The 205141-nt window shown below is 35.2% G+C and overlaps 8 protein-coding genes and 1 long non-coding RNA gene across 15 annotated transcripts; all 9 read left to right on the top strand.

Annotated features, from left to right (window-relative positions):
* The first annotated feature begins 7855 nt into the window (after positions 1 to 7855).
* On the top strand, positions 7856 to 28026 carry LOC126817287 (excitatory amino acid transporter 1). Of its 2 annotated transcripts, XM_050544133.1 has the most exons (10): positions 7856 to 8004; positions 11458 to 11586; positions 13480 to 14232; positions 22827 to 22869; positions 23006 to 23126; positions 23816 to 23999; positions 24602 to 24835; positions 26488 to 26682; positions 26978 to 27112; positions 27695 to 28026. In XM_050544133.1, exons 3-10 carry the CDS (start codon positions 13769 to 13771, stop codon positions 27888 to 27890), a joined length of 1572 nt encoding a protein of 523 aa, XP_050400090.1. In that variant the 5' UTR covers positions 7856 to 8004; positions 11458 to 11586; positions 13480 to 13768; the 3' UTR covers positions 27891 to 28026. The 2 variants fall into 2 exon arrangements, with proteins under 2 accessions (XP_050400090.1, XP_050400091.1); XM_050544134.1 differs by lacking the exons at positions 24602 to 24835; positions 26488 to 26682; positions 26978 to 27112; positions 27695 to 28026 and having other exon boundaries at positions 23816 to 24003.
* Positions 28027 to 35391: 7365 nt separating this feature from the next.
* Positions 35392 to 50063, top strand: LOC126817288 (excitatory amino acid transporter 1). Its single transcript, XM_050544135.2, has 9 exons — positions 35392 to 35541; positions 36769 to 37238; positions 42602 to 42644; positions 45498 to 45573; positions 46404 to 46581; positions 47182 to 47415; positions 47738 to 47932; positions 48356 to 48490; positions 48727 to 50063. The coding sequence occupies exons 2-9, from the start codon at positions 36793 to 36795 to the stop codon at positions 48950 to 48952; spliced, it is 1533 nt and encodes a 510-aa protein (XP_050400092.1). The 5' UTR covers positions 35392 to 35541; positions 36769 to 36792; the 3' UTR covers positions 48953 to 50063.
* Positions 50064 to 69540: 19477 nt separating this feature from the next.
* LOC126818010 (galactocerebrosidase) lies at positions 69541 to 74691 on the top strand. Its single transcript, XM_056100270.1, has 9 exons — positions 69541 to 69684; positions 69888 to 69956; positions 70087 to 70150; positions 70578 to 70666; positions 70776 to 70940; positions 71296 to 71334; positions 72139 to 72269; positions 72567 to 72666; positions 74674 to 74691. Exons 1-9 carry the CDS (start codon positions 69541 to 69543, stop codon positions 74689 to 74691), a joined length of 819 nt encoding a protein of 272 aa, XP_055956245.1.
* Positions 74692 to 81298: 6607 nt separating this feature from the next.
* Positions 81299 to 84296, top strand: LOC126818011 (galactocerebrosidase-like). Its single transcript, XM_050545184.1, has 7 exons — positions 81299 to 81439; positions 81635 to 81703; positions 82055 to 82118; positions 82446 to 82534; positions 82642 to 82806; positions 83749 to 83787; positions 84162 to 84296. The coding sequence occupies exons 1-7, from the start codon at positions 81299 to 81301 to the stop codon at positions 84294 to 84296; spliced, it is 702 nt and encodes a 233-aa protein (XP_050401141.1).
* Positions 84297 to 84553: 257 nt separating this feature from the next.
* On the top strand, positions 84554 to 85392 carry LOC126817291 (uncharacterized). Its single transcript, XR_007678962.2, has 3 exons — positions 84554 to 84645; positions 84775 to 84812; positions 85309 to 85392. It is a non-coding gene; the product is annotated as an uncharacterized LOC126817291 (long non-coding RNA).
* Positions 85393 to 96261: 10869 nt separating this feature from the next.
* Positions 96262 to 109873, top strand: LOC126817284 (galactocerebrosidase). Its single transcript, XM_050544131.1, has 18 exons — positions 96262 to 96434; positions 96604 to 96672; positions 96782 to 96845; positions 98236 to 98324; positions 98566 to 98730; positions 99663 to 99701; positions 101202 to 101332; positions 101625 to 101724; positions 102028 to 102065; positions 104271 to 104395; positions 104919 to 105058; positions 105363 to 105428; positions 105584 to 105667; positions 105801 to 105942; positions 106865 to 107042; positions 107463 to 107635; positions 108128 to 108204; positions 109684 to 109873. The coding sequence occupies exons 1-18, from the start codon at positions 96291 to 96293 to the stop codon at positions 109846 to 109848; spliced, it is 1989 nt and encodes a 662-aa protein (XP_050400088.1). The 5' UTR covers positions 96262 to 96290; the 3' UTR covers positions 109849 to 109873.
* A 1724-nt stretch (positions 109874 to 111597) lies between these two features.
* Positions 111598 to 123870, top strand: LOC126817286 (galactocerebrosidase). Of its 2 annotated transcripts, XM_050544132.2 has the most exons (17): positions 111598 to 112071; positions 112710 to 112773; positions 113961 to 114049; positions 114162 to 114326; positions 114553 to 114591; positions 115123 to 115253; positions 115998 to 116115; positions 116286 to 116323; positions 117104 to 117228; positions 118181 to 118320; positions 119290 to 119385; positions 120065 to 120157; positions 120266 to 120407; positions 120786 to 120963; positions 121635 to 121804; positions 122595 to 122671; positions 123709 to 123870. In XM_050544132.2, the coding sequence occupies exons 1-17, from the start codon at positions 111955 to 111957 to the stop codon at positions 123850 to 123852; spliced, it is 1926 nt and encodes a 641-aa protein (XP_050400089.1). In that variant the 5' UTR covers positions 111598 to 111954; the 3' UTR covers positions 123853 to 123870. The 2 variants fall into 2 exon arrangements, with proteins under 2 accessions (XP_050400089.1, XP_055956397.1); XM_056100422.1 differs by lacking the exons at positions 111598 to 112071; positions 112710 to 112773; positions 113961 to 114049; ... (4 more) ...; positions 116286 to 116323; positions 117104 to 117228 and adding an exon at positions 116940 to 117058.
* Positions 123871 to 133781: 9911 nt separating this feature from the next.
* Positions 133782 to 173322, top strand: LOC126818162 (GTP-binding protein Di-Ras2). Of its 5 annotated transcripts, none has more exons than XM_050545388.2 (2): positions 133782 to 134118; positions 169054 to 173322. In XM_050545388.2, the coding sequence occupies exons 1-2, from the start codon at positions 133978 to 133980 to the stop codon at positions 169681 to 169683; spliced, it is 771 nt and encodes a 256-aa protein (XP_050401345.1). In that variant the 5' UTR covers positions 133782 to 133977; the 3' UTR covers positions 169684 to 173322. The 5 variants fall into 5 exon arrangements, with proteins under 5 accessions (XP_050401345.1, XP_050401351.1, XP_050401350.1 ...); XM_050545394.1 differs by lacking the exon at positions 133782 to 134118 and adding an exon at positions 146990 to 147103; XM_050545393.1 differs by lacking the exon at positions 133782 to 134118 and adding an exon at positions 147850 to 148099.
* A 16514-nt stretch (positions 173323 to 189836) lies between these two features.
* LOC126817483 (elongation of very long chain fatty acids protein 7) lies at positions 189837 to 202694 on the top strand. The gene is made up of 8 exons (XM_050544493.2): positions 189837 to 189997; positions 194447 to 194545; positions 195421 to 195608; positions 196650 to 196730; positions 197101 to 197157; positions 198414 to 198519; positions 199107 to 199243; positions 199816 to 202694. The coding sequence occupies exons 2-8, from the start codon at positions 194488 to 194490 to the stop codon at positions 200029 to 200031; spliced, it is 843 nt and encodes a 280-aa protein (XP_050400450.1). The 5' UTR covers positions 189837 to 189997; positions 194447 to 194487; the 3' UTR covers positions 200032 to 202694.
* The last annotated feature ends 2447 nt before the right edge of the window (positions 202695 to 205141 follow it).

Genomic DNA, 205141 nt, shown 5'->3' on the forward strand with positions numbered 1-205141 from the left:
ACTATATAATGTAAAGGGAATTTGCTGATTTTCTCTTATTTCTCTGTATTTTTCTATGTTTGGATGGACTCTGGTAATGTAAATATTGCATCGATTTGTCACAACAGTTTTGGAAAGGGTGGGGCGGGGAGTAAAGTTTATTTATCTGGAATCTAAATATATGTTTCTCAAATTTGTTAGTTTGTTAATTTCTTAAAATAAATAGACTATTTACCTTGAACGCAGACACAGGTTAATGTCAACAGAATCACAGAACACCTCATAGTGCAGATGTAAAAAAAAAATATAAATGACCACGTCCACTGAAGTACAATTTCATCTAAAGGGCTTTAACTATGATATTTGACTTTTATATTATAGATAAATCAATTCCACGGTAAATATATCAAAAGCTTCTTAAATTGATTTGGAGTTTTCAACTTCCACGAATTAATTAAAATCATCTTTGCCAAATATTGATATCGGGAAAAGACTTAAGAACGTGTATTTATTTATTTGTTTGGGTTTATTAGTATGTACGATTTTATGAAGTCTGAAGTATCTACCATTTACCACTTTCGCTGACAATTTTTTCGGCCATCGAAGAGTCTGCAAGATAAAGTCCGATTTCTATCATATATTTTGATAATGTTCACATCGAAAGCTGAATTACTTAGGCCACAGTTCTAAAAATGTACCCCCGAGGTATCTATATAATTTGTATATCCACATGTTGTACGCAAAAGAGATACATATCACGCACTGACATTTCTAACGATAGCATACAAGTTAGGAAACAATCTGGAATACTGAGTTTAAAAAAACTCCAATCAATTAAATATGCATTATGGGAGATTAGATAAAAAGTTGGTAGTTTTCACTATAATAGTTATAAACTAGATAATGTAAAGGGAATTTGCTGAAAAATTCAGTCAAATTGATCCATCCTGAACCGAGTATTTAGCGATTGAATTTTGAGCCTGGCCTCGATCATCATTACTAAAGTCGATACGATAAAAACATAGTCTCGACTATCCATTTTTTGATTTAATCAGAAGCAGCAGACCGGGTTCTAATCCAGTAAATACCACAGGCTAGCGATGCCATCGAGAATTGGTCATGGTCTGAAAAAGTTAATTAATGTCTAATTAATAATTTAGATAACATTTCAGGTCTAAAGAAAGACATGCAGTTGGCAGATTTAGCTCTTGCATAATTTATGTTTAAGCTTTCCATCAAGGAATAATATAAAGTGTTTCGGGAAAAGAATATCAACAATGGTTCAGAAAACTGATATAAACGTACAGTTTAAATATGCATTATGAAAGAGCTCAATCTGCCTAATGCAGTTCTTTCTAAATATTACATAATGCATTTTTAACAAACACTCAACCCAAACTAGAGAGATATGAGACCATATTAAAAGATGTTGATGAGAGTATGGCAGATAGGTCAATTTACTGATGCTGAAGTTTGTGCTTATAGGTTGAATATCATTGTATGAAATCATTGAAAATGCTTAAGGGTGACTGCATTTGGGTACATTATGTAACAATACCTGGGATTGAAGTGCTGGACCTGAGTTTATGGACAGCACGGGTGTCTTAACCCATGGGGGCCCCACGCTAGTCTTTGTATGTTGTAACTTGATGTCAATAAATAAATACTATACTATGCTAAACTATAAATATTTTGTTTTATTTTATGATCAGTAGTGGAATACCGCGTTTTATCAGTGAAATAAAAGTGTTATTTCACTGGCTAGTTGTTTTTACCTAAAATGACTGTAAAATCATAAAATAAATAGAACATTTGTCGTTTTGTCGTGAATAACATATTTCATTTCATCTCTTAGCAAGAAAACGTTTATATTTTCACTCATGCTTCTCGATAAAATAAAATATGTTATTCACTCTGAAACGACAAATATCCTCTATATATATGTAGACACTGACATTCGAATCTACATTTAGTATCACGGTCACCTCTGCAATTTGTGTTTTTAAAAGGTCGTGTATATTGTTCAAATGATTGTGTTGATTAATCTTTGTTGTACAGCATGTTTTTAATGTTTAAATACTTTCCGCCAATAAAAATGCCGTGACGTAATTTTGGTCATTCTGGTCATATGCTAGTCTATATTTGTATGAGAAGAAGGACTAAAATTACGTCACGACTTGTTTATTGGCGGAAAGTTACGACTACTCACGGAGAACGACGGAAATCTACCTGTTGAAATTTACCTGTGGCAGGTAACATTAACATCCGGGATCGTGTTATACTTATGGAAAGGATATGTTGACATAATTACTTGCATTATTTTTAAAAAAAATTATGAAGCTTTTCCGGTGATCTCTAAAGATGCATTATATAAGCTTTAGATTATGAGTTGGCAGTTTTCGCTAATAGTTAAAAAAAATAATTAAAGGATAATGAAATGAGAATATGTTGAAACTTTTAGTCAAATTACTTGATTCTGAGCGGAGTTATCATCGATTACAGAACAGTGAAGTCACGATTGTCATTGCTAACGCTATTACGATAATCAACAAAATCTCGATTATTCATTTTTAAATTAAATCATTAGCTACCAATGGCATTTAAATCTGTTGAAAATTTAGAGCATTCTGTGACATCGAGAGATGATTATGATCTTGGGAAGTTAATAAATGTCTAACTTATATAATTTATAGAAGATTTAACGCCTAAATATAGACATGCAATAGGCTGATTTAGCTCTTGAATAATGCATCATTAAATGTAGTACTATGATCTTTGCGACCATATTGTATGTTTAATTATTTGATTCACACATTGTAAAGAAGTCATATCTTACCTACTCAAATGAATGAGTGAGTTGTTGACACATAAAAAGATTTATAAAACCGAAACATAATTGGGAAAATAACTGATGTAAAGTTAATAGAGTCAAGGATAATTTATTGTGTAAAATACACGTGATTGGAAATTTACTAATTGCATCATGCACCGTAACCATCCAATCATATCAGTAATTGCACAGATCCAGGGTTTTAAATAGCCTAATCTGAGCATGATAGACTTCAATATGGGTTCTATAAAAGAGACCGCCGAGGTTAAAGAGACACCAGCTAGGACTAGTAGACCCCATTGATTTGTAGGAGAGCCATATGATGTAGCCGCCAGTGAACTCATTTGCGAGTTAGGGTAGGCGATAAAGAGATGTTAAGTATTGTATTGTAAATTATGCATTGTAACCATGTATCCAGCTTGAAAAAAAAGTAGAAGCGAACTAATGCATTGTTATTCCTGGTAAGACAAACGCCCGTCATAACTGCTGAGATAGTAAGAAGAAAATACACAACGTGAGTCATAGCCAAAAGAAGAGAATTACAAATATTACCCAAGACAATAATAGACCATGACAAGGCTATTAAAATATGAATGCGTCACACGTTGGATGTGGGGTGTTTGGCTTATGGGCTTTCCACATCTATAGCCAGCGACCCAAGGCACACATAGTGCTATATAAGTGCTAATCTGACAATCATTTATTTTCTATATTTCCCGCTTGAATAAGTTACAATTGTCATTACAACAAAACAACACATGCCAAATATATAAACACGTACAGAATGAGGTTGAAAAAATACTCTGACGTAAGTTGTCTCCAAAATAATCGATTTATTGACGTATTGATTTTTCACATCTTTCAAAATATACCTTGATGAACTTACCAAGGTTAAAGAAAACAATTTGGGTCGTTATCTGTCAAAAGTGTATATGTACGTGGCTTCAATTCATTATATAGATCGGTGTCAACTGTAAAATATTCTCCATAACCGTAACAGTTATAAGACAGGATGCTCATGGTCGCATACACAACTTCTACTTTATTTAAAGGGCGTATAGCTCTATTCTTCAGAATGTTAAGATAAGGCGAAAATGGGTCTAAAACCTCACAGCAATGTAGTATGGGTTTATATAAAGCGATTTAAATACAATTTTTAATGTTTTGGTTGTAATTTCTAATCAATTATGTTCGGTAAAATACTTGAACATTTCAATTTGAACGGCAGTCGTTTATGTCTCCTTAGTCCATTTTACACGTGTGTTTTTTTTTAGATTAATTTGTACTTTAAGAACCAGCCATGTATAATTACATTGGCATTGTCTTATGGGGTATATATTTCTGTGTTCATTGCAAAAAGGTACTTTAAGAACCAGCCATGTATTGGCATTGTCTTATGGGGTATATATTTCTTTGTTCATTGCAAAAAGGTACACGACTCGTGCACCACTGATTATAGAGTGTTCACTGTGACTTAAATATTTGATATTAGGATCCCAGTCTGATAACAATATCAATAATGATTAAAATGGGCCAAATATGAAAGGTCTGATCTCTTTAAAGTCAACCTTATTGAAATTTTGTATCAATATATCTACTGAAGAAAACGCTTAAAGTATGTTACTAAGAGTTTGATAGTTGATATCGGTCTATAGAAAATATAATTTCGACTTTCAGTTATGAAGAGACCACCAATATTTTTTACAAAAATTTTCACCCAAATCAATTTTAATATTCACCCAAGTCAATTTTAATATAATTTGTTTTTTTGTAATTTTCACCCAAGTCAATTTTAATATAATTTGTTTTTTTATAATTTTCACCCAAGTCAATTTTAATATAATCTGTTTTTTATAATTTTCACCCAAGTCAATTTTAATTTCCACCCAAGTAAATTTTAATATAATTTGTTTTTTATAATTTTCACCCAAGTCAATTTTAATATAATTTGATTTTTATAATTTTCACCCAAGAATTTCCACCCAGCGCGTGACGTCATCTCAATTAGCCTCGTTTCCAAAACACTAATGACCTAGTTTGTGTCGAATGGACGTTAAACTCTCTCTCTCTCTCTCTCTCTCTCTCTAGAGGGACCACGAGAATTTTCATACAATCAAGGGTCGTAATTCAAAAATTTTGGATCCGATAAGCGCGAATATCGAAAGAAACCAATGATAATTGTGACCTCTAGAGTGTCCACACGCTAAAAAAAGTGATTATTCGTACAACCAGGGGCCATAATTCATGAAGTTTCAATCCGATACATGCCAATATCGAAAGGAACCTAGATATTTTGGAAATAAACCTATATTTCAAGTCTCGTCAAAATCGGATAAGAATTGTGACCTGTATAGTGTCCACAAACAAATTATGGATGGACGTCCGGACGGACAGGGGTGACGACAATATACGTCCATATGAAAATGTGGGCGTATAAAAATATCTTTTTGATATAAGGTAAAACATAATACATTGCAATCTGCTAATTACAGTATGAGAACCATATAAGATAAAACATAATACATTACAATGGAAACGAGGCTAATTGAGATGACGTCACGGGCTGGGTGGAAATTCTTGGGTGAAAATTATAAAAATCAAATTATATTAAAATTGACGTGGGTGAAAATTATAAAAAACAATTTATATTAAAATTGACTTGGGTGAAAATTATAAAAAAAATTATATTAAAATTGACTTGGGTGGAAATTAAAATTGACTTGGGTGAAAATTATAAAAACAAATTATATTAAAATTGACTTGGGTGAAAATTAAAATTGACTTGGGTGAAAATTATAAAAAAAACAAATTATATTATTTTTCATATATTATATTATTATGTCCCTTATCAGCCACCGTATAAATGGGATATAGACGTGACCCTTTTAAGTATGTTGAAATCGCTTTAGCAAATTCACCTAAAATAGCAATGTGATACATATCCGGCTTTGGATAGAAAAAATCAATAGAAAAGCTCTTAGTTACAATGAAAATCTTGAACAAAAGACAAGGATTCACCCCAAAAATGAACACAATGTATTGCGCAAGGCAATTTAGTAATCCGTATTGAAATATTCCGATGATATATTTTGGAGTTATCCCCCGTTTACTTTCAAATGAAGGTCACACGCCGTCTGCTTAATCTGTGGATGAAAATTAATGAGGCTGAAAACGCATCTAATATGGACAAAAGAATATCAAAAGTTGTGTGCGGTTCATGTGTAATAAATATATTTAAGCCACTGGACATTAATATATTGTTATAGAGAAATAGAAGGTACCCGTGTACAGTAATTATTGGCGATAGTTATTTGCTATCGTCCCCATGAATACAGGCCGTTTGTTGCTTCATAATTTCAAACTATAATAGTTTAAAAAATAGACAATGTGAAATGAATATATTGAAAATTTCATTAAAATTACTGATCGATTGTCAACTACCATTGCTCAATTTATTGTTAAATTATTAAATGACGGAGGTGTTTTAATCCATTCAGTATCTAAGCTACCCGATGACCTAGAGAGTTGATTATGGGCTTGTCGTGGGAATATATGTGTTAATAATAATTTATATAAGGTTTGAAGCCAGCAAACTGACACGCAATAGGCAAATTCAGCCCTTACATGATTATCTTATTGCGGAATAAACTATAATTATGACTTAAAGATGGGTTCCCAGAAAAGTATTTATCGGGTGGTTATTTCCAATAAAAGTATGGCAATTTTGGTATATATGGAAAGTAGAGATATCCAATCTTACTAGAAAAATACTGGATTCCCCGAAAAACACTCATGGAGCGTATACAGGACAAAAATGTAAGGGTTCCCCTAATCAACAACCCGACGATTAAGAATTTCTGCACGCGTGATGTCAAAGGTCACACGCGAACATTGAGCGCTTGATGTACAAGTTGATAAACTTTATGAAGAGTTAGACGTACAACATAAAAATGACGGAAAAAGACGCGGGTAGTGGATAATCCGAGAATTTAATTAGGATTCGATATAGTAAGCGATTAAAGACAACATCGTCTTACGTATACAATGAATTCTCCTCTGATTTCCAAGACGTGACGTAACCATGACCTGGTTTGATCGAATTTTAATAGCAGGGCATTCCTTCCCAATTACAATGTTTGAGAAGAATTTGAAGTATAATTATGACAAATTTAGTCCATATAAACCATATATGTTTTTAGTCCATATATACCATTAAATCACCCAATTTGTACGCGGGAACCCATCTTTAATATTTATAAGTAGAGAATTAATAAAAAAAAAAAGGTAACCCATGGACTATTTCTATCACCCCACAAAGACCCCTACACGCAAGCGAATTTTGGAAATAAAGTTGAATCATATGTTAGTCCCGAAATAACCTAGTGCGTCGAGTGGATGTTACCCTCTCCCTCTCTCTCTCTCTCTCTCTCTCTCTGGGTCGGGAATCTTGTTAGTGGTGGCGGGCGGAAGGCCTTCCGGGAACAGTGTCTAGTCGTTCGGATGAGACGATAACAGTAACCGAGAAATCTTGGCAGATTAGGTGGAAACATCGCTGTCGGGCCATATGCCTCCAATAGCATACTGCATAGCGTTAAGCCCATTTCATTTCATTTTATCGCCATCGACTAAACTTTGTATAATATTCATTATCCTCCACGTTAAGGTAATAAGAACAAACTGAGTTATTCGTCAAATGCGAGACAAATTTATTGCCAATTACTTTTAACATGACGCAGTTTTAACTATTTTTTTAAGATGAACGCTTTCCTTTATAAAATACTTAGAGGTGTGTCTTAAATTTGATCACCTGTCATGATAAGCGTATTAATACAGGTTAATGTAATTTATAATAATATAACTATAAAAACGTTAGCTAACTGAAATAAAAATAGTATTACTCTCAACTGTTTATTTTTTATTATAAAAACGTAACAAACAGTGCAATCTCTTATTTTCTCAATTGTAATTCGCCAAGTTCAAGGCTTGTAGCTATTTTTGTTTATTACAATTACGTTTATAATACACCTTTCCTTTGTTGACGGATGAATGTGCCCGCCTTATAAACATTTTCTCCGAAAGATATTTAGTCATCGATTCGACGTATTATTAATCATTAGTACTAATATAAGGACCACATTTAAATGCATCTTCTGTCGATCATAAGGACGACGGCAATACACGTGGACACGTTAAAGGTAGGATCATGTCACATACACTTGTTTAGATTTTGTTCATTTTCGTGCTTTTTGTTTGGGTTTTTGGGGTTTTTTTTCTTGGGGCGTTTCGTTTTCATTTGTTTTGGTGGGGTTTTTTTGTTTGTTTTTTTTTTTTTTGGGGGGGGGGGGTGTCTTTGTTTGTTTTTTATTATTGTTCTGTTTTTCTCACCCGACAGATTTTAAATCCAATTCTCTGTGTGCTGCACAATATAAGCAACCATAAACCCCAAGATAAAATTACCAATACTCTTAATATATAGAGGAGTATTCGTAAACCATCTATCACCATAAAACGAACCCTTTTCTTGTATAAATTAATATATTTTGCAAGTTGCTCCTGGTTTGTCTGTGTCATGCCTAGTAAAATGTCTAAGATATAAAATAACTAGAACACACTGTTCATACCACCATTTAAATAATTTCGAATAGATGATTAGTTCATTACAATAATCTGTTGGGCTGTTCTCTAATATACAGCTTCGTTGTGAAACAAGCACCAACAATATTTGAATAAAACGTGATAAGAATTTGTTTTGTGTTTACGAAGTTATAAGAGCCACTGGATATATCAGTTACCGTATTATATCTGCTCAAGTACAAAGATAATAAACTTTAAGTGATATATGAAGACTAAAGATTCGTTAAAGATGCTTTTCTTGTATTGATTGGAGAGCCACTGATAGAAACGTTTGCTCGCTAACTTAGAAGTCGTGTGTTCCATTGGCTGAGAAAGTATATCGGGATTTTCTGGCGTGGTTCCCCCTGGTCAGTTGTGAAGGACAGGGGGTCTGACAAGGGTCAAAATATAGTCGTTTAGATGGGACGAAAAACAACCGAAGTCCCGTGTACACATTGGTGTGCACGTATAAGATTCCTTGGCAGTTGTAATTCCATTAATTCGTAGTGTACCGCTGTCCGGGAAAAATATCCCACATAGCACATTGTATGGCGTATGTCCGTCTTCATTAGCACAGTCGGCGCAGAACAGTGGGACGTTAAACCCCATTTCATTTCATTTATATTGATAGGAATTATGTGTTAAGAAGTGACCATATCGATCAAAAAATCGATATATACTATTCAAAAAAAGTAGGGGATATTTGATTTTGGGGGCATAATACTAAAATATGCAAATGACTATAGAACCTAACAGAAGAAACATTTCCAGTTACATGTGACGCCCAAACGCACCAATAGCTACCGCATGGAATGCAGGTGATGCTTGGGATCATCATGGGGGTCCAACCCAAGATTTGCACGACTCTGACTTTGAATGTTACAGTCATTGTGGCATTGAATTCCAGGGTGGAAACATCAGTTTAATTGTTTTAGTGACCAGAAAACAAATTTTGATATGCGTCGGCTTACCCAAAATGAAAGGTTACGTGCCCTTGGCATGCTACAGATCGGCACAACACAGGCGGTTGTGGCGCGGACGATGAATGTTTCTCAGTCTGTCATAATCAGGCTATGGTCCAGATACCGTGATACACAATCTGTACAGGACAGACCACGCTCAGGTCGACCAAGGGCGACAACTCAAGCCCAGGATCGATTTATCCGTACCTTGGCCTTGAGAAATCGTGTCATCACAGCAAATCAGATCAGCGCTCGTCTTCAAACAGACACTGGTGTGAGAGTGAGTGGCCAGACGATTCGGAATCGACTGCATAGGATTCACCTTCGCGCCCGACGTCCTCGCGTGATCCCTTGTTTGAGAGATCATCACATTCAGGCAAGACGTCGTTGGTGTAGGGATCGTCAACACTGGGATAATCGACGCTGGAGCAATGTGATGTTTTCAGATGAGTCAAGGTTCACTGTTGATTTTTTGGACAGACGTAGGAGGGTGTGGCGTCGTCGAAACGAGCGCTTCCAAGACGTTAACGTCATCAGACATGATCGATTTGGGGGTGGTTCTGTTATGGTGTGGGGAGGCATCACTGTTGCTGGAAGAACGGCTTTACATGTTGTTGCAGGGCGTGTTACAGGCCAGTACTACCGGGACAACATCTTGGCAGTCCATGTTGTGCCGTTCGCACGACGTCATGGCCGCCGTTTCATCTTCCAGGATGACAACGCAAGATGTCACAGGGCCAGGATCGTTACAGGTTACCTCCAACAACAGAACATCACCACATTACCTTGGCCAGCACTGAGTCCCGACCTCTCCCCCATCGAGCATGTCTGGGACATGCTTGGACAGAGGTTACGTCAACGTCAACAACGTCCTGCCAATGTCCAAGAACTTGCTGCTGCGTTGCAACAGGAATGGGACAATCTGGACCAAAATGACCTTAGACGTCTCATTAGGAGTATGCCACGTCGGATCAATGCTTGTTTGGCAAACAGAGGAGGATTTACCCGTTACTGACTTGGTTGTGATGCTGTGGTAACTTTGCTGTTTGACCCCGGGTATCATTTTACCCTTATAATGGTCAGTCTGTGACTTACTTAGTATAACGATCATTTGGAATAAATCGATGAATGTGAACTTCATTTCATTTTGTCATTTGTTTCTTCGTCAGTTTCATTAGGTGACTTTAATAACACTTAAAAATCAAATATCCCCTACTTTTTTTGAATAGTATATATACTAATCTGTATATATACACTGTATGGCGTATGCCCGTCTTCATTAGCCCAGGTTAGGAGCAGAACAGTAGGACGTTAAACCCCATTTCATTTCATTTCATTTCATTTGTCTTAAACTTTGATCTGTGGATATGTTAAAAAAAATTTGCAACGCTAAGAATTACTAATTGTAAACGTATTCGAAATACTTGGTAAACGTATTCGAACTACTTGGTTATTAATAATTACCGATTAAGAGTAAGTAAAAGACATTGGATACTTCTAGTAAGTAAATCCTAAATACCAAATGTTGAACCCGACAATTAAAAATATCCTTATGCTAGAGACAGTATTGTGAAATTTTAGTAAATAAACCTTTAAAGGGCATGATCCGGTATTTTGTTCACTTGGTTAAAACGCAATTCTGGAGAGACCGAGATCACACCAAGCTGGTTTATGACCCGGAGTATCAAAAATACCTTAAAGTATTACTCATTGGTCAATGACCCATTTATCTCCATAAATTACTTTAAGAACCCCTCTAACACTCCTATTATACATGCGTACATATACATCCGTTATTGCGTGAATGTGTGTGTATATATGGCCTATGTTATGTATATATGTATCCTGTAACATTAGAGGGACATACACCTAAAAGACTATAAACTCTAGTTTTGTTTAATGAAGCATTTTATATGAAAATTGTCAATCAAAATGTGAATAATTTATACAGAAAACAAAAACAAGCACAGTATGCCACGTACTTGCTAAAAAAAGAGAATAATAACCGTGAAAAAAAAACCCGTTAGTTTTTACTTAGCTACATGGCTTTATAATTATATGGTGGTTTTTCAGATCTGTTGAACGATAAAAGGAATTAGTGCAGTACATATAGTTGACCTTTGGTACGGACCGAGAATTTAGATAGACCTAATTACTAACTTTGTTTATGGTCTAGAATACGTTCATTCATACATTGTGTAGGTAAGTAACTTTGTATATTTAATGTTACCTTGGTAAGTTTAAATATCTCAGGTATGACAGTTTGGATCTACCTTACATGGATCAAACCCCCTAAGAATACAGGTGAATATCCATGGTGCTGTACATAAGTCGTCGGTGCGACCCCTTAATTAAATCCTTTTCTTATTCTTAATATTTCCGGATACAACACCATAAACTACCCAGGGGCCTATTCCAGGGTGGTTTTATTTTAAATGTGATTTTATAAGTATTTCCTTTATGACATCGAACATATTTATTTATAAGAAAGTGCAATTCCAAATGTATAGAAATGCGAATGACATTGCTACTAACGCACAATCATGTTCCTGTTTTCTATATACCACCCCATACGATATGTCAACACTAGAGACATGACCATTGTTCATAATGAACAATCAAAATAAACATCCAAGGTCCAACATATCGGAGCTTGAACTAGTATATCCGTCATACACCTGTATAAAACTATTTCACATAGTAAATTACGACATGGACTTAAACATACTTAATAATGTCTCAAGGTAGAATTAGAAATATACACGTATTGTTTGTTACAAATCATTCAGACGCCAAGTAAAATTACCATGAGGATGATGTAATAATGTTGAAAGCAGTTATTAACGACATATTCGCGGAATAATAATTTGGAGGAGGAATAGTTTCCACAAGTCATCCGTATTACTATGGAAATCCATTGCGCTCCTTTACTTGCTGATTTTTTCTGTATTTTGTATTCTTTATCCAAATATTAATACATATCTTAAATATTAACCGTTATTTCACTCTAAGGTAAACTGATAGTGATAAGTTTTTCCACTAAATAATTCCCAATTTGGTGAGTATTTGAATGTCACTGGTATAGCCATTGCAGACCCTGTTTGTATTTGCGTCTCAAATTTGATGTAAAGCGAAAACGTATATTATTATAAGACAAACGTGATGACTTCCAGTAGTTAATTTTCTATTTATATGGAGCGACATACCACAATCCTTAACTCATGAAGTGTATGTTTTCAGGTTAATCGGTTTGTCAGGGCATGTTCGTTTCAGGATACAATTCTGACCCGTTGAGAACTAGTAACATATAGACATTGTTGAATCAGTGTTGTTTACCCACAATACCTAATTGAACCTATTAAAAGTGTTGTGGTCGTCCTGACAATATTATAAAGCATGTCTGTGTTTGCTATCGTTACACGGTTATATGATGTTACCTAATGGCTCAGTCCATCATACTCGACTTTCATTAAACACGACTTCAGTGACAAGTGTCGAGCCCTAGACAATATTTGCAATCATACTTTGCGATTTATTTCACGTGGCCACTCCATTTGCTTCGATACCCGAATTAATGTCTTGGTTTATTTTTTATTCACTAAATGCTAGTTGTTGACATTATTAAATCCAGTAGTCGATATGGCCCATAAGGACAACTTGCTCAATGTTTTTATTTCAATGTTATGAAACTATGTTTATATTCTATCTTGTCAGTTAATGAATATATTTATTTATTAAGCTCTATAAAGGTGAAAATATTTCTAAACCAATCGTGTTTTAAAGTACACGTATACTAAACTAGTGCCAAAAGCAATATTTTGTAAATAAGATGTTTAACTATAGATTGAAGTGCGTGTTCGATTCCACAAAACTGTTTAATAATGACAATTGTATTTTCTAATTGAAGGGATAAAGAAATACAACATATTAATATTAGCTTAATAACGTTGAGAGAATACTCTTGGAAACGTCACCCAAATAAATTAGTTTTTCCATAGCTGTTTTCCATAAATATTGTTATATTGTATTGCTCTGTTGCTAAATGCCGCTAAAAGATTAATATTAATATCAGTTTGTATGTCTTGTCTTTTAAAGGTCTGAGAGGAAAACAGTTCTCGTGAACGCACGAAACATGTACTTGATTCAACGTATCGCCATTGGTTAACAATTTGATTTATTACGACTCGTATACCTCGACGGCGTTTATTGACATTTTGGTATTGAATGTTACTGTATGGTGTTGAACAAGGTGGTGTGTTTTGTGCCTTGTTCTTTATGTAGTTCGTCAATGACATAGACGCTTCCAGCTGAGGAAGAAGCAACTTGTGTAATTGCAAATATTTTTATACTTTGATATATTGCATCGTATCTGAGACATTCAAAAATGGAAGCCGGAGAATTAGAGGAAAAGCCAGAGTACCTTACCAAAGGCGAGAAAGTGAAGAGATTTTTCAAAAAGAATTTATTGTTGGTGTTCTTAATATGTGCCTTGATATGTGGCATAGCTCTTGGAGCTGGGTTGAGATTTGTAGAACCCAAATTTACCGCTCGCCAGGTTCTTTATTTGGGCTATCCTGGAGAACTTTTGATGAACATGCTAAAGATGCTGATATTACCGCTTGTAGTGTCAAGTTTGGTGTCTGGTATGGCGTCCCTGGACGCAAGAGCATCGGGTGTAATGGGGTTACGAGCTGTTATTTACTACATGACTACAACTCTTTTAGCTGTCATTTTGGGAATAATTCTTGTAGTTGTGATAGAACCTGGTAAAAAAGGAGGAGCGCCAGACAACACCGGATCTCCTAAAGGAAAGATCGACCCTGTTGATACATTTTTGGATTTATTAAGGTTAGTCCAGTTTTCTATGACCATAAATAATAACCTCAGATAAAACAACCTAAAACGAGCTGGCAGCAGCTTGAAACCAAACATGACCTTGAAAAACTACGCCTACTTCCATCTAAGGGGATATCGTAGGCAAGTTCGTAGTGAATAATGTATTCATTTTATATCTTTCCTAGCAATTCTGATTCCATACATTTTGCGTACAGACTAGTAAGCAATAACATTTAGAAGAATTTTTAGTCGTTAAATGGCTTAATACACTTTACATTTATTCAACACAATAACGTATTCAGCAGATTGACGGTCGAATGATCTAATGGATGAGCTTGAGATCATGTCTGTCATTGATGCAAGTGTCGTTGTTTCGGCCACATCCATGTACACCACAAGGCGTAGGGTCGGCTGCCTAACAACTCTCACCTCCACCCCCTCCATCCACTCTTTGTTAGTTTCGAAATAACCTACATGTAGATTGACGGTCGAATGATCTAATGGATGCGCTTTAGATCATGTCTGTCATCGATGAAAGTGTCGTTGTTTCGATCACATACATGTACGTCACAAGGCGTAGGGTCGGCTCCCTAACAACTCTCACCTCCACCCCCTCTTTGTTCATCTCGAAATAACCTACATTTAGATTGCGTGTATTCGGAATAATTCCACATTTGCCTCTCGTTGTACGGCCTTCATTCGGATGTACCAGGAATGTTTAAGAGAATTAAGTCAAAGAGGAACACTCGCATTTTAATTAAAAAAGTAAAGAACTACAGTGTATTATATACGTTTTTAAGCATTTCCCCATCATCTTATTAAGTAAATATTTGAGACTTTACTTTCAACCTCAGATAAGTACAATGTAAAGAGGTTGGTAGTCTCGTGTAAATAAAAGTTTCGTTACATTAGTGAATTGCTATTTTTTTCAAAAAGAAAGTCAACAAAACGTGATAAAGCTCTAATATGACCATTAAAGATGAACAGCTTGATATATATTTTTATATATATATTGTTTATTTGTGTATATATTTATTTTTTAAACAACCTCATTTATACGGATAATTAATGGCCTATTAGTCGATTTATCTTTCTTGTGATTGACACAAATCAGCAATCGCTCAGCATTGTTAAAGCGCACAAACCTGTACACATAGAAATGGGTGGTGCTTATAAAAGTAACCTTTTTTATATCCTTCACACAATCGCCAAACGTTGTAAAAGGCACTTTGACAATTGTTATTCGGACAACATTTTTTCAGGACATTTTTAAGAATATCACAATCCACGTAACAGAAGAATTGTATACAGAAAAAGTAACGCCACTTTGAAACGTTAACCATTATGCAGAACTATGAACATTGAAATGGAAGGTACATTATGTAATATTTAGATAAAGAGATGTCCTTTCTTGCTATAATAGTTTAAAAATAAATAATGAAAAATGAACATATTGACGATGTGAGTCATATTACTTTACTTTCATCGTTTGTTTGCAGTTTTGACAAAAAATCATATATAGTCTCGATTGTCGAAGAACCGTTGCCACAATAATAAACGAAATCTCGATATTCAGTTTTTAATCGGCCGTTTCCTTGTGTGACGTTCATATTAACCTTTAGCAATGATGTGGCAAACATTGTCTAATTCACTCAATATCGCAGTCTCTGATGACCTAGAGAATTGGTTATGGGGTTGTAGTTTGAACAAATGTCTCAATGATAATTCATATAACATTTGAAGCCAGAACAAATACATGTAATAGACAGATTTAGATGTTGCATAATGTATCCCGAATATGGCGGTGGCCATTGTTGTGTTGTTGTATTTGTCATAAATTATTCAAAAAAAGTAGGGGATATTTGATTTTTAAGTGTTATTAAAATCACCTAATGAAACTGACGAAGAAACAAATGACAAAATGAAATGAAGTTCACATTCATCGATTTATTCCAAATGATCGTTAGACTAAGTAAGGCACAGACTGACCATTATAAGGGTAAAATGATACCCGGGGTCAAACAGCAAAGTTACCACAGCATCACAACCATGTCAGTAACGGGTAAATCCTCCTCTGTTTGCCAAACAAGCATTGATCCGACGTGACATACTCCTAATGAGACGTCTAAGGTCATTTTGGTCCAGATTGTCCCATTCCTGTTGCAACGCAGCAGCAAGTTCTTGGACATTGGCAGGACGTTGTTGACGGTGACGTAACCTCTGTCCAATCATGTCCCAGACATGCTCGATGGGGGAGAGGTCGGTACTCAGTGCTGGCCAAGGTAATGTGGTGATGTTCTGTTGTTGGAGGTAACCTGTAACGATCCTGGCCCTGTGACATCTTGCGTTGTCATCCTGGAAGATGAAACGGCGGCCATGACGTCGTGCGAACGACACAACATGGACTGCCAAGATGTTGTCCCGGTAGTACTGGCCTGCAACACGCCCTGCAACAACATGTAAAGCCGTTCTTCCAGCAACAGTGATGCCTCCCCACACCATAAGAGAACCACCCCCTAATCGATCATGTCTGATGACGTTAACGTCTTGGAAGCGTTCGTTTCGACGACGCCACACCCTCCTACGTCTGTCCAAAAAATCAACAGTGAACCTTGACTCATCTGAAAACATCACATTGCTCCAGTGTCGATTATCCTAGTGTTGACGATCCCTACACCAACGACGTCTTGCCTGAATGTGATGATCTCTCAAACAAGGGATCACGCGAGGACGTCGGGCGCGAAGGTGACCCCTATGCAGTCGATTCCGAATCGTCTGGCCACTCACTCTCACACCAGTGTCTGTTTGAAGACGAGCGCTGATCTGATTTGCTGTGATGACACGATTTCTCAAGGCCAAGGTACGGATAAATCGATCCTGGGCTTGAGTTGTCGCCCTTGGTCGACCTGAGCGTGGTCTGTCCTGTACAGATTGTGTATCACGGTATCTGGACCATAGCCTGCTTATGACAGACTGAGAAACATTCATCGTCCGCGCCACAACCGCCTGTGTTGTGCCGATCTGTAGCATGCCAAGGGCACGTAACCTTTCATTTTGGGTAAGCCGACGCATATCAAAATTTGTTTTCTGGTCACTAAAACAATTAAACTGATGTTTCCACCCTGGAATTCAATGCCACAATGACTGTAACATTCAAAGTCAGAGTCGTGCAAATCTTGGGTTGGACCCCCATGATGATCCCAAGCATCACCTGCATTCCATGCGGTAGCTATTGGTGCGTTTGGGCGTCAAATGTAACTGGAAATGTTTCTTCTGTTAGGTTCTATAGTGACTTTTTTCGTAGTCATTTGCATATTTTAGTATTATGCCCCTAAAATCAAATATCCCCTACTTTTTTTAAATAGTATATAATACACAGAAATAACGTTGTTAGAACTTTATAACAAGTTAACAATGCTTTATTATCTCTTGCTTGTGCAAGTGAAATTCAATAGCAATTGAAAAATTATGTAAATAGATGATGTCTCCATTCTTAAGAGGGATGGTTATATTATATGGTAACTAAACAAATATAGCCCGGATACATTAGACTTTTCATAATTTTAGGTTTTCGTGGGAATAAACTCAATATCCATATGTCTATGTACATTGCACTTATAAATACTTATCATCCGAGTATTGCTTTCTGATATACTCACGTCTTTCATTAAAAGATTCGGCACCGAAAATATTTGCTTAGTAGATATATTTGAATAAATGAATTTACCCTACATTTAGTGAACTGAATACTATTATAATGAATTATATAGGTAAATGTATTACATATTTTTTCAAATACTACATAATGCCATAGTGTATAAAAAAAACAAGGTGGCTTGAATTCAAAACTACCCATTCTATTATGAGTGAGAAGGAATCAGTCAATATTGATCAAGTTTCGAATATATTCAAGTACGAACAGATTATAATAAGACGGCTCTAGTGCAAAATTCAAGTAGATGGGCTATAAGTCTTCATTGAAAAGACTACGGTAATGTTTACCTTGTCAGACATTTCAAGCTTTTAATTTATAATACTGAACAGCCGAAGGATAAGGGATTTATTTTTAGCCGAGAGAGCGGCTATTATATTAGGTAATACTATTGTGTGTCGTTTTTGAATTGGGTCCTTCATATAGCCCTAACTTTGGAAACATTTCGCGTATTTTTATTAAATACATACACGTCTTACCAAAAACAAAATTACAATAACGGGTTATATTGGCTTATCAAATAAGAAATGATATCAATCGTTATAGCTTAATCATTATTTGCTTTTATTGCAATAAACCTATATGATTTGGTTAAATACAACATTGTTGAGTTCAGTAGCTTTTATATGTTGATTTGTTTTGTGCAATGACAACATTACTTCTACAGGTTTCCGGCGTGGCTTCCCCTAGTCGTTCGGATGGGACGAAAAACCGAGGTCCCGTGTACACATTGGCGTACACGTAAAAGATCCCTTGGCAGTTGGAATTCGATATAAGAGTAGGCCGTAGCGCCGCTGCCCGGGCAAAATTTCCCTTATAACACACTGTATGGCATATGCCCGTCTTCAATTAGCCCAGGTTAGGTGCAGAACAGTAGGACGTTAAACCCCATTTCATTTCATTTCATTTACTTCTACAGGTAAAGTCAGTGATGATTTATGACCAGTTTTGTGTTCCACTGTTGATACAGCAAACTAAAAAAATTAAACTAGAATTAGTAAGCACATCGATCGACTACCGCTTCATCTGTCCATACAAATAAAATTTGATCATATCTAGCTCGATTGTTAATGGAAATAGGATCAAATCAACTCAATTTTATACACTATGTCTACCTAAATCAAGGCTGTTTAGATTCCCCACCCCAGCCCAAGTGGAAATTAAACGCCATGCATGGACATATTGACGGAAACTTAAGCTAAAGTATTTTAAGCATACTACTTTTTCTATGACCGAGAACTAACATCAAAGTAGAGATTTTAACTCTAGGTCAATGACAAGCCTGTGCCCTTAAAGGATTTTAAAGTGTGAATAAGGTCTCCTCCGGTGTCGTGCCCTAGGTTTGCAATATTTAGCCCTTCTAGACTACGTGATACCATGAGAGAATTTTACAGTTTGATCACCATTAGATCACTCGCTCTAATACTTTCCGACTTCTTAAATACAAGTTCAAAATATAACTTCATTTAGCAATACATATTACTATCTGAATAAACTATCCCCTAGGGCACAACCAAGTTGCCCTATAGCTGCAGAGCCCGTTTAAAAAAAAAAAAAAATGAACTGTGTCTCAAGCTTTTAAAGTAAAAATGTGAATGGACAGACAACTCCGCGAAGCACGTTCGATATTGCAAGATGTGCTAAAATTTCACAAAGTTCAAAATGTTGTGCGAAAATTTTATTTAGCATCGCTTTCACAAGATTATATCAATTTGAATATAAACCGGGGAATAATTCAGCGATTTTCGTTCAAAAATGTATGAATGCCTTACGAACAAAAAGAGTCCTCCCTGCAAATCGACAAGAACTCTGACTTGTACAGTTTACTATGAATTTGTGGATTACAGGCCGATGGCCAACCGATCGACGGACGAATGTTACAATATACGGCAACAAAAGTTTAAAAAATGCGGATAATTGTAAAAATAAAAGACGAGAGATGAAATATTCCAGTCAAGTAGAGATTATAGTGTCAACAAACTTTCTGTTTTCTTATGGCGATACTAACCCTTTATATCAACATATTATATTCATACATCTGAATAAACTATAGAAAACAAATAGGATATTGCTTTAACAAAGTTTATGTCAATAGGTGTTCTATCATTGACACATATAACACAAGGGCTTTAACCTCTTAGGGTACTGTTTCATAGCCTCTCTAGATAGCATCATTAAATTAGTATTCAACTATATATTTACATTTTGACCCTTGTCTATCTCTACAAGCCCCTTATAAACGAATTTTAAATAACACCCATGTTGATATTTATTGCCAAGATTCAATTCGAACGATCAATTTTTTGCACTGAACTATCTCTAATAATTCAGTTTCGTCCATCCGACACAAACTAGGTCATTTCGGGACTAAGATATATGGTCCAATTTTATTTCAATAATTCGCTTGCGCATAGGGGTCTTTAAAAGTGGGAGGAAACCCACAAAGTTGGACAGGCGACCCTACTCCTTACCACGTAAAAGCGGAAAATCTAAACCACGTCACTTGACTCATTGACAGACCTTATGATCCAATGCGCACCCGTTAACCATTCGCCCCCCCCCCCCCCTGACGATAGAAAGAAGCCATCAACGCTATTTATAAGTGGAAGCGCTCCTTAAATAAAACTATTTCACACACATCTATCGGAAAACATCTTTTGGTGATCCTTTTTTTTAATCCGATGCAAATATGTTAAAAATAGTAAATAATAAAATAGCATTCAAAATTACGACCAGCGGCATTACGCCTAAAAGGAAATCTGGTATACTTGAAGGAGGGGGGGGGGGGGAATCTTGAAGCCGTCTGTTTTATAAGTACGTCGGGTAAGGTATGATAGGTAAATTGTACCATTTAATTTGCTAACTATTGAGTGACAGGATTCACTGGAGACATGCTGGTCGTCCATAAAATTTACGAGAAAGTGTGTTAATTACTGGAATTTTGACTCCTTTGATCAGAAAACAATTTGGATTTCCAATGTCGTTCAAGGAATCCTCGGGAATAATTTTACAGCAATTTGAAAACACATCACAAACACATTATTACATGCGAAAAACGTGAACACACACTGACGCAACGTGTTTGTCATATTTGGTTTTAGGAACAGGAAATAGTTATGTTAATCGAGTTGACTGAATCATTAGTACCGGATACTGGAGTTGTTCCAAGTGGATCCTTTGTGAATTTGTGAAACATCATTAAATCATCCATCGCATATTTGCATAAGCCCCATTCTGGCCAATTGTTTTAGGTTTGCCGGGTCAAAACATTGGGATAATTTCTACTGAACGATGACCTGAGAAACATAAGACTTCAATGTCAATCATAATGATACATGTTACATTAAAGTACAAAATATCGGTCATGTCGGCGTAAAATATGTCTCAAATATGAAACCACACAAACTAAACGTTGAATCAGTCTAGAGTTTAACTGCAGTGACATACATAACCACATTTCTTCTAAACGCTAGTGTTTAACTGTAGTGACATACAGAACACACGAGGAGTAGCCACTTTGTATGACAGTATGTGTGCCATTTACATGACATTCCAATTGTCGTTACTTATCAACCTTCACAATCCCTCACAAACATTAAGTACACAAATAAGTCAAAATGTCATAGTTATACCATGCAACGCCAATGGCTGAGACAGTAGTTTTTGTCATGTTCCGGTTGTGAGACGATTAATGTAGCTATCTTACAAGTAGACGTAGCTCTGATAAATTTTTACGTATATTCTTAAAAGACAGTGTACCTTTAAGGTTGCATAAACATGTCCGCGGTTTCAGACAATTGTTTATTTGTTATTGAATAAATGACTAAAACTATAAAATAAATAAATGTTCAAAATGAGAATAATAACACATATATCAGATTTTCAATACTAATTAAAACAACCATTATTTTAAAAATAAATGAAAGGAAATGGAGGAAATGGGGTTTAACGTCCTATTCCTCACCAACCGGAATAATGAGGACGGGCATACGAACTAAGGCCCGTCAAGGGTTCTTTTAATTGAACTGTTGTAACTTGAGGCGTCCACACACACACACACACACTGTTCCTTGTCAGACCCTTTTTCTTGCACCGCTGAAAAAGGGTACCCACACAAGCTACATTTTCGACAACCACCAGAACTGAACTTAGGGCCTTCAAGTTAGTAATGTAATGCCCTACACACTGAACCACCGTGGTTATCTTTTATTATCCACGATGTGATGTGAAGCATGTGATATTTTTAAAGTCACTCTTGTAGATTGATTATCAAAACATGTAGAACTGGAATATAACGGGGTTTAACGTCCAGACCATACAATAATTCGGTCATTTTGAGACTAACGTTATATATCAATAGTTACATGTGCGGTGTGAGGGGAGGACAATTTTTCCTGGAGGGCATGATTATTGTCTATTCTTCATCAATTTCCAACTGCCAAGGGTTCTCTGTCCTTGTCTGAACGACGAAGTAAACATTTCTTGTCAGCTCCGCCGGTGCAACCTCTCTGTCAAGGGAGAACCGGTGGGACCCAAACACAGGAAAGTCATTTTCGGCTAACGCCCGGACCCAAACCTAGGAAATTCCTAACACTTGACCTGATCATTTCGGTAATAAGTTTTAATGCGATTAACACTAAATGATCTTTTATTTATGCAACCATCATTAAAACTGCTTTGTATCTATTATTGTCGCCAGCGTAATTCGTCTTTTTAATACAAAATGAATTTAGATCGGGAGTAATGTATGTACATAGACAACAGATCAGATGAATGAATGCCATGTCTCCACAAAACCATCTGAAAGAATTTAATTATTCTAATGTTTATTTTACTCCACCCAGCCCATTGTTTCTATTCAAAGGTTTACTAATTTGTCTATTTTCTTTTGCAGACAAGCTTTCCCTTCTAATCTAATTGAAGCATGTTTCAGAAAAGTGAGTACAGATATTATTTTAACATATTACAGTGTACTTGTAATCTATACAAATATAATTGAATTTATCTTCAACCAGGAGTTAAGTTGATATCTGACGGTGTTTATTCTCAAATTTAAAATATTGATGTTTTCAGCCTCTAACAGAACAAGTTTTAGACGAAGATGCCATGAAAGAGAGAGATGAAATGATGAACACCACCATGACCACTACCTTATCTACTATAGCAGCTAATCTCAGTAATATTACACAACCAGGTAAACCTCTTTCAACATATCTAAGTTCTCTCGAGTTTAAGTCCATCCCCTCGGTATACTGCTTGACGGAAATTAATGGCAGTGGGGTTTAACGTCCTTCTGTTCTGCACAGACTGGGTTCATGAAAACGGGCCTACTTGGTGGAGGTCCTGGTTATACCCCCCGCCCCACCCCACCCCACCCCCACAAGGCAACACCCCCCCCCACACACACACACACACATACATCGGCACATTGTATACCATATGCATGTCTTCGTTGCCTGATTAATGCAGAAAAGTCGGATGTTTAATCCCATATTTCATTTCATTGTAACGACATGTGGGAATTATTACGTCCGTAATTAAATACGTGTATATATGTATACTGGACGTGTATATATGTAGTGGACAGTATATCTTATATCGTAGATTAATAACGTACAAGTTTCAAATTGGTTCTATGCATTTAAATAAATATTTTACATGTATACAATATAATCTTAATATGATACAAGTTATGGAGCACTTTGTCACAGTACATCTACCAATAGTATGCACCGTTAAGCTTCAATTTATTTAACATATCGCACAGAAGAATTTTCTGAGCTCCCCCAGAACTCTGCGATGTTTACTAGTACATAGTTTAAATTATTGATATAAATGTATATGGAATTTGAACACTAACTTGTGTACTAAACTATTATTCAGAATTAGAAAAGATATATAAACCAGTGGTAACAAATGTAGATGGCATGAATGTTCTGGGTTTAGTCGTCTTCTCTATAGCACTGGGAATCACCATAATCAAACTAGGCGAAAAGGGAAAACCCCTTAAAGACCTATTTGATTCACTGAACGAAGCTACCATGAAACTCATCTATGTTGTTATATGGTAAGTTTCGACATCATTCTCCTAATTATAACGTAAAAATGAGGGTGGGTGTTGGGGTGGTACATAATTGAGGGAGGGGTTCTGTGTAAAGCCAAGGAAATGGGCGGTCCTTTAAAAGCACAAAGCCGGCGATCGCCATTTGTAAAGTACAATGTTGAATCTCGAAAAGAAATACCAGTCCAAAAATTGGTCAGTATAATTCCGTTCAGTATTTGCAAATTTATTATGATTCGAAAATTTCACAATATTCGGCCAAGTCAGGGCCACTTATAAACGTTGAATTTCATATTTTGATCGGCCTTTTTTTAAAAATCCAATGGAATCCAAGTCGTTTGTTTCTTAATTAAATGCTCAATGTCCATGTTGCGTTGATTTAATGTTAGCAAGGATTAAGCAATGAACAATTAAATATTGTCCGAAAAATGAACGATCGGAATCGGCGACTTTAAATCGAATCCATGTGGATTCATATCATTAAGCATTTGTTTAAGGCAATGTAAGCCCCAAAGAACAATGCTTTTTCAATTATTGATCATAATTCATAATCTACTGACATGACACTCTACACTTTTTCATTTTTTAAAATTTATCCACTCTTTCAGGTATTCTCCTATTGGTGTAATGTTTTTAGTAGCTGCTAAAGTTGTAGAAATGGATGATCCCGAGAAAACCTTTCAACAATTAGCCTATTATTTCCTTACTGTCATGGCTGGTTTAACTATTCATGGCTTTGTATCCCTACCTCTTGTTTATTTTCTGTTTGTGAGGAAAAATCCATTTAAATTTATTTATGGTGTTCTACAAGCTATTGTTACAGCTATAGGTACTTCATCCAGGTAAATATGAACCCATGTATTAGTCTACGTGACACCGGTCATACGAAGGGTAAAGTAGAGATAAATACTCCAAACTCCTATTGAACTTCTGGAAAAACGAATAGATAGATCCTTAGTAATAATTATATGGATTATTTATATCCATACTTATAGCAATATAATTCAATACTCTTGATTTCCTGTCATATATAAAGTCCATATGTATATTGACCCGGCCGAGTCACACGAGAATAGAAACACCTCTTCGCTGTGTTAAAGCTACAAAGCTACTTAATCAATCACCTGGTCGCATTTATCTTTTTATTTGTTACAATAGACACTGTTATAAAGCATGTGCATGTCGAACGTCGTTAATAATGAGGGAAAAGTAAATAAAGACATGCAAACGATTCAGCTTTTATAGGCAACCATATTGAATACACATGTTGACTGATGTGTTATGGCCTTTAGTGAAATGAACTGGTATTTAACGTCTTACTTTTCTGGACCAACCGGGATAATAAAGACAGACATACGCCATGCAGTGTGCTATACGAGAAATGTCTCCTGGCAGGGGCCTACTCTTGTATCGACTTCCAGCATTCAGGGGATCTTTAACGTACAGGCAACGGTATAAACGTGAACCCGGTTTTTCGTATCACCCAAACGACCGGGCCTTCCGCACTGTCCCACTGACAAGGGGAACTGTCTCGAACAACACTTGGATCGAATCGGGGAGGGTGGGGGGGGTGGATGGTTGAATGGTTAGCGTGCGCGCTGTATCATAAAGTCTGTCATTGAGTCGATTGGCGTGGTTTCGAATCACCGGTTGTACGTGGCAAGGAGTAGGGTCGTCTGTCCAACCTCGTGGGCTTTCTCCGGGTCCTCCGGTTTCCTCCCACTGCCATAGACCTCTATGCGCAAGCGAATTATTGAAATAAAATTAAAACCATATGTTAGTCCCGAAATGACCTAGTTTTTGTCGAGTGGACGTTAAACCCCATCTCTCTCTCTCTCTCTCTCTCTCTCTCTCTCTCTCTCTCTCTTGGATCGAACCGGATATCTCCTGGTTAATCAGTCAGGGCCAGTGGGCTTTAATATCAACATCCAAGGTGTCACTCTATTTATTATCGTTATGATTGATACACGTATATATATATATATATATATATATATATATATATATGTTATAAATAACGACAATCGCAAATGTGTTCTTTTCGAATAGAAATGAAATGAAATGGAGTTTAACGTCCTACTGTTCTGCTCCTAACCTGGGCTAATGAAGACGGACATACGCCATACAGTGTGCTATGGGGAAATTTTGCCCGGACAGCGGCACTACGGTCTACTCTTATATCGAATTCCAACTGCCAAGGGATCTTTTACGTGCACGCCAATGTGTACACGAGACCTCGGTTTTTCGTCCCATCCGAACGACTAGATAGTTTTCCTTGTCAGCCCCTCCGTCCTGCATCACTGACAAGGGAGAACCACGCCGGCAAATCTGGATGAACTTTCTCGGCCAATGCAGGGATCGAACACCCGACCTCCAGGCTAGCGAGCTAGCGTCTTACCCACTTAGCCACGTGATCCCCATTTTCGAATAGACGCATTTTGTATATCCAATTTCTTTCAAACAGTTCTTAATGAAATATAAATATCCATTTCAGTTCAGCAACTTTACCTGTAACACTGAAGTGTCTAGAAGAAAATAATGGTGTTGATCCCCGTGTATGTAAATTTGTAGCTCCGGTTGGTGCCACAATTAATATGGACGGAACAGCGTTATACGAAGCTGTGGCTGTGATATTTATTGGTCAGGTCAGAAATTTGGACTTGGGTATTGGAAATGTAATAACAGTTAGGTGAGATATTACATAGTTTAAAATTCTCTAACCAATTTCAGATGATGATTATGACGAAGACGATTTGATCATGAATTGTTCACTGGGTATTTCCATTCCAATGACTAAATTGCCACTGGAACAAAATTACCTTATTAAAGCAGTTCTTATTCTCGAGGTTTGCTCATGATGCCCTAAAACAACATTTTGTTTATCGAATATATGTTTTGTTAGCTATCAACACCGTAACGGTAATGATATATCTAATATCATTTCACAGCACTTGTTGTTCATTTTGTTGGTTTAATATTTTCAGCATAACTGCTACTGCTGCGGCTATAGGAGCTGCTGGTGTACCACAAGCGGGTCTCGTTACTATGGTTATTGTACTCACAGCCGTTGGTTTTCCTACTGAAGATATCACACTCATCCTCGCCATTGATTGGTTACTGTAAGTACGGCACTCGTTTAAATTTGATAACATTTTTGGGACCCGAAACGTAGACCCCGAGCGCTACTTATCTTGTTCTCTTAGAGGTGATGCTCTTCGAAAAACAGAGGCTAAACCTCTGTGAATTCATGTACGATATTAAACTCGGCATGCTTGGTCCTAGAACAATATTGCGCATCGATTGAAAGAATTCAATATTTTGATATTACGTCATAATTCATTCCAAGATGGCATCGATGACGTCGTGTCCGGTCCATATAGTCTCTGGTTCATTTGTATAAGCCCACATTTGATGTAGATTGTATTCTACTGTTCTTGCGAAGAGTCCAGGCAGGTTATTTTCAAATTTGCAACTACCCGGACAGAATTCTTCTCCATCGCATAGATCTAGATATAAATAGATATAACAGTTATTGCAGCTTAGTCTGAAAATGACCTTAATATTGGCGAGATATTAGACCCCATTACACTCCAGTATCATATGCATGTCACTTCCGGCAGTTATCATTCATTCATACAATCACAGATTGTGATGGACTCGAGTGACCTTTTATTGAAATATGATATAACTTTCTTTTACAGTGATCGGTTCAGAACAGCCATCAATGTTTTGGGGGATGCGTTTGGTGCTGGAATAGTAGCTCATCTCTCGAAAAAAGATCTGGAAAAAATGGACGCTTCAGATGAGAGTCTGAGGAAAGAAAATGGAGAAACCAATGGCGTTATTACGCACGCACATGAGAATGGCTCTTTTGGTCTGGATGATACGAAGATGTAAATCTGGATTAATATTGATTTAAAACTGCGGGTATGGGATCACGTTTCACAATTTGAGTTTGTACATTCAGATTAATTCTCTCTTATTATTAAGATAGTCATACCTGTTCATTTAATTAATACACATAGAATTCCAATGCTGTGTTCACCTTCACGGAAAAAAAGTAAAGGGAGGACACTCTAGATAAGCGCCCACCTTGGATTATTTGGAGAGAACGCACCACTCTACATAGTTTATCTGTGATATCACATAGTAATAAATGTCCATTTCTATATCGCCAAAAATCCACAAAAATTGTGCTCGTAGCGCTTAATGTGCCTTGTACATAACACAAAACTAGTAACGGAATTTAAGCAAAGTTTTGGAAATTGTATTCAAGTAAAGAAGACAAAGCAATGCCGAACGCAATGAATAGCGTATGTATCTTGAATCATTAAACAAATAACCACGGTTTGGCGGCGTTTTACACCTATCAAGTACCCCTTCCGAAACTGGCCCCCAATAAAAATAATTGGCCAGGAATAATAATTTCGCAAATAATAATCTAAATCTGTAAATATGAAATAGGGCTTTAGATTGAACGTTTGGAAATTAAATTTATTTTGTAGGAAGTTGGTCCTTTTTAAAAAAATTAAATTAATGTTATGTTCCGTTTATTCGGCTGTGCACGTCTACGGAGACGTCTAAAAAACTGTATTCATGTGATATAATAGTTCACTGGACCTTCAATAGGCAGTCACAAACAATGTCTCAAATAGATTTACCGTCTCAGTGATCCAACAACACACAAACGATTTATCGGTATTTTCTGTATCGAAGCTTTTGATTGTTAGGCTGATCCGAACTCTACCAATCATATTTCTTCTCACAGGATTGATCAGGTCGGATAAAGAACAGACCCCCCCCCCCCCCCACCCAGCTAATTCTTTGTGTGATTGTAAGTGGGATGGATTTAAAATGTCAAAATCAATGCGTTTTGAAATTATAAACCGCTTATCATCCCAAGGAAGAATTCCAACTGGCTTAGACAGCAGGTCTTTTTAAAATGGATCTACACAAAAAGCATCCCATGAAAGAATGAGATATAAATTATTAAAAAGAAATATGGGAGCATAGTCAATATAAATTTTTAAAATATTAAAAAGCAAGAGTTACCTCCCGCCTATCATAATAAAATGGTAAATGAAAAGAAATGAAATGGGGTTTATGTGGGGTGGATATGTTTAGCTAATGGTATTATGCAGATGTGTAATAATAATATGCGATACATAAACTGCATATACCTACTTGAGTGAAGTCTGTAACATTACAGGCCCGGAACTGTACAGCGCTGTGGATGCTTAGGGCTTGATTTGATAATTATTTCTTGCAATGTCTATGTAGTTTGTCGTGTCCGTAGCTTTATCTTGTGTACAGTGCAGTTCTCCTGTACACCAGCTTTTTGACTAGATGAAGAGGGTGCCACGGTGGCTAAGTGAGTAAGACGCTGACTCGCTAGACTGAAGGTCAGGGTTCGGTCGAGATGGATTGTCCGGTGTGGTTTCCTCTAGTCAGTGGTGCAGGACGGAGTGCCCAACAAGCACAGTTTTCTAGTCGTACACATTGATGTGCACGTAAAAGACCCCCTGGCAGTTGGAATTCGATATAAGAGTAGACCGGAACAGAACAGTAGGACGTTAAACCGCATTTCATTTCATTTCATTGACTACATACAGAGCTAAAAAAAAATCTAACTATCATTATATTGTCTAGACCAGACGTCTCGCCACAACGAATTTAGTACATGCATATTTTAGTCTGACCTTATTTACAATCAAAGTATTTCGAATCACAATAGTGTTATGCGTATGTATGTATACCTGCCCTGTCGCGTCTGTTGACACTCTCGACTGTCATAATATTGCAATTCTTTTGACAGGTAACGCGCCATTATTTTATTTTTTAAAAATTCAGATCTAATATAAACATATAACGAATTCCGTAATAATTATGAAACTAACAATTTTTGTAAATATATCATGTTTTTTTTGTTTTTCCCCTTTTTAATGATGGTTTTATATTTCATTGTTCACTAGTAGAGCAAATAATTATTATATATAGGCATTACATATGATCCAATATTGAATGTATAATTGTATAGTTTTATTTTTATATATTTTTTTCTAATATCAATCACGAAATTATATTTTTAATTTTATCCTGTAGAAATAAACATTTGTACACTGTTACTGCAGTTTTATACTAACTCTTACACTAACAAACTTCGATCTACTTAAACCTTGTTCAGTATCTTAGAACTTCGTAGGGTCAAGGGTGGATGGGCAAATGGTTAGCACGTGCGAGCTGTATCATAAGGTCTGTCATTGAGTGAACTGGTGTGGTTTCGATTCCCCGGTTGTACGTGACAAGGAGTAAGATCGCCTGTCCAACCTCGTGGGTTTTTTCCGGGTCCTCCGGTCCACTCCCACTACTACGCACAAGCGGAGTATTGAAATAAAATTGAACCATGTGTTAGTCCCGAAATGACCTAGTTTGTGTCGAGTGGACGTTAAACCCCATTTATTTCGCTCTAGCGTAGGTCCAAGCTAAGAATAAATTGGAGAAAAGGACTTCAGTCCTACCGCTGTATAATCTGCATAATCTACATGCAAATTATAAACGATCCAACCATGTTCTTAACCTCGTTTGCACTGCACCCGATGTTAAAGTTTGGACCTCAGAGGTATGACTGCCATTATTAATCGTATTCACACAGATCCGAGCCAACTCGGATACCATGCCAACTCGTGACAACGGTTTAAACAATATCAATTAATGGAAAATGTTTGTTGTTGATGGCAAAATATTACAATTGTACTCGGTAAAACACAAGACGTCGTAATTGATCAGTTATATAACTCGACATAATCCTCTCCAAAGAAAACAAGAATTCACACAATAGAACCTACAGTAGGCCTATGAAGTAACATTGTGTGACCTACAAAGTTAACAATATATCGGGTAGCCAAGAAAAAACGAGTACACTATTTAAAGTGCAATAATTCAAAACGTATTGTACCCATATCATTAGAGATTTTTGGCAAGCGGAATTTTTCCAATCCGTATCACGTATCCGTATTGTGTACGTGATACGTTGCGTCAGTGTAGTTTTAGAGTCTTGGTAGATTTTCGCGTTGCGTACGTATGCGTCGCTGAGTTCTATTGCAGCATGACAGCAAATATTGACCATGAAATGAAATGGTCTTTAACGTCCTACTGTTCTGCTCCTAAACTGGGCTAATGAAGACGGGCATACGCCATACAGTGTGCTATGAGGGAAATTTTGCCCGGGCAGCGGCACTACGGCCTACTCTTATATCGAACTCAAACTGCCAACTGGGATCTTTTACGTGCACGCCAATGTGTACACGGACGGGACCTAGGTTTTTCGTCCAATCCGAACGATAGACACTTGTCCTTGTTTATACCCCTTTACCATAGAACAATATCAATTAGAGATTTCCAAGGTCCCACCTCCCTAAATTTAGCACGCAGACAAACAGACATAAAAAGTATGAACATTCCGAGAAAAACTCATCAAAAATAACGATTAAATTAAAGTCTTTATCATGGTTAAAATCACATCAAATATACACCTTCGTGTTCTAGGATACACATAGATCCATAAAAACACCATTTCAGCGCCTAAACGTAGCAAAAAAGACGGTAAAATGACGACAATGTTATACGGACCTTTTCCATATGGAAGCTGTTCGACACGTGTATGTCTCAGCCACCCAGAACTTCAGCTCTAGTCTTCATCGTACGGAGGGTCTGGGACCGTTATCATAATTTGACGAAAAGTCCATTGCCCATGCGTAACCGGGAGTTTGGTTTTTAATGTGGTTGGTTGTCCGGTATTTTCTGACCAGATCAAGTAGGAGTAGAGTCCCTTCCCGCAATAAACCCCATAATTCTTGCATTAATATAAACAAACATGAATCGTGACGACGAATTAGTATTAATTTTAAAAACATAGATATGGCCCAAGAAGAGAGAAATTTTACAATATAAAAAAGAGTGTTTGACATTGAACTGGCATGCAGTCAAATGGATTTTTTGAAATGGCATTCTTGAATTAATTTTATGGGCGTCAACCACAGGTACATGAGGACAGGAGAGCCTTTCTTATGCCTATGGTGCACCTATGTAACATGTGATTTTTTCAAAGATTTTGACATCGTTTTTTTTCTTCATATTTTTAATTTTTTTTTAATCTTCTTTACTTTTCTTCCTATTTGTTGCTAAATCATATAATATTTATATGAATTGTAAAAATCTCGAGTGATTTATGGCAAATAAATTGACTTAGCATTTTTTTCAAAAATTTGAAATATGTGTTTTTATCGAATGGAATATATATCGAAAGGATCCGAGTGGCTGAATTGTAAGGCAAGGCAATTTTATTCATGATTTTAAATTAAATAGTGACAGGAGTACCTCACAGAGAAAAAAATGTCAACCGAAAAAGTATCTTACCTTTCTCTTTTATTATATAGGCCTACATCAGAAGGTATTTTTTTTTTAATACGATCATGTTTGATAGTAAATATTATATGATTTAGCAACACATTGGAAGAAAAGTAAAGAAGATTAAAAAAAATTAAAAAATATGAAGATAAAAAACGATGTAAAAATCTTTGGAAAAATCACATGTGACATAGGTGCGCCATAGGAATAAGAAAGGCGCTCCTGTCCTCATGTACCTGTGGCGTCAACATCTTGTTTTAGGACTAGTTACGTCCCTTAGACTTTGTTTATGATGATGTAAAAGACCGCATAATCAAACCAATGACCTATTTTGACAATGCATCCAGCCTAATATTCGTAGAATAGTTTTCTGGATGATAGAGACTACGATACGTGCTTAGACTTTGTTTATGGTGATGTAAAAGACCGCATAATCTAGCGAATGACCTATTTTTCTCAAATGTTGACAACGCATCCAAGCTAATATTCTTGAAATACTTTTCTGGATGATAGAGACTACGATACGTGCTGCCGTATTCGTGTGCCGTAACACGCATGAGAAATACACACACATTGATGATGTCACACGCAAAATCCATACGGATACCACCAATACGGACCAGGAATTTACGCTTGCCAAAAAGTCTCTGTTATCAGTTCACAAGTCGAACAGCAATACAGTGTGTGTTTTAAGAAAGTACGTCAAATCATGTTTTTTCCGGGCAGAATCCATCGGATTCAGGTTCTGGGACTACGATGGCCACTGATTCTTTTTAGAAAGTCTGTTCTAGATTGTTCTATATGGAGATTAAATTCACGTACCACATGTTTAAGTAATTATTTCATAATTCATAATTTCATAAAGTTAGGGGTAGCTGTCTCAAGATATCTGAGTCAGTCTGCTTGTGTCTTGCAGCCCCAACTTGCTGGAACACATTATAGTAGTTGTTGGGATAGGGTCAGCGGCAATCAGGTATTAATCCATCGAGCAGATCATCCCAGATTTTATAATAAAAAAAGATCATTGACTGCCCCAGTCCTCAGACCGGAATCTGATTGATTACGCTATCTGGAAAAGTCTCTTGGTAAAGTTTTGTGAAGAATGAACTGAAAGATACAATTCGGGCAATCACTTGCTTTCAAGGACGCAGGACATATTGACCATTTGAAGATTCCAGGGGAAATACTGGCGATGTCACGTTTTCTGACTTTTGAGTAAATGGAAATTTCCAGTTTAAACACTCATTTCTTCAGATCGGAAGAGTTTTTTTTTAAATATTGCAAGTTTCTATGAAGAATCGTGCATTTAGTGAGAACATTAATTAAGCTGGTGCACACTCCCATAGCATTCCTATGGTGTATTTTGGGCATTTGACTTGGACATCACCAGTTTTTCCCTTTTAAGCCTTTCAAAAAACCCTCTGTAGAGAGTGGCATGTCCAGTAGTCTCATACAATATTTATAGAGAAGAAAGAAGGGACCAAGGGGTAAAAGCAGGGGAAGTAATCGAACAAAAGCATAAATGTGGACATCGCCAGTTTTTCCCCTGTGATCTACATTTGTTTATGTAAACTGGAGTGAGTGGGACGCGACTTCTTTGTCCGACAAAAATTGATTTGACATTCTTTTTTAAAATTCGCACTTTATTCAGAATTTGATTAATATAGGTAGCCTACAATACTTATAGTGTACTCAGGACTTATTAATATGGTTATTTTTTTTTCAATAAACCGATTGCGCGTGAGGGTCTTTAACAGTGGGATGAAACTGGAGGACCGCGAGAAAACTCACGAGTTTGGAGAGGCAACCCAACTCCTTGACACGTACAATCTTGGTATCGAAACCACGAAGCTTGACTCAATGACAGACCTTATGATCTAAAGCACACACGACTCTAGTCTCCCCCACCCCCATAACACCACAGTCTGGAATGTACAAATTTTGTAGAAAATATTTTAGAGAAGTGTCCGCTTTAGGTGGTATACTGCCAATAGTGGTAGTCGACATGAACTGTATTATGATATGCTCGGAATTTACTTTAGTTGATCTAATCCTCGACCAGAATGGTATGTTATCGTTTCATAAGTACCCAGAATAAGGAATTACTGATCTGTTATTTCTAGCATCACCAGAATAGTCATATGTACCATATTTTAAAAGACATAACGTCCAGACGTCATAGAAAGACAATTTTTAACGTTGCACTGAGTAGGCTGTGACCGAAAGGCAAATCTTATTATATTTTTAATACATAAATGGGGCGGAATTACAATTCCATTTATATTAAAGTTACAATTTCATATTTTCTAAGAAAGTCAAAACATAATTATTTCTATGTCTTTTGCTCAATAGGTTGTCAACTCACTATTATACGATCATAGTTGTCATTCTCACACTTAAAACTCATTTACACCGGAAATATTAACATAGTTACCTCCCAATTACCTCCCTTGTTTTCAATTCTCTACCATTGAGTAGTTATCTTCAAATGTTTGAATTTGAAGATGAAAATGATATTTTTGCCAATTTCTCAACTGGCAATAGTGAATTATAGGACTAATAGAATTATTCTTTAACAAGGTAGGACTGTTTATAGATACCATCTTTTTTAAGGCTTTATTTTAATAAATTTTAAAAATATAACTTAAAAATATGAAATTGCAACTTTAAAGCATATTAAACAATAGTGGCCCTAAGACGATACCCTGTGGTACACCGAATTGAAGAGAAGCGGATACTGATTTGTGGCCATTTACTACAAGACTGAGTTCTATCATGCCAGTAAGATTCAATCCACTGTAGCATTTGAATGAGCTAAATTCTGGTGTAAGAGATGGATTTTCTCTTGAAATGAAAAGAAATAAAATATAGAATATATGCTGCCCATTTGTATTTTATTCCAAAGTTTGGTTTATTTTCATTACTAATATATGTTGGATAGCAACGTTGTTAATAAATTTAGAATCTGTTAATATTAGCCCTATTGAAATATGAAAGAAATTTTGATAATGACAGATCACCATTGATAATGATGGAAAAAATTTGTTTACGCCGACATGCTATGTCACATGCTCTCTTCTTCATCGACCCGTAAACAAGGTAAAGAAAGCTGGTAGAATAAGTCTTCACGGCCACCTAACAGGTAGGGATTTTTACAATGATTTCACTTTGTTATTTCACTCATTATTAACACGTATCATTAATTTTTATCAATTATTTATAATTAGGTTTACAATAGACATACAAACTGTTATAAAATATGCGCGTTTAGTCCAAATAATTATTTTATTTCTCGAGATATGTACGATGCGTGTAATGAAACTCCCTGTCAACTATAGATGTATGTTGCACACTTGATTGTGACACTTGAAGCGCAGTAACAGTCATATGATGACAGATATTTTATACTTGTTATTTATCGTCATACGATGCGCCTATTTCATTATTCTGAATATATGGTGTAGTAATAACATTATAGTGGTCTATTTGGGTTTATGATCAGCTTATCCCCGTATGCAATGTGCTCAATATGATATATTAATTAAATAATGTCAATACCTGATATCGACAAAGACTTTTCGATGTTGCGTTTTGTCAAATGACGTGATTACAAAATTGCGACAAAAAGCGATAGAGGAAAGTTTACAGTTTTTCCCAGAATCCACTAATCCTTGTTACACTAGCTAACCCATCAATATACCCAGAAAAGAGGGGCGTTATAAAGCCCCTAGGCCGATAATCAAAATACGATATACTAATTAAATTCTACATTCTATACAACTTTATGCTTTGGCCTACATGTTGTTGTTCCTTGTGCACAGGATCTTCTTTAAAGTGAGTAGCCAACATTCTGTTTTCGTTCTCACTTGGCCTTATGTATAACCTTCTTTTGAGTGAGGTTCGTCTGCGTCTGTTAATAAATTAGGCTTGTATTACCAGTAGAAAAAGTACCCCTGCATTTCAGCACATCTAAAACAAAATCAACAATTCCTAAGTACATCCGAGCGAATTAGCTAATGTCGTTGTTCCGAAGTTGATTTTGGGATCTAACATTGTAGACGTGTATTTGATATCTGTCTACAACGTTTAAATTTTCTGAAAGCCTGCTGGCGTTTTTCTGAGTCACGACCTTTGAACTGATTCTGTTGCAAAAGCATTATTTAAGATGTAAAAGACTGCTTATGTCGAAAAAGTCCACTTTATTTTTGTCATATATTGTTACGGATCTGTCTGAATATTTTACTTTCAGAAATGTACGTGAGTAAATATCACAAATAGAAAACCCATCCTCGAAATGGTTGAAGAATCCTTTTTGTTGTCTTTTTAGAGAGTAAATTAATGATATCGTTTTTTTGTTTTCTTTTCAAAGATATTATTTGAGACAGATACCACCATGGCGTCTAATAAAGTGTCACGAAGCAAGAATGAAAGGTTTCGAGAAATCCTTATTGACAATCTGCTGATTGTTTTTATGATAATAGCTGTAATAGTTGGTATTGGTATGGGTTTCGGGTTAAGGAACCATTGGTCTCCTGACGATAAAGTTAAGATTTTCTACTTAAATTTCCCAGGAGATCTTTTGCTCAATATGCTTAAGCTGCTCATTCTACCTCTAGTAGTATCCAGCATCATCACTGCATTAGCTTCTCTGGATAAACGAGCATCTGGTAAACTTGGATTAGCAGCGGTGTTGTATTATATGACCACAACATTGATAGCTGTTATTTTGGGTATTATCCTAGTGGTATCCATACAGCCTGGTTTCAGAGACAGTGATATTGAACCAACCGGAAGCGCAAAGAGAAGCAACCCATTGGCATCACTGTTGGATTTGATCAGGTATGCTTAATATTTTATTCTTTCACAATGTTGATGACTCATTGAATATCTTTTATGTATGTTTATAAGCCGTCTTTATATGGGCGTAGATTGTAATCACCCTTTCCGTCCGTCGCTTACTCCAAATCTTTATGGCTTTTTAGATGTTTATTGTCTGTGTCAATATCATTATGAAGACGATCGCTACTGAATGGGGTGGAGATCAGATAATATTTCTCCGAAATGTGGACTTGGACTTTCATTCCCATAGCAACATGAACCTACCCGAGCTAACGCTACAGACTACGTATGAATTCTTTTGATTTTTTAAATTGGACCAAATTTAGTGTGAAGCACTGTGTTCATGGCGGGATGAAACCTGACAATGTTCATACCTCTCTGTGCTCCGTCTACCAGGCAGCCTGTGCGTAAACAATTATTGTTCACGTGACTAGAGCTGAACCCTTATCGATTTTGAGCGTTCCCAAGTTCTTGTCACCGCTGGATACGATTGTTGATAAACATGCAGTACCGTACGTACCCTTTGTTTACACTTCCGTGATTTTCATCAGATTTTCGGGATTCGTGGTTTGGGTGGTCACTATTGTTTTTTTTTAGGCAAATCGGGTTTTAGAGGTATGACCACTAGCCTATACGGTGTTCGTAAAGGTATAGTTAGTATTTGGAAGCGATGGCCAACTAAAAAGGAGGTCACCATTCCGTGTTAGTCGAGAAAGTTCCCTGAAATTTTCCAGCTTGACGTCTAGTCGTTCGGAGAATAATCAACAGTTGGAATTCAGTTGCTGTATCGATACAATTTCGAGCATAACACACTGCATGGCGTATTCCCTTTTCATTATCCCTGTATGGTTACCAACACCACCCACCCCCGCCACATTCATTCACCTGTTTGAGTGCAGACGGTCGCTATCAATCGTGGCACCTGACGTACCCACTCGTACCTGTCTCGTTATATCAAAATAGGTGGCTGCCTTTTTAAAACATATATCAATGTAATCATGACATTGTTAGATCCATTCAAATATTCTCAATACTGTTCTACATATAGCCAAGGCATACGATTTTTGATTGTTGTTTTATATTTGTTGAGAGTAGGCAAATGGAATGAAATAGGATTTAACGAAACCCATAATAATATTTTATTCAGCTAAAAGCACTGTGTATTATTAATGATAGCCCAAACATCGTGATTTGGCCTGTTGGTTGTGGACAAAAGCAATCATAGTTTGACCTTGCCAGGCTTAATTGCTCGAGATTTTAACATTCTGAACGGGATCATTAAAGTCTTATATACGGCGAGCTTTTGTAAACAGATATACGGTAAAGAGAATCATTAACCATAACAGGTCATCATTTCATACATCACTTAAGAACACAGGGACCATGAATGGGTTACTAGTTTTCTAGAAGGTACAATAAGTAGTACGTGTATACAAAATGGTCATCTTTGACAAATATTAATTTGTTCATATCTAGGATAATTGCGATTATTTGTCAATACAATGTTGTCTTTTAATCAATCGCCCGCCTTTCTGTTGAACTTTTCAAAAACTATTAGTTAATATTATAGTACGTCTTCAAAGAAATGGTTTTAATAAAACGAAAAGCATAATCACAATACGAATAAAGGAACCATGGTACATATATGGGTTTGGAATGGGTTAATAGTTTTCTTAAAAGTGCTTGGATACAAAATTGTCATCTTTCAAAAATATTAATTCATTTATATCTAGGATAATTGTTGTCTATTATTCCATCGCCCGCCTTTCTATTTAAACTTTTTTATGACTTCATATATTATTTCTTCAAAGAAACGTTTACAATAAAATGAAATCATAAATGAAGACGAAAGCTACACCTTATTCATGTGGTTTTATCACAAGGAGAATCATTGTTTTTGTACTGCTGTGTTTGAAAGTCAAACCCCGGCTTAACAGCTCCTTGACTTTGAATACCTGCACCTCTGAAAGTTACAAAGGGTACTAAACGCTCTTAATCCCTCCCCTTTTCTAAACTTTATCTTTCATAATTTGCAGTTTTACTCATACATAAATTGACATACTTTGACTAAAGATAAACTAAAGAAAAACATCTCTGAACTAACAACACACCCTAGCTACTGTAGGCATTTTTAAATAATAATAATATTAATATTAACGGTACATTATGTAAGAGCTCAATCTGCCTATTTCCGGTTATTTTTCTGGCTTCAAAAGTTATATTAATTATTATTTTGAAACTTATCCAAACGACAAGCCCATTATCAACTCTCTAGATCATCGAGTGGCTCAGATTTTGAGTGGATTAGACAATTCTCGCTATATCTTCCTTAAATGATAATATGAATAGAGACTTGGCGACAGTTTAGGCTATACCTTGTCAAACACAATCATAACTTCGCCCAGGATAAAGTAGTTTGACTGAAATTATTAAGATATGTATTTTTTTTATATTATCTATTTTTAAACTATTATGGCAAGAATCCTTACCCTATTTTAACCCCCGCGAAGTTGACTAAAGCAAATATAATGATTTTGTAGTCATGTAAAATTAGAATTTCAAAAGTTTGAATTAGTCTTCACAAATAGTGAATAAAAGTTTTAAAAACTCATTGGCACTTAAATATATTTGTGCGGGTAGTGTAAACATGAAATTAAATTGTATTATCCGCGTTTTATTGTCCAGTACATTGTCACATGAAATTTATGCTGTCTACACTTAGTTCTGCTTGAGAGCAGGCACAGAAGGTGCGTTCACACTGGGGTTAGTGCTAAATGATAAGCCCAGCTCAGTTTTTCGTCATAGGTCACAGATGTGAAAAAGGCTAGCGCTAATCCAAATTCTAACCCTAACCCTGAACCTAGTCCCAATGCTTACCCTAACCCTAACCTACAACCTCGCCAACACTCGCGTGCCCTAACCTTATTTACATCTCAGCGACCTTGACAAAAATTGACCTGACCTTAACAAATAGATTTAGCCTTCACACTCTAGGGTTTTAATCTAAAAACCGAACTAAATCTGAAATAGCGAGTCCCGTTATTTTTCCGACTTCAATCTGGAACAACTATTCCGAATCGGGTTATTCGCAGTCGAGATGTGAGTGTGGCGCGTTTGATTCAGATCAACGGGCGTACCGGAACCGGATAACTTTGCGCGCAAGTTCACTTCTAAGTCCGTTTTATCGCTTGGAGGGAACCGATGTATTTTTGCCTGGTGTTTTCTGTTGTCACTGTCAGTGCTGATTTTAATTCGATTCATTTTCTGTTAATATGGCAGACAATTGAAGTACTGTTTGGGGTAAGGCGGGGAGGCTTCCTCTTCTCCAACTTTGGTGAGACGAAGATGCAGTCTAGCTCCAGACGTCTTGAGTGTAGTATGTATTGTATATAGCAGGATGAAAATGACAATAACATTTATTACGTTGCATTATGCATGTTAAGTGCTGGATGGATTTTAATTATGAAATGTATGTTCGTTAGTACGACAGAGTCGAGAGCAAAATACAGGTACATACATGTACTTGTTGATACATAGCAAACGCGACCAGAAGAGTAATCATCCTAATGAGCCTTTGATTCTGGTGCCGAGGAAATTGTGCCAGACGGTCAATGGCAAAAAGCCGAAGAAGCAATCCCGGCGTCGCTGATTTAGCCTTTCTCGTCTCTGGAAATTAAACATTAGCAACAGATATAATGGTAAATAAGCAGCATGATCACCATGATCACCAATATGAATGACGGGCGCATCCATCTTGGATATGAATGACCTTCACCTCTGCAAGTAGGCTACCGGTAGTTAATCATGCGGATTCAGTGTGGCCCAGTTCAATTTGAATTCAAACCGAATAAGCTGTAATGTGAACGCACCGCTTTTGATCCGAGACAAAACAACCCGAATTGAATTCGGATACAGTGTGAACGGACCTTAAGTATACTTCAAGAAATTTGAGAAACATTTATTCTGTTGCGATTTAATCAGATTGAACATACATGTGTATTTCGTCTTTTGAGCGTATGAATTAACACAGATTAGAACCGTATAGACTGATTTTTAAACATTCAGAATGCAGAATATTGTGTTGCAGAGATATGATATTTTAAAGGCTCAATACCACTCTTGTTGTAACTGAATAATATGTCCCAATCTTTATTCTCGTCAACAAATTGTACTATTTTACAATATTCCAATTAATTGATGATACAAATTTCATCTTAACACACCTAATTTAAAAAATTGGAAAAATTCAACCAAATGATTTGAAAAGCCTAACGTAAACCTTTTCAAATGTGACTTGGATTTAAAAATATTTTCGAACCCTCTGGACAAGTAAAATAGGATTTAATAGATAATTTACACAACAGGTAGGACACAAACATCTAGTACTTAGAATAAGGCTATTATTTTCTGGAGCTGTCAAGCCAGCAAGAGTGTTATTGTCCCTTTAAATAACTGTAGTTAAGCGCAAATAACGTGTTATTTATTTAATGTATGTCACTTTATTGTACAAAGATATGAAACTATAAACGTTTTTTTTGTAAAATTTCCCCTGATGTTTTATACTGTGGTTATTTACTTCCTTTATTTCACACGACGTCTGCGGTAGGGTTACGTGATTTGTATTTTTCTTCCTGCTTACTGAAACTAATACTTTTAAATTTATTATTTTATGACGTATTGACCTAGAATTACACTATCTTGTATTCTATATATTAACTTATTTCTTAATTTGATCAGATTAGATACGATAAACTGAAAAAAAAATATATAGTCCATTTCAACGTGATGGTGGGTGGCTGAATGGTCTAATGCTTGAGCCTTAGATCATACGGGATTGCCTGTCAAACTCCGTGGGTATTCTCCGGTTTCCTCCCACTGACCCGTACGAAATAAAATTGAACTATATGTTCCGAGAAACGTTCACGGTCCACACGAGGATCGAAGCTTGGATTTCCTGGTTAATGAGCCTGCACTAAAGAGTGTGGTGCAGTCAGGTCAGACGTAGGGCGTTAGAGAAACAATGTCTAGTCGATCGGATGGGGTGATAACTATGGTCTCAACACGTTAACGGGCACGTCAAACAACCATTTGCAAGGAATAGGCCGTAGCGTTGCTGTCAGAACAAAATGTCTCGCATAGTTTACGGCATTGTGTATCCCCGTCTGCATTAGCCCTGCTGGTGTAAAACAACAGGACGTTAAACCCTATTTTATTTCCTTATAGTCAGTTATGTTTTGCACCAAACACGGCTAATCAAAACGGAGAAACGCCATGCAATGTGCCACGTGAAAAAAAATGAACAAGTCGGAGTAAAAGTCAAACATGAAAAAGAATTACCATACTTTTTCTGCTTAATTTTTCAGAAACTGTTTTCCACCAAATATTATCGAAGCATGTTTTGCAAAGGTAGGTTTTATAAATTTCAGCAAAAATAACTTAAAGAGGGACAATGTGAATGAACATACCATCAGATATAAGCAGTATAGCACATGCTGTTTATGTGTTTAAAAAATACGATTTTTATCTTTTATTGTAACAGTATTAGCATAATACAGCCTAGCGTAATAAATAATAACTTTATTTACATCAGGGAAGTTACAATATTGAAACACAGCATGTGTCAAATAACACAATGGGCACAATAGTCCTTGTGATTACAACGACGCTTGAGGAGTGAATTCAGAATCTCAACTTATATGCATTGCGGTTATTATAAACGTATAGAATTGAAATTACGTTCAAATAACAAGGGATTAGATATCATTTTTATCAGATGTCAGAAATGAAATTGTCTACACTTACGGAGAGTTTATGATATCCAACAAGCTACATCATATTTTGACACACGTCTGTTCAGACAAGAATAAGTACATCAAAGGGTAGAATAATTTTATGTATACACCCCCCACGCACACCCCGTACCCCACAAAGTGAAACCCTCATACATCTTCCATCTAACCCATAGAATGTATAAATTTAAATTTTGATTCTAAGCTATAAATTGTTATCGTTTATAATAGATGGCCCGATACTGTATGAATGGTTTTGTGGTGTAGATCTTACATAATATTTTACCGATGAATAGACTGCATGTTCATATATATATAATAACGTGGTTTTTTAAACCGTAATGTACAAGGATGTTCTTTTAAAGATACATTAACACGACAGTATTTATCAGGTAGTTATTTCCAATAAAAGTATGGCATATTTGGTAACAGAAGAAACACACACAATTATTAGAAAATACTGGATTCCCTGAAAAACATCCATGGGGAACCCACAGGACAAACATGAGTGTCACTTACTGCCAACCTGTCCACTTGTTGTCTACGTGGGTGACCGAAGGACCGCTTTTTATGTGTCGATCAAATGGCTAGCGGTTGTGAGAACATTGAGAGATTTAAACGTCCAGTTCACTCTGTGACAAAGGATAATCCAAGAATTATCTTAAGCTTCGATACTTATAGCAAATGGACAGCGAGTAACGCCAAATACAAGATGTATAGAGATTCTCCTTCACAAGGCTGATTAAAATATACTTTTACGGGTTGGGGTAGTTCTCTTTAGATTAAAATGTTCTGAGGGAGATTTGATAGATAAATTGATTTAAATATGTTTTTAGTCCTTCAGTTAAACCCCATTTCATTTCTGTTTTTAGTTGATATAAATCATCAACTCACACAGTTGATACGCGGTGAAGCATCTTTAACTTCTGTGGTCATATATCATAGATAATATCTATGAATTCCCTCTGAATAATGTGAGAATGTAACCGAAACGTATTGACGTTAATTAAACCATTTCAAATCATGCTTAATATTATAGATCTTTACACCATTTAAATATGGTTTTATTAAATTTACCTATTGGTCTTTCATTTTTATCTAAATGTCACTTGACAATATAGGACTAGAACTTAATTGTTAGCAAAGTTAAATACATTCTCCCACGTTTGGCACATGCTATTATATTGCTTTATTTAGGAGATAAACACTTCCTGTTTTGCATTTAGAGGGGTGTTATTGTCCAATAGAGATGTCCTGAGATCATTAGGACGCGTTAGCGTCGCGGGTTCTAATGTAAAATCTCAGGACATGTCTATTGGACAATAACACCCCTCTAAATGCAAAACAGGAAGTGTGTAACAAGCCATTTTAGCATTTTAAAAGAAATTACTAAAACAGAGGGGTGTTATTGTCCAATCGACAGTGTCTAATTCACCAATCAAAATGCAAGATTCACCCTTAATCATGTTGCAATTATCTATAAATATAGATTATTATCAACGACTGTAAAGAAAGTTTTATGTGAAGAATTATTATGTACAGTGTTGCCCTTTTCTTTTTTCTGAAACAGTTTTCATTTTGATATTAAAGAAGTATTGAAACGTAAACAAATTAAATATCTAAACAAACAATCTATAGCACATTTACTTAAATCTTGTCAATCACCCTTTGCTATTCAATCTTATATCACATCGCCTTCTAGTTTGAACTAATTATATGTATACGTTCTTTTGTTTGTATATTTGTATAATATACTGCATTAATGCAATTTATGTAATCGTCTGCTGCTCCCCGTGGGCGCTTTTATGCAAAAATAGTTTAAGCGTATCTTTTATAGTGATAATGCTAGGTTCTCACTCTCGTGCGATACGTTACGATAGGATTGTTCATATTGAGTCTATGACCTGGTACCTCCAGATATGTTCGGATACGTTTTGATACGATCGACACGGTTGCTACAAATGACCTCAATATATGATAATCACCACGATTACCCCACGATTTGAATCCACGCACGAATCGTAATAGATAGAACTTAGCATTAATGCTAGCTTCCCAGCGTCGTGTGAAGCGTTACGCTAGGATTGTCCCTATTGGGTCCACGATCTGGTACGTGCAGATATGTTTGAATACGTTTTGATACGATCAACACGATTGCTATGACTGCCTTTAATATACGATAGGATCACCACGATTTCAATCGTATCGCGAATCGTGATAGCATTACGAACATTATACTCCTACAATGTATTTGGCAGTATACTGTCGACACTCTGTCTGTCATAAATATATGTGTATATAATATAAAAGAAAAAGTTTGTTTTATTTATTTATAACTCTGTAGGTGCTAGTTATGTATTAGCTGTTATTATGTGATGTAGTTTCTTTTACGTCTTTTTCTCTGTAAGGTCTGCAATCCTTCAATATTTCAATATTTATGGGATTTTTTTTTTTTTTTTGGTTTCTTTAGAAAGAGACAGAAATTACCTATAAAACGATAAACATGGTAAAATTTAATGGTACACACAATCTAACTGAATCCTATGGTAAGTTGATAGCACACAATATGTACTCAAATAACCTGTTACCCCTGATGTTTTGAATTAAAATAAAATGATATGGTTGTTGTTCCTTTCGCCAAAACACCAAAGGGTTAAGGCGAAGACATTTAGGGAAAAGAAAACAATTAACGAGTGATTGGTACGGAAAGGGTACATAGCATTGAACATACATGCAACCATCCTTTTTGTTTAGGCTGCTTCTGGCATCCAGGCCCAAACCATAGCTTATTATATTAAGATATAAGTAAAATTGTCAGAGAAAAAGATGAAACGAAATTATTATTACAGTTTTTAATATATTGCTGTTTTAAAGGAGCTAAATCGCTAATATTTGGGACCTAGAAATGGACCTAAATGGGTCGCAACGCATATAATAATGTAATCTGATTGTATATAAACTGATGTACATTCAATTGTTTCCGTTTTGACTCTAATTTCAAATCAGTTATGTCCAGCGAAATACGGCATGAGTCTCAACCGAAAGACAATTTCTAGGGTCTGGTTATTCCAGTCTATTGCGCATGCTCTCCAGGCGTCACCGTTTGACATGAGGTGTGGAATATGTCTAGCCGTGTTCTTTCTGGTCACTTGTTACAAAAGACGCTGAAACGCACTAATCGTGTACCAATGGTAAAATGTTTATTTTGTCTTAAATATTGGATATCAGAAGCCTACCTTTTCCCGGTAAAAATCACAACATCAATGTTGATTTGAATTGACAAATAATTCGTGTTTTCAACGTGTAAGACTTTGGGTGATACTGAGTTAGAGACTTAGCTGCTTTAATATATGATAATATATAAATCATTTTTCAGAAAAGGAGATCAGTGCAAAAATACAAACCGAACCTGGAATGAATGTGCTTGGTTTAGTCGTGTTTTCTATCTTCTTTGGTTGTACGATCAACCATCTCGGAGAAAGGGCAAAAATCTTACTACAGATGTTTGAAGCCTTGAATGACGTGGTTATGGTTTTGGTTCGTCTTGTTATATGGTAATTAATTTAGAATAGACGTGAATTTATCTAAAAAGATATATCCTCTTAAATTTAGATGAAAACTGAAAAGGCTGATCTGTTTTGCAAAATGGATATTTTTTTAAATTGTATCGGATTTTACGTCATTCAATATTCATCAGATTAAGAAAAAAACGAAGGAAGATTTCCAACAATAAAATAGGTAGAGTTGAACCTCTTTAATACTGATGTTTGTCTTGTCTAACGAAATTTCGGAATGCTTGATCACATCCATATTTAAACCAGGAACTGGTTCCATACGGTAATCTTTTGGGTCTTCTTCCTTTTCTTCTTGGAACGACGTTCTTCAAAAAGGACCGAAGGCTCCTCCAATACGGATACGAACGACTTGAAACTTGGCATACTTGTTCATTGGAGATTTTTTTTTATTTTTGATGCATCTTCACAATTCCAAGACGGCGACTAAGACGTCACAGACAGATCCTGGCTCGTATAATACCCCAAGACCTTATTTTAATTATAAATATCTGATCTCACAAGACATAATACCGGGGTTTCGCACACCTATATCCGAACCAATTGTTAATATTGATAAAACCCCTATTTGATCTTTTACAGGTACTCACCTATTGGTATAATGTTCCTTATTGCTGCTAAATTCGTTGGAATGAGTGATCCAGTGAAAATATTTACACAACTTGGTTTGTATTTTGCTACAGTAATAACTGGACTAGTTATACATGGTGCCATTATTCTTCCCTTGATTTACTTCGCTGCCACCAGAAAAAATCCATTTATTTTCATGTACAATATGTTGAAAGCCATTATTACAGCATGGGGTACTGCATCAAGGTAAGTTAAACATTTTATATTATTTTATATTACGAACTGCTAACCATAAAAATACCATATGCCCGTCGTATTGTTTTGACACGAAGAATAACATATTAATTCCATTCCATTCCAGGGAGGGATTCACGACATGCGACTGTTTCCAACTAGTTGCCGATCTTCAATTTGTCGAACACTATCAAACTGTGCACAGTTTCCTCCACGCTACACTTCACAGAGATTAAATTATTCAATAAATTTCTCGTAATATTCCAGAATTAATAGATTTTATGTATTTTATGTAACTATATAAATTGTTTTCCATGTAATTTTCCTATAACAGTTCCGCCACATTACCTATAACTATGGATTGTTTGATTGATAATAATGGAGTTAGTCCCGTGGTTGCTAAATTTGTGGCACCAGTTGGTGCTACCATCAATATGGATGGAACAGCTCTATATGAAGCAGTGGCGGCTATTTTTATAGCACAAGTTAATGGTATAACACTGGATATATCTGAAATAATAATAGTTAGGTAAGTAAACTATATATAAGTTTAAATCACCTCGTGTCGGATTTTTTACAACAAAACCTATCCGTGATATACCTTTAGAAATATCCCTTTTAATTGTCTGGTGTAGTAAAGATATTGTTGGGTGGTCTCGCTTCTCCACCTTTTAAGGTCATCGATGCTCATTCTTAGACAACCCATTTTAAAACAGTCGTGAACTTTTGTTTATATTAAACTACACTTTTACAACAACAACAAAAAATACCAATGAAGAATTTTTATTTTTATGTTTTAAGAATGAGGTATGATTAGTCTCACTCATACACATACACATACATATACAGGCATACACATACATATACAGACATACACATACAGACATACACATACATATACAGACATACACATACAGGGTCGTCAACAGTAAATATTTTAAATATATTACAGTTTGACAGCAACAGCTGCAGCTATTGGCGCTGCTGGTGTACCACAGGCTGGCTTAGTGACCATGTTGATTGTTTTAACTGCTGTCGGATTACCAACAGAAGACGTCACACTTATTCTGGCTATTGATTGGTTATTGTAAGTATATCAATGTCAGCTGTCATACAGTTTACTCCAGTCTGGTTCCAGTGTTTGGATAAAAGTATCTTCATTATTAGTGGAAACGTTTAACCCACAATTTTTGTCATCGTAAATACAAATAAATAAAACAATATGTTGGTAATTAAACATTATATCTTATTCAATAGTACGCCATACTATTTCTAGAATTGTTTTATGATCTTCACCATATGGTGTGCTTTTTTTATTTGTAGGGATCGTTTCCGAACAGCTATAAATGTAGTTGGAGATTCTATTGGTGCTGGAATATTAAACCACATCTTCAGGAATACCCTAAGTAGCCTAAGTGAAGGTCAGATAGATGACGCTATAGCATTAGAGGGAGATTTTGATATTAAGACAGAAAACCGCAATGGTTTAAAGGAAGTCGACAATATGGCTTATACACATACAAACGATCGCGCAATCACTAAACTGTAAATGTTATGCTTGAAAGGTTCTTTATTGTCGTAGTAAAATATAATTGATTCAGTTTTTGACTGTTTCCAGAGGTCTTTTCAAATATCGATATAAATTTAACGGGCTTATTTTGAACGATTGTTAGAACGTTCATCGGTCATTTAAGATTACAGGTCGCCAGTCATTCCCGACATCCCCATCATCGCAATTGTTGTTTTTCATGGTTCAATATGTCATTCGGACTAATCTCATATTTGGTTAGATATTGGTATTTGTTGGAAATGTCTTGTTTTATGACGTAAAGTAGTTAGCGCATGATTTCTCTGTCTTGAATTCAAAGCCTCAGTTATTTCCCTGTATGTAAATAGATCTATAAAGTAATATCATTATATATTTTTATGTAATATTTTACCCTGTATATGTACTCTGTTATTTTACTGTGTATTGCGTAGATAACATAATGTAGCTATTCTAATTTCCTCCTGCGCTATCTGCGAACTTCCATTACATAGTTTATATTATCTATTCATCACGGGTCGCTGTCCAGCCTCGTGGGTTTTCTCATGGTCCTCCGGTTTCCTCCCACTGCTAAAGATCCCTACGCGCAAGCGAATTATTGAAATAAAATTAAACCGTGTGTTGGTCCCGAAATGACCTAGTTTGTGTCGAGTGGACGGGTCTAAACTCTCTCTCTCTCTCTCTCTCTCTCTCTCTCTCTCTCTCTCTCTTCATCAAGTAATTCTTGTACGTTAGAAGATTGGAAAATTATTTTTATAGTTTTATATTATTTTTCTACGGAAGAGCATTTTAACATTAGTTTTATAGCTTTATTTTACTCTTTAGGGCAGAGCATTGTAACATTGTTTTTATATTATTTTCCTACGAAGAATATTTACATTGTCTTTATAATATTTTTTTTTAATTTTAAAAGTAGATTGTTAAATATAAATAGATAAAATAAATATTTTCAACACGTTGAATATGGAAGAATATTACCTGTATATTATATTTTTTACGGAAGAATATTGTTTTTATATTAATTTTGTTACAGCATAATATTGTGTTTATATTATTTTTTTAAATTCTAAACAAAAATATTATAAATAAACAAATAACATTTTGAAACACGTTTTATCGGTGTTTGTTGAATAAGGCACAGATCTAGCAGTGACCAGAATGACCCAATTTCTATTCTCGTCACTTGTGAGTTTTAGTCCTCCAGAAAGCGCACACATTTTCAGTCTTTTATGGGATCTCAATGTGACTCAATGAGTCTCATTAACCAGTAATTCGAGGGTTCGATTCTAGTGGTGGCTGGGAAAGTTCCTCGGAATATTCCAGTCTGATGCAGGATGGCGTGTCTGGGAGGGAAAAAACGCCGAATCGATCACTTGGAACGAAAAAAACCAAGATCCTACCATGGACTCGTTGGCTTTACGTAAAAGATCCCAAGTCAGCTTGTGAAATCAGTGGGGGCTTTATTAAACCTCGATTACGTATAAGAGTTGCCATGTACTAAGCATCTTTGTTTCAGTTCCATAGGTTACTTCAACTTCTACACTTTTACAGTTGGATTCAATCCGTACTTGTCATCTATATAATAGGTGAATCCATCCAAGGTTTATAAATCTTGATAAAGGTCAACACGATATCCTGTGAAGACACTAATTTAAGCATCTAGTTACTTTAGTAATGTAGAACACAGAACAGGACTATATCTAATATATTACATTAAACTATGAGGCCAGTGGTCAGTCGTCATAAAACATCAACATCCTCTTTCATCAATATGTCTATCATATAATATATCAAAGATCATTAACATCGTTAATTATGTTATATTTATGTACATTTATATAGCAATCATACTTCTAAGGATAACATATATTCACAAGTTTTAAATGGAACATGCTAGGCGACGTTTTTTGCATTATGTCATGCCCAATTATCTTTATTCGCTTTCCTTCGATTTTCAATACAAATTTCAGTTTCCTCAGATGTCGACTATGCCGAATTCTTCCATTATATTTGGTCTGTGTTTTTTGGGGTCAACATTTCGCTATCATAAGCGAAATAAACCAGTATTGTGGCTGTTATCATGATGGACGGGTTATTTAATATCAATTTTATAGGTTTTAAGTCTAACTTGATACTGATAACGTCTACAATGTCTCTACATGTAATTTAAAATACCATACAACATGGAGAGGTCACTTATAGACTCTTTAATCTTAACCCTTTTACTTTACCAAACACACAGAATTAGAGGATCTACCTACGTCATCGATGATTCTGTGGGCTATGGTAGAACATTTCTTGGTGTTGGAGCACTCAGTGCAGGGGTAAGGTTTCGGAAGAACCCAGGTTAACATGAATTCATAACACCTTGTTTTTGTAAATCATTTATGTGCAACCCAGTTATAATACATATGGGTAACCCGTTTCTGAGAATGGCGGACTAATTCGATCAATCATTTTCATCTGTGAGAAGGGTGGATCAACCTTAAGGTTTTAGTGATAATTTTGGTATTGTTATTCTCCAGAAAAACTTTGATACTTTTCAGGCATCATCAAAATTACTTGTGAATTATCCCGAGAAGCAAAGATCTGAAATATTAGATTTTTTATTTAAGGTATGTCTATATGTTTTGTTTGGATTTTTTTTGTCATAAAAAAACATGAAAATAATATATTGACGAAATGTGAAAATAATATCTTGTCGAAACGTAACATTTAATTATCGACGTATCTTTTTTAACCGTGGTTTCGAATCCCCGGTTGTACGTGACAAGGAGTAGGGTCGCCTGTCCAACCTCGTGGGTTTTCTCCGGGTCCTTCGGTTTCCTCCCACTGCTAAAGACCCCTACGCGCAAACGAATTATTGAAATAAAATTGAACCATATGTTAGTTCCGAAATGACCTAGTTTGTGTCGAGTGGACGTTAAACCCCATCCCTCCCTCCCTCCCTCTCTCTCTCTCTCTCTCTCTCCCTCTCTCTCTATCTTTTTTAACTTTAAATGCACGAAAACAAATTAAATGGATTGATTTAAGTATATTGTTATTATGAGGAGGGTAGTGGATGTGGTGGGGCTGGGTACAACTGGGCTTCCAAAAGGTTTTAGTTATAAGTATTCATACCTCGTTTTAAAGTACACCATAACAATGTATATTTTTGCAGCCTAATTTTGGAGCTTCACTCGACATTTTCAAAGTAGAAATAGGTGGCGATGTTCAAAGTACAGGTAAACTCCCATTTAATACTTATTCAAATTCCGATATAAACCGGAGTACTCCCGACCTTAACTCTGGACCTAGCCGTAACGTTTACCATAACCTACAATCTCGCAAACAATCACGTGCCCTAACCTTATTTACATCTCAGAGACCTTGACGAAAATTGAGTTGGCCTCAACAAATAGATCTAGACCTATATTTGAGCATGAACCATGCTTGCACTTGGTTTCCCACAATAGAACCGGTTATATGTCACAAAATATAGAGCGGTGACCTTATTTCGTACTCAACGATCCTGATAGATTGGGCGGTTCGGAGAATTGTGTTGTTATTTAATTAAAAGTTATGCTCTTGGGATTTTTTTACCAATTATATACTGGAGTAATAATCTGCTGTAAAGAAAACTTGTTAAACATTTATATAATTTACCCTGGGGAATACAATTCTGTCCTCAATATCCAATTTCGTTATGGTTTATGAACGTATACAGTATGTTTTTATGTTAATATATCCATGCGAAACCAAAATATCTTTAGGAACAAAAAACAAGATTTTACTCAAAAGATATTACTAAGAGTACAAAAAGTTAAATTTCTTCAGTAATCTGCTATGAATCGTTTAACTAACACACATAATTCCCAAAATAATAATCTTTCTTAAAGGGCCAATCCCGGTAATATTTTGGAAAATAAAACTGCTTAATTTTGTGTTAAAATCCCTTAAAATCCTCTACCTTAGAGCCGAGCAACTAAGTCAATATATGTGATATATTTTCATACAACTTAAACCTGCCAGTCTTCATCTGGAAATGGAGACTGGTGTCCCAAACTGTATTATACGATGTATGGATAAAACCAGACTTTAATTTTATAAAAATAATGTGTAGGTGAAATTTACCTTTCGTTATCATGTATAGCACATGGGTCATTCATTGTATAGACTTCTAAAGGAACGGGAATCGTTTATCAGTTCACCCCAAAAAAAAATTGACCCGAAATCTTAAAAGGGTTACGGATTAGCAGTTTTGACGTTCACGCCCAAACGACTTAATATTTTGAGCTGAAACTTTGAGATAAGGTAAATACACCATTCCTCTATATTTTGGTGCATAAATATTATAAGTACTCAGACTTTTATTTTTGAGACTCTGTTCAAATCGGGATAGTCCCTTTAAAAGTAAACACTTGAATGGTTGAACTGTTTGAATAGTCTTGAATTTTAATCAAAACATAAAATATGTTACAGTTTGTAAATGTCTATTTTAAAGCCCCGTTCACAGGTTCTAAGTTTGCAAGTTTGTATTTGCAAATCCGTGCATATTTGCAAATCCGTGGACATATTTGCAAATCCGTGCACATATTTGCAAATTCGTGAATATTTACACCTTGTGTGTTAAACAATCGCATGTTTTAGTAGGAAATGCATTCAACAGTAGAATTTTAATCAAAATGGGTTTAAAATGGGGATATTTCTATATTGTGTAGTGGAATGAAAAAATTCGAACCAGACCTTGGACATGTGTGTGTGTGAGTTAATTGTATTTTACGTCCGCGCTTCCACCGAGGTGATATCGCAGACTTGGACATGTGAAGCCTTATACCGTTTTCTAAGTGTCACGAAACAATATATTAAATTCTCATCTGGTGATGAACTGAAAACTTTTTCTGAAGCTGTGGAAGAGTCATAGGCGGAATAAATGTGCTATAGTTATTTATCGCAACGGGTTACATCAGATCATAAATCCATCTTTTCTCCATTTCTGCAGTTTTTTCATTTATTCGCCCATTTTCTAAAAACAGACATGGTGCAATGTTCAGGAGTAGAAGCCTTACTTAAATTTTACCTGTATTTTTATCTAGCCGGTCTCAAACCATAAACTTTATAAATATGCACATGAATTTGACTTGATGTGTAAATGTACTTTTGTTTATGTGCAAATGCATTCGCATAGCCAAGATATACCGGAATGCTTCTAGTACATCCCATGTGATCATGTGAACGGGGCTTATGAAAATATATAAAAGTACAATAATTTCTGAGTATATGTATATGTGTACATTTAGACCGAAATTTCTGTATCCATTTGGCAGGTCGATTGTTATAATGAATACATTTTGAATTCCAACAGCTTATCTGACAGCGATGTTTATAATGCATTACTCTATTCATTGCACGCACTAAAAATATAATGGATCAAATTAAAGAATCTGAAAGATCGAACCTCTCTCTCTCTCTCTCTCTCTCTCTCTCTCTCTCTCATAGCGTTAAAGGGGAAGACCAACGATTTTCAACATTACTATTTAAATGAGAAGTAGTGTTGTGTGTTTTAAAAAGAGTAAGCATGCCCTCCTTATGTTCCACTTTCATTTGATTAGGATTCAGAAGCCTATATAAACAGAACATTGTCGACGTCTATTCTTTGTTGTGCAAACGGAATAGAAGCTTCACATATGGATTAGTATACATCATCTAAACCGGCACTGCAAGTTTGTAACATTTAAACCAGCGTACTGATTTCTTGATTATAATAAATAGACTCTTATTTTTTTTATTGTAGATGGAACAGAAGCTTCACACATGCATTACAGTTGGGATGAAGATTATACACGAGGTTATGAATGGTGGATGTTACAAGAAGCTAAAAAGGTATTGTTAATGTCTTGTTTTCGTTCAAGTTGAACTAATAAGTGTTGATAATATGCAACATCTAACGCTGACATAGTAATTTGTGCTTTATATTTTGTTTCATATAGCGAAACCCCGATATAAAGCTCTATGCGTTACCATGGGGATTCCCCGGATGGTTGAGAGATGACAATGACCTTCCCTGGAAGAACATCCCAACAACAGCTGATTATATAGTCAAGTGGATTAATGGTGCTAAAGTTCATTATAATCTAACTATAGATTATATTGGCGTAAGTTTATTATAATCCTACTATATCCCAGAACTTCGCCTACTAAGCGAATCCCATTCACCAATGGGAACTCGTTATTCGGGTGAAACCCCATTTAATTTTATTTATTTATTTATTTATTTATTTATCAGTGCAGAACGGTAGGACTTTAAACCCAATTTTATTTTTATAATTTCCATTTATGTATTTCTTTATATAAGTATTACCCCGGTGACATTATTGCGCCTTGTTCTAGCAAAACTGGATATAGATCTCATGATCATGGACTATATACCTCGGCGTAAGTTCATTATAACGTTAAAATGATTTATTCGGTTTATAGATTAAATTGATGCAAGTTCGTGTTAATCTCACAAAATCTATGCCGGTATTACACCGAAACTTTAATATCTTTTACGTGATTTTTTCAGGTTTGGAACGAGAGTCCGTATAACATAACTTATATTAAGGTAGTATGTTTTTATTATATGAAATAATATATTTGTAAGTGCATATAATATCTGTCGTTGTCATCTCCGATGCCAAGTCTGATTGGCGACTTATTCCGTCATTTTTCTGTCCGTCTACATATTATATCTTGTAAACGCGCTACCTGTCAGAGGTTTAACTATTTTGTTATGAAACTTGACTGATTTTTCTGTTATAACACGGCTTTCTTTCAATCGGCGACTTCTTGAGAGATGTTATTTTCATATTTTTAGACATTACGCAAGGCATTGGATATAGCTGGTCTTAGTGAAACTTTAATAATTGGTGGTGATGAATTTGGCTGGGTAATTGCCGATCAAATAGCCAAGGATACAGAATTGTCAGATGCTATTTATGCTATCGGGTAAGTCCGCGTTAGGTGGGTATAATGCCACCAATGCTTTTACAGTACAGCATGTCTAAGACGCAAATAATATTTGCATACGTGTATATATCGTTGTACATTTCATAATATATTTACCAAAGTTAAAGAAACCGCATCTCTTGATTTAGATAAGAAAAATTGAATAGATTGGGGGAGGTGTTCGATTAGTGACGGGAACTTCTTCTAAGGGTTATAGTCATTGGAAGCTATGCAATTATTTTTATTCAGAGCACACTATCCAGAAATGAATAGCACATCTTCAGCTAGAAATTGTGGAAAGCCAATCTGGGCATCCGAGGAAACGGTTTGGGGAAGAAATCTTGCAGAGGTAATGTCTAAGATACATGCTATTTTTTCTCACCAAGAAAATAAATGCAAATGGTTTTGAAAAATATATTCATAAACCTTTAAAATATCGAAGTACTGGCCTATTTAATTAAAGGAAAATATTTTTGTGCTAGCTTTTGTTTAAAATAGACCACCACTCAAAGGGCATATAATACTTTTTCTAAATTTTCAGACAATAAACCAAAATTATGTTTCCGGATTGATGACGTCGTAAGTAGAACTTATCATAATATCACACACTTTTTAAGCCTGTCTAATTTACTTAGAATTTATAGTTGTCCGTTAATATTTTTGATTGGTTATTGTCTAATATGTTGTAGTACTTTTTTATTTAAATTTTTACAGAACAATTGTATGGAGTACAATTACAAGTTATTATTATGGACTAGAAGATTATGGCTCTGGTTTAATGAAAGCCGTGGAGCCGTGGTCTGGAAATTACTTAGTGGAACTTTCTATATGGCTTACTGGTATGGTCGCATATTTATCATCATAATAATGTAGTTTGCTACGTGAATCTCCCAAAATAAATAAATCATATTTTATCTAGAAAGAATAAGTAGAACATATAGACAAATTAGTTTGAACGATTTCAGAAGCATTACGCGGAAGTCAGAACAAAAAACGCATTGTGTTTTACGCTATCATTGATTTGTCTCTTTTTTCAAGCTCACACGACTCAGTTCACTGAAATAGGTTGGAAATATTTTAAACATGGATATGGTGTAGGTAATTTTACTAATGGTGGAAGCTATGTTGTTTTAACAAGTCCAGATGAACAACAACTGACAATTGTTATAGAAACATTGGTAAAGAAATTATTATACAAACTTTAGTCTATGAATTATTAAAGATACATTATGGGAGATTATGGTAGTTCTCACTATAATAGTTAAAAACTGGATAATGTAAAGGGTACTTGATAAAAATTTCAGTCAAATTGATCCACTTTGAACCGACAATTTAGCGATTGAATTTTCGGCTTAGCCTCGATCATCATTACTAAAGTCGGTACGATAAAAACATAGTCTCGATTATCCATTTCATTATTTAATCATGACTGAAAATTGAGCAGCAAATCGGATCCTAATCCAGTAAATATCGCAGGCTAGCGATGACATCATTAATAATTAATAATTTAGATAACATTGCAGGCCTAAAGAAAGACCTGCAATAGGCAGATTTAGCTCTTGCATAATGTATGTTTAAAGAAACTTTAGTAAATAAATTATTTTCATGGATGATGTTAAAAAAATTGCTTTGTATTATATTTTATCATTTATAAACTCATTTATCATTTTCAAGAGTCAGAGAAGTTCTAGGTGTAAACACCAAAGTCATGGGTGTTCATCTATATCTAAAGAAGATCAAATGATCAATTTCCAAATAAAAGGCAGATTTGTGAGTAATGTCCTTCTTTCTTGTCAACGCTTGATAATTGTTCATAAAATGAAAGAAATTCAAAAGGTTTCAAAAGAGAAACTTATTCAATTTCTTAGACTACGTCATATTTATCTTTCGTTTCGATTCTTTTAGTTATACTGTACTGTAGTGAAAAAGAAACCGTATATCGTCCAAAATTACTTATATTCAATGACATTCTAGTTCAGATAAATGTTTATTGTTTTAATTTGTCAGTGAAACTTAAATATATACTTTAAGGGTGAGAGAATAGAATCATTAAATGTATGGTACAGTCAGACAGCGCACCCTAAAGATCCAGAAACAGCCTTTCAACAGATGGGATCAATGAAGGTCAGATTTGGTTACATGTAATTCTAATGATTGCAGCACGTATTGTATATTTTAAAACACAAATATTACAAAGGTATTTAAATTACGTTCTCCCCTGTTACGATGCAAGAAGGTTGTGATAATACCGAAAGATGTTTTGTGGTATTTGCTGTATCTATTGCCGGCGTTGAAAGCCAAGATTTAAATGGAAACCATAAAGAACATCATTACATTGGGATGAATTGGGATTATCAAGGGAAATGAAATGAAATGGGGTTTAACATCACAATGTTCTGATCCAAACTGGGCTATTAAAGACGGGCATACGCCATACCATGTGCCATGAGGGAAATTTTGCCCGGACAGCGGCACTACGGCCTACTTTTATATCGAATTCCAACAGCCAAGGAATCTTTTACGTGCACGCCAATGTGTACACGGGACCTCTGTCCTTTTCGGCGCTTATCAAGGGTGGTAGAATAGTTATTTATTTATTTCAAAATAATTGTTTTCAATTTAACACGTTCTGACAATTCTCTGTCATGGTTCATCTTTATCTTACGTACCTGTCCATAGTTAGTATTTCACACGATATTACATAATATATTATAATACGTTTATCACTTGTTGTACAAAACTTATTAAATAATACCCACTACATGTTAGCTTAACCTCTTAAGTTGTTTAAATGGTCTTCGGTTATATTTTATTCAAAGGGTTATTAGTATAAGTTTATCTCTAATCCCCTTTAATTCCAAGTTGACATTTGAACTGATGATAAGGTTTGGTTTATATACCAGAAGAAATTTGACCAGTATTACTTACTCTGTCAGTGTTGTATAAACGCACTAACCTTCGACGGTCTATATATTTTGTTTGGAACTCGAATATCTTATTTCTAGGTGAGTTAAAGTTTGGTACTGATAATAATTTGCTTGCATCATTCTTTTGTTATTGGACTTGTTATTTTTACAAAATGCATAGTATGTGAAATGGTATATTGAGACTTAACAGTTACGATTTTATTGTCTAAAGAGCTAAGAGTGTGCACTTTTTATGATGGCGTGAGTAGCTCTAAAACGTCGAAGCACAGCGTTTTCAAAAAAATTATTATTCAAGGAGCTTTAATCTATAAGAAACATAAGTAATAATTATTTAACTTCTTATGATGGGGTGCATACCTCTTAAACGTCGAAGCACAACGTTCTCAAAAAAAAAATATTATCCAAGGAGCTTTAATCTAAATGAAACCTAAGTAATAATTATTTAACGTCGAACTGGGTTTATTAACGAATGAACATCACAATACAAAGACATTAAAATCACAATGAAAACATTAATTAGAAATTATCTATTAATTAATAATTGAATATAAAATATTAGCATATATTATGTGAACAAATGTAATTATCTTTGAATACGGTGTCTATCATGTTGTTTGTCTTACCAAGATCCATCATTATGATGTCTGCTGTTCTGTTGCCAATATCCACCATTATTTTGTCTACTGTTCTGTTGCCAAGATCCACCGTTACGGTGTCTACTGTTCTGTTGCCAAGATCCACCATTATGTTGGCTTGGCACACCGGTTGTTTGATAATATCCATCATATTTTTGATACCATTCAGCACGGCGCTTGTCCGAAAACCTCTCTCCTGAATAAGGTCGGGGTTTGTTCAACATATCTTGCGTATCAACCATACGAACACTTGGGGTTAGACACATCTGTTGCTCTGTTGTTTTAGCAATTTTTTCCAACTTCAGCTGATGTCTTTATTACGTATCCAGCTTTGTACGGATGCTTGTGGGCCTTTTAATATATATTTTATGTCCATCAATATTACATTGCACTCGATCAAGGTACTCATCCACGGTTTTTGATGTTAGCTGTTTCACGTCCAAAAGAGAAGCGTCAGATCTTTTGGAAAGAGAAAAACGATCTGATAATAACTTTGAATATGGTTCGATAGATTGAACAGTGGAATCTATGTCCGTAGTGTCAAAATATTTCTTTTTGTTGGCTTCCAACAAACTTCTTAAAGTAAATAACTGTATGTCGTGAAACGCCTGAGCCTTAGCTCAATATTTTATCCAGTGGCACAACCAAATTTTCTCTGTGTATGTTGGTTTACTCGCCAACATAATATCACTGGTTCCCACAGTAAAATTATTTCCAGAGTTACTTAATATGGTCGCGGTATTCCGAGTTCCTGTATTTTCTCTAACACTGGATATTTCTATATGTTCTGCTCCTTCTTTTGTCGTTTCTGTACCCGGAGTACTAGATTCGTTGTTTCTTTCCCCTGTGGTACTTCTAAGTTCATATGAAAATATACTTGGTTCCGCTGCTTGGGTTATCACCCGGACGTATATGCTGAGTAGCATAGCTCTAAAATCTCGCTCAGCATTATCTGGTATAGTGATTCTTCTTATCTATAAACCCCTTCTATAGATAAAATGAATTCTCCCTTAAAAAAGTTTATAAACCAAAAAAAATGTAATTTATATAGAAATCATATAGAATACTTACAGATAGACAATTATCTTTTTAAACAATATAATTATTTAAATAACCCTTGATATAACATTTTCATGAAATAAACCAGAATTAAAGCTGATAATCAGCATCCTGGTTTTAGTACTTTGTGTTTGCTCTTAATTATGACTTTGGGGTATATATCAGTATTATATAGGTTCGTGTTTCTTTAATGTTCTCACATTAAACTCAGGGGGTCTAAAAATAATATAGTTCCAAATAAATTATATACACTGATGAAGGTTAAACGTTTATTAAAGACTGGCATAGTAAGAATATATAAATATATAATGAATATGCAATGCATATAATTATAATCCTTTATATAATATAATTGTTCGAATTAATATGACGCATTATCTGCGACGTTCTATATTGGACGTATGTGCAGAACTATATATAGGATTTGTATATTTCATGTGATTTAATTCTCATACATTTCACATACTATGCGTAAATAAAAAAAAATAGTAATCTTAATAGCAAAAGAATAATACATGCAAATTATTACTAATACGAAATATTAACTCACCTAAAAATAATATAGAGTTCCAAATAAATTGTATAAACCGATAATAGTTAAAGCGTTTAATGGGGCATAGTAAGAAATATACTGATGATACACCAAGCCTTATTATCAGTAATATCACTGCGGTGGAAGCAGCGTTAAATAAAGGATTTTACTTGAAACTAAATCAAACATGTTAAGGGCATTAAGTTAACATCTAGTGGATATTATTGAATCAATTCTGTGCCACATGTGATAAACGTATACTATATTATGTAAAATAATGTGACATACTGAATTGTGGATAAGTTTTAAGATAAAGATGAACGATGAAAGAGATTTGCTACAGCCATGTTAAATTTAAAACAATTATTTTGAACAACGAAAATATCTATTCTATAATATTAGCATAATATGCCCTCTAGCATCCAAATACTGAAGTAATCTCCCTTTCTTATTAATAAGTTGAGGCTGCAGTCTTTGTGGCCTATTCGTGATAGCCTATTATTTTGAACGACATAAATATCTATTCTATAACATTACCTACCACCCCGAAAGCATTCTAAACCAGAGTTAAATATATCATAGCCATATCTAAAGATTAAGATATAATAATGTATACACTATAATAATGAACATAATATTATCAAGATACAGATAAAAGGTATTTACAATCAAGGTAATAACTAAACCTATCACGCCAGCAAATAGAAAAAAAATATCATGAATATATTAAAAGATTAAGATAATAATGTATACGATATGATGAACATATTATCAAAGTAAAGATAAATCCAATTAGAATAAAGGTAATAATCCAATAAGAACAAGCAATATCAGAAGCATTATATTATCCGCGAATTACTTCATTGAGACCATGATAAGCTATTGAAATATTTGTTGCAAATGGTTCAGTCAAAACAGATCGAACTCTGTTCCAATATCCTAGTAAGATGAACACGGTGAAAGCAATACAGCAGGTCGATGTATTTCGAGTTCCTGTATTTTCTCTAACACTGGATATGTCTATATGTTCTGCTCCTTCTTTTGTCGGTTCTGTACCTGGAGTACTAGATTCGTTGATTCTTTCTCCTCTGTTACTCATATGGAAATATACTTGGTTGAGCAGCTTGGGTTATCACCCGGATGTATATGCTGGGTAGCGTAGCTCTAAAATTTCGAACAGCATTATATGGTATAGTGATTTTTCATACCTATATACCCGTTCTATAAATAAAATAAATTCCCCCATAAAAACATGATGAGCTATTAAAATATTTGTTGCAAATGGTTCAGCCAAAATAGTTCGAACTCTGCTAGCAGCCAAAGGTGAAATAGAAATAGAGTTCGGCGTCGTCAAAGATTGGTTTGTGAATTTGTTTGTAATTTTAAAATTTGTCAAAGATATTTTTAACTTTTTACATGAAATAATTTGGAATAAATAAAATAGGCATACGAGTGGGTTTGCAGGCACATAATCTACAAGTAAGGGTAAAGATTAGTATTTGCTGATGGTACTGACGTTTGCAATGTATACCCGAACGAGGGGATGGATTAGAACGAATAAGAGGGGTTGTTTGAAGAAGTAAAGCTGTTGTCGACATTCTATAAAAACATCCAAATAAAAGCAAAAATAGCAAATGCAGATAATCCAAGACTGATATACATTAAAATTGAATTAAAATCGAAGATTTGATGCTAATTTGACGACCAAGAAGTGATTCGGTGAGACTCTTTAAAATTACTTGATCATTTTTATAGCAGCATACGTAGCAAGATCCAGAATGTGTGTAGCATGTTCAGCCGATTCATTTAATCCTGTTTAAGATTAATATCCATTTAAAGTAAGTTCAAATGACTGAAAAAGATAGTGAGATGATAAGTCTGTGTGAAACCGATTTAGTCAGACGTCAATAAATTGTGTCTATTACTTCCAGTAAGTTTTTTTGAAAAAAAAACCAGCGGTTCGCGTCACCCTTGGCCATAGTGATGGTATTGGTATATTGTTTAGAAGTACTTCACTAGACCCGATTGGGTCCTCTGTCAATTTCATTTATTGCTATTGTTCCTTTGATACTTCGTAATGCTCCTCTGCTTCTACAACTAGATGAGGTACCATTTATGATCTTGACATCATCTACCAACTGAGCACTTGCTTTTGTGTTTGCTATTGGTTATCACTTTGGGATGTAGCTCAGTATAATATTGGTTCCAAATACATTTTATACAACGATGAAGGTTAATGTGACATACTGAACTGTAGCCATGTTACGTTTAAAACAATTATTTTGACCAACGAACATATGTCCTCTAGCATCCAAATACTGAAGTGGTGTCCCTTTCTTATTAATAAGTCTTTGTAGCCTATTCGTGATAGCCTATATAGGTCCTCTATTTGGTTATTGTCACACCAAAGTTCATCCAAGTTTTAACAACTATCCTTTAGCATCCATATGTAAGTCAAACGACATCCAATATCCCCCGTCTTTGCACAGCATTGTTAGAAATTATGTAAGCGAGGCTCGATATTGAACGTATGCGCCTAACTATATGCATGAAATTGCATATATCGTGTGATGTAAGTCTCAATATAACATTTCACATACTATGCTTAATATAGAATAATACTCCCAATAACAAAAGAATGATGCATGTAAATTATTATTAATACGAAGCTTTAACTCACCTAAAAATAAGATATTCGAGTAAGAAACAAAATATATACACCAATGGGGGATTAGAACGTTTATTACAGAATGGCACAGTAAGTAATACTGGCCATATTTCTCCGGGTATATAAACCAAACCTTATCATCAGTTCAAAGGTAACTTTTGATTGAATTGGTATTAAGATCATTTAAGGTAACATTTAGTGGATATTATTTAAAACAATTGTACCGACAAATGATAAATGTATATCAATAATGGAAAATTCGTAAGATAACCATATCCAATTGAAAACACTTATTTTGAACAACAAAAATATATATTTTACAACAAAATCAAGAAAAATTCAATAATATAAAGAGTTACCAGGCGTCTCGCAAGGGTTATGTATACCCAACTTCTTATGCAACATAGACACTCCGTGGATGTCTTCTGTGAAAAGAGGATATGTGATAAAACTTTAATGCTATTTTGGTTAGTATAGCAGGTGTCTTGTTTTCAGGTGACAAATGGTTCTTTCTCCTTGACACTAAACGAGAATGAAGTGTGGACATTAACAACAGTTAATACTGGTCATAAAGGAGATTATCCAAATATTCCTGATTCTAAACCATTTCCTTTACCATATACTGAGGATTTTGAAGGTGAAATATCAAAGATTTTTTTTTGTACAGCCCAGTAACTACGCCTTCTGATATCCATGTTAACCAAGTCATTAGTTAATGGATATGCTTCAGACCCGGACACTTTCATGTATCAAAGCCTTTACGGACCAGAGCTTGGGGGAAATATGAGTCACTGAATTCATATCGTCCAAGCTGTCCTGATAAGGCTACATTAGTTGCCATATCTTTATTGGCTCGACTGCTCAATTTCTTTCTTGGATAAGGGCTGCGATTTACTCCCCCCCCCCACCACCCTCTAATATTCTCCACTTTCGTTGGATTTTCTCTCAGTCATGCATGATCCATCTAGCAAGTTTCTAAGGAAACTTTTGTCTGCGATGACTCCCTCGACGGAGGCGGACATCATCCCCTACTTATTACAGCTGCTACTGGGTTTTGCTTGCTCTTTCCTGCTAAAATGTTTGTTCTTCTTGTTTTAAAAATATAAAAACGTGTTCTAGAGAAATCACGAGAACTGTTATTGGTATATAAGATTAATTTACATGATAGAACTGTAACATGTTCAGAATATTACCCCGAACTAGGATCCAGAGACAGCTTTGGTCCATATTTACCCATAAAATAAAGTAAAACGTTAATTATTTGATATACTCAGGATATAATGTTGGTGAAGAACCATATTACTTTGCTCAACAAATTGGATCATTTGAAGTTGGTGAAAGTGAAGGAAACAAGTTTATGAAACAAATGGTTATAGATGAACCTGTACATTGGTACTGGTGTTATGTGGATAATTTTAATACATCTTTGAGTGTCTTTGGAGATAATATGTGGTATGTAAATAATATATTTAAAAGATTTTTCCAAATGCATCAATACTCGAACTATGCATCGACGTTTCATAATTGTAAACCTAGGTTTTAGGGTTCTTGACTTAAGACTATTGCGCCCCTTGAGTTTCTGGACCTTAGAAGCAAAGCATATAATTAAAGATACATTATGGAAGATTAGATAACGAGTTGGCAGTTCTCACTATAATAGTTAAAACCTAGATAATGTAAAGGTAATTTGCTGAAAATTTTAGTTAAATTGATTCACTATGAACCGAGAATTAAGCGATTGAAATTTCCACATAGCCTCGATCATCATTACTAAAGTCGGTACGATAAAAAGCATAGTCTCGATTATCCACTTAATAATTAAATCGGGAAGGAAAGTTATGCAGTAAATCGGAACATAATCCACTAAGATCGTAGGCTAACGATGCCATCGAGAGTTGATTATGGTCTGGATAAGTTAATTGATGTCTAATTAATAATTTTGATAACATTTCAGGCATAAAATAAGACCTGCAATAGGCAGATTTAGCTCTTTCATAATGTATGTTTAATATATGTATTTCTAGTGTTATTTTATTATAGGCAAGATGTATCTGCTACTGTATCTGTTAAACTAGAAGGTCAGAATACTAGTGATGCTGTTTTTCTAGGATTACGATCAAATATCAATGGTTGTAAAAGTTTAAATGAAACTGGTCTTTTTCTGTTTTTCTACCCAAAAGAACAACGATTCGTGCTTACTGCAGATTTGTGTAAGTAAAACATAAGAAGAATTTAAAAGTTTCTTAGTATTAGTTTAAAGCTATTTAAAGCTATGATACCGTTTTATTTTGAATTAGAATTTCAAATTGCTAGCATTTAACATATTGGTTTGTGACCAATTTGTTTAGTTTCACTTTCTGGAAATCCCCGTCTTATGAAACAGGAGTGTTTTGTAAATAAAATCTCTTGTCGTTGAATGCTAATGCTAATACTAATAATTGTTTCTTTTACTTTTGCCTTGTAGTAAATGGGATATAAATGTAATAGCAATTCTTAAAGAAAAAAAAAACAAATATAGAACATATTTGATGTCACAATATTAGTTTTCTGTTTTAATATTTTCAGTACGTAGTAAAATTCTAGTATCAGGGAAAGTTAATAATGTTACCAACACCTGGGATGTACTTACTTTACAAGTTAAGGTAATATATATTATGTTGAATATGTCAAATGTATTTATCCTATGTTTATTTTATATTTTAGAGGAGTCGTTTCATCGCTTCTGTACTGTTAATACATAAATTATATTTAGTCTTTTAGGAAGTTGTTTGATAGGTTTTATTATTTTATTTAGTCTGTATTTTAGAGGAGTTGTTTTGATTGGGGCTGGTAATATATGAATTATGTTTATTCTATATTTTAGAGAATTTGATAGGTTTTATTTATTGTATCTGTTTGACAGATGTTGTTAAAATATAAATTCTGTATTTTAGGAAGTGTTTTGATAGGTTTTATTTATATGTAGTATTTATTCTATATTTTAGGGAAGTTGTTTGACTGGTGCTGTTAATACAGAAGTATTATTTGATATAAAAACACCTACAGAAATAACTAATGGTTGGGTAGCAGTAGGATCTTATCCATATGGTATTGCCTGGTTTGATGAATTTAAAGTAACCGCTTTATAAAATAAAAACAATGTTTTTCTTTATGTAAATGAGTAACGTTCTTTAGATTATGCATAGTAATATGTAATAAAACATTTTATTTTAAAAACCTTGTTGTTGCTTACAGGTACCCTAAAACCGTATTCGTTTGTGGCTCTTACACACCTGCAGTGTTTTGCAATAATTATAAAGTTCGGGTTTGTGAATAAATTCACTCAAATAAAGGGGAGGTCCCGGGTTCATCGGAATTCTCCATCATAGATTCCATTGGTCAGCAATTATGGACACAGGACCTGTCGGGGAATATGTATCAAGTCGTGAACTCGTTGGCGTGGATGTAAAATAACGCTTGGTAGTTGGAATTCGATGACGACAGGGCGGAATTGTATGACGCATGCCTGTCTTGATTAGCCCTATTTTTGCAGAAAATTATTTCATTGATAAACTTTTTATCTTACGCTTCATCTTACCATTCCTTTTAGCCTTTTTATTTTTCTAATAGGAAGTGCAGGGGGACTGCACCACACAAAATTTACACAAAAACAAATACACGGACAAGACATCATACTCAGGAAAACACAAACAGACAGACAATTTAAAAAAAAGTGAATGGATCCGGGGTTAGCCGTAAGCGCCCACTGCGCTGTACAGTCCCGGGTCTGTAGTGACACAGACTTCACTCAAATTTGAAAACAATTAGGAATACAACCCAAAGAAACCATTGTGCAATGCCAGCATGAGTCATGATTTGCTATATGCTAAACGAAATACGAATGTAAGCATATGTAGGGTTTAGTAAAATTCAACTATACAAGTAACCACATCGTTGAAATGTATAAAAAAAGTAGTCTAAACCTAAATGCTCTAAAATCAATCAAGAAACGTTTCAGTATTCAATACATATAGGGCACATGTTCCATCCGTCAAAAAAACAAAAACAAAACTGAATACAAAGAAGCAAATAGAAAATGTAGACTGTCTCGAGGGACAGCCGTCTGCTGACCGAGTTGCGACGTTATTTTGGGAATGATGTCATATCTTAGAAGGTGATAAAAATCACAATAATAAGGGCGATAATCCAGATGAAATAACGTTAAAAGCTTAAAAACTATAAGAAGGGATGAAGGGACGGTTATGTCAACAGGGATAATGTCCAAAATGGAGCTACAGGGTTTGTCCCCCAAGGACAATTTTTTTTAACCAAATGAACACATATTTGCCAATTATTCCGACCGCCCTGTATATACCAAAAATGTAAAAAAAAAAATAATGACATTTTTTTTTTTATTATTATTATTTTCAAGAAAACGCATTTAAAAGAAAATGCATTTTGTTTATACGTGCATATGAGTTGACTTGATAATTGCCTTTCTTGACGTTCTAATCCTAGAAGATTTTTGTGAATGAGTAGAAGAATCTTTTTAATCCTTCTTAATTGTCTTTCTCCATAAGCTTGTTAATACCTTTCCGTCCCCCCTTTTGTATATGTAACTCGTACGTTCCAAGCCCATGAAGTTTGTGTGCCAGTCATACACCCCCCCTAAATTTCAGACAATCATGTTGATAAAATAAAGTGACCGAAATCTAATAAAACACGAATTTTACTTTTCCTTTAACGGAATACCACGAATTTGTACATTGACTATGGATTAAAACTTTTTCCTGGAGCCACTCTACTTTTTGCGATATTTTTCGGGCATCGATTAGGGGATCACGTGGCTAAGTGGGTAAGACGCTGGCTCGCTAGCCTGGAGGTCGGGTGTTCGATCCCTGCATTGGCCGAGAAAGTTCATCCAGATTTTCCGGCGTGGTTCCCCCTTGTCAGTGATGCAGGACGCATGGCCTGACAAGGACAGTTGTCCAGTCCTTCGGATTATACGGAAAACCGAGGTCCCGTGTATACATTGGAATGCACGTAAAAGAGCCCTTGGCAGCTGGAAATCGATTTAAGAGTAGGCGATAGTGCCGCTGCCCGGGCAAAATTTCCCACATAGCACACTGTATGGCGTATGCCCGTCTTCATTAGCCCAACATAGGAGCAGAACAGTAGGACGTTAAACCCCATTTCATTTCATTTCATTTCGGGCATCGATTATTATAATTTGTGAATGCAGCTGCAACAGTCCGATTGGATGCCGATGGTTGGATTTCGGGTCGGCATAGAGTTACAAAACGATTGGAAGCTTTCAAGTTGAATTAACTCACGGAATAGACTAAATTTTCAAAATTAGGCGATATCGAAGTTGCTGTATTCTCCGTGGACTGTAAACGATTGATTGTTTGATTTGAATTCGAGTCAGCCACCTATATTAGATGACTTGCTGTATTCAGGGGCTGGAATAGCAAAAAAATGCGTTTGCGGCAGTCATTTTTTTTTATTTTTTTATTTTTTTTTTGGGGGGGGGGGGGGGTCGCAATCTGTGACTATTGTAAACTTTTCAAAGAAGTAAATCAATAAAACGATCATTTGCAAAGTTGTATTACGTGCTAGAACCCTGCCAAAACTACGAGCGTTTCGCAGGGTTTGTCACCGAACAGTTTATTATTAACGGTGGAGAATTCGATACAATGACAATCCAATACAATTAGCATATGAAACTTGAAACGACCCGATATGAGCTGAACCCTGACCTATATTTACTTATTGGAGACAACATATATTGATTATCTTTACGTATAATATACAAGAATAGCAACATGGCGATGATTTTATACTTTGTACTTTTATCAAGTCTCCTTTATAACATAAATGGTAACGATGGTGCTAATACATACACCATTGATGATTCTGTTGGTTATGGAAGAACTTTTACTGGTATAGGAGCAATCAGCGGTGGAGGGGTAATATTGTCATTAACAATGTTAAATTAACCGCATACAAGCAATTATCTATATTTAAAAATGAATTTAATAAATTAGATACTGAGATATCGTCATCTATAGCTACCTTGAGATATGTACAGTTGTTGTACCTCTCATGACCAAATATGTTATAATATTAATGTTATTATATTATCGTCCGTATGCTATCGTTTTCTTTTAAGGCCACATCAAAACTACTTGTGAATTATCCAGAGCCGCAAAGATCTGAAATTTTAGATTACTTATTCAAGGTAAGATGCATTCTTTTTAAAATACAAAAAAATAAAATAAAAGCAAAGGAATATACTTAAATTATTCAAATCTTGCCGATACTTTCTTTATTTTTCATATCCCACCGTTTTTATCAAATAAATATTTCAGCCTAATTTTGGTGCTTCACTTGACATCTTCAAAGTCGAAATAGGTGGTGATGTTCAAAGTACAGGTAAAGAAATTTAAATTCGCGTCTCTTTTTCGAATTGCGGTCCCAGTTTCTGGATTTGGCCGAGGAGAATTTCCGATTCTAGTTTGTTTCTCCTTGTCAGTTTTGGTGATGCAGTTCAGAATACTGGATGTTGGTGGAAGAATATTTCCCAACCAGATTTCCCCTTGTCAAGGCTGAGGTCCGAGTGGGGGGGGGGGGGGGGCTGTTAAGGAACAGTCTTCCCTTTCGGTTGAGTACTGCAGTAATCAAGAAATTTCATACCGAAGCGTCTCTGCTTTGAGCGAACGGATTTGACAAAGTTTTGCACATAATTATATTTTTGAGTATACATCTGCAGGTTGGATATTGAGCCAAAGTAACACTGTTTATTCTTAGATTTTAAGTGTGATATATAAAATAGTTAAATGGCCTCTTCCTTTTATTATAGATGGAACAGAAGCTTCTCACATGCATTATGGTTGGGATGAAGATTATACACGAGGTTATGAATGGTGGATGTTACAAGAAGCTAAAAAGGTACTAATAATGTCTTGATTTCTTTCAGTTAGAAATATTACTAATACGGAACATATAAACCTGTATAGTTAAATGTTCTGATTTTTTTGATTTTCTTTTCATATAATAGCGAAATTCCGATATCAAGCTCTATGGGTTACCATGGGGGTTCCCTGGATGGCTGAGAGATGACAATGACCTTCCCTGGAAAAACATACCAACAACAGCTGATTATATAGTCAAGTGGATTAATGGTGCTAAAGTTCATTATAATCTTAATATTGATTATATCGGCGTAAGTTTACTATAAGTATACTGTACATTATATAGGCGTAAGGACTTTATAATATCATCACATACATTATATAGGCGTAAGTACATTCTAACAGTACAATAGAGGTGAGATCATTAAAATGCACATATTACATTATATGATTGCAAGTACATTATAACAGTGCATGCGTTATATTGTAGTGTAAGTACATTATAATTTTATTAGATATTAAAAATCGACGTACGAACAGAATGACCTTACTTTACATTATTTTCGTTTAAGTCTATAAAATATATTATGTTATATCATACTAGAGGGATTTATTTGAAACGGGTATCATTATGTATGACGATGTGTACCATTAAAATTGTTTCAGGTTTGGAACGAGAGTCCGTATAACATAACTTATATAAAGGTAAATGTTCTCTCTATTATTGAATTACTATATTTATTTCTATGATTATGTATATTATTATTGAATTACTATATTTATTTATATGATTATGTACATTTATCATTGCGTTTACCCCATCCATAGTATCGGGGTCCATTTCGAATTTGTGTAACGACATTCCTTTCGGTCCTTTCATCTCACTCGGTTATAATAAAATTAGCCACCATTAAAGTGATCTTACGCCATCAAGACTTTAAATATATATGTGAAATGATCCAAAGTCCCTAAAAGCATACGTTTATTGCAGCTATTTCTGGTATGAGTCATTAAACATACGTTATGCAAGAGCTAAAGCTGTCTATTGCAGGTCTTTCTTTAGGCCTGAAATGTTATCTAAATTATTAATTAGACATTAATTAACATATCCAGACCATAATCAACTATAGATGGCATCGCTAGCCTGCGATTTTTAGTGGATTAAGAGCCGATTTACTGCATAACATTCCTTCACGATTTAGCGATTAAATGGATAATCGAGCCTTGCTGTCAATCGCTTTGTTCTCGGTTCATAGTGGATCAATTTGAATGAAATTTTCAGCAAATTGCCTTTACATAATTTAGTTTTTAACTATTATTGTGAGAACTGCCAACTCGTTATCGAATCTCCCATAATGTATCTTTAAGCTATACCAAACGATAATTATCAGCCGTTCATTGCCGCAACTTGATGAAGCTCGTTGGAAGATAACCGAAGAAGGCGCTCGGAAATAACCAATATTCTCTCTTTTTTCTGTTGTGATATAATTCATTTTTACTTTTTTTCAGACATTACGTAAATCTTTAGATAAGGCTGGTTTCGGCAACACGTTAATTGTAGCTCCTGATGAGTTCCATTGGGTTATAGCTGATCAAATGGCTAATGACACAGAATTAGCCAATGCTATTTACGCTATTGGGTAAGTCGTGGACTGATTACAGGATGCAAGAAATATAGTGGGCTTTTTTTAGTTCAGATTTAGAATACAGAATCATTTGTTATAGTACTTTTGCATTAATAGTGCGAATTAAGAAATCAAACTTAACTGAGGTTATTAGTAGGTATTAGTAAAAGCTATCAACACCCACATCTGGAAATGGGATCATGTGCTCACACACTCATGTTTGTCACTGGCCAATACTAGATGTAAAAAACATATTTCCAAACCTGTATACATAGTTATCTTACATGAAGTCAGCAAACAAATTGATTTCAGGTCCCACTATCCAAAAACACAAAGTACTACTAATGCTAAGAATTCTGGAAAATCACTCTGGGCATCTGAAGATTTTGTTTGGGGAAGAAATTTAGCAGAGGTAAGTATAAATGTAATAATATGTATTCTGTATATAAGTAATTTCTCAAATAATTGGTTTAGATAATTACATATTAAATATCTTATTAAAGGGGCATTAGGTAAGATTTTGAAAAAGAACTGACAGTTATCGTTATAATAGTTAAAAAAATAGGTAGATAATGAAAATAGAATATGCTGAAAATGTCAGACAAATTGCTTTACTCTGAACCAAGAAATTAGCGATTAAGTTTCAGGCTAGCCTCGAACGACATTTCCATGATAATAAACAAGATCTCGATTACCCATTTATACGTTAATTCATCTATCATAAAACGTACAGTATTCAAATCCACTGAATATCGCAGGCTGATTATGGTTGTGATGAGTTAATTAATGTCTCATTAATAATTTAGATAACCTTTACGGCCTTACGAAAGACCTGCAATAGGCAGATTTAGCTAGCTCTTACATAATGCATGTCATAATGCATGTTTAATAACCGACTCCTACTTTTGGCATAGTTTGACTACAGCTAATTATGTATTTAAATCTCTGTAATTGAAATAAACAAACCATAAATCACGGGGTTTACAAAATGTCATCTCAAGAACCAAGTGCAGCAAATTTGACAAACTTACTTTGTGTCATCCAGATTTGATGGACAGTTTAGAGAAATGTTCATTAATATTTTAAATCTTTTTTAATATTATCAACATTTCAGACACTAAACCAAAACTATATTAACGGTTTAATGACTACGTAAGTTTTTTTTAACTTATTTACACACATGAAAGTCTGTTTTCCTACCCACTGTTAATTTGTTTTAATTCTATTTATTATCATTAACAAAAGACCTAATCTCAAATTAATGATAAGGTCTACCTAAAACTTTGTGTTTGTATTGCTCTTTTGTTTTCGAAACTTAGACACTCTTTAATAGTCAAAATTCCCCAATATAATATTTTTACCCCAAAAAAAGCTAAATATTTCGCCTTAAGATCGTGATTTTAAACAAAATATTTAAGAAAGACAATACCTGATATTAAAGACAGTTTATCTAGAAATAAATTGGTAATCAGAAAGGTGCTGCAGAATTTCATGTTTACATTACTGCTAATACTGGGGAACTTGAACAATCGTGGTTAGAATTTTAAAGTCCTTGAGATTTGCTAAGTAACGGGCCAGAATTCTTTTGATCAATGAGAACGGTCTCGTATGTTGATAATAGTTTTTTTTAGCAAAAAGGCGACTTTTGACATAACTCTGTTCATCTAGAAGCTATATACATTATTATCTAGATTAAAGTTTGGTTTGTTAAAACAAATAATAACTTACGAATTTACACAATATACATTTACTGCTAGCTTCCTTTTCCGGTTTAAAGCAGGGAGAGAAAGAGAAATGGGGTTTAACGTCCACTCGACACAAACTAGGTCATTTCGGGACTAACATATGGTTTAATTTTATTTACATATTTGCTTGCGCGTAGGGGTCTTTAGCAGTGGGAGGAAACCGGAGGACCCGGAGAAAACCCACGAGGTTGGACAGGCGACCCTACTCCTTGTCACGTACAACCGGGGATTCGAAACCACGCCAGTCGACTCAATGACAGACTTTATGATACAGCGCGCGCACGCTAACCATTCAACCATCCAACCCCCTTTAAAGCAGGGTTGTTTAATCAGGTTTAATGGAAGTGGTAGAATCTTGTCTTGTTATGAAAAGAATAAGCTTATAATATGGCTTGCGGGTAATTTTAAACTTTAATTTATTCTTTATTTTTACTAGAACTATATTCTGGAATATAATTACAAGTTATTACCCCGGTTTACATGACTACGGTGCCGGTTTAATGACTGCTGTAGAACCCTGGTCCGGATATTACCTAGTTAAGCTACCAATCTGGCTTGCAGGTAATAGTGCCATTTTTAACGTTTATCCTTGAGCGTCAAAGCAATGACAAGATCCACTCATTGTGCATGTATTAAATTTGAGATTGATTGTATGCGATCATGATATATTCTAGAATATTACAATACTTTAGAAATGCTATCTCCTGCTTTGCGTTTTTTGGATGCGTCGTTTCATTTTAAGGGACGCCTGTATTGCTACATGCAGCTCGATTTGATAGTACTGTTATCATGTATTACTTACAATTCCCCAATAGTATATGGCTTAAAAACACAGCACAAATGCTTGATAACGATAAGAGAATACTTGTCGAAACGTCGTGCTATACTTATAAACCAGTGATTGTATTTCCATATAAACTGTGTTGTGTTTTTAATGTGTTCAATCGCTAAATGCCACTCAAGGAGTATATGGCTTCTTGTTATGTGTGATCCGGTTCTCCTGTACATGCTATTACTTGGTCTGCTTCTTGCATGCTACAATAGGTCTTCGTTCGCTAAACAATAATATCGGTTATCAGTATAATGCTCGTCTGGATGACCTGGGGTGATTTTATTGCATAATACATTACAACTACGAAAAATATATCGTCTTTTTGTTTAGCTCACACGACTCAGTTCACTGAAATAGGTTGGAAATATTTTAAACATGGATATGGTGTTGGTAATTTTACTAATGGTGGAAGCTATGTTGTTTTAACAAGTCCAGATGAACAACAACTGACAATTATTATAGAAACATTGGTATGTATATATGTGATACTATCCCGTTCGCTGCTGCCTTCAAAAGAAAATTAATGTAAGCAATCTTGCGATTCTGATTTCTTTTTCCTTAAGGTTCAAAATGAACTTCACGTTGTGTACTTTTGATAATTAAAACTCTGGAAAACTGTATTGTTCTAAATCCTTGCTCATATAAAAGTAATTAAAGAAACTACAAGTCAGATGTTATATTTATGTTTTAAAAACACGTGAACACAATTTAAATTGTAAGCATCAATAATTCGCATTGTTAGGAGCACCCGCTTAGCTTGAAAAGAGTCATCCTTAGCTCTTCAAAATTATAGACCGAGTTCCACGAGCCTTGACCTCAGACCTAACTTCTGAAACGCTGCATGATTTATCTCCTGTTTACAAGCTTGAAGTGGTTCACGCCCAATTTGAAAAAGATCCCTCAGAACACGAATCCTCTATCGCGTTCACAAGCTAATTGTTGACAGACCGACAGAGAGGTAAATAATCTGAACCGGAACTTGATATTATTTTTATGTAGGAGAACATTAATAAATATTGTATAATGTACGTTTCAGACTAAACCCTCGCCGTCGGCCAATTTTCCAGACCAACTGGTAAAGTTTGAAATTAAAGGCAAATTTGTAAGTATTGATTCTAGTAATATTTAAATTCAAATTTTACAAATAATCAGTAAATAAACATCGGTTCAATCTTTTTGGTAACCCATTTAATCTATTTTAGGCTAAGAGTCTAAATTCATTAAATGTATGGCACACGGATACAAAGAATTCTCCAAAATATTTCCAAAAAATGGATCCGATAAAGGTAGGAACAAAATTTGCTTTCAGTATTTTGACGTCATCCCATTTGTTGTTCCCCCTTTCATGTTACTACACACGAAATCTTGTTAACACTCACTTTATAGGCTGCAGATAATTATCACACCTTTCTTAACATTATATTGTTTGGCTTTCCTATTGCAATAAAGAACACGATTCACTTAAAGCGTTTCTCCATAATAACTCCCAGGGTCAGCACCCACCAACCCCCTTTATAGTTAAAGATACCTTGTTTCCAATTATTATTATCCGATAGGAAGAATCCTATTGATTTCAATGCTTTTTGATAACTACCATATCATGCCCCTTTGCTACTAGGCCGTTGGTCTGTTCTTCATATTTCTTGTTAGTACATTAATTCAAATATTCTTTCCTACGGATAATGGTCACAGTTATGTCCCTTTGTTAGTAAATCTTGTGACCTCAATCATGTTCCGGACATGTTGAAAGATTTAGAAGTCGTTTAGGTTATAACAACTCGGACGACGTTTTGCTAGTAGGTGTATGCTTCATTGCTTGGCATCTTATGTTTGGCTGATAATGATCTAGATATTTCTATTTAAAGGTAGTGAATGGTTCTATCTCCTTGACAATAAATGCGAACGAAGTATGGACACTAACAACAGTTAATACTGGTCATAAAGGAGATTATCCAAATATTCCTGATTCTAAACCATTTCCCTTACCATATACTGAGGATTTTGAAGGTTAGAGTTTAAAGAGATTTTAGCCTTAGTAATCATTCAATAACAGGCATTAAACTAATTTTTAAAATATCGAATATATCTATTTTTAAATAACCAGTGTATGAAAGTAACTGGAAATAGTTCAAATGTATTATGTTCAGTCATATGAATACAAATAAGGCATAAGAGAAAAGGTCCTTTTAGTCATCGGGCCACCTATGGATATGATCGTAGTGCGGGTTGCGATAAGTCTCTAATATTTCAGTTCAGAATACTATAGCTACCCGATTATATATTATTACCTCCAATCATTGTTTGATAAATTAAATAAAGTTAATATTGATTATTTAATATACATAGGTTACCGTCTGGGGGAAGAAGCCTTTTACTTTGCTCAACAAATTGGATCATTTGAAGTTGGTGAAAGTGGAGGAAACAAGTTTATGAAACAAATGGTTATAGATGAACCTGTACATTGGTACTATTGTCATGTTGATAATTTTAATACATCTTTCAATGTCTTTGGAGATTATAAATGGTAATGCAGCCTCATCTTATATTGTTACCTTAGCATCTGGTTCCCTTTAAATCTATTTAACAAAAATGTTTGGAGTCTTCAATAAAGTCAGTTCCACCACAATACAGTTCCATTTCAAGGCTTTTATACTCGTAGCATGACTTATGAATGTTCTGTCATAGCGGTAGAATTTTTCGCGCATTAGCACATAATGAACCGTATATCCTACATCTTAAAACATGATTGCAATAGATGCAACCGGAATAAAAAATACATTTTGCTACTCACTCAAATCGACATTGCAGCATTCAGCAATCCACCACCGCATCCTTAAAAAAACTTACATTGTTATTTTTGCACAAATGTCCCATATTTTCAAATGTTTATATTGCTTTTATGCGGTGAGCATGGTGTGGATTTCATCCCGTAGCCCGCATATTTTACTACGCCACTTAATTAAGGAATTTTCTCGTCGTAATAGATCATTAAGTGTTAACTAAAACACTGATTACCAAAATTTAACAAATTAAAATTAATAGAATATGAGCATATCGATTTAAAAGGAGGTGGTAATAATAGATTGTACTTAAAAGATCTATTTCTCTTTAATTGTACAGGACAGATATATCTGCTACAATTTCCGTTCAACTTAATGGTCAAAACACCAGTGATGCTGTTTTTCTAGCAGTGAGATCATCCATGAGTGGTTGTAAAACTAGAGATCAGATTAAAGGATTGTTTATGTTTTTCTTCCCAAAAGAACAACGGTATCTATTAAGTACCGATTTATGTAAGTTTTCATATGTATAACGTTTAGAAGAGCATGCGTATAACTTTTGGAAGAGCATATCTATTAGAGCGTATTTATAAAGTTTAAAAGAGCATATTTAAAATGTTTAGCAGAGAGCGTACGTATAACGTTTAAAAGAGCATTTCTATAAAGTTTAGACGAGCATGTATAACATTTAGAAGAACATATATGTTATTTATAACGTTTACAAAGTATAGAAGAGTATATTTATAAGCTAAGAAAAGTATGTTTATGGCGATTAGAAGAGTATATGTAACATAACCGTAATATATATTACATATTCGTATGTATTTCTAATGGATTAAATATTTCACACATGTACAGGTAGGTCTGTTGCAGCTTTCAGCGATTCCGTGGTCGTTTAATAACAATTTAATCCTAGAACCTATCTTAATCTATCTTTTTCTTTATTTTTTAGATCGAACTAAAGTTCTGGCATCTGGTAAAGTTAATAAAGTTACAAACAGCTGGAATGTACTTCACTTACAAGTTCAGGTAATTATTGATTATATGTAGATCTATTGCTAGATAGTTTGGGTAATTACTGATTATATGTCGATCTATTGCTAGACAGTTGTTGCTGTTGTTATTATGTAGATGGTGATTATATGTAGTTATATTTTCAGATAGACTATAACGGATTTAACGGATTATTTTCAAATTTGGCATGAAGCATTGTGGCCATTAGCGGAAACACCAGAGATATACACTTTTGTCGAAGTATCAAATGTGGTCAACATCTAGGTTTTCCTTTCGGATAAGCTCCTGTCGATATATTTTAAGGAGACTTGTATATTTTAATGATTATGTTTTGTATATTTTAGGGAAGTCGTGTGACAGGTTCTCTTAATACGGAAGTATTATTTAATATAACAGCATCTAAAGGAATAACTAATGGTTGGATAGCTGTAGGAACTTATCCATATGGTATTGCCTGGTTTGATGATTTTCAAGTTACCGCATTATAAATAAAATAAAACAATCCTTATGTAAATAACGCTTAGACATTGAATAAAACATTTTTTAAAACCCCGTTTTTGCATGCTCTTAATCTAAAACCTGATCGGTTTGTAGATTTTATACACAGTCCCAGTTTTACGCAAAGTTACAATGTTCAAGTTTGTGAATGAAATCACTAAGTTGAGTGGGTATGGTGCTGGCTCGTTAGGATGTCCCGGGTTCGATCCGGGTGTTGGTCGAAACGGTTCATCTGGATTCTAAAATCTGGATTGCCAATGTCAGTGGTGCAGGACGCGGGACGTGGCAAGGAAAATGCGTCTAGTCGAGGAATCGATGGCGTGCACGTTGACAAAAACCTTGGCAGTGACAATTAGGAGGGAACACTGACCGCATGGTTTATGGGGGTTGGATGGCTGAATGGTTAGCGTGTGCGCGCTGTATCATAAAGTCTGTCATTGAGTCAACTGGTGTGGTTTCGATTCCCCGTGTGTACGTGACAAGGAGTGGGGTCGCCTGTCCAACCTCGTGGGTTTTCTCCGGTTTCGATTTCCCGGGTGTACGTGACAAGGAGTGGGGTCGCCTGTCCAACATCGTGGGTTTCCTCCGGGTCCCCCGGTTTCCTCCCACTGCAAATGACGTGGGGGGGGGAGGGGGGAGGGACTAGGTGACCTGAGATAATAACAATGGTGTCAATAAACCCAAGGATATTGATAACTAATCTATATACATATACACTATAACGGAAAGGTCAAATAAATATTGTTATCTATAAAGTCAATTCGATGTATTACGTCCTTGAAAAATCTTCATAATCGTCCTAACCGCCTCTTTCTATCGGTATCAATTTTATTTATTGAGTGACCTTTGACTTTCGTAAATTTTGCCATGTAGTAATTAATTCAATCTGCAACATTCTCGCTAGAAAACAACAAAATTGCGTTATTATAGCGGGAGGTTGTCCATAGGCGTACGGGTTACAGACTGCGACGCCGGTCGTCTGCGAGAGGCGAAGGAGTGGAGCTTAACGTCTAGGGCCCCTCCTCCTCCACCCCACCCCCCACCGCAAAAAATTGGAAAATTTGACGGCCGCAAACGCGTTTTCCTGCTATTTCAGCCCGTGAATACAGAAAGTTGTCTAATATAGCTAAACTTAGGTGGCTGACTCGATTTAATCAACCAAACGTTTATAGTCCAGGGAGACGGGACCGTCGGAGAAATATTTTGAAAATTTAACTGCCGCAAACGAGTCCTGTTATTCCAGCCCGTGAATACAGCAACTTCAATATGTTTCAATATAGCCTTAGGTGGCTGACCTAAATCCCAAACAACCAATCAATAGCCGCGGGGTATGGAGGCCTCGCCCTGCTAGAGAAAATTTTGAAAATTTACCCGCCGCAAATGCGTTGATTCTCTATTCTATCCCACAAGTCAAAGCGATAATTTCATATTTTTAAGTTATATTTTTAAAATGTACTAAAATAAAGCCTTAAAATAGATGGTATCTATATACCGTGTTAAAGAATAATCCTATTAATCCTATTCCATGGCGGGGGGGGGGAGATAGAAAAACAAGGGAGGTAATTGTGTTATTATTTCCGGGGTGAATGATATCTATGATCGTATAATAGTGAGTTGACAACCTATTGAGCAAAAGACATAGAAATAATTATGTTTTGACTTTCTTAGAAAATATGAAATTCTTGCTTTAAGCAACTTCAAAGTCTTAATTTATGCCGACCTGGATTCCAACCATCCAATGGGACTGTTGCAGCTGCATTCACAAATAATAGTCGATGCCCGAAAAAGTGTCTCAAGAAAAATTGTTTTAATCTATATACATAGTCAATTCAGTATAAATAAGTGGTATTCAATTAAAAGTAAAATAAAATTAGTGTTTTATCAGATTTCGGGCACTTTATTTTGCCGTCTGCCCAAAAAGTCAAATTGGCCGAAAGTTAGGGGGAAGCTGCTCCCCTAGCTCGTACGTCTATGAGGCTGTCGCTAAACAAACATCTGGGTTATAGATATCTAACTAAAACAGTTCAATAAAAACAAACATAATTAACGGCGTGAATACTTACAATGGGAGTTCAAAACAATTAGCATATTATGATTAAAAATATTCGATATCAGTAGGTCCTTGACCTGTTTTCTAATTGAAGACAGCATATGTTGATATCTATAACATTCAACATGGCGAAGAATTTTAACTTTGTTCTTTTCGTGATTTTAATTTATAACATAAATGGTAACGATGGTGCTACATATACCATTGATGATTCTGCTGGATATGGAAGAACGTTTACTGGTATCGGAGCTATTAGCGGTGGAGGGGTAATATTGTCATTGACAATGTCGATTCAACCGAATAAGATCATTAATCTATCTTGAAAAATTGAGCTGTTTTAAGAAATCAGATGTGGAGAATGAAATATCGTCATCTAATGCAACCTTGAAATTCGTAAAGTTGTTCCATAAATCCAAACATGTTATAATATTACCGTCTGTATTCTATCTTTTTGTTTTAAGGCAACATCAAAATTACTTGTGAATTATCCAGAGCCGCAAAGATCTGAAATTTTAGATTACTTATTTAAGGTAAGGACATGATTTATTTAAAGATGCATTATGTACAATTTATTAACATGTGGTTGTATAAAAATGAACATGTTGAAAATTTCAGTCAAATTTCTTTATTCTGAATGTTATGAATGTTTGAAGTTTTGACAAGTAAATAGTTTAAATGGTCTCGGTTGTTAAAGACCATTGCTACGATAACTTACAAAATCTCGATTTTCAATTTCTACGTCTAACGAATATATGACAGACATTGCCTAATCCACTCAATATCTCTGCCACCCGATGACCTAGAGAGTTGATTATGGGCTTGTCGTGTGAATAAATGGTTTCTATATTTTTCATATTTCACCTTATTTACCAATATTTCAGCCTAATTTTGGTGCTTCGCTCGACATCTTCAAAGTAGAAATAGGTGGTGATGTTCAAAGTACAGGTAAAATACTAGTTTGTAATAAACATGGAATAAATCATGTCCTATTTTCGAATGGCAGTCCTGGGTTCCGGTTCTGGCCGTGGAAGATTTCTCGTTTGCAGCGTTGACAAGGGACATCGTCAAGTAGTTCGGATGGCCTTGCCAAAAAAAGAACCTTTTGGGATTCGCAAATGTCTTCTCATAGCACACTTCATGGCGTATGGCCGTCTTCAACCGACCGGTTGCTGCAGAAAAGTAAACCGTTAAACTTCAACTCATCAGATCGAAATAATAGATTAACCGAAATACCTTCTCAGTATTCAATAAAACCTCGTATCTTTATTATAGATGGAACAGAAGCTTCACACATGCATTATGGTTGGGATGAAGATTATACACGAGGTTATGAATGGTGGATGTTACAAGAAGCTAAAAAGGTACTAATAATGTCTTGGTTTCTTTCAGGTTGAACTAATAATTGTTAATAATATGCAACATCTAACGCTGACATAGTAATTTGTGCTTAACATTTTGTTTCATTTAGCGGAACTCCGATATTAAGCTCTGCGGGTTACCATGGGGATTCCCTGGATGGTTGAGAGATGACAATGACCTTCCCTGGAAAAACATACCAACAACAGCTGATTATATAGTCAAGTGGATTAATGGTGCTAAAGTTCATTATAATCTAACTATAGATTATATTGGCGTAAGTATACGTTATAACAGGACTTACAAAATATAAGAGGAAATACATTTAAAAAGCAAATACATTATATAGGCGTAAACGTAAGAACGTTAACTAGCACACGCATTATATAGGTGTAAGCGTATCGTTAAATAGCACACACATTATATAGGCATACGATCGTTAAATAGCACACACATTATATAGGCATACAATCAATAAATAGCACACGCATATGATATGCGCAAGATCGTTAAATAGCACACACATTATATAGACATGCGATAGTTAAATAGCACACACATTATATAGGCATACGATCGTTAAATAGCACACACATTATCTAACCGTAATTACATTGTAATAAAAGAACAATTAATGGATGTAAGAATATTATAACAGTAGATACATTATATTATACGTTGATAATGTGGGTTAGTGAAAGTACATTATTAGTCGGAGCAGAATAGTAAGACGTTAAGAGAGAGAGAAATGGGGTTTAACGTCCACTCGACACAAACTAGGTCATTTCGGGACTAACATATGTTTTGTTTTTGTTTTTTTTTAATTTTTATTTCAATAATTCGCTTGCGCGTAGGGGTCTTTAGCAGTGGGAGGAAACCGGGGGACCCGGAGAAAACCCACGAGATTGGACAGGCGACCCTACTCCTTGTCACGTACAACCGGGGATTCGAAACCACGCCAGTTGACTTAATGGCCAGCTTTATGATACAGCACGCATGTGCTAACCAATACCATTCGGCCATCTAACCCCCCAGTAAGACGTTAAACCCCATTTTATTTCATTTCAAGTACATTGTTATAATCTTATTACCTATGAATTATTATTTTGTATGTCATATTTTAGTACAGTAATTTATTTGAAAATCGTGTTATTATAAGAAGTTACGTGTTTCTGAAGCTATCTAGGAATAATGATGTGTACCGGTGGTCATTTTTCAGATCTGGAACGAGAGTCCGTACAATATAACTTACATCAAGGTAAATGTTCTTTCGGTCATTATTATTGAATTTATATATTGTGTATAAACTTATGTTACCACACGATACAATATTCTTCTGACGTCAACCCCTCAAGGTCTAAACCTTCTATTATCTCTCCTTGTGGACAGCCCATTGGAAGTCCTATTTCTCGTAGCTGGGGGAAACTTGACATTTTTGGAACATTTAAAAAACATTATTCCGGTCCTGGACCATTGAGCTTTCAAACGCCATTTCTTAGCCGCCCATAACCGGAACTTGGTGCAGCTCACCGGAAACCAGTCGAACATGTTAAACAAAGACATGAAGGCCTCGAAAATAACCCATAAAATAGGCCCTCTAGTTTCTGAGATATTAAATTTAACTTTTTTCAGACATTACGTAAGTCTTTAGATAAGGCTGGTTTCGGCAACACGTTAATTGTAGCTCCTGATGAGTTCAAATGGGTTATAGCTGATCAAATGGCTAATGACACAGAATTAGCCAATGCTATTTACGCTATTGGGTAAGTTGTGAACTGACTTCAAGATGCTAGCTACTAGAACTATAATGTTGTTTTTTTGGTTTGTTTTGTTCTTTGGTTTTTGGGGGGTTTTGGGGGGTATTTGTTTTTGGTGGATGAAAAAAATATTGGTGTTAATTGGAGTTTACATCCTCTAACACAAGTATGGCATCGTCCAATACTATAAGAAACTACATATCTCCATACCTGTATACATACTTATCTTACATGAAGTCAGCAAACAAATTGATTTCAGGTCCCACTATCCAAAAACCCAAAGTACTGCTATGGCTAAGAATTCTGGAAAACCACTCTGGGCATCTGAAGATTCTGTTTGGGGAACAAATTTAGCAGAGGTAAGAATGTCATATATATATTGGTATCATTGATATGAACTGGCACAACTTTATTTGACAGCTTGTTGGACCTATTGTATGGATATTTTCATTTCTTAAATGATTTTTTCAATATTATCAATATTTCAGACACTAAACCAGAACTATATTAATGGTTTAATGACTACGTAAGTTTTTTTCAACTTATTTTTTACACAAGTCACATCAAAGTCCGCTTCTCCCTCCATATCGCTGGGGCTTTTTGGTCATATTCATTATCAGAATACAATGTCATGTTCTCTTAAAAATTAGCATTAATAATATGGTTAGAATTTTAATGTCCTTGAGATGTATCAGAAACAGGACAAAGTACTTTTGATCAATGGGAAAGGTCAAATACTCTGATAAATAGTATTGTAGAAAAAAAGTGGGCCTTGCCATACCCTTTCTTATCTAGAAGCTACCCATTATTTTGTTTTTAAACAAAAAAACATCCATATAGTCACATGTGTAATGATAATAAATATACAAATTTACTTTTAGATTTCCTCTCCAGGTTTGCATGATCTGTTTAATTCGGGGTTTAATGGATATAACCGAATCTTTTCAGGCTATTAAAAGATTAAACCTGAGATATGACTTGCAAGTAATTATAAACCACCAATTCTTTTTTATTTCTACTAGAACTATTTTCTGGAATATAATAACAAGTTATTATCCTGGTTTGCATTACTACAATGCTGGGTTAATGAGTGCTGTAGAACCTTGGTCTGGTCATTACCAAGTCAGTCTACCAATCTGGCTTGCAGGTAATAACGCCTCTTTTATCGTTTATCCTTTAGCGTCACAGATATCGCACAACACACTTACTGGGTTTCCAACAGATATGCGTTGGTTTAAATATTATACAGAAAATGGTTACGCCATAGAGATAGTGAGGTTTGTTATCCTACTATACATTATCCGGGTGGTCAGTCACTCAATGTTTTGTAGTTTTACAATCTGATTAAAAGACAGATCTATATTTCGTTTGTTTTTTTTATACTGTCGATTGTTTCCACTACATGAAGATCTGGCCGGCTGTAGTGGGAGGTCGCGTCAGTAGTCATTTGACCCGATGCCATCAGACATTTGATTAACCAATCAGTATTGATGTTTCAGGTGGGATACCCACAGTTCCGTGCACCGCACGCCAAGAACACGCTGCAACAGATTGTTTTATTGGCTAATCCCTCACATCAACCAGAACGTGGGTTATATAACAACTCTTCCAGATCCTAGTGTAGTAAAGACAAGTAAAACGAAATTTTTGAACTATAAAAAACGAAACAAAATACTAGTAAGATCTGTGTTTTAATCAAATTGGTAGTTTTACACCATTAGGATAGTTTTATAATTGCAACATACACCTTGAGGATAAGTGTTCACTCAAGCGACATGTAGGGAGTTGATGTTCAGTGCCAAGGACCGTGTTTATCTCTACCACAATGTGTTTTCTAATAGGATTATCCTCAACATACCAACACGTATATAGTATCATATTTTGTGCAATGATACAATTAAACAATATATTCTACCTACAAAGTATATCTTCTTTTTTCAGCTCACACGACTCAGTTCACTGAAATAGGTTGGAAATATTTTAAACATGGATATGGTGTTGGTAATTTTACTAATGGTGGAAGCTATGTTGTTTTAACAAGTCCAGATGAAAAACAACTGACAATTATTATAGAAACACTGGTAAAATATAGTATATATAAAATACTCCACACCTCACACTTTTATACAGGAAAAATTACATAAACAATGTATAATTTCTTATGTTCCATACTTTGATATGAGACGTTTCACCATATGTTATAAAGACGATAGCCAATGTCTTGACGTTTGAATTTAGAGAACTTGGGTCACGTGTATATTATATCCAAATTCGGCTTTTGCGCTCACTCGTGTTCAGTTACTGGATTTACCAGAGAGACGGGGATAGTTACTTATGGCGTTGACCGCCCAGTCTAGCCTGGTAGCTACGCACCTGTATGACAATATTTATTATTCTGTTTGTATATATTATATTCCTGATGATAGACTTATTATATACCAACGTTGAAGTTTGCTAAGGCTAAATCACACATATTTTTCAGACTAAACCATCATCCTCGGACAGCTTTAGTGACCAAGTGGTAAATTTTGAAATTAAAGGAACATTTGTAAGTATTGATTCTGATGATAATTATATTTCAATTAACAAATAATTAGCAAATATGATCTTGGGTCGGTTCATGCTTTTTTGTTTACCCATTTACACTGCTCATTGATATTGGAAATAACATTTTCTGTAATTCTATTTTAGAGTAAGAGTGTCTATTCATTAAACGTATGGCACACTGATACAAATAATTCTCAAGGATATTTCCAACAAATGGACTCGATAAAGGTAGGAACAACATTTGTTCGCAAATTGACGTCACTCTTATCCTTCTGTTGTTCACATTTCTTTAATATACCCGAAATCCTGTTAGCATTCACATTTCAAACTGCACTTATTCAACCCATCTTTCTGGAATTTATATTGGTTGGCTGTTTCAGTATAAAGAAGAAATATGCATTCATTTTCCACAATTTTTCATAATAGTTTCTAGTTAGGATCCTTGTTGGGATATTTTTGACTCCAATAGTTTTCGGTGATAGCTGTCACGGTCATGGCCCTTTGTTATGGGTCTATGTCCGTGGACCCGTCCTTTACATTTCTTGTTCATACACTAAATCCTATGAGGCCACAATACTCTAAAAATATACCTCTAAATTATAAATTGGATATTTATCCCATCAATAGTATGTTAATAACGTCCGGAGTTAATTCCCTTGGTTACAGAAATATTGTAAACACCTCAGAGGCTTCAATCATGTTCCGGTCATGTTGAAAGCTTTAAAAGTCGTTTAGGTTATAACAACTCGGACGACGTTTTGCTAGTGGCGGTATGTTTCATTGATTGGCATCCTATGTTGGACTGATAATGATCTAGATATTTCAATTTAAAGGTAGTGAATGGTTATATCTCCTTGACACTAAATGCGAATGAAGTATGGACATTAACAACAGTTAATACTGGTCATAAAGGAGATTATCCAAATATTCCTGATTCTAAACCATTTCCCTTGCCATATACTGAGGATTTTGAAGGTGAGAATTTCGAGTGATTTAAATCAGGGTGATAATTGCAGAATATGTATTAAACTATCACTGGTGAGCTATATATTATGATGTCATTCGATGTAGGCCTAGTATTCAAAGATATAGCCAGCATTACAGAAATATACAAAGCGTCAAAAAGGACTTTTACCAAATCGACGTCACTTTGCCAACTGAATATTTGGATGAATTTGAAAAATCTAACATTGAAAGGGTTAATTCTTCAAATCGTTTACAAGTATTAATATTTGTGTATCATTAGAGAGCCTTCGCGTCTGTGCGAAACCGAACTCTTCATCGATTCATATGTACTTGAAATGTGATGTCTGAATCCATATTCAGAGTTTAGAGAATGCAGCCGCCCGTTTAGTGCTGAATTGTAAACGAATATGATTTGGTTTCATCTTTATAATCGATGCGAAAGGTCTCTAACAATCTAACATTTCAGTTCAGAATAATACTCGAACAAAGATATGGAAATAGTCCCATCTAGCACTTGATAAATATATTATATATTGTAACCACTAATCATTGTTTTATGCATAAAATAAAGTAAAACGTTGATTAATTGATATACTCAGGATACTATGTTGGTGAAGAACCATATTACTTTGCACAACAAATTGGATCATTTGAAGTTGGTGAAAGTGGAGGAAACAAGTTTATGAAACAAATGGTTATAGATGAACCTGTACATTGGTACTGGTGTCATGTAGATAATTTTAATACATCTTTCAATGTCTTTGGAGATGAGCAATGGTAAGTGGGCCTCTCTATAAATCGTCAGCTAAACCAAATCCATCGTAACACAAATCCACAATATTCCAAGACATTTCTACTGAATGTTCCTCAAACACTAAACGTGTTCCCAGTGCATCACGGTTGTTGTCTTCTACGATAGCGCCAGACCAGGAACCCGGGCGATCCCATTTTAGTTCCTGTTTTCTCCACGTATCATAGAACTTCGACTGCTACAAATCCCAAAATAATTCTGGCGCCTCCATTGGTTGAGCAATGAACTCCTGCATCCCTAATAAAACGTATAAAAAATTCCTTAAAGTGGGAATTGTTTCACAAATACACCTTTAAAAGTCGTTTATGTTTCATTTATGGTGAATACGTCGTGATTTTTGTCTTTGGGGCCCCGCAAACATATTTATTGCACATTTAATGACCATCCCTTCTCTATATGATTTAATAGTAGAACAATGTAACCTAGATAGGTATTATACAAATCTATTTCTCTTTAATTGTACAGGACAGATATATCTGCTACAATTTCCGTTCAACTTAATGGTCAGAACACCAGTGATGCTGTTTTTCTAGCAGTGAGATCATCCATGAGTGGTTGTAAAACGAGAGATCAGATCAAAGGATTATTTATGTTTTTCTACCCAAAAGAACAACGGTATCTATTAAGTACCGATTTATGTAAGTTCTCATATTTATAACGTTTAGATGATATATTTTATTGTTTGGAACACTGACATAAACCTTTAATCCATGAGTTGCGTAGCCCCATGAAGTAACTTTACCAAGTTGGACCCCTTCTGGATAACGGTACTTATCTGGTCGATTAGATTCTTATATAATTAGTGTGTTAATTAAATAGTTCTCACGTGTTCAGATCTGTTGCGGCACTTATCGATTACTTGGTTTCTCTTCCTCCCCTGCTCCATATCAAAACCCATAACACTTCTAGTGGTATGCAGCGTCGAACCGCCTTTAATTATATATCAGCTATATACATTATATACAAGCAATATTATAATCTACAAACATTACTATCTTACACCATAACATAAATCTATATCTTACACCTTTCCAAATATACAAACATCATTATATACAAACAACATTATATCTACAATCATTACCCTATATCTTACACCATTACTCAGACATAACTCAATGTCTTACAACCTTTCTCCATCACCGACAGCCCCGCCAACCAGAAAAAACCTAAAAAATACCCTTTGGGGAAAAATAGGAAATCTGTGTCCGCCTTCACACAGTAACTGTCTCCGGAGCTATACGCGGACGAGTATAGTTAAATATTTAACAATAAGAAATTACAATTCCATTACAAAACGATTATATATTCTATCTCACAACCTACACTAATCCGATTACTCAGTTGTAAAAACGTCTGTTGCATCTGGCGACTTCGACCTGAATGACTTCGTAAGACTATTTACTTGCAAATAGTACTTCATACCCCTTATATTACTACGCATATGGAGAGAAATTATTTTCCTCCTAATTCGGTTCCCTCAACCGCAGGAAAATATATTTCTCTTCCTCCCCTGCTCCATATCAAAACCCATAACACTTCTAGTGGTATGCAGCGTCGAACCGCCTGAATATCAAAGAAAGAACTAGTATCATAAATCACCATTTAAATTAGATTCGCCTTATAGACCCAAACTCAAAGACACGCTAAGACGTTGTTTCAAATCGTCCTTGACATAACCATCTTTGGCATTTTCTGATTTCCATCTCCCATGGCGCTTAAACAAACGATCAGGGATACCCCTATTTGCACACGCTGTCGCACCTCCCGCACGCAAACTATGTAACCCATATTTTGAACAATCTATTATACCTTGAAACACTTCTTTAAACAATTCTACTAATCTAGTATAACTAAGTGCTTTGTTAATACCCTTAATACAATATCCCGTTGAACACTTACTCAAAGCCTGAAATAAAAACATATCTTCATCTTTATTTAGCCCAGCCCAATCCAAATAATGCTCTAAATTCTTAACAGGACACAATTTGTTGCCCGTTCGTGCTATTACAACCCATGCACCGTCTCTATAGATATCAGTCTTACTTTTCTCAAGAAAAATAGACAAATGGGTGTCGTCAAAACTTAAATCCGAAGTAGATATATTTAATAATTCGGCACTTCTAAGAAAGCCACTGTACGCCAACAAACAAGCACAAATTATTCTTTGTTTATAAGCACATCTGTTAACAAACGTTTTATCATACATACATTCTAAATGTTCTGCGGTAACAGGAAGCTTTTTATTTACAGGTTTCGCTAAACGTCGTTTTCCAGCCTGTAACACATTAATCACCAATTGAGAATTTGTAGGACAAGCCAAATTAGCTAACGAATGAACCCACTTCAAACTGTAGAAAGCATGAATCACCGGACTTATACTGTTCTTTTCTTGTATCAGAGATGTTAAATATAACGCAACATGTAAAGGATTAGCAGGTAACACATTCCCTTGCACATTATTACATCGAAACCATTTCTTCCAGGCTAAATAACCCCGATAATATTTCACAGTTGTAGATTTCGCCTTAACATCGGTTAATAACTCGGGTAATACATTCACAGATGATGATAAACTTACTGGTAACTCGTCTAACTCTGTCCCAAAAGCAGTTCTAAAAATATTTAGAAGACAACATTAAAAAATAGTTATAACATGATAATAACGAAACACAAATTACCATATTATTATATATGATTGACATTAAAATTACATTATAGACCACACCGATAAACAAAAATCTCTCAGTTATACTACAAACATCACATCATTTAATCAATCATTAGTTATCTCAACTAATCCGAAGTCACCTCGACTTATCACCAGCCTTCTCAAGCTCAAATTGTCGTATCTAACTACGGCAATCAATTCTTAATGCCAACATCCTAAACGTTAAATCTTTCGTGCCAAATATACTCTCATAATGCAACGAGGACTTATAAAACTCCTTTCCACGTGGTAAATCAACCCAATCTTTAATAACAGATATAAACTTGTAACCATTCGGACAAATCAACGGCCAAAAACTTGCTGACTTCCATAACGGAATAATTACTGTGCCATAGGCTTTACATTCAACCACATATTTCATGACACGTGATATCAGACACACAGGTGGTACAATAAAACAGTTTCTACCCTGCCATGGTAAAGAAAAGGCATCTATTCCTGAAGAATTTGGACTCCAATATCTGGAATAAAATACATCACACTTATGATTATGTTCTGATGCAAATATATCAATTTCGTATGGTCCCCATATATTACTAATATATTTAAAAATTCCATCTCCAACTGCCCAATCATCATAATCAACAATTCTGCTTAAACAATCTGCTCTAACATTCCCAGCTCTAGGTATCCATTCTATCTCTAGAATAATTCCATTTTCTAAGCAAATGCTAAATATCTCAAATGCAATACATTGCAATTCTGCCTTCATACTACCTTTCTGAACAATAGAAATCACACTCTGATTATCTGAAAACCATTTCAACCTTTTATTTTTTAAAATATGTACTATAGATTTAAGAATACAACGAACAGCTTCAAGTTCTCTCCAAGTAGAACTCTTGATCGCTTCCTCAGCACTCCAAAAACCATGAACAACATCACGATAGGCTTGTACACAATACCCCCCATACCCTTCATTACTAGCATCTGAATACACTATTCGTTCACAGCCAGGCTGAAAATTTAAAACTTTAGAATTAATTTTACTTATATTTTCCTTCCAAAAAAATAACTGTTGAATACTCTGTTCAGAAATACGTACTTTAGAATCCCAACTAAACCCATTTAAAATATCAATAGACAATGATCGTGTCATGATTTGGGAAATACTTCCGACAACAATAGACATAGATATAATCTGGCCGACAACACTCGCTACCTTTTTCACAGCTACTGCCTTATTCGATATACAATCACGCTGAATTTGAACTATAGATCGTAAGACTTTATCTAATCGTCTCTGTGGAATTCTCAAATTTGCATTTTCAGAATTTATCACCACTCCTAACCATATTAACTCTTGTACAGGCTCCCAAGTTGACTTCTCATTTTTAGGAACAAACCCACTAGCTAAAAGATCTTTCTTAACATCTTGACTAAGCTTATGTGCCATATTATAATCATCATGAACACCAAAACCATCATCGATGTACATAACAATATATTTACCTTCACTTCTCCATTTTTTGACCAAAACTCTGCATAATTTAGTAAATAAAAAAGGTGCTGTACTTAGACCAAATGGTAGCACCAAGAACTTATAATAGGTTGCGACTCCATTCGTGACCCATGAAAAACCTAGAAACTGTGTGTGTGCATCACAAATCTCGACATGATGATAAGCAGCATGTATATCATACTTGAACATCCAGGACTTTTCCTTTACATATAACAATGCTGTACGAATATCCTCATATTTAACCGTCTGCTTACCGACAAATTTATTAACTTCTCTCAAATCTAAAATTAACCTTTTCTTACCACTACTCTGAATAGATACTGAGAGCGGATTAACAACTCTTGGAGGAACTTGACATCTACTCACCAAGCCCCTTACCTCTAAATCTTTAATAGCCCCTTCTACAAATTCTGAATTATCTAAAGCAGATCTATTATTTCTTAAAAACTTAGAATCTGGAACATCATTAAAAGGAATCTTGTAACCATTTTCAATAACATCTAATATATACGAATTACAGTTAATTTCTTTCCAGAATTTTACATTTTTGCGTAATCGACCTTTAACTAAAATGTTAGCTTGACCTTCCTCATATTCGAAATAATCATGCGTGAACCTCTCTACGGCCGACTGATCTACATTACAATCATTAAAATCATGAAAATACTCATCTTTTATACAGGTTGAAATCTCGTCACTATGTTGATTTAACGGTTGTTGTGTTGTTGTAAGAGTTGGTGTGGGGACAATCTCTTCTGTAATGACTGAACTCTCCACAGTTGTAGCAGGAACCTCTGTTTTGTTGGGGACGAAATGAATAGTTCCTGCCCCCGCCACTGCTTGCAGGAACACAGGAAACCAAATTAGACGAACTTGCTGTCACCGAACTGCCATTACTATCATATAATCTTCTTCTCTTAGAAACGGAAGATCTACCTTTAGACTCCTTCCTTTTCTTCAATGCTCTCTGTTCAGCTCTAATAATTCTCTTTTCATCTTCAGAATCACTGGCCAAGGGATTAGATACATACTGGTTGACAGTCTCCCAGCCACCTGCCGATGAATCTGCTATTTTAATCAATTTATTTCTTTCAGTTAGTTTGGTCATAACATCATCTATTAAGCCATCTAAACCCTCTCTGTCATCATTATGAACTGCATGTCTTATATGTTGGATCTTATCTCCCAGTTCTACGTTGAAACCAAACTGAATCTTATTGCCTTTAAATTTCCAATCATGATCTTGATCTGTCTTGATCTTCTTCACGTCAGATGAAAACTTCTGCACAGTCCCATGTAATTCTGCTCGTAACAAATCGAACTTCTTTTCTGTTTCAATTCTCTGATGTTTTACTTCATTCAAAATGTCAGCTAAAGATACAGCAGACTGAATGTTTTCGTGTTGATCCATTATGTTGTCGTAGATAAACACCTATCTGTCGGACGTACACGTAGTGAAAACAAATCAGTGTTAAGTTGTAAAAACGTCTGTTGCATCTGGCGACTTCGACCTGAATGACTTCGTAAGACTATTTACTTGCAAATAGTACTTCATACCCCTTATATTACTACGCATATGGAGAGAAATTATTTTCCTCCTAATTCGGTTCCCTCAACCGCAGGAAAATATATTTTCTTGTACCAAATCGATCAAACTTGGGACGGGTCTTTAAAACTAGAACATATTATAATGGTTGTCATACATAATTCTGTACCTAATGCTAGCTTCCAAATGTTGTGCGATGTTTTACGACGATTGTCCCAACTGAGTCAACAATCTGGTACTTCCAAATACGTTCGAATACATTTCGACACGATCAACACGATTGATACCATTGACCTCAATATATATGACCTGATAGGATGACCACGATTACTCCGAGATTAAAACCACGATTTCAATCGTAGCGCGAATCGTGATAGTGGGAACCTACCTGTATAAACTGTCTTTTTATTTTCTTTAATTGTAGATCGAACTAACGTACTGGCATCTGGTAAAGTAAATAAAGTTACCAAAAACTGGGATATACTTCACTTAAAAGTTCAGGTAAATATTGATTGTATAGGTCAATTTCAGTGCTACTAATGCATACACTTAATGTACATTATATGTCATTGTATACTCTTTGTGTATTCAATATTTAAAGAAAGGTGTGGTTAATACAGAAGTTATGTCTATTCTATATTTTAGGGAAGCAGTTTAACAGGTTCTGTAAATGGAGAAGTATTATTTGATATAACGGCACCTAAAGGAATAACAAATGGTTGGGTGTCAGTAGGAACTTATCCATATGGTATTGCCTGGTTTGATAATTTTCAAGTTACCGCATTATGAAATAAAATAAAAACATGATATGTTTTAATTAAAGTCGTGTATAAATGAGTAACTTTCTGTAAATTATACTTAGAAATAAAATGAAAGATTGAATAAAATATGTTTTCTTATATAAATATTCTTTTGTTGATGCATATTTATAGCCTAAAAACTCACCCGGCTCAATTATCCGCGTTAAATATACTCTACATCAGATCCAATTTTAAATTAAATTACAAAAAAAAGCTCTATGCAACATCTTATCATTATTTATTTTCATTACGTAGTTCTCCATATAAGGCTTTTCCATTCCCCCTTTGATTATCCTTTTGTCTGAATGGTATGTTTCGAGCATACTTTCCTCCTATACATCCAGCAGTTTGCTGACATATATGGATGTTTACAACTGATTGGTACCAAAAACAGAATCCCAGGTTAAATGTGTGGCCTAATAAATGTTACTATTTGATATCGTTTATATCAGTAACAATAATCGGCAAAATTAAATTACTCTCGGAAACACAACAAAAAAGCGGCGTTAGAGGATCAGAGGAGAGTGGGGATGGGCGAATAGATTCACCCGAGTTCAGCCGCTGTGTTATTGTTATTGTTTATATTCCTGGTGTAGTTTATTTCCTGTTTGATGTACATGTATGTTCCTGTTGTACTTATTAGCTGTTTCATATTCTGTTCCCGATGTAAATAAATCATTTATTTAAGAAACTGATCTATGTTACTACTATTAGTGTTACACATGCAGTATAATATGCAACATCACGACGTATTCTTTTTTCGATTTACAAGTATATTATCAGGGTCCTTGAGTTTTCTCCTACTGCTAAGGACAATTTATTAGTCCGGGGATCTTTAACCTACTGTAAGCGGAATACACTAGACCTCGGTTTATCGTCCCATTCTACGTCCTACAGCTCTGATGGCATTGTGATTAGAAAATCCCTAGGAACCAACATCGATATTAATCCCCAGACCTACTATTATTACAACGACAAAGCAAAACAATTATGTTGGCCTATATTAGGAACAACAGGTCAGATATGAGATTAACCTTGGCCTGTATTTCTTTTTGAAGACAACATATGCTGATTATCTATAAGAACTTTAATATTTAAGAAGTAAAGTCAGTCCGTTGGTGTAATATTCACGCCTGGGAACATGGCGAACAATTTTAACTTTGTTCTTTTCGTGATTTTAATTTATAACATAAATGGTAACGATGGTGCTACTACATACACCATTGATGATTCTGTTGGCCATGAAAGAACGTTTACTGGTATCGGAGCAATCAGCGGTGGAGGGGTAACATCTTAAACATGTTTCTTAAAAGCTTTAACAATGTCTGATCGATTCAGCTGAAAATATTCCCAGTTGTCCTGCTTAACAAAAGTTAAAATCCATTGACACCAAGGACAAAAGAATTACAACTATGAAATCAGTCACCGATGCTCGTTTTCTTTTTTATTTAAAGGCTACATCGAAATTACTTGTGAATTATCCGGATCAACAGAGATCTGAAATTTTGGACTACTTATTTAAGGTAAGGTGAATATAAATACAATCAGCAGAAAGTACGGTACTTCAATTAAATTACTCCGTCACTTATATCTTCTCTATTTCAAACTCAATAATCCAATAAATTATTTCAGCCTAATTTTGGAGCTTCCCTTGATATATTCAAAGTAGAAATAGGCGGTGATATGCAAAGTACAGGTAAAGACTATTAATAATCTTAGTAATTAATAAAATGGTTTCCATTTTGTAAATTATGGACACATAAAGTCTAAAAATTAGAACTAAATACTTGTACTTCTATATAATTCAGTTGGCAGTTAGAAATCATAACATTAATCTGTCATGTATATGTAGTGACGCAAAACTGTATAGTTCTGTGTGGCCATGTGCATGTAGTTAAAGCATAGTTTGGGGTGCATGGTAACGGCTTTCTAATAAGGGGTACCTGATTTGGTTCCGGTGCTCACCCGGAAAGTCCGTCGGGATTTTCCAGCCTGGTTTCACCTTGTCCGTTATGCAGAATGGAGACCACAACAAGGGACCGTTCAGAAGGGACGAAAAACCACAGCCGTTTGCATTCGCGTAAAATAACGCCGACAGGTGCAGTTCGACGGGCAGTAGGCAGAAACATTCCATAGAATACCACCGGTGTTTATTAAACAAACACTTAGTCCAGAGATAAACACACTTATTTTCCAAGAAGTCCAACAATTTATTTCCTTATCAAAAAGATTTAAATCTCCATAAACAACTCTTAAGTCATTCCAAGCCCTGCACTCTGTATAATCATCTAAGTCTCTATATTATCCATGATGTATCATATATGCTCTATAATTATGTAATTATGTATATATGTATGTATGTATGTATGTATGTAAATATTTATAATGTGTACATGTACCTAAATCAGAGAGAGGGGTCACACATAGGCATAGCCTGTTCCCCAATCCAAATTCAGATTTAATGAATAAAAATATTGTTTAAAAAAAAAAAAAAAACACTTTCTACTGTTTTTTCTTTAAAACAGCGATTGATAATTGCTATATATTCCTTTTCTTAAAGTTACATTATGGGAGATTAGATAAGGAGCTGGCAGTTCTCACTATAATAGGTTAAAAACTATATAATGTAAAGGGAAATTGCTGAAAATTTCAGTCAAATTGGTCCACTTTGTACCGAGATTTTAGCGATAAATGTTCGGCCTAGCCTAGATCATCATTACTAAAGTCGGGCCGATAAAAAAAAACATAGTCTCGATTATCCATTTCATGATTAAATCATGAATGAAAGTATAGCAGCAAATCGGATATCGCAGGCTAGCGTTAACATCGAGTGTTGTTTGTGGTCTTGATAAGTTAATTATTTTTTTAGATAACATTTCGGGCCTAAAAAAATACCTGCAATAGTCAGATTTAGTTCTTGCATAATGTATGTTTTAACAGCTAGATGTAATTATGCATAACGGGCGGGCATGATTCCATATTTATAGCGGCAAGAAATCTGTTTCTAGTCATTTTATTGGACACTATTATTGTGTGTTTAGTTCAAGGTGGCAAGAGAGGTAAATAGACCCGAATCTTTGTTACAGATGGAACAGAAGCATCACATATGCATTATAGTTGGGATGAAGATTATACAAGGGGTTATGAGTGGTGGATGTTAAAAGAAGCCAAAAAGGTACAAACTCTTGAGGAATACCATAATATAATTATGTGTGTTATATGTATTTACACTTCACTTCTATTGGCTTTTCGGGTTTGATCTAGGAAGGGAAGAGAAAAGTTTACCTGTGTCGTGGAGGTGGGGGGTTTTTTTTAGAAAGGAGAGTAACTCCACTTAACTTTCAGAAACATTTTCAAAGAGGTTGCAAATCCGGGACCTTCTAGTCGAAATTCCATCTATCTGTTTAACGTTATAGAGAAATCCTAATATTAAACTGTACGGGTTACCATGGGGTTTTCCTGGATGGTTGAGTGATTCTCATGGACTACCCTGGAAGAACATGGAAACAACGGCTGATTATATTGTCAAGTGGGTACATGGGGCTAAAGTTCATCATAATCTAAATATAGATTACATTGGCGTAAGTACATTTTATAACTGTACCCAGATTACAGCCGCGTGAGTAAATCATAAGACATTATATCTTCGCAGTACAAAATAGCCCGTTCAGACGCCCAAGTTCCTGGATGCATGCTTATGCGTAATTATCTGTGGCCTTTAACCGATGTCGAAAAAATGGATAGAGAGAGAAAGAGAGAGAGAGAAGGAGAGAGAGAGAGAGAGAGAGAGAGAGAGAGAGAGAGGGTTGACGCCCACTCGACACAAACTAGGTCATTTCGCATTTCGGAACTAACATATGGTTCAATTTTATTTCAATAATTCGCTTGCGCGTAAAGGTCTTTAATTAGTGCGAGGATGACTCAATGACAGACCTTATATTAAAACCCACACGTGCTAAGTATATTATAATCTTAATATACTTTATAGTAGTATATAGTTTATAGTAGTAGATTATAATCTATATTAGTATAAGTATAGTACAATCTTACTATAGTTTATATTAGCTTAAGTATAGTATAATCTTACTATAGTTTATATTAGTATAAGTGTAGTAAAATCTTACTATAGTTTATATTAGTATAAGTGTAGTAAAATCTTACTATAGTTTATATTAGTATAAGTGTAGTATAATCTTACTATAGTTTATATTAGTATAAGTGTAGTCATAGGCGTACGGGGAAATTTTTGACACATTTAAGAACACAATATTTTTTTATACAACTTTTACAAAGTACAATTGTGTGCCCAAATTTTCCCAGCATTTGGTGCCCAAAATGGAGTGGGGAGGGGCCGCCGCCCCCCCCCCCCCCAGCCCCCCCCCCAGCTCGTACGCCTATGAGTGTAGTATAATTTTACTATAGTTTATATAGTAAAGTATATGCCATTGGGTGTTCTATATCTCGTCCTTCTTATACATGCAAAATGATGTGTGTCATTGGACATTTCTTTCAGATCTGGAATGAAAGTCCGTATCGCACAAGTTATATCAAGGTAGATATTGTCTTTCTGTCAGATATTCTTATTGAATTAAATGGATATATCGTGTAGCCACATGATATGTTCTAAAATATTTTTTTTATATCGACCATCCGTACATTTAATTGTCTTCAGCGTACATATTTCCTACAGCCATTGCCGAATTTAGATGAAGATAGGACTAGGATATTTCACTTAACATCCTCCCTAATCCCTCCCCCTCAGGACTAGAGGTAAATAAAAGTGTGTTTTAAACACAAGAAAGCAGAACTGGGGATGTTGGCGGATGTTTAAAATTACAGTCCGTGTAAGAAATACTGATCAAATCTATAGGCAGTGGTGGCGCCAGTGGGGGGGGAGCATTTGACCCCCCCCCCCATTAATCTGGTCTGCCCTCTGTTTGCCCCCCCCCCCCCCCAATAATTTTAGAAAATAAAAAAAAGTATTTGTGATCCGTTTCGGTAATCAATACCAATACCTTCTACGGTGAATAAATCCCACATCCCCACTCAGTCATAAACTTGCATGTTGTAGAGCATTTCCGACAGTCTATTTTTCAAAATTTTCTTGGCGAGGTCCCCAATGGACTCGCTACTTAGGCGCTTACAAGGGGGATTCGTTGAGGTTCGCAAGTCCGTTCGTTTGACATTTTGTTCTCTAGTCGGATAAACTAGTGATCAGGAGTCGGACGGTTTCTGGTCAGATCTATTTATCTCGACGATCGGTGTCTGACAGAATACTGTAAGACAGCATTTCCGGCAGTCTATTTTTCTAAATTTTCTGGGGGAGGACTCCCTACTTTGACGCTCTTGAGTGGGCTTCGTCGTGATTCGCAAGTCCGTTCGTTTGACACTTTACCGCATCGATCAGTGCCTGAAATACTGCCAGGCTGCATTTCCGGCAACCTGTTTTTCAAAATTTTCTGGAGGAGGCCCCCTACCCCTAGTTAAAGCTCGTGCCTTTTCCCCCTTAACCTTGTACTTTGCTCCAGCTTTGCCCCTCCAATCACCGACGGCCGGCGCCGCCACTGTCTATAGGTAATTTCGATAGTGCTTACAATAGTAGAAATTTTCCGAATTGTTATAAGTATATAAGAACTTCCGAGCGACAGTTTCCAGGTATGCTGACCAGTGCCGGGAGATTGTTTAATTTGTCATAAGTGATTATTTGAGCCTAGCTCGATAAATGGCTTCGCCTGGGGCTCAAGATATACTCGGCACCTTCATTTCTTGCACGCTTTCTCGCTAGCTTACATCATCTGTTACTATTATTAAACTTAATTACCATAATAAACATGGTTACCTCCCGTTAATTGCAGTAGAACAGTTCGGCACAGGCACAGAATTTCGGCTGTGTTAAACTAATAAATGATCTTGACCATCACAAATCATGGCCCGAAACATTCACGGGGTCATACTGTTTAATTTCATAGCACATGTCTTGTGGGGACGGATCGCGGCGACGAGGCGTGATGGGCGAACATACATACACCAACCTTTGATTTTATTTATATAGATATTACGTAAATCATTAGATAATGCTGGTTATAAACATACGTTAATTGTGGCACCTGATGAGTTTCACTGGGGAATAGCAGATCAAATGGCTAAAGACAAAGAATTGGCAAATGCTGTATATGCCATTGGGTATGTTTATACGAGAAATATAATGATATTTTTATTCAGTTTATTATTTGCTGCTTTTGAGATTCCAATGTTAAGTTTTTCAGTTATAGAGTTGATGAGTTTCCTAAAGGGTAAACAAATTAGAAGAACACAAAGAATAGAAAGTGAAGTTTTATGAAATCAAATTCTGGGAATACACCATTTGCCTTACTGGATAATAGTATACTAATGTATCTTTATACGCCGGTATGTCGTCCCAATTATGCATCTTACATACATGTATACTAGGAATCTTATCAAATATTATTTGCAGAGCTCACTATCCAAAAACTACAAGTACTCATTCGGCCCAGCAGACTGGAAAGTCACTTTGGTCATCTGAAGACTCTGTTTGGGGACAAAATACAGCAGAGGTAAATGTCATATATGTCCTAAAATAAAGTCGTTATTGTTCGGCACTGAACTGGATATTGAAAGAGTTTACGTTATACGGTTCTTACACACTGTATAAGATTCTTACATTTTTTGTATAAGATTCTTACATATTTTTGTATAAGATTCTAACACATTTTTGTATAAGATTCGTACATATATTTGTATAAAATTCGTACATATTGTTGTATAAGATTCGTACATATTTTTGTATAAGATTCGTACATATAATTAAGAATCGTTCATCTCTTTCTTAACTTATTTAAATATTATCAACATTTCAGACACTAAACCAAAACTATATTAACGGTTATATGACAACGTAAGTTTGGTTCAACTTGTTTATATTTTGGCTTTTCTGACCACTGATTACATTTTGTTTATTTATTCTCATTAAGACAAATAGTATAATTGCTATTACTAGATTAATTACTCAATACGTCTCACAGGGCTTGACTAAGCTCCAATGATCCTGTTTACATCTTACAGTAGTTTACATTTTGTTTTAAAGTCAAAATCACCCATTTTCAAAATATCATTGTAATAGAATTAATAGCCGGTAAAGTACAGTAAGATAACACCAAGCTTTAAAGATTAGAAAGGGGGAAGATCTGGCATTATATCTCAAGAAATCATGAGATTTTGCAAATCTTTGAGATTCCCACCATAAGAGGGTCAAAATTATTTTAATCAATGAGAAAGTCGCATATTCTGATAAAAGACTTGCAAGAAAAAAGCATTTTAAACTTTTATGTAATACATTTACTTTTGTTTATTTGAAAACTAATAACAAATTTAATTGACTTTTTGATTCGCATTGACATAGTTATTTGAACTCGAGAACGCAGTAAAAAAATAAAAAAAGCAACAAACTTTCTGGTTTGCATGACTAACTTAATCTGGTCAGCTTTAATCGTGTCTGGCTATATATACTATTAAAAAAAGTAGGGGATATTTGATTTTTAAGTGTTATTAAAGTCACCTAATGAAACTGACGAAGAAACAAATGACAAAATGAAATGAAGTTCACATTCATCGATTTATTCCAAATGATCGTTAGACTAAGTAAGGCACAGACTGGCCATTATAAGGGTAAAATGATACCCGGGGTCAAACAGCAAAGTTACCACAGCATCACAACCAAGTCAGTAACGGGTAAATCCTCCTCTGTTTGCCAAACAAGCATTGATCCGACGTGGCATACTCCTAATGAGACGTCTAAGGTCATTTTGGTCCAGATTGTCCCATTCCTGTTGCAACGCAGCAGCAAGTTCTTGGACATTGGCAGGACGTTGTTGACGTTGACGTAACCTCTGTCCAAGCATGTCCCAGACATGCTCGATGGGGGAGAGGTCGGGACTCAGTGCTGGCCAAGGTAATGTGGTGATGTTCTGTTGTTGGAGGTAACCTGTAACGATCCTGGCCCTGTGACATCTTGCGTTGTCATCCTGGAAGATGAAACGGCGGCCATGACGTCGTGCGAACGGCACAACATGGACTGCCAAGATGTTGTCCCGGTAGTACTGGCCTGTAACACGCCCTGCAACAACATGTAAAGCCGTTCTTCCAGCAACAGTGATGCCTCCCCACACCATAACAGAACCACCCCCAAATCGATCATGTCTGATGACGTTAACGTCTTGGAAGCGCTCGTTTCGACGACGCCACACCCTCCTACGTCTGTCCAAAAAATCAACAGTGAACCTTGACTCATCTGAAAACATCACATTGCTCCAGCGTCGATTATCCCAGTGTTGACGATCCCTACACCAACGACGTCTTGCCGGAATGTGATGATCTCTCAAACAAGGGATCACGCGAGGACGTCGGGCGCGAAGGTGACCCCTATGCAGTCGATTCCGAATCGTCTGGCCACTCACTCTCACACCAGTGTCTGTTTGAAGACGAGTGCTGATCTGATTTGCTGTGATGACACGATTTCTCAAGGCCAAGGTACGGATAAATCGATCCTAGGCTTGAGTTGTCGCCCTTGGTCGACCTGAGCTTGGTCTGTCCTGTACAGATTGTGTATCACGGTATCTGGACCATAGCCTGCTTATGACAGACTGAGAAAGATTCATCGTCCGCGCCACAACCGCCTGTGTTGTGCCGATCTGTAGCACGCCAAGGGCACGTAACCTTTCATTTTGGGTAAGCCGACGCATATCAAAATTTGTTTTCTGGTCACTAAAACAATTAAACTGATGTTTCCACCCTGGAATTCAATGCCACAATGACTGTAACATTCAAAGTCAGAGTCGTGCAAATCTTGGGTTGGACCCCCATGATGATCCCAAGCATCACCTGCATTCCATGCGGTAGCTATTGGTGCGTTTGGGCGTCACATGTAACTGGAAATGTTTCTTCTGTTAGGTTCTATAGTGACTTTTTTCGTAGTCATTTGCATATTTTAGTATTATGCCCCCAAAATCAAATATCCCCTACTTTTTTTGAATAGTATATATTAAACTAGTAATATGACTTGCAAGTAATTTTAAACCACTAATTATTTCTTTGTTTCTACTAGAACCATTTTCTGGAATATAATAACAAGTTACTACCCTGGTTTACATGACTACAATGCTGGGTTAATGAGTGCTATAGAACCGTGGTCAGGTCATTACCAACTCAAGTTACCAATATGGGAAATAGGTAATAACTAGCATGAATGACATCTTATTACGAAAAATCGTGAATTCTGCTTACCCACAAGTGGTTTGTAAAACCGTTTTGACTACGTGTTAAATGAAAATACAAAATGGCTGCGTCTTTTCACCTCCGACGACCGCCAATATGCGCCGACTATCTCCGATTCTTTTCAAATGGCCCCCGATTATGACCAGCCCTGGGAAAGGGGCATAACTCTTGTATAATGTTGTAGGGATCAGACCATATGTATTGAGTAGATGTTTGCGAAGAGCAAAATCCACCCAAATCTTCCAATATTTTAACTCACATCACATTTCATTAATTGCTACCACGTTTTATTGCTTGGACGTTGCATGTGCCAAGTCAAGAATGTGTCCCGTCATCTGTGCTACCACTACAAAGATCGGCATTCAGATTACAGGCTAGTCCGAGTAGACCATTCTTATAAAATGTAAATGACTTTGTTTTAATTGTGTATTGAATGAAATCCAATAACAAAGATTACGCCATTTTCTTTTTTGTTTAGCTCATACAACCCAGTTTACAGACATAGGCTGGAAATATTTTAAACATGGACATGGTGTTGGTAAATTTAATAATGGTGGAACTTATGTTGCTTTAACCAGTCCAGATGGAAAACAACTAACAATTATTATAGAGACAATGGTATGTTGATATGGTATATCAAATTTACTGGTCTCTCATTTCGTTAGAACAATCTAAATAAATAAAAATTAGTGTATAATGTCTAAGAAAATGAAACATTTTATGTTTTTACTTTGATACTTTGTATAGTTTAGCATAGAATAAAAATACTACTACTTATTGACTGGCAATGTGTTGTGTTACAATATAAAAAAAAGTTTAATTCTAATATACAAGATTGTTTAAAGTACCCCGAACTCATATCGTTTTAAATTGTTAAACACGCAAAATTTGACGCTGAATCTTCCTATTATAATTTTTACAGACATCACCAGAACATGGGAGTAGATTAGCTGAGCAGCCGGTAAAATTTGAGCTTAAAGGCAATATTGTAAGTGATGATGTTGTGAAATATATTTATAATATTATAAACGCAAGAAATAGAATAGAAATAAGTTGGCTCGATTTTGACACATAGCAATAAAAACCCTTATTTTCTAACCTATGTAAACTGGTATTGGGCATAATGTTTTTATTCCATTTTAGGCTAAGAATGTACATTCTTTACATGTATGGCACACTGACACAAAGCATTCTTCAAAATATTTCCAAAAGCAGGATTCGATTAAGGTAAGAATAACTATCTGTCGTTGTTGTTATTTGTACTTACATTTTCGTTTAAAAAAAACCAAAGAAACAAAAAGATTGTTAGTAGCCTATGAAGATGAACTGATAATGCGATTTCAAATATTAACATTTTAAGGTAGTGGGTGGTTCTTTCTCTTTGACACTAAAAGAGCATGAAGTGTGGACATTAACAACAGTTAATACTGGTCATAAAGGAGAGTATCAACATATTCCTGCTTCTAAACCATTTCCGCTACCATATACTGAGAATTTTGAAGGTAGGAGTTTAAACCGGCAGAAGTCTTAAGTAATTTATATTAAATAACAAAACCTGCTCAGCTGGATTTGATGATGTAATCGCTTTTAAAATATTTGAATTATTTTCTTTAAAGCTGGTATTCAGATAAATGAACTAATTGGCTTATCAGATGTCAATTATATGGTAATATGAGTATTTTAGAAAACCCCTGTCATTGATAAGAGTGATTCGGAAGGTGGGTTGTGACTTTAGTGGGTTGTGACTTTAGGGTGCCAGTTTGATTGGCTCATTTAAAATCTTACTTGTAGGACAAATTATGGCTCATTTAAAATCTTACTTGTAGGACAAATTATGATAGAAATATACAGAATAAAGTCAGAAAAATACACGGTCTAACTGTCAATCTAAAATACAGTGATAAACTTCTTTCATTGATGCAACTTTATATTTCAAAAGAGACATCCCCAACTGATGGGATGCTTGTTGGGTTGGGGGGTTTTGTTTACATTAAATTAAGTTATTTGTTTCTTTTTTGAATATAAGGTCGTGTATCAAAATATTTACTATGCAATAGTAGATTAAAAGGGAAATCCCAGAAATATTTTGATAAATTAAACTGGCTAAATTTAAAGTGAAAGGCTCTACGTTACGTGATCATTGCGATTATCAAGTCGCTCATACAAGCGAAGAATGGAATTCCTTAAAAGAGTTACGTTAAAGAACTAAGCCAGAATATTTTGATTTGTAAGTTGCAGTGAAAGTACATAAACTATAACCCCATATTTTGACGTTTGATTTACACACTTAACCCCACTTTTGTTTACATTGTCCTGTGAAATCTGGGGATGTTCCCTTCAGTAATGAATTATATAATAATTCCATGAACAATCACTGTTTAATAGATAAACTGAAATTAAACGTTTTGTATTAAATATTCATAGGATACAATGTTGGCCAAGAACCATATTACTTTGCTCAACAAATTGGATCATTTGAAGTTGAAGAAAGTGGTGGACATAAGTATATGAAACAGGTGCTTATAGATGTACCCGTACATTGGTATTATTGCCACGTAGATAGTTACAAAACATCTTTCAACATATTTGGAGATCATAATTGGTAAGGGGAGACATTCATCACAACTTTAATATCTGGATTTCTTTAAATCTTGTTAGTAATATCAAAAACTTAAAATCGCCAGTTAAAGATCTGAGACATCCCAAAACAATCCTGGCGTCTGATAATCTGGATCGTTTTAAATGGACAATACTGCGAAGTGATTTATTTCCATTTAAAAGATTTCCGCCATCCGCCATATATCTAATAGCATATAGCATACTATGACATTGTTTCGTATCGATTACTCTATATCGATTTAATCGGTTACTCTATATAGAGTTAATCGATTGCTTTATATAGAATCGTTTGCATTATGGACTTAATCGATTAACATAAAATCAATCGTATTATACATCAAATCGATTACTCAATATTGTGATTCGATTACTCCATAATATTCGTTTCACTTTATTTGTTCAGGAAGGATATCTCTGCTACAGTTTCTGTTCAAATCAAAGGTCATAATATCAGTGATGGCGTATTCCTCGCAGTTAGATCATCTATGAGTGGTTGTAAAACCAGAGATCAGATCAAAGGATTGTTCATGTTTTTCTTCCCAAAAGAACGTACTTTTACCTTAAGTACAGATTTATGTAAGTTTTCACGTTTTGTTTCAAACTTGGATCAATCATACATAATACTGTTTTTAAATCTTTTGATCCTTTGGCATTGTAATTCTTTAAAAAAAACAATAAATGTTGGTGGAAGTTTGTAACTGGACTCAATTTATGTTCACTATAACCATATAGTGGGATGAAAAGGAATGGGGTTTAACGTCCTATTGTTCTGCTCCGATTGGATTAATGAAGACGAGTATACGCGGTACAGTTTACTGAGAGCAATTCTGCATTGACAGCGGCGCTATGGCCTAACCAACTCCAGCTGTCGAATTCCATCTACCAAGGGTTCTTTTACGTGCACGCTAATGTGTACATTAGGGATGCTTGCTATTTATGTTATAACTTGTTTTTGTTGGTTAAGTACCAATGTGATTGTCAAGGGCGTGGGATATGGGGACGGGGTTTGCTTGTTTGAATTATATATCTCTCTGGAAATATTTCTTATTTCATTTCTATTTATATTAGACCGAACTAAAGTTCTGGCATCTGGTAAAGTTAATAAAGTTACAAACAGCTGGGATGTACTTAACTTACAAGTTCAGGTAATTACTGATTATATGTAGATATATTGTTAGATAGTTTGGTAATTACTGATGATTTGTAGACCTTTTGGTAGATAGTTTGGTGATTACTGATTATATGTAGATATTATTGCTAGATAGTTTGGTAATTACTGGTAATATGTAGATCTATTGGTAGATATAGAGGTTATTACTGATTATATGTCGATATAGAGGTAATTACTGATTATGTGTCTAGATATAAAGGTAATTACTGATTATCTTAGGTAGATCTGTATGTAGGGTTTATAGTTGAACGTGTATTGCCGTATTGTAGTCATTTGATGAGTGTTATTTTAATATAGATATTTTATGTATTCGATATTTCATTGTATCCTTTTGACAGACGCTCTTGATACAGAATTTTTGTGTATTCTGTTTTTAGTGGGTCTTAGACAGGTGTTGTTATTACGGAAATGTTATATATTTTGTATATCAATGTCATTATATTTTATGTACTATAAATACACAAATTTTATGTACATGTATTCTGTATATCCCAAAACCCGTTATAGGTGCGGTCAGTACTGAAAATTTGTACTTAATACAGAAACAGTATCTCCTGCATATTTAAAGCTGTTAATAATATGTTAATAAGAGGTTCTATTTATGATGTACTAGCAGGATACCGGAAGTGGTAGACTAACGCCATCTGGCCTATGTTACTCCCCGGTCCGAGCTACCCCATACCCCAAATTTCAGACTCGGGGCAGACCTAGTGTAGGCGGCAGCCCCGAACAGACCGGCTTCGCTCGAGGGTCATAACTCCGAAACCGGAAGTGGTAGACTAAGACCACCTGGCCTATGTTACTCCCCGGTCCGAGCTACCCCTATACCCCAAATTTCAGACTCGGGGCAGACCTAGTGTAGCCGCCAACCCCGAACAGACCGGCTTCGCTCGGGGTCATAACTCCGAAACCGGAAGTGGTAGACTAACGCCACCTGGCCTATGTTATTCCCCGGTCCGAGCTACCCCTATACCCCAAATTTCAGACTCGGGGCAGACCTAGTGTAGCCGCCAACCCCGAACAGACCGGCTTCGCTCGGGGGTCATAACTCCGAAACCGGAAGTGGTAAACTAACGCCACCTGGCCTATGTTACTCCCCGGTCCGAGCTACCCCTATACCCCAAATTTCAGACTCGGGGCAGACCTAGTGTAGCCGCCAACCCCGAACAGACAGACAGACAGACAGACAAACGACAAATATATATATAGATGTTATGGAAGTTCTATTATTCTATATTTGGCGCAATATATACCGGTTGGTGCTGACGTGCCATTGAACACCACTTCATTTAGTATTATTATATATTTTAACCTGTTTGAAGGACAGATTCTGTTAATACAGAAATTACATTTATTCTGTATTTAAGATATCGTAATACAGAAGTTGTGTTTATTCTATAGTTTAATGAAATAGTTTGATAGATTTTAATGTTGTGTTTATTCTATCTTTTAGGGTAGTCGCATTGTCGGTTCTGTCAATGGAGAAAAATTATTTGAAAAAACAGCGCCTACAGAAATAGCTCATGGTTGGGTAGCTGTAGGAACTTACCCATTTGGAATTGCTTGGTTTGATAACTTTAAAGTGGAAAAAGTTTCATCAAGTATTATTGGAAGATGAGGAGCAAATAAAAGGAATCATTGTAAATAGGTGTAACTTCTGTGGTCTTCAAATTTATAAAACATAGATGGGGGCGGGGGGGGGGGGCAGCAAATGAAACGAGATTGAGTTTAACGTCCTACTTTTCTGTACCTTCCAAACTAATGAAGACGGACCCCGCCCACAAGTGATCCTAAGGTCTGCTATATCATAGTGTCGACCCGTTCTAACGATCGAAATTTATTATCGTCTCACGAAAGATCATTTTGCATGCAAGGGTATGTAGTGCTATCGAGTGTGACAGATCGACAGGCAGACATATTTTTTTTAGTGACCTGCATTGGCTGAACGGCTGAGACAAAATTGAAATGAAAGTATTCATCAAGTATAAAAATCGAATTATAGAATGTCTAATTTCATTAGGCATCAAATGAAAAAATGGGCTATCTTAGGACTCTGACAAGCAGCAAAAGTGATGGGGCAAATTTCTAAGTAACACTTTAGACCCTGGTTACTTCCCGGTGAATCAACAGGTGGTCAATCTTTTCTTCCTATACATCAATTTAACATCTTCCATACAATATAACCGGTTAGATCCTAAGATATGTATATCATTAAAACTGAAAAATACCGTGTTAATATGAACAGTAGACTTTCTCTGCAAATATGCATTATGTAATATATACTAGTATATACAAATCTGGCGTGCTTGCTATAATAGTTAAAAAAATAATGAGAAATCAATATATTGAAAATTTGAAGTTTTGACAAGATAGTGTCTCGATTGTCCAGTACCATTGCTACGATATTAAAAAACGTCTTAATTATCCGTTTTATCGTTAAATTGTTAAATGGCGAAGGTGTCATATCTGAGCCATCTGGTGTCCAAGAGTTGATTATGGACTTGTCGTATAAATAAATGGTTTAGAAGAACTGAAAGTTTCTTTTTCCAGAATCTCGGCAAATTTGAAAATCTTATTTCAAAACATCCGATTAGAAGGTTTCTATAGCTATTTGTTATTAATTGATGCAGGCCCCATAATTTCAATAGTGTGTATCCTTGTGGTTCGTCAAATGACATCTAAAATATCTGATTATGGGCTTGGGGTATGAATACATATCTAAATGATAATTTGGAACAAGAAAAAAAAAACCGCAATAGTCAGATTTAGCTTTCACTTAATGCATGGATTAAGGACGACGACATTGTTATCATTGACAACATAGGCCTTCAGTGTAGCGATACTATTATCATGTCAAGTTTTGTACTGAATATCTCGTTTGATTTATTGTGAACTTATTAGACAGTATGAATCTATAATTTTCTTTTGGTGGCCAAAACAAATCTCATACTTTCAAATAATAGTTTAAAGTATAATGGTATAGGTAAATACAGAAACAAAACATAAACAATAAGACCAGGTAAAAGAAATTTAACTACTTTCATGTTTCCATCTGACACATCAAATCCTGAGGCAGCCTTGATATATTAATCAAATTCCTTAGTACAGACGTCCCCAATACGATTTAATTGGATTGATTTAAGAAATGAAACAGATAAAGGTGCTGATCATTTGTTTCTTGTCTTTATCTGTTAATAATATCATGATATACGTTCGTGTGATTATTATACATAAATGATAATATCTTTATATACAATTCAAGCTTTATCATATGAACCTTGACTTAAATTTCTAAATTGATAAAAATCAAAATGCGGCATCCATATGATCTACTTTATTAGTTTATTATAAACAGCACAAAGCACAATGAAGACGTTTATGACATTTGCGATTCTGACGCTTTTGGTATACCAAACAACTAGTGATCAAGCATCTAGCTATATAATTGATAATTCTGTTGGATATGGCAGAACATTTAATGGAATTGGAGCAATAAGTGGAGGAGGGGTAATATGTTTGATTTTAAATGAAAATAACTAAAATTGATATCATAAATTGCGGAAATATTTAATTTTATTCGTATCAAGAAACATACGATATTTTAATTAGTATGAAAATAAAATTTCCTTCAGGTAGTATCACATTACAATTATTTTATAAAGATAATATAAACAATGAGATCAAAATAAACCAATGGAAAATATTATGAATGTAATGGAATGGAATGAGTTCAGTGCCCGGTCAACACAATATTTGTCATCTCTTTTTTCAGGCAACATCAAAGTTACTTGTTAATTATCCTGAACAACAACGATCTGAAATTCTGGACTTTTTGTTTAAGGTAAGAATATTAACAATCTTTTCCAGAAACATTTGGAGAGTCGTGAATAAGGTGTATTATGGTTGCACATTAATAAAAGGTCGGGTGTATAATTATGTAAGTTCGTATTTATTGAAAAAATGTATTTAGGTGATAAAATCACATTATGTACCAAGATGTCAAAGGTTTTCATTGAACCCAGGAGTCACGGTGGATAAGTGTGTAAGATGCTGGCTCGCTAGCCTGGAGGTCGCGTATTCGATCCCGGTATTGGCCGAAAAAGTTCATCGGGAATTTTCGACGTGGTTTCCCCTTGTCAGTGGTGCAGGATGTTCGTTCGGATGGGACGATAAACCGGGGTCTCGTGTATACATCGCCGTGCACCTGAAAGATCCCTTGGCAGTTGAAGTTCGATACAAGAATAGGCCATAGTGCCGCTGCCTGGGCAAAATTGCCCTCATAACACACTGTATGGGATATGCCCGTCCTTTTTAGCCTAGTCGGAGCAGAACAGTAGGACGTGAAACCCCATTTCATTTCATTTCATTGAACCGCCGAGTGCAAATGTCCGATGACAATTGTTACCACAGTATCGAACTGATAACATACAGATGTTTCTGGTGATAAAATATCATGTCATATCTAACAATCATTTTCAGCCTAACTTTGGAGCATCTCTTCATATCTTTAAAGTGGAGATAGGCGGTGATATACAAAGTACAGGTAAATATTTGTTCTACATCCTCGTAGTTATGCGTCCTCATACTTGGTAAACTCATTAATCTCTCATATAAGTTTAATAATGGATCATGCAAGTCATTACAATTAGATATTGATCGAGGTCACATTAAACAGACTAATTACCACCCGAGTAACTCATTATACTATGAGTAATAATATACCACCCGAGTAATTCATTATACCATGAGTAGCAATATACATATTATTATGCATTAAACATGCATTATGCAAGAGCTAAATCTGATTATTGCAAGTCTTAATTTAGGCTTCAGATGTTATAGAAATTATAAATTAGATCTTTATTTAAACAACAAGACCAAAATAAACTCTGTAGACCCACGGATGGCTCGGCTACAGCTCGGATTTAAATAGGATTTCACTAATTGATTAAATCAGATAAGGGGTAACCTGATGAAAATACGTCAGTTAGATCGAGGCTAAATGATAGAGTGTACTTAGCGAGGCCGCTGTAAAGCGTTTCCGTATGCCATTGAAAACTTTACTTGATAATCGAGATATGTAGGTGGAGTTAACGCCTGTCAATCAAACGTTCGGCGAAGGTGAAGACACATTTCGCTACCATTTCTAGGCAAATATTACAACGATGATAACTATGTTCAGAATAAAGTAATTTGACTGAATTTTTCAATATATTCTTCTTTCATCATCTACTTTTGAACTGTTATAGCAAGAATGGCCAACTCTCTATAAATATCTCCCATAATGTATCTTTAACTTACATGTATATTAATATTTTTCCATCTAATACTAGAGGTAATATCTAAAACTAAAACATTTATAGGCGAATCTCTTAAAACGCCGTACTAAACTAATAGGTTGTGTTTGTGACGTCATTGGCGGATTAAAAACTAGCAATCGTTAATGGAGTCATCAAATTTGGTCAACATCCAAGTTTTTCTTTCGGATAAGCTGAAGTTGGTCAAAGCTGCTGTGAGACCGTATTTCCGCGGTTTGCGTGGCTAACGTTCTAATAAGATTTGATACGAGTAGCTGTCATGTTGACATATCTTTGATATCGACAGATAGACCATCTCCATTAATGTTAGAAAGCTTACAACCTTAGGTTTTAGTTGCATAATCATCATCTCAAGCTTCTCCGTCTTCTACTTTAAATATGCATGAACCCTCATCTATTCTTTGTTCTACAGATGGAACAGAAGCTTCACATATGCATTATGGTTGGGATGAAGATTATACACGGGGTTATGAATGGTGGATGTTACAAGAAGCTAAAAAGGTGAGCATACCCATTTGGGTTCCTCGCTTCCAATTTGAAATAGCGAATTATTAGTATACCTCCTGTATTGCAGGATTTAAATATTTATTTTGTGTGTTTTTCTGTCATGTAGAGAAACCCTAATATTAAGTTGTATGGGTTACCATGGGGATTTCCAGGATGGTTGAGGGATGCTGAAGATACACCCTGGAAGAACATCCCAACAACAGCTGATTATATAGTCAAGTGGATTAATGGTGCTAAAGTTCATTATAATCTTACTATTGATTATATCGGCGTAAGTTTAGTATATTTTTACTGTACATTATATAGGCGTAAGGACGTTATAATATCATCACATACATTATATAGGCGTAAGTTTATTAATATGATCTTACTTTGAATTATAAATGGGATTAACCAGTGATATGTTCATTATAACTGGGTTATATAATAGTACCTGCATTATAATTTAATATAGATTATGAATAATGTTATAATATAGTAAATTTGTCCTTTTTCAGATCTGGAACGAGAGTCCTTATAATGTTACTTATATCAAGGTAAATAAAAATAGCTTCATATCATTTTTATTAGGTAAATGGTAAACAGATTAAGAACTGATCCTAATGCTATTTTCAATGGGAATATTTTTTAATTAAACTTTTATATCTTTTCGAAATCTACGCGACACGTTGTCAGTGGCGAGATGTGTTTTATTTTTATGAGATAACTGCTGTGAAAGAGCATATTAATTGTAGAAATTCAGTCGTAAAAAATATTTTTTAAAATTGAAGAATATAAAAAAAACAAATGTTGAAAACTTTAAATACGACAATACTACACAAATTTACCAACATATTACAACATTTGAGTAGTCAGTCTATGTCTGTCTGAATCTGATATAACTGTACTATCATTTTAGCTAGCCAAGGGTTACGATACGATTCGCTTGAGAAGCAAATCGTAACCCTTGGCTAGCGAAGACGCTGTATTATATACAAAGATATGGATTTATCATATACCCTTGTTGTCATCCTTGTTTCTGTTACCTTGATTTGCAAGTCCATTCATCTAAACTTGTATGTTTCCAGACATTACGCAAAGCTTTAGATATGGGTGGTTTCAGTAATACGTTGATCATTGCTTCCGATCAGAATGGTTGGCCAATAGTCGAGGACATGGCAAATGATAAAGAGCTATTCGATGCTGTTTATGCGATTGGGTAAGATGACTTTTAACATTAGGTCTTTAATATTTAAATTTAATGCATTGGATTATTGACCTTTTGACATCCATGCAGGTCTAAACTGGTGATCAATTAGTTATATTTAGTGATGGATGTTGTGCACGAGGTAATGTACACGGGAGAGATTTCTAATTTAGACTATTTGCCTATTCCCCAGCCCCTATCCAGATACAAATCTTAATAAATAATTGTGTAGAAAGTGCATATCTATAACGGCCACGTTTTGCAATAATGTGGACGCTATTGACCAAGTAACGCTCTTGTCGGTAGTCGGTGGTGTTTGGTTGTGCGCGTTAGAACATGATAGAACCTCCCATCTGAGGACTATAAGAAAAAAAAAATTGGCATTGCACAGAATTCGAATTTGAATTGATTCAAGACGCCAGCCATCTTTTGCAGTCTTTTAAATAGAATATTTTTCAAACTGAAATTTAAAGCTGTCAATTACGTATGATACACTAACATTGGATTGACTTTCAAAAATAAGGGTTTAATGGTGATTTGTGGCACATATTTGGATCCAGATATTTCAATTTCATGTCGTGTAACATGCACATGAAAGAGTTACCATGTTTCAGGTCTCACTATCCACGATCCAGTAGTACCGAATCAGCACGGAAAACGGGCAAACCACTTTGGGCCTCAGAGGACGGTACTGGTAATTTAGCGAAGGTAAGGTGATACAAACCTTTTATTGTTTGCCTCCCCTGCTTGTTTCAGGTCGCATTATCCTGAAATGACTAGTAGCCCTGCAGCCGTAAAAACTGGCAAACCATTATGGGCATCAGAAGACCGAACTTCCCACGATGACGTAACCGGTGGTGGCTGTCTTTCCAGGGTAAGTCGCATGGATTCCCGCTACCCCTTACATGTAGTTTTAGATTCGTTTTCCATATTATAATATAAAATCAAATTAAAACTGTCTTCTAACCATTGGGATCAGCAATTTAAAGATATGCAATTTTACTTGTTTTATTCTTTATAGCCTACAAAATAATATCATTTCAGACTTTAAATCAAAACTATGTAACCGGCCTAATGACCTCGTAAGTATTCTGATAGTTATTATTCAGTTATTATTCAATCAGATGTATTTAAATTGAAGACTCGAGTGGACGTTACCCCCACCCTCTCTCCCTCTCTCTCTCTCTCTCTCTCTCTTAAATTGAAGACGATGTCTGTCTTGGATATGTCATCACTGCTATGGCGAGTTCTATCCAAATATTTTTAGTGACAAGCAGAGGGATAGTGTGGCTACATCTTGGATATTCTTCATGTTCTTCCGTTTCCTCCAAATACTAATAAATGGAATGGAATGAATTGTGGTATAACGTCTAGGTATTCTGCCCCAACCGAGCATGGACATTTTACCTCGGATTTCCATATTCAACTGTCATGTCAGTGGATCTTTATCGTGGTGCCAATGGTATACATGGGACCTTGTTTTACGTCCCATCCGAACAACTAAACGCTTGTCATTTTTGTCAATGCCTCCTCCCTGCATCACTGCCAAAGAGAAAGCTGGAACCAGCGAACCAAGGCCATACTCGCCGAGCCACCAGTGGTTAATATTGAGGCGACCTAAATATGAAATAAGAACTTGACATATTCCATTTTATTTCTCAGTTCTTGATAAACATTTTACTTTCTTACTAGAACAATTTTCTGGAATATAGTAACCAGCTATTATTATGGTTTACCAGATTATAATGCCGGTTTAATGAGTGCTGGAGTTCCGTGGACCGGTCACTATGAAGTTAGGCCCCCAATATGGATGACAGGTAATTCTTTACCTTCTACTGATTAAAGCATTCCTACTTTTACAGAACCATCATGTGGAATGCGGTAGCCAGCTATTATTATGGTTTACCTTGGATTAATGCTGGCCTTATGAGGGCTGCTGAACCTTGGTCGGGGTATTATGAAGTATCGCCACCTATTTGGATGACAGGTACATTCCCTAAGATACTCCTTGTCTTTGAATACCGACGTATTGTCTAGAACGGACCAGGAGTTTCTAGTAAGGCAGTGGGTCGAGTGGTCCACGAAGGAGTAAGTCAACACCGGCGCGAGAGGGGAGTTTAGGGGTGTCACCTTCCCTACAAAAGTTTCACAATTTTTCGGAGCGTGTCATGGATAATGAACACAAATAATAGAAATATTGTGGGGTATCATTGTGCAAATTCAATTGGACATAGTAATATGAAGTTTATCACATTCATGAGAAATATAGGCGTAGGAGCCGGGGGCAATGAAAAATTCGACGACCTTTTTTTTCTATTAACGTTTAGAGAAAAAATATAACTAACTTATTTCTATGAGATCCACACTGCCCGAAAAGTATTTTCTCGTCTTTTTCTTGTCCACTGCATGCCCGAAAATATGCCCGAAGCTCTCTTATGATATGTATGCCCGAAAAAACGGTATTGATTTCGGGCAATTTTCTCTTATGCCCCCCTGAATTACTTTGAGCTCCTACGCCTATGAATATATGCCTTTGAAAACTGTTTCATATTGCTCTTTTGGGGTTTGAACGGTCTTTAATCAATCAGATGATCGTGATGAAAATTTATATGTACTAGCTGGGTATTCAACATTGCACGGGTAGATCACTCCGGCATTTCCTTATTGACGTTGCGTGAAACAGGAAGTATAACTCCAAAAGCGTAACTTGTAAGCAACGTCAACCATGCCTATACCACACCTTACCTCAGCGGTCCTTATACCCCATATTTCATAGCCGCTTACCCCGAAAAAGAAAACAGACAGATGTCTGTCAATATAAAATCTCATTCAGAATCATGTTTGTCCATGTATGTTAATATCGGCTGAAACATAGTGGAGGCCAATACGATAAGCAGTACCAATTGTCATACACAGAAATTTTATATTTTTATTTCAAGCTCACACGACTCAGTTCACAGAAATAGGTTGGAAATATTTTAAACATGGATATGGTGTTGGTAATTTTACTAATGGTGGAAGCTATGTTGTTTTAACAAGTCCAGATGAACAACAACTGACAATTATTATAGAGACATTGGTATGTGTAATTGATTTAAATGAAACAAAGAGTATCATTCGAATAGTTTCGCATATCTGTGGTGTCTTTAGTAGCTTTTGTCGCAGTTTGACGTATTGATGGTGTCTTTATTGATGGTTATTCACGTAATATTTTCATGTATAGATTGTGTCTTTTTTAGCTTATTTCACAGTTTCACATATCGATGGTAATCAATTTTTTCATAATAGTTTCATCTGTCGATGGTAACTTTATTGAGCTTTTTTCATAATAGTTTTACATATTGATGGTAATTTTATTGAGGTTTTGCTCATAATATTTTCACATAACGAAGACAAGTTTAATTTGGGGTTTTTTCATAATAGTTTCACCTGTCGATGGTAACTTTATTGAGGTTTTTTTCATAATAGTTTCACATGTTGATGGTAACTTTATTGAGTTTTTTTGTTTCATAATAGTTTCACATATCGATAGTATCATTATTATTTTTTTTTTAATAGTTTTATATGTTGATGGTAACTATATTGAGTTGTTCGCATGTTAGTTTCACATATCGATGGCATGTGTATTAGTTTTTTTCATAATAGTTTGACATATCGATGGTACCTGTAGCAGCTTTTTTCATAATAGTTTGACATATCGATGGTACCTGTAGCAGCTTTTTTCATAATAGTTTCACACATCGATGATAACTTTGTTCAGTTTTTTTCATAATATTATTTACATGTCGATGGTACCATTATTGAGTTTTTGTCATAATATTTTTTACATGTCGATAGTAACTTTATTGAGTTTTTTTTATATAATAGATTGGTATATCGATTGTATCTTTATTAGTTTTTCCATATAGTTTCATAATTATATCGATGTTACCAGTATTGCAGAATTGTTTTTATAATCTTTTAAAAGATCGGCGGTGTTCAATGTCTTATGTTTTAGATATCAATGTTATCTGTGTTGAGTTTTATTTATCTAAAAATATTATTTTAGAGTCAAGACCCTGTTGAATGTACCAGACCAGGAAAGTTTCTATACTTAAAGAATTTGAAGGAACAGATAGTTAATTTCCAGCTAAAAGGAAAATTCGTAAGTTTTTATCTTAAATTGCTCATACAAATGTATCGATAAACCATTGCACTAATACATATTTTAGAAACCGTGATAGAAATACATATTTACCGCTGTATAATTTGTGAAATGTGTTATGAATCCCTTCTGGTATGTATCCCACTAGTGCATGTTTACTTTTTAAATAATTACTTTATGTGATATTTCGTTGAGGTGAATGGTGACCTGGGGATTTTAGTGGCAGCATCTGACTAACCTGGGCCCTGTTTCTCAAAATCTTAACTAAAGATAAAATCCAAATTTTAGTAGATACTTCAATTTTGATTGGCTAAGCACAACAATCAGTCTAATATTATCCAATCAAATTACTAAAATTTGGATTTTATCTTAGTTAAAATTTCGTGAAACAGGCCCCAGGTACTCCGTATAGAGTAGTGCGATTCTCGGTGTTGGCGGAGAAATTTTCTCTCGATTTTCTTATTGTCTGCTGTGCATGACAGAGGGCCTGGCTAGGATGAAACGAAAATCAGGGGTACCTATACACCATTGCAAAACAAAATAAGATAGATAGGGCAAAATGTTCCTCATCATAGCACAATGCATGGAGCATGTCCGTCTCATTCGCCAGCTTGGTGCAGAAAAGCGGGACCTTAAACTCTAGTTTATTTCCTTTTAATGTTGGAAAATTCTTTTTTAGGCTGAAAGTGTAGAATCACTGAATGTATGGTATAGTCGACCAGGATATTCAAAAGTTCCACCAATTTATTTCAAACAAATGGATCCAGTTATGGTAAGTGTAGAATAATTAATCAATTTGATTATCCGGATTGATTGGCGTGTATGTCGCCAGGGCTCTTGTTTTTATTTTATTTATTTTTGGGGTAATTTTTAACTTTAGGTTCAAAATGGTTCTATTTCACTAACAATAAAAGAGAATGAAGTATGGACTTTAACAACAGTTACAACTGGCAACAAGGGAAGTTATCCAAATATTCCCGATTCTGGACCTTTTCCTATTCCGTATACTGAGGATTTTGAAGGTAAACGATTTCACCAATCTTTCCTCATTAATCTGAAATTTCATGCAGTTATCAATTTCAGACGCCAGCATATTTAAACATTGATAGACTTCCGGGGAAAACTATATGTAAGCCCTGGTCATAATTAAGAAACACACTAATCACGGGGTCCTACCAATCACCGACAAGAACCCTTCCATTGTCAGAGGTGGCCAAAGTATTGCAAAAAGTGAGCGACAATACATATTAGTCTACCTATTGTAATGATTTTATAATAAATTGACAAAATTATGGATAACTGAAACTTTGGCAAATCTTTGGGAGAGGCTATAAAATTATCATATAAATTAAATCTGCTTCCATCGATCAGGTATCTTTAATACTATTTATTTAACACAGGGTACGATGTGGGTGAAGAACCATATTACTTTGCTCAACAAATTGGATCATTTGAAGTTGGTGAAAGTGATGGAAACAAGTTTATGAAACAAGTAGTTATAGATGAACCCGTACATTGGTACTGGTGTCATGTAGATAATGGGAACACCTCATTGAATGTTTTCGGAGATTACCAATGGTAGGTAAATCCCACCTCATCACCGTCTTTATCAACAGTAATAGTGCCACGGTGGCAGTAAATTGAAGCAACTTTTTTGAACGGGAACTCGAAGTAGTAGCTGCAACATGAAATAAAATGAATTTTTGTTTAAAGTCCTACTTTTCTGTACCGACTGGGCTAATGAAGACCAGCATACGCCATACAGTGTGCTACGGGGAAAATTGCGCCTGGACAGCGGCACTACGATATACTCTTATTCGAATTTCAATTTGTACACGGGACCTCGTTTGTCGTCCCATCCGAACGACTGACAAGGGGAAAGGAGCCGTGTCCTTGCACAAAATAATGAGATCCCTTGTATTCCATTGACATCACGTGGACGTTCTTCTTACATCTGGAAATTAAGATGAGAGCTAGCTGTAGTGCCACTGACCGGTCGGAATTTCAGCGCACTGCACGGCATCTGTCGTTCTCCATTAGCCTGGCTGGTGCAGAAAAGTAAGAAGTTAAACCTGTTTCATTTTATCTTATTTCTTTTCCGTGAAACAATAAATTACATAGGCCCTAATAATAATGACCTAATTGTAGAAACACCAAATATTCCAGTAGCTACCTTTTCGTATAAGAGCATTTTAAGTTGTATATAAATGAATATTGTAATAATTATCCATTAATATTTTTTAATATAGGCAGGATGTTTCTGCTGCAGTTGCTGTTCAGCTACAAGGTCAAAATACCAGTGACGCAGTATTTCTTGCAGTTCGAGCAACAAACGGTGGATGTCCAGCCTTAAATGAAACGGGTCTTTTTATGTTTTTCTACCCTAAGGAACAACGCTTCTTGCTTACTGTAGATGTATGTAAGTTGTATTTGATTAATCACCGATGATACCGACAAACATCGTGTGTCTAAAATTGCAAAAGAGACAAAGAAGGAATTTCAATATAATATTTTATGAAAGTTTTTTATTGCGTTTTATAATTAAGGTGTTTGTGGCTAGGTGGTTAAGACGCTGGCTCGCTAGCCTGGAGGTCGGATGTTCGATCCCTGCATTGGCCGAGAAAGTTCATCTGGATTTTCCGACGTGGTTTCCCCTTGTCAGTGGTGCAGAATGGAGGGCCTGACAAGGGCAGCTGTCTAGTCCTTCGGATGAGACGAAAAAACGAGGTCCCGTGTATACATTGGAATGCACGTAAAACATCTCTTGGCAGTTGGAATTCGATATAAGAGTAGGCCGATAGTGCCGCTGCCCGGGCAAAATTTCCCTCATAGCACATTGTATGGCGTATGCCCGTCTTCATTGGCCCAGTATAGGAGCAGAACAGTAGGACGTTAAACCCCATTTCATTTCAATTAAGGTGTTTAGTGCATTATAAAGAGAATTTGATCAAATTTGCTCAAAATACATGTACTTATAAATACAGGATTTTGAAACTAAATTAGTCGGTTTGTAAATGATTGTCGAGCCATTTCTAGAAAACTGTTTATTGTCGTTGTTAAAGTTTTCCGGTTTTTTTTTTTACTGGAACGCCATTCTTATATAGTGTTCGTTTAAGATATAAACCAGATAGGCGTATACTGCTCAGTCTTAAGATGGCTTTTCTTTTCAGTAGAATTCCTATTTATGGAATAATCTTTTTTTATTTTAGTACAAAATAAAGTTCTAGTATCTGGAAAAGTTAATAAAGTTACCAACAACTGGGATGTACTTACTTTACAAGTAAAGGTAAAAACTTTATGGCACTAGTTTAAGGCAATCTTGTTACCGACGCAACAACAATAATTTCTCTTTCTTTTATTTTACTTAGTTCGATTTAGATTTGTGTAGTATTGCTATCTTGATACGTATACATATCTATATACTAATATGTGTGACTGTCGTTTGTCTGTCTGTCTGTCTGTCTGTTCGGGGTTGGCGGCTACACTAGGTCTGCCCCGAGTCTGAAATTTGGGTTATAGGGGTAGCTCGGACCGGGGAGTAACATAGGCCAGGTGGAGTTAGTCTACCACTTCCGGTTTCAGGGTTATGGCCCCCGAGCGAAGCCGGGCATTCTTCTAGTATGTAATATTACTATCATTATATATAGCTCAATTAAAACATGTGTAATATTACTATCATTATACATATCCCGGTTTAAACATGTCGTGTAGCATTAATCTGTAGTCCAGTTTAAATATGTATAACATGTTTAATATTACTATTACTGTATTGTAATATTACTATCATTAAACGTAGCTAAGTTTAAACATGACATTCATTATAGAGAGTCAAAACTGAATAAGTATAATATGTTTAATATATCGTTAATGCAATTGGCCAGCATCTGAAATAGCACTTAAGGAATTCATCGGTGGGAAAGTAAAGAGATGTTTCTTTTTTTTCGATTTTAATTTTGCTGGAATTATTTATTTTTTAAACTGTTTAATGTATATACTTTTATAAAATTGTTTGATATTGTTATTAGACATACAGAAGTTATTAGACAGTCGTTGTATAGATTTTATTGTTTTATTTATTCTATATTTTAGGGAAATCGTTTGACAGGTGCTGTTAATACAGACGTTGTGTGTTTTTAGGAGGTTGATTAATTGGTTTTAATGTTGTAAGTCTGAGCAGAACAGTAGGACCTTAAACTCCATTTCATTTAATGTATTTATTCTATATTTTAGGAAGATGTTTTGGAGGTTTTATTATTGTGTTTTTATTGTATTTTAGGGAAGTTGTTTGATATATTTATATGTTGTATTTATTCTATATTTTAGGGAAGTCGTTTGACTGGTGCTGTTAATACAGAAGTATTATTTGATATAAAAACACCTACAGAAATAACTAATGGTTGGGTAGCAGTGGGAACGTATCCCTATGGCATTGCTTGGTTTGATGATTTTCAAGTGAGCCAAATATAAGCCAACAATAACTTAGGGAAAACTCAATTCTGTGTATATGTATGTGTAAATGTGATGTATAGATTTATTGAATAAAAAATGAATATTACTCTTAAATTCTATTTTTGGTATAAGATCAGATTTCATATTACAATATTTTCTTCACCCGAATAGTTTATTGAATCTCCCGACTTCTTATTTATGACGCTCAGTTTCTAGTTGTAAGGGACCTGGAAGGGTTTGGGGAGGGTTTTGGGTCAATCGCGGAAAGTGTTACCAAGGAAGAAAAATCCAAGGTCAATACAAATTGGTGTTAGCTGAAATGTTGACGAGACATTAAACTCCATTCCGTTTCTTTCACAATGAACGACTACTTCTTGATGCCTTCATGCCCCTGTCGCCTAAACCCCACACACTCTAAAGCTATAAAATCAGATTAAAGGTTAGTATAGGGTTTATTTGGGGTTTTCCCGTTTATCCTTATTGGGTTTGTTGAATTAGACAGCTATTTTTTTATGGGTTCAAACTTTACGTTTCGTGACTGGCGTATTATTCTCTCTTTTAACCAATTATTGGCGCTGTAATGGTGGTCATGATTTAAGGTGTTATGTGATGTTAAATATATCTTTAAAATAACCAGAAGGCTCCCAACGACTAAATAAATCGAAATGGTTATTAGAAGTACTAATCTAATAAGGGATAAATCGTCATTCAAATAATTGTCTAATCGAACATACATGTATAATAATAATGGAGTTGCTTCCCTTCATTTATTGCCAATTCCGAAGATCTGTGCGTCTTTAATCATGATCAATTCATTCGTTCAAATTAAAGATTTTCGACTTTTATGTTCACTTTGTGACCATAGCTGCAATATTGTAGAGGCTTCTGTCTTGTCCACCGCTACGAATGATACATTCTTCAAGGCTTTGCGCCAGTAAAAATAGCTTCAAACGCTAAATTGTCAACACATAACACCATAGTGTGCATGGAGATAGTAATTTAAAAAGTTACCGCGTACATTTTATATACATTTTCGAGGTGCGTGTTCTAATTCTGGTTTGGCGGCCATTTTAAAAACGAAAGAAATATCGAATCTGTGTAGCATGGTTTAATCTTTATTTCGATGAGAATTAGTTTAATTTATGTTAAGCAGTAGAATTCGGCGTCAGTTTAATCGGGTAGGCCTGCTTTCCATGTACGTGTTTCCGCCGGCGGAAAAGTCTATATAATGCAGAAGTAATGGACCGTTTCCATGTAAGCGTTTCCGCGCGCGGTAACAGTTGCTCGATTGGCGACTTTTTCGCTGGCGTTTTTTTTTTCTTGCGCGAAGTGAGCGCATGCGGATGTTTACGTTCTGGCGTCCAAACACGGGTCAATCAACTGCTCTTGTTTCTGCAAATTCAGCTTGCAAATAGCAGATTTTTGGGTGTTATTATAAAAATAAAAGTGGCAACTGAACGTTATCGGTGTCGGGCTACATACTATAAAGAGAAATCCTCACTAATGACGTGATTTCCGTGCGATTCTGTAGGAGTCTGTAATTTTGGTACACCATTCTGTCCTAGAAAAGAAAGAAATATATTTAATATAACTTCCGATTTCTTGTTGGGTTTCTGGAACTGATAAAATAAAAAGTTTACAATTACATTAAATAACTACCTTTTCTACCTTTCATACGACAATTCCTCTTCAAAAACCTGAATCAGTGATCATTTCAACTCTGTATTAACAGTTTACAATTAATTATAGTGAAAATGGCGTCATTTGGATGTTAAAATTCTTTGTTGACATCATATACATAAGTCTGTTGACCTTTATTTGAGTAGTTAGATTGCCTATATACCCTGACCAGTTGGAGATTAATTAGTTAATGGTCGTATAGATTTGCGTCTCGGAATTGGCCTAAAACGAAAACTTAATGTACGACCGTATGAAAACGTTCCCATAACATCAATTCTCTCTATCTATTTATAGCCTCAATCATTATTATGAAGTTCGTGTTACTTTAAGCTTATAGATTGTCCAAAAACATCCTTAATTTACAACAGATTCTTAGTTCGCAGTCATATTAGAATCGAAATATCAATAAAACAATGGTATGGTCGTCATGGTCGTCGGATGGAATATGAGATGCGGTGGGCTTTTAGGGCTTTTCTAATTCTTGGACAAAGTTAATCACAAGCGACCAATCGTATAGTCTCGGAAAGCTTCAGTATTTTCAAGTAAAGGGTGGGAGTGGGAGTGATGTCGAATGTTTAACGATTCCAGACCATATATGATTTTGAATAATGAACACAATTAATAGAAATAGTTACAACAATGCGATTCTGTGGTGTTATCATTGTGAATATTCAATTAAACATAATATGAAAATTATGAAAATGAATTTTTATCACATTTAAATCACAATCGTCGAAGTTATATAGTCACTTGCAACGAAACAGAAAATTGAGGAAACATTGGTTTCTTTTGCTGCAATTAATCGGTCGCTGTCTGTCCATTGTTTTTGGACAATCTTAGTGCTATATATTGGAGTATTTTGGTAATGCAGTCTCTGAATAAGAACGTGGAGGCAAAATCAAGTGAATCTTTTAAATTAATTAATCATCCATTCTGTCATTCTTTCTTTCTATTAATGGGCTTTTTGCGACTAAAATTGCAATATTTTCCCGGACTCCAAAATAGACGTAAATATGTGGTAGAAAGAATTCCATTTCCTAAAAAGTCTATTATTGAACTAAAAACAGGTTAGTTCAAATTGTCAAGAACCGAAAAGGCTATATCAAGCAGAATTTATTTTTGAAATGTTAAATAATACATGAAAGGGTCCATCGTCAACTTTTTAATAAAACTCTCTAATAATGCCCCATAGTATAAACTAATCAGAAGTAGCTGACTAATATAACATGACTCTACCTTCTATCGTAAGAGATCTAACTGGTCAAACCTATGGTCCAGTTTTATCATGCTCGAATTTTCAGTTGACGCGATAGCAGTGACAGATGTCGCGAAGTACGCTTGTCTTTTCATAAACACCTGGTACCACTTCTATTATAGAGAAGTTCTAGTGTAGCGAGCCCATTTGCTGTTGCTACTCCTCTTTACCGAATTCATCATGTAATCACCAACAAAGCCCAGCTTAAACTGAGCGGGGCCCTGGGTCTGACTAGAATCGCGGGGCCCCTAACGCGATGAAAAGATCATTTCATATCCTTTTGATTGGCAGGCATGCGTAACACACCATTAAACGGTCTGTAATACAAAAAAAATTACATAATATCTCATCTCATACAAAATCTATTCCGAATGGCATACAATGGGCGGAAATGACATATAACTTCTCAGAGGGGGTTGAGGCATAGCTCAGTCTCCGCCCTCGCGCCGCTAGATCGATTACCGTGAAACTTTCATCTGGAATTTGATTTTTTTTTCTTCTCTTTTTGCCATGAACCGCGGAGCCCCCTAAACCGCGGGGCCTGGGCCCCTCAGTCCCACGCCTAAGCTGGGCTTTGACCAGAACCAAATAGATGGGAGGTGCCAGATGACTCTTTCGTAAAGATTATGGATATTTTAAAGGGAGTCAATGCGGGTCATTTACATAGCACAAGCTATTATATATCCATGCATAAATCAAGTATTTAGAACTGATTGCATGTATAGCTGTATAGATCATGTGTATTTAGCACTTATTACAAAGCTCACTAAAGATAGGAGTTTTTGAAATGAAGTTAATAGATTTGTACCTTTATGACTTCACAAAGCCGCTATAGTGGGTGTAGTTTTTGATTCTGGTCAACGCCATATTCCGTTTTTACTTTGATAAACAAAAGTATAAAATTGTACCAATAGACGTGGGTAGTTGGGGGGAAATGCAATCTTTTAATATATATTATACATAGAGAATGTTGTGATCTGGCATCTGTCTGGGGTCGAGGTCTCACTTGAAATATCTATTTCAGTCCAATTAAGTCAATGGAGAGTTAAGAATCGCCCATCTTATTTCTAATGCGCGAAGACGTAAATAGACTATAGGATATATATTTTGTTCGTAATTATCAGATCTATTTCAGTAACGTGTTTGTCAGTTAGTCGTTACATACGTATCAATACTTATTATTAACGCAAAAACACATCTGGCCGCAAGGTCACAGGCCCTAATACATTTAGAATGGAAAAACAATAAAATGTATTACTCTAATTTTAAAAAAAAATATGATTATGCCAATAAACAGAATATAACAGCTTAAAGCAGACAAGGGAGTGGGTTAATTTGTGATATACATGCATGTATACGTATTTCTGCTTGACCGTATTTTTATATTCCTATTATTGGATGCTAACAGAGATGGCTCTGTACTCCAGTCTTCTGACGTTCAAGGACATGCCACCACCACCACCAACAACAACAACAACCAACAACAACCAACAACATCAACAACAATAAAATACAGATATATGCCAAGGCGTCACATAGATACAAGGTGTTTGCTTATCAATATGCATCTCTCCAGCTCAACATGACACTAAACGTTGTATTCTGTCCAATCCCAACCTTTTCAGATGTTGACCGCAAGCGGCATATGCAGACCTATATCAAAATTAATTGGATATCGAAATATTGTCGTCTGCGGATAAGAAGGATTATGCGTAATGATAAGCACCACGTGATCATAATTTATCTCCAGAAGCAACTGGCGAATTAGGCTGCTAAAACCCCCAAACTATCTGAATCGCTGTGGTCCAAAGTGCTCAATTTTAACCTTCAGACAAAAGCAGCACAAACGCACACAGGAATACAAACAGATTGAGGCGAATATAGAAATAAACAATGCAAATTTAAACAAAAAACTGTAAAGGCATGGGTCAGCACTTAAACCAAAAACGTCAATGTGAATCAAACGGCTAGATTCGTGTTACAGCCACGGGGCTTTATTACTTTATATTCCTTCATATTCCCGAGGAATAATAAGTGTAGCAATGGTTAATGAGAGGGAGAGAGAGAGGGGGGGGGGGGTGTAACGTCCACTCGATACAAATTAGGTCATTTCGGAACTAGCATATGGTTCAATTTTGTTTCAATAATCGCTTGCGCGTAGGGGTCTCTAGCAGAGGGGGGGGGGGGGCCGGAGGACCCGGAGAAAACGCTTAAGGTTGGACAGGCGACCCTACTCCTTGTCACGTACAACCGAGGAATCGAAACCACGCCAGTTGACATACCTTTTGATACAACGCGCACGCGCTAACCATTCATCTCATTTTTCTGTTATTATCAAAAGCATTTTAACCATGACGATAGTAAAATGGCGACGATAGAATCATCAGAAACAATTCTTTGTATGGATAGGCTGTACAACTTGGCCTTTAGGGTGGTATATGATATAAATTACCGGAATTGTGTTGCATTTGAGAACGGAAAGAGAGTATAAAATGAATACTAATATCATTTCATCGCCCTGGGTTCATCCCACATTGCAACAGAAGGCCATGTCGTATAATGCCCCTGTGGTTTAGATGGGTCATTATAGAATGTAAGACATAACATAACACCCACGAAGTTTGTGAGGAAATCTGATTAAAGCCTATATGAAGTAGGCGATGTGAAGATAGGTTTAATTACTGTCCTTGTCTATACGTAGGCTGTTTCACTCTAGCTATCAATATTTAATGGATTATACATAACACACAGACATATATACTACTACAACATAGTGAAATATACACTCACTATATCAATCATTTATACATTATATATGGCTGTCATATATATTATAGGTATAAACCTACACGTATTTACTAATATATTGGCGCTAATATACACAAAATAAAACTAATAATTTAATGAACAGTATATTTTAGATACGACTATGAAATGAAAATGCGTTGGCAGCGCGTAAAATATCTCCTGACAGAAATCGAAATAAGAATAGGTATTAGGGCCGCTGCCAGGGCAAAGACATGCACACGTCGCGGCGTTTGGCCGTCTTCATTAGCTCAGTCGGTGCAGAAAAGTGATCCGTTAAGCCCGATTAATTTTCATTTCATTTGATTAGAGTGCGTGGGTAAACCAATATTTACTGAAGATATTAGGACTAAAATTGTCACGGTATGGCTGTGGCCGCTGTGGGGGCAGATATAACAAACATAGAGATATTGTATAACTGAGTAACTGAATGGAAACCAATATACTTGACCGGGTACATTTTAATTTAAGAATGACTTGAAAGACCTTTACATTCAGATGGAAGGTAATACTGAAGGTTACGTAGTGGGTTAATTGACTATCATCGAATTCAGAAAAAAAAATCTATCGAAGAAGAGAATTCTTTTTTGGTTTTGAGTGGGGTTGGTGCTCTACCAAGTAGTGTGATAGTTGTATAGTACAACCAGGCAGATTTCTCATCTATCTGGCGATGATATTACGTGCACGTGAATTTGGCATACTCCTCGCAGTGTTTCGTTTGATTAGAACTAATCCCACTTCTCGGGCCATTGCTTCAGGAATATGGAATTTGGTGTAGCCCATTAGTTTACCATTTCTAGACATCATGGGCGTGGATTTACGGGGTGACGGGGGGGCGTGTTCCCCCCTTAGAATCGGAAGGGGGGACGAATAGGTCTCTGCCCCCCTCCCCCATGATTTTGATCACCAGAACATATTTTCAGGTTTATACATGATGATGAGCTTGTTTCTACGTATCTTGGAACAAGAATTGCCATTCTTCAAGCGCCAGTTTTCGGCCAAATCTATTTCACATGTGCACGAAGCGTTCCTCAGTATAATCACCTGAAGTGAGGCAGATATTCCTTTCTGTCAAAGCTCTTCTCTGTCTCACACTGCTGAGCCCTGCTAGTTCCTGCTCAGTCGAGCGCTCCTTCAGCACTCTGCGCCGTATCAAAACTTGGCTGCGCAACTCCATGACGGAAAACCGACTGAACCACTTGATGGCGTGTGCGGTGCATTATGACCCCCTTCATGTCGTCAAGATATTCATAGAGAACAGTCCTGATCGTAGAATGGACGATTCACTTAACTTCATGAACAATTAATATTTATGCAGCTTTGATGTAGGTAGTCAATTTTTCCATATTGTCGTCATATTACCCCTAGTTACGGCCTTCACCGAAATAACACTGGTACAGTAAACTGTTCGTAATTATTTATTTCGTTTGGTAATGAAATGTTCCATGTTCGATTCCAGAGTTCGTCCGTCCCCCCCCCCCCAAAAAAAAGTTATGACAAATCCACGCCCTTGTTTCTAGTAGAAATAATATATGGTTTTAAAGTCCTACTAACCGGGATAAGGGAGGCAAGCTGGCTGCGGAGGGGAAGTGAACTTTTTAGGGGGGGGAGGGGGGCAGGGGGTTCTCTCTCCCCGTACGAAGGGGGTACAGAGGACCTCCCCAGTGACGGATGACGAGCTCGCCGGGCCCCAATGACAATATGACATCCTGGGGGCGGGGGTATCACCTCTTGGGTTTTAAGGGGTCCGGGGGTCCTCCCCTCGAGAAATGTTTTGCATTTTCGACCTGAAATGGTGGTCTGTGGAGTATATCCCGGGCGGAAGGTCATATACTTAGTTATAAGCAGAAAAAAGCTATCACAGAGAGGGGGCCAGTGGGAAGGGGCTCCAATGCCAATCCGGGCCCGATGATATCGGTTTGCAATTCTTGTCAAGCGAGCTGGTTGAGTGAGTATCGGGGGCCCGACGGAAATATTGGACAATTAACAAGACTTCGGGTTTCTGTTTATGGAAAAATTTCTGATATCAACTACCTAATAATTCAAAACTCATCGAAAAAACGCCACTATGTTTCACGACTTTGGGGAAATGGGTCTTCGTTATTTTTTTTTTTTTTTTGTCACCAAATCGCCGAGCCCCTTCAGAGCCCGGGCCAAGGCATTTGCGTCTGCTGCCCTTGCCACGGTCCGTCACTGCTCCTCCCCCGGAGAATTTTGAAAATTGGAAGGCCGCATACGTGCTTTACAGCCTAGAAAATTGTTCTCTAGCAAACTCTGAACAATGAACATAGTGACAAGACATGGACCCCACGACAGTGGGCCATTGGGAAAGTCAGTACAAAATATATGGCTGATAGATATCAGAACAAGGTACCACGTCTCCAAATCAATACTCCATATGATGTTCCCTGACTAATGTCTATTACACCCCCCCCCCTCCTTTGCACCCGGCTGATTACTGAGCTGGAGGGGGCATTTTGCCTAGACAGTAGCCTACTCTTATTTCGAATTCCAACTGGCAATGGTTCTTTTAAGTGCAGGCTAATGTGCAAACGGGACCTCGATTTTTCGTCCCATCAACAAGCCCCTATCCTACACCACTGACAAGGGGAAGTCAGACAACACCGGGGACGATCCTGAGGCCTCCAATTTAGGGAACCAACGACATAAAAAACTACAACGACAATTCCCATAAAAATACAAAAAATGGTTTCAGCTCTTTCTTTGGCTGTTATCGTTGCAGTTCTTTATTTAAACGAACCACGACAATATGTCAAATAAATATTAGCGAGACACGGATTCACTGCACCACGTTCTTTTGGCAGAGTAGTGGTGTTGAAGTTATAATCGTTTATTTGATTCCAAAAATCTATTAACCACAAATAATTTTTTTGTTAGAAATATATTTGGATTGGCTAGAGTTTAAAATGTCTTAAGACTTATTTTTAGTTTCATGATTGAATGTCTATGGGGGCGGGTGATAGAATAGGTCGAAAGCAGTATAATTTAATATTGTGATTTGTGCATAAATATTTTAGTTAAGTGACATGGTTTCCTGGATTTATTTTTATATCTCTAATCTGACATATAATTCTCTTATAAATTGCCATCTTTTTTGTTAATATTACTGTCAAATTAAATATTTATTACAGAAATTATATTACAATGGTGGATTCGTTGTTAATCGCACAACTCTTGCTGGGACCAGTAAGGTATAAGTCCCACGCACCATAATTGTTGCTTATGGCATATGGGCCTACACATTGGAATTACATGTATTAAAGGTATCCGGTGACGACAACCGTTCTATTAAAACATTTTTTGAATAGTATAATAAAGGAAATTATTTAAATTGGTTGGGACTTTTTAGTTTGATTTTTTAAAATATATATATGCATGAATAAAGATAAAAAAAAATAACAACATTATTTTACGAATCATTTTAATCGACAAACAGTGTCAAAGTAAAAATGCTCAATAACCACATCAGAACTCGATCCGATATTTCTCAAGTATGAACCCAAAGACACCATTCCAGTTCTCATAACTCCCAAGGTATTGATCTCACCAACCTCAATCGATCATTATTTGGAGAGCATTTTGGTCATTTGTACAAGTGTAAATATTCCTACTCGTCTACCGAGGAGTCACTCTTCAATGTGTTTACAGAGCGTAATAAGCTTCGACAAACTTATTAATTATGTATTTTAGCTTGACCGGGATAATAGACTAACTATTGGACAAGAGGACCAATCTTGACAGTTGTGTAATGGTGACCAGAAAAGACTAAAATTACAGTCGAGAAGCGAATGGTTAATAATTTTTTCTTATGTGGAAATACCGCTTTTTGTAGCTCGATTTTGCGAAATTCGTCCATTGAATTTTGGTTATTTGTTAGGATCGATCATACTTGATTGTTATGGACACTGGAAATCATATGGGCCTAACCGAAGCCAGATATCAGAGAAGGGTGTTTTTGTCAAACATTTATACAGACACGAAATCGAATTCCCAAAGAAATAAGTTAATTTCCATAACATTATAAGGATAGACTAAACATACATCGTTTTTATGAGCGCCTAAAAGGCCAAAATGAATACATTATGCGTTCTATAATATTGTGTACATGGTTGTTATTTAGATAAATTCACGACGGGTTCAGTAACTGGATAATATGTCAGATGTAACTCTTGAAATGCATTATTGACGAGGCAGTATTCATGACTCTCGGAAACAGCCAAACTATGGATCAATGAAATCCTCCATTTCCTTGTGTGCGCATGTTTCTATCAAGTCAGTCATCGAGTGAGAAAACGTATGGAGGTAAAGAATAAGACACATCTATGTTTGCAGTAATTATATTATATTTACAATGTTTTGATGTCAACATTTGTTAGGAGAGAATGCAAAAGTCGAATTCCGTTGCAAGCAACCCACCAAGAACTACCAATGTCGTGGCTACAAGCAGCAGTGGCACTAATATGGCCGTTTCTGGGAGATCAATACGTTCCAATTCTAAAAGCACAGGAATCGCTGATATTGAGGTTAGTACAGTTTATTTAGCACCATTTTATCGATATTAGGATATATATTGAAGATTACTCGTATTTAGTGGCCTTAATTTGCCGTCTACGCTCATATTTTAAGATGTTCTTATCGTAATTAACTCATGATATTGAGTGGCATTATTATTACATAGACAGGCTTAGAACAATATATTATACCATTGCCTTAATGTAACCCCAGATCACATATAAATGATGAATGGTTATGATAATATATTATCTTTTAATTAGACTAACCCAATCAAGTTTATACTTGATATATGGTATGTTGATCATACTTTGCATTCTAATATATATCAGCAATGATCCTTGAGATTTTTTTACTTTATATTATAAAACATTATCAAAATATTGACAGCCAGCAGAAATAGAGGAGCTAATGATGAACAGCCAAGGTCAACAATATGTTGACATTATTAGCTATAAAACATGCAGGCCATGTCCATCAACAGCTTCTTACTCCTTAAAGAAACTATGTACCATCCTTCTAAAAGCCCTTACAGCTCAGAAAATATGCCTATACACAGTGGTGGATCTAAGTGGGGGCCAGAACTCCCCCGCCTCCTCCCCTACCCTAATTGACAGTATACAGAATACACTTATTATTCTGTAAATTTGAGCGTTTTGTTGATTGGGTTGATGTAGTTGATGACACTGAATGTTATATTTGGGTTCAGAGATGCACCACAAATCACCACTGACAGCCTGATTTTTCAAAATTTTCTTGGGAGGAGGACCCAGCCCCCCTCCCCCTAACTTAATATCCTGCATTTGCCACAGACACACATTTAAAATCCATCCCCGTCAAATGTGTTGCTAATGGATTAATCATATTGGATTTACCTTTTATTTGGGTTAATCAGATACTAATTGTAGATATATTAACCCTCTAGCATATGGTACATGTAAATTTTGACTAACCTGGTTTCCTGAATCAATAGAAAGGTGATGTTTTCTACATTGAGTTCTGTAGCACATTTTCAAAATCATCAAAAACTGAATAACTGCTCCTTAGACTACCTCAAACTGTCTGCCATCCCATCTACCAATGTACAGTTGTTTTGTTGGTGACTAAAGTTTTTAACTCTTAACACCAACCAATTAAAAAATTAGCTCCTATTAACAGTTGTTAGTACTTATTTAACCTCTGCGACCTTAAACTCAAAGTAGAAAAATTAGTCTACCCTTTGGAGTTTGCCCTGTCCTTGAATATGTGTAGCCCTAGTATTCTGTATTTACAAAAAAAATGAATTAGAAATTTCACAACATTCTGCATCTCTGCAGACGATATAATCAAGTGTTGAGTTTAATCTTTTGATGGGCCTATTTTTAATCTGATTGTGTCCAAGCTAGGAGATTATCTATCTCTCGGAGCTTGGGTGGCTGTTAAATCACAAGGTCTGTCATTAAGTCAAGTGGCATGGTTTCGACTCCCCACTTGTAGGATCGCCTGTCCAACCTCGTGGATTCTTTCTGGATTCTCTGATTTCCTCCCACTACTAAAGTTCCCTACGCACAAGCGATTATTGAAATAAAATTTAACCATATGTTAGTCCTAAAATGACCTAATTTGTGTCGAGTAGACATTAAACCTCATTTCTCTCTCTCAACTCTTATCTCTCTTTGATATTTTGGTTGAGTTTTCTTAATGAATTGTTAAACAATCAATTTGAGGAATACGGTTTAGTGTGAATTAAGTTGTGAAATTAGATAGTGACCAAAAACTGTGAAGTCAGAATCAGTGACTTTAACATGATCTAAGTCAGTTATTTTGATACACCCTACAGTAGTTTCGTCAGTATGCTTGGATTTTGAAAAGCCTTAAACCCAAGTGCCCACATTGCCTTCTATCCTCAAAGGAATATATGCCATTAACTGTAGCCCACTTGTTCTGAATCGCATTCTTCAATAAATGGAAATGATCATCCTGGTCATTTGTCTGATCCATAGAATCCTATAACTTGATCTGCATTAATCACTATGGACAAATATTGGCATTGGCAAAATTAGAATTCATTTTCTGTCTTCAAGAGATTTATATTGTCTTATGGTTATCTTTATCTTAGACATTGCATATCTAAATTAGAAAGATATTCAAATTCCTGTTTTCATAACCATATATTATTCACTCTTTTGTAATGACATTTGGATGGGACAAAATTACAGTTCAACTGTATATTGATTTCATGCTTAAATTAGGCTATGTCCATGTCCAATTATTTGCTTTTTTCTTGTGAAATAAGGCTATTTGGATAGAAAGATGATAGATTGCATTATATTTATGATATTCCTAATTCTTTAAGATATCTAATTTAGTTTTATGTAAAGTGTAAGGCATTTAAATTTCTCATCCAGTCAATTTAACTGTTAATTTGATAGGACTGGCGGTTGTGAGTCATGTGAAAACCCTATATTAAAACTACTTGCTGTATGTTTTGGCTTAAGATGGCCCAAAATGAGTTGTAAAAATGTTAAAGGGGGCAAGTCTCTAACTCAATATCATCCACAGTCTTCGACATTGCAAACACGACTTATTTGTTAATTTAAATCAACATTGAAGTTGTTATCTTACCGTGAAAAGATTGGCATCTAAAATCCAATATTGAAGACGAAATAAAAATTTCATAATTGGCACCGAATCGCATGCCAGAATGCTTTTGAGCGCCGTTTGTAAAGAAGCGACTTGGTGATCTATGTAGACTGGAATAACCAGATGCCAAAGACTACCATACATTTTGGACTTTTCCCGTATTTTCTCAAACACAACTATTAGAAAATAGAGTAAAAACAGAAATGATTGAATGTAAATCAGTTTATATACATTCATATTACATTATTATTATGTGTTGCCCACCCATTTGTGTCTATTTCTAGGTCCCAAAGAATAGAGATTCAGCTCCTTTAAACCACATTAAGTTTATTTGATTTGCTGCTCTATATGTTGTAAACAACTATATATACTATTCAAAAAAAGTAGGGGATATTTGATTTTGGGGGCATAATACTAAAATATGCAAATGACTACGAAAAAAGTCACTAAAGAACCTAACAGAAGAAACATTTCCAGTTACATGTGACGCCCAAACGCACCAATAGCTACCGCATGGAATGCAGGTGATGCTTGGGATCATCATGGGGGTCCAACCCAAGATTTGCACGACTCTGACTTTGAATGTTACAGTCATTGTGGCATTGAATTCCAGGGTGGAAACATCAGTTTAATTGTTTTAGTGACCAGAAAACAAATTTTGATATGCGTCGGCTTACCCAAAATGAAAGGTTACGTGCCCTTGGCATGCTACAGATCGGCACAACACAGGCGGTTGTGGCGTGGACGATGAATGTTTCTCAGTCTGTCATAAGCAGGCTATGGTCCAGATACCGTGATACACAATCTGTACAGGACAGACCACGCTCAGGTCGACCAAGGGCGACAACTCAAGCCCAGGGTCGATTTATCCGTACCTTGGCCTTGAGAAATCGTGTCATCACAGCAAATCAGATCAGCGCTCGTCTTCAAACAGACACTGGTGTGAGAGTGAGTGGCCAGACGATTCGGAATCGACTGCATAGGGGTCACCTTCGTGCCCGACGTCCTCGCGTGATCCCTTGTTTGAGAGATCATCACATTCAGGCAAGACGTCGTTGGTGTAGGGATCGTCAACACTGGGATAATCGACGCTGGAGCAATGTGATGTTTTCAGATGAGTCAAGGTTCACTGTTGATTTTTTGGACAGACGTAGGAGGGTGTGGCGTCGTCGAAACGAGCGCTTCCAAGACGTTAAAGTCATCAGACATGATCGATTTGGGGGTGGTTCTGTTATGGTGTGGGGAGGCATCACTGTTGCTGGAAGAACGGCTTTACATGTTGTTGCAGGGCGTGTTACAGGCCAGTACTACTGGGACAACATCTTGGCAGTCCATGTTGTGCCGTTCGCACGACGTCATGGCCGCCGTTTCATCTTCCAGGATGACAACGCAAGATGTCACAGGGCCAGGATCGTTACAGGTTACCTCCAACAACAGAACATCACCACATTACCTTGGCCAGCACTGAGTCCCGACCTCTCCCCCATCGAGCATGTCTGGGACATGCTTGGACAGAGGTTACGTCAACGTCAACAACGTCCTGCCAATGTCCAAGAACTTGCTGCTGCGTTGCAACAGGAATGGGACAATCTGGACCAAAATGACCTTAGACGTCTCATTAGGAGTATGCCACGTCGGATCAATGCTTGTTTGGCAAACAGAGGAGGATTTACCCGTTACTGACTTGGTTGTGATGCTGTGGTAACTTTGCTGTTTGACCCCGGGTATCATTTTACCCTTATAATGGTCAGTCTGTGCCTTACTTAGTCTAACGATCATTTGGAATAAATCGATGAATGTGAACTTCATTTCATTTTGTCATTTGTTTCTTCGTCAGTTTCATTAGGTGACTTTAATAACACTTACAAATCAAATATCCCCTACTTTTTTTGAATAGTATATGTATCATTTTATTTTACTGAACCACTGTGGTTCCATGAGTATGACACTAGCACACTAACCAGGAGGCTCTGACATCGATCCCATTTATGGCCAAGAAAGTTCCTTAGGATTTTCCACCATGTCAGTGGTGCAGAGGTTCCTAAAAATCCCATTACAGTTGCAAATCAAGATAAGTATAGGTGGAAATGTCACTGTCAGGGCAAAATTCCCCACATAGCACACTGCCTGGTGTATGCCCGTCTTCCTTAGCCCGATTGTTGTAAAGGAGTTAGATTTTAAATCCCATTTTATTTCGTTTTATTCTATTTACTTTATGTTGTTAGCAGAGCAGTATGCATTTTATTATTGAATAGAATCTGTTTTATATTAGAAAAAAACCCCACATTATCCATATAATTGCTGTGTGTACATAAAGGGAATAAGCATTGCATAATGGATATTACATGTCAGAATGGTTCTTAATGGCTGTAGCCCAGATAATTTCTGTTTACCCTTCTATTTTATTAAGAAAGCGAACAGAACAGCTCTCATTATTTTCTATTTTATGCAAATTTTATGTCCATGCCTCTTAGTTGGTTTTATTTGACTGAAAAGTTAATCTTTATATAATGTATTAATAATAGCACACAATAATGTCTTGTTCGATATGTGCTATCGGAAGAAATTTTTATATTTCATGCTCACATTATTCCTGCCCAAACAATGAGTGGCAAATACACCATTATTGATATAATGCTAAAAAATGTTACGCTATGAAATCGCTCAATCTCAATTAAGTTTATTTCAATCATTTTTAAAGATATAATTGTGATAATGATCCTAACAATTTCAGTAGGCTTATCACTGGTCCAAATTGCTTTTACAACAAAAAAAATGTCTTTTAAATGGAACTTTTTGCTTTTAGAATTTCGAATTCACTCTTGTTAAGTAAAAAATCATTTTATTTTTTTAAAAAATAGACACAATCTGTACCGATATTCAGGGAGAGATTACTTTGGATGGGCAACATGCGGGTCAGTAACACGCTGCATAACCCTAACCCTAACTTAGTCACATCCTGAATCTCAGAAGTCTAGGTTTCTCAAACATTTTCTAGTAGTACCAGGTTTATTGATATCTGTTAATCTTGGAACTTAACAACTGATGTGGGAAAATGAAGGGGATTATCAAAATATGTTTGAATTGGTCCACCATTACGAGACTCGTGCTTGTAATGGTAGAGCAATTCAAATTATTTTTGTTCATGTTTTGGAATTGTAAAATTCTACTTGGAAATATTGTTTGATTATTATGAATTTGTGTTAGAAGTGGTGAGAAATGACCCCTTTTGGCGAACAGAGAAATATTACGTTGAAAAATAGTAGGTAAAGACTCCAAAATAGCCTTAGTACAGCGGTGGGGGTAGAGCAATGTAATTAGCGTTATTTTCATATTGCAGTTTGATAAGGACGGACAGATATCGTTCTCAAAGGAACTAAGTTTTCTTTGATTGTTTACATTCTATGTTTTGTGGGAACCACAGTGGCGCAGTAGTCATTAAGTATGGGCTCAGTAGTCATTAAGTATGGGTTGCCTGGTTTCCTTTTACCTGTGGTGTAGGACAGAAGTCTTCGCAGAGAACAACGTCTAGTTATTGTGTACTCGATGGCTAGCGTGTAAAAGAACCCTTCACTGTTGGAATTCCGTGTTGGAAAAAGTGTTGCTGTCTGGGCAAAATTCACTCATAGCACACTGCACGGCATAATTATGCATGTCTTAATTAGCCTGGTTGATAATGGAAAGTAGAAAGTTCAATTTCATTCCATTCTCATGTTCTGTTGAGCTGTTGACTGAATTACTTACCAGACCTTAAAATTTATTCAGTTAAGTCATTAAATATGAATGTAAAACAGAATGGAAGTTATTCCATCTCATTCCATCACTACCATCATTTCATCAAGATGTTGTTAAAAAAAACAATTTTGTGACAAGAAGTATCTCAAAGAAAAGTCCTGTTTAAAAATTTGTGCAGACTAAAGAATTTGAAGATGTACACAAGTCAAGTATGTACATGTTATAGTGGAATTGTAACCCATGGGATTCTGTTTTTTCACACCTTGTGTTGATGAGCTCTTTCTACAGAAATCAATAATTCAATATGACTGTAATACAACTAGAAGATGAATTACTACACTGAAACACTAGATGTAAGGGAGATAATCATTGTAACAAAATAGTTGTAGGTCAAGCTGAGATTTAGGCCTCAAGGTTCATGTGGTTATTGGTTTTTGATGAAGTATGACTTCCCGTTTGTTAAGTACGTACCTATATACTATTAGAGGGAGAGGGGACAGCGCACGGTTTAGCAGACGACCGTACTTCTTATCACCTACAAATCCAAGATCAAACCCATCTTTTGCATAGATAACAGGCCTTTTGATCTCCACATTGCTGGATTAAAGATACATTATGGTAGATAAGGTAAAGAGCTAGCAGTTCTCACTATAATACTAAACAACTAGATAATGCAAAGGGAATATGCTAAAAAAAACTGATTCACGCTGAACCGAGAATTTATGTGATTGAAATGTTGGCCTAGCCTCGATCATCATCAGTATGATAAAAAACAAAGTCTAGATTATCCATTTCATGATTAAATCATGAATGAATGTTGTGCAGCACATCGGATCCTAATCCAAGAAAATATCGCAGGCTAGCGATGACATTGAGAGTTGATTATGGTCTGGATAAGTTAATTAATAAATGTATAATTAATAATTTAAATAACATTTCAGGCTTAAAGAAAGATCTGAAATAGGAAGATTTAGCTCTTGCATAATGTATGTTTAAGCAAGCTTTTAGCATATATTGTAAAGGGGCAATAAATTAAAGAAATGTACATAAATGTCTTAATTAGAGTCTGGGGTGTGTTTTTAATATTCAGCTTAGGAGCAATCTATATGTCCCTTTCATTTTGCACAGTTTCAGATACTTGTGTATTTATGGAAGGTATATGTATCACACAGATTATAGATACCACTCTCTCATTAATTACTGTGTTAGAATAATAACCTAATTTGAAAAAGATAATTAGCTAATATCCCATGTCATTCAGAAAAGTTGAAGTGAGAATAGTGAAATGAAAAGAAATGGGGTTTAACGTTCTACTACAACCGGGCTAATGAAGACGGGCATAATGCCATGCAGTGTGCTTTGAGAGAAATTTTGCCGTGACAGCGATGCTACAGCCTGCTCTTTTATCACATTCCAACTGTCAAGGGTACTTTTGTGCACACACTGCCTCACCATTATCTAAGGGCTTTAATGGATACCAGGATCTGATATTTATTGTATTGCACATCACAGCAAACTGTACTCACCTAGGATTAAGACAAATTGGCTGAGCTGATTCTAAAATTGCTCAAAGAAATCAAGTATAATTTCCATTCTATGCCTGAATAGTTGATGGAGTCAGAATTAAACATTTATTTGTTAAGGATCTTTAAATGCTGTTTAAAATGGACACAGACGTACTCATTCTTTGGGTAATCATTTCACACAATTATGTGTTTAGAAGTTTCTAATGATTTGCCTTTACATTGCATGAAGTTGAAACCCTATCAGTAGAAGACCAACACAACTCAAGGTGAATTATATAGTGTTATTGATCAAGCCTGATTGAGTTGTACTGATCATTCATTGGTAACATGAGTATCATCTAATACTGACAACAGCTCATTCAGTACTTTCAAGTCACTAGAACAACACTAAACACAACCTGACCCATCCTTCGACCATAATTCAACTGTCTTTTTTTAGTATTACCCATGTCAGTTCATTTATCTTCAAGTTATCAAATTACTATCTTTTAGTTGGACATCTTTGGACTAGAATACAATACAATTGATTGTTTTACCTATTTGTACTGTGAAATTTGTCGAATAAAATGCCAAAGGAAGAGTCTACCATGGGAGTCTTTGGATTAATGGAAAAACTCATGGTATGCAAATGTATGGTTAAATGTAGAACGCTGTCTGCCCTCTGAGCCATAAAGAGACTTGTTGATCCTATCTTGAACTGAAACCCTAAAATATTATTGGTAAGGCACCAGAGAGTAGAGAGCTTTTACACTAACCCCAAATTTAGTTAGGCAAGTATATATTTTCTTTGAGTGGCATATAGCAATTGACACAAGTAATAAACACAAAAGTATAATATGGAACACAAGTACTATTTTAATTAAAGTGACATTTTGTTGAGCTAGTTAAATGTTGTTTGATAACAACATAGTAATTGTGTTCCATATTATGTTTTTGTGTTTAGTATATATGTTACTAGGCCGAAGTGCCGCTGTCCGGGCAAAATTTCCCTCATAGCACACTGTATGGCGTATGCCTGTCTTCATTAGCCCAGTTGGTAGCAGAACAGTAGAACGTTAAACCCCATTTCATTTCATTTCATTACTCAGTATCTTAAGGTTCTGATTCTATTCATTTTGGGAAATTCTGCATATGGCACTGGGACTATGTCAAATATATTTTTATTTCCGATATATCTAATTTAGAAAGATAAAACAGAGAATTTAAATAAGCTATATTATTGTTTATAAACCTTAACACCTTGGCAATTTAATGCTATAATTCAGGAATGCAGACAAATTATCATACTGGTTAATTTAGCATTGGAATATGAGCATTATATTGCAGAATATTTATTACTTATAAAATGCAATGCGGTAGACTTCATTGCTTCATGTACTTTGTTTTGTTTTGAATTTGACAATAAAAGGGATGTTTGTAGGTTATATGGCACAAGAAAACCATCTAAATGCCATATAACCGCAGCAATTACATGATAAATTTTACATATCATCTATTGGCACTGAATATATAATGTTTTGGTCACAGTTGTTTTCAACTCAAATCTAAACTTTTTTTCCCGTAACCATTTAGCTCCTGTTATATAGCACCTATTTAATCTCTATGGCCTTGACCTATGTGGCCTTAACATCTGAAGCTGAAACGTTATTCCACTATATATTAGACACATGAAATGCAGTTTTACGTCCTACTGTTCTGCACCGACTGGGATAATAAAAACAGACCTTTAGACATGCCCATGTCAATCCTTATCAGTAGTGTAGGGAGAGGATGTACCAGCACTGCATATTAGACACTCATGTATAGTTAGTGTAGCCAGAGGAGGGCTAATAGAATGATGACAACAACATCATTATCAGTAATTCAGACTGCACACAGAGAACTATCTACTTCAAGAATAGACCTCTGCCTTGAATTGCTTCTATATCCAAAACTTAGTATACTATTTTGTAATACATACAAAGAATATGGTAATTAAATTTTTTCCATTTCATTAAATGGAAGCAGAATAAATAGTTTTCAAAATTCTCGAAGTATACGTAGTGTTTGCAACAAAAATCGTTGATTTAGGAATTAGAATTTATGTCAACTAGCTTAGTTTCTGTTCTCAAGCAGAGGTAATTGTTGACAGAAAATGTAAGTTTACTTTGATACGCAGTTTAGACAGAAGGAAGTTAACACCAATCTGAAGCTCTCTTTTAGGCCCACATAAAGTGTATACTTCCTCCAATGAAGTGAGAGTTTGTGGATTGATCCTTCTCATTTGAAGAACTATGGCTTAGGCACTGGTTAATTCAGAGCACATTTGATATTTTCTAATTGGAGAGGTTTTACTGTCTAATTTTCAGCAACAACAGGGTTAATGAAGTCGGTTATTTGGAGAGTTGAAATGCCAAACTAGTCATTCAGATTGTTTTTGCATGTTCATTAGAGTTCGAAAAAGAAACAAGGGAATATAATACAACAGTGTGTTCTTAGGAAATGGCAATGCTCTGAATTGTACATCACCCATAGAAAAGAATATAAAAAGTTGACTTCAATAAAAGGAACACGTCACTTGAATCACAAAAATACAATTAGTAATATGAGATCACGATTTGTTTGTCTTGAGGCTATGAACAAAGGGTACTTGAGGAATTGTATCAATTACTGTAATTAAGTTGATGGATTTCTTGATTAAAAAAGCAAATGGTTACCTAGACTATTACTTAAATTAAGTGAACAGAGTTTTAGAGGGTATATTCGAATATCAGTATTTTTTTTAAAGTACAAAATTGGCATAGGGCATAGACTGAAATATGTCCGCTTTCTTTGATGGACGTCTGTAATTATAACAAGCCACTTAATGGTGTTAAGAGATTTGTTTCTAAATTTGGTAGAATAACCAATATATCATAATGAAACCAGTTACATATACATTATGCAAGAGCTAAATCTGTCTATTGCAGGTTTTTCTTTAGGTCTGAAATGTTATCTAAATTATTAATTAGACATTAATTAACTTATCCAGACCGCATCAACTCTCGATGTCATCACTAGCCTGCGATATTTACTGGATTGGAATCCGATCTGCTGCTCAACGCTCATTGATGATTAAATCAAAAAATGGATAATCGAGATTATTTTTATTATCGTACCGACTTTAGTAATGATGATCGAGGCTAGGCCTAAAATTCAATCGCTAAGTTCATGGTTCATTATAGTGGATCAATTTGACTGAAATTTTCAGCAAACTCCCTTTACATTATCTAGTTTTTAACCATTATATTGAGAACTGCCAGCTTTTTACCTTATCTCCCATAATGTATCTTTAAACTAATCCCACCCCTATATGATGAGATTTCCTGGTCTAATGAGACAAATATCCCAATGGCACCATTGTTGGACCGGAAAATGCACTTTATAAATGACAATATTATTATTATTTTTACCTTTAACACATGGACTAATTTGCAATATGTATTGTAAATATTTAAAAATTATATGATAATGAACAGCAAATAAATATATATATTCCTTTAGACTGGAGGCAAGACATAAGTGGGTATAATCCCACTGTCAGTTTTAATCCCTTAACTCTCAATTTTGCGTCTTTAGAAATAAAATAAAACCAAGTATGAACAATCCAAACCGTAAGACAGAATTCGAAGTCCTAAAAAACGTTATAGGCAAAATAGTGTATTCAAGCAAAATAGTGTAATCAGCAAATGGACTGCGTCATTATATTTTAGATTGTTACGGTCACTAAAAACGACTTTATAAGAAATAACCTTATAGAGAGCACATCAATTTTAAACTCTGGTCTATTTGAATGAGACTTGATAGGATATCCATTTTATTATCTATCTTTGCCTAAATATTTTAGTATTGAAATTTGATATAGTCTAAATTGCCTTGCTCAAAAGAAATTTTTGAATAATAAATTTATGCCCAACTATTTCCAGCATGATTGAAATATAAAAGGAAACATGATGGTTATATGAGTATAAATGGCTCTGACAAACTAAGAGATCTTAGGTTTATTCCATGCCCTGGTTTCCCAAACATTCTCAGACTTTAGTTAAGAATTTACTGAACATTGTTTGCCATATTTTAACAAAAATATAGCCCTTTATAAAATTTTTGTTTTAATGTATCAAATACACCAATAAGAAACTATGTTCAAATTTTGTGTTTCTGGATCAAAGATATTTCTCATAAACAGTGATTGAAAGTTGAGTAAATTCTTAAGTCTGGGAATGCTTTGTGGAACCGGGACCAGGTGTTTCAAGCCTCATGGAGGTCTTGGCAAGTAAAATTGTCTAGTCATTTTGATGGGATAAACTGAGATCCCATGTATACCATTGACAGCATATTAAAGATCTCAGACAGTTGGAAATAAAAATAAGATTACACCACAGTGTCAGAGCTAAAATCTCCATATAGAACATTGCATGAGGTATGCTGATTCCAGTCTTCCATAGTCCAGTTGGTGCAGAAGACATTAAACCCTATTTTGGTTTCATATAAATACAAAAACTTAAAATTACTGCATTTTAAAAGTATATATAGTGCACTTGTGGTAAACTAGCCATTGCCAGTAAGATATTGGTCCGAAGCTATTTTAACTGAAATTGTTTGTTTGATGGAGGCCACTATGTTCAGTTTTGGATGAAAGCTGAAATAAACATCGCCATATATATATATTCTTGACAGAGTTGTGAAATTCTCATACACTGGGAGCTAGTTGGAAAAACTTCCTGGTTTGACCGGTTGTTACCTGCACAACATGATATCATTGACAAAATATTTTGGTGATAATTTGAGGTTGTCAGTAACATATATTATAGTCTTTGGTGAGTATACATGTCACAATTTTACCATTTGTATTTATAGGTTGTATTATAAAGGTATAGGTAAATTTCTTTTAGTAGAATATACAGGTGTATGTTTGATAATAAGCTTTGTATATTACTAAAGATCTATTACAAACATAAGTATCAACTATATTGTCACATAACACAAGTGGCAATGCTGGGTATAAAACTGTAGTAGAATATTATTCATTAATGATCAACCTATAACATAGATTGTGTTTAGTTTGAAATACCAGAATACCAGATCAACATTGCTTGTAAGTACATGTTTTCACCCTTACATTTTAAAGTTTGCTTTTATTTTTTTCTACAACAACTATGTACTGGATTATATCTGTGTTCTTGGTTTAATTGATATACATTTCTTTCTAATCAACTAGATGGTAAAGCTGATTAAGACAAAATATTTTTGTACCATCCAATCAGCTAAACAGTTTTCTTTGTTATCTCGCTTTGAATATGATAGTTTAAAACAAACTGTATACATATTCAGCCAATTCTTTTTGAAAATGAATGTAATATTATACGCTTGTGATTAATTTCTCAATAAAAAGTGAATTTTATGATTGGTGATCATGGAGCAATCTTGATTTATTTTTCTTGTGGCTAAAAAGCATTTGTCAGCAATAAGCACATTTTGATCAGCAATGGTTAAAAAATAGGATTTGATTACTTCTTTGAACTTGGTTGCTTTTGAGCATTTGTCTTAATCAATTTATGAGTTTGTTTTGCTTCATCATTTATAGAATAACGTTTTATGTCATTGGAAATCAATTTAATTAAGAAATTAATGAAGACCGTTGAAATTACGATAATAGTTTATTTGTCTCAAATCAGAATATTAAATAATGATAAATTCTGCAGGATTCTATTATAACGTGAATACATTGATCAGTTCATTTGTTAATAGCATAGCAACTAATTATAGTTTATGCTTCACGATCGGCAAAACACTTGACTTGTATTATCTTTGAAGTTATTTAAGGCATATAGATACCAGAAATAGGTTGTATTTTGTTTTACTTTGCACAACTAAACAACAGATTGTATATTGGGTTTTTTTCCAATGGAATTTTTTTCTGAATCAATCAAGAATCTGTTTTTGATGACGTAAGACAGACCGTTTATTTAAAAGATCTATGTGAGTCTTGCTGGCAAGTCGTACTGGTAATTGATCACATCTTCACGTTCGCTGTGCTGTTTGATGGACGGATGTTTCTATTTCTAACTAAACTCTGCTAAAATAGATCTTGGTATGTATCTTTCTTTAATATTAAGAACAGATGGACATTGTTCTCTCTCAAATAATTAATGAACAAATGATTTCTTGTAAATAAACAATGTGTGACTAATTTAATGTCGCGTCTGTTGCTTCAGTCTATCTTTGGGGTGTTGTTTCTCCATTTTCCAAATTGTAGGAGTAATAAGAAAATCGAACAGTAATAATTAATTAAACTAACTGACATATTGTTTTCCTGGATACCAAATTAAACAACTGCATTTACTTAATGTGATTTGATGGTGTGTTTTTGATTGTTTTCTTAAAAGAAATCAAATTAACCAGAAGAAAAGCTGAATCAAGTCATGATGATTAATGATCAAAATTTGTTTTGCATGACCTTCAGTATTATTGGAGTTTTGTTTTATGGTCATGTGTGACCTCTTCACAAAGAAAGAAACCAGGATTAGTCTCACTAGGACTGAACATTTTGAGTCATGTGTGATGCACCACTCGGTGTCTTACTCATCAATTGTACACAACCCTAGATTCAATGTATTTCATGCTCTTTGATATATCACTTAAAGTTATTGGCAATTAAGGCTCTTGGGCCTCTTGTATGGATGTGAAAATAGAACCAGATTGAACCGCTTGACAGTATCTGTATGGTTTGTCTTTTATCATATCTGATTACTTTATAGATTTAAGGTTAAATGTAATTAAATGGGGTGTAACATCTTACTTTTCTGAAAACATGACAATAAAGACAGACACAGACCATGTTGTCTGAGGGGAATTTTGTCCTGACAGTAGCACTTCAGCCTAAGATTATATCCATTTCCACTTGTTATAGGATCTTTAATGTGCTGCCAATGGTAAATATAGGACCTTTTTTGTACCATCCGAACAACTAGATGCTTTGCTTTTCTAGACTCAAAAGGAAACCCCAAGCTGAGGATCTTTCTCTGCCAACACATGGATTGAACCCAGGCCTTTATGGTTAGCGAGTCAGCACCATACTCGCCAAGCTACTGTAGATCATTTATAGCAAAAAAGCGTCACATAATTATTTTTGGTACAGAATATGTTTCAGAATTGTATTTTTTCAGTCTAGTCGTTTGGATTGGACGGAAAACCGAGGTCCCGTGTACATATTGGTGTGCACATAAAAGATCTCTTGATAGTTGGAATTTGGTATAAGAGTAGGCCGTAGTGCCGCTGTCTGGGCAAAATTTCCGTCATTGCACACTGTATGGCATATGCCCGTCTTCATTAGCCCAATTCGAGGCAGAACAGTAGAATGTTATACCCCATTTCATTTCATTATATTTTGTCGGGAGATTTCTTGCTGAGAATCAATTGTTTTTTTTATTAAATAATATTTTATTCAGAAATTGAAAGGAACTGAAGAACAGGCATACATGACCTCTCTCCTAAGAAGCAGTTATTTTAGAGTTAAAACCAGTAGCTATAGGGCTAATGTGAGGATTATTTTTTATTGTTTTAATTTGACAGTCTATTTCATAAAGCTGATCGTTGTTAGAAAAAAAGTAATTAGAGTTCCATTTATCATCCCATAAAAAAAATTACACCTGCTTGACATGTTGGAAAATTGATATAAATTGTTGCATTATTGAAATTAATGGTAATTTTATGGAAATATCAAAGAACTAGTGGACCAACATGTCTTAGTTTTATGCGGCGCTGAAAGTTTAACTGCATCAGTGAAAAAACATCAGGGTATCAAAGTAAAGAATGATAATAAATTACATGTCTCAAGGAGATTAGCCTTCAGCCAATCCACTTATAACATCAGTGATCCAGGCCTACTGTGTATTAAAGAACCATAATCTTATTGCCCACAACATTTTCTAGTAGGTCAAAGATGAGACATTTAAAGATTATTGTTTGAAGGGTAAAAGGGAGTAGGTTAATTGGTAAGAAGTTCATTCAGCTTCCAGATAGACCATTTTAAATCTTTATGTCTTTCCCCATAATCTCTTTGCTATGATACATTAACTTCATTTTCTTTTCAAGATAAATTTTCCAGCGTGAATCTGTTAGACTCGGAAGTCACAGAGTTCATCCTCTCTTAATTAGTTGTGGTTGTATAACATGATTGGAAATATATTTCTATACTACATCATTTTATGCTTTAAAGGACTAGAGGTGGTTGGGGTGGTGGGGTAGGGGAGTGTGTGGTGGGGCCTCACCAATTTGAATTTTTCTTCTCCTTATAGGAACCCAGATTTAAAATTTTGCTTTTGCCTCCAAATTCTTTGAGAAAAAACTTATTTAAACACAAATAGTTCTTGACTGCACTTCTCAAAAGATTTAATTTCAGATTTTTAAACAGCCATTTGGGGTGTTATTCTATTATGATGAGTGGGAGCGTGAAGGGGGTAGGGTAGGTGTGCATATGATGAATCCACTTTCTGATCTCCCCAGTAAGGTAAACAATTTGATTGATGATTTTTTATTTGATTTGCATGATGACAAATATTATCAGTTTTTGTGGGGGATATCAGTCAATAATTGTTGTCTTTGTAGACTTTTTAAAATAGCGCAAATAAAGGATGAATATTGAAATAAGTGAAATGTTGTAATCTGGTTATTATAGAACTAATAATATTGACAAGTACAGCTGTCTAATCTATTAATCTATTATCTTATTAATAGACTATGATCAACCATCGCAATATTTATGTTGTCTTTGTGTGGGATCAAATCATAGGTCGACAAAAGGACTGCTGCTTTTAGTGTAAAAGTTCAGTGCAAAAAGGATAAGACTTTTATATGTGTATTTGAAATTATATTATGTATATTAGGTTTGTATAAAAGTGCAGACTTGTTATTGTGTTACTTTGGGGGAGGGTGGTGGGGGGGTAAATGGTGTAGCATGTGCACATTGAGTCAAGTGGCATGGTTTCAATTCCCCACTTGTACAAGACAAAGAGTAGGGTCGTCTGTCCAACCTTGTGGGTTTTCTCCAGGTACTCCGGTTTCCTCCCACTGCAAAAGACCTGTATGCGCAGACGAATTATTGAAATAGAATTAAACCATATGTTAGTTTGTGCCGAGTGGATGTTAAACCCCATTTTTCTCTCTCTCTATATTATGTTACTTTGGCAAACAAAAATGGCTACTCATCCTGTGTATACAATGACAGAATCTTAAAGAACCCACAAGAGTTAAAAATTGAAATAAGAGTTGGTCATAACACTTCTGTCTGAGCAAAATTTCTCTCATAGCATACTGAATTCGCTAAGACGGGGCAGAAACGTAAGATGTCAATCAAACACAAAATCGGTTAAATCTCAAGACTGAGTTTATCAATAAACTAATCAGCATAGAATCCAGTAAAATCTACAATTTTATTTGCACCTCAAATAAAGAAAGTAGGCCTACAGTCATTTTAAGAAAACGTAAGTGTGCAATATCAATTTTGGGATAGTTAAGATTGAAGGAGTGGTGTATCCAACACAAATAATGGTAAACATGTTCAAGGTTATTCAGGATTGTGATACTTTTATGTACAATGTATATGTATAAGGCTGGTAAGTACAATATCTATATTGTTGATATACCACAGTTTATCAAAAGAACACATTTGTTTAGCAATAATATATATCCTGGATCATTCAGGTGAGAGTAGATTAAGGTTGCTATATGTTAGTCTAATATATTTGAACTGTACAATCAGATAGATAGAATGGCAGAATCAATATGACTCCTTTTTTTATACAACCACTGGTGTAATGGGATAGTTACTACTGGTGGTTGTACGGTTCTTAATGTATTACTATCATCAGCCCACATAAAAACTAGAAAATTCTTTGAGAGGAAGGAATACACATACCGGTAGTAATCATATATACTGAGAGTGTTGGTGAGCATTTATAAAATTGATGTGTGAGCTCGTGAACACAAAGACCAGGACAATTTTAATTGATCGATCATATTGGACACGTCCATTTTCTTGGCGTGAGTATTGAGAGGGTATCAGAGAAAAGTAGGAGTAATTGGGTTAGATGTGGTTTCAAGTGTTGACTTGGTATTACAGAAACTATTATAGATTGGCAGCGAAGGTTGACTAGAAATTGTGTTTTCTGTATATAGACACACATTATAGACTTGATTCTATATTGAAATTTAATTCATTGAGTTGAACTGTAGTTGAAATGAAGAGTGGATGTAAAAGCGAAAACGTAAGTCTATTGTAATAGTCAAAATACTATGACATTATAACCCTTGGACTATTTTTTAATTTTTAATTAATGACGAATAAAGCTTTATGATCGGATGGAAGTGGTGATAAGTGCACACACATACAAATTTTAATTTCTTGAAGATCGTTTTTGCTCTAGTTGCACGGTGTGATAGTAGGTGGGGTAGGTGGTCTAGTGATCCAACAAGGGCACTTTATATCATAAGGTCTGTCATGGAGTGGGCGCCACCGTGGTAAAGTGTGTAAGATGCTGGCTCGCTAGCCTGGAGGTTGCGGGTTCGCTTCCGGTATTGGCCGAGAAAGTTCATGAGAATTTTGTGGCTTGGTTTCCCCTTGTTGCAGGACAAAGGAGCTGAGAAGGACAGCTGTCTAGTCTTTGAGATGGGATGAAAAACCAAGATCCTGTGTACACATGGTGTGCACGTAAAAGATCCCTTGGCAGTTGGAATTCGATATAACAGTAGACTGTAGCGCTGTCCAGGCACAATTTCCCTCATAACACACTGTACAGCGTATGCCCGTCTTCATTAGCCCAGTCTGAGCAGAACACTGCAGACGTGTCAACCCCCAGGTATGAAAAAAACAGGAGACCGGATATGAAAAAACAGGAGAATCCAGATTTTATTTTTCATCCAATAACTTCATTTTTATTAATCATAGGCTAATACTTTAGTACTTTTTACACTGTGCACTCGTTTTTGCTGCATACAAGAATAAACAAATGAAAATTCCTTTTGGGTTTCGGGTCAATAATTTAAAAGACAGGAAAACATTTTTTTTTAAATATTTTGTGAAAATATAGATAAAATGTTACCCAAAAGACTTTAATATGGTAGTCCAAAATGTGTTTTCAGTCATATCATAATAAATAAGAATCGGTCGTACAAATTTTACAACTCAAATCCGCGAATAATAGCCAGTTAAAACTTATGAAAATCGTAATAATTTGAAAGATAATATATAAAATATTTATAATCTTGATAATATCAGATAAAAAGCAGGCTACATTTAGTCGAAAGTAGCCAATTTCAATCTGCAAAACCGATAAATCCCGTTTTCTATGGCTGCAATCGCGTGAATGGAAATCCCCGGAAACGTGACGTCAGAGCGGTATTTTCCCGCTAGTGTCTCCCGTACATAAATGGTAGTTGCGCTTATATTTCGATAACTTTTGAGTCAGATTATTTGCATATATTGTGATTGATATCAAAGTATTATAATACAATCGCTAGTAATATATTTAACTGGAAATGTAATCCAAAATCGCAGATTAAAAGTCGGCTAAATTTCAGTCAATGGCTTCCGATTTCCCGCTAAAGTCACGTGGCATGAAATGTTTACTCTTTGCCGGAGAATTGTCAAAATCGCATAGACAGGCGTTTACTAGCCATGGGGTAGAATGATGATTAGGGAAAGAACCTTGTACAGGTCTCTATTTTATTTGGTACGCTCATGTACTCTGATATCATTTACTTTATTTACTCCAAACAATACTAATCACAAACACACGTTGGGCTGTCAAGCGTACGTATTACCGGAATTATAAGTTTCCGGTCAAATTCAGCCAATCATGAGGTCGATTTATGAAACGGAAGTAAGGGAGTTACCTCCCTTTGAAAAAGTAAAACTAGAATCGGCAAAATGGCCATTTTCCGTGAGAAAATTCCTCCCGCACAGGAGATCGGGAGAAAGGTCCCGAATCCGTGAGTCTCACGGAAAAAACAGGTTAGTTGACACGTCTGTGAACAGTAGGATGTTAAACCCCATTTCATTTCATTTCTGTCATGGAACAGATCGATGCTTCAAATTTTTTAAGCCTTGCCATCACTTCTCAGTGTTTGCACCTGTAGGACTGACAAGTGAAGTGTGTCTAGTTGTTTAGATAGGATGCACCTGGGAGAACCCTTGATAGTGGGAAATCGAAGAAGAATAGGCTGAAACACTGTAGTTGTCTGAGAAAAATTCTTCCATCACCTCGCCTTACAGAGAAATAAAACTTAATCATAATATGTTGGTCTCAAAAATTCTGTCACAGATTTTAATTTGAATTTAACTGAATTTGACTTAGTATGGCCTGCAGCATTTTATAAACCAAAATATTACAAATAGAAAATTTCAACCTCCCTCCCCTTAAAAAACCCTATATTTTTATAGACTATTTTTTAGACCTTGATACAATATGTATCCGGTGATAAGCTAAGTATCGTGATTTTATTATCATATTTTTATCTGGACTACTGCCACTCTAAATGATAAACTGCAAAACTAAATATGAAAATATTTTTTTTGTCTGGACTACCATCACTCTAAATGATTTACTGCAAAACTAAATATGCAAATATTTTTTTTTTACTGGTATAAAGGGAGAGGACAGGTACTCTAAATGATTAACTGCAAAACAACATATGCAAATATTTTTTTTGTCTGGACTACCACCACTCTAAATGAAAAACTGCAAAACTAAATACACAAATATTTTTTTGAACTGGTATAAAGAGATAGGACAAAACATGAAATTTATGATCTCCTATATGATATTAAATTATACGTCGGTAAATAAAACCTAAATAATGGTGAAATGACTGACAATAACATTGTATCAATATTACTCTCCACGTTTCTAAAGTAAACCTCATATTAAAGAGTTGAATTACACAAAGTAAACAATATAAAAATCGTGTTGGTATGTTATTATAGATAAAATGTGTGGGTTATCGTAAATGATTGTATCACTAATTAAAAACAATGTGGGAATCCATTTATAAAAGGTGTGATGGTAACAATGGCATGATGATTAAAACGTCAAAAGAAGAGGTGTTTAAATATTCTCTAGAGATCATCTATCTAGCTACATCAATCAAATCTTATTATTAATCCAAGTGCTTATTTTTTTTTCATGGAATTAATATTAATCTTACCATTAGAAATACCCAGGGAGAACAAAATGATGATATTTTATTTTTTGGATTCTGAAATGTCTGTCAGTAGTTGTAATGATAAATTTCATTTGTGCTTGTAAACTGATTGTAATGTGTAAAAAAATCATGATTGCACCACATATACAATCTCGATTCATATGTGAAAAATTTGTGATGAATTTAAATTGAGTTTTAGATGCTTTTCAGAACTTCAGAGCTTGAGAGAGAGAAATGGTGTTTAACGTCCACTCAAGAAAAAATAGGACTAACATATGGTTCAATTTTATTTCAATAATTCGCCAGCGCGTACCTTGTCACATACAAGTGGGGAATCAAAGCCACATCACTTGACTCAATGACAGACCTTATCAAACATGCACGGGTTAACCATTCGGCCACCCAACCCTCCTTCACAGCTTATACCTACATTAAATTTGGTTCGCTAAAGTTTAAATCTTTTGACTTTAAAAGTACTGTTTGTTGTATTTGACCTAAAACAATTGTATGTTTATGATATGAAAATGATTTTATATGCCCACATGGTAATGTGGTCGTATATTGTCATCGGTCTGTCGTCTGATTTCAAATTCCATCTGTCAAGGGGTTCTTTTACATGCACACCAATGATTTCACCTTGGTTTTTTTGTCCCATCCAAATGACAAGACAAGAACATAGTTGTATAATTATTTATACCAGTATAGGCTATATTGTCGTATGTCTACATATCTGGTTGGCATATTTGTATGGGGAAGCTGAGGTAATTAATGAACAAAATAACATGTTTGGGGTTTTGGAGGGTATTTTATTACAAGGAAATACTTAAGATGATGAAAATGATCGTCTTCAATAATAATTTAAGTAACTATTAAATTTGGTCTGGCCTTCTGGATATCTAATATATCGTTCACACATGCATGGAGTATAAAAAGAATGTTTTCAAAATTCTCACTGAAATTACCCCTTTAAATATGAAGTCTTTGATTGTTATATATCTTGATTTAGCAATAAATTTTCGATGTTTAATAAATATCTTGATTTTGCATGCTACTTTCAGTAAAGTTTAAAAGATGGGTATCAGTTTATCTGTTAATTCTATTTCTTGCAAATACAATCGCAAATTAGATAGCATCCTAAATATAACTGTATAATAATGTAATAATTGGATAAAAATTGTGTAGTTTTTGTAGTATGAAACGTGTCTGTTCGCCTACACCTAATCTTTTGACATTTAACAAGTAACGATGATGATCTTGACGTCTTAATTACCTGAAAATAATCCACACTTTTATATAATTCGTACTTTGAAGGACAGTTCATCTACGTAATGTTATTTTCGATCCAGGAAATCGTGAATATATATCTGCGTTCAAAATCATCAAACAATCTTAAACATGCATGATGTAGATTTCTATATTGATGATTAATATTTTGTCGCAAGACGAATATTTATAATTTAGAAATTTTTTAATACATTGTATTTAATGACATGCGTCACAGCACACGATTTAAAGATTAAAGTCTATTCTTATTCAAGTGATGATAAGACAGGTTATTTTAAACGTTGAACAAGACAATTTTTGTAACGTGTCTGTATTTATATTTATAGTTTAATTAGAAATGATAAAGCACTATATATAATTAATTTTTTGAAGATGTTTTTATTGGTTTCATATGGTGCGTCATACATGGCTCACAAAATTGGCTAATTATTTCGCCTTTGGTAAGTGATCGTCTTGATTACCACCAAGTCACTTATGCATTTGGATAAAAGAATTCCTAAAATGTGAGTAACTAAACCTGGTTAACTAAATCAAGCAAACAGCTCACTAAGATTGACTTTAATGTATGATCTTTTCATTCACAATTTAATTAAAACACAGATCCTATTTCGTTTCATTTTTTATAGTTCAAAATTTTGTATTTCTTGTCTTTACTACATTAGGGTTTTGAAGGGTTGTTATATAACCCACGTGCCAATGAAACAGTCTGTGTGTAATATACCTGAAGATGCACTTACACTAAAACTTGAAAATACTATGTTATAATAGGAATGAAGTGAGATAGATTCAATAATTCTCGAGATATGGGTATAATATTGATATTTAGTTATCACATAGGATTTAACTTTGATTAAACATGTCTTAGTTGAAGCGGTAATGATTGATGTCGTAAATAGACTCCACCAATCAATATACTTTCATTCATTTTTCTACAGGCTAACATGTACAGGGGATAATTAATGACGTTATATTTACGTACTATCCACCATGTTAGAGAAAACAATAGTGTCTAAATATAATTCAAAGTAAATATCTAATCAATAGTACATAATGTAGATTGATACAATGGTTACTTTGAAGGACTATTTATGGCTAAACGTTTAATTATCTTGGCTGGTGAGGTGAAACAAAATATAAACGCCCGCCCCCTCCTCGCTTATCACTGTGGGTCATCGTATATATGTTATAAACCCATCATTAAAAGAATATAATTTTTTTTAGAAATAATTATTCTGTAGCTGACCTTATCAGCTTAATGTGATTTTGAGAATGTATATTTATCATCTGATGTGGCAATGAAAACAGTTTAATCTATTAAAGCGGTTGTCCTTTAAATGAAATGAAATGAAATGGGCTTTAACGTCCTACTGATCTGCTCCGAACTGGGCTAATGAAGACGGGCATACACCATAGAGTGTGCTATGAAGGAAATTTTGCCCGGACAGTGGGTCTACGGCCTACTCTGATATCAAATTCAAACTGTCAAGGGATCTTTTACATGCACTTGTCAGGCCCTCCGTCCTGCATCACTGACAAGGGGGAACCACAGCAGAAAATCTGGATGCACTTTCTCGGCCAATGCAGGGATCGAACACACGACCGCCAAGCTAGCGAACCAGCATCTTAACCACCGTGATCCCTTGTAGGCCTACATTAAAATGAGCTATAATGTCAGCATACTGGGAGAGAGAAAAAGAGAACAACATTGGGTATGACATCTATTCAAGTCAAATTGGGTCATTTTGGGACTAACATATGTTTTTTTTAATTTCAATAAATCGTTTGTGTCTACATGACTTTATTAGTTTGGGAACCTCGCTGGCTTTGTGAGTAAAGCAATGGCTTGCTAACCAGGATGTCTTGGCTTCCCTCCCAGTTTTGAAAAAGATAGGTTCCTCTGGATTTTCCTCTGTGGTTTCGCCGTGGTCGGGCAAGGAACTGCGTCTAGTCATTTGCATGGGACGAAAAAGTGAGGTCCCATGTAAATGTTGGTGTGCAATTAATCATGCACTTTAGATCATAAGGTTTGTCATTGATTCATGTGGCATGGTTTCAACCCTAAGCTTGCACATGACAAAGAGTTGAGTAGCATACCATCTCTCTCATACTCGTCTTAATTTATTCAACTGGCCATTTCAAGTTTACATTGGACCGTTCTGGGACTAATGATCCTTTTAGTGATTTAACTTCTACAATATTGTAGTTTGCAAGATATTATGCAAAATTCCTTCAAATGATAATCATGCTTTTAAGTTGTTCAGCCTTTAGTTTTTTACCGGCCAATGTTGTTACACTTGTAGAAATAGAACGCTACTGGTAATAACTATATAAACACCTCTGAAAGTGATGTTGGAATGTCTTAAACAAATACGAAGAAAATTGTTAATCAATAATAACCAAAGTGCATTTTACTTTACTACATGACGTCCATATGTATTGGGTTAGACAGACATAGAAAAACAAGAATTATAGAATCCGTAATAGACTTATATACTTCTATTAAGCCTCTTTATATGATTTACTTACACCATAAATATAAGCAATGATGTCATATACCTGTGACATGCATCCACTTACCTACCAGTATATGTCATTAGATACAGTCAAAGAGAAACATTAGATCAATTTATGTCATTTGTTATGCAGTAATTGACGTAATGGTTATATTTTTAACTTCCAGAACCTGGATAGAAATCAATATTTGTATCCGTATCTGATATTATAATAAGTGTTACGTACAGAGACATTTTCATTACCCCATAGAAAATTTTGAAATTTAGAGGACTAAATCTAACATATATTTAGGTAAGAAAATATTTGAGCATTGCTTAGCGGAGTTCTGTTTGTTATACTTACATGTAGTGCTACTGGTCTCTTTGTTCATTTTAGCATCAAAATTAGATTAAAATGCTATTACTGGTATATATGTAGGAATTGGCCATATTTGAACCTTCTTGCCAACAGTGTGAGTCCCGCAGATTATTGTTATTGTGGAATTCTATGATATTTTGTGTGAAAATGAAGTAAATTTTGAAACCTTTTCCAATCTAAAGCTGCCTTTTCCAATCTAAAGTTTTGTTATTGTGATGTCTATGGAAAGATAGGATAAGTTGACACCCGAGTTCCAACCTCTGCCCTCCTCTTGGATAAACCACTGGAAGTATTCAGACAAAAATAGTTTGCTTGGTTTGTTTATACAGCACCCCAAATACCCCCCCCCCCTCCTTCTTTTCGCCATGGATCAATCAGTGGAAGTATTCATGACAAAAGATCAATGTGAAAATCATGTCTCTGAAATAGTGCTTTGTTTGTACGTACGCATGTCCTCTGATACAAGATATGAATATGACGCAATTTCCCCTTGAGTGGCAGGCTGTAAATTATTCTTTTTGTTTAAAGAGTATATTATAACCGAGTGATTGAAGTATTCAGTCAATCGTTTTACTGGCTACCATGTTTCATGTGATGCTGTATGTTAATCAGAGATTGAGTAGCCGACTATATTGAATTTATCCCACCCATATCCTCAAGCTAAACAAACAGGCAGACATATTGGATTTCTTAGTTCTTTTACTTGATTTGGTGAAACAAACATTTGGGATTTAGGCCAGCGCAACAGAACTGATTGTAATTCAGTATTTCATGAATGGGTGGTATTGATCGATGACGTAAATACGTAAATTGGTACATTGATTTTTCGGCCATCAAAGCCTGTGTGACGTGACCTCATTCTACATGTCTATTACAGGCTAAAACAAGGAGGTTCGGACCCACTTATTTTCTCAGATACTATCTCCATAACACGATAGCCTTGGGAAATGATTGGACAATATTCTGTTTCAGAAAAGTTCACAATCAACTCGAAATAAAGGCATTAAGAGGATCTGTAGTTAATCAATAACACTAGCCACTTAATACAGGATGCAGTAGTATTCCTTAAAATGGCACTTAGTATATATTTTACACACAATGCAGCACTGGTTATATGGTCAAAACGCTATTACAGATTATCCCAGTTAAAAAATTTTTCTAGTGACTTGGTCTTATTCTTTTTTTTTTTTTGACTAATTTGTTATGGGAATTATCAATTATCATTATATATAATGAGGCCTCTTAATGGCCTAGTGATCTTAAACCAGACATAGCAGATCAGATCATCAGATACAGTCATGGGATTGTTGATCTTTTGAATGTATTTGCTGAGGGTTTTTGTCTACATATGAAGAATCTGGCAATAGGGGAATAGTGATATCATATGTCATCTAGTCGTTTTGAAAGGACATTAAACACCATGCCTCTCTCCAATTTTGAAATTGTGCAATTTCACATGCTTATAGTGCTCTATGTTTTTTTCCGAAGATGAATTTTCATCCAAAATTATTCCAGTGAAAAGGATAATAGGATAATATCCTAATTAAATCCCGCCGTCATCAATGTCTCTGCTGCTTTTATGAGAAATCATTGAAAGTGAATTAAAAAAAAAAATCTAATCCAAAGAAGATTATAACATTCTCAGTTGTGTATAGATTTTTGTTATACGTATCAACAAACAATAGAGATAGATATTAATAGATAATACCAATATTGATAATAGATCAGATTAGGTAGATTTCACAATACATAAACTTTGATATTTAATGTAGATAATCAAATTGACTAATACAGTTTTCACGATAGCATTATTGATAACTCCTTTGGGAACGCAAAAACTAATTGTAACCCATTTCATTTTGATAAGTCGTGGATTGGTTTTAAAAAAAATGACCTTTATAATGTCAAGCTTTATTATATTTTGTAATGATCGGAAACAACACAATGGTTAGTGAGGTAAGGTGCTAGTGGGTTGAATCTGTTTCAGACATTATTTCTGTGTTTCAATCTACACTATTGTAATTAGGATCGAATCAGTAGGATGCCCTTAAGAAATTTGGTGAACTATGTGGGCAAAAACAAATATACAAAAATTATTTAATCCATATGTCAATACAGTCAGCTATTTGAATTTGCTGCAGGTCGCTGGCAAGTGACATCAGATGTTCCTAAATGAGTAAGCATATCCTTCCTTATGCATGACAACTGCCACAACTTGTAGATCGCTATAAAGGGCTTGGGGTATTCTTAGTTTCATGCTATTATATTTATTTCTTCTCTGCATTGTTAGTTGTCTTTCAATTATTTGAATGTCCCAGGTTTGACTTACAGCATGTTCCGAGAAGGACCTTATCCCCGTCTTCATTAGCCCAGGTTAGGAGCAGAACAGTAGGACGTTAAACTCCGTTCATTTCATTTCAGGACCTTATCAATTTTCAAACTCTATTCCCACTAGCATTGTACATATGGCCATTCAAAAAAAGAATCATATTTTAGTTGCAAAATGACCAAAGTTTTGTGTTTACAAGATGTTAAAATCCATTTAATTCCAACCCATTCAGTTACTTGTTTTTCCGACCAGTAGGTTAGTAATGGGAAAACATGGACCTAACCGAAAGTGGTGGAACTAATTATGGCCTAGTTTATTTTACACAACTCTTGTTAAGCTTCTGAGATAAAAAAAAATTGACCTTTATTTTATAAATGTCAAATCAATACTTTGTGACTATAAAAATTCTTCCTTCAAAATTAGTTTAAATGAATGTGGGGGCGAAGTGAGAAAGTAATAAAAACAGCGGGACAAATCAGAATTAAATCTGAAATTGTCAGATATTTATTCAACTTCCTGACAGCTCCCAAAAATATGATGACTATAATGTTGTGTGGGCAGCATGCGAGAATATCAGTGGTGTATTTGTTAATCAAGCCATTCTTGAGACAAAAAAAGAAAGAGAAATGGGGTTTAAAGTCCACTCAACACAAACTCGGTCATATGGTTCAATTTTATTTCAATAATCTGCTTGCATGTAGGGGTTTTCAGTTATAAGAGATAATCAGAGAATACCCATGAGGTTAGACAGGCGACCTGACTCTACTCCTTGTCACGTACAAGCCAGGAATCAAAACCACGCCACTGAACTCAATGACAGACCATTCGGCCACCTGACTCCCAAGATGAAAAAAGGAATTAACTTAAGTGACATTAATATGTGTTAGAAAAAAAAAATAATAAACTTTATCGATTTCCTATAACTCGGTTGAAGTTAAAACTGAATCAGCAATGGATTGATTATTTTTTTCAAATCTATGTAAACGATAAGCCCAATTTAACTGTGTAGTCGAATCAAGTCAAATTTAAAAAATGAATTTGAATATATCCACAAAAGCAAAGTTTGCGTGATAGACTCTTGTAAACCTTATTCCTAGTCCTGTGTGAAGTGATGTGACACTCTTTCGAAGATCTCTAAGTTTTTAGTTTCCATGTATCCCTAAATTCCACACTGTGCAAGTGCCTGGATAACCATATCAATATACATGCCATAGTGATAAATGATTGTCTCTATTATTAAGTCACTCATATAATTAAAGACTGAACATCCGTAAATGGGTTATGTAACCCCGTTCTACAAATCTAGCGACCCCTTTCAAATGACTCGATGTTTTGATTTGAAAATTTTAAACAAAGCAAATAGGCAATATTAAAACATTTTGATATTTGATTTACAAACCTGGAGTGACTTATTTTCGGCGTCCACTGGCAGTCCCATGAAATCTGGAACTGCACATTTAATAGATTTATTTTGTATTAAAGTCTCTTAGCATGATTTGAGGACTATAGGTATCCCTTGCAGACTACAGTATTGTAAAGTTGAATATCTATCTATACATAGGATTAACAATTAACAGTCCTAAAATGGTTTAATTCCAGTTAGTATTTACAAAGATATGATTAAACATACATTATGCAAGAGCTAAATCTGCCTATTGCAGGTCTTTCTTTAGGTCTGAAATGTTATCTAAATATTAATTGGCCATTAAATAACTTGCTCACACCATAATCAACACTCAATGCCATTGGATACTTGAGACTTTAACTAGATTAGAACGTTTCGCTATTTAAAAAATTTAATTTAAAAATGGGAAAGTGAGGCTAGGTCATGAATAGACCAGTGCCCTGGTTACCACTATGCACATATCTTGTCGAAACTACAGTGTTAATTTGGATGAGAATGAAGCAATTTGAATGAAATTTTCAATATTTTCTTTTTTTATCTTCTATTTTTGAATTATTATAGCAAGAATGACCAACTCTTTATTAAAGTAGCTAAGTCTCTAACTCATTATCATCCAAAGTCTTCGACATTAAAAACACAAATTATTTGTCAATTTAAATCAACACTGATGTTGTGATCTTACCGGGAAAATATTGGCTTCTGATATCCACTATTTAAGACAGAATAAACATTTTACCATTGGTACAAGAATCGTGTACCATAATGTGTTTCAGTGCTATTTGTAACAGTGACTCGAAGAACGAGGCTAGACATATTCCACAAGTCCTGTCAAACGGTGACCTCATATTCTTATCTTGAGAGCATGCGCAATAAATACTATCGATGTAGACTGGAATAACCAGATGCTAGAGATTGCCATTCGATTGAGTCTTCTGGTGTATTTCGCCGAACATAACTGATTTGAAATCAGAGTAAAAACGGAAATGTTTGAATGTAAATCCGTTTATATACACTCATATTACATTATCATATGCGTTGCGACCCATTTGTGTCAATTTCTAGGTGCCAAATATTAGCGATTTAGCTCCTTTAAACTCTTAACTAATCCATCAATTTATGTAAATGGTTTAATTCTGTTCAGTATTTACAATTATATGATGAACTGAAATTTCATTGATCTATATAAATGGTACACACGCCATTTTTATGTTTTTTGAAATCTAATTGATGCACCCGTTTTAATCCAGGAAATAATATAGCATTGATATTTTGATTTGGTTTTCTTAATTAAATGTTAATTAATTGATCTGAGTACATATTAGGATGGTTTAAGCTGTGAGAAATTTAATTTTTTCCAAAAAAATGCAAATCATGCACAGTTACTTTAAGTTTACAATGTGTAACGAGCATATGGGATGTAACTAGTCATAAAGCAAATTGAAAATCTATTTTTTAAAATCAGGATATCAACCCAATATCAAAGACTAAAAATGTAGGGCGTGTACGTAATCAAAGATATTATTTCATGTCATTATGCTTTTGTTAAAAAGGAATAACAAAGTTAATATTTGTAGTCATGTCTGTGGAATGGTTGTATTGAGAAATCAAAGAAAGTGTGAATCATCTCCCTTACCACACCCGAACCTAACCCTACTATTGATGACTGATACTTTGTTTGATAGTTAAATCACGTATTTAAAAGGCAGATTGTATATATGTATAGTATATATTGTATATGTAGGACATTAGTTATGAACGAGGTAAAGTTAATAACTGAAATCTTATAATGTTTATAGGTAGACAAGTGGGATATATATGTTGACTGGATATTTAATATACATGACTTCTATGTTTCCTGATTCGCATATACAATGTCAGATCTACAGGTAAAGTAGGTTAACATGTTATCATAAATAAATGACCTCTTTCATATAATTTAGGTTCATTGGGAAGTCAGACAAACTGCAACCCAGTGATATGCAGAGAGGGTGGCATAGGGGTGACAGCCACAAGCATCCATTTCATGAGGGATTCCAATCAAAGAATGAAATTAAATTAAGTTTTTTGAAATTTGAAAGTGTTTTTTTTACAAGCTGCCCTATTTAATTTTTGTGCCCTGCCTTTCGAAAATGTTCATTAGGTGAATGCCTTAACAGTGTTCAATCATGTGCTTTTTCCACTAAGGCTATATAAGCAGAGATAAGCAATTTGATTGTTTAAGACGTTGGAACACGATAACTTTGGTTCTAATTGGGTGAGTGTGATGAATCTCAGAGTATAGATTCATTATATCAATACCTTGAATAAGTTTGATGATGAGAATTTTCTGCTCAGGCTAACTAGCGATAAGCAACTTGATTGGTCAAGACTTTGGAACATAACAACTCTGCTTTTATTCTTTAAGAGCATTTAGTAACTGGGTAGATAAATAAACTATACACATACTTATGGAAAACAGCTAATGATTTATTTAGGCAACGTTTCGAAGCGGTTGAGACAATACTTTTCGAAACGTCGCCTAAATAAATCACAGTAGCTGTTTTCCAGAAGTATTTGTATAGTTTATTTAACTCTGCTTTTAATTGAGATAGAATGTTAAAGCTTGGTGTAGATTTACATTAGGTGAATGTCTTGACTGAGTTTGATAATTAACATTTTCTGCTAAAGTTCAGCAGAGCTAAGCAATTCCATTGGTCGATGCATTAGGACAAGATAACGTTGATTCTAACTAATGGAGAGTCATGAAATTAATTAATATATGTTATCTATTTATTTTGGGATGTTGTTACTGAAAAACTGCTAATCAATTTTTAAATTTGCTAATCAAATTTGGCAAAATTAGACTTTTTGATTAGCAGTGCTGCTAATCAACTGTGAAAAATAACCGACAGCCCTGGACATCAGTCTCACTGTTGGCTTGTTTTTTTTTTTTAACTGTTTTGGCATATTGAAAAGGTCTCCCTGTTTCACATTTCCGAGTACCGTACTAGACCTTATACTTGAGTCTTGAGGGGTATACAATGAAGAATTTGGTCCTGGGAATCACCAAACCTCCATACACTATACTGCTGCAACCTGCTTCAGTGGACTAGCTTCTAGAAAAAACAGCTCTAATTCTGTCAGAATTTCATGTGATGAATAGTAGATGTAAAATTTATGATCCTTTTAAGTACCGATTACCTTTACCATATTTTAGATATACACAAAAAGTGCACATTGAAAATTAATGTGCAAAGAAAGGAGTTCAAACTACAGAGTAAAAACTTTAGATCTTATTTAAATACATTGCTTTGTATACAATCTTACTTGTTTTATATCTATTTATTTACCAATACAGTTTTATTACGCATGAAAGATAGGCTGTGCATTTGTAAAAATATCATGCACACTTACTAATATCACTATTTTATTTGCATACCATAAGATTTTTGCATACCATGTCTAAAAACAAGGAAACATCGGGCCAGAATCTCAAACAGAAACTGTGACATGTTTGGCGTTATTTATAACCTATATAAGTCAATATAAAATAGAACTTTCAATTATAGTCTCTGTTGCCAATCAATAATAGTTCTTCACATGAGTAAACTGATCTGTGGTGTAGAAAAAAATCCTTGTACTGTGCCCACGTTTAATTTAATGAGTAGGAGTAGAGAAGATGTTGGCCGTGTAGTACGCGTGTAATACACATGTTCAATGACACTCGGCACATCGTGTGCTTGTAATTTGAGTGGAAGTGTAACAGTAGACAATAAATGGTTTCTCGTGGAGTTTGGTTGACAGTAATTCTAGATTTATTGATGTTAGTCTTCTTCTGTCAGTTTTCTACTTCTTCTTCAGACGTAAAAAGTTCAGTTATTTTTAATCTGGAACCTATATAAGTATAGGATTATTTGTAATAATGGTAGTTTGCCTTGAATATGTCCGACACTCCAGATATTCTTAAGTTTGTTACGCCTTATTTTTGTACAGACGTAAGTAAATTTTCCTATTCTATCTTACTTTTGATTATCAGTAGCCGATTTTAGAATTTATCGAGCTTTTGATTTATTTTGCATGGGGTAAAGATTTTAATTTTTGATGAATTCTGTTGGGTTGTTAGTGCTGTGGCTTGATAATTGTCAAAATGTTTTAAATACATGTAGGTTGACGTTTTTTTCATAATCTTTTCGAGTTATATCAGATTATATTTTATGATTAGAAAGTATATATCACGAGGGTCACAAGAAACTTGACCACAATTACTTTACTTGATAATATCGTTAACAATAATAATTTGCACATAATTTCATATGGTTAACAACAATTAGTTGTGGAAGATTCAAGCATGTAAGTGTAAAATTCTGAAAAAAAGTGGCATGGTACAGCGCAGCCCCTCAAATCCATTCCCCTTAATCTGACTGTACGTTTGTTTGTGATTTCTGCATATGATCGTGTCTTGTCCATAAATTTGTTTTGTGTATTTGTATGTGGTGCAGCCCCCCCCCCCCCCTACTTACTATTAGTTTATTTCAAAAGGTGATCAATTTTTCCAGCTGTCATCTTCACACAAAGTTATCAATTTTTTTTCCACTACTGTTTATTTTCCCCACAAATTGTTATTACCATATGATATAATATACAAAATATTATAGTTGTAGTATAGAAATTATTTAGGCTGAAGTCAAGTAAACAGTGGACTATTTTGTGGGCCCACCAGAAATACACATTTCTACTTTTAAAATTGTCCAAACTACCCAATGACTGACTAGCATTTAAAGTAGATGTGTATAGTTTGGAGTGTTATTAGATGAGGAAGAGGAAGCATCTTCACACATCTTATATCTAATACCATTGCTATTGATTGCCTTGTGGTGTTTTGTGAAATTCTTTTATTGTAGACAGTTAATTAAATCTGGAGTTTTATTGTCAGTTTGTCTAAATGGATTTACAATAGAACTGTGAATAACAAATAGAAATGTTGAACAATACACTTTTAAAAACTTAAGTTAAGATTTCCCTACTTAGATAAATGCAACATTAAAATTTTCATTCGATAGGGTTTAAGCAAATAAAATCTGAGAAAAATTAAGGTTGTTTTATTTTCAGGGAAGACAAAAATTGACCTATTTTCCTGTGGTATCAATCATTCCAGCCAATACTATCTTCACCTCGACTACAACGAATATAGTCTAGACAAAATAGCTCTTAATTTGTATTCAGCGTTCATGGTCATACTAAGATTCATTCTACTGTGTCTAGCAAATGGTTGGGCAGAAAAATAAGATTCACATGTATTTGAAATATGTAGAATGCATTGCTAACTGGTTGATGGATACAACATTCTCATAATTTATTATGTGAGCTGTATACATGAATGGAACCGAGGTTGGCTCACTAACCTGGAGGTCCCATATTTGATCCATGCGATGGTTGAAAGTTCATCTTGATTTTCCGGCGTGGTTCTCCCTTGTCAGTGATGTAGTATATAGGACCTGGCAAGAGACAAATGTATAGTCATTTGGATGGTACAAAAAACTGAGGTCCCATGTACACATTGGCGTGCACGTAAAAGATCCCTTGACAGTTGGAATTCGAAATAAGAGTAGGTCATAGTGCTATTGTTCGGTCAAAATGTCCCTCATAGCACATTGCATGGTGTATGCTTGTCTTCATCAGCCTTGTTAGTTCAGAACAACAGGATGTTAAACCCCATTTCATTTCATGTTTTTTGTATACATGAACAGAAAGTTACTACATGTACATAGAGAATGAATGGCTGCTATTTTCTTGCGATTATATTTATTGTAATCAAAAAGCACACACAATATAGCCTGAATGATTGAGACTAAATTTTCAGATGTCAGAGACACGTTCCGGTTACAAGGTCCAGAGAAATAATTTTTGGTGTTTTCTTAATTTATATAAATGCCATAAAATCTATCACAATCAACATGTCTGTCTCTTCTATTTTCAGATTCCTAAAGACAGATCTGTACGGCTGAGAGTAATGCCAGAACAGAGTAATGATTACCGAGTTGTGGTTTTTGGTGCTGGGGGTGTTGGGAAAAGTTCCCTTGTGTTACGATTTGTGCGTGGGACATTCCGAGAAAGTTACATACCCACAATAGAGGACACTTATCGCCAGGTCATCAGTTGTAATAAACAGGTGTGTACCTTACAGATAACAGACACCACAGGCAGTCATCAATTTCCAGCAATGCAGAGACTCTCTATATCTAAAGGACATGCATTTATATTAGTATATTCCATTACCAGCCGTCAATCATTAGAAGAACTTAAGCCTATATTTGGCGAGATTTTAGAAATTAAAGGTGATATCGAAGGTATACCAGTAATGTTAGTAGGTAATAAATGTGATGAAACACTTCGTGAAATCACCACACAGGAAGGAGCGGAACTTGCCAAGAGATGGAATTGTGCTTTTTTAGAGACCTCGGCTAAAACTAATCATAACGTCAAGGAACTTTTTCAAGAATTATTACAGTTAGAAAAACGCAGGACTATGAGCCTTCAGCTGGAAACCAAAAAATCCAAATCACAGAAGCGTAAGGAAAAATTAAAGGGAAAATGTGCATTAATGTGACAATATGTTTATAAGAACTGTTAATTCTTTGTTTTCATGGACATTTAATTAGTAGAAATACAGTGATATAGTGCATTTTATAATTATTATTTGTTCTAAGTTGTTAATTATATTTTAGTTATGTTCATGTTATTATAATTATATACCGGACAATTTGTAAGTAAAGAAATATACATGTTTTAATATTGTGATATACAGTTTGAATACATTTAACTCAGAGCTGAATTAAGGACTTTGTGGGTTTGGTAGCAGAATTTTGTCAGAAGTGTTTATAATCCATGGGGTGGGCTTCAAGTAAAAAACAATTGTGATAAATAAAGATAAAAAAAATCGGCCATCAAACACACAGCTTGGAGGTCTAAATTTTTCTTTGGACACAGAAATCCAAATAATCTCCAGAAAAAAATTCTTTAGTTTTTTAAGATGCCATTTTGGGCCAGGAGCTGTGCATCACAGGCACAGTACGTGCTGTCCATATCTGCCTTAGTCCAGTTCTGATTTAACTTGAACCTTTTCACTGTCTTGTTTTAATTCAAAACTCAAATTTAAATTCATTATACATGTAACAATATGTTTTAATACTCTTCTTGCCTAAACTTGTGATATCTATGCCTAAAATCTAAATAGTAAGAGAAAAAAATAACTTAATCAAGCTTTTTTTTTCAAAATTTTATTAAAAATGACACATTTGGGCAAAAATTATGTACTGGTATTTATTTCACAAAATCAAAGCAAATAGTTTTTACATTTATTTTATAATTTTAACAGTAGGCTATTAAATAGTTATAATTTTTATAAATAATTTTTACATTACAAGATTTGTTTAACCATTAATGTGTACGTTTTTTTTTAATTTTAAGATTTGATTACCAGTAATTTTGCAATTTTGCAATTTTAGAATTTTTGTCTTAGATTTTGATGATAATAAAATGTCATGAATGTCGCCTTAGGTTAGGATTCAGAAATACAGTGGAGCTTCGTGATTAGACTTATGTTGGGATCCTGTAGGTGTTACAGTGAGATTTATACTTTGCACACAATATGTATAACAAATCTCAGACTTTAGAGCCAGGTAGCTCTCCCTATGTTACTGTGAGCTCTTTATGTAATGATCCACATTAGTTAAAAGATGTCTATCCATGAAAATTTTATCTATAAAATTATCTTGACTTTAATGTTTTTATAATTTTACAGCTGCTAGATTTCTACTTGAACTACTGTATATACTGGAAATCTTCATGGCTAGTAACAAAAAATGGAATTCAATTTACTTATACCGTTCTATTGTTGATAAGATTATTGTTAGCCAAATGTTAAGACAACACTGCTAATTAATATTCAGTACTAGTTATATACAATATAGCTTATATTAAGTTTCAAGAAGTTATACAGAAACTCATGCAAATGCTTTGATTTTTGATTGATAGGCAAATTTAAGATTATTTGAATATGCTATTATATAAAATTATTAACATTTATTTTCTTGCTTAAAGATACATTATGTAAGATTTAGATAATGAGCTAGCCATTCTTGCTATAATAGTTCAAAAATGGATAATGCAAAATGAATATATTGAAAATTTCACTCAAATTACTTTATTGCGAACAAAGATATTAGCCTTTGAAGGTTTGACAAGATATGTGCATTAATTGTAACCACCGTACTGGTTGTTTGAGGTTAAGCCTCACTTCTCTATTTTTAACTTAAATCAAAATATGGCTGAACCATTCTAATCTACTTAATATCGGATGGCATCGAGAGTTAATTATGGTAATAAATGTCTTATTAATAGATTATATAACATTCAGGCCTAAAGAAAGACCTGCAATTGGCAGATTTAATTCTTGCATAATGTATGTTTAAATTAATGATGCCTCTCTATAAACCTTTAACTGGTTGACTAATAGGCACTTGTAATACTTGTAATAGGACAATAGAACTGGTTTATATCAAAACTTAATGGCACATGATTTGAATTTTTGAAAGGTTTGCTTTGTGGAGAAAATATGTACTCAATAAGTAGTGAGTGATGTAAGTTTCCATGCCTATAAAATATTTTCTCCAAAAATGATTAAAAATAAATTAGATTTATAAATGTTATGAATGTATTTATAGATAATAATGTACATATATACATATATATTCATTAGTTATATAAATAGGCATTTTAAACTTAATGTGAATCTGCATAGACAATGTTATAATCCAACAGCTTAAATACTTTTTAACAGTGCATGAAATTAAATAAACATCTGATAATTCACAATTGTTATACAATAATAATAATATCATGCAAGTTATAGTTTCCTGTTTTATATTATGCTAGCAAATTTATAATTACAGTTTTAAATAAATCAAACTAATAGAAGTGAAATCTGTTTAGAAAAGGCTTTTTAACTTATAATGCTACTTAATAGATAATCAGTCAAATTTTAATACTTTATTTACTTTTTAGCATTTTATTTATACTAGCAGAATTCATATAACATCTCGGTTTTGCTAATTTTTTTATCTATTTGCATTGTCTGATCATATCAAGATATCGCTTGATATAAAAAAAAAATAACATTTTTAAAGTGTAGAATTTTTGTTAAGGGAAAGCTGATGATCTCAGCAATTTACTGTACATTATCACCATTCAATTTATCACAAAAACAGATCTCAATATCACCAATATATTTATATAGATAAAACTTTAATCAAAATGGTTTTCTGTTACTGTTAATTAATTCTAATGCCTAGAAACATATCATTATGTATTAGAAGAGATTACCTTTTCGAATGTTAAACTAAATGTCAAACTATTAAAGAAAATTTAAGACTTATCTTTTAAATAATCACATCAGCTTAAGAAACAAAAGGATTAAAAAAGGACAATAGTATGACATTTACATTAAGCAAAGATATAAAGCTGTATTCATTGAATGTTTAATAAAAATTAAAGTTGTAAACTAAACACAAAATTAAATAATGTTTAACTCAGATTCTTAAAATTTGGAAGGACCTTTTGGCCATCTCCCCCCCCCCCCTTTTTGTATATTTTTATCTTAATTTGAATTTTTTTAAAACATTAGTTGTTTATTTTATGTCATATCTATTGAACAAAGTCTAATATACTAGTATATCATATAATATAAACTGAACAATTTTATTTTATGGAAGATAAATTGATATCTATTGATATCTATTATGTAATAAATGTTAAATTATCACAATTAATTGAAAATAATGGTTTTTATTGGAAATATCCATCTTGAAATATTTATGATCTGCAACCTATCATGGATAGATCATTGTCATGACAAGATGGAAGATAGCATAAGGCACCATTTATAATCAAAGTATAGTAGCCTATTTTATTTTATGTTTTAGTGCAGATTTCTTAAATGTTTTTGTCTTTAATAAACATTCTATGTTTTTATCACTTTTGATACTATATCATTTCATTGATGAACTTGTAGATGTGAAGCATTTGTAGCCATTTAGTAGGCTGTAAAGTAGGCTAGTTGTCTGTGATGGAATTGTTTTAATGAGATATATAAACTGTTGGTTTTTATTAATTTTTATGTTATGATATATATTATTCACATAGTATTACTTCATTGTTTTCATAAAAAATAAAATTTTGTAAATAAGCATTTTTTGTGGGTTTTTTTATTTCTGTATATTGTGTGTGTGTGTGTGTGTGTGGGGTGGGGGGGTTAGGTAATTAGTGTAACAGTGCCTTTGTTTCATTCACAGTAGAATTGAAGGTTTTTATACGTAAAGACACTTGAAAATATATTATTTTGAAAAAATATCTTGCTAATCCAAAGAAAACAAAATATGTTAAAAAAAAATGACTGGCTGGCAAACTTTTTAAGTGAAAGACTTGGCGTGTAGCAAGACTTATAAGTTTGTACCACTTTTGTCAATGTTAATCCGTTTGCCATTTATGCCTAAATACAGTGTTTGCAAGAAGAAGGGCAAGATTTTAGCAGAGAGAAATTCAAGATAATATTGTTAGTCCAATAGCATTGTCATATAATAATCTGCCGTGACATCTATGTCCCACGGCTTCTATAATTAGCTGCAGTTCATCACGAGTCTAAATATGTCCCTTCACGGTGCCAATGTCAGCAGTTCATGCAAGGATTTAATTATACCGGTGTTATTATTTTCCCCGACTGCTAATCCAACACTCTAGTATAGACCTACTGCTGAGAAATGTGAAAAAAGAAACATTTCATATAATTATGCAAAAAAAAACGAACGTGTATGTTGCTATAGGTATTGACGGAATACTTTTCGAGCCAATTTCTATCGGTATTTTGGATTTGAGAGGCCATATAATATTGGATCAACCGTTTGTGAAATGAATTGGAAACTATCCAATAGGAGGCGGGTGAACAACAAAACCTATAAAATGATGTATTACAGGGGTCATTTCACATACAATGTTTGTCAAAGTCAATTTCATACCATTTTGGGGCACCATCTTGGATTTTGGGCTCTCCATGAGTTAGCCCGTAGTTGTCAGAGGTAGCAAACTACAGATATCTTCACTAGGGTCCCTTCTATCAGAAAGCATCGTCAAACCTTGTTCCTCGAGAAATGGCCACACATCTGGGCGCTGTGACCCGACTATTTGGCTATGATTGTAGGCACAAAATGTAAACAATGTTTAAAAGGAATGCATATAGGACTATGCATGTATAAATTGATCATTGTCGTTTATGTAGAAGTGGGCGCCACATTTCTGCTTTTCCTAGGAATGTTTGTCAGAGCAGACAGACACGAGGATCGTTGAGAGTGGTCCTCGAATGTGAGAAAGGAAGACATTTTATATATGTAAAACCAGATGAAATAAACATATCAATTTAAAAAAGGCAACATGTACACCAAAGTTACAGCGATACATTCGTAGAGGTATGGGCTCGATAATTAGGGGTCAGAACCTGAGATGCCCCCAAAAAAATCGGGTTACAAACGCGTTTTCCTGCCATACCAGCTCGTGGATACAGCATCTTCATCGTGGTCCAATATAGCAAGCCTTAGGTGGTTGACCTGAATCCCAAACAACCAATCAATCGTCGTGGGGCATGGGTGGCAAATGCGTTTTTTCTGCTATTCTATATTCCGTGAGTTAAGCAACTTCAAAGTTTCCAATCGTTTTGCAATCGAAATCCCACTCTATGTCGACCTGAATTCCAACCATCCAATCGGACTGTTATAGCTGCATTCACAAATAATAATCCTTGTCGGAAAAATGTCGCACATGGTAGACTGGTTCAAGACAAAATGTTTTAATCCATAGTTAAATCAGTACAAATTCGTGGTAGTCAATTAAAATTTTAAATTAAAGTAAAATTATTGTTTTATTAGATTCCGGGCACTTCATTTTGCTAACTGGGTGAAATAATAAGTTTTGTTTTCACTTTACCTGTCTGCCCGACAAGTCAGATTGCCCGAAAGTTTGGAAGAGGGGGTTGGGGGTGGGGGTCACCCCGGCTCGTACACCAATTTCCGAAAATTGAGAATGGTCAAGTGACATTCCCGGAAAGAAAAATATGATAACATAAAGGTGTGCCGGTGAAGTTTGGATTTTATAACAATTATACTTGCCCCGAAAAATGGTCAGCTTTTGCCCTATACAAATGTACAATTTGTGACGCTATCAGTGCCGGACTGGTGGGCATTGACCAAGGCCCACACAAGTACGCGCCGAGGGGGGTCGGGTCTCTCCCCAGGAAAATTGTTTTATTGTCACGGACAGGTGTACAGGTGGGCCCAGTCCGGCACTGGACGCTATTGGGGGTGGTGGGGGTGGGCTGGGGTTGATGAAGGGGCTCACAGACCCCACCTCGTACGACTGACTGTATACGTACCATGAGAAGCCCCAAAGGAATATTTGAAAAATATGTTGTTGTTGTTAGTTAGTTGTATTTTACGTCCGCTTCCATGGAGGTGAGATGGTTGTGTTTTGGTTTATAAGGTAGAATACGATAAAAGGGAGATAAATCTACTATCAACGAAGACTCGTGATGGTAAGTCCAGAATAAACTTGCTCTTTAATAATAATAATGTGAGGTTTTTATTTTTTAATTGTTCGAATCATTGGTAAAAATGTCGGGTACCAGTAACGACATTTCCAAATATTAATGTGACCCCGTCTTTTGCACATGTCCTAAAAGTAGTGTGGTTACATGTATATCATAAACTGTCCTGTTTCTATTTATAGCGGGGTTGGGTGGCCGAATGGTTAGCGAGTGCGCGCGGAATCACAAGGTCTGTCATTGAGTCAAGTGGTGTGGTTTCGATGCCTGTCCAACTTCGTGGGTTTTCTCCGGGTCTTCCGTTTCCTTCCCACTGCTAGAAACCTCTGCGCTCAAGCGAATTATTGAAATAAAATTGAACCATGTCATTGTGTTGGTCCTGAAATGACTTAGTTTGTGTCGAGTGGACGTTAAACCCTATTTCTCTCGCTCTCGATTCATATCTTCAATAATGGAGGAGAGGGTTTTAGAATAATTTGCGCAAAATTCCAATATTTTTTATTTCCCCATCATTCTGTGTGCAGCTGACACGCCCTGGCTGTCAGAAAGATACAATATTCATTTGGTTTCCAAATTCTTACCTTTATTACCAAGGTTAGGAAGGTTGGGTGTGGCGCGCGGGTTCAAAGATTATGTTGAATTAGATAATGATTTCTTTGATTACTCGTCGGTCTATGTATGTTTATAATTATATGTCATAAAATAGAGACGACAAACAGGTTTCATCCCCATAAAACATACCAGGAATTATCATATTTATTCAAATACATGTATACAAACAGACATGTGTATGTGGTTAATCTGTTACAATATTATACGTTTTTTGGGGTTTTTTTTGTCTGTAGTTGTTGAAATTTAAAATCTGTTCTAAACAGTCAATTTATACTTTACTCGGACTAAAATCTTGATTAACTGGATTAGCCAATGTCAACATAATTATAAATTTTATAATTATGGGTTTATTGCATTTGACAGTTCGGGGGTGGGGTGGGTTAGGTGGCCGAATGGTTAGCACGTGCGCGCTGTATCATACGGACTGTCACTGAGTCAATTCGCGCGGTTTCGATTCCCCGGCTGTACGTGACAAGGAGTGGGGTCGCCTATCCAACCTCGTGGGTTTTCTCCGGGTCCCCCGGTTTCCTCCCACTGCATGCTAAAGACCCCTACGCACAAGCGAATTATTGAAATAAAATTAAACCATGTGTTAGTCCCGAAATGACCTAGTAAAGCTACACTACTTTGTTTCACGGTAAACGATGAAAAGATAAAAGGTATATGCCGACACAAACTGATTTCAATACTGGTTTATGAATATTTTAACATTTTAAAGTACTTTTCGTCCGTCTTGGAACTATTCATAGTATAGTATAGTATATTTATACATATTTACATAGCAACGCTGCACTGTGGTTTTAATTGGCTATAGTTACCATTGTTTATGGTTACATAGTATATCGTTAACTAATAGAAAACATGTATACACGTGTCTTAATCTGTAGTATGTGGGTACAATTTAGGAACAATGAGTGGAAGATAATCCTGGGATAGATTTAAGAAAATTAATAAAATTAATGGCCAATTGTTTACTTATTGACTATTAAAGTAGCTAAGTCTCTAACTCAATATCATCCAAATTCTTCGACATTGAAAACACGAATTATTTGTCAATTTAAATGAACATGATGTTGTGATCTTACCGGGAAAAGATGGGCTTCTGATATACAATATTTAAGACAAAATAAACATTTTACATTTTACCGTTTCAGCGCCATTTGTAACATGGGACTCGAAGAACGAGGCAGGATATATTACATAAGCCATGTTGAACGGTGACGCTATATTCTTATCTGGAGAACATGTAGAATAAATACTTTCGGTAACCGATTAGAAATTTCAGTCAAAACAGAGAGAGAGAGAGAGAGAGAGAGAGAGAGAGAGAGAGAAATGGGATTTAACGTCCACTCGACACAAACTAGGTCATTTCGGGACTAACATATGGTTTAACTTTATTTCAACAATTCGCTTGCGCGTAGGGGTCTTTAGCAGTGGGAGGAAACCGGAGGACCCGGAGAAAACCCACGAGGTTGGAAGGCGACCCTACTCCTTGTCACGTACAACCGGGGATTCGAAACCACGCCAGTCGACTCAATGACAGACTTTATGATACAGCGCGCGCACGCTAACCATTCAGCCATCCACCCCCCCCCCCCCCCCAAGTCAAAACAGAAAGATTGAAAGTAAATCTGTTTATATACATTCACATTACATCATTATATGCGTTGCGACCCATTTGTGTCAATTTCTAGGTCCCAAATATTAGCGATTTAGCTCCTTTAAGTCGAGGGACGTATTTTTTAATAAAATGTTCTTCCATTAATTTCGTGGTGTCATCAAGCTTTCATTTTATAAAAAGGGAAAAATTTGCAATTTTACTTGTAGGTGCTGTGCACATTTAAGGATATATCTATTTATAAATAAGGGCCCAATTTCAATATTACAATCCCGTTGATGGTTGCGTACTCGATCCCGTAGATTGTACCCGTCTCCCCGATGAAGAAATTTTGACAACCATTGCATGTCAAGACATGAGATTTTTTGTGTCACAATTCATGTTGTCGTTGACATTAAACGTAAAGTTATGAAAATTATATTTGTTATTTGGCGTAATATGGTCGCAACATTTACATTGAAGATCCGGGAATTTAGATACATAAAAACCGGTCCTTGTGATAGATGAATTGAATTTTGCTTTGGCTAGGAGGCGTTTCAGATTAGGTGGCTGTCTTTGTGATTTAATTAATTGAACATCATCAAATTTCGTTCTGAAGTTGTCGTTTGATGCCAGGAGTGTCCTGCTCTCGTACATTGTTTTAAAGAAGTTGGGATGTTGGGGGTTATGAGTAGCGACAAAGGTAATAATATTATCCGAACTGTCTTTTGCTTTAGCAGCCCTCAATGTTTGGATCTCAATTGCCAAAGCCTTATTTATCCCAACTACTATTGCCTCGAGGGGATAAAGCTGTTTCAATAAATTTCTTTTTAGTTCACCTAATCTGACAATCAGGGGGTGGGGGGGGGTGGATGGCCGAATGGTTAGCACGTGCGTGCTGTGTCATACGGCCTGTCATTGATTCAACTGGCGTGGTTTCGAATCACCGGTGTGACAAGGAGTAGGGTCGCCTATCCAACTTCGTGGGTTTTCTCCGGGTCCTCCGGTTTCCTCCCACTGCTGAAGACCCCTACGCGCAAGCGAATTATTGAAATAAAATAAAACCATATGTTAGTCCCGAAATGACCTATAGTTTGTGTCGAGTGGACGTTAAACTCCATTTCTCTCTCTCTCTCTCTGACAATCAGGAGGTCTTCATCTATCACAATGTGCATATATTTTTCTAGCTAAAGAAAAGGGTATATTATTTTTGGTATGGCGTGGATGACATGATTTATAAGAAAGATAGATTTTGGTATGTGTTTCTTTAGAATACATATCCGTTATAAGGAGTTCTCCCCTTCGTTTCACAAGAACGTCCCAAGAACGCGATTTGCAGATCGTTCGTTAACTCTGTGATGCTATTCTTGCACGTCACGTGATTAATTTATGAATGAACAAATCGGGTGATCAAAGGCCATGCCGTTAGACTGGACGACAAAGTTTGAAGTCATGGGCGTCCAGAATAACTGACCTCCGCGGTCGACACTCTTTCGTAGTCACGAAAATGTGACAGGCATCATAGTCACCAGTGCAGAATGATTGACAGCTGTCAGCCTTCACTTTGGAAATATCAAGGGAAATAATTTGAACAACTGGAGGCAGACCACATTGACTACTACATAAATGTTAAAACCCGTTTTCCTGCTATTCCAGTATAGCCTTATTTTTATCGCTACCTTTGACAACCTGATTTTCACCCATAACGCCATTAATTCTCCTACCCCCACATAAATAATGTTTCAATTTTTCTTTAACCTGTAAATAACTACGTTTTTGCCCCCCCCCCCCTTGACCAAAAATACAATATAACTGTTTAAAATTGATGTATGACACAATTCTGAAGAAATGTTTTCGGCAGTACATAACTTCCTCGACATCTCCCAAAGATTTTGAAAATTCTGTATGAATATGTATGAAATATAAACATTCTGATTGTGGTTTGTACATATCGTGTATATAGCCATCTTATAATTTAATCGTTCCTCTACTTTACTTTACTTTACTTTATTTTACTTTTCATTATATATTTATGTTTATACTTTTATGGAGAGGGGGTCTATAGGCTTCTGCCTGTTCTCCAATCCATTTTCTGTGAATAAATATTGTTTAGAAATTTATTTTTATTTGTTAATGTGATCAACCGAAGACGCATATTATGTTTTAATACCGACAAATGGGGACCAACAATCGTGTACACACACACACACACACACTAACATCCGAGGACGTTACAAGTGTATATCAATAATATAAATTGAGTGGGTTCAACACTCTATATCCGAGAACAGGCCCCCTTTGACCACAGGAGCAACCCATTGAAAGAACTTTTTTTTTATTGATTCAGCCACTCAAAACTTGTAATTTTCTAAACCAATCTGACGGAGGTCTTAGAGAATGTATGTGAACAATCGAGGACTTGTGGACTTGACAGTCATTGTGGTCTTTAACCTGCAAATAACTACGTGTTTGCCCCACCCCCCTCCTTGACCACACATGGTGAAAAAAAACAATATAACCGTTTATAATTAGTGTGCGGTGCAATATCGCGAAAGGAACAGTTATTTATTAATGTGACCGACCGAGGACGCACATTATGTTTTAATACCGACAATAAATGGGGACTTTGTGTATGGTGAACACTAACAACCGAGTACACACACACACTCACATCCGAGGACGTTATAAGTGTATATCAATGCGGTGTTTACAAACCCTCTAATGCTCGTTTGTTGTAATATTACAGCAAACGATAATCCCAAAATGGATTTTACATGTGAGGACCGCCCTTTGATTGATATTAACTTAAACTTTTAAGATATTAAAGATACATTCCCATGAAAGTATTTATAGGGTTGTTATTTCCAACAAAAGTATGGCAAATTTGTTATAAATGAAAAGTAGAGACGCCCAATCTTAATAGAAAATTACTGGATGGGGTAGCCACTGGGCCAAGATGTCAGGGTATTACTTACTGTCAGCCTGACCGCTTATTGTTTGCCAGATTGACTTAGGAAGCAGTTATTACTTTTTAATCGAATAGTTAAGTGGTTTGGGAAACATTGAGTGATTTAAACGTACAACAGACCCTGCAATCAAACGGCGAAACAATAATTTGGCAAAATCAAAGAATTTACTTAGGCTTCAATATGTATGTTAAATGAACAGTTATCGTATAAATTCATACCCTTTTTAACAGAATTGTGTTTTAACCTACAGCTTTAGTATTGGCAATGTTTTAAATGTTACGATGCATCTTATTGAAAATTCATAACGATGAGTTTTCTAACTTATTTTCGACTATGGTTCAACTAGTAAGTGTAGGAAGACTGCACAACACACAGCAATCAAGACAAAAACCATATAAGACACATGCCGTTAATTGTGAAGGTTATCGATTAACTTATTTGTTATCATTTAGATTTTATATTCATTTGTTCATACTAATGTATATATGCATAAATGTTACTATTTTTGAGAAATTGTAGTTATTTTACACATCATCTACCTGTATTATTTTCCTATGAGTGTTTTGATGTCTTTTTATAGTTGTCTTCTATTAAATATTAGCTCATTTAAAGTGAGCATCATACTTTATATTTTAAACTCAAACACTGTGTGTAATTTAAATATCCTAAATTTAATCCGGCATCTGACTATGGTTCTGTAGGAAAGTTTGAATCTGGAGAATTTTTTTGAAGAAATGTTTAGTGGGTGCCGAAGTAAGTATTTTGAACTTGAGTGGACACTCACCACGTGGTAGGTTATTCCACAATGACGTCATCAAATATGGCCGCCGACATTATATCAATTTTATCCTACCCGCTCTAGTTTTCCGTCAATTTCTATGAAATAAAGGCCAGAATGAAGCTGTTTATTTGAAGAATATATTTTTGGTAATTTTATTTATTAATTTTCAAGAAAACACATACCACATTTTTAAGCGAAAACGTTTAAAATGTTCAAAAATATAAGAAAATTAACACATTTACAGTGCTACAACAATAAGAATACTTTAATAACACTCAAAAAAGAAGTTTTGTCTTTTTATATAAAGAACTATATGTGCATACGAATTAATGATGTCAAGCATAGTTACCTCAAGATGTGATGTCACAATACATAGTTACCACAAGATGTAGTATCTTCTGACTGTGAAGAAATACACCGAGCGGAATCTCTCACACGAATTCAAAATGAAATTAGCAAACATATACCTAGCGTCAATAAAACCTATATATATATATTTATATGTATCACGATAATAATTGTTACCTTTATAATAGAAGCATTTTAAGACATGTTATTACCGTAAACATACTAAAATATCGCAAACCGGGCACGCACAATTCAAACAGTATTCAAACCAGCTGTGGTGGCAAAATGTTTTTTATTTCACAGAATCAAGGGATGAATAAACTACTAGACTGCAAAATTTCATAAGCCGCCTATGTTGTATTGTATTCAGGACGCCTATTTCACACATAATATTATGTTATATTTAAGTGGACCTTCCATATAAACATCTATCTGCATAATAAGTTTATGAAAATATGCATGTAAACAACATTTAGATATTATCTACCACCTGTAGCACTTTCCACTCGAACTAACAATAAATTGTTTATTGGAATTTTCTATTAAACGGAGACGTTCTTGTCGCTGTTAAATACTCGATCAATATACCAATTGTTAATTTATAAGATAATTTAAGGCATACACCATTTAACACCATATCGTTCTGCATGAAATGACAATAAATTGCTTTTTGGATAAAACGGAAACATACTTTTCTTTCGTTATTGTAGCTGTAAAATAATATACGAATTATTATTTTATATAGCGTATTTCTACTGATGATTAAAGTAATCAAGTACTGCAGAAATTTGCAACACGTTTTAACTTCCCATTTTTCCCCTCCCTTTTTCAGGACTCCCAAAACTAGTTAATGTTCTTGCGTAATTCGGTGTCCCCTTTTAACCATGAATTTATGTCGTTTTTGATGAATTGCTAAGGTTGCCGCAAGTTAGATGTTCAGAAGCTAGAAAGACCAAGATATACTCTATAAAGCACAATTTACAGTCAATTTTTCTAAAGAAATTTTGCGCCTATTCGAAGGGACGTGGCTAAGTGGGTAAGACGCTAGCTCGCTATCCTGGAGGTCGGGTGTTCGATCCCTGCATTGGCTGAGAAAGTTCATCCAGATTTTCCGGCGTGGTTCTCCCTTGTCAGTGATGCAGGACGGAGGGGCTGACAAGGAAAGCTGTCTAGTTGTTCGGATGGGACGAAAAACCGAGGTCCCGTGTACACATTGGCGTGCACGTAAAAGATCCCTTGGCAGTTGGAATTCGATATAAGAGTAGGCCGTAGTGCCGCTGTCCGGGCAAAATTTCCCTCATAGCACACTGTATGGCGTATGCCCGTCTTCATTAGCCCAGGTTGGGAGCAGAACAGTAGGACGTTAAACCCCATTTCATTTCATTTCGAAGAGAACACCACCGCCCCCCCCCACCCCCATGGGATAACATTAGGACCGACATTAACCACAGGTTCATCATTTCTGCCTGTTTTTTGTCTACCTGTGATTACTATCGGTCTAGATAATACCACGGACGGACCGGGGGCCCAAGGTCCATGGGTTCCAATGGGATTCACTTCTCACGGGCGCAAAATTTCTTTTGAAAAACTGACTGAAAATGATGCTTTCTATGATATGTCGTGATGTTTTCAGCCTATGCACAAATTCTATGTCTGACAATCTTATCGGAAATTAATTTTTGAACCCCGTTGAACTCAGTAACTCTGACATCTTTATTTTTCAAGGGATATCCAAATGAACAAAAATCGCCATACTGGATTCTATTTCCATAGTTTTAAATTTTGCTCATCTGGGCTATTCATAATTAGTTTTGTGGATAGAAATTGAAGTCTGCACCCTTAAAACCCTTAGCCTATAGCATATATGGGTATTGAGTTTTCTTGAAAAATTAATAAAAGTTTAATAAATATATTTTCCACTTTAATTCACACAGCCAGCTTCACTCTGGCTTTTATTTCTTAGATATTGAAAGAAAACTATAGCAGGTAGGGTAAAATTGAAATAACGTCGGCGGCCATCTTTGATGACGTCATAGGGGAATAACTTACCACATGGTGAGTGTCCACCCAAGTCCAAAATACTGACTAAGCTACACAGTGCCGGACTGGTCATTGACCAAAGCCCACACAAGTACGCGCGAGCGTCCGAGGGGGATCAGGGAGGTCCCCCCCCCCCGCCCCAGGTTTGAAAATTGACAACCGCAAACCCAGTTTCCAAGCATTTCAGACCAAAGCAGAAGAAGGCAAATTTTTGATTTCCTGATACAATTAGATAACAGAATGACCTAAGAGCACTATCATTAGATGAATTTGAGAATTCTAGTACACTTCTTTTTTGTGTTGTTTGTCAGTCATTTTTTTCCTATATTTTCTTTCTCCTGTCCTGTGTCCTGCCCTGTCCTGTCCATCCTTCTTTCTTTTCTTTCCTCCCCCTCTCCCTTCTTTCTCTTTTCTTTTTTTCTTTTTTCTTTCTCTTTTTTCTTTTTCTTTATAGACTTAGGCCCACTTTTTTTTAATGAGCTTAGTCCGGCATTGAAGCTACATACTAAACATTTCTTCAAAGAAATTCTTCCTACTCAAACTTTGCTACAGAACCAAAGTCAGATCCAGAACTAATTATGTTAAACAAATTTATATCTATTTGCTATAGTTTCTAGAATATTTTATTACACTTAGTTGACGGACTTCTAGGTCACTTTGGTAAATTCCATTTTGGCGGCCATCTTTAAAAATGGCCGTCGTTATTTCATTGAAATTATTTCAGGGAAACCTTTATAACTCCTGAACAGATTGACCTATGGATATGGAATGTGGCTCACAATGTTCGCAAGGCAATGCTACATCTGCTGCTATATGATACTTGTTGTTGAGTGAATCATATATTTTCCAAATCAACAGATTATTCTGGAAAAAGCAACGTTTTGGCATTTTTTTTTCTCAAAAATTCAGAGTAATTATAGACAAATTATGCGTGGGGTCTTCTTAAGTTATTCATCTGGCATAAATAAATACGCCCATTGGTCCTCCTTGTACAGCTGCGGTGACCGCAAACTTAACGATATTTGGGGACGGGTTGTTTCTGTGTCAAAATTTGTCACTGAAGACAATTTTGAGATTATATCACTTCTGTGACGTCATTTTCGGTTGGGGCTCTGTCTGATTTCAAAAATGGCCGACAAAATTTAACGAAAAACGAATTTATAGTTAGGATGGGTGAGTATCACGCAAGGTAAGACTTGTGATATATCATATATAGGGTTTTCGTAGCCAATGAATTTAAAATTGATCTCTAAAAATGAACTATTTATTGATGAAACGGGAAGGTTTGTGCCGCACAGGAATTAGCTTATAAGGGACAAATACAATTTGTAGAACCAGATATTTAATGTTAGTGAACCCATTTTTTTAGGACACCTGTTTCACACAAAATCTTATTTTCTAGACGGACATTCAGTATAATAATCTATCTGCATACAAAATTTATGAAAATACACATTTAAACAGGACTCTCCCTTCAACTTAAAAATTCTTTACTGGAATACTCGACTAATATACCAGTTGTTAATTTGTAACATGTTTAACATCATATCTTTCTACGCGATTTAACAATACATTGTTCATTCGATAAAACAGAAACATGTTTTATACTTTTAAAATAAATACCAATTGTTTATATGATAAGTTAAAGTCTACCATGTAATACAGAAATTTGCAACACGTTTAAGCACCATATCTTTCTACACGACCTAACAATAAATTATTCAGTGGATAAAAAGGAAACAGTTTTTTTTTTTTATTTAATTGTAAAATAATATACGAATTTGAAACACGTTTAAACGTCATACCTTTCGTCTCCCTTTTCAAGGATGGACACTCAAAAGGAGTATGGTAGTTTTGGGGGTCCCTAAACTAGTTAATGTTCTTGCGTAGTCATGAATTTACGTCGTTTTTGATGAATTATTAAGATATGTGCATAAGCTAAAAACACCAGGATATACTCTAGAAAGCACCATTTACAGTCAGTTTTTTCAAAAAAAAGAATTCAGGCCTGGATGGAGAGAACCCTGTCGTTCACCTCACGGAGCAAAGATAAGCCCGTCCTATCATAGGTATCATATGTGTAATTTTATGTCAACTTCACAATTGTCAGTATACTTATAGCATTTACTTGACAATTATCACAATTTTCATCTGGCCTTAAAACATTTTGCTTGGATGTGTGTTCCTGGTGTTATAAGCTTTCCAAAAATGTATAGTTTGTTTAGTAGGGTTTAGCAGAACTCTGTTTTTAAGTAAGCTAAAACTTTTGGCTGCAGGCCTACTAGACTATACGACAAGAGTTGCCGGGCATATAGTCTTTAATATAAAAACGGACCACATTATCATTTCTGAACGAATAAGAGAACTTAAATTCTTAACAACTGGATATATCATAAATAATTCTCAATACGGCTAAAAATGGTGCAAAGGCATAGGCGATGAAATTAGAATGCCTCACTATTTTGGTGAAATGTCTTGTGATCTATGAGATGCAGTATAATTCACACAGCCAGCTTCACTCTGACTTTTATTTCATAGATATTGAAAGAAAACTATAGCAGGTAGGGTAAAATTGAAATAACGTCGGCGGCCATCTTTGATGACGTCATAGGGAATAACCTACCACATGGTGAGTGTCCACCCAAGTCCAAAATACTGACTAAGCTACACAAGTACGCGCGAGCGTCCGAGCGGGATCAGGGAGGTTTCTCCCCCCCCCCCCCCCCCAGGTTTGAAAATTGACAACCGCAAACCCAGTTTCCAAGCATTTCAGACCAAAACAGAAGAAGGCAAATTTTTGATTTCCTGATACAATTAGATAACAGAATGACCTAAGAGCACTATCATTAGATGAATTTGAGAATTCTAGTACACTTCTTTTTTGTGTTGTTTGTCAGTCATTTTTCTCCTATCTTTTCTTTCTCCTGTCCTGTGTCCTGCCCTGTCCTGTCCATCCTTCTTTCTTTTCTTTCCTCCGCCCCCTCTCTCCTTTCTTTCTCTTTTCTTTTTTCTTTCTCTTTTTTCTTTTTTCTTTATAGGCTTAGGCCCACTCTTTTCTTTTTTAATGAGCTTAGTCCGGCACTGAAGCTACATACTAAACATTTCTTCAAAGAAATTCTCCCTACTCAAGCGCCAAAATATAAAGGAATGGTGTATTTACCCTGTCTCAAAATTTCAGCTCGAAATATTGAGGCATTTGGACGTGAACGTCAAAACTGCTTATCCGGACACGTAGCCCTTTTAAGATTTTGGGTCAATTCTTTCGTTGGGTGACCTGATAATCGATTCCCGTTCCTTTAGAGGTTTATACAGTGAATGACCCAAGTGCTGTACTTGATAACGAAAGGTAAATTTCACCTACACATTATTCTTATAAAATAAAAGTCTGGTTTTATCCAGACACCACAGAATACAGCTTGGGGCACCGGTCCCCACTTCCAGATTAAGACTGACGGGTTTAAGTTGTTTGAAAACGTGCCAAATATATTGAGTTAGTTGCTCGGTCCTAAGGTAGAGGATTTTAAGGGATTTTAACACAAACGTATCCAGTTTTATTCTCCGAAATATTATCAAAACCTACGAGGATAACCGAAATTTCAAGTACATTATTAGATCCTATAATTATCTCTCTTGGTATTAATTATATCACAGTGGATACTCTGGAAGTTCCTATCGATATTTCGGATCACTTTGCTACTTTTATTCATCTTGATATTCATATCTATCATAATAAAAGTTTTCAAAGTAAAATATATTTATATAAACGAGCACATTTTCGCTAGTTGAATCATGATATATCTAATATTGGTTGGGACGATGTATGGGATGTAGATGATACTATAGATAAAATAACCGCCAAATTTACATCAAGTTTGGTAGTTGCAACTAAGTAATTTTTATTACATGAAATCGCTTAAATGGAAATCACATTTTGACTTGAGCTATTTGACGGACATTTTGAAAACAAAAACACAACGAATCTAAAATGAAAAATGTAATTTGGCAAAATGAAATGAAATGGGGTTTAACGTCCTACTGTTCTTCTCAGACTGAGCTAATGAAGACGGGCATACGCCAGTCATTGTTTTTTTAAGGCGAGTGATCGCTCTCGAGCACCTGAATGTCGACCGAGGGGAGTTTTTTTTTCCTTCCCTTAAAACTGAAAATCGCTCTCCTTTACATAGTCATTGGGGATTTATTATCATTTATGAAGCCAGGAATGACCCCATTACATGCAGTTATTGATCTTAGAACCATTTCCCATGCACATAACTAATCACTCTCCTTAATATCAGATCACTCTCCTTAATTTCTAAATCACTCTTCTTATCAAAACTGAGAGAGTTTTTTGAGGGGAGGGATTTTTTTCAATTCGTTGATTGAGGGGAGCTTTTTTTGGCTCTCATCTGAAATACAAACAACAACGACTGATAAGCCATAGCCTACAGTGTGCAATGGGGGAAATTTAGCCAGCGGGCAGCGGCACTATGGCCTATACCCTTAGGCTATTAAATCGAATTCCAACTGCCAAGGGATGCTTTACGTGTACGCCAATGTATGGATGGGACCTAGGTTTTTCGTGCCATCCGAACGACTAGACAGTTGTCCTTGTGAGGCCCTCCGTCCAGCACCACTGGCAAAGGGAAACCACGTCCAATGACCAATGCGTAATTTGGCAAAACATTATAGGCCTACATATCGATATCAAAAGACGCTTCCTACCTGAAGCATTGAAATTCCCGGTCTTTTGTGTTATACTATTTGTGTCGTCGCGTGTACTTCTGTCGCTTTAATATATTTCTCGGCTTTCTAATCCAATTGGGAGGGAGGGGTGTGGGGTGGATGGCTGAATGGTTAGCGTGCGCGCGCTGTATCATAAAGTCTGTCATTGAGTCGACTGGCGTGGTTTCGAATCCCCGGTTGTACGTGACAAGGAGTAGGGTCGCCTGTCCAACCTCATGGGTTTTCTCCGGGTCCTCCGGTTTCCTCCCACTGCTAAAGACCAGCTAGCTACGCGCAAGCGAATTATTGAAATGAAATTAAACCATATGTTAGTCCCGAAATGACCTAGTTTGTGTCGAGTGGACGTTAAACCCCATTTCTCTCTCTCTCTCTCTCCTAATCGAATTGTCCGAATTGTCGGTTGGCAAGTGCTATCGCCATTTCGCTGATACATTTGGACACAGCTCACCAAATAAAGTTATTTTTAGTCTTTCTCTCCCTTTCCCTTTTTCCCCCTTTTGCATGGCGATTTTTGTTGATCTTTTGGTGTAGAATCGAAGAAAAGGGTTTGAAAATACATTTTCTACCAGGTTTTGGTGAATATTCATGATTTTGAGGCGGAAGGATACAAGAGTTGAGAGGTTGGTTAGGTTGAAATGTAGGGTCCAAAATTGCATGTTTGCTTGTCTCTACTTCAAGCTTGTGTATCTCAAGTTTTTCATGGTGAACCCCATACGTGCTTTTGGGCAAGAGGTTGCCACATGTTGCTCCATCTGTGGTAGAAAGCGTTCTACCCAACGAAAATTTGGGAAAAAGTTAGAGCCGGTCTAAGAGACGAGAATTAACATTAAAGTCAATGGGCAAATGTTTAGTGATCTGTGGCCATTTGCAGAAAGCGACCTTCACCGATCATGTCAAGGTGCGGTTATGCTTCTTAATTCACGCCTACTTAATACGTTAGAATTTCTGCTCTGCTAGCTATTGGTAGCTCCTCCCCTTTTTGGTATTTCGCTAGATACGATATAGCATCAACCGAATTCCGCGCTTAACGCTCTATGGATAATCGAGTCTACGTACATATTTGTCGTTTTAGCGTGAAAAGCGGTGTGGTAGTTGCTGTCAACTCTTAACGGCGGTGGGCGCAGGCGGATTCTAAATAGCCCACGAAGAATTTCAGAATCCTAATTTACCAAACTATCACCACGACAGGTATATCTTTAGTGAATGTTGATATGCACTTTTCTTTTAACTGGGCGAGGCATGTGTTTCGAAAGAGCATGGAGAGCTTACTAATGCGGCAATTGCTCAATTATTATCTCATTTTTTCGCTGTCTTTGGACCGGTCGTTTTCAGAGTTGCATTTTACAACTATCTGTCAGAATTCACACCATCAAACTAGGGATGATCTATTAATCGCGGTTAAAATTTTTACAAATATTAGGGTGTGACAAGAGCTCATCATTATGATCTAGCCCACTTCGACACTTTTCGACGTACCGGTACATAATGGATAGTACAGTAGCCGGTGAGATATCACTCACTTCCTTTACTAATACTATACAGACCACAATTGTCGAAATAAGAGCACATTTTGATTGCCACTAACACAGACAAGCAGCATTGCCTATAATCCTATTACTGGATGAATAGCCAATGAATAGTGACAAGCCAAGGCAGGGTCATTTTCTGTTGGCATTTACTAGATCTATATGTGTTTGTTTGTACTAATATTTTCATACTTTGTTTTGGTAACCATTGACTGGGGGTAGTCTACCTATAGTATCATACAATACATGACATGTTATAGTAATAAGTATATGTAGGACAGGTCGTACTCAAAAGCTGTCAAGGTAAATTGGTTTTCCCTTAACAGATCATAATAAATCAAGCATATCTTGGTATTATCAGGCTAATAAATTAATAATTACTGCACTTGTGGAAGGAGAAAAAAGGTCTTGCTTTAGAAGTTACAAGTATAAGACGGTAATAACTAAAATACTCTAGAGTATTTTAACACAATTACTAAATGCCAATCAAATATTTTAATGTCACTGAATTCATTCAAGTCATTTTTAATTAAGACTTGGGGGGGGGGGTTGGATGGCCGAATGGTTAGCACGCGCGCGCTATATCGTACGGTCTGTCATTGAGTCAACTGGTGGGGTTTCTATTCCCCATTTGAATGTGGCAAGGAGTAGGGTTGCCTGTCCAACCTCGTGGGTTTTCTCTGGGTCCACCGGTTTCCTCCCACTGCTAAAGACCCCTACGCACAAGCAAATTATTGAAATAAAATTGAACCATGTGTTAGTCCCGAAATGACCTAGTTTGTGTCAAGTGGACGTTAAAACCAATTTCTCTCTCTCTCTAATTAAGACTTAATTCTTGTGTTAGCTTAGATACCAAGATTTAATATCTCTATGTGTCCTTGAACAAGTAAATTTATCAAATAATTAAATCAAATAACTGTAAGATTTGATATTTTCCTAAATACATGTAATACAAAATATGTGTACACGTAACTTATAATTCTATGCAACTTCTCTAGACAATCTAAATCAAAAGATTTTACAGTTATTTATTTTGGAATAGCTAAATCTGTCTATTGCCGGTCTTTTTTCAGGATTCGCAAGTGTTATATAAATAATTATTTAAGCATTTATTAACATGACAAGCTCATAATCAACTCTCTGGGCTCCGATTTTAAGTAGATAAGAACACTGTGACTGTTTAAGAGTTTTAACGATAAAATAGATAAACAATCTATGCTACATTTTGTCAAAACTTCAAACATGCACAGATTAAAGTAATCTGACTGAAATTTTCTATATTCATTTTTCTTTATTGATCTGTTATAACAAGAATGGTCAGTTCTTTATCTAATTCTTACATAATTCATCTTTAATATTCCTTATTGTTTTACCGCTGACATTGCTTAATGTTATATGATTTATATGATATAAATCATATAACATTAAACAATGAAATTATGGTTCATTAACAATGAATATATAACCTTATTATATAAGATATATTGTAAGGTTATATATTCATTGTTAATGATTCATAAGTTAATTCTGTTGCCCTAGACAATTAGCGATAACACATAAGTTTTTGTATTGATATATAAGCTTATCCTATGATAAGATAAACAAAAAGGTAACTAATTATTTATGTGTTATGTTTCGATTATATGTAGTCATGTAGATATAGGTGAAGCTGTTATTATATTGCATGTGGTCTCTGAATATTTGGAATATCCAATTCATATTATTACGATGTATCACTGCATTATTTGTGCTGAAAACTTGGTTGGCAATGAAGTTTAAGAACAGAATTCTCTAAAAAAAAAACATTGTAAGCTTTACAACTGATGGGATCCTTGTTATTCTTTCAAGTTGAAGGCTGTCATGATTAAATGTAAAAAGTCATTTGTTTATAATTAGGACAGGTTATTCAAGTACCACTATCATAATATTAGAACATTTAATTTAATAACATGTCAAAAACCTGAAGGCAGCCACAGTGACTCAGTGAGCAAGCACCTGACTCACTAACTGGAAGGTTCGATCCCGGTGTGGGCAGGGAAAGTACTTCAGGATTTTCCAGGCTGTTTTCAACCTGGTCAGTTGTGCCGGGTGGAGAAGGCCCGGCAAGGAACAATGAGGCTGACCTTAAAAATATCTTTGTTTCACCAAACCCGACCCACAATCGAGGAGAAGGGTCGGTAGGTCGGGGTTTTTTTTCAGATTTTTTTTTTTAAGAGCTAATTTGACAGCTTGATAGTTTTCCGGGTGCAAACATTCGTCTTCTTTTATTGGCAAACAAATCAATGACATCGGGATTTTTCTTGATGCACGACTCGCACACAAATTGCGACAAACTCACGTTTGAAACTCCCTCAACACGTTTTTAACGATCGTGTGGGTTGTGCCTTTATTTTTCTCGAAAACGGATATTGAAAATATCGTCATGTTTAAAACGACGCCCCACAGACATAGAGGCAGAATCATTTCGTGGGAATGGACGTGCTTTCGTCTGCAACCATTTTGTTGAGAAGCGACACCTATGACGCTTTCGTCTTGATCAACCAGTTTCAATAATGAATCAAACCATAGCCATAGTAAAGGGAAATAACTCTCGTGATATATTTCAGGTTGACACACAAAATAAAATAAAAAGATCGCGGAAAAGTGCAATAAAATAATTTAAGTCGGGGGTGGTTTTAGTTAGTCGGTCGCGTTAGGCGAAAAAAAGATATTTTTAAGGTCAGCCTGATTAGTCATTCGGATTGTACACATACCTGATTTTTGAACTGGGGGACAACATATTGAAAAATCTGGTAGTTCTGCCACCAGTGACACGCACTTCGGGTCATTCATTAGCCACCAGGTATGTCAGCGACAACTTCACAGATAACAAATATAATTAGCAATCGACAATTGGATTGGGTTGGCTGCCATAACACTTCTTCATTCTTTAAAGTTATTGCTTTAGCAGTTTTTGTTTGGTATAATGCACAAAGTCTGTACGCTTATTTTGAGCCTATCTTTTGTGGGGGGGTTGGGTGGCCGAATGGTTAATGCGTGCACGTTGAATCAGAAGGTCTGTCATTGAATCAAGTGGCATGGTTTCGATTCCCTGCATGTACTTGACAAGGAGTAGGGCCGTCTGTTCAACCATGTGGGTTTTCTGCAGTTTCCTCCCACTGTTAAAGACCCCTACGCACAAGAGAATTATTGAAATAAAATTGAAACACTGACCTAGTTTGAGGGGACGTTGAACCCCTTTCTCTCACCGTCATTTGTTAGAAAATAGAAACAGTTGAACCATCTCCTTTTTATAAAGGAGCCTTTAAGTTTTAAAGATTGAAGATAAAACAGCCATGTATAAAATTTAAAATGTCATACATGTAGGTGAAGTGTGGACAAGTTTGGGTTATTGGGTAGCATTTTTTTGTACTATGAACATTCAGTAAATAAGAATGTGGTTTGTAATGTTAATCTGATTAAAGACTGATATACTCACAGTACATTCAAATTGATTATTTAGGCAGTTTAAAAAAAATTTCTGTTTCTCACTTGAAATGGGTTGCATGACCCATTTCTTTTATTAAAAGATAAAAACAGTTATAAATTACTGCGCATAGGTATTTTCCCCAAATGAATCCGAAAATGTTCACGGCTAAATTATACTAGATAATCAAACATTCGGGATGTAGTACCTTGAAATGTGATGTTTACCAGTATATTACCAGCATATTTTTGTTGTATGGCCTTATGTATAGCCTTTAGGGTAATTGAAAATCGAATAAGAATAATTATCTTGATTGCCTGTGAACCATGGTGGCAAGAAATTGTGATTTAAAAATTTAATTAATCTACCTGTAATTATGATTAGTATTTTGATTAAAATGGTAATACATGCAGACAGTCTGTTATTAATTAGTACACAATCATTAGTATGGCTAATGCTATACTATAAAATGATCACAAAAGCAGTAAACCCTTGAACTGGGTACATGTAGGTGATTGACAACCAAATTATTGGCACCGGCTGAGTTACTGGTAAAGACAGAGAACCTGTGATTTTATACATGTATAATTCAGATGGTTTTTTTTTTTGAATTTTGTGATTTATACTATAATTGTATATTTTTAGGGTAAAGTAGTAAGTAACATACCTTAAGTCAACATAGAAAAATGGCCAATATATTTACTAATGCTGTTAAGATGTATGATGAGCTGATGACCAAAGCAGGTAACAATCAATTAATATTGTAAAGTGGTATATTTATAGAAGCTATGCTGTGTCACAGTGCTTGGGAGAAAAATTTCCCCTTCTTTTTATAACTTGAGTGGACATTGAAATGCATGTAACAGTGTTCTGTAGTGCGACTCTCCCTTCAAAATTTGCCTATGTTTAATTGTATGTTTGGTGCAGAATAATAAATGTAAACCACTGTTTCATTCAGTTGCCACAATATTCTTGAAACAGCTATTTTTATTGACTTATATTCCTTGCATTTTGGATATAATCAATTAAATAAGTGTTAGCATCATTCTAGAATGTATCCCATCAACACCTTCTTAGTCTTCTGTGTTGTGCCATAGCTGAGAGGTAGATAAGGGAACCGCCGACTGCACGACAAGCATGTGCCATTTTGAGAAGAAACTCAAGTGGCATTTAAACTATATCAGGTTTCCCCTTGGAAGTAGTGCAGGACAGAGGGCCTGCCAACCAACTGCTGCCTGTCTAGTTGTTTGGATAGGACAGAAAACTGAGATCCAATGTACATAATGCATGCACGAAAAGGAACCCTTGACTGTTGGCATTAGGTGAAGAGTGGGTGAAAATGACACTGTCCAGAAAAAATCATTTCAAATCAGTCCCATTGAATACAAGAACAAGGTTAGACCATGCTACATTGAGGAGGTATTCACATAACTCCCTGCTCCTAAAACTGTTTCTTCACATTAATGTAAATGATGTTCTTGAGATTCAAGATGTGCAGCATATTTTTGATACTGTTTAAAAAAAACACTGCATATCTATATATTAAATTTCTCACAACTTCATTGGTATTCATTATGAATTTAACCTGAAGTGGTAAACATTCTGATTCTTATTTTCAGACTCTAGAGTTGACGGCTGGGTATTAATGTCATCACCATGGCCAAGCATTTTAATTTGTGTTGCCTACTTTATTTTTGTACGATTGGGTCCAACTTTTATGGCAAATAGAAAACCTATGGATCTAAAGAATCTGTTACTTGTTTACAATTTTTCTATGGTTATATTATCAGGGTATATCTTTGTTGAGGTATGTTGTTTTTACAAATCCTAAAATTATTATAGAATCGTCCAACAGAACATTTTGTCCAAATAAGACCCTGAGACTGTAATGATTAAACTAATCTATAAGTACTACAAATAGTATACTGCTAGTATATTAAGGGGCCATTCTTCTAAAAATAATCCATACAGTAGTAATCTCCAATCAACAAGTGGGGTTGGATGGCCATTGTATCATAAGGTCTGTCATTCCCCGCTTGTATGTGACACGGAGTAAGATCGCCTGTCCATCCTTGTTAGTTTTCTCTGGGTCCTCTGGTTCCCTCCCATTGCTAAAGGCCACTACGCGCATGCGAATTATTGAAATAAAATTGAATCATATGTTATTCTCAAAATGACCTAGTTTGTGTCGAGTGGATGTTTAACCCCATTTTTCTCTCTCCCAATTCACAAACTTGACAAGAAAGGCTGTATGCAAGGTATAAAGATTTAATCCATGACACATTGATTGAGGGTGGTAAATGAACCAGTTGTTAAAGGGTGGTAGTTGATAATGATATATGATGAATGAACCAATTGATAAAGGGTGGTAAATCCTTTGACTTTGTATACAGTTTGGTCAAACTTGTTTCTAGGGATTACGGAATTTGTCCATATAAATGTAGTGTCAGTTTTCTGGAACATTTTAAGCTGTTCACATTACAAGTCGAGAAAACAGATTAGGAAAGGTTACTTGACGATCAGAATAAAGTCTTTGATTATAACTATATCAATATCTGATATTGTCAGATAACTGTTCAGTCCATGAATATAATTTGAAACAGTATCACTTTTTAAAATTTGATTTTTTCTTTTGCTTACTGTTGCTCAGATTTGCCTATTGGTATTTTCATGATAACCCAGTAGATTCAATGTTTTTTTTATAAATTAGTTTTTAGATTCATTTTCATGTTAATAATTGTTGTTCAGAATGCATCTGTTGAATTATACCTGAAATACCCAAGTTTTTGCCCCATTTTTTTTTTGACAACCTGCCCATGTGAATGTGATAGTAATATATATATTTCAGTTTTTATTATCTGGTTGGGGTACTGGTTATAGTTATGGATGTCAACCGGTGGATTATTCAAATACACCAAAAGCCATGAGGGTAAGTAACAGTTCTTTGATAATCTTGAAAACAAAATGGTCTTCACTTCAAATAATACTGGGTATTTTCAAACCATGGTGTCAGGGGGGATAACTGTGTCATTAGCTCCTTTTGAATTATTTTATGTTAGAACTTCTTGAACAGTGATAATTAAACTTCAACCAATCAATCAGTGGTAATTTTTTAACAATGAATTCAAGTATAAATCAGTTATAATTTTTCATGGTAAACAAGGAAATTACATTATATATTTATAATAAGTTGAACAGGATAAACAACATTGCCATTCCGCATTAAAAATGTTTTCTACTTTTTAGACCCAAGCTTAATTTGCCGCTGTAGGTTTTAATAATGTCATATTTCATTTCAGATGGTAAGAGTTTGTTGGCTCTTTTACTTTTCAAAATTTATTGAATTATTAGATACAGTAAGTAAATTTTTTATGTGAATTCATCATAGAGCCATATTATGGAGCTAACTTTGCCTTTGTTTAAATTTTTTGGGCTTCAAACGTTATATAAATTAATATTTAGAAATTTATTCACATGACCAGCTTATCAACTTTCTAGATGGCTTAGATATTGATTGGATTAAACAATGCCTGTCATGTCTGTGTTAAACTTCAATATGGGTGACCTAGGGGTGATGATTTTCCGTGATCGCGGAAAAAATGCGAAATCGCGGAATTGTCCACTCAAAACGGATTTTGAAATCGCACACGGAAAAAGACTGAAAAGCCGATATTTGCTGATACTAAACACAAAGTCAAAACAATTTTGCAGTTATCCAAGTATTTCATCTTTTTATTCATAAAAAATCGGAAATATTGAACGATATCGCATGGTTTTGTTACTGTCTATTTTAGTATTTAACTACTTTCATTTCATCATTTAGGAATCATAATTTTACTCGAAACGAAAACCTGTCTTTCATGTATCCCTGTATACAATTACTCTGTAGTTGAACTTGAATTAAACATTGTAATGTATATATATATGTCTTAAAAAAACCTTGTCACTTCATGAAAGTAAAAATCATTTCATTTACTTCTTATTTTACTGCCGGGCTCGTGACTCGTATTTATCCGCATTAACCACGTGACATCACAAATATGCCGTAGCCTTGTGAATCCAGCCCTTATTCTCGATGAAACGGTAGTAACTACGAAGATGTCTGGATAAATCGCGACTACAACTAGCAGCTGAGAAAAATGGCTTCGTCTGCTAAAAAGATGAAACGAGCTCACAAGATGTAATTTTCTGTTATTTAATTCGGGAAACAGGTTTAAAGAATAACTAGTCATTGAACATTACAAGTCATTCACAATTCAACATTTGTTATCATTGGTTTAAAATGATCCGTTTTGTAATAAAAGGCATTTTAAGATGTTTTATTCATGTATTCTTAAAATAACATTTTATCTTGAAGAAACGGAATATGGTCAGCTCTGAAACGGAAAATAACGGAATTAGAAATACTTAAAACCGAATTTGCTATTTTCTGAAACGGAAAATCATCATCCCTAGTGACCAATCCAAAATCACCTGTTTTTGAAGGGCATGTATAGTCTGTAGAATGATATGGAAATATTACAGATTGCACTTAATAAGTGATATTTTACCAGTTAAGTTACACTGTAAATGATTGTGTAAAGGCACTAAATGTAAACTTTTTTTCTTTCAGGTTTTCTTTTTATTAAGAAAGAAGTTTAACCAGGTGTCGTTTCTACATGTATTTCATCATGGTGTTATGCCGTTCTCCTGGTGGTTTGGGGTTAAATTTGCTGCAGGTATAATCATTTGGGCGATAATTAGTCCTTTTTGAAATAAACCTGTCACAATTGGGTCAACTTCCGACAGTACGGTCATTTAGCTTCCATTGCCACAGGGGGGTGGGGTGGGGGTGGATGGCGAATGATTAGCGCATGCACGCTGTATCATAAGGTCTGTCATTGAGTCAACTGACGCGGTTTCCATTCCCCTGTTGTACGTGACAAGGAGTAGGGTTGCCTGTTCAACCTCGTGGGTTTTCTCTGGGTCCACTGGTTTCTTCCCACTGCTCAAGTCCCCTACGCGCAAGTAAAATATTGAATTAAAGTTAAACCATGTTAGTCCCAAAAATGGTCTAGTTTGTGTCGAGTGGACGTTTGATCACTGTTCAGGGAATAAATTGTCTCTTAAACTTTTAGTATGTAAGGTTAACAACTGTTGAAAGACTAAACCAGCTGTGATAAAGTGTTCAGAATCTATTGCTTAATTTAAACTTAAGACACAGGTTTCAGCAATTTTGTCAGCACTGTTCTCACTGAACACAATCAAATGCCGAAAAGATTATACCTGTAGTTGAGACTATTAAATTTATAAACTCTGTTTACAGGTGGATTTGGAACTTTTCATGCCTTGTTAAACAGCTTTATCCATTTCTTGATGTATACCTATTATGGTGTAGCAGCACTAGGACCAGAATTCCAGAAATATCTATGGTGGAAAAAATACATGACAAAGCTACAGATTGTGAGTTTTATTTCAGTATGGCTTAATACACTGTTTGCTTGGGCAGAGTAATGTGCAGTTTCAATTGATTTTTAGAGAAGAAAAAAAATCCGAAGCTCTCACAGTGAAAATTTGAACAGAAATATAAATTGGCAAAACATTCAAGATTTATATTTACTTCCTTATAAAATGAAATGGGATTTAACAACCTACTGTTCTGCTCCGACTGGGCTAATGAAGACTCGCGTAAGGCATACAGTATGCTATGAAGAAAATTTTGCCCGGGCAGCAGCACTATGGTCTATTCTTATATTGAATTCCAACTGCCAAGGGATCTTTTATGTGCACACCAGCATCTTACCCACTTAGCCACCGCTGCTCCTTCTTCCTTATAACCTGATGAACAATATTAAACGCCATTTGAAAACTTCTTTTAAGGAGTCTTGACATGTATACTGCGATATGTGAATTTGAAATAGATTCTTAAATAAAAATAACCTTGACTTTGTAGTTAGACGAATGTGAAAATAGTGACTTGATTATAAATTATATAAATGATATAGTATTTAAAATTGTTATTTTCATAATTTCAGACCCAGTTTATATGTGTAGCACTTCATGCATCACAACTTCTGTTTATTGATTGTAACTATTCTATGATATTTGTGTATTGGATTGGAGCATATGCAGTTATATTTCTTGTCCTGTTTGCTGACTTCTACATTAAAGCTTACAAGAAACCTCAGCATTTAAAGGACCATAATGCCAATGGTGTTGTCAAGAACGGTGTTAAATCAAAAAGTAGTTGAAAACAATAGAATTATAGATCATCACAAAATATACTAATGCATATTATTGATACTTTGAAAATTATTTAATATCATATATTAATATTATTTGTTTTTTTACAAATCTGTAATTGATATCAGATTGTTTTATTTTTTAAGTAACTTCTTAAAATAACCCCGGTTCTTTACATATTTTTTGTAACTAATCGTTTTGACATTCTGAGAATCTCTTATAGAAGATGATTTAATGTTACCGGTAGTGACAAGCTCAATTAACTCCCTTTAATTTAATCCACATATTGCTCCATCTTGTAACATTATTATTCAGTGGTGATTATTAATGAAGATTAAACATGGGTCAATTTGGTTAAGTAATTAGTGACTAACAAAGTAATTAGCGACCTTAAGTTACCTTTTTAAGTAATGTTTTAAAATAAATAAAAAAGAATTAAGATATATACTTTTAACATTAATGTTAAAACCATATAGACTAATAAGGTTGCCCACAAATTTTTATTTTTTGCCCTTTTTGAATATGTAATATTTCTTAATTTCTAATATTGCAGGTTTTCTGTTCAATTTAGATATAAATGTTTACAAATAATCAGCTGGTCTTCTCCGATGTTTCCTCAATATTTATGATTTATATATTTTGTTAAATTGTAATTGTTTGCGTAAAAATATGTCTTCCATAATTCATAGTATGTAACTAGTTGTTTTATACATATCCATAGTGGTTGGTATTGGTACAATATTGTACATTAATCAGATATAAATTATGGGTGATGGTTTTCCATTTAGAATTAATAGTGAACTCTGTTCTTCAATAATGATATGGTGTATTTACATGTCTTAGTTGATAGTTCCAACCACAAATGCATGCTCAAGAACAAACACTATATACCCTTTACAGTGTTAAAGCAATCAACATATTTTGGACTTTTTAATATTATTCACCATATCTTGATGTCCGATTGAGCATATCCCTGGTAGGACGTTTGGAAAATCGTGTAGGACATGTACGGAATATGTAGTATCCCTGCTTTACACTATTTACACACTTGTAACCTGATCACTTTTATTCTAATCTAAATAAATGAGTTTTCAAATTTCTTTCAATAGACTTCATACAGCATGAAAAAGTTTTATCACTATGTGGTAAGGCTTTCAATAAAAGCTGCGTTTTGGCACATTTTGACCAACACTAATTGTGAGAGTGAAGGTTTCACGATTGTGTCCAGATGTATGAAAACTCAGATAGGTGGAGCGGACTGGATCCATGTAAACTGCATTAATTACATGACACAAGATTTTAGTTTTACAAATAGATTCATAAACGTAACATAAATATGTTTATCTCCAGTAAAGATACATAAACAGTGACGTAGTACTGATAACGGGTATGTACCAATAACATAGCTCAACATTAAAAATATTAACATAAAGACATAATGGAGCATTTATGTTATGAGTCATTTAATTTACCTCAAACATTCCATTTATTTATCAAATTTGCCCTTTCATCAGAACATCCACCCCCAGTTTCTTGTACCATTATCCTTTTTTCAAGTCAATCTGTTTATTACAGGAATATAATTGATTTTTGAATACTATACAATATTCCCGAACAGCATGTTAAATTAGAAACTCGGTAAAATATCACTTTAATTACATGTTGATCGTGTTATGATCTAAATTTTGATTTTTGCATGCCATGGATGGTATGTGTATGTATTTGGCCTTAAATTTGCTTTATACTAATGTATTTCTTATGAAATTCTGGTTATGGTGTTTTAGGTACCAATTCTGGGAAGACCACCACCCCTAATAAATATCATTTTAGCATATTATTTAAGTATTACATATCCATTTTCAAATTATGCTTATTAGAATTCTTTGTATTTTTATACTTTTTCTGTTTCATGATATTCCCTCCAATTTATATGATGATTATAATTAAGCCGAACATTGGGAAAGCGCTGTAACATAAAGCATGCTTTGATTTATTAAATAAAAATTTATTAAAGTATTAATATTGTGCATAATAATTATTTCGAAATCTAAATGTACCAGACTTAATATTTTTGAATTTGTAAAGTCTTGCGTTGGTATTTATTTATTATGTGAATGATTAGTCTTTTATTTCTTTGAGACTTGATGAACCAAAGAATTTCTGTTTGACTCTATTTTGTATTGAACAGGAATTCTGAGGTGTGATTGTATTGAACCCATGTCAATTAAATATTCATGAAATTACTATAATCATCATTCATATAAATATTCTACAGATCACTAAGTCTTGTTGGGCATTGAGGTATAATTTAATATTATGGAAATCTTTTTCAGTGTATAATGTGTAGGTTAATTAGTGTTGGTTTTATGATTACTATTTTCAGCCCTTCAATTTATCTGAATTGTAGATAATCTTGTCTCGTTTTGATGCCAGAATGAACAAAAATTTTACTTGTGAAATCTTCAAACATTAGCTTGCTTTAGCTTACTGCTTGAAGCAGATCTTCAATAAAATAATCTGTGCACCAGTAAATAAAAAAAAAAGCTTGTGTGAGGTGACTTTATGTTGGTTAAATATATTTTATAAATTATTGTAGTTTTCACTCTATCTACCACTAGGTTGTTTTTGCTTTTGCCTGCTTTCGCAAATAAAATATTTTCATATTTATTGATACAGGTTTCTTAATTCTTTATTAAAAATGCATTATAAAAGATTTAGATTAAGAGCTGGCTGGTCTTGGTATGATAGATAATGAATATATTGTAAATTTCATTCAAATTACTTTATTCTGGGCGAAGTTATGACTGAAGAAGATGTAGTGCAGATTGTTCATTGTTGTAACAAGGGGGGTGACTGGTTGTACGTGACAAGAATTAGGTCAGGATTTTTCATGCAGTTCCCCCCTTGCCAGTGGTGCAAAGAAAGTAAAAGAACCTGTGACCGTGTCCGGGTAAAATTTCCCTAAAAGCACGCTGTATTGCTTAAACCCAATCTGATTAAAACACAGATCCATTTCGTTTCGTTTTTTATAGTTCAAATTTTCGTTTTACTTGTTTGTACTACACTAGGATCTGGAAGAGTTGTGATATAACTGGTGTTCTGGATGATGTGAAGGAATAGCTAATATTATGGCGAGTTTTGGGCGTGAGGTGCACGGAACTGTGGGTAACCCACTAGAAACATCAACGCTGATTGGTTAATCGATTGCCATGATGTAATTGGGTCAAAAGCCGCTTGTACGAACTCTTTGATGTGACTTGCAACTACAACCGGCCAGATCTTGATGCAGTAGAGGCCATCAAAAGTATAAACAAATGAAACGAAATATAGATCTGTATTTTAATCAGATGGACTGAAACTGCCGGACAAAATGGTGGCTCCTCGAACGTAAATAGTGTAAAAGTTTGTCATATCAAGGTTGTGGACCCTCTTAGAGGTCACAATTTTGATTTGGTTTTGAGGAAACTTTATACGCAGATAGTCTAAAAGTATGTAATACCAAGGTTGATGAAACTTGATAATCACGCATATCGGAACTTAACTTCTTAGATTATGGTCCCTGATTCTATAAAATATCATGTTTTTAGGAATTCTGCTTATGGACCCTCTAAAAGTTACAATTTGTATTCAATTTTAAAAAAACATTATTATCACCATTATACCTCAGTGACTGAAGGTAGAGTTCAAATTTCGTAAAAAATCTGACCAAAAATGCCTCACAAAATGACCACTCCTTTTACACAAATAGTTCAAAAGTATGTAATACCAAGGTTGTGGACCCTCTAGAAGTTAATTTTTATTTGATCTTGATGAAACTTCAAATGTGTGTTTATAACCCAAAGATCTTGGTTCCTTTCGATATTCATGCATATTTCCATACATACACTGTATTAATAACAATGTATGTTTACAAGCATTATCTGATGGTTAACCACTGCTACATTAAAGCCATACAAAAAAAAAAAAAAAAAATATTCTGGTTCTCAGACAATCCTGAACAAAAATCTGATGCAGGGTTTTTTTTTGTTTTTATAACTACTGCGGTACTGGGCTTATTGACTTCTCATAAACATCACATTTCAAGGCACTACATTTATCTTGTAGCAAAGCATGTTTATCCAGTACTTCTTCTACCTTAGTGTTGGTATGTTTATCCAGTATCATTTATGATTGTAACATTTATCAGGGTTGCATATATACTTGATAAATGATTCTATGTCATATTTCTGGATTGTTCAATTTTATTTTTATAGACCTACTTCCTGTAACTAGGTTAAAACCTTTACCTGCGGTAATTGATGTGACCGTTTTTATAAAACGGGTGATGTATACAAACATTATCTGCTGGTTAAATACTGCTACATTAACTATGGTGTAAAATGGTATTTCATCTATAAAAACCTGGTGCATTTTATTATGGTTCAATACAGTCGTAACAAAAAAAACTTGGAATTTCTCTGCTACAGTATCTGGGAAGGAAATGAATAATTTATATCTGTAAACAGAACACGTATTTAATACAGATCAGCAATTTTGTTAATGCTGAGCATTAATCATAACCATTCTAATCAAGATCTGGTCTTGTACTTACTTGTGTGCACGTGACTAAAACTCTTAAATAAAACTAAAACATTAAAGGATTCAGACTTTTCAAAGGCAAAGAGCTAAAAATTGCATCAAGATTTTAATTCTTATCCAATGAAAAATCGGAATGCTTAAAATATTTGAGCTTAAGTTTTTGTGAATATGGCTCCAGGTCTCAGAATGCCATAAATTGAAACGATTGTCATTTGACCGATTTAGAATAAAATATAACGCAAGTTGATTCTCTAAATGGAACATTTGTCCATGGTTCAATTATTTCAAAAATTTACATGTGATGAATTGAAAATTTCACAACATTCAGTATCCCCTACAAACCATCGATAAGACATGATGGGTTAGATCTTTTTGCTGACGATATATTCAAAACCACCATAAACCAAAACAAACAAATGAAATGAAATTGGGTTTAGCGTCCTACTGTTCTGCTCCGAACTAGGCTAATGAAGAAGGGCATACACCATACACTGTGCTATGGGTGAAATTTTGCCAGGACAGCAGCACTACAGCCTACTC

The sequence above is a fragment of the Patella vulgata genome, chromosome 4, assembly GCF_932274485.2.
Source record: "Patella vulgata chromosome 4, xgPatVulg1.2, whole genome shotgun sequence".
NCBI classification, from domain to species: domain Eukaryota; kingdom Metazoa; phylum Mollusca; class Gastropoda; family Patellidae; genus Patella; species Patella vulgata.

Bases quoted from the DNA above. Each gene is read 5' to 3' on its own strand.
- LOC126818010 (XM_056100270.1), top strand. From the start codon at position 69,541: ATGGCGATGATTTTATACTTTGTACTTTTATCAAGTCTCCTTTATAAC. The intron at 69,685-69,887 runs GTAATATTGTCA...TTTTCTTTTAAG, and splicing joins GAGCAATCAGCGGTGGAGGG to GCCACATCAAAACTACTTGT. The intron at 71,335-72,138 runs GTAAATGTTCTC...ACTTTTTTTCAG, and splicing joins ATAACATAACTTATATAAAG to ACATTACGTAAATCTTTAGA.
- LOC126818162 (XM_050545388.2), top strand. From the start codon at position 133,978: ATGCAAAAGTCGAATTCCGTTGCAAGCAACCCACCAAGAACTACCAAT. The intron at 134,119-169,053 runs GTTAGTACAGTT...TTCTATTTTCAG, and splicing joins CAGGAATCGCTGATATTGAG to ATTCCTAAAGACAGATCTGT.
- LOC126817284 (XM_050544131.1), top strand. From the start codon at position 96,291: ATGGCGAACAATTTTAACTTTGTTCTTTTCGTGATTTTAATTTATAAC. The intron at 98,325-98,565 runs GTACAAACTCTT...TTAACGTTATAG, and splicing joins TGTTAAAAGAAGCCAAAAAG to AGAAATCCTAATATTAAACT. The intron at 99,702-101,201 runs GTAGATATTGTC...TTATTTATATAG, and splicing joins ATCGCACAAGTTATATCAAG to ATATTACGTAAATCATTAGA.
- LOC126817286 (XM_050544132.2), top strand. From the start codon at position 111,955: ATGAGTTCAGTGCCCGGTCAACACAATATTTGTCATCTCTTTTTTCAG. The intron at 114,050-114,161 runs GTGAGCATACCC...TCTGTCATGTAG, and splicing joins TGTTACAAGAAGCTAAAAAG to AGAAACCCTAATATTAAGTT. The intron at 122,672-123,708 runs GTAAAAACTTTA...TCTATATTTTAG, and splicing joins TACTTACTTTACAAGTAAAG to GGAAGTCGTTTGACTGGTGC.
- LOC126817288 (XM_050544135.2), top strand. From the start codon at position 36,793: ATGGCGTCTAATAAAGTGTCACGAAGCAAGAATGAAAGGTTTCGAGAA. The intron at 37,239-42,601 runs GTATGCTTAATA...TTAATTTTTCAG, and splicing joins TCACTGTTGGATTTGATCAG to AAACTGTTTTCCACCAAATA. The intron at 45,574-46,403 runs GTAAGTTGATAG...ATCATTTTTCAG, and splicing joins CAATCTAACTGAATCCTATG to AAAAGGAGATCAGTGCAAAA.
- LOC126817483 (XM_050544493.2), top strand. From the start codon at position 194,488: ATGGCCAATATATTTACTAATGCTGTTAAGATGTATGATGAGCTGATG. The intron at 194,546-195,420 runs GTAACAATCAAT...TCTTATTTTCAG, and splicing joins TGAGCTGATGACCAAAGCAG to ACTCTAGAGTTGACGGCTGG. The intron at 198,520-199,106 runs GTATAATCATTT...CTCTGTTTACAG, and splicing joins TGGGGTTAAATTTGCTGCAG to GTGGATTTGGAACTTTTCAT.
- LOC126817287 (XM_050544133.1), top strand. From the start codon at position 13,769: ATGGAAGCCGGAGAATTAGAGGAAAAGCCAGAGTACCTTACCAAAGGC. The intron at 22,870-23,005 runs GTGAGTACAGAT...TGATGTTTTCAG, and splicing joins TTGAAGCATGTTTCAGAAAA to CCTCTAACAGAACAAGTTTT. The intron at 26,683-26,977 runs GTGAGATATTAC...TAATATTTTCAG, and splicing joins GGAAATGTAATAACAGTTAG to CATAACTGCTACTGCTGCGG.
- LOC126818011 (XM_050545184.1), top strand. From the start codon at position 81,299: ATGGCGAAGAATTTTAACTTTGTTCTTTTCGTGATTTTAATTTATAAC. The intron at 82,807-83,748 runs GTAAGTATACGT...GTCATTTTTCAG, and splicing joins TAACTATAGATTATATTGGC to ATCTGGAACGAGAGTCCGTA. The intron at 83,788-84,161 runs GTAAATGTTCTT...AACTTTTTTCAG, and splicing joins ACAATATAACTTACATCAAG to ACATTACGTAAGTCTTTAGA.